The 288,358-nt window shown below is 38.8% G+C and overlaps 12 protein-coding genes and 1 long non-coding RNA gene across 17 annotated transcripts; 9 read left to right on the top strand and 4 right to left on the bottom strand.

Moving 5' to 3' along the window:
* Window positions 1–23,225: 23,225 nt before the first annotated feature.
* On the bottom strand, window positions 23,226–23,652 carry LOC108062282 (uncharacterized). The gene has a single exon (XM_017148877.3). The coding sequence runs from the start codon at window positions 23,562–23,564 to the stop codon at window positions 23,256–23,258; it is 309 nt and encodes a 102-aa protein (XP_017004366.2). The 5' UTR covers window positions 23,565–23,652; the 3' UTR covers window positions 23,226–23,255.
* Window positions 23,653–30,175: 6,523 nt separating this feature from the next.
* On the bottom strand, window positions 30,176–30,436 carry LOC108062283 (uncharacterized). The gene is given in 3 exon segments (XM_017148878.3): window positions 30,176–30,307; window positions 30,310–30,396; window positions 30,398–30,436. Coding segments are annotated over 3 exon segments (258 nt in total).
* A 12,785-nt stretch (window positions 30,437–43,221) lies between these two features.
* On the top strand, window positions 43,222–44,126 carry LOC108062274 (serine protease SP24D). Its single transcript, XM_017148869.3, has one exon. The coding sequence runs from the start codon at window positions 43,244–43,246 to the stop codon at window positions 44,027–44,029; it is 786 nt and encodes a 261-aa protein (XP_017004358.2). The 5' UTR covers window positions 43,222–43,243; the 3' UTR covers window positions 44,030–44,126.
* Window positions 44,127–44,817: 691 nt separating this feature from the next.
* On the top strand, window positions 44,818–45,737 carry LOC108062275 (Serine protease 6). Its single transcript, XM_017148870.3, has one exon. The coding sequence runs from the start codon at window positions 44,832–44,834 to the stop codon at window positions 45,612–45,614; it is 783 nt and encodes a 260-aa protein (XP_017004359.2). The 5' UTR covers window positions 44,818–44,831; the 3' UTR covers window positions 45,615–45,737.
* Window positions 45,738–62,843: 17,106 nt separating this feature from the next.
* Npc1b (Niemann-Pick type C-1b) lies at window positions 62,844–68,264 on the bottom strand. Its single transcript, XM_017148901.2, has 6 exons — window positions 66,991–68,264; window positions 66,174–66,475; window positions 65,145–66,110; window positions 64,535–64,944; window positions 63,981–64,135; window positions 62,844–63,871 (listed from the first exon to the last, which is right to left on the bottom strand). Exons 1-6 carry the CDS (start codon window positions 68,173–68,175, stop codon window positions 63,116–63,118), a joined length of 3,774 nt encoding a protein of 1,257 aa, XP_017004390.2. The 5' UTR covers window positions 68,176–68,264; the 3' UTR covers window positions 62,844–63,115.
* A 1,410-nt stretch (window positions 68,265–69,674) lies between these two features.
* LOC108062280 (uncharacterized) lies at window positions 69,675–72,315 on the top strand. 2 transcript variants are annotated; one of them, XM_017148876.3, is made up of 2 exons: window positions 69,675–69,898; window positions 69,964–72,315. In XM_017148876.3, the coding sequence occupies exons 1-2, from the start codon at window positions 69,772–69,774 to the stop codon at window positions 72,222–72,224; spliced, it is 2,388 nt and encodes a 795-aa protein (XP_017004365.2). In that variant the 5' UTR covers window positions 69,675–69,771; the 3' UTR covers window positions 72,225–72,315. The 2 variants fall into 2 exon arrangements, with proteins under 2 accessions (XP_017004365.2, XP_070074995.1); XM_070218894.1 differs by having other exon boundaries at window positions 69,784–69,898; window positions 69,941–72,315.
* Window positions 72,316–76,060: 3,745 nt separating this feature from the next.
* shakB (shaking B) lies at window positions 76,061–235,000 on the top strand. 3 transcript variants are annotated; one of them, XM_070218376.1, is made up of 12 exons: window positions 76,061–76,093; window positions 77,526–77,833; window positions 84,274–84,867; window positions 175,821–176,681; window positions 199,212–199,368; window positions 212,996–213,129; window positions 213,219–213,408; window positions 227,498–227,652; window positions 228,069–228,133; window positions 229,989–230,155; window positions 230,237–230,415; window positions 230,690–235,000. In XM_070218376.1, the coding sequence occupies exons 5-12, from the start codon at window positions 199,318–199,320 to the stop codon at window positions 230,880–230,882; spliced, it is 1,134 nt and encodes a 377-aa protein (XP_070074477.1). In that variant the 5' UTR covers window positions 76,061–76,093; window positions 77,526–77,833; window positions 84,274–84,867; window positions 175,821–176,681; window positions 199,212–199,317; the 3' UTR covers window positions 230,883–235,000. The 3 variants fall into 3 exon arrangements, with proteins under 3 accessions (XP_070074477.1, XP_044251467.1, XP_044251470.1); XM_044395532.2 differs by lacking the exon at window positions 76,061–76,093 and having other exon boundaries at window positions 77,127–77,833; XM_044395535.2 differs by lacking the exons at window positions 76,061–76,093; window positions 77,526–77,833; window positions 84,274–84,867; ... (2 more) ...; window positions 212,996–213,129; window positions 213,219–213,408 and adding an exon at window positions 221,625–222,248.
* LOC138913931 (uncharacterized) lies at window positions 92,210–93,133 on the top strand. 2 transcript variants are annotated; one of them, XR_011419818.1, is made up of 3 exons: window positions 92,210–92,563; window positions 92,710–92,885; window positions 92,967–93,133. It is a non-coding gene; the product is annotated as an uncharacterized lncRNA (long non-coding RNA). The 2 variants fall into 2 exon arrangements; XR_011419817.1 differs by having other exon boundaries at window positions 92,214–92,567.
* Window positions 118,940–119,845, top strand: I-3 (Inhibitor-3). Its single transcript, XM_017148891.3, has one exon. It carries the CDS (start codon window positions 119,039–119,041, stop codon window positions 119,630–119,632), a length of 594 nt encoding a protein of 197 aa, XP_017004380.2. The 5' UTR covers window positions 118,940–119,038; the 3' UTR covers window positions 119,633–119,845.
* Window positions 131,044–132,491, top strand: LOC108062290 (uncharacterized). The gene has a single exon (XM_017148889.3). It carries the CDS (start codon window positions 131,171–131,173, stop codon window positions 132,359–132,361), a length of 1,191 nt encoding a protein of 396 aa, XP_017004378.2. The 5' UTR covers window positions 131,044–131,170; the 3' UTR covers window positions 132,362–132,491.
* Window positions 179,276–183,232, bottom strand: LOC108062289 (glycerol-3-phosphate acyltransferase 3). The gene is made up of 2 exons (XM_017148888.3): window positions 183,044–183,232; window positions 179,276–180,776 (listed from the first exon to the last, which is right to left on the bottom strand). The coding sequence occupies exon 2, from the start codon at window positions 180,772–180,774 to the stop codon at window positions 179,491–179,493; it is 1,284 nt and encodes a 427-aa protein (XP_017004377.2). The 5' UTR covers window positions 180,775–180,776; window positions 183,044–183,232; the 3' UTR covers window positions 179,276–179,490.
* A 20,333-nt stretch (window positions 235,001–255,333) lies between the features above and the next one.
* LOC108056766 (uncharacterized) lies at window positions 255,334–256,361 on the top strand. The gene is made up of 2 exons (XM_017140740.3): window positions 255,334–255,626; window positions 255,916–256,361. The coding sequence occupies exons 1-2, from the start codon at window positions 255,554–255,556 to the stop codon at window positions 256,206–256,208; spliced, it is 366 nt and encodes a 121-aa protein (XP_016996229.1). The 5' UTR covers window positions 255,334–255,553; the 3' UTR covers window positions 256,209–256,361.
* Window positions 256,362–265,739: 9,378 nt separating this feature from the next.
* LOC108056764 (capping protein-inhibiting regulator of actin dynamics) lies at window positions 265,740–266,868 on the top strand. Its single transcript, XM_017140737.3, has one exon. It carries the CDS (start codon window positions 265,993–265,995, stop codon window positions 266,809–266,811), a length of 819 nt encoding a protein of 272 aa, XP_016996226.2. The 5' UTR covers window positions 265,740–265,992; the 3' UTR covers window positions 266,812–266,868.
* Window positions 266,869–288,358: the final 21,490 nt, after the last annotated feature.

The raw sequence follows: 288,358 nt of genomic DNA on the forward strand, positions 1-288,358 counted from the left end.
AACATCATGCATTGAAATTTGGTAATTCCCTATCTTATTTATCGAAATGTGCACTTTAATTAATTTGCGAAGCGTGATTTTTGGTTTTAATGACCGTCATTATTACCCGAAACGCAATCATGGCGAAAGTTAGATTGTCTTTTTCCAGGTGGCAAGTGCTCGCTCCACCTTATATACCATATATACTGTACATACCTTTTCTGGCCGTGTTATCTTGTTAATTGTGCCCGGGTTCCGATTGCGAATTTTGAAGTGGGTCTTCTACTCGCTGAAGTTTTCGCACCTCGAGGTGCTGTTTGCCGGGGATTCTGGGCGAAATCCGGGTGAAATCGGTGAATCCAAGGAAGTGAAGTTTGAAGTTATCCTATCCTATCCTCTATTTTAAGACTCTCCCTCCTCCTTTTGACTCTCAAAGAAGTGGCAACCGAAGTTGGGCCACCTTTGCAGTTTGCCGTCGACTTAATTAGTTTGTTATCCCGCCATCCGCCCCCCTTTTCCGCCATCCATCCATGTGGTTGTGTTTCTACGTCTACGTCTATGTCTCGTCTGGTCCTTCGTGCCGGATCCTTGCTCCCCTCTTCCCGCTCTTCCTGCTCTATTTTGCTCCTCAACGGAAGTGGTTTGACAATGGAACTTAATGAGTATAAGCGGAAATTTAATCAGCAGTATAAATAATGAAATGACAGCTGAATGGGTCCTCTCCCCTCCTCGTTTTGGGTTTCATTTTACGCTAAATGAATCAAAACTCATTTGCTTCGCTTGTTGAGTGTGAATTGTTTGTTTGCCGCTTCAATGTTGTTTGTCAGTTGTTGGTCAATCCGGATCGGGAATTAGTTACGTGTTCATCTGTACATATATACATGTGTATAGCTTTCGATTTGAAAGTTTGATGTGACAGCGGGAAAAATCGGGGAAATTGGTGAAAGCATAGCTCGAAATTTGGGAAAACTTTAAAAGGCTAAGTGCTTTATTTAACACTTATGCTTTTTTTTAGATTTTGAAGTCAATTCGTTCTGGCTGATTTTTGCTACTTTCTCTCCCTGATTTTTTTAACAGACTTATGACTTTTATATATTAGTTTCGATTTATTGTTATATTTGTTTTCTTCAATTTTCTTTGATCCTCGTAAATAATACAAAAATTCTGGAACATTTAAAACCCAACACGATTTTCATTTCCATATCCATTTCAGTAAGACGCAACTCTTTTCGGTCGTTTGAAAATGTAAGAAAAATCAAAGCTGGCAATGAAGTCGCCAAGGAAATGGGGAAAATGTGGGCGGCAAATAGGGGGAAGGGGGGAGTGGCGTATTCGCGTTTATATTGAGTATGTATGTGTGTGTGCGACGGAGCATGCAATTTGAATTGAACTTTCTGCATGCAAATAAACTTTCAGCCCAACAGAAAAAGGGGTGTTGGTTGGGTGCAAAAAAGGGGCCTGGGAAACTGTGAAGAATTTAATTTTCCAATTCATAAACAATTTCAGCAATAAAAGCCAAAACCAAAGTAGCAGTAATAACACTGAAAATAATCCAAATAAGCAAAAAAACAATGAAATTCGATTTGTATAAGAATGAGATGAAGTAATAATACACTTAAAATAGTAAATAAATATAAATCAATCATTTTGAGTTTTTAAAAATATTTAATTTGGTTTTTTAATTTATTCGAAAAAAACTTTGTTAAATTAAATAAAGTTAAGATACATCAAATACTATTTTTGTTTTTCTACTTTACTAACAAAAATAATCTTTAACAAAATATCTTTAAGGAATATCGAAAAATATAATTTTTATACATCCATTTTATTTAATAAATTAAATTAAAAATATGCAACAACTATTTTTTTTTCTACTTTACTTACAAAAAAAAACCTTAATAAACTGAAATATCGTAATGAACAAACCGCTTAAAAAAACCACAAATTATTTTTCCTAACTAAAGGGTATGTCAAACCAACTTTATTTCAGCTCCAATGTGATGGGTGGGCGTGGCAGTCATTGCCGCCTTCCGATGAGCTTTGATTTGAATTTTTTCCTCTTCTGGCGCAGACAAATTCCCACTTCATTGTCGCCCCTGCTGACTTTACCACCTCGCTGGCCCCCCGCAAAAAAGGGTTATTCTTCTCCGTTTTGGGTGTTGCAAGTTTATGTTGCCTCACTTGAGTGAGGGTTTTCTGAGTTTTTTTTTTGTGGGTGTTGTATGTGCTTGCCACATGATGACACTTAGGATCGGCAACGACCGAAAGTTATGCGAATTTTTTGCAAAAGTTTTATTTGTCTGAATTTCACGTCGTAAACTTTGCAACTTTCCAAGTAGAAAAAAATACTAACAACCGAAAATCAACCACAAAAATGTAATTATAGTTAAAAAATAAAATGTAATTCTTACAAAAAAAAAAACAAGAATTGTCCCAAAGTGGAGTTGAATCAATTTACTTTTGATTAATAGGAAAAAAGCTACTCCACTACGCCAATTCAGATATATTAAAAGCAAGTCTAAGACAAGAACCTAAATTAGGGATTCCATATAACGTTATAATTTTAAAATCAAATGTACAAATTTAACGGCCCTTCAAAATGGATCCCTTTTTTGGTTTTCAAGGGAAAAACTTTTGCAACACTGAAATATATTTAATAAAGTGGAAAAATAAAAGCAGCTGGTGAATAATTAAAGTTGGAAAATAAAACTCTGATGAAAGAACAACATTTGTTAGTAATCCTGCAAATTTTAACCTTTCAATCCAATGGGTCTATCCTTCAAATCAAAGGAAATTCAAATATAAGGGTTTTCCGTCTTGACCAACACTGCGCGCATATCGATAACTCAGAGTACCGACAATCGATGTAATCGCTCGGAATAAGGAATTGGGAATTGTAACAGAGGGAAACCCTTTCGGAAAAACCCAGTAGGTGAAGTTTAAGGAGACCCCTGGACGCTGTCACTTCGCCGCCGGTGGTAGCTGGGTGAGTAAAGGTGACTGCTCCCCAGTTGGAACATCGGTATACCACCGGTCCGGGTTCGAATCCCGGTAAGTTTAAATGGCATGGCACACAAACAGACGAATCCCCTTACACTAACATAAACAGACAATATCACTCAAAAAACTGTAAATAGATGGGAACACAATGTGACTGCATATGAATTTGAACGAAGACAAAGATGCAAAGAAGGACAGAAGGGATAATATTGCGACCAAATGCTTCAGACACAGTAGAATTTGAATTAAGTAAAAAGTGTAACCGCCCCAAAAAAAAAAATCAAATAAATAAAATCAAATAAATAAAATCAAATAAATAAAGTAAATAAAAAAAAATGTTTTTTTTCCTTATACATTTTTTTTTACAAAATTCTTTCTTTTATTTTATAAATTAAATTTAATGATTTTAAAAATGTTTTATAGTTTCTTTTTTATATATTAGAGATAACCAACCTATTAACCTATTACATATTTTCTAATATTTGAAAGTACGATTAGCAGGCAAATGCAGCCACAGATTTCGCAACCATTTACCGCTTGATTCATGGCCTAATGCCCGAAATGGCACTCTCCCATTTTCGAATGTTGCAATTATTAAGTTTATCAACTGCTGCATAACCGATTACCAACCAGTTAAGTGCGGCCACTGGCCAGTTATACGTCCTGCATTCCTGCAGCATTCCAGAATGGTCATCGCCATGATCATCATCATCATCATTATCGTGGTAGCAATCGTCATCCTGGGCATCTGTCCTTGCGGCGATAAAAATTGCATGCAATTATGCCCAGTCTTTTGCTCCCCCAGCCCCAAAATACCCGGAATCCCCGGGATCCCTTCTACTTTACAGGGAAACCCCAAAAATCCCCAAAAGCACAGGGCAAACAAGCAAAAAAAAAAGAAATTGGTAAATCGAACCAAATCCGAATGGATTTCCCAGCGTTCGTTTGGTAGGTAATCAAACGCTTAATTAATATGACACACCAATACAAGCTAAGAGCTTCAGGGGGGGTGGGCGAGCATGGGCGGGGGTGGCCGGATTACAGGGGGGACCAAACGAGAGACCAAAGGACATCGCATGTGGCTGATGATTTTTGGTGGCCAGGCATCGTTTTTCGGTTTTTGGCATATTACTGATAACACTCGCGGTCGCTTACCCGAAAATCGTGCGAAAGAGACGGTCAGCGCTTCGGCTGGAAAGAGACGGGGCATACGCATGGGCGTGGGAAAGAGAGAGGGGGGGCGATATGCTGGACAGAAAGAGACAGCGACTGAGACGCCGGCCATCGCTTGCGGTAATTGCTTCATAATTGAACAATTATGCAAACGTGATTGAAGTGATTATATGGCCGCTTATGCGCCTCTGTTTATGTGCGTTTTCCCATTTCCATCGCCACCCCCGCCACTCCCCCAAATTTCCCCATTTCCCCCCCACTTCCACATCGATTCATCCACCCCCTTTTTGCCCAACTGATGCGTTAATTGAATGAATTTCTCATAATTTTTGCGCTTTGTTTTGTCGATTCTCCAAGCGCTTACATCCGAAATTAGTTAAACATGTAATTTTTAACTTAGAAAACCAACAAAAAATATAATATAAAATCTATCAGAAAAAAAGGGCAAAGCTAAAAAAATGATTTAGATCTATTTTTAGTTTAATAAAAATATTAAGAATGAACTTATTACAGAAAATAAATAAAAAATGTTTTACTTTAATTTTCTGTGCTTTAAAATTATAGAAATCATCTCGAAAACTCATAAAAACAATAATAGAACTAGAAATAATAATTTATAATTGTAATTGTTCTTTTTTAATTTACAGCGTTTAAAAATTAAGTCAAAGAACTGTAAAAATAATAAAAACCAAAGAAGAGAACAATAAATTCAAATTAAAATCAAAGTAAATAAATAAGGTCTCTTCTTTAATTATATTTTTATTTTAATTATTAATAATTATTTTCACTAAGAAATACAATAACAGAGAGGTAAAAAAAATCAAACCCAATCTCTTCCTTTGCGTTTATTATTTTCCTAATATACATGGCACAAGTTAGAGCCACAGTAATTGAAATAAAAGAAGGAACTAATCTGAATTGTTAATGGTCAACGTGGCTCGAACCAACCGCGCACATTGATCATCCGCCATGTGGCCGCTTCATTTGTGGACCATCAGTTGCCACCTGTTTATATAGTTATACCATCCCCATACCCCATATCCCATATCCCATATCCCATTGCCGTGTGCGGTCAGTTATCAAAATTAGGCACTGGCATAAATTAATTGAAAGCCAGAAAGCCAGATATTCGACTCACTGACTCATTGACCAACTGACCAACTGATGGATTGACGCACTAGCCAAAGAGATCCGAGTCTAAATGAGTGCTCACCATCAATTAACGTTGACAAATGGAAAAATGGGCAAAATTGGTATGGGGAAATTGAGGGTGTGGTGGGTGGTAAAGGCGATTGGGGAAAATTGGTAGGCGAGAATTCGATGACAACGGGCAGCTAATTGGCGCCCGGCGCTGAGGCTCAAACAAAAGCCAAAGAAATGACAATAAAACTGGACGATTAGGATGGCGACACACACACATCGACACGGTAGCAGGACACGGCCAACGATATCCTAACGAGGCTAAAAGCGGCATTAAGTATCAATCATACAGCCCAAACCGGCCATGTGAGCCAAGCGAGCGCAAATAAAGGAACACGCAAAGTCGCAAGAGGTCCGCCGCTCGCACTTTAAAATACCCTGGAATTTTTGCATATTTTTTTTTTATAAATTAAACGTTATTTATAAAGTCAATTAATTAAATTAATTAAATATAAATTTTATACCATTAATTAAATAATTAGGTTAACTTATAAATTATTTTATATAATATGTAGTGAAAACAATTTATTTTCTGTAGCATTTAAACTAACCAAAAATTAAAACATTTAATAATTTTGTAATTTTACATAATTTTAAATTAATCTTTTAAATTATTATTTTATTTTTTTAATTATCTTGGTTAAATTGAAACTAAAAACCATATGCCCCAAATAGGCTAAGGTATACAATATTTCAGTTGTCCCCTGTTTGAAGAGGGCCCGAAAAAGCAGGACACGTGTGCGTGTGTGTGATTGCGTGGTGGTGTGCGTGAGGGAGCCTTTTTTCTGCTGGTGGTGGTGGTGTGCGTGTGTGTGCGATTATCGGTCGCCCGTTGCTTGTTACACGTCTAATCTGTTAAATCCTGTTTACCAAGATTACAAATCAATTGTGGCCAGGAAATAAAAACACATGTGGTCGCACACCCTCCCCCTCCTCCTCAGGAAAAAAATACACACTCCGCCCCTGCCCCGCCTACCGTCTTGGTTTTTGTTGCTCTATCAGTGATGAGGGTATTATGTGGCATTTGGCAACGGGGGAGAATCCAATATTCTCCTTTTCTCGACCCATCATCGGTGAGTCTTTAAAAATGGTAAAGATGATTTTTATGGGTAATTTATATGAGCTTATAAACGTGGTTAGTTAGTGATCATTAACTCAGAAAATCTATAAATCTAGATTTTTGTAAGTCTTCGCTAGTTAAGGATTTTCAATAATATTCTTCACTTAACTGTAGCAAATAGAAAAATGTATTTGTAATATTAATGCAGATATTCGAAAGTTAAGAGCTGATTTATATTTTTTTGAAATGAAATAAAAGCATTTTATAATAAATAAATATAATGATAAATATAGATAATTCCTGGATTACTTGATGAGCTCCCCCATTTATTTATTTAGTGTCTCGTTCTTTCATAAATATTCGCCAATTGAGTGTAGGAAATCGAGGCTGTCCCCAAGTCGGTTTCATTTTTATAATTATTGACTTGAGCCATGCATGTGTCTTCGATTAGCACCTACTAACCCTCGGAAAATTCGTGACAAAGGAAAGTCCTTTTCATATCAATGACACTTTTTTTTTGCTTGTCCTTTCTTGTGTTGTTATATTTCCTCCCCTTTGAACGAACGGCACAAAGAAATTGTTGGGTCTCAGTTTCAGCATTGATATTTCCTTGGAGAGAGGGACGGAAAAGTGGGTGGAAAAATGGGTAGAAGGGGAAAATGGGGGTGGGGATTTGGTATTGGCATTGCCAGTGGTGACTATAATTGATGTTATCAAAATATTGTTTGTGGCGTAATTTATCAATAAACACCAATCGAGTGGAAATAATTTGATTATGCTTGATTTGCTTTTGAGGCATATTTGTGGTGTAAACAGTGGAAAAGCTCCGCGCGTACATATATATATATATATATCCACCTACCCCATTTCCATTTCCACATCCACTTTCATTTCCATTTCCATTGACTTAATGCGCATAATTTATGCGACTTTAAAGCCCTGTGCCCCCATTAATTAACTGTTAATCAACACTGGCCAACACACATGCAACCCTGGGTCATTGCCAAAATGCCCACATAAAAGTTAACCAAGTTGATATTTAATTGTCAATTTGCACGATGCGCTGTGCACTTCAATGATTTTCCGAGTCTCGTGCACGATTTGCCCGCCAAATCGCTGGCCATGTAAAGTGTTAATAATGGGATTAAGTCCCCAACCAACAGCTACAACAGCAGCTTCCTGAATATATGTACATATATCTACATGTGTTTAATTGCTAATCCTGCAAAATTAATGAGCGGCCATCGCAAAAGCCTCAAAGTATGCTGTACATGCGTTTATATGCGTGTATTTAATCTAATTTGAAAAGGTTTCATCAATTTAATGGCATTTCAATTAAAGCAGCTTCGAAATTTCTTTATCCTTCTGCTTTATTCATAAGCGGATCATATTTATGGGTCTTTAAAGCCTTATCAATTAATTAGCTGTTAATGAACACTTTAATGTGCAGGCTTAAAAAAAGATGGGTAAGTCTTAATGTTAAACAAAAATATGTGAAAAATATAAAAGAAAAAATAATAGTAATTAGTTTTTAAGGCAAGCATATTATTTATTAATTAATTATAAATATAATATAATATATAAAGCCGAAATCAACTTATATCATATTCAATTTAAAATATTAAATACAATTTAATAATTAATGTAGAAACTATTATGAATATTAATATTACTGATATACTTTTTATGCGATCTTTTTTCTTAGCTTATTTCATTTAATTTACCTTCTAGTTACCATATTTTTTCGCAGTGCACCCTGGTGGACGAATTAAAAGTCATGTTCATTTTGTACAAGTTCATGCTGTTTATTTTTCCAGTCAAAATTCTTATGTTTATGTCCTCAACAGCGCGCATACTTAATTTGCAGCTCCACGTCCTTTTTCATTTCTATTTTCTATATTTTTTTCTTCTTATTTTTACGACTACTCACAGATTTGTTGGCTTAAGTTCTTGTGTCTAACTCTCGTCTACCAAAAAAGAGAGACAGACAGATAGACGGGGGAAAGAGAGGGGCGAACACACACACGTGACTAACGCTTTATTACCATTTTTCTTCATTAATTTAATTTTTTCGTCTGCAGTAAACTGCTTTCGTATGCAATTTTATTGTACTTTTGTACTCGTGCCTGGTGCGCTTTGTTGTTACGTTATGCCGCGCACAGTTTCCCCCTTCCCCCCCTGCATTTTCCACCGGATTTTCCATCTTTGCTCCTGTGTTAATCCAGCACTTCTCTGGGAAAAAAAAGGAAAGCAAAAACAAGCCAAGTTCTGCTGCTGCTGTTGTTTTTATTTTTTATTGCCGCGCAAAAATACAAGTTTGACTGCCTCGGCAATTGTTTTTGCATGGTCTGTGTATGGGGCTACCCTATGAAACAGGCAGTTACGACGCGATTTTTGGCACATAAGAAATCTAAGTAAATCAATGTGAATGTTGGGTAATTAGGAAATTTTTTCCCCTGTTTCTTACATTTCTTTATTAGAAAACACGGAAATAATAAATTCTGGGTTATTAGTTTTGTCTTATTAATTACAAAAAAAAAGTATGCATTTTCGACACATTACAACAAATTTTAAAAGTAATATGCTATACCTTAACAAATATATAAGAATTATACAAGCATTTCCAAAAATTTTAATATTTTTGTTTTAAATATTCTTCGAATATTTTTAAAATATTTATCAAATATATGCAATACCGTTAAGTGTATCTAAATTTCCATATAAAAGAAATGTACCAAAGTGAATTCTACTTTTCTGCGTTTGCTGTTTGTTGTTGTCTATACTTTCACCGACCCATCCCATTCCCATACCACCACCACCCACCAGAAATTTTCTTTGTGGGGCTTTTGTTTCGTTTTCGTTTTCCAGCTCGCTCTTTGTGCGCTCGGGCTTTTCACAGAGGAGAGTTTTCCTTTGCCAGCAGTTGGGTTTTCTATGCTGGCAAATTGTTTGCATTATTTATGGCATATTTTCGAAGATTTATAATGGAGTCGCAGAGAGGCCCACGCTCGCTCCAGACTCAATCATATATTAATGAGTATTGGCTCTTTGGCTACCTTATTATATATTCGATCAAATCATTTTCCAAGATTTCTTTGAGTTGCCAGTTTTTATTTGTTGTTTGTTTTTTTTTATATTTTTTTCGAATTTTTTCTACCATCTTGGGTTTTTTTGTGTGTTATATTCCAGCTTCTTTGCTTTTGATAAAAGTTTTCGTTATTTGGACCAAGTGTTTGGCTATTTCGCCCCCACCATTTCGCTTTGAAAACTTCCTACTTTTTCACATTTTACGAGCAATTAAGCGAAAGATGGCAAAAGTACTTGGCCAAAAAAGTGTGTGCTTACACTGAGAGAAATCATTGATATTGCCACCAAACTTTTATTTTCCTCCATGCAAAGTACCCATTATAATATTGATAAGCAACTAAAACGGTAAATACTTTTCTTATCGATAGAAAAATCGGCCATTGTTCCCCTCTAATATTTTCGTTTAATTTCTTTTCATAAAATAATACAATTTCAGCTAATGGTAATGTTGATTTTTCCTAGGTGCACATACAATGTTAGTGCGGAAAAGTTGCCTCTCTCTTTCTCCCTATAACCTCCTCTCTCCTTCACACAATCATAAATATTTTAATATGCTCAAAGGATATGTGTGAGTGTACGTCACTGGAGCAGGCATCAAAGTTTTAACCACATGCTAGCAACTATTTTCACTTCCTCCAACCCCCCGAACATCCCCACACCCCCTCTCAATTTTCAGCCCCCGCCCCCTTCCTCCTGTAGAATGCAAAAAGTTAATTAATAAAACATCAAAAAGTTCTACGTTTTTGTGTTACAATAAACTTTATATAAACTGCATGCATTTTACGCTCTTAAGCGGACCGTCGTCCTGCAAAAAAAAACAAAAAAGAAGGACTAAAAATAACAACAAAATCAGGAGCTGCAAGGACGTCGCCGTCGACTGAGGCAGCGCAGTCGCTGTTGACTTTGACGTTGCCCGAAAACTGTCTAAAAATCGCAACAAAAACAAAATGCGGAAGAGCAACAACAAACATTTAAATAGTTTAGTTCAATTTTCATGAAAGGGGGTGGTGGGAGGTAAAAGGGGGTTGGAAAAAGCCAGTAGTGGCGTTGCAAATTTTCGATTTCTGTCTTCGCCCAAGTCAAATGAAAGTTAAGTTCAGGGAGCCATAAACACAAACTAAATGTTTTTACCTAATTACTCTGACTGCTTGCTGGTGATTTTAGATGGAGTGATTGGCCAAACAGGAAATTAAAATTAACTGTGCTGAAAGTAATAGAGTTTATAATAAAAAAGTTCAGTTATAAGACCAACAGATTATAGAATTCAATATGTATATCCTATTTTTACGTACAAATTGTAAATTATTTTGTTATGCAGTCAATACATTTTTAAAATAAAACCCCTCATCTTTAAAATATCATCTTCAAAAAAATGTTAATATTTTTTCCATCGGAGTTATAGCCGAATGAACACATATCCTTATTTTTAAAAAACTTCAAAAACCTTTTGAAATGCATTTAATTTTTAGTGCCTAAAACGAGTCTTGAAATTCTATCGGCCAAATTAAAATCCAAAACTTAGTTAGCTTTTATTTCTCGTAATAAAAGGCTTTTCATAAACACTTTACATGCGAGTGAATTACTTTTCAAGGGGAAATAGCAATTCAATGTTAGAAGTGATGCCAGGCTAATAAATTGCGTAAAATGAAATTTAACACTCGACTGTTTTAATTTTTCGGTGCTGCAAATAATTTTCACGTACAAGTCGTAAATTTGTTGCTACGTTTTGAGTGCCATCCCTGGCACATACAATATATATCCTTTCTATATATACATATATGTATATACATATATATTTGGACATGGGGATTTTTGGGTTCGAGTTTGAGTTTGGGTAACTGCAACTGGTTTATTTGGCGCTCGACAAAGCGACATCGAAACTTTCGCCAGTCGAAAAAGTTTCTGCAACGTTTTCAGCTTGCAACGGCAGCTGCTTCTTCTTCTTCTGGCGCCCCCCTTTGCCACCGCCCCTGGTTCCAAAGGGTTCCAATTGGAGAAGCGCCCCTCTGGCTGTGGCAGCTTTAATTGGAGTCCGACTGGGCATTTAATTGGACTGTGATTTGTGGTGCGCATCGCAAACGTATCAATAACATGCTGCAAATGTTTAAAAAGCAAAAACTATACACATAGAAAGAGATACCCAGATGGATGGCGAAAGTGTGTGATCGAAACAGGGATACCCTGATGAAAAGGATATAATATATATTTTTAGCCCAGTTTAAAAAAAAAAAATATATTAGATAAAGAAAGATATAAACAAAAAAATCAAAAATATTCAAACAAAAAATATATTTTTTCGCCCATTCTCAGATTATTATATTAAATATTTATTAAAAGAAAAATATATATGTTATTTAAGAGATAAACAAAAAAAGACTTGAAATAACCAAAAACGTACAAAAAAAAAATATTAACATATATTTATATACAAAATTGAGATATAGGGTGCATTTATCCTCTAACTGCGGGAAATTAAATTAAAGGGAAGTCCATGTAAAAATTATGCGGGCAGTTGTCGACATTTGGGGTGGACCTGTTTCGGGTGGTCCTTCTATCGGTTTTTGTAACTCGCTTTGCGGTTGGACCACAGAAACCGCAACGGTAGCTCAACCAGAAGAATCTGGCAACCAACTCCAACTTCAAACTAAACAACATACAACACCCATGTGAAGAAGCCACAGAGAAACGAACCCACCCCATTCCCTGCGTTTCGGATTGGCTAAAGGATTCTGAGGTTGGCCGGGATTTGCCACAAGCTCAAGGAAAATTGTGCTGACTTCAAATCGGATGCCAATTAATTCGCTGGCATGCCAGGAAAATTAATAATATTGCGGTTAATTTTCTTGACGCTTGTTGGCCGCTGCCTTGGACCGCCAGAAATCAGTGAGTGTTGGGATAATTACACTGCTTCCGCCAGAGATTTGTTAACTATTAAACTGTAAAATTTCTGCAAATTATAACAATAAATAATTCTTCAATAATATATTTCTAGCTTATTTTTCCAACGATTTCCTAATCGTTTCTCATTTTCCCACACTTTTTGCCTTTATCAAACAGCCAGATTTCACCATCCCCTTTGCTCATCAATATTATATTCGAATTAATTGCTTGGCTGTTAACGTTAGTTAACATTCACCACCATTTATTTCCCGTTTTTCGCAGCTTTCACCCATTTGCACTGTGTGCTTTTGATTGAGGGATTTGCGGCGGCTTTTGTGAGCAGGAGCTCCCTTGTGGGTTAAGGCGGTGTTAGGGGGTTAAGGAGGCGAGGGGTTAATACAGGTGGGCCTGCGGCTGCACCTCGCCAAAGATTAAATCATATTTAGCACAATGAGCCACGAGTCCGGGAATGAATGAATGGGGCCTGAGATTGTTTCAATATTTGCCAGTCGTTTATTTTGCGCTAATTTAAAACTAACATTATAAATATTGATGGGGTTGGAGAGCCCCCTCCCTGCACCCGTTTTTAACCTAATCGCACGGCGAAAGGGAAAGCGAAAAGTATGACATGCCCCCTGTGGCCTTTACAACGCCACTGGGTTCACTGACTGGTTTTAATAAGCATGTACTGAGATAAATGTATAGGTTACATTAAATTTATTAAATATTTATAAAAAGCTGTGTCATAAATTTAGGAAATATTTGTAATACTTTTTACAGTCTTTTATAATTAAATTTAAAATTTAAAAGCACTTACCAGAGCTTAAATTCTAAAAGTTCTTTCAAATAAAAATTAACACTCGATTAGAGATGGCAAAGCTTCGATAACATTGTCGATTTGCCAGTTGCACAATCGATAAATAAAAAGTTAACAAATAATATTTATTTATATTTATATTCGAGTCTTAACTTTTTTTCTTGCAGTGTGGTTAAACGTCTTCCCGGCTGGCAAACATTTGCCGTGCGCTTAGTTAACGGCCTGCCACAGGTACGCGTACCGGTTGCCGAACATGGTTGAGTGCCTCTGACGCGGAGCGGTGCGAATTAAGCGCAAACAAACAGGCGCCAGCCACGCCCCCTGCCCAAGTTCCCCCTTTCAAAAGCCACCCTCCCGAATGCCCACGCTCATGGATTCCCAGTGTTGGGAAAGGTACTGTGTTTTTTTACCTAGGTAAGGTAAAAGGTATTGGGCAAAAATAAATACCTAGGTAAGGTAAAGGTACTTAAATTTCCCAGTACCTAGGTAAAGGTAAAAGGTATTTATAAGGTATTTTTTATTTTTATAATTTTTTTGTTTTGTTCAATGTAATCATTTAAACTTAAAATAAGACTAGTTTTCAGTTATTAGTCGTCTTAATCAAACAATATCTTTACATTTCATTTAAATTTAAATGTTTTAATTTTTTGCATATATTTTTAAAACACGCGGCATGAATAATTGTATGCACGTATCACTTCATTAATGTATTTATGAAACCCTCATGTACATATTTGGCGCGCAAAAATTCCGTATGTAGAAACATTGACTATATATTGTGCATATGTATATGCCGTTTGTTTACTTACATACGCCATTTTTGCGCGCCAAATACACTTTGGTTTCATAAATAAATTGATGTAGTGATGGAAACATACATACGTGCACAAAATTATATAAAATAAAACTGCGATTAGTTTTAACTTCACAAAACAAACAATAGAACGGCTGAATTCCAATGACTTTTAATGCTGCGTTCCGACTATTACAATTTCGAAACGAAACGATACAATGAAACGATACTACAGTGTCGCAGTCAGATTTGGCTATTTTAAATCAGATCAATGTTTAATACCTATGTAAGTACCTTAATAATTCCAAAGGTATATACAAATCTGTATCTAGGTAAGGTAAAAGGTACTCAATTATTTTTATACCTAGGTAAGGTAAAAGGTACCACTAAATTGTACCTAGGTACGTACCTAGGTAAAAGTATCTAGGTATGTCCCAACACTGTGGATTCCCAAAGGCCCATCAAATACACGCGTGCCGAGCACCTGAAAATCAGAGTTGCCAGATACCTAGTCGGAAAAGAAGCCAAATCTAAAATAAATCTAAAATTTAAGATTCTTTTCGAAATGTTTAAAATTTATTTTGGAAATATGACGTAATGTTAAGTATTTTTTCAATGTTTAGTTTATTAGGATACAAAATTTGTAACATTTTCAAAAATAATTTTTTAAATTCCATAGGAAATTATTTAAAATAATATAATTATATTTGTGATTTTGTGTGTGGATTTTTAAGGCTGATTAACTAATTATTTAGCTTTTTAATTTTTTTTTAATGCTTTCAAAATAGCTATATTTTGAATACGAATATTGGCAGCTCAGCTGGGAAACAGGACCAGGTATTAAGCAACGTTCGTGAGTCCCTCGGCAATTGGTTTGCCGCTTTTGCTATCATTTTCAACAACTGTTACAAAGAATTGAGAAGATGTGGGGGGTAAGATGTGGGGTTAGCTAAATGGGACACTCGATCAGTGAATTACCCAGCAAAAAAAAGTTCTGGAAAGATTTTAATTTGTATTTTATAGTAGTTTCAAAAAGGTTAATTGAAGTTAATAATTTTTTTATTTATGAAAAAAAAAATGTGTTTTAATATTTTGTTAAGAATTTTAAAGGGCTAACTGCCCTCGAAATAAACCCTTTAAGAACCTTAAGAGTTTAAGATTTTTGACATACCCCTGGGCGCTACCCATTGACCTATTGAAACAGTTGAGGCTTGAAAAGCATGAAGCCATGATTCGTGAGTGGCCAAGAGAGTCCAAACAGCAGCCCAGTTCGCTTTTCCTTTTGCCATTTCCCCATTTTCCCAGGCCCCTTTCACTTTTCCCCATCCCTTTTCCTGCGTGGGCGCGAGTTGCGATGATTGATGACAATGTCGGGGAGTCGCTTATCCCGGCCTTTCACTTCCCATTCCCAACGAAAAGCCCTCCTTCAGAAAACAGCAAGAAATTATTGGGGTTTAGGCCAGGAATTTTTAAATCACTGTTAAACGTAAATAATTTTATATATTTATCTAGATATTATCTACGTAATTTATAAATATTATTATCTTGCTAAGATCCGTTTTCTCGTTCTTATTTTACTTTACTTTTACTTTAAATTTAATTTGGTACCGAGAAATTGGCTCTAATTTGTAATGCTTTTAAAATCTTCATATTTGTTCATATAATTTTAAAATGAAAATGAAATTTTTTGTATTTTCTAAAATTATAATTTATTTATTTCAATTTTTATTTTCTGTGCATCTGAACCATTACGTTTTGGGGCACACCTGCTAAGTTTCGTTATGGCTGTTGTTGTTATTCCTTTTACTTTTCTGATTTGTATGGATTTCCGACTGGCTCTTTCCTTTTTCCCCTCTTTTCGCGTGGGCTCTTTTTTCTTTCTAATGTTTATTTCATTTTGGTTATGCCCCTGTCTTTTTGGTTTCAGTTTCAGCCGGAGAAACATATGTAAAATTCATAAAGCAACGGGGCAACTTTTCCCTTTTTCCAGTTGAAGGGGACTTCCCTCGTATTTTGATCCGCAGTTTTTGGGACATCAGGCAAACATTTTGGCCATGGCCAAGGCAAACACAAACGGCAGAAGGACCTGGACCGCTTTCTCGGCCGTTCTTTGTCTTTTTTGCTTCCCTGGTTTTTCTTTTAGCCGGTCGCTTGTGTGTCCAGCATCCCAGTTGCGTTTTTGCTTGCTTTCAAAGCACGCATTCACGCAAGGCCACACAAAGAGAAAACGCACGATATGGTCACACTAAGGTGAGGTTGGCTTTCCGTTTTGATGGTTCTATAATTTTAATTTAAATATTTTATACCCATGTTTTTATTATATTTTATATTTGTTTCTTAAATTTGTTAAAGAAATTAAACAAAATTTTAATTTTTTTTTTCAGATGACATTGTGCCATGTTTCTTATTGTGCAAACCTAGTGGAAAGTTGGGTTTAAGCGGCGAAAAGTAAGAGAAAGTGCCGCGATTGATGGAATTCACTTGTGTTGGGCTAGAAATGTACAATTGTGGTGGCTAGTAAGGTTTTTGGATGTTTCGTGAAAAGAAGAATTTGTGAAACAAAACGAGAAGATGACATAAAAGGATGTAAGACGTTAGGATTAACCTTTTATTTGTTGGGAGAATGAAATGTTAAGTGTAGAGTATTTTAGATAAATAAAATATGTGACATCCAATTTTGAAATATTTATAGAAAATGTTTTAACAATAAGTATATTTATTTAAGTTGGACAACTGATTTTATGAATTCATATTAATTTATTCTTGTGCTAAAAATTCAATGCTTCGAAATCAAATCAAGTAAATAATTTTTTTTATTTCATTAGTAATTTTGTGTGAATTTTGATAACCCAACTAAATTGCATGGTCCTAAAATAATCGTCTTCTTAAAGAAATTTCGCCAGCGATGTTTAGTTGTTTGTTGGTATTTGTGTGTGGGGGTGGGGGTGGGTGTTGGTGGCCGGCTAATGTACTCCCTCTGCTGCCTGGAAAAACAGCGGCCATTTTCGTGGGGAAAACCCCTTGTTCCTTGTCGCTGTTATGCACAAATGTTTGTCTTTAAATTAAGCTTCATTTCGGCAACTTTATGCGGCCTGTCCCTGTTTTTGCAGTCCCTTCCGCCCCAAAATTCGACGTGCCTTGCTGCCACTTCATTTTCCGTGGAAAACGGGGAAAAGCGGGCAAAACCTCGGGGGCGGTTGAAAACGAGAAATTCATTTTTCAAGTTGTAGACCGGCCTGGTCGGATGCTGCTGCACGTTGAGACTTTTACTTGTTAACGGGGTCATAAATCATGCGTGAAAATATCGAACGGGAAACAGATTTCCCTGCTCACCGCCCCCCGCCCCCCATTTTTCGCCCACCAACAACACAACAAACAATGAAGAGAGAGAGCAACTCAAGCTGATGCAGCGACACTTTTTGGCCAATACACGCAATCCGTGTCCGAGTTTCGGACTGTTCCGAAAAACCAAAATAACAAATCGAACAAAAAATCAGGGAAAAGGGGAAATAAAACCATATCCTGTGAACCCTTTTTGGTATGCGTGCTAATAATCGATTTGTTTGTTTGTTTTTAATTTCTTCTTCATCTTCTTTGAGGGGTTCTGAACTTTGACTGCTCACGTAGGACACCAAAAACCCAAATCCCGAATCCCAAACTCTTTTTGGCTAATGTGCAGCTGCTTCCGCTTTTTGGCCCATTCATCGTTTTTCTATTTGTCATTTTTGATACCCAGTAGTTTTGATACCCAGTAGGGTATGCTTGAATAGATGTAAAGCTGTGTGACAAGAATGAGAAAATAATATGATATAATACGGGGCACTTATTTAAAGGGCATAGATTTTATTATAGAATTCTTTATTATTTTAATTCAAATTTAAAAAAATTATAATACTCTTTTTAAGAGGTATTTATAAGAAAGTCACTGTTTTTTGTTTTCTGGTGAGTGCTTCTCCCCTTCTTTTTTTTATATAGCATCGCAAAGCTGATTTTATAACGATTTTCTTTTCAATACCTGGGTATAAAAAAAAATAGGTTCGAAGCCCCCTAAAAACCAGAACCACTCACGTGGTTTTGTGCACTGCGTGGCTTTCAGTTAGTTCCCTTAGTCCTTCCCCTACCCCTCTTGTTTTTTGCACCTTGTTTTGTTGCTACCTGTGCTGAGTTTTTAATGAAAATCACATCAAATCGATATGCACAGGACGAGACCCTTTAAGCCATCAGCGGAGAGGAGAGCCCCTCGCATCCTGACCATCCTGTCGTCATCGCCATCGCGCTAAACTTGAAACGCTCCACAAAACGCAGCTCAGCCCCGAGTTCTTTTCCTGTTTATTCAGAGGCGTCGCCAAGGGGGCTCGGAAAGGTAACGAAAAAATATATATTTAATATAATCTAAACTAATATAAAAGGCTGCATAAAAAACTGGAAGTAGCTAAATTCAACCAGAACGGATTGACCAAAAAAAATTCTAAGATAATAAAACTTATATATTTATTATAAATATTTATTATTCACAGTTTATATTGGTTTATATTCATATTTTGTATCCTTAGTTCAGCTTTTGTTTTAATAAAAACATCGCAAAACTCCAAGGTAGGTCTTATAATATTATATATTTTTTTACTGCTTGTTTTGTAATGTGTAATTTAAAATTACAAAAAGAACCAAACATTTTAAGATTTATTTTTTCTGTAATTTTTTCTCGTATTTCCCCAGTTTGTCTATTTTTAAAGCCCTTATTATTTAGCACCCTCAAACATTATTTAGTTGGGAATCACGACATACTTGAGGAGCGTTATTTATTTACCACATTTTATCATCGACACCTCTGAACTCTGCAAATGCTTTCAGACTCTTCAATATGCACCGGTGTATTTTCAACAAAGTGGATTAGAATGGTCCTTATGACCAGGCATGTCCAGGACTTCCAAAGGGGCAGGGGGACTTTCAGAGGGTCTGCGGAACGAGAGACAGCAGTTAGATGAATGACCATCGATGACTAGATGGAGCATGGAGCCACAGTAAACTGCGGTTAAGGTGCAAAGGGGCCAGATAGAAGAAGACAGAGAGATATTCGGTCGAAAGAGAGGGGAGAGGGGGTATTAGCCTCCAATGCATTTCATATTTTTCTGTTGCGATGGTAAAACCACCGCAAAAGCTCAATGGCCAAACGATGGCCCAAAGCAAAATCACTGCCAAAGCCCCCGGAACCAAATGAACCTGCACCTTTTTGGGGTTTGGGTTTGCCAGGATTTTTATGCCGTTCTGTCTGGAAAAAAGCCTTTTACCTTTTACCCACTCGTACAACTATTTTTCGATATGGTTTTTAATACCTTTACCAAATGGAATTAAGAACTCGTGGGGTACTTTAGCTAATTCAAGCACGATAATTGAATTAAATATATTATTATTAAAAAATATAAAAAAAAATTCTTTATTTAAAATAAATATTTGTTGAATAAATTTAAATTTATGAATAAAAAGTGTATATTTTAAAAATTGCTTTAATTAACTTGTGACTAGTTAGAGCATTAAATATGTTTTTTCAAACGTTTGCTGAGCATTTAGCTCCCCCTTTTGGTAACATTTTCTGTTCTGTTGGTATTTATTTTATATTTGATTTTCGATTTGGTTGTGTCTTCTGTTCTTTTTTTTTTGATTTTGATAACGTAGTATTTTGGTTTGTTGTCGACTGTTTTATTTTTATTTTTGTTTGTTTGTTTGGGTACAGATTTTTGGGAGGTAGGACCGCACAGCCACTGACAAATTCTAATTGAACTCCGGTGCAATTGGCAGGGAAAAGTGGGTGAAAAGGGGGTTTTATAGGGGGCTTTATACATAGAGCGTAGGGGATCTTGTTTGAAAGGCGCTTAGCAAGCCGAGACAAGGCAGAACAAAAATGTTTAGTTACAGTCGAATGACAGTCGCCTTTTTACCCCCTCCCCAGAGTTTTGGCAACTGTCAAAATACAGATGCATGCCAGGGGCGTACTATGAAGGGGGTGGGGTGGGGATCGGGCGGTTTTTAAGGGGACAAACAAACAAACAAATAAACACCGCAAACGTGAGACGAACCGATGATGCCGACACATTCGTATACACACGGGTTAAGCCGCTAGTCATTCGTTGATTGCTGTGCTATTTCTCTCTCTCTCTCTTTTTATCTCCCCTCTCTCTTTCACCCGAACCATGTGGCAGGCAACCAATTAGGTGACCCTGTATGACACTCGCCCACCTGCCACGCCCCAACCACCCACAAGCCCTTTTGACAGGGGTCAAAAATGTCAGTGAAAATGCAAACTTTTTCCATTACCTTTATTTAGAAGGTATATTGTGCTGAAAGTTACGTTGAATAATGAAATTTAAATTTCATTGAGTACTGATAACTTTATTAAACCTCGTTATTGAAGGAGGAAACACAGAAATGCTTTCGATAAATTCATAATAAATATGTGCAATTTTCGATTATATTATCGATAGACAGTTTAGGTTACGGTTTCAATTTTGGTAAATATATTTCCATATCAAAAATTCTAATTAATATTATTCAACAGCGACTATAAAATGCGTACGATAAATTCAAAATAGAGTTGAGAACGGTTTAGGTTTCTTTGTTTTTTTAAACTATTAAACTATTGATTAATATTATTCTTTAGCACTTATAAATGTTATTAAGTAGGGTAGCTTAGTGTCTAAAATTTCGACTTTATTTCGTATTTACACTCCAGCTGCATCCTTCGGCTTCCATTTCTGGCTGGCCAGAGTTGAACGCACATTTGCGGTGGCCATTCGGCTTGCCACTCACTTACTCGCACTCGCAGCCCGCAATGATGATATTGATGCACTTAAACTCCGCTAATACACTGGGAAAAATTTCAAAATGTCAATTTGAATAAATTTGGAACATTTGATAAAAAATAAAGATTTGTTAACAAACGAAGGTAAAAGTTAATACCTGGTTTTAAAAATTAAAAAAATATATATTTCAAAATCAACTTAAAATGTAATTTTTCTCAATATTTTGCTCTTGCCACCAGGTGCTGCGTTTTGCATGTTGCAGATGGAGTTGCAGTTGCAGCAGCAGCAGATGCAGTTGTTGCTGCAGCTGTGCGCCTAATGAGGATGGGCAGCAATGCGGCACGTAGCATCGGTGGCAACATCGGGCGAATAATCATCATATGTCCGGCGGAAGTGGAGCTGCCCTGTAACTCCCAGACTTTCGACAGTCCTTCAGGCATTTAAATAGTGGCCAAAAAGTTAACAAAGCACATGAGAAAGGTCAAATTATATATATTTAGTAAATGAGAAATTTAGCAAAAATATGGAAGTTATTTTTGAAAAATCATACACATTTTTGAGTAGTGGAAAATTTTTGTAATATTTTTATTTTATTTAATTTATTTACAAAGTACCTCTTACAATTAAATTATAAACTAACAAAGAAATTTTACACAATTATGAAAGTAATTTAGGAAAATTTATAAAGCATTTTCTTTTTAAAATACCTCTTATAAATACACCTACAAATATTAAAGATATTTTCCCCCAATCCTAATTAGCCCAGTTCCACAACAAAAGCCCCCAAAAAGTCCAGGTGGAAATTTCCTTGGGGCAAAGTTCACATGTCCTCTCGACCAGTGAGTAAACTAACTGCCAAAAAAAAAACCAAAACGAAAAGAAAAACCGAGATGGCACACGCACACTGCCTGTGTGTGTGTGCTTGCGTGTATGTGTGGTAGTGTGTGTAAATACGTCAACAATTTTGTGCAAAGAAGGATTTCAATTTCCTTTAAGCGGAAGCGCGCTGTCAGTTTCGCATTTTGCGCCACAAATCATCAACTCTATCTGGCCCTCTGTCCATGGCCATGGACTTTCAACCAGATACCATATAGATTGCAACAACACTGCACTTTTTTGGGGGGGATTGTGGGGGAGGGGGGGGATGTGAGTGAGGAGAGGGACTGGGGGGCGTGGCAGGAGCAACAGCTACACATCATCCATCCATCCATCTAACAATAAGCGTCCAGCAACAGCTCCTACTTCAGGCCAAGAAGCGGAGGAACGGAGCGAAGCCATCCATCTAGTCAGCCATCAGTCAGTTTGGGGCAGTTTTTGCATCGTAAGTTGGGGCTACACTGGGAGAAAATATGTATGACTAGGAGCTATGAACCTGTATATATTATTACTGCTAGGAAATATGTTTCCAATTCCCATACAAGATTTTATAAAGATATTATTATGGGCGACATAAAATATATAAAATAATTATCTGTATTTTAATTTTAAAAAATCAGTACTAATACTACCATTAAAATTTGGTAATCAACAATATTTTCGTATCACATTTAAATTAATTTATTTGTATATTTCAACCCGAAACAGTATGCTATCTTAGGCCAAAAACATTGTATTAATTATATAGAAAACATGATTTTAAAAATCCTTAAAATATTTAACTGATGTTTAAAATATTGTACTAAAAATGTACCTAATAAAGTATTATATTTTTATAAAATTAAAAAAAATATTATTATTTAAAAAATTATTAATCTCTCAAACTAATAACCCCTGCAATGGATTAATAATTTTCAGTGTATTTCTGTTTGCACTGGGGCTTGTCCAACGGGGGGCGGGGGGCGTGGCTAGGTGGACCCGGCCAGGGTGAATTTATAGCAAAATGTCAACAGTTGCCGCGTAAATATGTAAAATTGTTTGTAAATAGCAATTTCGTTTTTGAGGCCGCCGATATGCCGTCGATGCCGAAAAGCAAACGATGTGCGTCAATCGAGTGCAAAACGTCGAATGTGGAGGAGAGCAAACTTAATTTACCTTCAATTATGCGAGAGGTGTTAGAAGGAGCGACGGGGGAATATATAGAGCTTGTTGATCTCGAACGGAAGTCAGGTGAGCTTTAATGGCTTCAAGTTTCGGGCATTTTTATGAAGGTCTCAAGGCAAAACCACCATGAACAACAGGTCGTATGAGCTATTTTATGCCAGTATATCACTCATACGCAGTGGTGCTTCACTGTTATTTCTAAAAAAATATATAAAAATAATATATATATACAATTTCTTTATAAAAATAAGAATACCAATAATTAAGTAAAAAATCTAGAATTTATTAAACGTTATCAATTTAAATAGACAACAGGTCGTCTGAGCTATTTTGTGTCTGCATATCACGCATACGCAGTGGTGTCTTTCGTTTTTTGAAATAAGAGTACCAATAATCAAGTAATAAAACTAGAATTTATTCATTTTGGCATCAAGGATGTATGGCTTCAATGGCGAGCGGCATGGCGATGGCCAGCTGGACCTTTCGCTCACCCTCCACTTCCAGTTGGCGATTCATGATATCCTCCGCCTCCTCACCCTCATTTACCCCGATCTCCGAGTGCCAGCGGTGATAGCTGTCGATTCGCGAGGTCAACGGAAAGGTGCTGCACACAGTGGTCAGACTGGAGTTCCGACTCAGGTCCTCGGCGTGCTCCAGCTCCAGCTCGAGGTCCTTGCTGACCGTGGCCACCTTGCCGCGATCCTGATTCACATCCTGCATCTGTTGCTTCACATCCATTATTATTATTAAGGATATTTTTTTGAATTTTTATCACTAAGTCAGGGCCCAATCGGAATTCAAAGGGAATTTATCAATTTCGGTTGACAAATAATGCAAATTATATTTGGATCCAAAATAATCGTAATATAAACTTAAATTTATTTATAAATATCCTTAAAATTTTTTGTTGAATTCTCTAATAAGTTGTTTATTTTTTAAAGTTTTAGAAGGAAAGCAAAGCGGATAAAGTGATGCTGCAACTCCAAATCGCTTTTGCATGCAGCTGACCATGAAGGAACCGCCTCCAGCTTTCTCCTTGACTTTTCCCTCCCCCCACCTCCTTGTCAAATGCCAAATGCCACGCCCACTGACCAGACCACAACGCACCGCCCACTTCCCCCGGGTCAGCAACCTTGATGGCTGGCAGTGCGTTAATTGATTGTTCGTCTGGCCCATCATTATCGGCAGAGGGAAAGTCCTCCCGATTTTGAATCTGGCACATATGGCAGGACGAGGGATGAAAGAGGAGGACGAAGGCACACAGACGGTTAAGGCTGGATAGTGGCCATGCTGATGACGCTGATGGACAGCAGTCGGTGAATAGGGTGAATGGCAGGGGAAATGGCCGAAACAACCAGTGTTGACAAGGAAATTGCTTCCATTTGAGGAAGCCAACAATGGTTTGAGTATTTCGTTTGTTTCTTTAAAAAACAGAGATATTTAGTTGGAAAAATCAAATCATTCAAATTCAAATTTGTACCAAAAAAAATCCTGATTTTCTACCCAAAAAATGAAGTATTTTAATCATAAAAATTGAAATAATGATCCAAATATGGAATGCCATACCTCGTAAAACTCGTAATAAAATTCCCAATAAATCTGCATTTAAACATGGAAATTTTTAGTTTTTGCCAATTTTTACAAAAAATCATGACGTAACCCCTTATCAAAAATGTGAAAATTGGGTCAAATATTTATTTTCTTAAATCTTGCAAAAGTTTACTAATGTTAATTATTAGGTTGTTAGCTGCTCAAAACAGCTTTCCTTTTTGGTTTGGGACCATTTTTAACCAAGTTACAAGTTGTTGGTCATAAAAAGTTATAAGTTATATAAAAAGCTATAGTTAAAGCTAATATATTAGCTTAGTAAAAACACATTTAAAGCACAATTTAAAGAGTGATTCATTATTTTCAGCCGGCAAAAAAACAGAAGAAATCAAAATGGGAATGAACCCTATTTTTCTCCCCTTTTGCACTGGAAACGCACTTGTAGATGCCCGCAAATGATTCGATTTTATCGATACTTCGATACCGTTTCGCTTTCCCTGGTGCGACAGAGAGGGGTGCCGGGAGGGACAGGGACAGGGAGAGATAGATGTGGCAAAAATCGGCATTGATTGTCCGTCCGGTTCATTGCAATCGCTGCAATTTAAGCGGGCAAACTTTTTGGCTCACTTCGCTCCGGTTGCTGCCGCTCCTTTTGGCCCTTTTTGTTTTTGGCCTACATAGAACACGGATATGAAACGCCGACTCTATCTATCGCCCCATCTCTCTTGTTCTTGGCGCTACACTGGCCAAATTAAATTAGGACTTTTGCTTCTCATAAACAAAAATATTTGACTTTTAGGAGAATTAGAAACAAATAAATATTAAAAATTGTTGAATGATTATTTATATTTATACCCGTTACTCGTAGAGTAAAAGGGTATATTAGATTCGTGCAAAAGTATGTAACAGGTAGAAGGAAGCGTTTCCGACCCTATAAACTATATATATTCTTGATCGGGATCACTAGCCGAGTCGATCTAGCCATGTCCGTCTGTCCGTCTGTCTGTCCGTCTGTCTGTCTGTCTGTCTGTCTGTCTGTCTGTCTGTCTGTCTGTCTGTCTGTATGAACGCTGAGATCTCGGAAACTATAAAAGCTAGAAGATTGACATTTTGCATGCAGATTCTAGGAGTTCCTACGCAGCGCAAGTTTGTTTCAAAAGGGTGCCACGCCCCCTCTAACGCCCACAATCGCTTATATACGATTTTAAAAATTTCAATATTATGGAAAAGTAAAAATGCAGTTTTATTGTGTTTATCAATACCTATCGAAATGTAGAAGAAATTTTTTAAATTGGACCATTCGTTAAAAAGTTACGGCGGATCAAAGTTTTTCTCCATCTCTTTCGCACTCCCTTTAGCTGAGTAACGGGTATCTGATAGTCGGGGCACCCGACTATAGCGTTCTCTCTTGTTTTTTTTTCAATTTATTTTGTAAAATTTAAAAACTAAATTCCTAATTTATTTGTTTTATTTAAAAAAACACAATAATTAGTTTTGAATTTCTAATTTATCAAAGTGTATTATATGACCGTCTCGCTCTGCGGACTGTAGCCGTCTCTGTCTCACCGCAGTGGAACTTTTTTAATACGCAACACGAGTGACCCGCTTGCGGACAATTGGAATTGTAACTTTTGATTAAATTCGTTGCAATGGCAACCGGGTGAAAAATCGAAGGGAACGGTTGTGAAGCGGGTAAAAAAGGGGTGGTGCGGGTAAAAAAATGGGGTGGACCGGAAGGAGAACCGGGAACGCTTGTGTTCAAGGCAAGCCAAAGGATAAACTTTTTGCGCTGGTTTTTCAATTGCATTTGATTACCTTGTTGCGTGGGCGGACACTCCGCTTGTTGCTCTCTCTCTCTCTCTCTCTCTTACCCGCTCTCTCTATCCATCTCTTTCCCTTAGCTTTTGGCTCTCTTTCTTTTCAATAAACTCGGACCGTAACGCCCACTTTCGGGAGTTGTTTGGCCACCACTTGTGAAATCAATTCGAAAACTATGCGAGCCCATGGAAAATATTCCCCCATCTCCCTTATCATTTCGATTCCATTTTTCCATTTTTATTATTATGATATTTATACATCTATCTATGCGTTTAATGTTTGCTCGGCACATTTGCAGAAAATATAAAAATTCTATAAAAACAATTTTGTCCGATATGCGATATTATATGTTTATATGTACACTGTACATGCTTATATGCTGTGCTCTATATCGCTCTGATCCAAGCAAACATACAAATGGACACGGACACAGATGCAAATATTTGCATTGAAAATGCACAAAGCACACCGACTTCATATACAGACGGAGTCAAGATAATAGTAATTTTTAAAATTTATAAGCATTTAATGTATCCTAACTTTTTTTTAGAATTTTTTTTTTAGATTTATTGAAATATTTTTTAAATATTTCTTATGTCTAAAATTTAATTTTATTTGATTATATTGAATTATAAATTTGGCAAAAAAACACTGCCATAAATAGAAAATATAACTAAATTAATATAATTTGTTTTTAAATATCCGTAATTTCAACAAACATTTTCTTATCTCTTATTATTATTTTTACAACCACCGTTGATGGGATGAAACATTTTGTTTTTGCCCAGGCCTCAAGCTAAATAAATATGTTTTTCAAAATTACAACAAAGGAAACGAAATAACAATTGTTGATGCACAAGAACAAGAAGTTCGAGAAGGAAAAAAGTAAGGGTCAAATAAATACAATTTTAAATTTAAGCGAACATTGGAATTATGGAAAGCAAAATCAGGAGAAATGCGAAAAAGCGTTTAATTTTTTTTTATTTTAAAGTTACTCCGCTCAGGGAAACACTTTGCATAAATCCCGAAATTGTATAAATATATTTCAAAATTTCCCCGGGGGTTCTCAGCTCGTCATTTGTTTTTTAATCAATTAATATTGGAATTTATTGGGAATTATGCCTTGAATATTGGGTAAACATTGCCTGGAGCCTGAATAGTTGAGTGAAAGAGTGACCACAGGGGGAATTCGATGGCCAGTTGTCCATAGGACAAAATAAAAATAAAATCTTGCTCGAGCAAAAATTAAGTAAGATTTTTCTTAGCTGAAAATGTTTACATTTGAGGAATTGCAACTCCTCTTTCGATTCTTCTGTCTTCCTTCACTTCATTCGCTTGTTTCACTTTGTGCTCACTTTTTGCAATTAGGCGAAAAATTCAAATTCAAATCAATAGACAAGGAAAACTTTTGCTGCAGCACGTCGTCCCAGAGAATCACCATATATATAGGGGTGCAGGACCAAGAAGGACCCAGACCAGGCCAATTGGCCAATGCCAGCGGCTCCGTACGTGTTCGGCCAAAATAAACCCGATGCACGTCTAAAAAATTGTTTAAATATATCAATAATTTTTTTTCGATTTTAAAGCGCTTTATAAAAAATGATTAACTCTTAAGTACTCTATACACAAAAATTGATTGAAATTAATAGGTTATGAGGCATGTATACTTTTTTATTAAAAGTGATCAAAATATATTATTAATCGATTTAGCCTTAAATAATCGATAAAGAAAAAATATTCGATTCTTTTCGATTTAGAATCATAGTTTTTTAGAGCATTGCTATTTTTTAAATAGATGCCTAAAAATATATTAAAAGTGTATCGTTCCGTTTAAGGATCCGGGTTCCGGGGCCTGTGAATATTTTTGGGTATGGGGCATTTTCCCCAAGGAGCCGCCGCTGCAACAAGCGAAGATGCTGAAAGGACAGACAGGATCTGGAGCTGATTCTGAGGGCTGAGGACTGAGGCTGACGTTGGGGCTAATGTGATTTCGTACGTTCAATTTGTGAATTGCCTGGAACACACACGTACAGTGGCGGCGGGCCTAAGGGGGATCGGGAAACGGGGGGATCGGTGGGGTCCTGGGACAACGACATATGCATAACTACGTGGCATGTGCATTTTGCTGGCTTTTCTTTTCTTCTCCCCATCTTTGTTCTCTTTTTTTCATTTTTTTTTGGCGGCAGCTTGCTCATTGTCGTGCAACAATTTAACATACAATGTTGAGGAAATTTGTTGGTAATACGAAACTAAAAACACCCAGTTAGGTTCTATGAAAAATGGTCCTATCAATATTATCGATATTTTACATTATCAAATCGATAATATCGATATTTCTAACCTAAAATTTGTGAGTTTATGATTAAACATTGAACAAATCTATAGAATTAAAGTGCAAATGTTATAGAAATGTTTTAAAAAATGTGGATATATTTTACAAAATTTCCTATTTTTAAAATATATTTATCATAAATGATTATTAGATTATACAACTCCTTCTTTGAAACTTTCGCTGGGTATCAGGAACAGCGGACTGTGCGGCAACAATGCTGTCAGCAACATGATTACCTACGGCGAATGAAAGAGAGGGCAGATCGTGGGGGCGAAAGAGAGGGGCAGATGGATGACTCGGTCTGCAGTCTGCAGGCTGCAGTTGAATGCAATTCGTGGCGAGGAGTTCACTTGGAGTTCTCAGTTCCCAGTTCCCCAGATTTCCGACTCAGAAATCGCAGTCCGATGCCAGCTGGAGTTTTGGTTGCATTAAATGTAAGGCACTGTGCCAGACACACAAACACATTGCCGAAAGAGATGGCACTATATGGTAAGGAAAGAGACAGACAGACCGACAGACTGACAGATGGACGAAACTGCGGCAGAGACATTTTGCATTAAAATTAAGGCAAATTTATAATGAGCCAAAATTGTCGTTGCGATGCAATCGCCGCAATATATTATAAATGGCGCATATATATAGCATCATATATATCAGCATATATGAGTGTATGCATATAAAATATAGTATGTGTGCCTGGACGTGACTCTTGACTCCTGATTCCTGACTCCTGTCCCCGTATCCTGGCCCGGCTTTCCTTGTCCTGCTCCCAAGCCCATTATTGGGGTAATTTATAATTTGTTCATTTAAATGATTACAAAGGCAAAGGGCAGCAGCAGCAAAATATATACATACAAGTAGGCACTTGCGACTACAAAAATGTACAGTCTATAAGAAAATGTTGGCCTTTATTTAGAGATGTTTTTTTATTTATTCACATAAAATACTATATTTTCTGAAATGGTTATAATATAAAAAAATGATATAAAAAATATAATTAAACTGTAGACTGCAAACCTTTAGAATTTGTATGAGAAAATATTTATTGTATTAACCAGAAAATACGAATATTTTTAAATTAAAAATTTGTAGTGTTATAATAAATATTTAAAATATAACTAGTTAATCTACGAAAATATTTTTTTTAGCTCATATTTTCAGAAAATCATTCCGGTTACTCGAAAAGATGTAAAATCAAAAATGGATTTTACTGTCTTCACCAAAAATCAGTATTTTTGGTAAGAACGCAAGACAACTAATCATTGCTGAACAAGCATACATGAAAATGACAGAAGTTAACGTCTTTTGGGGAATGCAATATTTTAGTGGAAAATAACTACTTTTCTTTTCTGTTTTTCTGTTAAGGGAATGCAACCATTTGTGGCACCTGGTCATTAGGGAGCACGTGTGTGTGTGTGTGAGCATCCGACTGACACAACTGGAAATTTAAAGTGCAACATCAATCACTGGTGCAAACGGGGACAAGACTTCTTTTTCTACTTCTTCTTCTTTTCACGCCTTTTGGCAAGGAGCATTTATGCCTTGGCTAGGCCCAGAATATATATCCTAGCTTCCTGTTGCTCAACATTTTAGCTGATCCCCCCGATTGCCCCGCAAAAGCCCGCAACTCGAATTGTAATGACGCAACAATTTAAAGTTTGTCGTTGATGCTGCAAAACTCGGTGCTAATGGCGTCAGCGTCAACGTCTCTCAACTCATCTTTGGACCCCCACATCCCCGTTCTCAGGAACCAGGACCCAATCCTGTCGTCCTGATCCTGTCCTGTCCTGCCGTCTTGTTTTTGTTGTTGTTGATGACGGCGATTATTTGCGCCATGAACACATGGAAGCAGCTGCAAAAGGTGGCGTCCTGCGTCCTGCATCCTGTAATCCTCCTCCATCGACGGCCCCATTTTTAACCTCATCTCCCCCCGCAACTCAGTTCCAACCTTCGGCCAGGTTGTCCAGGCGGAAAAAAACACTGGAACAAATTCTAAGGTTCTTCGTTGTGGTTAGAATAAAATAATTGTTTTTCTAAGTTTAATTTTTTGTAAAAAGAATATAGGTATATATAAATATTTTTTTTTAAATATTAATTTTGGAATTTATACATATAAATAAAATTAATAAGTGGTTAATTTCAGAATTGATCTCAAAATTCAAAGAACATTTTTCTAAATAAATAAAATTTTCTTTCCGTGCATTAGTGACTCCGTGTGCAGCAATTCAAACTTTAAGCTGTCGACGAGGCAAAGTCGAGCACTGCAACTGCAGACACTGCGAGTGCGAGCGAGAGAGGTGGAGGCGGGCAGAAGGAGACAGACAGATAGAGCCAGACACTTGGCAATACAAATTGAAATACTTCTTCCTCGGCTTCTTCCTTATCCATATCTATATCTATATCTATCGCCGTCTCTTTCGCAGTGAGCTTGACTGTTGCTCTGCAGGATGTATTAATATAAATGAATTATTCGGATGAGCCAGTATATACGGTGGGTTGCCCCTCGCCCCCTGATAGATATTATGATGGATACGCCTTAACGATGCTGCCGACGACATTGGGGGACAGGATCAGGATAAAGGACGAAGGACGTGGCAGGACGTTGCAGCTTGCTTCCCAAAAAGTTGGCCAAAACTTTATGGCCACGCAGAAGGAGCGGGGGCCACCTGAGCACCTGACAATCCCGACAGAGTCAGCAGGGCTAAGAAAGCCAAGAAAATGAAAAGGAATCACTCGAGGCCCGGAGTTTGGGATCTAATGACTGAAATGAGCAAAATATATGTAGTCCAGATGACTCTGGTTGAGAGTTTATCAATCGAAAGTATGAAAATATTTTTTATTTATTTATCAGATGTAGTAAGTAAAATATTAAAAAAAATTATTAAGCATAGGTACCATACCTTAAAAAACTACCAATTCAAATATTTAAGCAATTTTAAATAGGGAAACAATATGAGGCATGACTAAGAAAGAGCAAGAGCATATATTTGTTTGAGTATTTATCTTTTTTAAACATTATGAATGCGCTATTTCTAAGAAAATGTGTTAAATCTGTTGTAAGATATGTAAATCAAATATATTATTTGGATATATTAATGGATACCAGAAAAAAAGATCAAAAAATATTAAATCTCAAGTAGTATAAATTAATTCAATAAATATGCTAGTTTTTCTTAAATTTTAAAAATATTCGGCAAAATTACCGTATTTTCTTCTCGAGCTGAAATAATTTCTAGAGTTTGTCATTATTATTTTATATATATATTTATATTTATTAACTATTAATTTTAATAAATTCCTTAAGTTCTTTGCAAAAAAACCTCGACGAAAAGGTAAAAACATCTGGGTATTTAATCCCCCAACAACTATACAGGCTTTGGACCAAGAACAAAGCCCATGGACACACACAACCTGCCCCGAAGATTATTTTCGTCATACCAAGCAACCAAATTTCCATACCATACCCAAGTATGTTTTCGGTGTTGCACACTATTTTGGCCATGGCCCTGGGGCGGTAACTGCAATTTAGACAAGTTTATTTATATGAACGTGCGGCCCCGAGCGAAACACAAACGCACAAGGAGCTGTAGTGTAGTAGTGTAGTATCCAAGGATCTGCATCCATTGTTGCTGCGGTCGGAACTTATTGTCGTCGCATGGCACATTGAAATGGCAATGGCGCCTGGGGCTGGTTCGCTAGTCCGCTGCCAGCTAATGATATAATGAGCTAATCAATACAATTAATTAGCATTATCTGCATCTTAAACGGGGCAGCGGCAAAAGGCAATCGCCGAGGTGGTTCTGAATTGGAGTGAAGTGAAGTGGATTGGAAATGGGCGAGGAGGTGACCCCAAAAAGCCGCAACCGAATCCCAATTTGACTGACTGCTTGAACGGCCGAACTACGGGGAACTTAATACACACACACACACTGAGAAATAAGATAAAGTTAGTGTGAAGGAATAATATATATTTATAATTCCGAAATATTAAAGGATTTTTGAAATTGATTTTCAACATTCATAATTCGTTTTAGTGTTTTAAATACATAATGTCTTAAGAAGGTGTCAAAAAGTATGCAGTAAAAAAGTTTATCAGACTTCTGGATTAAAAATATATTGTTGCGCACTTTTAGACAGCTTTAAAATACCAGTCATAATGCGAATAAATAAAAAAGCTTTTTGTTGCTTTCAAAATACTTTTTCTAGTGTATGAAAAGGCGTGCAGAGCAGGAGGTCACAAGGCATACCTTCTGGGGTTGGGTGGTGTACAGAGGTTCCATCCTGTACTCCGATTCCTGGGGTGCCCGCTGCTGCGTAAAAAGTGGGCTAAATGTCGTTGGCAGTCGGCTGGCAGCCCAGCTGGGATCTCTACCTCTTTTAGCCCATTTCCCAGGCCCAATCCCAATCCCAATCCCAAACCCAAACCCAAGGCAACTTGAGCGCTGTGAAGCGCTCAACGAAATGGTCCAATTGCCGGGCAAGTGGACCAAAAGTGCCGACGTCGCCCGTTGGATCTATGTCTACATTCTGTCTCCCCTTGTCGTCCGTTTCCGACTTTATATATCACACCTTAACGTAAACTTATGGTTTCAAAAATTAATGTTTTAAAAAAATAATCAGTGTTGTACAGTGAAATTAAAAGAAATTAGTGTTTTATACACTAATAACTAAATAATTTGTACTCTTAATTAATGTATTTTAGCAAATGTGATAGCTAATCGACACATTGTCTCATTTACAACTTTTAGCACACGGAAATGGCCAAAAATTCCATTTGGCCAGTGTTGGGAAGCCAAATTAAAAGCATGCCTATCAATGGCAAGAAATCCCTAAGCCCCGTAAACAATTTACGCACATTTGCCAATTAATTATGGCACGAAATTTGATTTCGTTTCGCAATTAGAATGCAATTCCATTTTTATCAACGGATATGCGCGCCACGATAATTTATGATGGAAAAACAATTAAATTTATTCAACACACACAGAAATGGGCTGTAATGCAAGTGTGTGTGTGTGCACCCAAACTACGAGCCATATCGATGGATAGTTAGTTGTATATATTATTGATAACAATAACTAATAACTTAAGCAGCTTTTGTGGCTTCAATTCCACAATTGGGTGCTTTTTGTTCATTATATATATATATATCAATTTTTTTATGGTGGGGAATCGGACAAATATGTAAGCATAATGTAACTACAATGCATGGGAGCGTGGAACAGAATGCGAGACAATACAAAATGCTGGGGCCAAAAATTCTAAACAAAATTGTGGCCACTAACCGAAATTGCATTTGCTGCCGCTGCACTCCACCACTATTTTCCCATTTTCCATATCCCGTTTCCCATTTTCCACCCATTTTCCTGGTCCGCTATTCTCCCACTGTTATTGTTGCATGTCATAAATGATGCTGCTAAAGAGTCAAGAATAATCCGCTTTTGTGTGCATATCACAATCAAATGCTAACCACCAAACGCACAGCCATTTTAGCCCCCTCCCAAAAAAAGGGAAAGAAATACAAAATAAATACGAAAGACAAAATGAACGATGAAGTACAAAAAAAGTCCCCCAGACGGCTTTTCCCCCGACAGTGAGAATGATATTCCTGGGATGGCACCCAAAGGATTCAAAGGATACTACTGTTCCCTCAAAAAGCAAAACAAAAAAAACCCAAGCAAAAAATACCTGATGAAGCCAACTCAAGTGCTAAATAATCGTAAACTTGGCAAATCAGAGATAAGGCAATTCCTGACATTTCGTAGAGCTCAGTTTTTTGAAGGACAGCCGAGTTGGGAAATGTAATATAAGATTAAATTTTGATGCTTTTAAACCGCAATAAATGTTGAATAAATTTGTCTAATAGTTTTTAGTAAATATGTATTTGAATTTATATATCTTTAAGATTCTAGAATACTTTTTGGCGCCCAACGTGGGGCCAATACTTATTTTTTATATTTAAATATTTCAGATTCTACAAGAATTTTTTTTTTTTTTTTGGTTTGCTTTTTGGATCTTCAAATGGAATAGATATTACTTCTATATCCACCCTCCCCGCAAATGCGCTTCGTAGATCATTAACCAAAATTGCAACTCTCTGCCATATTTCACCAACAATTTCACCCAAAATGGACTCAAGGCGGGGGGCGTGGCTGTGGGCAGGGGGCAAAGGGCGGGGGGCTGGGGTCATGTGTTGAGGATGAGGAAGTTACAAACAACATGGTGCAGTATAGCAGCAACAAAAGTTACAACAACAGCAGGCACATCAAACGCTATAAGAACTGGGACGCTTATGCACACAAAAACACACACACATTCAAATGGAAGGGCTCGCACACATACAAATGCACGGACGGGACATATACACATGGCCGCTAGATGGCGCTGGACCAGGCATGAAATACTCTCAAAGTTTTGTAATAGTCAAATGTACACTTAAGAATTCTTTTAATTATATAGAAAATAAATTGATTTAATTTGAACCTTACTTCAATATTTTAAACACATCGACAGTTTTGTAATAATCAAATTAACACTGTTAAGAAAGTAATTTAAGGGTAAAATTAAATTATATTAATACTGTAAAAAATAATTGCATTTATTTATTTTTCCTAATAAAATATTTATATTTTAGCATATAACAAAACATATATTATTAATTAACATACCATTTTTTAATGTGTTAAAATGTTTTTTCGAGTGCACTCCAAAAGTCGTGGCTTCAAATCCGAAGCCTAAGAAAATACAACAACAGCAAAACGAAGAACGAAAAGAAATCAACAGAAACACATACTCACCACAAATAGACACACACATACACATGCTGTCATACACACACATAAGCCAACAGACACACACACACACACACACAAATTAAAAATGCAGATTTCTATTGCAACATTCGGAAGTGCTTGAAAAATTGTTGTTGCCACTGCCGTTGCATCGTTCCCAGTCATCGTTATTGCCAACTCCATCTTCCATCGTCCTCGTAGACCTCCTCGCATACCTCCCGATCCCTATATATACCCCCATTCCCCGTAACTTCCTGCTCTTCCTGCTTCGGTTTAAAAAGCCTCGCAAAGCTCCCATCCCCTTTGTTCTCTGCCCCTTTCTATTCTCTCCGACCATCCTTCTCCGATTTACTTCCCTCTTCTCTGCAGCATTCGGTTGTTTTGAATGCCCTGAATGGGGGGTATATAAATTCGAAAAGATCCTTTAAATCAAATATAATAACAAGTAGCAAATATGTAGAAAAGGTTAAAAGAATTATAAATGTATGTATCAGCATTTTAGGAGTGTAGCTTCAAATCAATTGTTTCGAAAAATATGTATAAACAACCAAATCTTTTAAGAGTGTTAGAAACTTCGTTTATTTTCATGTCGAGGCCCCCGACTTTTTGTTTTCTCTTTTTTGTGTTCAGCAATAGCATCAAAATTGCAAAGAAAAGCCAGCAAACAGTCAGTAAAATATTGTAGCTGGCAGCTGCGCGAAGGCTGCAGCTCCTAAAGAGGAAAAACGTGGAGGACTGGGGCTAGTTTTGTATGAAAAGCGAGCGTAACAAAACAATGAAAACATCGTCGTCATCACAATCATCGCCATGCGGTGTTTTCTTGCCATTTGTTTCCCGAAACTCTTTCACTCACTCCTCTGGCTATCTAGCTATCTCTCTCTCCCTCGGCGTTTCCCCCCTCTCGCTTTAGCACGCATAAAACCAACAAAAAGAAAACGCAACAACAACAATAACAGCTAGAACATCCGAGTGAAACGTGGCCAACAAAAAGTACAAATAACCCACAGAGGAGGCGATATTCCAGAGTGCAGAGTCTAAGACGAACTCTGGAATATCCTTAAAAATACAGGGACCGAAGCAAATCGAAAAAAATTTCCTTCAGAAACTAAATGAAAAGATAAATGAATATTCAACTCATACAATTTGTATGATCAATGATCATATCATATCTAACTATGATAGGAGTTGTTTCATGGTTATGGCGCCCAACGTGGGGCCAATATGTGGCCAAGTGTTGAATACCGATAAAGGCAAAAAACATTCGCAGATCGTAAAACATTAACTTCATAAGCTAAACCCTTTTAAGTAAATTCATTTATTTAGTTTTGACAAATTACTTGATTACGTTCTGACCTCAAAGAAATGTTTTTGGCTCCCAACCTGCTGAAAATTAAAATGAAATTGCAGCTATCACCCGTTTAATGGTAAATGAAGAATAAACAGTTTAGTTAAAGCAACACAGTCTCCATTTACAATTTTCTACACAAAATTTGCCAGTAAAACTGGCTGTTGGAGACAAAGAAATTGCAATAGCTAAGGGTCAAATAGTGCTTACAGATTATCCACATTTGATACAACACCCAGAATTAGGGAAACTGAAATTTCAGCTCTGCTGTAGCATGGAGTTGAGGTCTCATCCTGCCATCGCATCGTGCCGAGCCCATCTTCTTTATTTTAGCCAAACCCAGTTACCAAAGTCTGCTGCTGCTGCTGGATGGGCTTGCATCGAGTTGACCCTCCCTCCCCCTTTCCATTTCCATCGTGTGGTGCATGTGTGCATTGTCTTTGATGTTGTTGTACGTTCGGCTTCATCTTCAGCTGCAGTTACAGCTCCGCATTCGCATTCTCGCACTCGTAGTCGTAGTCGTAGTCGTACTATATCTGTGCCACGTCTAAGTCTAATGTTTCAAGCGTCAGCAGCAGGAGTGCTGCACAAAAAACAACACACACACTCGCAAAAAAAAAAACACAAAAAAAGAAAAGGCACAGAGGGGGAAATAAGAACAAAAGCCATGGCCAGACAATTAACCAGCCATCAGTCATTTGGTTTTCTGCCTGGCACGCATCAGGGAAGGTTGGTTAAGTCCCAGTTTCCCAGACCCAAGCCCAAACCCATACCATCCGTCCCCTTTCCCAAAACAGAACCCAGTGGGTGATAGAGAATGATAATCCCAAAAGGAGGTAACTCTAGGGGAGGTAATCCTGCAATCCAACGCTTAGGACAACAAATATCACCGAAAATAGTCGAAAAAGCAGGTCATAACGTTTAAAAACGACTCAGGGACAAGCTTAACGTATCTGCAGGGTTTTTATCTATTATTGTATACATTTTGGAATGTGTTGAAAAGCTTTAATAAAGACAAAGACGCAACAGAGAGATAAGGACACACACTGAACACTGAACGACACCTGATTTTGTGATTTGCAAATTCAATAATATTAACAAAATAAATAAACAGAATTTCTAAAGCAGATTAGCCGGAAAAATAAGTTTGTCATGCTTTCTTTGAAATGGAAAGCTTTCAATTGACACTCCAATAAAATAAATAAGTAAATTAAATCAAATTGCTTTCTCTGCGGGATCTAATGATTTCAATATGCACACATGCCTTCGAACACATAAATATATATACGGATATATACGGATGTCTTTGAGTGCACAAAACTTCGCATTGAATGTTGGGAAAATTTCAAACATATTTAAAAGATGGCGCATAAATTATGCACAGACATATTGGCCAAGTGCAAGACAAGGCTCGAATCCTGCCCGAGTTCGAGTTTCCCCACATTTGCATCCCATTTTCGCCACCCTCTCAGTGTGTATGTAGAAATTTATGGCCACCATAAATTGCATATTTCCCTTTTATTGAATTAATTAATTTCACAAATAAAATTGTGAAATACGAAGAGGACCAGAAGAGTTTTAAAATGCTAATATCGATTTGGTATGATATTTAAGTTATGATGTTGTGAAATAGGTAATTTCTAACCATGTTTATATCAAATATATAATTTTACTTTCTAAACAATCGAATATTTGAAAAATATAACAAATTATAGTACTTATAATTATTTGACGGCGTTGCGCGATATTTTTGGCGCCCAACGTGGGGCCGCACGTATTTTAAACATGTATGGTAATGGTAATGGTAAAAATGTTAGCTGTCTAGGTTCTGGTTTTTAATTTCCCCAAAAATAACACCTGCCTTTAGGTTTTCTATTGCTCTTACCACCGATTTGCTTCACCTCCCGGGTTGCACACTTGCAAATTAGGCCACAACTGACAGACAGCCATCAAACAAACAGGCCCGAAAACCCCCAAAATAACCAACTGCAGTGGATTGCAGGCCTTCGAGGGATATATATATATATAGATGGCATAACGGGGCAGGATCAGTCACAGTAGAGACCCCCTGGCCCAATCCTTCTGGCCTGACAGACAACAAGTAAATTCCATTAAATGTACGAAATGGAAATTAATTTCGGTTGCACACAAAAACACATATATGGAAGGATTTTTATGTTTTCATTACGAAGTCGAATCTCCAAAGGGGAATCCGTCGCAAGTAGTGAGAAAGTGAAATGAGCTGTCAGCGGAGTAGTGGGTAGGGGGTCCTGTGGGATGAGAAGGGGTCACCGGGTGACCCCTGGCCAGGCCAATGTTAATTTCAATTGCCTGGTGCATGGTCCTTGGTCGCATGTCGTTGACTCCTTGCCGCAACTAAATCAAGTGCTGCACGTGGCAGATGCACTGGGCCACTCGCCTCCTTGCCCCTTGCCCCTTTCCTCTTTCTCCATTTCTCCTTTCTTTTCCGCCCCCTTCCCCGCCAGATGCCTCTCAATCCTCACCCTCTTTCTTTGCTCTCTGTCTCGAGCGAGGTTGATGCTCTGTTATCGCTGTTTGGGCACACTGAAATGAAAAATATAGGGAGTTGGTAACACTGCGGTATATATATATTTTTTTTTTTATTATACAAAATGGTAAAAAGAGGTAAAATATTAATAAAATGTTAATGGACTAAAATTTAAGTATTTTGTAGATCATTTTTAAATATTTTGAAGCAAAGAGCTTTATGATTTTCTTATTTATTTTCTCATCTTATTTTTTGCAGTGCCCGAAAAGCACGAAAAGCTGCTGGGCTTGAAGGACGCGGCTTGGTTGGGTTGACCGAGGGGGGTTATACGCCTCCTTTTTTGGCAAATGTCGCGAGTCGCGAGGCGTCGCTAACGTGGACATGGACATGAGCAATGTGCAATGGCGATAAGGAGGAGCTCTCGCAGCGGACATGACCATTCCAATTCGAAAATATCCCCCTTATACGGAGGTATAATTGGCCAGTCACCCCGCCCCTGGCAACTCTCCACCCTTCACTCTCCAGTCTCCACTCCACTCCACAATCAATTGAAGCGTAATGGCAACAGTTCAATAACTTTTTGGCCATTCTCCATGGGATTCCATTGCAGGCTGAAGATGATGGGCACCACCACGCCATCACGATGATGATGCCTCAATTATCTATTATGGATCTAATGAGTTGTCATGTTCGGATATTACGGCAATTGATTCGATTGCGAGACTGTTTTGTTAGTTGCAGACGATAAAAATAGTTCAAGTTTACGTGAGTTTTTTATGGTTGCCAGTTTTTTAGTGGTTTTCAATTGTGCTTTTCATTCAGCAGAAGCAGGGTTTTCCATTGAATATTCGCGAAAGATTTTGGTAATATTTTTTAATAATTTTAATGATTTAAAGGGGAATTTTAAAAAATGTTTCTTATTTTTAAAAATACCTTTTTTTTTAACATTTTCTAACAAATGTCCAGCGCATTAATCAAAAGCCAAAGAACTTAAAGGCAATGACTAATATTTCTGGCTATCAGCAGCGCCAAATGGCCAACGCTCGCCGCCGCCCATGGGAAACCCCCTTTTGCCCACATCTATGTGCATATTTAAGGAAGCTACAGAGACGTACATATATATACATACCTACCTACATACATACATGCAATTGGTGGAGTACATGGTTTACCTGGCTTCGGGTTTTTGGAGTCACTGGATGGGGAGTTCGAGGGGTTGGGGGTTCCGAGGATTGATGCTGCTGGTTTTGGCTTTCGGTGGTTCGCTATCATTGCACAAGTGCGCAAAATTTTGGACTCAATTCACGTGCTCGGCTGCCAAAATTGTTGCCCAGCCCACCTATAGGACCACCCTATAGAACCCATCCCCCGGTACCGCCTTTCGCTCCATAAATTTGCACATTGATCGCCCTGTGGCGCTGCCTCTATATATGTCTGTCTGTCGGTCTGTCCGCCTGTCTGTATGTATTTAATTCGATAACAGCGCCAACGGTAAAGGGAGTTGTTCGAAAGATTTTTACCCAACTCAGCGCAACTCCACCCCCTTTATGCCAACCCTTTGGCCGCCCCTTTACCATGCCCCCTCTCCCTCCCTCTACCCCTCTCCCTTCCACATCGCATTGCACTCTCAAGTGCAGTGAAATAGTTGTGAAACACTTTGCCAAAGATGAAAGATAAATCCAAAAAAGCAAATGGCAGCGCAAAGGCAACGCTCCAGAACCGAATCATTTTTGCATAACTTTAAAAAATTTAATAAAAAAGTAGTGGGTATTGTAACTGCACTGGTAGAATTAAAGAGAAATAGTTTAAAGTTTAAAGCTTAAAAAATGTTTTTAAAAAATCCATTTTTTTTAATATTTGTTGTAAAATGTAATCTTTAAAAAAATCAATCTTGCTTTTTTATAACTGATTCAATTTATTTTAAAATTTATAAAAATGCATATATTATTTTTATAGTGCTACCTAAATCATCTTGTAAATTTACCAACATTTGTTTTTTAAGATGGCTGCAATTAAAAATCGATTGATTAAACCACTGATGATGGTAAGTTCTCTAACAGGACGGACGAAAGCCGTGCATAATTTAAATGTCTAGACCTCATCCCATCCCGTCTGCCTGTCACGCCCCCTTTTCACTGACCGCAGGGCGTGGAATGGCATGGAAACCTGGAAAAGGGCACAAGAAAATGCAAAAAAAAGAGGAAAATGAAGCTGAAGTAGAAAGCGAAGTGTAAAGACTCTTTTTGTTAATTAAAATAAATAAATGTAATTGTTTGAAAATTATAAAACTAATTACAATTTTTTATTTTCATAAATTCTATGAAACTCTTAAGCTCAAAATATAGAAAAACCTTTCCATAAAAAATAATATAAAATATTGGATAATTCGAATGTTAAACTATTGTTGATAATGTCTAATAAATTCTGAAAAAATTCTTTTCAAAGTTTAGGACAGAAATTATTATTCTTTCAATTCTATTCGTACAAATACTTTATGGGCATTACAAACTCTTCGCTGCAATGAAAATACCCTGTTCATTTACCCTTTATAAAGGGAGAATACCTCAAGCATCCGGCCTGCCACTGTCAATAATTAAGTGCGAACCTTGATATAAACTTTACGCCAACTCCGCTGACGGTCGACGCTTCTTCTGTCTCTTTCACTGTCGCTGCACTGAGAGAAATTTTGTGAATAGTATTAAAGAATATTTGGGGAGTCCATTTATTGTTTATATGAGTAAAAGAAATTCCGACCAGCTCAAATAAATTTAATATAATTACTTTTATTAGTATTTATTCTAAAGATATTAAAAATAATTAAAGAAAATAAAATAAAACTCCGTCCATCTATAAAAATGTTATATATAAACTATTATATTTATTTATTTATTACTTTTAAGTTTTTAAAAATATTTTTGCATTTTGTTTCAGGTTTTAAATGCCCGATTATAGCAGTAAATTTAGTGCCACTGCAATAAATTATATTTCCCTACAGTTTTAAGTTATAAATATAAGATTTCTTTCTGTGTACCACTGATTCGCGCTTTTCTTTTGGTCTGTCTGCGTTTATCCCTTCGCAGGCTCTTCTCGCTTTTGCATTCGCTTCGTTTTGATTAAATTAAAAAGTTACCACAGTCTCAGTCGCCACCAAAAACAAACAAACAAGCAGACACGCATTCGAATGCAGGCAAACAAATAAGCGTGGAGAATTCCTGCTATCCCCCTCTCCATCCCCCCTCTCTTTCACACTTCTCTAATTGTGTCTTCAGCCGTCAATTGTTGCCGTCCCTTTCTGCCGGGCACAGCACCTCTCTTTCGCACGACCAAAAAACAATGGAGCTTTGGATGAGCTAATAGATTTATCATGAATCGTTTCACAGTCCGTTACCGTTATTGTTCCTCTGCCACAGTTTGCCCTTTTGTCCTTCAGGTGTCTTCCCTCTCCCTCTTTTGGTCCCTTTCTATCCAATTCTTCTGGGCTCTTTTGGCGTTGCATGTAGATTTGGTAATTCGCTTTAGCAGCAGTCTTTCTGCGGATTATCAAGGAGGATTTATTTTTTATATAATTTATTTTAAACTATTCAAGTCTTCGTAAAAAAATGTTATGCCTCAAAGTATGCTAACGTATTTATTGTTTTGGCAAGGTCAAAATATTGAATGAATTTCCCCATTAAGATTAGTTCATAAATTAGTTCTCTGCTATTAGAAATCGTCGATTCACCTCGATAGTTGACCATTGCGATAAGATTGGTTCTTCTTTATAAGACCTCAAAATAAATCGCATGTGCGATAAGATATTACATGCTTAATGGTAAAGCTTAAAGCCAACTAATTCACTAGAAGGGAAAATATATTTGTATAACTTAAGGAGGTCCCTTTATTATAGAAAAAATATCATTTATCTGAACACCAATAAACAAGTTTAGTTACAATCGTTCTAGAACGCTTAACACTTTTCAAATACATTCCTTCACATATCGTTGATAGAAGTGCGATTAATGAGATGTTATAAATCAATTGAATCGCCCGTCTATATAAGGAGGTGCGCCTAGTTGGGCTTTGGCCATTTGGAAAATGAGAGCCGCTCGACTTGCTGCTATTGGAACGCTGCTGGCCAGCTGTTTGCTGGTGCTGCCCGTACAGTCGGCACCCGGTACACCGGAAGGCCGTGTGGTGGGCGGTGAGGATGCCGCGAAGGCGCAGTTTCCCCACCAGGTGTCGCTGCGGAATGCCGGTTCGCACAGTTGCGGTGGTTCGATTATTTCGAGGAACTTCATCCTAACCGCCGCCCATTGTGTGACCACCCAGGATGCGAGTGGCAATCTCGTTGCATATGACGCCGATCGTTTCACCATTCGAGCGGGTTCCAATGATCGCCTGAGTGGCGGCGTTCTTGCCCAGGTGGCCAAGGTGATTGTCCACGAGGAGTACGGGAATTTCCTCAACGATGTGGCCCTGCTGCAACTGGAAACCCCACTGATCCTGTCCAGCAACATCCAGCCCATCGATTTGCCCACCGCCGACACGCCCGTCGACTCGGACGTCATCATCTCGGGCTGGGGAAGGATCAAGCACCAGGGCGATTTGCCGCGCTATCTGCAGTACAACACCTTGAAGTCCATATCGCTGGAGAGGTGCGACGACCTCATTGGCTGGGGGGTGCAGAGCGAGCTGTGCCTCATCCACGAGGCCGACAACGGGGCCTGCAACGGGGACTCCGGCGGCCCGGCCATCTACAACAACCAGGTGGTGGGCGTGGCCGGGTTCGTTTGGTCCGCCTGCGGAACCAGCTACCCGGATGGTTATGCCAGGGTTTACTTCCACAACGATTGGATCAGGGCGAACTCGGATGTGAAATAGATATAAAGTTTGTCTGCAGATTGATAACTAAATAAAATGTCGATCGATTATTGAAAGTTTTGAGTCGGACTATCGATAATATCGATTATTTGTCATATTTGGTGTCTTAAATGATATGATATAAGTGTTGACAATTAGTTGGCCATAGATAATGCTTAGGAAAACGTGGGTTAATAGTTTAATAGAAAGCCATTGATATTTTTTTTATCGAAATACTATCTTTCTTTTAAATAATTTTTAAGGCATATGAAATGATTTTTAGATCACTTTTTAACCAGAATACTAAATATATTATTTCTAAACATTTTTGTATTAAATAGTATTAAGTTCCAAGAACCATTGGCCTTCTTTTGGCTTAGCTACCCCTAATTAGCCCATTGTCGAATACAATTTTAAATCCATTTTAATGGCCGGCCATTAAGCGCACCTGCGAAATTCCCACCTTGCATGTTATATAAAATATGTATAATTGCGGGCAAAATCGAATGAATCGATGAAAGTAATTTTGAGAACTGCCAAAAAGGCGATGGGAATTTTGCAGATGTAGGTAGCTAAAGCAAACTGAAGCAAAAACCTTAGTTAATCAAGATTATTGGCCAAGAAGCCATAAAACAATTAGCAATGACATAATTCCCAATCGCCGTCGCACTTCGATTAGATTATACTATACCTACTATATATAATAAATCTCATCGGTTGATGGGTGATAAGATACGGATATGGTACTTGTAATCCCCGGCCGTATATATAAGAAGGTGCTGGGAGTTGGGCCTTGCCCATTTGTGATTTTGAATTTGTGAAAATGAAAACGAGCCGAGTTTTGCTTGTCGTCAGCTCTTTGCTGTTCCTCGGCCTGGTGCTGCCCGTACAGTCGGCACCCGGCAAGCTGAACGGCCGTGTGGTGGGCGGTGAGGATGCCGCGAAGGCGCAGTTTCCCCACCAGGTGTCGCTGCGGAACGCCGGTTCGCATAGTTGCGGTGGTTCGATTATTTCGAGGAACTACATCCTAACCGCCGCCCATTGTGTGACCAACGAGGATGAGAACGGCAATCACTTGGCCATCGAAGCGGCTCGTTTCACCATTCGAGCGGGTTCGAATGATCGATTCAGTGGCGGAGTCCTCCACCAGGTGGCCGAGGTGATCGTGCACGAGGCCTATGGCGACTTTATGAACGATGTGGCCTTGCTGCGACTGGAAACCCCGCTGATCCTCTCTAGCAGCATTCAGATCATCCAACTGCCCAGCGTGGACACACCGGCGGATGTGGATGTCATCATCTCGGGCTGGGGAAGGATCAAGCATCAGGGCGATTTGCCCCGCTATCTGCAGTACAACACCTTGAAGTCGATATCCACGGAGCAGTGCGAGGAGCTGATCGAGTTCGGATTCGAGGGCGAACTGTGCCTCCTCCACGTGGTGGACAACGGGGCCTGCAACGGGGACTCCGGCGGTCCGGCCATCTACAACAACCAGCTGGTGGGCGTGGCCGGGTTCGTGGTGGGCGGCTGCGGGTCCACCTATCCCGATGGTTACGCCAGGGTGTTCTACTTCAAGGACTGGATCAAGAAGCACTCGGATGTCTGAGGAAATCGTAGGAAATAATATTAATATTAAATAATATTTTTTTTTTACCCATAAAAATAATAAATAACATTTCAAGGAAAATAAATGATTTTATATAACTTTGGTTGCTTGCCATAATGACAATCGCAATCTTATAAATTCCCATAAATTCTGTGACTTTATATTAGACAAATAAATTCAACACTTTGGGTTTTTTCTTGGTTTAGTCCAAGGAGATAAGAAAAAGTTTTAATCTAGGCCATAAATTAACAATGGCCAAGTGATTTCTCATGGTAAATACTTTTAAAGATATATATAAATATAGGTAGCCTTTTAATTTACAGTTGTTTTGTATAATTCACACCGCCGAATCGTTGAAATTTTTGGCAGCCCTTTGCCATTAAAGTGAAAATCTCCCGCCCATTTTCTGTGTGTGTGTGCTACACATTTTTTGCATATTTGTCAAGCAATTTTACTCTAAATTTGCCAATTATGCGCATTTTTTGAGCGTGACCCGAATGGCCACCAATACCAATACCCAGCCGAAAAAACACACATACCGATACGTGTGTGTGTGTGTGTGTGTATGGGGGAATATGGCCTTTTATCGCTTCGGCTACATTGTCTCCTGGCCATTGTTTGCAGCGAGGGTCGCTAGAGAATATTAATTGACAGTTATTTGGGGTGAAAATAATGTTAGAAAAATTTAAAGATCTATTTAAAAAATTACAAAAAGTATAAGTATAAATATATATAAATATTGAAATAAACAAACAGAGCAGAAAATCGCGAGACATAATCTAATTGTAATCTTAGAGCTTTTAGTTAAAGTAATTGTAATGCCTTTGGCTGGTTTGAAAATTAATCATTATTTATGTATTTAAAAATGTGAATATGTTAAAGCACTAAAAAGTATTTATATATTTTATTTAAAGCTCTGCGTATTTTTTTTAAATATGTCACTCCCTTTTAAAATTCATAATTATTAAATTAACTATATATTTAAGGGCAACTTTTAGTGCCGCTCTCGACTATCTTTGGTGTCGCTTTTTGTCTCACTCATTGCCCAATGTTGTTGCTGCGATCTCGCGCATTTTCAAACTTATATTGGCATAATTTATACTTTAGCAGCATTTTTATCGCTGCGCTCGGCACGAAATACCAAACACAAAATACAATAAACAATGGGCCGCCGCTGCCCGTGGAACAATAGCAATAACAACATGCCAGTGTTCAATGTTAGTCCTTACAGAAAAAAAAAACAGAAAAAAAAGAGAAAAATAACCCTTAACCCCACTGCCTTAACCCTTTTTTGCTGCATTTTCCGTGCGCCGTACTTTGCGTCACTTTGCGCGCTTTATTTATTTACGATTTTTGCGTGAGCCTCGTTCGATTTTTGTTGTATTGTATTTTATTTTTTATTTTATTTATTGATTTACAATTTATACATGCTCGGTCGCTCACACATGCACTGGCACTCGCACACAGTACGTATACGTAATATTTGCCATCGAGAAACGAGAATCGAGTGTGTGTTGTCATCATCATAGTCATAGTCATCATCGGCATCTTTATTTGGCTTCGATTGCGAATCCTGAACTGCCCTTCTCTCTGCTGCTCCCTTTGGGCTCTATGTCAATGCCATCAATCATTTGTAGCAGCATTTTTATGTAAATAATTAAAATAGAAAATAATCGTAAAATAGAAGGAACGAGAACAAGTGTGTGTAATTCTTCTTTTTTTGACGCAGAAGAAGATGACTGCAGCAGTTTGTGGCGTTGGCGATAAAATGCCGGAATTTCCGATGAACCTTGTCGCGTGTCGCTCTTCATAATTTCCCTCTTAAATTATCGCGAATGAAAAGCCACAGAAGTGAAAATGGGGTGTGGGGGGAAAATGCACAAGGGAGAAAATGCGAGACGGGAAATGAAGAGGAAATATTTGAGTCCATAAATATGTGGAAAGCAATGAAGGGGAGCCACTTGGTTTATAATATGTATAAATAAATATTTTTACTCGTAGAGTGAAAGGGTATATTAATACCTATTGAAATGTAGAAGAAATTTTTCAAATCGGACCGTTCATTAAAAAGTTATATGGAAAATAATTAGAGCAAGCAGTACATGCATAGCTCCAGCTCCCTCGCACTTCCTTTTAGTTAAAGTGATATATATAATCATTTTGTTTGGCTTTATTATTCGATTTGATACAGCTTCGTTGGCCATCTCTCAATCTATCTTTACACATTCACAATTTCCCTACATATATTGGTTAGCAAGTCAAGAGTTATTAAATTCCACAACAAAATAAAACCATTGCGATCATTATTTTTGCAGCTTCTGTTTGGGTTATTTGCTGCAAATTGAACAAGTTCGAAGCGGAAATAATAAACCATAGTGGAGTGGAGCCACTGGAACTTCGATTTGACAGACATTTCGGGCGATGTGTCATCATTCGGTATGTCGGTATCGGTTTTCGATGGAACGGAGGAGGGATTCAATGCACATTGGAATTTTAAATAAAACGAAGCTTAACTTTAAATACTGGTCGGCAGACAGACGAGTGTGTGTTTGGCATAAGAATGCGTCCAAGTGTATCAACGATATAAACTTCTACGTCCACATAGACATAAAGTCCAACGTATATCCCTGTTTGTCTCTGCTCACATATCTCTGCACATATATGTGTTTTTATTTAAATGAATTGCACGCAGCAGCAATTCCAAAAATTGATTTCGGCAGGAGAAACAGAAGATCTCTTGGGTTAATATTTTAAATGTATTGTTGAGCCATTTTTCTAGCTATTAATTTCCATATTTTTAAGAACACTGTTTCTTGCTAAGAATTAAATTATAAAATTATATCTGGTTTAATAGGAATAATTGATTAAAACAAATTACGTATACGACTCGTGTTTCCTATAAATAATAAAAAACCATTTTTATAAATTTCCGAATTATAATTTATAATTATAAATTATAAATAATATACAATTTGTAAGATATTACAAAGTTATATGATAATTTTTAAATTACAATTTTTAATTACAAATGAATTACAATTTACGCATACGCCTTGTGTTTTCTTTAAATAATATCATATTTTTAGGAAATTACAAATAATAAATTTTTTTTTTTAAATTTAAATTATAATTTATAATCATAAATTAATTACAAATTACTCATGCATTTCATACCATCTATTTGTTTATTTAAGATGGAAAAATGTTTAAACAAACATTAAATCATAAAGATATTTCAGTTAGTTAGTTTCTTTTCAGTTGGTTGTTTTTTATGACTTCTGTGACAGATGTTTCTGATGGATATTCATTTTGAATCATATGTTATGAATTATAATTTTGGTTCATTCACGTTCTTCTGCCGCTTTTCAAAAATGTTAAATAAAAATAATAGAAATACCTCTCTGGAACGCACACATACATAAATAAGCCCACCTACACCTACAGACGACAGACATGTGTAAGTACATACATCTGTGTATATTGGGAAGTGTCGTCGGTTGGTGCTACTTTTGCCGCAGGAAGCGGTCGCAGCTGTGGGTTTTAAAATTTCAATTCATTTCCGTTGTGCATACCGTATACCGTACACATGTATATACATACATACATATATGTGCATATATGGTACAACAGTCAGCCGACAATACACACGCAGGAGGGCACACGCACTGGCAAAAAAGGAAAAAAATGAAAAACAAAATGCGGCTAAATGGCAGACAGGACCAAAAACAACATACCAACTACAACAATAACAACAAGAACACCCAGGACCAGGTCCTTTCTGGTCTGGCCAGGGCAATTTATGTGCCGAAAAGGCCAAACAGAAACGAACCTGAGGCCTGTTACCGGGATTCCCCCGCAACCCGAAACCCGAACCCCCTGAAACATCCGAAAACCAGGGAACCCCCTCGAAAACCCTCTTACAAACAGTAGGACCAATCGAGAATTCCATTACCATTCCTGAACAGATTCGAACAGCGGGTTGCCTGTAGGAAATGTTTTTGTTTTGACCAAAATTCATCAACGTTTCATCAAATTCAAAAATTATTATTTCGGCCATAACTTTGGAAAATATGCTCACACTACCGAATGTCATACCTTATTGGACTCTTTAAAAAATCACCAATCAATTAGCATTTCGACCTAAAAATTTTAAATTTTTCCCATTTTTTTCAAAATATTATCAAACCCCTTATCAAAAAATGTGAAATTGGGTCAAATATTTATTTTTATTAAATCCGACGGAAATTTAACTGATGTTAAATGTTAGGTTGTTAGCTGCCTTTTTGATTTGGGACAATTTTTGCCCAAGTTACAGCCAAAAATCGATAAAGAAAAATGTCAAATTTGTACCAAAAATTAAAATCCTGATTTTTCAACCAAAAATTTGTAATTTACGGTATCTCCTCGTCGATTCTCACCTACCAACGCACTTGCTCTGGCTTGTTTTATGTTTAAAATGTAAAATGCTTCAAGTCACAAAATTCAATAAATGCTCAGTGCCCAGTGCAGTGCCGCCCCTTTTCCACCCCTTCCCCACCTCCTACGCCTCCCATCCGCCCTACTCAATGGGCGTGGCACAATGGGGTAAATTGCATAAATGTATGACAAATGAATGCGTTGAATGCAGCACTGGCACAACGTTCGCTCAGGTGGCATATCATAGGTGCCATTGTGTGGCATTGGCACACACAGGCACTCACTGTGCTTTTCAAGGGGGGTTAAAAGGGGTTAAAAGGGGCTGAAGGGGAGGTGCTCGCCCAGCGGTTGGCACCATCGAAATTAAGCGATTGATGAGAGGCTAATGAGCGGGCACCGCAAAATGAAATGCATTGAAAAGTCCGCTCGATTGTGAAAAGGTGACAAAAGGAAAATGTGACCCCCTATCACACACACATATATTAGTGCGCATTTTGTGTGATTTGGTCACTCTGAGGTTGGCTCAATGATTTTCGATCGCAAAAAAGGCAGCAATTGTGGCAAAAATACTACAAAGCGCTACCAGTTGAATGTACAAAATGGTAATAGAAAATTGGGAAAAATAAATGCGTTACAAAAATTGATAAGTGATTATACACTCAGAAAATGAATCGCCCTGAATTTTAGAAAATCGCCTATGGATTTGCTTCACTGGCGATTTTTTTCTTTAAAATAAAAAAATTTTCTACTGGTAAAGAAAATTTTCTTCCAATTAATCAAAATTCATTAAATTCAAGAAATATTCCAGAAATATAGAAAAAAATCGCCAGTAAAGCAAATCCATAGGCGATTTTCTAAAATTTTTTTTTGAGTGTAGTTATTCAAATTACTTACTTTGTAAAATCTCTAAAATACTATGTAAGCTTTAGCTTTTTAATTTGCTTGATTGGGCATTATCCAAAATGAATCCTAGAGAAAACGACTCGATCACGTTGCAAATTCCCCAAAGCAGCCTTCGAACGTTCGCTTCGATATTGGTTATGAGAGTATCGCACAAAGTAAACATATTTTCCGGGGCCTCGCCTACCAAGCAACAAACAACAAACAATAACAATAACAATGGCGAACAAGTGCAACTACAAACACAACTACAACATGGGAGCAACAACTTTGACCGCAGCAATGTTTGGGTCTCATAATTTCCAGGAATATTGCCGTTTGGCCTACACTATCCTAGGAAAATGTCAACCAAGCCTGAGGACTTTGTTTTGTTTTTTAGATTGGTATACCATTTTTTTTTAATAATTAGGAAATATTCTAAGTGCCTAGAAATCGAAGAAAAAATTTAAAATGTTTTAAATAAATATATTCGAAATAAAATCCTCATTTGAATAAGTTAAGGAGTAACAAGTATAGACATGATATCTACTCATAGTGTGACCAACGCTTTGATTATATAATGGTGTCCACAAACGTGATTAGCTTTGGTCTTTTTTTTTAGTGACTTTTTTTTATTTCTTTACATTTAAAACATAAGGCAGGGCACCAACGAATTCGTTTTGATAACTCGCTGGCAAAGTTCCGCCATTTGTTCAGGTTGCTTTTTGTTGCGCTACTGGGAACGTGCAAAGATTTAGCAAAAGTACTTAGGCAAGCAGCCAGTTTGGACGGGGGAAAACGGAGTTAAGCTCGTCTCGGAGCTGAATCTGAACCCGAATCTGAACCTGAATCTGCGGCTGGAGCTGCAGCAGGGGCAGCAGCAGCAGCTCTGGGCCATGGCAATAAAGGTAACCTTCTTAATTTGTTATGACTGTCATTTTTGGGCACGTAAATGGGTGCGGCTCCACCGGGCAGCTATCCTGACCTGCTGGCATCTTCCACTTCCCCCCATCTTATTTTGCACTCCTGGCTGTTTTTCTAGGGTATTACTATATTGTAAGAGGGTTTTCCAGAGATCCAAGGAAGAGAAAAGTGTAAATGGCTTTCTTTGATAGGGAAAAATTATAAATATTAATTTAGGATAGGTTTAATAAATAGTTTGGCTTTTTTAAAAATTCCCATCTGCTTCAGAAGCAACTTTGGTCACGCTAATTGTTGTGAAATATTAAAGAAAAGGTCTAAATGATTTTTATTAATATCTATGTATTTGCCATTAATTATTTCTAAGCTAAGCTGCATTTTTTGGGATTACCGGGTAATTTTTAGTTGTATAACTGCTGCCTGCATTTTTTGTTTCTCTCTATTTCTCCAGCCAAACTCTCTTCTTGGCCAGCTGGTGTTTTTGGTTCGTCTTGGAGGCGCCGCCAGCGATTTTGGCCCAAAAGTGTGTGGGGCCATGTCTGCGTTTTGTTTCAGAACTTGCTGGAATATTTGCATTGCGGTGTCGCCGGCGTTGGAGGAGCTGCGATTTGTGTGTGAAGTGTGCGAAGCACAAAGAAAAGCGCTACGGCGAAGGGGTTGGAAAACTTTGCTTTGTTTACTTTTCATTTTTTTTTTCATTTGTTGTATATGTATTTTCCTTTTTATCCAGGCTGTGTTCCGAAAACTAAAGCTAATACAAAGGGATAAAGGTGAAATTGAGATGGCTGAAAAGCGAATAAGCAAATAAAATGTTGGATAAATTAATTTATAATTGGACTAAGAAAATATATAATATTAATTTAATATTTGACGGGAATTGTATAAAAAAGTGGCAACAAATTTCAGGTCAAAAGCTGCATAGTTTTGTACTTAAAGCGGGGAGAATTCCCCCCAGGTCATCGATAGAAATGTTACCAGGAGCATGTTCATCCCGCTGACTATTTTCCAAATAAGCCCCCAACCACACCCCACAAAAAAAAAACCGCCTGCTGTGCTACCTTGTGCCAAGTGCTCTGGATTTTTCCCCTCTTTATTTTTTTTCCTCTTTTTTTTGGGCCCACGCTAAGCACACAAAAACATAATTTGTTTGCTTGTCATTTTGCCATAATACGCTGACAACAACAACAAAGACGAGCATACAGCAAGGAGGCCAGGAAAATTCTGGGATGCACGAAAAAAAACTAAGAAGTGGGCGGAAGGAAAATCAAGCACAAATACTAATAAACGAGAATGGGGGGGATGCTGCGAGGAAAAGGAAATCGCGCTCACCACTAATGTGTTTTAATTTTTGGTCAACGTGTGAAAGACGGAAGGTGGTTGGGGTTCATCGGATTTTGATCACAGTTCTTTATCGCAAAAGTTTTTTTAATATTTGGAAAGGGTTTTTTAAAAACTTCTTTTTGTGAAGGATTTAAAAAAAAAAGTCTTTTTGGAATTTGGAAAAGAGGTTTTGGTAAACGTTTTTTAGATTTGAGGGTGGTTTTGAGGATAATTTTTTTCGGAATGTGTTTTTTGGTGAAAGCGGTTTCAAGAAAAGGTTTTCGGAAAGCGTTTTGTGGATAACGTTTTTTGGAAAACTTTTTTTGGAATGCGTTTTTTTTGGACATCGTTTATTTTTGGATAACCGTTTTTGGGACAAAAAAGCAAGCTAAAAACCATTCACTGTTTTATTTATTTTTACAAATTGTTCAGTTTACCTTCGAATGATTTCTTTTAAAACTTTAAAGCTTTAAAGTGAATTTTACTGACCATTCGAGTGTGACAAAATTTTTGAAGGTATCCAGACACTCTGGCCCCCCAATCCAATCCAGTGCCATGGTTGTTTTTTCGGACTCTGGACTCTGCTTACAGAGCATAATGAATGTGCTTACGAATTGGTTATTATATTCTTAGGGGCCGAAGGACTTGCAGGACACCGGGAACCGGGATAAACCGGCTGAGGAGGAGGCTGGGGACACACAGCCCTCTGTTTGCTTGCTTGTTTGTTTGTTTGTTTGCTGTTTGCTGGCACTGTGTTTGCTTTTTTGGCTGCCTGTTGACCTGCAGAGCGCAAATGGCTAAAAAGAAAATTGAGCGCAAAATGCTTAACAAATATTTTATGACTCCGAAGTTCAAACGCTTAAATGTGGCAACATTGTTCTTGGCCCAGCTTTTCTGCTTCTGCTGCTGCTTTTGCTTTGCTTTCTTACTGCTTTTGTTGTTGCCGGCAAATTACCCACAGCAGCAGCAGCAACTATTTTCCGGCATGGCATATTTTTGGTCCTGCTCTCCTGCGAAACAAAGGGACAATAACAGCAACACACGGTGAAAAAGTGAGAGGAAAGCGGGGGCAAAATATATATATGAAAAAAAAAATCAAAATACAACAAACAAAAAAAAAACGGCACCAGCAGCACAAGAAGCCGAAAGAGTGGGAAAAAATTGTTTGAAATTCCTAACAAAGCATTTTAACAATTTGCTGACATTATAACGGCGACAAGTTGAGCGAAGTCAATAAACTGTTAACTGAAACTGAACAACAAAATATCACAAAAAAAAACAAAATAAAGAACATAGTAATAGGAAAAAATCTGTAAGGTCAAGTTTTCGAACTTGACGATACCCATTTTCTATTATAGATTTCTTACAGTTGCTTCTAGAAAAAAAATTTTAAAAATAATTTATAGTCCAATAACTTATAGAATATTTGTGTCTTTTTAATAAAATAAAATAAAATATTTATCTTTTACAAAAATAAATATACAAAAATGATATTTATAAAGAATAAATATATTTATCTTTTATTAATTTGATAATTAATTAAAATTTTTGGTACGTGCTTTTATAGTTTTTCTTCTATAAAAAGTACAATGCTCCACACGATACTGAACATATGAAGGGTATAAAAAGCGGCAAAAACAAAATGCGCTAAAGTGAAAAAAGTGCTGATAGTAATAGACTGGAAAGACGTGCATCAATAGCGCCTCAAATGCCCCATAACATTGCTCGGTCAGGATGGGATAAACGTGGTGGGTATGGGCATGGGTGTGGGTAGTGGTATACATGGGAAAGTGAGGAACCATAGAGGAACCTCGCCATGGGATTGACGAAAAAGTTTTTAACAAAATTCCCGCAGCAGCAGTAGCAGCAGCAACATCAATGTTTGGCAGCTGGCAGCATAAACGGCATGAAACTTCATTAAAGCGATAAAAATCAGAACCGAGGTGGCAACCAAAATCCGGCTACTGAAATGAGTTGAAGAAACTAAAAGACAGTTGGTTGCCCTATTATAAGAAATATATAAATTTTTTTTTCTTTGAATTGGAAAAAATAAGTATTTTCTTATATATTTTGAAAAGAATAAGTTTCTGGGTTGCCCTATAAATACATAGATATTTGAAATTAATATAATATAATTAATAATATTTTTTTAATTTGAAAAAAAAAATCATTTCTCTAATTAAAATATATTTAAAAATAAATATTGAATAACATTACACATAAAATAAATTTTAAAATAAATAAAAATATTGAATACATTTTGTTTTTCTTCAAAGCTTATACATATTTGTAAATTTCCCAACGGAAAGGGTAAAATCAGATGCTCCGGGTGAAAATCCCGGCTCAAAGCATGCCCTGCTTTCACCGCAGTCAAAATATCCGGCGGAGCCACATCACCTGAACGTACTATGTACGACGGATGGGCAACAGGCATCAGGCAACAGGGGGTTAAGCTTCATGCCCGGGATGGACCACCGCAGAATACGAAGGCTCCCAAAGTTATTAAACTTGTTCGAGAGCATGTTTATGCAGCCAGGACTCCCAGAGATTCCCGATTCTGGATTCCGGACCACCCGCCTTACCTGATTAAACGCCGGGCTTGCCAGTCAAAGATTTATGACGAATTGTCTGGCCTTCTGAGTGGGTTGTGTTGGTTGTGGTGCTGCTGCTGCTGGTATTATTAATTAAGGGGAATGGGAATGGAAACGGTTGAAGTGGGGGAAAAAGTGTGATTTAATGTGCAGGTGCTGCCAGCACATATTACTACAGAATTTTTGCACTCACCGATGATGGACATTGATGGACGTGAATGGAAGTTTATGCACTGGCACTGGCATATGCCGCAGATCGGCCCGAAAATCTACTTATATGCTAAATGTAAATGAAAAGTAGGCGTTCATAATGAGCAAAAGGTTTGCCAAACATTTGAAAGATAAATTAAGAAGCGGGCTTTTTGAAATCAAGATAGGTGTCTAAAAGTATGCAACATTATATTTTGAATTCAAAAGTGTTAAGGATTCTTACAGGAAGTCGATTTTCCTTTACTCACTGCATATTTTTAGGTGAACTATTTATTTAATTTAATAAAAAATATGATTTAATTATAGCAAACTTACTTATTTAATTAATGGAAATATATGATTAAAAAACAGCAAAGATTATCTTTGTATATATTTGCACTACCTTTCACTCTAGTTGACCCAGATTTTACCTTGAATTAAGGCCTCTTAATTAACCTAACCCCGAACTTAAGTGGTTCTTTAACCAAGTCAAGACCTTCGATTTTTGCCATGTGCTCGGCCAGGAAAAAAGGAAAATATAAAAAAAATAATAAAGACAACAAAAGAGCGGCATAATTTTTGCCATATCAAAAATAGTTGCGTGCTTTCGTCACTTCTCCCCAAAAAAAAAAAAAGAAAAAAGAAAAGTGGAAAGTGGAAAGTCCGGGGGGAAAAACCCATAGACGGGCGTATAAAAGAAATCAACTATTTTGATTGAACGCACACACACAGAGGAGCTGAGCAGCGCTTTTTCGGATAGCAAAGATTCATAATTACGATAAACAACGCAGAGCACTGAGAGAAAAACCACTGGGGTGTGTCAGTGGTGTGTCGGTGGTGTGTCAGTGGGTGGTTGGGAAATTTTAGGGGCAAAACAGCGGCAGCGTAGATAAGCAAATGCTCCCCTGGCTGAGGTTTCCTTTTTGTTGCTTCTGCTGCTTTGTGATAAATCACAAGGGGATGCCTCCTTCGTCTTGGCGGGGCCATAAAAATTCTGGGGGAAAATAAAAGGGGGAAAATCGGGGTGAGAAAATGCCGGAAAAACAACGGGGGGGGGGGGGGGGGGGGGGAAGGGGTGGGCTGGCCAGGGATAAGAGCTGCTCTCACCGCAATCAGTGTTCTCTGTGCTTTTAATTGATATCATTGGCCATGATTTTAATTGAACAGTGGCTGGCCATAAACCAGTAAAAATTATCCTTGCTCAGCCGCATTCCACGCAGCGAATTTAAGCGGAAAACTTTGCGGGAAAATGGCAAAGCGCAAATTTAAATCAAAGGGGGATAGCATAATAACCATATATATAGGAAAAAAGTTAATTATATATTTATTGCAGAACAATACAAACTAAAAAAATATTTTTTTAATTAGTTAAAAATAAAATATATAATATTAGTTTAAACATTATAATATTTTGAAAAAAATTGAAGTTTATTTAAAAGCAATAAATGCTTATATGATAATTCGTTTAATTAGTTAAAAATAATATATATAAAAATAAAAATAATATATATAAATATATAATATATATATTATCAAGAAATCACATTTAACAAATAATGATATTAATTTAATACTTGGAATAAAATTAAATTTTAAAATTTTTCTGGATATTGGCTATATTTAATCCAGAACATCCCTTTCCCTGCTAGTATTTTCGATATGTTCATGCGCACGTGTCTTTCTGTGTTTACCATGCCATTAATTGGATTATCTAGCGCTTCGTGTGGTGCCACAACAAAATAATTATAATTATTTTAATTTTTATTTTTATTTTCACACAAACACACACACAACGATTCATTGTTGCTATTGGGTAGCCGATAAAAAAAAGAAGAAATTAATTAAAAGCTATTATCTTGCGTGTTGCGATCTATCGAAGGCCAATCAATCGATAGCTGCTGCATTGCCATCTTGGCTGCCATTTTGCATGGCATTTATGAGCCAGCAGCAACAGCAACACCATGATTTTCCACCAATTTTCACCAGCTGACGACAATGCAGTTAGAACGGTGGGGAATTTTCCGGGCTGCTGTTGAACTCACGCTGTGCAGGCTTTTCCATGTGTTGGTCAAATGTGTGTTTGACATTTTCGTTATGTTCGTTGGACAGCGGGGTGGAAATGGAAGGGGGTGGAAATTTTCCAAAAGGGGGGAAAACGTGCGCCATTTAATGCAACCAGCTGCTGATGCTGATGCCTTTGTTGCTGCCGCTTTTTGCGGCATGTCCTGTGTCCTGCGTCCTGGCTCTCTTGCATTTTGCATGAAATTTCTCAAAATTGTGCGCATTTGTTGAGGTTGTTGTTATAATTTAGTTGGAAATTGCTGTCACACCCACACAATCACCCCCACACACACACTCGCACAACATTAACCCACTGAGAGGCGACGGTGTCATCTCCACTCGGATTTAATCTGCAGTAATTTGTTTGATTTCTGTTATTGGCCTGTCACTCGACTGCCGGCCACAAGACAATCCGGCAAACATTTACCACACAAAGTTTCCCCTTACTTTTCTTTATTTTCTTCCTCGCTGCCTGAAATTTTCATTCATTATTCTACATTTTAAACTGCTGCATCTTGAATTTAATCACGTAATTAAATGTTAAATATCACGCATTTTTATATTTATTTATTTATATTTTTAAATTATAATTCAAAGATTTACTCATTTTTATTAAAACCTTTTCTAGCAGTTACTTAATAAATATTTATTAGGTAATTCTACATATTCACATATTGAAAAACTAAAAATAACAATATCTATACTTATTTATTGCCTTTTTTAGTAAATAATATTTATGAACTGACTTAGCCTTTTATTAACTCATATATTAATTATCATAATTATTGGCCTGCTGATGAGGGTTAAAATTTGATGAATTTTCAATTTAATTTCAGAGGCGAAAATAAAAACAGAACTAGCAGGGGTAAAAAAAGTGGAAACCAAGCTCATTCGTTTACGCGCTTTCGCTTGGCTTCAGTTTCAGTTTGCAGTTTGCAGTTTCAGCTTTCAGTTTTGGCCAAGCCCCCTTTTATAATTTTTTTTTCGACGGGGGGCTGGGAGATCCCCCTAGAACGAAGTTCCACGGCCATGGCCATGGCCAGTTGGCCAGTTTTTGAGTTTTGTCAGTGTTGATAACATTTCAGGCTAGTGAAAAACGAGCTAAATGGCTAAAATGCAAAAGGGGTTTAGGGGTTTACCAGGGGAAAAGGGGGCAAAGCTGTTGAAAATGGGTTTTTGGCCTGCTGCAAGTGTAATTTTAGGCAAAACGCGAATTGCGAATTGGATTGCGGCTTATAAGCACGTTTATAAATTACTGATTCGTCTATGGACTAGGTTAGCCATAGAGTCCATAGTCCATAGTCCAGAGTCCGTAGACCCGGGCTTATGTCAGCGAATGAATAAATTAAATATTCCATCTCCATCATTGAAAATTTGTGTGTGTGTGTGTGTGTGCGCGCTCCCTGCTTTAATTAACTTTTTTTCGCATTTGGTTTTGGCAGATTGTGGAACTCCTAAAAATTGAATTTTCTCTTTCGTAATTAATTTGTATTAAAAACCAATTTCAGACGGGGAAACCAGCAATGGCAATGGCTTAGTACGGCTTAGGCCCTGTCATTTGACCCTAATGCAACAACTGACTTTGCCCCTTTGGTTGATTGCATTAATTAAGCCCAGTAGAAAATGTATGTTTATCTGAAATATATTTTTATAATCCCAAGCACATTCAACTGCTAATTGGGAAATAATTGAAAAATAAAAAGATTATAAATCACGACCTGAAATTAGCTTCTAAGTGTCTTTTTTTATTAAGCAAAGTGGGGAAATAAAACGTTAAAAATAGGGTTGTGAATAAAGAGCTATCGATATTGGTCACTATCGATATTATCAATAATTAGAGAAAATAAAAAAAATTAAAAGCAAGGGCAACCACCATGTTTCCTTATCTCATAGCAATTTCCGTTTCACTCTCGAACGAATATCGAAATTCCCCAACTAATTAAAAAACGCATTATTCAAAGTGCCGCGAAACAAAAAAAATATTGAAAATGAAAGGCAATCCCCAAAGGGCAGCCAAGTGAGTTTCCCTTTTGGAAATCGAGTTTTTGTTTCGGCAGATTGCAGATATACAGATACACGGATACGGGTAGATGCAGATAAATACGCTTTTCCGGCTTTTCCGGCCTTTCCACGCATATCCACGCATATGTATATCCAATAACCGATTAATAAATATGCGCAAATTTTATTTTAATGCCTTCCTCGTCGGCACTCGTGAGTTATGACCTGGTTAAGAGTCCTGGCTTTTGGCCTTTTATGACCTATGGCAAGCCTGTTCGCCTAAATTGGCCACAAATCGTGCGAAAATAGCAAAGATCTGTTCGGTTTTCGGTTTTCTGTTCTGCTCTGTTCTGTTTCGCCTTCTGCATTTTTCGGGGCCAGCGGAAAATCAATTAATTTAAATTTTTATTGCCACACTTGCCACATTAATTCGTTGATTCGCCTCAATTTCTGTGCGAAATGTGTTGTCTGCTCACACGGCGGATGATTTATGTGAGTCTGCAAAGATGCTCCTAATGGATTATTCATTTGCATGCTGTTTATGTGTGCTTTTCTTTTTGCTTTTCCAGTATCTCGAGTGCCCGGAGGAGAGATCATAACTGGTGTTAAATGATTCCGGGTCGGCCAAGTGGGTGCCATTGAATTTTCCAATTTTGAATTTTGTATTTTAAATTTTGAATTAAAAGATGGCCTATAGAATTACGGAGTTTGTACTTAAAATACAATAATTCATTTGTTCTAGAATGTCGATCACTTACATATTTGTATTTATTCTTTTTTCTTATATAAAAAAAATTTATTTTATTTATATTCTTATATATTTCATTATAGACAGCAACATATATTTTGTATTTTCTAAATTATTTATTTACTTTTTAATAATATTTTTTAAAATTATTTATTAATTCATTATATTATATTATAATTTACATTATATATTATAATATAATTTTTAAATCAATTTTTTTTTTTAATAAATTTGGTGTTTTCAAAATTATAATATCAAATTTGTAGAGTTTATTTACTCATTTATATTTTAATTAGAAAAGAAACACAAATACTTTATAAATACCTTCAAAAAAAAGAAACTAACAAACATTTATTTTTAAAAATCACAAAATTATTTCATTCACTCTCCCTAATTTATTTTCCATTCAGCAAACATTTTGAAATACACTTAAAATGCACAATTTACGAACTGAAGCGCACTTGTCCTGCTTTTCATTTCGCCTCTAAAAATACTCAAAGATTATTCGTTGGCCATTCGTTGGGCGCCATTCTCACGTGTTTATTTTCTGGATTTTGCTGGCCGAGATGTTCCAGCTCATTGGGTTCATTTTTGGCATTAGCACTTGGCATTGTTAAAGCACTTTGAATGGCAATTAAGTGGAGGATGAAAAACATTCACACGTATAGACATGGAAATGTGCGTAAATACGAGTGCAAACACACACACATAATACACACACATTGACAACTCAATTTGCACTTCATCTGGTGATGCGAGTGTACTGGTAATTGCTAATTGATTTTGCCATATGCATTAGTTGATACATTTATAATTATGCCTTTCAATTGTCGGCCTTTTCAAGTGCCGGCGACTCGATGAGGCATGAATCTTAATGCCGCACACATTTCTCATTAGGTGATTATGAGAGTCCAGGGGCGGAAAGCTGGAAAAAGCGGGAAAAGCTGGGAAAGCCAGGGAAAGCCGGGGAAAGCGCCTCCCAAATAGCTTGGCTTCAGCTGACCACGGTGCATGCGGAAAAACCACTCTAAACTTTATTAATTTTAATTAAAAACACTCGACTCATTTTGAGGGTTAAACGCTTTTCTTCCCAGCTTTTCTCTGTGTGTGTCTGGTTTCCATAAGCCGCAGAACACTCGACTTTGGCCAGCAGGCCAGCAGGCGGCGAGAGCAGTTAAAAACAAGGAAGCCATCATCAGGAAAACTTACTTCCTGCATTCACTTCGAGTCGAAACGAACAGGCTAAAAAGATTGATAAAATAATATTTTTATTTTAATTAATTAGTTATTTAGAACTTCTGTAATTATTAAATTAAATATTGAATTTATAACAAAAAAAAGGATTACAAATAATTATTAAATTTCTCTACATTCTTTTATAAACAATTATAATAATACTCCGAAATATTATTTCCACTTAGAGCTTAGAAAAGAAATAATTCTAAGGACCCACAAAACTTTTCAGCAATCATAAATTTATGGGGTTAGGGCATTCGGGTTTTCTCCCAAAGGCCCTCGAAATATCATTAAAAAATCTGAGCTCAAACTTTTGCCCAAAAGGCGTAAGACGTTTTGTGTATTCCGAGAGTCGAGAGTTGAGAGTCCAGAGACCATGATACCATGGAGTCCATGGATAAACAGGGGTTGGCCCTGCAAATCGTTGGTTTGAGCGACTTTTTGTTTATTGTTTTAACACCGCACGCGGCAGTTGGTCGCTTTAAGCCATAAAAAGCAAAGGTGCGACGACGATAAACAATGGGCGAATGGCGAAGGGCTCGACCACCCACCGACAATTGTCTTGGGCCAAATGTACGGCTTAAAAATGTGGGGGAAAAACAGTCTTTATTAATCACTGAGGCCGCTGAAATGCTATCTGCCATGATAATCCGATTGGAACGGACTGTAATCTTTAGTTAAAATTTCAAATAAGAGTATATAATTCATATTATTTAAATGGTGATGAAAGCAAAAATGGTCACAAAAAGTAAGTAATAACTCGCAGCAGACCTTTTAAAGTAATTCTCTCAAATTCTTTTCAAAACGCACTTTTCTACGAGATCTCCCTAAAGAAATCCCAAAAGTTGAAAGTAAAAATTAATATCCTGGAAGAGTTGGAAGGATAAAAATTATCTTTAATTTAGAAATGAGTTTAGTTTAGGCTTACATAAATTATTTTATTAAAGATTTAATTGTCTCTATCAATTTTGTTCGGCCATTTGGACATTTTTGGGCTCGTCGCTAATGGCAAAAATCAGATCAGGCATACACACGATTCCAGGCACACACAAAAAGTTCAGGCACACTTAGCAGGCTAAAGATATGGTAGATATTTATAAAGATAAATTTAGGGATATATATGGTAAAAATAATCCCGATCAGTTGGCGGTGGGTGTGATGGGCTCGGCACTCGAGCTCCTGCCCAATTTGTTTGGCGGTCCGAGGAGACTGAGCAGAACGGGCAGGAGGATCAGGCCGTGAGCCGCTCCGATAAGGACAATGCCCAGATACATGCGGAAGTAGAAGACCTGGAAGATCTGCGAATTGGAGAAGCCCAACACAACGATGCCGGCAAATTTGGTTAGTGTTATGCCCGAAAGAACACTGCTTCCTGTGACATTGAGGGAGTGAAGAGCCCGCTCCTGGGCCGAACCCTCCGCCCGCTTGAAGGACCTCACAATGTGGGCCACGAACTCCACGCCAATGCCCACGCAAACCACCAGATTAACCAGGGAAATGGCGTTCAGATTAATGCTCCACGCCCACATCATGCCCAGCATATTGATGAGTATGCAGATGACCATGAAGAGCACGATGAACGTGGAGGTGATGTCCAGGCCGGTGATCAGTAGGGTGACCAGGAAAATGGCCAGCAAGGACATGCCCAGCGAGAACATCGCATCGCCCCAGATCGTCAAGTATTGTTCGTAATAAATGTAGAACACACAGTACGCGAATATCTCCGCATCCACACCGTTCTCCTCGAACATCGCATTGATCTCGCCCGCAATTCTTCGCACTTCCCGCAGCTGCGAGTAGAATTCTTCCGAGGTGGTCGATGTGGTGGAGTACTGCATAAAGTAGGTGTCCTGTACAGTGGACATTCCCTCATCGTCGATGGTGTAGATAACGGCCTGCAAACGAAATGTATTTAAAATAATTTAAATTTCATTTAATCCACAGTTAAGCGAACACTTTTTTATTATATATAGTGTGGTTTTTGCCGATCCAAACTCTACTCACATCAGCATAGGAGGCTCTTCCAGCCTTGGCGCACTCCGCATCTGGCAGATCGAAGAGGAAGAACGGTATGTACTTGTTGAAGGTCTCGGCATCAGGTCTCAGGCCATTCTCCGTAAACCCACGTTCACAGGGCAGGCAATCCTCGCTCTTCGAGTCTGAAAAATTATTTAAATTATTTTTTTAAACTGGTTTTAGAGATTTTTAAGCAGAATAAATATTACATTTTAGAACGTATGACCTCTTTATAAATGTTTTGGGCAAAAACTAAAAGAATGACTGCTTTTGGTTTTTGGTCCAAATTCTAAATTTTTCCTAATCGATTTTTTGTTGTAACTTGGGTAAAAATGGTCCCAAATCAAAAAGGCGTACTGTTTTGAGCAGCTTACAACCTAATAATAAACATCAGTGCATTTTTCGGCTGATTTAAATAAATAGTTATTTTACCCAATTTTTGCTTTACGTCATTTCTTTTTTTGTGGTTGAAAAATACGGACTCGAATTTTTAGGCAAAAAATTAACTTTTTCTTAGCTTTTTTTAGCCCAAATATACTCACTGCTGGAACAAAATCCGCCGGTGGTGACGTTGTACTTGCAGCAATCGCTGATGGCCAGCCAATCGATATAGTCGTCCAGCCAGGAGGAGGCTGGCCGGGCCAATGCCGTGATTTCCGGATAACGAGACTGTGTGTAGAGCTGGACGGACAGTGAGTTATTGTTGCATTCGACTCCGCCACAGATGAGATTCTGCTGCAGCGGCTCCGAGTAGTTGAGTCCGGGCTTGAGAACCCAGTAAACCGGAGCTCCCATTGCCAGCAGGTCGACCATGTAGCGGAAGTACTTCACCACATGCGAGTTTTTCGGCATGGACATCTCCTGATCGAGGCCCTTCTCAATGGAGGGCGTCACCATCAGCGAAAGGCATGTGATGACGGTGAAGATCAGCAGCACGGACACTTTTACGGGTCTGAAATGGGGGTAGCAGATGAGGATAGTATATAAATGCGGGTCTTAGTACAGTGGAAAATATATAAACAGTGGCAGTAGACCTGAGTAGTTGGTAAATGCGGGTCTTAGTACAGTGAAAAATATATAAAAAGTAGTAGTAGAGCTGGGTAGTTGGTAAATGCGGGTCTTGGTAAATTCTAAAAATGTATTATTACTTACTTGGACAACAGGAAGGGTGAATAGAAGTTCTTGAACATGGTCTCCAGCATGCCGACCTCCTTGGGTCTGCTATCCCCGCCCTCGTTCTCCTCATCATTTTTGATGCTCCTCTTGCCACCGCTCCTCACACAGCACAGCATATCCAGTCTCCCATCCAAATAACGCCTCTCGTCAATGGCCATCAGGGCGACAAAGGCTGTGATCTGGAGCAGAAAGTCCAGGAGGATGGCGATGGCGGCATACATGGCAAAGGTTTTCACAGCCGGCATATCCGATATGCAGCCGATGGCAAAGCAGGCCATCTCACTGCCCGCCGTCTGGAGGATCGAAGGGCCCACCTGGCCGATGGCCTCTCCGATCGCCTCGTGGGTGGTCTCAAACTTCGAGTGATCCAGTCTCTGATAGGTATGCACCATTATGAAGATATTATCGACGCCCACGGCGAGCACCAGAAACGGTATCACTTCGATGGCCAGCATGGTGGTCGTCACATCCAGGTAGCCCCAGAAGCCCAGACTGCAGGTGACCGAGGCCAAAACGATGACGATGCCCCCGATGGCGAGCATTATGCGAGACTCGCGGAGGAAACCGCGACAGCTGCGAATGTGACCCAGGGCAATGGCCACGTAGACGAACATCACCACATAGCTGATGACCACGGTGCCCACCTCGCCCTCGGACAACTCGACAATGGCATCCTGGATGGACCTTTCGGCCATGTAGGCTATGTCCAGTCGATCGCTCTTGTAGTCGCGCAAAAAGTCGACGAACAGCTTCTCCCACTTGAGATTCGGTTCCAGCTTGGTCTCGTCGTTTTGGTTGCGACCCAGGAAGGTGATCACCAGACCGGTGGCCAGCATGTAGTCGGGATCCTCGCCCACGGCGACCTTGGGCATGCCGCCCACCGCGATGCCCGGTTCGATGGGTCCACCATAAGTGCCAAAGCAGTCCTCCATCATGGGAACCCTAAAAGATCAGGGGATTATAGGGTTTATACGGGCTCTTAAAATACAAATATATATTCCTCACCGAAGACAATCTTCCAATTGATTGAGATAGTTGATCGTATAGTTATTGCTGTCGATATAGGAATTCTCAAAACGATCCATATCGTGTTGGAAGTAACCGTAGATCGACTGAATGACGCAGTGGTCGACTGTCACCGTTGCGCCGGCCATCGAGACGGGGGCATAGCAGATCTTGTCGAGGCCCTCGTTATCCTCCAGGCCCAGTTTCATGATGGCCTCCTGCAGCTCGAAGACTTCCTTCAGGAAGTTGTACTCGAAGGCAGGACCAAAGTTCAGCAGGCCACTGGGAGCATCGTGAGTGAACTGTGGGGATTGAAATGGTGACCCAAATTTGAGTAATAATACTTCCATTTCGAGTTGACAAATTAAATGTCTTTGAATTTGTGGTTAACTTCTCTTATAATCTAGATTAAAATGTTTAACGTAGCTCAGTTTTTTAACTCAGATTTTTTATAGGGGGGTTTTCTGTGTTTCAGACTTGTTTGGTGACCCAAAACTTTACTTAGCTAACCAAGAGAATTCTCTAAAATTGCTCTGAATTTTAATAGTTTCTTCACTTAGCTTTTTTGTTTGTTTGTTGTCTGTTGTTCAAAAAGGGGACCCATGAGTAATAATACTTCCATTTTGAGTTGACATATTGAATATTGAATAAATAAATATGGAATTTGTGGTTAATTTCTCTTATAATCAGAGTAAGACTTATATTTTTTAGAGGTTTTTTTTATATTTCCGACTTGTTTGGTGACCCGAAACTTTACTTTACCAAGAGAATTATCTAAAATCGCTCTGAATTTTAATTTTTTGATTTCTACACTTACATATGTCTGATCGATGGCCTTGATGAACATCTGATTGGTGCGATAGAACGGGCCGAAGTGCTGGTCGAAGTAGTCCTTCTCGATCCTCGTCTGGCTCTCCTCGCCGGCCCACAGCTCCACGGGATCCGTGGTGATGGTCATGTACCGGATGCCGTAGCTCAGCCCCGCGATGGCCCAGGAGCAGAGGGCGAGCACGAGGACGGGGTGTTTGGCACAGAAGGTGCCCCAGGCTCGAAAACCATAATAGAAGAATTCCCCGAACAGGGTGGGCATGCAGATAAAGCTCGTTGCAATGCCACCCCTGAAAGCGCCCCAGAAAATAAAGGCCGAAATCACGATGGCGATGACCAGGGCCAAGATGAAGGTCACCCCATACAGGCCGGCGATCTTCCAGAGCTCCTCGGGACCCGTCGGCGCCTCCGTCTGCGGGCAGGACTCCTCGCAATCGATGCAGGCACACGCATAACTATCCTCGTAGCTCTCGCCGCACTTCAGCACATCGATCTCGAGATATATCTCCTCGGAACCCTCCTCGGCGTCCTCCGACCACCGGTAGTTGATCTGGAAGGGGACATAGTCACCGGTGACATCGCCCATGAACTCGTACCATCGCCGATAGTTGCAGGTCTTGGCATTGTAGCCACCGCAACCGAGATCCATGGCCGGTCGACCGGTTTGCGTGTGCTGTATGCCATCGCAACTGTCGTAGATTCGCGACACCGTCTCGTCCTTGATCCTATAGTCAATGTACTCCACATAGTCCACTCCGCTGGGATTCTTGGCATTGTAGCCGGTGAGGAAGAGCGTGTGATTCTTGGCACAGGTCATGGCGCACACGGTCTGGGCCATGTTTCTGGTGCAAGTGGGGCAGCGCGAGAAGACTCCATCGGCTTGGGACAACCCAGCCTCCATGGTCTCAATCTGCGCCGCATCGCAGCAGAGACTCAGCTCCTCTTCACCACTTTCACCCTTGTACTCCTTGTAGAGAGTAGGACAGCGCTTGGCAAAGATCGCCTCCGAGGTTGGGCTGTTCAGCGGTCTGGCTGGTCGCGTATCCGCCAGATTCTGCCAATGGGCACCTATCAGATGGCTCTGCCCGTACCAAATGCATCCCAACTGGGCTTCTTCTTCCGCCTGCGACCAAACACCGGCTATTAGCCATAGGGCGACTAAGAGCACTTTCATTCTAGGGCACTTCAAAAAAAAAGTTCGAAAATCAAATAAATTATAGAGAGTAAAAACAAGTCGCGCCGGCAGCACGCCACTAACTGAAGACCAAACCACTGACCATTAACACATTAAATGGTGGCGCAGGCTATATCGGAAATCGAGTATCGGCTGGAGTACCTCCGAACCACCGATTAGATTTCGCCGCATTTTGGGTTTTCTTCCTTATCGCCATGCCCACCATATAAGCGATAAGCTTCTGAATTTGGATTTCGCGTTCGGAGCAGACTTAATGGGTATGCAAGGGGTCTTATCTTCACGGGGATTAATAGTGCTCACATAGCGACAGGTGATCGGAAAACGATTAGATATTAAAGGTCAATTCCGGCGATTGATGGGATATGTATGGAATCTTGTAAATTCATATAAAATAATGATATGACATGTGATATGATGATAACTGAATGGGTTACAATTTAAACGTTTTCGAACAGATCTTATTTTTTAATAGACACTAAAATATATTGTTGTTTACCAGCTGTTATTATATCATTAGTTTTGTATTCACTATATCATAAGATCTATTTTTAAAGTTTTTTTGCTATTTTTTGGTACTGATATACACGTATTTTCTGTAATTATATTTTTATTATTATTAAAATATATTATTATTAAATGATATAATATTTATTGCTTTAAATTTTATACGAGAGATTGGTTAACAGCAAAGGTGCACAATAATCCTTAGTTTAAACTTTAAGTTTCTTGCACAATATTATCTTCGTTAATTGTTAGCTGGAACCGCACCTGTTCACACACCTGAGCTTGTATCTTGGGCTTATCGTAGGGTGAATTGGCCCGATGAAATGGAGCAGCTGGCTCAGCTGGCCGGCACAATAAAATCGACGATCGGTTCTTTTTTTTAGTGGAACACCTGTTCCCTTGTTTGTTGATAAGTCGAGAGACCCTCTCGAGACCCTCGACTGCCGTAAAAGTTTATGCGGCTCGGCAACGTCGGCGCGTAGGTCTTAATCTCTGCCGGATGAGTGATTCATTGAGGAATGAATCCGATCAGAAGAAGTACAACAAATTCTTATCCTACCTAGTGGCAAATCGGTTTTTTCTTGGTTTTTCAGGGAATTTAAAGCGCTGTTCTTGGAACCTAATCGGAATATTCACTTTCATAATGATCAGTACTTTACTATTTTTAAATATATTTATAAAATTATTTTATACTTTCTTAACATTTAATTGTGTATTTTTGCCTTTTCAATAATTTTATTCGTTTTTCTAGAAATTAAATGCTCTGTTCTTGGAACCTAATCAGAATATTCACTTTCATATTAATCAGTATTTCAAAGTTTGTTTTTGATATTAAATCTACTTTTAAATATATTTTTTAAGTTAAATTTTTATTTTCTTTATTTTTTATTGGGCTTTCAAGAAACTTATTGTACCTATATAACATCATTTTGTAATACATTTCAAAGCTTCAGTTTAAATCGCACAAGCTTTTTGTTAAGCCTTCAGATAGCAAGCAATTCTTGCTTGATCTATGTGAAAATCCGGTCAAATTTCAAGTTTTCAAAAACAAAATAAATTCGTTCTAGAGAAATGGGTAAGAAGTTCTGCTATTCTGAGCTGAAGATGGAAAATAGAAAGAGTGGCCGTCAGGGAAGTCGAAATGGCCAATTGGAGAGAAATCACAAAGATGCCGATGAAGAGGAAAAGCCACCACAGAGTATGTTTTTTTGAACTTAAATACATAAATCAAATAATCAAGTACTTACCATAATTTCCACTTAGTGAAGGGAGTGTTGGATAACCTGGCCAATGGCTACTTGAAGTTGGTCCACCAAATGCAGGCTCATCTCCGCCCTCCGCCGCCACCGCCTCCTTTAATCCCGTTTGAGGAGAAGAAACGCGAGTTGGGTGGAGAGATTCCCAAAGGCCCGATGATCGAGGAGGAGCTGTCGCAATCCTCTGAGGATGGCACTCAGCCGGGAATTGGCTTTGTGGACCTCTTTCGGCGCAGTCTTCATTTCGAGTGCCTGGGAATTCCCCTAACTCCCTTGGAACTCTACTCCATGGAACGTCAGCGAAGCGAAACGAAAGAACCTGAAATGAGTGGTAGGATACTGGGTGGTTTTCGAACTGGCACTGAAAAGGAGCCAGATAAGGAATGGGATCCTAGAGGAAGTGATACGGGGAACCCCCTGGAAAATACCTTTCAATTAACTGTGTTTTCGGAAAAGCAGGAAAGTCCCCATGAAAGTGGCACAGAAGAAGAACCTAGTGTTCAAAAGCTTTCCTCTATAGAGCTAGCCCATTATTCGCCCAAGTTTCAGAGTCGATTTCTTGAAGATTTTCCAAGAAAAATAAGTTCTTCCCGCCATCTATCTCGTCAGCCTGTTTCGTACTTCAAATCTGCCCTCAGCTCATTTCGGTTGCCTCAGAAAAATTCCAAGCAAAATTCCATAGTTCATATACCATCCCAAGAATCCGTTCAACTTTCAGAGCAACCTCAAATTAGTTATCCTAGTGCCAAATTTCCCGTACAAAGTTCAAGTAAAATTCTGACAAAAACCAAGAAAGTTCCGAAGAAACGTGAGTCAAGAAGTGCATTTCAAGGTGGCAAAAAGCGATTAGCAAGCCCAGAAAATACTGGAAATACTTCGGGCTCATCTAAAAAGAAAATCAACGTTTCTAAGATGTGTTTAAACTCCCGATGGCTGCCTTGTAGCCCAGAAAGAAAACATCATCGTGATAGAGGGAATCCCTTAAAGGCTTCTCCAATTCACCGAACCTCGAACTTCAAGGAGACGAAATTGGAGACCCTTTTACCGCCCAGATGTCTTAAAGATTGCCACAGTGGCAGTGAAACTCAACTGAAAGGTTTTAGGAATACAAAAAGCCCTTCGTTGGAGGTTTTCGATAAGCGCCTGAAGGCTCTGCTCAAAAGTGAGCCCAAGAAATCGTGTCTAAAGAAGTCTGATATCGATAATCCCGATGACTCCGATAACCAGCCGCCGATTGAACTGCATTCCAACGATACCTTTACGGAAGTCTGGCGAAAATCCGAGTTGGGTCGGGAGCATCAGGGAAAGAAAGCAAAACCAGGCCAAGGTGGACTCTATAGTCGGGCCGATAAGCTGAGGTTTCAGCCGTTGGATCGACTGGATGCCGGTTGTGCAGGGTTGCCACTCTTCAAAAACTCCGATGAAACTCTGGAGCGAACGCAGTACTTCGTGACCGAGTTCGATAAGCTGAGTCGAGCGGAGAAGATGGAGGATATTAAATTGCGAATGGGCCAGTTGCGTTGGCTGCAATCCACCTCGGATCGGAAATATCGCGAGCACTTCAGAGATCGGAAAATCAACTTCAAGCCCGTACTCACAAACTCCATGAAGTATGTGTGCCCCGCGGATGAGGGTCAATGTTCCGGCGTAACGAATGCCACCTTGTTGGGACACTTTTTGACCCAACACCTCGATGAATCGGGCATTGAGCTGCGCGAGATATTCGAGGATCAGCGGGTGCTGATGATCTTCAGTCCCAAGGACTTTGAGCTGGGCCAGAATACCTGCGTATCGGTGATTGTGTACGGTGGCCAAAGGGGCAGGCCCAGCACCCTGCCCGCGGAGCGATTTATGCCGGCGAAGAATGCGGAATTACCGGAGGCCTATCGCCATTTCGATGGCCATCTGCCCCTGTTCGTGATGATCTGCCGCAATCGACTGAGTCGAATTGAGGGCGTGGAGGGCAGGAGGGTGCGATTCGAGGACGAGGATGCCCTCGCCCTGTGGATGGTCAGCATGGATCTGCCGCGGCCCGTTCATGTGGTCATGACGGTGATCAACCGGCGACTCGATATCACCAGGAGTTCGATCATGAAGGTCCGTGGAATCCACAAGTCGCACAATTGCCTCGACTTCATGCAGCACAGCCAGCAGTATATGCGACTCAGCGATCGCGATCTGCGGGTCCTGACCAACGAGCACACGGAACCCATCTACATGGAGATCGCCGTGAAGGAGTATGCCGGCATATTCCCCTGCCACCGATAGTAACCTATAGTTGACCATAGTAGAAGACCTTTTATAACTTTTTACCTCTTTTGTCTAGCCAATAAAATGGATTACTTTGATTTTTAAAAAATGTTTATACTGAAAATATCAAAAATATCGAATATATCGATATCATAATTTTTTTTTTCTAAAAAAATAAATATTATCGATCCAATAACTTTTTTCAAATTTATGTCTAAGGGACCGTATTGTAATATTGGCATTCAACAACAGTTCAATTTTGATCATTTTATAAATAATACAATTTAAAATACATCAAAAAATTCTTCCCCTTCCGTTGCCATTTCTCAATCATATATCATGTATTTTATTGCCCCGACAAACAAATACTAATTTTATTTCGCTTACTCATGCTTATCAGTTGGAAACACATTCGATCACACGACAACGATCCGCAGGGCTAAGCCAAAATCGTTTCCGAATACTTTTCGCTTATCTTATCTCAGTTTAGCCTACCACTCAACGGTAGATCACAACAAAGTTGCCTACGCCGAGTGGCTTTCATTCCACATTGAGTTGGAAATTTTGAGTGGTCTTACCCTAACAAAGAAGATCAATAATGTTTTGAGCAAGCGTTTAAAGTTCTTTAAATTTTTTTAATATTTTAATTTTAAAAAAATTTTAAATTATGTTTAATAATATAGAAATTATAATTTTTATTTTATAAAACACAATTATTTTGTACTTTAATGTTATGGCTCGCTATTCCTTCCATTATTTTTCTATGAGCTTTATATTAGATCGCTTAAGAGCAGATGATCACTTTGCAGGGCCATTTAAACTTATCTTGCTCGTTATAGTTGGCTTTTAAAAGCTTTTAGCTTAATCTCACTTAATGTTAACAGACTGTTAAGCTAACTATCTCGCTCTGGCCTTTCTCTCTCTTTCACTGAGGCATTTTCGCTCTCTCTCACTGCAGCAGCAGCTGCTGCAAGCTTCTGGTTTTATTTATTTTTTATTTGCCAGCCCAAAATGCTATTGAACTCACACGCACACACACACACGCACACACAGCCAGGGTAACACACACACACACTCACACCTATGCATTTAAATATTTAAATGACCGAAAAAAGAGAGTTTTTTTTTTTAAATAATGCGAGAAAGAAATGTAAAATAATAATTAAAATGATTTCGAGATGAACCGAAAATCGGCTAGAACCAAAGCAACCCAATCCACCCAACCACCCACCCACCGCAGGACCACCGGGGACACGTGTCCTGAAAATCCAGACCTACATCAACAAAAGCAGAACCGAATCCCGAATCCCGATTCTCGGTTCCCGGTTCCCGAAGCCGAAAAACTCGTAATGCGCCGCTGCAAAGCTACAATATGCCCCCCGGTTTACCCCGATTACCCCCTGTATAGCCCCTATATCATTGCTCCCGTTTTTGTTACTGCTTTTCGGCTGGCTTTTTCCCTCTCCCCGCCGCCCTCTCTTCCAGGCGCATTTTCTGGAAAATTGTGTCAAGCTGACGACACAATTTTCAAATCGCATGCCCGGAGTTTTGCACATTGCAGTTTTCCGGCTGCAAGTCGGCTAAAATGCGGCGCTGCTGAGCGAATTGTGAGCGGAAAAGTCGCAGTCGGAGAGAAAGAGAGTGGGAGAGAGAGACAGAAGTGCCGTTCTTTTGCCGGCATGCCACAGAAAATAATAACGGTACAGTAGCCCAACAGGAAGTGGTGCATTAACACGCGCCGCTTTTCACCTCGAAAATTCGTGCTAAAATCAACACAAAAAAAAAGAAGAAAAGTGGAAAACTTCGCGTAACAGTAAACAACAAAAATATTTTAGAGTCTTTTTGTCTGTGTGTGCGTGGTTTTGAGAGTGTGTATGTGTGAGAGATGGCGTTTGTGTGTGTGTGTGTGGAATGCGGCATTCGATTGCATCACCTAAATAAAGCAGAAACAAAAACAAGAAATGCCTTTTGTGTTTTTTTGTGAGTGTGCTGGTCTGTGTGTGTGAGAAAAATGCACTGCATTTTTTGGTGCATTATTTTTTTTAAACAATTTCGAATTTGTTTTGGGAATTAACAGGATTTTTTTCAACGTTTTTTTTCGGTGCTGCCAATCTCTTAATTTTTATTTATTTAAAGAAAAGAAGTATCACGCTGTTGTAAAAAATCAGCTATTCAGATTATTTCATACTTTTAAATACAAATGGAGATTATCCAGTAAGATATTTTTTTTTTGTGATTTTAATAGAATTATTAAAAAACAACAGTGCACTAACCAACAAAGAGAGAAAGCAGTTTTTATATTTAAAATATTTCAAACATTAAAATATTAATTTTCATTTTAGTTTTTTATTAAATATTTAGAATTCCAAAAAATTACGGCTCATTCTGTTCATAAATATAAAGCATATGTTTTTAAAAATTTTGAAAATAAAATTACATTTTTATTTCGGTTATTTTAATAGGTTTTTTCTTATTAAGTAACTATTTAGTAAATCGAAAGTTATAGAGTAATTTTTAAACATTCTCAAACAATTTTAAAAGCAATCAAAATTAAAAAAAAAATGTTATAAAAAAATAATTCATTTTAAATACGCACATAAATATGCAATATTTTTGTTAACCGCAAAAAAAGGCAAAAAACCGGCTAGGCCAAAAACCCCACAAAGGGCGAAAGAGGGAGCAAGAGAGAGAGAGAGCCAGAAAGAGAGAGGGGATGCTCGGTTCGGAAAACGTGAAAAGCACGTGCAGCACGAAAAGCGACGGAAAAGCGGCGAAAACTTTTTGGTGTGAATGCCTTCTGCACAGACACAAAAACGTGTTTTTTTTCGGCCAGCGTCGGCGGCGACGTCAACTGCGCTGCCGGCGCTAACAGCGCTGCAGCTGCCAGCGATCCCTGTTAACTGGGCCAAAATGTGAAAGTCCGAAATGTTAGCGAGCAGCTTTTCCCGCTTCTGTTGCATATCCCCAGGAGTCCAGGACCTCCGGGAAGTAATACGCTTAATAAAGACGATGGAGGAATTTTTAAGCCCTTAGATACAAATAAGAAATAGACCAAAAATTCTAGTTATTGCATTTATTTATGTATTTAATATATTAAAAGCCTTTTTAAAACGATCAATGATTGAGATATAAGATGATCAATTACTTTTTTTAAAGAAAATATAACTCTTTAAGTTTTTGCCATTTTCTCTATTCATTATTTTAACCTTACAAGTTAATAATTACTCTAAAACTGATTATTTCATTTGACCTCTGAAGTTATGATGTATGGAACTCTTAACTTGGAAAGTTAATTTTGGTGGTTTTTTATTTTCTCACACTTGTAACTGTTTTTTAAAATTTAATTAAATATATTTAAATTTGATTTCTAATTTGTTTGGCTTTGCCGTATTTCCTTTAGCTTTTTTGTCTTGCTCTCGCTGGTAAAAAATTAGCGCTTCAATGTAGGCAATTTGTCAATTACTGATGGCAATGCAGCAGACGCACAAGAAGAAGAAGAACAACAACAACAGCAAGACGAACAGCTGCAGGAGCACGACTTCTCTCGCGCGCTCTTCCCTCGCTCTCTCTCTCTCTCTCTATCGCCATCTTCGGAAAGCTCTGCTCTGCTCTGCCAGGAGAGAGAGTGCGGCAGCGGCGTCGGCAGAGGGCGCGCGATGGCGGCTCGTGACGCTTCGGGCCGCCGCCGAACATCCTGCTCTCCCACTCCAACTCACGCGCTCTGTCCGCCATTGTCTGTCTGCCGAAGACTTCGTCTCAACTTCGGCCGCTCTGCCGACGTCGGCGGCGCCGTCGGCTCTTCAGCGGAATTTCGTTCTACCGTTTTCGCTTCCCTGCAGCAAAAACAGTTTGCATTTGTTTTTCCGCGTGTTCGCACACGTTCACGGGTCTGCGCTTTGATTTGTCTTCTCAGATTCCCATATTCTCATATTCTCCACCTGCCCACATTCACAGTCATTCAAGTTCTCCACAACTCCCTTCTTGCGGCTTTTTTCCTCCTTTTTTTGGCAGCCGAAACACCGTTATTGCACCGCGTGTGTGTGAGCCAGTGTGTGTGCCGGTGCATGTGTGTGTGAGTGAAGGATTCGAAAAACTGCACTTGGGATTACTAGTTTTTGAGGTTATTTTCGAGTTTCTTCGAGCATTTCGACAGGCATTTTCCAATTTGATTTTTTTTTAGGAATAGAACTTAACAATTTTAATTTTAACGTGACTGACTATAAAAATGTTGAAAGTATTTGGAAAATTATATTTATTTATTAAATTATGTTGTCAAAGAAATTTCGTAGGTGTTTCCAATTTAAAAAACTTTTATATTGGTTCTTGGATTTTTAAGAGCTCTTTTATCCCGGCTTATCCTGTTGATCCATAATTCGTTGATCAGTTATTTTTATTTGTAACCATATTTGTGCTAGAATTAATAATGGCAAAGAAACTTAAGAGAAGAAATAGAATGTTCAACGTATCAAAAAGTGTACACGTTGTAAGGCAATAAAAAGATTCAGAGCAGAAACTTTTTTAAGATAAAAATAAGACAGGTTTATAGAAGTGTTAAAAAAAAGTTTAATGAAAAATCAACCTAAATAACTTGTTCCAATTAAAAACTCCTCATTCCGTTAGACTGCTGTTTTTAAATAAAAGCTTTTTGTCAGAAAAAGGCGGGGAGAAGAGGTTCGAAAGAGAGTTTTTTATAAAATTTAAATTCTGTTAAAAATGTAAACAAATTTTCAACATTAGGAAGGGTTTTTTCGAAAAGAGTTTCAACATTTTGGAGAACCGAAACGAAACTCTCCAAAGGTTGCAACTCCACAGCGCCGACGGTGAGTAACTCTCTCGCTGCCGGCGTCGCTGCCGCCGTCTACGCTGACCGCGACAGCGACGCCGACTGCGGCAGAGGCAGCGGGCAGAGCAGAACCGAAACCGAAACAGAAGAAGAAAAGTCGAGGAGTCGTGTCGAGATCGAAGCGCCGAACGGAACGGAACGGAACGAACTGAGCTGAACGGAAGTGCAGTGCAAAGCGGAAACGGAAGCTGGAGCAGTATTCCCACTTAGTGCTTGGCACGCACACACGCTAACTGGCACGCACACTCACACACACACACACACTCTGTCAAGTTTGGCGGGGTTCCCCGATTGTATTCTTCGTGTGTTCACTTTCTTATTATTATTGTAATATATAATTTTTCTTAATTAACAACGCGCGAAAGCGATCGAATTTTTTTGCAAATTTTTTTAACGTGCTCTCTTTCCATATAAAAAAAAAAACAACAAAATATAAACAAAATGTATAAAAAATAAAAAACGACAACCCTTAACAGCAGCGAGAACAACAACGTGCGGTGTTGTGAGCTTGCCGCTAAAATCAAATGAAAGTCCAAGCCAAGCGAAAGTCGACGAATAAAGTGGCAATATGCAGTGCGTGTGCATAGAAAAACCAGATATACAGCGGCCACAGGGTAAAGTACTTTGGACAAGTGTCAAATCCCCGAAACGCCAGTGAAAGAAAGAAAGAAAATCGAAGGAAAAATCAACATACAGCAGCATACGCAGAGAAAATCGCTGGAAAACCGGACAAAATGTTTGGCAGCCAAAGTGGCTGCCTTTGAGGCTGAGTGAGTGGCTCAAGGTGTGTGATCTATTATAACAGATAAATGTATATTTCTATTTTTGCATTCGATATATCCAAAGATCGTGTGTTTATATCCCCTGGACGTTTTGTGTATTTTTCTATAGCTTTTTTTATGAGCTAAGTCCGCTGATTTGTGGCCAATTTTTTGGCCAAACACTTCCGCTCTTGGATATACGCGCTCAATGGAAATCTAAGAATATTATTTTTAAAAATAAATAATGGCTTAGCCATGGCAAAAATATTCCAGTAGTGGCATTCCATTGCCCTGATGAACAATCACAAGGTGCGAATGAGGCAATGATGGCTCTTAAATCCCCAATTGTTTATCTATTGTTCAATAATAGCAAATGAATAATTAAATATGCCCAAAATACTTGAAAAAAGAGCAATTGCTCATCGTATACATTTTTCATTGGCTTTTTAATTGTAATGGCTTGTTTACTGGCTGATTTTTAAAGCAAAGATTTTATGCGGAATTTCCTTGTTGCTTGTTCAACAACAATTTGATATTATTATAACATTTCAATATATTTTATCGAGCTATAAAAAATATCGTTGTCATTTTCTGAATATTTTTATATTTCTGCCTTAAGCCTGGAAAAATATTCCCAAAATTATACTTTAAAACTATTCCGATTTAAGCAATCTTCCTTATAAAAGCCAGGCAAGTTTATAAACAGTCTCTGCCGTCAGCTGCCGCCGCTAGACAAACATAAACAAAATCAAATAAAAAAAACATTCGAGCGAAATGGGGAAAAGTTACAATATTTTCCAAAATAAATGCCGAGTTGATTTGATGATTTGTTCATGTCTTTCGGCATCTTTGCCTGGCCATCGCTCATTGAGAACCCAACGAACCGCAGCGGCAAAAACATCTCTCGCGATCTCAACGGGCTTTTCCTAACGGTCTATTAATAATTTTCATTTTTGATGCATTGCCATCTCTCTCTGGTTCTTCTGGTCCCATTGTCCAGATCTTAGAGGGCTTTGGGCCTTTGATATACGAGTGTTTCGACTTTTAGTGCAAATTAGAGAAATTCTTTTTATCTTTGCGGTCCGAAATTTTGCAATGCCAGTGTGGCATTAAATTAAGAGAATTCTTAAAAGATTTATTATGCTGATCAAAGCATAGAATTTATATACAGATCCGAGAAATCATTTTTTAAAGCAATCAAAGGTAATCTTTTGATAAAGAAAAAAGTTTCCTAATAATATATATATTATACAATTATATTTATTATTTTAAAGTAATTTATAAAAATTAATTTCTAAAACTAAATATTCGATTTTATTTTTTAAATTTCAAATGGTCAGAAAACTTATCAAAAATGCAATCACAAACCTATTAACATATTCAATTCAAATGCCAATGCAAAAGTATAATCTTAAATAAAAAATAGGAGATCATTAAATGGGTTTTCGACTATAATTTATTCCATTATTGGAACACAACTGCACAAATCTCCTTTCGTTTGGCCAAATAATTGCCAATCCAGGCTTAAACATATTTTCGTTATATTTAAAAACATGATTTCACCATTTATTTGTTCAATTCGTTTATATTAAAAACAATGCTGTCACATCCATTAATGCTCAATCGTAAAATTATTCAGAGCCTCGCAAAGAAATGGCCACTTGGCTTCCTCCATCACAAATAATTATTGTCAGGGGCTCAGCCCCTCTCCGTTTTCCATTTTCATTTCCATTTTCCATGCGTATATGCTTCGAAATTGGTTCCGCACATTTTGCCATATTAAATCATCAAAATGAAGGCAAAACAGAAAAAAAAACAGTCACATCAAAATGGCCACAAAAAATTAATGCAAATGTTGGCGCTTTCGCATTTAATATGCAGAAATAACAAAAAACGGTTTATAGAGTAAAAAACCCAGGAAAAAAAAACCGAAGCAGAGCAAAGTTGAAATGAAAAAAACAATTGGAATAATTGTGCAATATAATGACATATGAAATTTCATTTCAATTTTGTTTTTGCATCTTTTTTTTATTTATATAAGCAGAAACAGCAGCGCAGAGAGGAAATCATGTCCATAAAGTGAAAATTGCCATTCAAGTAAAAAAAACAGACAGTCACACACGAAATGAACAACAAAGGCGGCAGAACAAATAAAATAAAATATAAATATATAAAAAAAAAAACAAAAAAACGAACAACTAAATGGTTGAAAAATATTATAAATAAATTAAAATGAAATAAATTTACTCATGATGCTGGCTTCATCAATTGGTCAGGCGGGCAGAAGAGAAATTGTCAGATTCAGAAAAGTAATCAAAATGTTCCGGTGCTGTTTTATACAGGGTATTCTTGTTAAATTATAATATATTATTTTATTGAAAGACAAATATTACTGGTTCGGGTTTTTCATTGATGGTTAGAAGTCCCTTAGAAAGTATTTCAAATTACTTAAAAATAATATTCTTTGATTTATTTCAGGAAAAAAATATTTTCTTTTCGAATATTTTTAGCAGTTTTTAGAAATCGTAATAGCCAAAAAAATTACTTTCCTAGTTCTCACTTATTATTTAAAAATACTATTCTATGATTTATTTCAAGAAAATTATACAAATCTATTTTCTTTATCATCAAATATTACCCCAAGTGTTAATACTTTTTAATCATCTTCTTTGCTTATGAAAGGATTGTAATTCTTACGAATATGTTAAACACTTTCCATAAATCGTAAGGGTTAAACAATATACCTTAGTGGTTCTTCCTTCCCTTCTTGTTTTCTCCTCGATATTTTTGGTAACCAATAAGTCGACTTCTTGTTATAGATGGCATGTCAGTTATTGTCACTGCTCTCGCCTGACCTAATTTACGAGCAGGAAAAAGGAAACAAAAATTGCAGGACGTAGGAAAAAATCAGATGGCAGGATAATAAGCGAAGAAGAAGAACGAACGTGTCGCGAATTTGTCGCTATCGGTTTTTACTGTTTTTTTTTTGTGCTTTAAGCCTGCCAGCTGAAATAAAAAAAAATCCATATAGGATGGCACACTGCACACTGCATAATGGCAAATAATGCGGACTGAAAACAAAAGTGACTTCCTTTATTGTCGTCTCGACATATCCTTTCATTGTTGTTGATCTGGGCTTTTCAGTTACGGATTTGGGCTTTGCGATTGTTGATTCTGGGTTTTGAGTTTTCGGGCTTTGGGTTTTCAGTTTGGGGTTTTGGGTTTTCGGGTCCTGCGCCTGGCCTCATTTGTCCTAGTTTAAATGGTCTTTAGGTCGCGCGCATTAAACCATTGCAAAATTTTGCATACACATGCACATGGCCTCTCGCCTTCTTTGTATTGGTGTGTACCATCTAAGTGTGTGTGTGTGTCTTCCTTTATGTTTGTATTTATTTGTTTGCTGTGTTGGCTTTGATTTGGTTTCTGGCCTGGCCTGGCCTGCTATCGCCATCAAATCAGGCACACACAAGCATAATTGTCTATGTGTTCCAATGTCCCTGTGTGTGTGTGTGAGTGCCAGGATCTTCGTATCTGTGTTGCAGTGTAAATAGCAATTACAGGCCAACTACCCATCGCCATCGTCATCGCCGCTCAATGTGTTAGGGTAAATATATATATACATAATCAAGCGAATGCCCCCAAAAAGCGAAAATGCAATGAGGCAGCGCACAAAAACACACACAATTTTTACACTCCACGGCAAACAACAACAACACCAGCTGGTATACACTTACAAAAATACGAAATGGGCACCAATATTTAGGTCAAATATAAATATTTCACTTTCATTCTAATAATTATGGCGAGCGAAATTAGAATTTTTATTACAAATTTGTCACATTTATGAGTTTCTAAATTAATTGTAATATTGTTCAAAAAGATGGCCACACTACACATCAAGTGTGCTTAGTCCTCAATATAACGCAGCTTTAAGTAATGTTTCCTTAATTAATTAATGCAATGTTATACTACAAAGTTTATTTTTTCCATATAAAGAAATAATTATTTCAAAACCATTAAAAGAGATTTAAAATAATGCTGTCAAGGTTAATTAATTAACTTTTATTCAAAATAACTATAAAAATAAAATTATTATTTTATATATCAATGACAAACATTTACTCGCTAAATTATCCTAAGATTATTACTGAAATTTTAATTTTATTAAAACCCATATTAAAGGACACTTTTTTGCTCCGTGATGCCAACAGCAACAATGTTGCACTTAAGCTTCGCCTGCGCCCATAAGTATGCTTCGATAAGTGTGAATAAGCGTGCCTCGTGATGACGATGACGATGAATAGCAAGGAAAATGGGTGGCTAAGCGGGGAGAGAGAGTACATAACGATGCACTAACTTAGTTAAAGTGCTTGAATGAAGATGAAAAATTGTCTAGCTAAAAATAGAATAGCTTTTATATATTAGATGATAGTAAAGGAAAGTGAAGAAGAGCTAATGGTTAGAAAAAAAAATGCCAAAGTATAGGTTAAGTGCGGTAAATAGTTGCTTGTTTTAATGGCTTGGAAAATCCCAGCTTTATTCCGCAATTATTGTTTAAACTGGGGCAAAGTTATCTGAAGATATGGGCTAATTAACTTAATGTATTATTTTGGTTTAAAAAAAGTGGCATAATTTTTCCATAATTTTCAGTTGCTTTCACTTCAGGCAAATCCTCAAATTGAAATCCTCTCCACTTAACTTTTGCGAGTGGCTTCCAAATGGAAGGCCGAATGAAAACCGCGTGAAAGGGTCGCGCAAATGGGGTTGCTTCTCTCTGTCCCGAACCCATATTCAAATTGGTAAAACTAACTAAATCAGACAAGTAAAAACACCAAATTTAATTACATAGTTTGCGAGAAGGGTGCTTTTGGCATACGATGTACGTGAGACGATGTTGGACAGACATGGGCGCATTACACAATATTTATTTAATGGCATGCCTTTTCATACATAGAGAACCGCCGCCAATTTATGTCGCCCAGAGTTCTCCATCAAAGCGCTCAGAGCCATCAGCCCCCTGAACTCCGCCTCGTGACCGAGATTCATGGGCCCCCAGCCCCCGAGAAGAAGTTCGACTTTTGGCTTTGTCTTGAAAACGAAAGCAGCCCGGAAATGTTTGTGCTGGCCCCATCGTATATAGTGACTACTTAACTGTACTAGACCGTATATCAAACGTTTGGGGAATGGGCCAGGCGAAATGGCAGTGGAAGGCGCGATGTGTGCATATATTATGCAGTCACCTTGCCGCTGGGAGACAACAACACGTGAGAAAATCTGCAATGTCTTTGTGGAAATTGAAATTCAAAAATCATATAGTTAAAAGTAATCAAAGCCTCGGCTGTTACTAACAAAAATATGGTCCAGTGTGCCCAGCCTTTTATCCAAGGAAGTTTTACGTGATTTTTCCTTCATTTATTAATATAATGTTGTTGAAGCTTCATTAAATAGAAATTATGAAAATATATGGTCACACTACACATCAAGTGTGCCCAGGCTTCAATGCAACGCAGTTTTCAGTGATTTCCTCTTAATTTATTAATGGTTATTTCCAACTGTTTTGTTTCTCCCAGTGAACTGTCTCAATTTGCAGAAACTTGCTTTCTTTTCTTCACCGCTTCTTTTGCGCTATCTCTTACCAACTTTTCGCTTGCCTTTTTGCAGTTTCGCTTTAAGTTGGCTTTAATCACGGCCCGCATATGCATATGGGGGTATATGCGCCGGGCACACAGATATGGCCATATGCATATGGTATATACATATATATAAAGAGATATATATATATATAAGTCTGACAAGCCCGATTTTCCACTTCTCCGCCACTCTTCTGTCTCAATAACTTTGGGCTTTGCATTTTCGTTACGTTTCGTATGCAATTTTCGCATTTGTCTATCTCGCTCGCACATCGCCGGGAAAATGGGGCTGTGGGTGGTGGAATGGGGTGGTGCCACGCCCCTTTGCTCGCTTGTTAAATAGCATCCAAGCGTTGCTGCTGTTGTTGTTGCCGTTGTCGATGGTACGTGTTGGGAATGTAGGACATTGTTATGCAGGCAGGCGGCACAAAGGAGGAGCAACTGAGTGCGACAGAGATGGGGCTAGTAGAGATGGGGCGGCGAGGAAAAAAGCCGGAAAAAAAGAAGAGAAAAGGGGGAGTGGCAGGAGTAGGCCAGCCGCATGGCACGAAATGTGCAACACAAAAGTTTTCGTCATTATTGGCTTATGAGGTGAAATTTATTGCAGCATAATTCAATGGAGAACGGCAACAAATTCGGTGCCTCTCTTTCGCACACCGCCGCCGCCTGTCTGCCTGTCTCTTTCATTGTCTTTGGGTCAAGAAGAAGAAAATAATGAAAAATCAGGAAGTTGCCCTAAAAATAAAAATTAATTTAAAAATATAAAATTCCAATTAAATGGGAACTTTTTTCCAAACTTACTTACTAATTACTCTTCTTCTTTCTCTTTCCAGCACGAAGACCTTTTTTAAGACAGAAAGCCTAGAGAAACTAGAAAAAGTGCAGAAAGAGAAATTTCGAATTATTACGAGAATCTTCTTATATTTGAAATATTTTCAAATTCAAATTTAAATAACTTTATTCTTAATAAAAACTAATTGATAATTAATTACATAATAGTAAACAAAGCTCAAATAGACTGAAATAGAGTCCAAATATATTACGAAAGTAAAATGCAATTAATTCAACATATCATATAAATTAATTAGAACAAATTGCATTTAAGTTATAAAACAAAGCGAAAGCAAAACAAAACAACAAGCGTATAATAATTACACGCAAACAAAGGGCAGGAAAAATCGAATGAACAAAAGTCAAAAAATAAACACGCAAAAAAAGGGCGAAAAGTGAGCGAGAGAAAAAATAATAAAAAGAGATCAATGTGCAAAAAGTGCTAAGGAGGAGAAGAAGAACCAATAACCCATATAAAATACTGTAAAATTCGCCGTTTAGTTCGCGTTTCAATTAAATTTAATAATAAATTACTATGCTAAATCCAAGGACATAAATGGATCATCAATCGTAGAGGCAGCCGAAAAGAAAATAAGGTAAGTAAATTGAATGGGGAATTCATTGAAGATCTCTGGGATTATCTGCAGTAATTTAACGGAATTTAAGATATGCTATGTAAAATAGGGGAATAGATTTTCTGGAGAATGTATGAGAGGTCATGGCATCTTGCCTCTCGCTCTCGCTTTATTTTTTCAACAAGTGTGCCTGTGTGCCCCTTAGAGTCTATTCTTAGACAAATGATTTTCGGTTCTTTTATTCTGGTCTCTCCATTCAAATTGTCTTTATTTATTTGTTGTTGCCGCCCCGTTTTGTTTGTTTGGCTCCTTGTGAAAAATGATTTCTTAATGAGTCGCAACTGTGCGGTAGATTGAACCGAAAAAAGTTCCCTCCCCCGAAAAAGATTTTCGGAATAGATTGGCATAGATCATCGCGAGTATTACGCTGACTAATGGGTGTCTAATGAGTGGAAGAAGTGAGAAATGCCTGATTTAAACGAAGATACCGAAAATCTTCAAGGAAAATCAAACTTGTAAAAAAATAATATAGTAATATTAAATTTTTCTAACAATTAATATGTTTTAATTTTTCTAATTTCTATAATTAGTAAATTAAATCTCTGTTCCACTTCAATGTATTCTACAACTCAATACAAAATGTATTAATAAATGTTAAATTTTAATAAATAATATATTAATATTAAAGTTGGGTTAAATACAATTTTTTAAACAATTAAAATTGTTTTTATTTTTTAAACTTTCTATAATTTTTAAATTAAAACTCAGTACTACTTCAATTTCTTCTACAACTTTTCCCGGACCGTTTAAAAAATCTGTAAAAAATGTCCCTTGTAGCTGTAAAATCACACAAAGTAGAAAAAACCTGAAAGGTCGTCGTTTTTTTTCGGGAAATATATAAGTGAAAAATCAAAAAATTTCGCACATATCGAAAAGCACACGGCGGCGCTTCATTAACATCATTCCACTTTCGTAACTCAATTTGTGAGCTGAAAATTCGTGTCACATGTGCGACAGCTCAGGAAACAAGCTAATTCCAGAATCAGAGCCAGAATTGAACACATATCTATATATATAAATCTATATATGGATACGGAAAAAGCGCTGACGAAGCCAAATCAATTTCAGAGCTGGAAAAATTGAGGGAAAAAATCATAAAAAAGGGGGGAGCGATTTCTCGTCTTTGTGGCCATGGCCATTCATCGGGATTCATTCATAGAGCAATCAGACGAAGGATGGCGAGGAGCTTGGGTTTAGCACTAATCAAATCAAAGAGTTCGAAGGAGCTGGGAAAAAAACACTTCCGAAGGGAGGAAGGCAAACAAACAAATACGAGACAGGGAATGAGGAGTCCACCAACCAAGAAAATATCAATAAAATAAATTTAAAACTTTCAAATATAGATAATGTTTTGGAACAAAAGTCTTAAATAAAATACAATTTAAGTTTAGTACCAATTTAGTAATCTAGTGGATTTTTCCCACCTTTTTGCTGGCCATAAAAAATGTTCGTTTATAAAACAAACGTTCCAGACATATTTTTTCCTTTGCCTTGTCACTCGGCGGCTTGTAAGATTTTCCAACAGCTCCACGCCCACTTTTCCCACCTCCTCCTCCCACCGCACATCACATGTTTTTCACTTGACTCCGGCGGCAATAAATACAATAAAAACAAAAAAATCCCTTCGCTCTCGAGAAGAACACATTTTTCGTAGCAAATTCCAGGAATGAAGTGGCCCCACAGATAAATTAAATAAGATTGGCTGATTTGTGCGTTTATGGATTTTATGGGCACTTCATTACATTTCTTGGAAATAACTTTATTTCACAATTTTTCTCTATTTTTTTTTTTGCTGATAACTTCAATATGTTTTTAAGTGCGGCTGAAAATTTTTATGTTTATAGCTATTTATAAATTTTACTTGGTAAATTCCATTGTTTCTTTGTATATATTTTTTATTTTATATATTAAATACTTACAAATTTTTTTAAATTATTCTTACAAATTATTAAAAAATTTTCAAACTCGTAAATATTTAGTAATAAAACTTTTAAAGCATTTTTTATTCTATTAAATTTGATTTTATATAGAAGATCATCCAAAATTCGTCTTTGGACCTTGGTTTTTTTTGTTTGCCCTCCAATTTGTCCGTCAAAGGGGAGAGAACACCTTTCAATGTTGTGTGAAAGTCTACAGCATGTGTCCCATTTTTGCCAGGGGGCGTGGACGAGAGTGTTGATGGATTTTTAGTTGTTACGGTCGCCAGAGGGCCGTTCCTAAGGGCGTTGCGCATACGCCACGTGGGATGCCGTTGCCGTAACATAACCCTTTTCTTTCTCGTAATGCGCTTCCATATTTTACCGCCGACCCCCGCCCACACAATTTGTATTCATCAACCGTAGATTTCTGGGCTACGATTTCATCTGTAATTAATTTTAATGCAAACATTTTTGCGGCTTGAGGCGGCATTTCATTTGTTCCCGTTTACCGCTTGATGTTGCTAATTTTTATGAGCATAATGATTGATTGATTGATGGATGGCTGAATGGTTGAGCGGCTGAAAGGGGGATGAATCCAAATGAATGCTGATGGTTCGGTTGAGTGAATTGCTTTTTGATAGATCACAAATATGTCAGCGGGGGTGAAAGGGGCCAAGTCGGTCCCAGTTCATTGTTCGTTGTTTTTGTTGTTGGGCCGACCAAATGGAAATCGAAATGGAAATTCAATAAGAAAAAAAAAAACCGAAAAAGACAAACAAAAATAGAAACGAAATTCGTTTTATGAAGCGCAAAAATGGAACAACCACAACTCAAATTGGATTAACCTCATTACCCGAACTAAGCCCACGAATAAAAGAAATTACAAATGCCATAACTGCAGTGGTGGAATAATTAATAATAATTTCAAAAGAAAAAAAATCAATGGATAATAAAAAAATTATATTTTCGTAATTAATTTTATTTATTTATTAATTATGTACATCTATTTATACAATTTCTGAAAAAATAAAATCATTTTTCAATAATTTCATATTTAAAGAAATTCACTATTTTTATTTAAAGTATCTTAATCTGTTTCCAAGCTTGCCTTAAAAATTCATTTGTTTTCTTTGCTTTAAACCGGCTGCGTACTTTATTTCAACCATTTCTCTTTGTCCCGATATCAGTGGGATTTTGTTGAACTTTTTTGGCTTTGGCCAAACAAATTGTAAATTTAATTTGGGCCCCAAAAAAGGGAAGGCGGAAGGGCGTCAGCAGCCCGCACACACACACACACACAGATAATTGCTCAAAGGGGGAGTGCAGTTTGGTTTGCACGGAATGCATTTGGTTTTGTATCTCGCATAAAGTTAAACTCTCATTTTTTCATTGCGCCACCACGATCACAATAAATAAAACTCTTTTTCCAAGCGGCAGAGGAATGAATAAATTTTCAACAGCGAATGGGAAAGCGGCTGGGAAAAGCGAGGGGGTGGGGAAAACTGAGACACATTTGACAAGTTCATAAATTATCGGGCATGGCGGAAAAAAAATGTGTGTAATTTTTTTGATTGTTGGAAATTTTTCATTGAAAGCCATTCGCTTTTCGCCCCCATCTCTACTCCTTTAAAATGTATTAAACACAATATAAAATGGCTGAGAACATTTCCATTTCAAATGGGGCGTGGCAGGCACTTGCAAGGCAGGAAATAAATAAAAGGAAACTTTCGCCGGCGCAAAAAATATAAAGAAGAGAATAAAAATAAAAATGAAAACTTGTGTATGGCGCATAAAAAGCAACAATAAAAATCCAACAAAGTGAGACACAGCCACCGAAACTATCGCCAAGTCTAGTTATCCAGTTTTTTTGGGGAGGGAAAAAGCCCAGAAAAATACAGTACAAACAAAGCTAGCAGACGAAGGCGATTTGGGAGAAGAGTTGTAAGTGGAAATAATGGCCAATGCGGCGTATGCGCGATTTAAATTTTTCATTCCCCCGATGCCAATGCGAAAGAGCAAGGGAAAAGAGGGCTGAACAGGGCTTTAAATTATACAAAAGATGTCTGGCTGAAGGGGAGTAAAAAAGCGGCAATAGATTATAAAAAAATTCTATGGAAACGGGAAGAATTTGAAATGGGGAATAGGGAAAGAAGGGAATCTATAAATCGTTTTATATGGCAAATAAATTATGAAGACAAAAGAGTCGAATGAGAAAAAATCGCCAGTACTTTAAACTTTTCAATTGAGACTTTTTAATATTTTAAATTAATTTTAAATTGAGACTTTTAAACATTTAATACTGATTTTGATAATATTGAATACTATTTCCAAATTAAATATTTTATTCAGGCCATAGTTTTTCTTCAATTAAGTAATATTTTTGCTAGCCATAAAAATTCCTCATATTCTTTTGCCATTTTTCACATACTTACTCCTAACTCCTTCATCTTGTAAATCTGCCATCTTCTTGCTCAATTTTGTGCCCGCTCGACTTCTTCATTTATCAATCATCCGCCCCGTTGCACTTGGCTGACTTCATATGCAAATAGTTTGCCCTAAGTGAATATTTTCTAATGTGTTTTGCGTTCGCTTCCAGGGGGTTTTGGTTTGGCTGGTCAAAAGCCTTTCAAGTGAAATGCATTTGCCCCCTTTGGCCAGGCCATCTCTTTTTTTATTTCTCCAACCCCAAAAATCCCACATATACCGATTTTTTGAGGGTCATTTTTCTTGGAGGCAAAGCAAACTTCTTGCTGCTACGGCTGCTCCTTTATTATCTCATAGGGTAAAAAATGAATCGGCCCCACACACATATACATATGTATGTGCTACATATATAGTGGGTGCTTCGCATACAATGAATAATGGAGGCCGGGGGTCCTGAGCAACGAGATGCCGTAGCTGAAGCGATGACAACTATAGAAAATATTATAAGGATATGCGACCATAAAGCAAAAGGAGACCAAGACCAAGAACAACGACCAGCGACAACGAACGACGCCGGGGAAGACAAATAAAAGAGAAATCGTTTATTGCAAAAGAGCCCATAAATTGATTTTTTCAAATAAAAATAAAATATCGACACACGAATGGGGAGCCAGCACTACCATTGCCACTCCACCACTACCATCACCATCGCCCGAGAGTCAGACAGATAAAATAAGCCATCTACCATAAGGAGCTGGGTGGTGTTTGGGCTGCCGGCTTGCTGATGGTCTGATGGTCTGATGTTGGGCGGCAAGGACTAAGTGAGATGCTGCCAAGATACACGACTCAATAGCCTGCTTGTGGTCCAAAAAGAAGCCGCCTCCAAGACGCCACGAAAAAAAGGGAAGGAAAAAATAAGGAGAAATGGCCAAAAAGGGTGGGAGATAGTTGGGTAGGGTAGAAATACGTAGGAGACGCCTGCCGCCTGCCGCCTGATGGAGAAACATTGTCCTCGGCGTCTTTGTCGTCATCAGAGATTCGCCTACGTCCTTTTTGGCCAAGGTATCTGCCTGCCAGCCCCCATTTAAGTTAAAAACTATTAGGGGCCACCCCACCACCCACTGCCGTAGTACATAAATTAGGTGAACCCACACATTCAACCCAAAATGGAAAAAACGATGAAGTTTCGCTCGGTTGGAGGGTTGGATGAATTTTTATTAAAAACTATGGCCGTCTCTTTAATAAAGATGTGAACGGCACACGAACACATGGAAATGCGGAAACCATCACGAGCCAGGGAACATAAATAAGGACACACACACCCACACACATACAGATGGCATTTATCTAGCCCAGCAAAGGAAAAAAAATGATACAAAAAATGGTGAAGGCAGTGGAAAGATGGTTGGAAAGGGCGCAAAGATAGTTGGTTATATAAGACCGATATTTGATTCCATTTCAGTTCACTTCATTCGGCTGAAAAATATGTTTCATTCTATGGAATTGGATGGTACAGAATATTTAGCTTGGGAACACTTAATATTACCATTGCTTAATATTAATTTACTACAGCTAGTTTGTTAGTACGATCTATTCTAGGTTATCTTACTTACAATGCGGTCCTCCAATCCCCTGAATCCCGTCCATAATCCCTCTGGAGAATAAAAACAGAAAAAACTCCACTGTGTTTGAGTGCCTTTGGTTTCTCCGCCCATAACTCGCAACATAAATCAATTTGGCCATTTATTTAGCAGCAGGCGACATTTGCATTTGCTTATTAAAAGCGAGGCGAGAGACAAAGAAGATGTGGAACGAGAAGGGGAACGAGAAGGAGTAGTCGTGACAAATATATTTCACAATTTTAATTGGCCAAACAAACTTGAAGTTTTGAAGTTGGTACCGAGCTGAAGTTGAGGCTAAAAACTTGATTCCTTTCTTCATTCGCTGCAGTTTCTGTTTTTGCCGTTGCCGTTGCCATTGCCGTTTCCTTTTCTTATTCTTATGCTGCTGTCGCATCTTCATTGTTTTCATATACCCTTTTGTTTCGCAAGCCTGGCAATCATGACGTGCAGCTTAGAATTGGTTGACTGATCTCTAGAGTTTTTATGGCCAAATTTATTTCTTAAATCAAAAAATATTAATGCTTTAAATGGTTGAAAATGTATTTAAAACTAAAATGGCGCCCAACGTGGGGCATTGTTGCTCCTAAACTAAAGTGGCGCCCAACGTAGGGCTTTTTTTTCGATTTCCAATGCTCTAATTGCAAATTAAGCTCGAATAAATCAAATTTACAATTACAACTTAATCTAAGCCATATCTGTTGACCACTATCAAGTGTATTTGAAAGTTGGAGGACAACTAAACTTTCGCCTGGCCTGCTTTGTTTGCTGGCTGTTGGCTGTTCACTGGCAACGGGAAAGTTTTCAATCCAAAAAGGCAGGTTGGCTAAATTAAAAAGAGTGCGTGGAGGGAGTGAGAGGCTGGAGGGAAGGAGATTCATGAGCGGCAGTTCCAGCTTGGCCATAAACTTTATCGCCGGAGCAACGGAGAAACGGGCGCATCTGCCGGAGATTCGCCTCGGTGTTCGTGGAGTTTCAAGACTGCTGTTCTGGAGTCTGGATTCTGGAGTCTGGGGCAATCATACATTCATATCCTCATGTTTATTTAACGATGCTTTTTACGCTGCACACGCAGGGAGCGCGAAATGCAAAAAGGATTAAAAGTCATCCCATTCAGCTTCTCATCTCGGCAACCGGGATCCGGGATCCTTCAAGTGGCGTGAAATTTGGCACTTTGAGTGGCGTTTCTCGGTCTTTACGAAACTTTTAACTAAACTGAAAGTACTTTTGTGCGTGTGCTTGCTAAAATATTAAAAAACATCTCTTACTTTTAGGGCTCATCAAGTGTCAAAGTTGTTATCCACTCGTCCCATGAATCCTCTACTTTCGCCGGAAGTATAGTAAACTATTTCGCATCGAATCGCAGCCTTTGATTTAGTTAGCATGAATTTCATTTGATGTGAAAAATACTGGATATTTCTATAAATAAATTTTAAGCTCTGCGGAATTCTTTCCCATAAGCCAGGGAGCAACATCAAAGCGTTTCTTTTTCTCCTCCCAATGCGATCTAAATTTGCTTTTTAAATGTATCATTTCACGGTTATGAATTGCTGAAATAGACCGTTGATTGGTCTGGTTTAATGTTTAGATAAACATTTTCAACTTTAAAGCCGCAAATACTTTCTTCAAGTTCTCCAATTTCTTCAGTTGAAGCTTGAAGAGGTGAAACAATCCTCAACCATTGAATCAATTCCCGTTGGTATTTCAGCATATTATATTTATCCTTTTACATCTTTCACATATACATACCTTTCTTTTTTAACTCTTTTTATGTGCACTTTGCCCTGTTTTTTCTGCATGCTTTTCTGCTTTTTGCATTGGCCAATTACGTGGGACAAAAGCAAACGGAACGAATGCCAATTGGTTGCCAGATAAAGAATGCAGCTGCAGACTGCGATTCAGATTCAGATCGGGAGAGCTACGAGAGCTACGAATGCCAGGAGATGTATACTTTTTAATATCACAAATGGAGGGAATTATTATTGAAATATTTACAAGGGACAAATACAATTGAAAGGCAAGTGGAGTGGGAGTGGGGCCTCCTTCGTGTCCTTTGGCTCCTGTTTCAGCTTCAGATTCATTCTGATTCTGTTTCCAGTTTCCGGCTCCAGACCGAGATGACATAATTTATGGCAGCTAGTGGAGTGGAGACAAGTGTCCTCCAGCGGTCTCCGAGGGTCTCCGTGGGTCTCCCCCCTGGGCAATTAAAACGCCAAACTAATTAGATGAATTCTGTGTGATTTCCGTATAATTAAATTGCCCATTTGAGTGGAGTCGAGTGGTGTGGAGTGCTTTCATTCAGCGGGTAGATACTTGATTTCTAAAAAAGAAAGAAAAAGAATGTTTTGAATGTTTCAGAAGGACTGGGGGAAAAACATTTGGAAAAAAATGAAAAAATAAAATAAAATATAGCGGGAAAACCCCAAAATAAATTATAATTTAATAAATATCTGATTTAATATTATTTCTGACGGAAAATTTATGTTACGTTCATTTGGTCTAAAGTAAACACAGAATGCCTTGCCATTTGATATCTCTTTTATGTCTCTCAGTGTGCGAATATGTTTTACAACATTTATAACATGCTAACTATACACAACACACGGCTGGGACTTTCTGCAGCCACCCACTCGACGTTTAAGTTTACGGTACTTAACGTAATTTCCTTTTGCTGGCAACTTTTCCACCCACTTTTCAGGGGGTCAGGGGTGGGGATTTTCTTTCCTCTTTTTTCGGTGGGCCGTCTAGTGGGTGGTCTAGTTGAGCCAAAGATAAATAAGCAAATAGGCAAATAAATCTTCATTTCAACTTCTTGTGAGGCTTTCTTAACTTTTTCTCAGCTGTTCAGTGATGCTACACCGCCTCATGCCTTTTAAGTTTTTCCCTGTTTTATTTTCTTTTCTCTCATCTTTTTTTTGTCTTTTGCTGAGCTCCTTGTGCTCTTCTTAGCCAATTCAAAAATTTCCAACTTACGCTAGTAAATTGTTCGGGTAACATGCACTTAAGTATGCCACACCGCCGGAAAAGCCCCTCGAATTTCCCTTTCCCAGCTCCTTTGGCTCCTGGCTCCTGCTCTTATTTTTGGAACCCGCAGCTGTAACATGTGTACCATCCATGCACACGCTTTGTCTTTTGGCCCTGCTCTCTGTTCTCTTTACTCTTGCCATTAAAAGTTGAGCCCTGCAGGGCGAAAGTTTTCCCCCAAAAACGCTTAGCCCTGCTAACCAGTCAGCCCATCCAGCCACCACCCACTTTTCCAGCTTTTCCTTTTCCTTTTTGGGTTTTTCATTGTTCAAGCATTTCTGGTATTTTACTTTGGTATTTCATTTGCGTTGTCTTCCCTCTTTATTTGTTCTTACCATTCCCGTTGTCAAGTGCAACATTTCGGGTTGGCTGCAATTGGGATTGGGAAAATTCTCCACTGCACTCCACGGAAAGGATGAAAATGGGGCCGTGAGTGATATGTAGGTGACGTGGCAAAAAATGGAAGGAAAACTTTGCTGGCCGTAAGTTAAGTGTCAGGCTTCGGGGACTAATTAACATATCGAGTAGCACAATTAGGTCAGCATTGAGATGGATGAATTATTTATTCGATAGTCGAGTGAGAAGCTTAGAAATGAATTATAATTCATATTATTTTGTAAACTAGTGTTATCAAGCAGGCAAATTTGATTCGGGACTAGGATTAAAATTCACTGCTTAAGAATGGAAACAATATATTTTATTTAAGTCAGCTAAAAAATTAAACAAAATCGGCGCCCAACGTGGGGCTTGTTGATTGATTGATGATGTTCTAATTACAAATTAACTAAAATTTATAGAATTATATTTAATATCCCTTAAAGTCTTTAAGAGACTTCAACGTGTCGGTTTCTCTAGGGAATCCGCGGACTTTCTCCGTTTCTCTGGCAACTGAGCTGCATTGATTTAAATTTATTATGCCCAACGTCAGCAGCGTGGCAAAAATTTGATTACAAACATAAAAGTTTATTTGTTTCGCTCAGTTCTCAGTTCTCAGTTCCCATTTTTTTCGTTGGTTTGCTTGCTTTGCCAGTTGAAATGAAAGCAGTTTCTTGTCCCCACCTCGCCTTAACACTAATTTCATTTCGCAGGTAAGCCTGCTCAACTATTCAGAGAAAGAGAGTAGAGTAAAGTAGCGTTTCCGGCTTGTTCGCCTGGTATTTGAGTATTATTTTCGATAAAACAATGTAATGAAATAATTTAGAATTTCAAAATGCTGCAAATATTTAGGGAATATAGGAAAAAGGTTTCACAATTAAAAATCTATTTTAAAAACCTTTTTTTTTCATTTGGAATTATTAACAGTGTTTTTATTTATTGTAACTATTTTTCTGAATAATAATTATATTATTTTTTTGTAATAGATTTTTACAAAGGGGTATCAAATATTTCATTCAATTTCCCGTGCATTTGCCCCGTTTTTCGTCATAATCCGTCTGTCTGCTCTTCTAGGCTGAGTCATTCATTCACTCACTCAGCCATTCATTCAGTCATTCATTCGTACACTTCCTGCATACCTTTGCATATTTTTGCAATTCAGCGGAAAGTTCACTTCGCTCTCGCGCTCCTCGCCACTTCCTCTCGCTTTTCCACTTTTCCGCTTTTCCGGCGTCGCCGTCGCTTTTCTTCTCGAGCTTTGTGTCCTCGGCTTATGTCAGTAAACTGTAAATATTTAATTAATTTGCATGGATATTTTTTATGCCAGCTAAGTTGAGTTTATTAGTCGCGCTGAGATGACGGTGACTCTGTCTCTGTGTGTGTGTGTCAGTGTTAGTGTTTTGCCCCCCACTTTTCCGCATTTTCCTTTCCGCTCCGCTCCCTTCTTCTTCTTTGGTTTTTCTCGCTCTGTGGCTCTGCATAATTTACCAAGCTCTTTAAATGCTTACACGTGTGTTTGTGTGCCAGTTTTCCGTTTGCTTTTCCGCTTCCCTCTCCGCCAGCCAAAAATAAAGAAGAAAAAATCCTGTGACTCGGAAAATGACCACAGCTGGAGTACCATTTTCCGTCCCCATTGGGCTGGCGACCAAACTTGACCAATCTATGGCCACAGCTGAAATTACATGGTGAAGTAATTAAAACCCATGTAAAATGAAGACGAGTAACGTCCATAAAGTTCAGAAAAAGATTTAAATTTTTTAATTAAAATTCTTTGATCTGTATTAAATGATCTACATTGTTTTTGTATGTAAAAACTAATTAGACTAGTTTAAATTTAATTTTTTATAATTTAAAATAAAAAACCCTTTTAACACAAGAAGTGTCATATTTGTTGTTCAAATGTTATAGATCTCGAAATATTTGTTCTCAGCTCAAAGCGAGGTACTCCACAAAAGGCCACACGTTGCCCCCAAAACTCCTTGTCACCCCATCGTCCTTTTTTATCCACCTACCTTCTCCCCACCCCCATTTTCCACACCGCTCTTGTGCGTTTGTCCGTGTTCATTATTGCGGTTAATCTGTTTGTTCTGCTCCGCTCGTTGTTTGGGTTTCACTGACAAAGTTTGCCCAAAAAAGCAAAAAAAGGACTCCAAAAAATTCCCCATTTTTTCTTTCTTTTTATTTATTTTTTTTTTTCTTTTTTAATAAGCTTTACTGGATGGTCAGGTGCAAAAAAAATTAAGCGAAAGTGTTGGTCATTGGACAAGGGGATGATGGGAAAATTTGCGGGCGGCGGGTGGTGGATTCTGCGGGGCAATCATCTTCCTGGCACGTTGTTGACATCAAAATAATGACTTTGGGATGCGGGGAAATGGGAAGTGGTGGAAAATGCGGGAAAATGCCCCCCGAAAAACTGGAAGGCGTTAGGCGGCAGCAGTGCAAACATATGCTCAGGAAACACCCAGAAACATACAGCGTCAGGAGTATGTGCACTGAAAGAACTTTAGAACGGAACTGTGGTTAATATTTTAAAGTTTATTTTCAGAACTTATTTCATATCATAAATATCATATACCAAATTAAACAAAATTGGCGCCCAACGTGGGGCTTGTTTTCTGATTGAAGATGCTCTAATTGCAAATGAACTAAAATTTTTAACAGTTAAATATTATAGAAGTATATTTAGTATATTTATCTTAAATATCATATCATGATATCATATACTATAATTTATTTTCAAGCCGAAAAAAATGCGTCGAGCTGCGTTTAAAAACTCTAAAAATTCCTCTAAGTATTAGAAATTATTGGGGGAAAGAGAAAGACATACAAAGCGGCAAAAACTTGCCCTACTCATCAGGTTCCCAGTTTCCTTAACACATTTGTTGCTCTCCCTCTCCATCCTCATCAGCATCATCATCCTGTTTATCATTTTCTTCTTAATCATCATCATAATCATGATCATGTTCTTGTTAATTACAAAAAAAATGCAAAAGCACGAAAATGCCGCTGTTTACCAAATTAAATGCTACTAATTGGACGAGTTTAGCGTCGCTCAAGTGTGTGCTTTGCCCCGCCCCCTTTTTCCCTTAAGCCCCTTCGCCCCTGCCCCGCCCATTTCCACCGCCTGTCATCATTTTCCGCCCCCCTTCTTACGGCGGTTATGGCTTTTGACGGCGGCCCATAGGAATTTTTAATGAAAGAAGTTATTAGTATGTATCAGAAGCATCGTTAGCAGCCCAAAATGAAAGTTGAATGATGCAGTCGGGGGATTGTAGGTACATATATGTACTTTACATATGGATGAAGGGGTACACAAGTCAAAAATACTTGCAACTTTTGAAAAAATCCAACCTTAAATCCAACACCAGCACTTGGTAATTATGAAGAGTAAAGCCAGGGCAAAAAACTAAAATATTTAAATCCATCTTAAGCTGATTCTAAACTTCCGCTTTCCGTTTTGCCAGCTGCTCTAATTTTTCCCCCAAAAAAACTTTACTAATCTCTGCCTGTCCTTTGAGCCTTTAGAGCATGTATAAGTCCACCTTAAGTTCGGGTCAATGCTTTTATTCTGCTGCCTTCCATATATTATTTATTTATATTTGTTGTTTTTTTCTTTCTTTTTTCCTATTTACTTATTTCATGGGCGCTGCAGCAGCTGCAACAAAAAACAAAATAAAATGCAGCACACGAGGCGTATGAGTAACGTCAGATGAGCCGCTCCACTTTGCGAATCTCCCTTCTCCCTTCGCCTTTCTCCGAACTTTCTTCTCTGCACTTTCTTCCATTTCTTCTTCTACCTACACACTCGCTTTATGTGGGGCATTAAAAAGCGCCGACTACTACTGCCTGCAACATTTTCTCGTAACCCCATCAGCCCTTCAAGTATTATTAATAAAACGTTGTCGCATCGTTGAGCGCATGATGTAGCCGCTTAGGAAAAGTGGGGGGCGGGAAAAAGCGGTGGGAAAAGCGGAAAAGCGGCCAAATGGGGCCAGTGGGCGTGGCCTGACAATGCTTATGGAACAGCGAACATTTGCAACAAAACAAAATCCGGAAACCACGACAACGACCAACAAATAAATACGAGCAAAAAAGCAAGAAAAAAAAATGAAGAAATGGGCGGAATGGGGGCGGGCAAAAGCTGGGTTAATAGGTCTCCATATGGGAAGGTCTGGCTCTCGGAGTGATTGTGATTGTGCCCATCGTACCGTCAGCTACCGAGATAAATTGCACTCATGTAGACGAAGGCATTTCGCATTCCAAAGTTTTCCACAACAAAAATAGGGGTATAATCTATGAAGCATTACCACAAATTTAGGTTTAATTGTATATTTCTTGAATAAAATTGAAAACTGACTAACGGAAGCTTAAAAACGTTAACAGAAAATTTATATAAAATCAATGAGCATTCTTTTAAATTTTAACATTTATTTTTTTACTTTCCGCATTTTCTGCATTTTTTTGCAAACCAAACGTAAAGTATTGCATATTTGTGGGCACTCACACACACACCAGCCGAAAGTGATGACGTAGATGTTGATGAGACGTCATTGTTGTTGACTTGGCAGTTTGTTGAGTGCCAAAACGGAAGTGGCTCCCAAAAATATAATTCATATTTAATACGCACGCGGCTTTGTTTTTGTGTGTGTGTGTGGGAGCTCACATAATTAGTTGCAGCACACAGTCAAACACACACACAGACAACGGAAATCAGAATTTATTTGTACCAGAAATAAATAATTAAAAATGCCTGGGAGGAGGTTTTTCCGGAGATCTTCCACCGAAAACTGTGCAAAATTTAATAAATAAATAAATAGCAGACGGAAACATACACACACACACATTGTTTGACATGCCGTTGAGCTCTGCAGTTAATTAAAAATTGCGCCAAGAAGAGCCGGAAAAATATTTCCCAATTTTCCTCGAAAGGCTGACTGACTGACTGACTGACTGACTGAAGAATGCTTGGATTTTGTTAGACATTTAGGATTATTCGACGAGTATCGGTTTTCATTGGAAAAATTTTGCTTTATCATCTATCTTCTATCTACATTATGGCTTTAGAGCAGATTATTTTCATTTCATAATTTATATGCACATAATTAAGGCTGAATTTATTGAATTCGCCATGAAATATATGTGTCTACCATCCGGTTTCCTTTTCACAATTTAGGTAATATACTTTATGGCAGATAATTGCATAGAACGCGAGATAAATAAATTATTCTCTGTTAGTTTATCATATTAATTGGTTTTTAATAACATCTTAAACTTACCCACCATCTAAATAAAATAATTTATTCTTCTTATTAAATAAAATATAAAGTTGCTTTCCCTAAAATTAAATTTTCTGTCTAATTAGACAAGCTTTGAGTTCCAATTGGAATTGAATAAACGTGCAGATAATAATATTCCATACATATATTTTGCGAGAGTATTTGCCAAAGATTCGCCGTTTTCGAAATGCGAATATAACTAACATAAATCCCACGTCGCCGTGCGGAAATGAGTTCACAAAGCTCCAAAATGATTTCTATCTCCTTTGAGGTGGCAAAAACGGGGGACGGAGCTGCGCCTCATTAATTTAAATTTCCAACATGTGTGTTTGTGATTTTATGAAATTAATTTCGCCTGCATGGCACATTCTGTGGTTATGAATTTATTAAAATCGCTTGGCAAAAACTGCACCAAATGGCAAATTAAGCAGTTTAGCAGCAGATTTATGTGTGCGCGGCTATAGGCCACTGTGTAGGCCAAAAGTCTTTATGAAGTTGCTAACATTTATGGCTAATAAATATGCATGTGTATTCAGATAAAGCATTTGATTTTTTTATTTATACCGCTGACAAATCAAAGCGATGCCAAATTGCGTATACGCCATGTGCGCCCTTGTATCTTTGTGGCTTTGAGTCAACCGAATCGCTTTTTATGGCCGCCAATTACGTTTGATGGCACGCAAATTCTATGGATTATCTTCTTAACTGTATTTATATATATGTATAGATTTTTTTGGGATACATAATCTTTTGACCGTCAGTTGCCTTCACTTTTTGTGCCAATTTCCAGCGGAATATGTGCATTTAACGCGTTGCCGAGGCCGCTGCTCATTTTCAACCTGACATGATTTTCCTCTTGGCCATCATAAATTTCATTTATCTGTTCATTGTTTTGGCGTGTGAAAATCAACGCGTCAAAATGATTCGCACGATTCAGCTGTGAAATATAGAAATATTGTAATAGAAAATATAAAAAAAAAAATTAAAACACAAAAATAGTATTTTTATCCACAATTATTTTATAAATTATAAATAATTATTTTTTATTATTAAGTAAAATATGTTCGAAACCCCTTAGTAAAAGAAATAATTAAACTAGTTTTAAAACTCATTTTCTAAATATTATCTGCAGCTTATTTATTTATTTTAGTCATTTCGTCAAAATCACTCATAATTCTAAAATTGTTAGTGGTTTGTGCATTTGCGTTTGTTTCGCCTTTTGCGCTTTTATCTTTTGTCTTGTTTATCTGGGTATTTATTTAACATTTTGCGCGTTGTTTACTGGCCAAATAAACTTTTCCACACATCATTAGCCTGGGAAATGGCAATCAATGCCAGAATCCCCCCTTTTGCAATTTTTCCAGCTTTCCCATCACTCGATTTTCCTTCGCCCTGTGCTAATTTGGTGCATTGTTGTAGGCAGGCTTTTCCCAGCTTTTCTTGCCTTTCTTGATTTCCTTTAGGAACGTGCTAAGTGCTGGGCAGCAACAAGAAAAGTACATTGCACGATCAAGTGAGCAGCTCCATCATAATGGTAGTTTTTAGGCCACTGACTCCACGATGAGTTTGTCTGACAATCCGGGAAAAGCTAGGGGACGGGCGCCACTGATGAATTCCCTGTTATTGGTCACGTACAGCCGGAAAAGCCGGGAAACAAGGGCCGAAAGGCGGGCGGAAAAGCCACACAAAACGGTTGACTTGTGCACTTTGTAAAGAAAAATTAATAAGTGAACGTTGTCGAGTGCAATTTATTAATCGACAGGAGGGTGGATTGATGGCTCTGACAAATGGAGAGCAGATAATTCTTTAAAATTGAGAAAATACATTTCAACTGTCTTAGAATGGCTAAAAAATATAATTTTATATTTTCTTAAGAAATTGCAATTGTCTTAAAATGGCTTAAAATATTTAAGTGAATTTTTTACTTTTTATTTTTATGAATAATTATATTCTTTTTAAATTCCTGAAGAAATATTAATTGTTTTGTAATGGCCTAAAATATTTTAAAATATATTTTCATTCTTATTTTATTAAACATAATAATAAAAATTTAAAAGCAAAGCTACATAAACTATATATATTCCTGTAAGCGACTCGACAAAATCAACTAGATACCATAAATACTATATTACGTTCGCCCGTGGAAAGCAAAATGCTGATAATATACCCCTAAACGTTCCCTAATTGATTTATGGCCCTGAAACGCACTGTAGTCGCCATAGAGAGCCAGCAAATCAAATTTGTTTGTGGCTGGTTACATTATTATGCGTATTATTATCATTAGCCCAAGTCCTTCCTTCCTTTGGCACCTCCTTTCTTTTCCCGATTGTTCCCCCTCTCATAATTCTATTTTCCTTCACGACATTTCCTTCTACTTTTTTTTTTGCGACGTCTTTCTCTGGTTTTTATGACCCAAAGTCGTAAAGGCAAATACCAGAATACTGGAGACGATGAAACTAGATGGTTCTGTCACGGAGAAGTGGGCGGAAAACTCGAAGGGGAGAACCCCAGTGTTAATGCGATCTTTTGGCCACGTTTATGGCATTGTTTAAAGCCACGAAAATCACAGGACTTGGCATAAAAATTCCTAGCAAATCTATAAGGCACGACAGGATATAAGAATACAAATGTTGTAAATGTAAGTGGCAGTCGAGCGTTTACAAATTCAATTTAATGGCTCGTATAATGCCCGTTTACGATCCCCTAAAATATTATTATGCTCGAGCACAAGTTAATTATGTTGAACGTTAAATAAACATCAATTAAAAAGTTGTTGCCATGCAAACATATTTCGTGCATTTTAAAGACAGTAACCGAAAGTCAGAGAGGCGAAGGGAAAGTCGGAAAAGCGGAAAATGGCTGCCCGGCACGACAATAAATATTCATAGCCGAGGCTGAATCGTAAAACAAATCAAAAGTCATCAAAAAGTGCACTTTGCTCTAATTCCCTGTCTCTCTCTCACTCTCGCTCTTGGCTTTCCTTATTTATTTTTCCCCCCATTTTCCTGACAAGTCATGCTATGACCTATGACCCCTTCCCCAAAAAAAGAGTATCGAAAAAATGGGAAATCAAGGAGAAAACACACAGCAGGAGCAACAATCAGCATGGCAACAACTGAGCCGCTCGGAAAACTTATTAATAAACGTTATGACGACAACAACAAGGCAGGCATTTTCCCACCCCATTCCACCCCCTCACGAAACACCAAACGACATCCAAATTGGCAAAGTTGGTACGAAAACGAACCGAAAAAAAAGAAAGAAATCAGAGGAAAAGCCAGTGCAAAAGCAATGACAACAAAAGGAGCAACAACATTAAGCAAATGGGGAAAACGGAAAACGGGAACAACTGCAGGAGCAACACACCAAATGCGAATCTCCATTCGGGCGGTATAATTGCGAAACTGTTTTCATAAAGCCCAGCAGCAACATCAGCTCCACAGCAGCAGCAGCAGCATCAACAGCAGCAGCAACTTGCAACACCAACAGCAACCTGCAACACCAGCAGCAGCAACTTGCAACAATGCGGCAGGCAGACTGGAAAACAAGGAAACCGGAAAACAGGGAATGCGGCAAACAATCGAAGCGGCCCAAAATATGGAAAATCTAAAGTACAGTGAATACGTGGTCAATTTAAAGCTGAGAAACTAAATTAAATTACTTACACTTCCTTAAAAAATAATATTCTCAATCTTTTCAAAATTTTAATCTTCTAAAACCCATAAACAAATTTAGGAATAAAATTATTTTTTAAAGGAATAAAATTCTTTAAGAATATTTTAAATATTTATTATCTTAAACAAGTTTGAAGATTCAAATTTTTATAATTTCATGTTTAATTAAAAAGATATTTTGAAAAAATATTATGGTGTGCAGTTCAAAATGGGATGTGCAGTTCAAAGGGAGATGTGCTGGGTAAATTGTGAATCACCTCGCTTGTGGTGATGGCCAGGCAACTTTGCCATCGACATCGACACCCAGAACAATTAGCATTTTGCGGACGGTCCTCTTTCCTCCCACCTTCCTTTACCCTTTCCCCAATGCAAAATAGTCCGCAAATAGTCGCCATTGTCTGGCAGGTTCTAATTTCAACCCTTTTGTCGTTTTCTGTTGTCGTAGCAACATTTGTGGCAATTATAAGCGGAGATTTCAAGGGTGTGGGCGGTGGAAGGTGGACGTGGAGACCGGGAAATTAAAGGGCGGAGTTGATTTCATCATTTTATGGGCCCCGCGGCGTGTAAACAATTTACAATCGATGCCCAGCTGCTATGTATGAAAATGAAATTAGTTTCGTCATAAAATATTCATTAGTACCGATTCCTATTGTAATTTGCATTAATTGAATTGTTTGTTAAATTGCAAAATTCTCGCCATCATTATAAATTGTGCTTAGTTTTCGCCCCTCGACTCTCTGGTCGAATAACCATAACCATTTCCTTCTCGGCAATCCCGCAACAAGGACAATAACCATAATAATAAAATGAATTAAATATGACCCGAACGACCCAAACACCAAACCCCTAACCCCAGGACCGAAGTCCGAAACCCAAAAACCCAAACCGATTCGCACCGAACTAAACCGAACCGGGTAAATCCAACCGCACTGTGATTAAACAGCTCAAACAATTGTCGCACGTGCGACGTCCATCTCGGCACAATGGCAAAAATCTCACACTCGACCGCAAATTGAATTTAAAATGAGATCCGTATGTGCACGTATACAGTGGGTTTCGGCAGTGTAAGGCGGTTCCGAGGGCTCAACATTCCTCAGAAGAAGTCATGCCCAAGGAAATACACTTGGCAAAAGTGGAAAACTTTATTTTATTACGAGTTCAACGCGGTATAACATTCGATAAAACAAAAACTAAAAATTTCCAGGTAAAAATACCAATTGATTGGGGATTTTATTACGAGTTCAACAAGGTACGGCATTCGATATTTGGACACTTTGTTGATTATTATTGAACAAAATACAGATTGATTTGTTTTCTTTTTTGGAATTTTAGGATTAAAAACATATGAGGTTTTTTTCAGTGTTTAGTTAAGTTAAAAAAACGCTTACCAGCTCATAACATTTAATTATAAGTAAATAAATATATTTTTGGCAAATCAAATATCTTTAAATGTATTTTGTTAGCTTCATATTTTGGGTATATAGAATATATTTTCTTTATGTAACAAAACGCCTTGCTAAATATGTACCATTTAATGCCACAAATCGCTTACTAAAATTTGTTAACTTCTTCCCGTTTTCCCATCGTTTTTTCCAGGTAAGCCCAAGTGAATTTCCCACCGCCACCTCTGCCCCGTCTGCCCCACCGGAGCATCATCAATTTATGCGCCCAAATGTAATGATGTGTATGTAAGTGAAAAGACGATTTTCTTATTGATTAAATTACACACACATGAGAACACACACTGGAAAGAATATATACCTACATACATCGTATATTTTGGTTCCCCCAGGGGCGATAAATTTCGGGAAAATCTATATCTGTAAATGCGATTTCGGTTTGTTGGTTATTATACTTTGATGGCCATTGGATTTGGCCAAAATGGGCATATTCCATTTGTTTTTTTTTCGGCCAAACGTTATACAATCCCAACACAATTTGCGCAGAAGAGTTCACAGAGTGAGTGCAATTTTTTGCAAAATTATGGGCAGTAAAAAAGGACACTGGCATTGCATAAACGATTTCTACACACAATAAAATGGATTATTTTAAGCGATAGTTAATTCGCGATAAACACCATAAAGAAAAGATAACCCGTCGAGGGCGACTGAAATGAAAAAAAATCCGTAAAATATCCATCCGTTTGACCTCAATCCAAGTTTTTTTCCCTATCAATTTATTGGAGTATTTTTAGTGCATATAAAGAGGTTACGAGTTCTTTTGATTTTTTTTTCATTACAACTAAAGTTTCTGATTTATGATAACCATTCTCCTCTTTCTTAATAAATAGTTAGGATTAATATATTTGTTATACATAATTAATAATTTTATTATTTAGTATAATATAGTATTTCTTATTATATGTTAATGTTCTATTTTTTTTTATTGGCAACAATTTTGTAATATCTTAGATGGGGAATTTCTTCTTGCTTATATGATAAAAATTTTAATTAAAATTCATCTTTAGAATTTTTGTTTATACTTCTTTATAGATACCCCTGTTTATTCTATTCACCTCTTTAAGATTTTAGCGCTTTAAGGGATAATCTCCTGCAGTTCTTCCCATCCTTCTTCTACTGGCCATATTAATCTCACAATTCGTTATGGACACGATTCCATTGCCGGCACTTAATTAATCCTGTCACACGCTGCCCGGGCATCTCCCTGTCTCCCTTCTATGGTCTGCTACCATCTCTTTCCCACTGCCTATGGCCATCTCACTCTGGTGTGTTCACCTTCGTTGACCGCATGCGGTGCTTGAATTTTATGTGTGGCTCACGTAAGTATGCTACGCCATTTGGCCCATGAATTTAGCCAAGGGGATTTTCCCAAAGCCCCTCCCCCCTTTTTTCACCACCCTGTCCCCCACACACCACGTACGGCAAAGCAGTCCCCACTTTCTGCACGCCCCTGCTGAGGACACGCCAAATAGTTTTGATGCCCATTTAATAAAATTTTCTATCTATTTTCCTGTCTCAGCTCGACGACTTCTCCTTGAATTCGTTTTGTCATTTATAGTGTTGCCATCTCTCCCTCCTTCTTTATCCATCCAACCAGGCCACGCCCCCTTTTCCCAGCTTTTCCTCCCGCCCTCCCTTCAACTTCCTTCTCCGAAGCCGGAAAGTGAAAAATCCCAAACGGAAATACATTCATTTGCTTGTTTTACTTTTCCAATTTCAATGCCGGAGGTTTGTAGTCGCTCTCTCTTTCCAACTCACACACACACACACGTCGTTACATATGTGTGGGCGGAATGGGCGGTGGGCGTTGGTGGTAGGGGGCGTGGTCCGGGGACCTCGTGCCGCAGTCACGTTTAAAACATTAAAGTTAGATTTATGACTTTTCGGGTTATAAGATGACTTTAGATTGATTCCCGTCACATGATGACAGTTTTTCGTTTTTCATTCGCCAAACCAGCAAAAGGACTTTTCCACCCACATTCCCACTTTCCCAGGAGGTCCTGCAGCACCATGTGTAGACAATGAATTTTTAAGTTGTTCATAAGTTAAGGAATCGGAGGGATTTCCGCGCTGAACGAGTGGGGATTACTTGGGAGGCGAGTGAGAACATGGCATTTCCCTGAACAGTACTTTCCTTATGTTCGTTTTTTTTATGATATAATATTATATATATTTCCAAGACAATTTTTAAATAAAATTATATAAAATGAGAGCCAAAAAATGTGTAGTAAAAAAAGGATAGTCGTCTTTGTATGAATTCATATTACTTTGGGTTTGCGAATATATTTTTGCAGACTTTACATTTAAATTTAAAAACCCAGCAATCACAATAATAAATTTAAATATATGTACTTAACTAATTTAATAACTAATTCGTATACTGTCATTTAAACCTAAACCATAGCTAAATTCCAATATTCAGTAATTCAAGCGTTTAGAAAATACCTTGGGAATCTGGCAATCTAATTTCCCAACTGACTTAAACCGACAAAGACGCCTCTTAGCGCAGCTTACTAATGTTAATTTAACATTTTGGCCTAATCAAAGGCCATTTTTAATTAGCCGCCGTCCATTTGCACGCTTTTCTGCGTGGATTTAGCCGCTAACCTCAAATGCTGATGAAGAAATGCCATGACAGAGTTGCATTTCCGATGGAAACCCCTTTTGGAAAACGAAACGGGGCCATCGTGCATTCATTAGCGTGTCGTTTGGATCTGCTCTCCACTCTTTCTTCTTCGGAAAAGCCGGGAAAAGCGGGAAAAAGAGTGGGAAAAAGGAAAATCAGTGGCAACCGGACCGCGATAGAGTTATCAAACGTAGCCGCAGCGAACTATTAATGAAGGTGGTGGTGATGGTGGTGTTGGGGGAAATGTTGGAAATGCTGCTGGGGAAAGCGGGTGGAAAATGTAGGGGGTGGGGCAAGGGGCTTTGGGTTTCACTTTACGTGCCACTGCACACATTGTGGCAGAAAGAGAGGGCGAAAGATGCGAGAGAGGGAGAAGGATAGATTTGAAGCGCTAATTACGTGGTCATTAATTGCGCTAATTATTTTTCATTTTACCCCTTATCCCTCCTTCTTCACCACCTTCCCCCCGCCCTGGTTTTCAATTTCCATCCATTTCCATTTTTGCGTCATTTGCATTCCGTTTGTTCCTTGTCTCCAGATTCTCCCATTTGTTGTCCTGTTTTTTTACGCCTTGGTATTTTCAATTTGCAGCCCGTTATTCCCATTCCTAAAGGGCGGAAAAATGTTTTTACATTTTTTACAAAATAAGAACACAGAGGAAAAAGGGAAATGCAGGCCAGGTGACTTTTCCTCTGTTCCATTCCATTGCATTTCTCGCTTTATCTCATTTTTTGCTCCACTTGGCTACACTTCTTCAATGTTGTTGTCCCTGCAGAAAAATGTTTTTGATTACCTTTCGTTTAAACATTAGTTCGTATAATTAGGAAATATTTTTCTTAAATTTTTAAACTTTATAAGTTTTGTCTTATAAATAGTCTATAATAATAATGACTGGACTTAAGAATTCGCGTTTCATTACTTTTCATTTCTCTCAATTACTTATTAGTTTTTTCATTTACTGTCAGAACTTTTTAGTTTTTCTACATTTTTGTTAAATTCTAAAATAACATTTAGTTTATTGACCTTTCCAACAAATTCTAATGCATAAATAATTGTTACGTTTTCTCTCTCTTGAAAAATCCATTAATTTCATTTGAATATTTTAAAATAAATTGTTTCATTTCCGTTGAATTCCCATCAGGTATTTTTACTGCGACTATTTTTCTCCCGCTTTTCCTTTCCTTTTTTTCCACCGCCCACCCCCAACCACATTTTCCCCATTTTTCGTGTTGTTGTTATTCAGATTTTTTCATTACGTCCATTTTCTTATGCACATTTCTGTAATAAGAAAATGCGCATGAGGTAATTTTCCTGGCTATTTGCAGCATTCTACAAATTGGGCACACCGAAGTGGTGGAAGGGGGGCTCTAAAACCAGTGGAGTGGTGGAAAAAGGGGGTGGTGGGGAGGCAAGTGGATGGCTTGGGGTAAGCCGCAAGTGACCGACATTTTGTGTCATCGTCGACCAGAAATGAAAATGGCTAAAACCGGTGGCAACGGAAAAGATGAACACGCTGCTGCTGCTTGGGGGGCGTGGTGGAAAAGCTGGGGGCGTGGCATCCGCCGAGGGACGGGGAAAAGCGGGGAAAAGCGCCTGGGAATCGGTTGTGTCGTCGGTGTCACTGGTAATTTGATGAAAATGATGCCACCGCTGCTCCATTTTACACTTGGCGCTAATTGAAAGTTTCATCAGGGGCTGAGGAAAATCGGGGGCGTGGCATTTGGAAAATAGAAAATGAGGCAAAGGCAAGAGAAAAAAAAGAAACGGAATAAAACCAGAGCAACGAGCATGGGATTTCCTTTGAATGCCAGTTGATCAAAGGGGATAATTGAAGGAGATTAAAGCGGATTAATTAGATGATGAGATAATGAAGAGTTAAGGTGACTTGCAGATTCCGCAAATCAACTGGGATTTGATGAGCTAAATATGACAAAAAACTAATGATTTCAATTAGTGAGCGTGGAATGGCGGAATTAATTCTCGGGCAGGTAAGGGTTAATTGGTTCTTGGTGATTTTTGCCATGTAAATTGAATACTCCTTGCACTTAAGAATTCGCGTTTCGAATCAAATTGGGTTAATTTTTATTGTGATTTTTGCTAAATAAATTAAATAAGAATTAAGAATTCGCGATTTGAGATTGTATATTTGGCTATTTTAGTGGTTTTTGACTAATAAATAGTTCAAATACTTCTTAGACTTAAGAATTCGCGTTTTGAGTTTGCAGGATATAAGGTTATAAATGACAAACACTTTCCCCCTGGAAACTTTACTTGTATTTTTTTTTAGACAAATTACCGGAGTGGGACACTCGAGCACATATGTTTCCAAAGCCATTTTCTTGGGCAACCATTTAGGGTCTTTAGTTATCCGCAAAAGTTTTTGCCTCGGGATTCCGGTTTGTCTAATGAAATAAATGCGAACTAATTATTTATTTAGATCTCGCTCCCTCGCTCGCAGTTTGCTCAGCTATTCAGTGAAGAGGGGAAAACTTTTCATTCGACTGTCGGCTGGCGGCGCAAAAAGGCCAGCGGAAAAGCGGAAAATGCCGGGGAAATGCGAAATTTTCGGGGCACACATAAGAGGGCATCATCACCATCATCATCGTTGGAATGTTTCAACAGTTTACACAAAACTTGAAATTAATCAGAAAATTGTTTGGCCAGTCCAAACTGCAATTTGCAGTTTTTGCGGGCCGCCAAGTTGAGGGTAAATATATATGATGGCTTTTCCACTGTTATGATGACCGAAGGACCAAGGGACCAGCAGGACATAATCTGTGACACACACTGTGTATCCTGCAGAGCCCAACCCCCTTCATCCCTTTTTCCTTCGCCGCCTTTGTTTGTTTAAAGCCCAAACAATCGAGAGAAGTCTTTGGATTTGGTGGGATGTCCCAATGTCCCGATGTCCTGGACTTTTGGGTGGGCACGTATCTAATTTATGCCATCTAAACAAAATACAAACAACAAAGGACCAACACAAAAGTTTTCCCCACCATGTGTGTGTGCGCTTTGCTATCTATAAAACGCTTTTCCACCACGTCTACGTCTCCTCGGAAAAGTGTTTTGTCTAACTTTTGTCTTTCTTGTCGGCTTTATGAATTGTATCTTTTACGGTTCTGGTTTCTGGTCTCTGATTTCTGCCGTAAATAGCCCGATATGATTGTTTGTCTGTCTCCCGATATTAAATACAAATATATATATATATTATATATCTATGGGGAAAACGAAACAGAGACATAAACGGACAGTTGAGAATTATTGGCGATAAAGTTGGAAGATTGGAAGGGCCTTCGACTTGAAGGGACTTGGACAGATTGAGCATGTCGCCGCTTTTCCGCTTTTCCTCTTTGCCGGAAAAGCCGGCAAAACTGTTACGCTCCAATGTCCTTTATATATACTTGATTTTATTTATTTTCCCCAAGTTTTCCTCTTCGGCTGCTGGTGAGGCGTGTAATTTGAAACTTGGCACTCGACGGCGCACCGACTTCCCTATTAGAAAAAATAAAGGGGTAAAATGCTAATTCCCCCGGGGAAATCAGTGGACTATAGAGGTATATATTTCAAACTTCAAGTGGCCATGTTTTCTACTTTTTTGGTTGTACTGTTGCACATTTTGCAAATAGTTCTTGGAAATTAAAAGTTACCTACTTAATGAACAAAAATGGGTAAAGAAAATATTTAAACCTTAAAAAAATGTTATATTACTTATTTTCATAAATTTTAAATTGCAAGACTCAAGGCTTCAAGGAAAATATACAAATTTTCAGCCAGTAAATCCCAAGATCCCCTCAACAGCTTCTGTTCTGTTCTGTTCTGTCTGATGTTTCTCTGACATTTTCGCTGATATTTTCCGACTTATGGATTTGCCACACTTTCAACTTTCAACTTTTTTGGACCACACACTTTGCGTTTTATTCCAGCGGAACTGAACTGCTTGGCCACACATACAATATCCAATATCCTGCATATTTCCCATGTGTCTGTGTGGCTGGGTAAATATTATTTGACAACATTTGGCTTTGCAAAAAGCCAAATGGCAAACGGGAGCAGATGTGGAAAACGCCTTATCCTCATGTGTGTGTGCTTAAGCATGTGTCAAGTGGCCGCCATTGTCAAAAAAAAGAAATGCAGAAATAGTGCAGGAAAAATTGCATAAAAAGTGCAGGAAAAGTCAACGCAAACTTTGCATATTCGACTGCTGCTTGCATTAATCAAAATGTTAAATAAGAAATTGGAATTGGAATTGATTTGCAGGCAAAAAGAGGAATTCCTCAATATTATTCCCCGTTTTTTTTTTGCCCCCAAGTGGCAGCTGCAACATCATTTATATAGGGCGTGGCAACACCTGACAAGGGAACACTTTTTCTAGCCATCTCCGACTTCTTCTTCTTCTGCTCCTTGGACAGGGTCCAAGGACTCCATTCGGCAGGAAGTTTGCAACAGCAATCGTTTATCGGCTCTCTGCGAACATTGATTGGCAAGTTGACTTCGCATTTGGCCCCCTGCCTTTCTCAATTTTCACCTTTTCAACTTTTACCCTTGGTAATGGAGTGCAGTTTTATTAGCCCAAAAAAGTGCGAGAAAACGTTTAGAATTAGAAAATGTTAAAGCGATAAATAATGATCGATAAAAGATAATAAATTAATTTTAATTGAAATATTTAAACTTGGCCCTAGAAAGGGTTTTAGAATCTATTAAACGTTTAATAAATACAGTTTTAATACATTTTTTTATTCCCTTAAAATTTTATTTAGAAATTGCATTGCGATAAATAAAGATTGATAAAAAAAAGGATCGATAAATTTAAGCTCTAGTAAATAATTATAATAAATACCTGTAGGTAATCTATAAAGTGTTTAATTATTTTGTTTTTTTTACACTGAAAAATACCACTTCTGCATTCCTATAATCCTAGAAAGTTCCAACATGCCTGTAACGCGCTGTGTTCTCTGTGATTCCATATCGTTTATACATCTGGCCATAAAAAAATTGGTGTCGAGAGCCTGGGTTTGTCGATTGTCGAGAGGTTCGTACCGCCCTACCCCACCCCTTTGCCTCCTTTTCGCTGGTAATGCGCTAATTAAAATGCCTGAGCTGTAGGAAAAACCCGAGCATTTTCCTGGCTCTCAGCTGCAATGGAATGCAACTTGCCACTCGAGTGTAGGCAAGTGTATGTGTGTGTGTGTGGGAAATGGGTGGAAAAGTGCGACGGTACGGGGCTTTGGGTCCAGGGGATAAGCTTTTTGACTTGCCACTTATTAACTTGCCAAGCAATTATGGCCTGAAGATGGAGCCGAGAAAAGATTTCAGGTCGTTGGACCTTTTCCTTTTAGCCTGCTTTCGCCTGGCTTCGCCTGGTTTCGCTATCCTTATCCTTATCCTTATCCTGCCGATGCTTTCTCTGTAATTGCTCGGTGCCCGGAGAAGTTCCAAGGGACAGGACTGCAGGACTACAGGACTACAGGTGGAGCAGCAGGAAGTCCTCTTTCATGTGTGTGTGTTCCTAATAGGTAACAAGTTTCCAAAAGACCATCTCCATGGATCCACCTCCTCGTCCACACATCCACTTTTCCCACTTTGCCCTTTTCCTCTGACTGACTGACTGTCATTATCTGCATCAGCACGCGTAAACTTCGTTTGCACCAAAAACAAAAAAAAATAAGGAAAGAAAATAGAAAAAAAAACATTTATAGGGACAAAAAAAGCAACGAAGAAATAGAGACTCTTGAAAAATGGGCGAGAAAAGCTGGAAAAGAGGTAACTGCTGGCGGAACAAGAAGTCATTTCTTTTAAGCTCAGCGGAGGCACTTTGCCAGGCGCATTTTGAACTCACAGTGGGACAAACGTGGGAAAAAATATGTGAAAAGCATTATCAGATTTACACATCACATTTTAAGCTGTAACTAATATTTAAAAACTAAATCCATCATATTTCCCATCATAGAGACAAGTCTCCACTTTACATCTTTCTTTTATTCTTTTTTCCTAGCTTTTCTTTAATTTCCTGCAGTTTCTTAAAATTCCCCCTCCTTCGCCACTAAAAAAATTCGTTTAATTTTCGTTCCCTCAAGTTTAATCTTTTTTATTCCTTACATTATTTGCTGCTGCCTCTTGCCATTTTTTTCGGTTATTTATTTATGCATGTAACATACCATACACTTACCTACTTACCCTCCTCGGAGTCCGCTTTTCGTTTCATTTTTGGTTTCATTTCATTTCCTCGGCTTACTTTCTTCCTTCCTTCATGATGCGTTTTCCCTCCCCTCCCGCGCGCCACTGGCGCAATTCTAATGGGAATTTACAATTTTTCACCAAAAAGCGAGCTTTTCCTCCTGCCTTCCGCCAGCGTTGTTTCTTGCATAAAATGAAATTGTATTGCATTTTTTTCCCCCCCACTTTTTTGTGTTCGCTGCTTTATGGCTGGACACAGAATTGCTGCCTCAGCAGCAGTAGAGCAGCACTGAGAAAAATATAATTGCCACCCATTAAAAGTAAGTATAGTTTTCATCTTACCATTTGTGGTTTAGTTTTTTGATTAAAACATTAACTTATTGAACATTTGCATGGTCACATTGTTCGTTTCCCCACCAAAAAGTGTGACCTGCTGCACACAAACTGCAAAATCATAATAATTCAGTGCTAAAATATTTTATTTGAGAATTCATTAAAATCCTAGTTTTCTCCCTGTGTAGCCAGCAGCAGCTCCAGTTACTACTACTCCAGTTGAAAGTTGCCGCTGTCTTGGGCTTGGCTTTTTATGTCCATTGCTCGCCACTCTCCAGTGGAGCACAATAGAAAATCGCGAGAGCAACATGAAAATTTATGATGCATTTCTTTTGCTGCCCATTTCCCCTTTTCCATTTTCCATTTATTTTTTTTGCTCCACAGTACAGTACTCCCTCGCTTAACTCGTTTCTGTCGCATCTCAGGCTTTCAAATTATTGCAAACTTAAGTGAAATTTATATAATTGTAATGGAATTTATATTAGATTTTTCTTCTTTTTTTTGCCTTTGCTCCACTAAGGGCAACTGAGAAATGGAGGGACGACAGTCCCACCCTGTGGGGAATACCATTGTCAACGGCTTCATCTCGTACTCTCGCAGCCATTCTCTTATTTATTTTGTTTACATTTTGCTTGGCCAGATGGCAGAAAATCTGTGACACAGATTCCGTTTTATTTATTTCGATTACTTAAGCTCAAGAATCATAAAAATAGTTTGAGTGAGCCAAGAAGTGGAGAAAGAGACAGAAATTAGCTGGGGCTTTAGCTGCTCGGACAAATGAAAGAAATTGAAAGGATGTGAAAGGGCGAAAGGAAGTCTCAACTTTCAACAGCAAACTTATTTGATTGAGAGCAGTGCCAAATTGACATTTATTGTGGAGGGAACGAAAAATAAGTGGGGAAGTGAGCTTGAGAAGTCGAATGAAGACGTTGAAAGTGAGCTTAAGTGGCGGCAAATGTAAATGGTCAAGAAGTAACTAAAGTCTTAACTTTGGCTTATGATGTTCATCAGGCAAATTGAAATTGCACGAGATAGTCAGGGGATTAAGAATATTTCTTAGCACGCATGGTCACACTGCGCTTTCAGTGTGGTCATTTGATTTAATTACGTTGAATCAAAGCTATCAATTACAATGAACAAAAATAATACCCAAGAAATCTTATATTTAAATCACTCTATAGAGCAGAACATGTTTTCAAAACCGGATATAAGAGGCAAATCTGCAACCTTTTTCGCCTGCCTGAACAATCCTCAAATATGATGAGAGTTATAGATTGATAGATAAGAAAACCAAGGACAGAAGAAGAAAGAAACAGAAAGGATACAAAAGGCGACTGGGAATCACAAGTGAGGAGTAGTCTTTCAGATGTTTTCCTTTTTTGTTGCCGTTGTTTGTGAATGCTGCTGGATAATGGGAGTGTGGAAAAATGCGAGCAAATAGTTTTCCGCTTGCCGCCGCATACAATGGATTTTGCGAGGGTGGATTAAGGGCGGCGGCGTGTTCTTTATCAATTTTATCTGTGAAATATATTTCCGAAACATTTGCCATTATATTTGCATTAGTAGCCACAGCTTCCTTTGCTTTTACTATGAGATGTGGCTCAATTCCGAAGCCTTGCCCTCTTTTTTTTTGGTCCAAAGTAAGTTTGCTGCTGGCATCCGTGCACTCAGAGAAACCACTCACCTAATGATGATATTTCTACGAATTTGTTAAAAAAGTTAATACTTAGATCAGCATTCTCAGCATTAAATAAAATACCCTTAATTAGGACGCATGTTCACACTATACAAATTTGACCAACTAATATGAAATTTTGAAAAATACATAACTTTAAAGTGGAATTTTATGAAATATTATACAAAATAATAATATATATTTTCCTAAGTGCCGGCTTGTCGTGTTGGACAGTTCGACGCCAATGAAAAGAAAAAGGGCGAAGCTTAGGCATTCAAAGAACTATCTTTGCACACCATGCCACATACATATCCCCACCATATATACATATATATATTCATGTGTGGTCTATTCCCTGGCGGAAACTGCTTATCACACATTTCCACACAGCCACGCAAAATCACACACACACATACTCAAACCGAAACCAAATACAATACAGGAATGCCAAAAAAAGGAAGAAATATACTATAGTGGGGAAAAGGGGAGTGGACTAGTAGAGTAATAGCACAAAGAATGATGCGTAGACATGATTTCCGTGCGGTTGATTTCGCTCTCTGTCTCCCTTTTTACCGGCACACTGCTTTCGATGCAAGGCGGAAATTGTTAAATGGGAATTTCCATAAATTTCGAACAGCATGGGGTGGCTGGCAGCCCAACGGATCGGTTTCAAAAGAGGAACTCAAGCTGCAAATTAGGTTACGTTTGGCGTGTCTTTAAGATGCAGTTTTGCAGTGCTATTCGGTGTTATCTAGAATGTAGATCTTATAAATAAGAGGTTGAACTATATGAAAATATACTACATTTGCCTCTGTTGAAAGTAGCATGGTCACACCACTGAACTAGTGTGACCAACGTCACTAAGAATGCACTTCATTTGGAAATTTGAATATTTTCCTTAAATTATTTAAGCAAGCATTACTTGCACTTCCTATTTAAAGCAGACTCTTTGCTTCTTTTGTATTTGTTAGGTTCTCCCACTCGCGATTCTTCTCCTTTGTGTTCTTTCTTCTCCTCTATTTTCTTTCTTCCCTGAGCTTCTGTTTCTCTTCTTATTTTCTTTTTTTTGTTGTTTTGCTATTTTTCTTAGTGCTCAAGTTCCACTGTTTTTAAAGGGACTTCCTGCTGCGAAACTATGCGATGGGGGATTTAGTTTCTGGTACCTTTTTGTGCGTTATCTGCATGATTTTGCATGCCCAGGGAGAAGAGTCCTTCCAGGAGCAGCAGCTGTAGATGGATGTGTAGGTTGAGGGTGGAGGAGGTGGAGATGGAGGCTGCCTGAAGTAGCATGTAATTCATCTTATTCCCCAAAGACAACCACACCAGCGACAAAGGAGACACGGACGCTTGAGCTTACAATTCCGGCGGGTAAATTGCTGGCGCAGGAGGAAAGGAAAATCCGGAGGAAAAGCGACGAGGAAAACTGGGGACAGGAGACAGGAGACAGTCGAAGGCGTTGCTGTCGTCGCGTTTTGTGCGTGTCTCCATTGGGACATAAATGCCATTTGTGGAATGGGGCAGGTTCAGACCAGGCACGCGCCTCATTACGTGCCACCCACCAACCATTTCTCCCCAATCCACAATCCCCAATCTCCTTTTGACGCATAAAATGCGTAATGAATTTTAGATTTCATTCCAATGGCACACGGCACACAGAAAGAAAGTTATGGCCACAGGCGCTCGAGGATTTGGTTTTCCTTCGGACATAACGCCTCCGCATTTCCCGCTTTTCCGCCTCCGCTTTTCCGCCCACCGGCAACTTTTATTTGCCCGTTAAGTGCGTGAAGAGCAGCCGCCAAAGTGTTTAGCCCAATGGTCTGCAAATAGTTTTAGGTGATTCCCCAACTGGGTGTCGCGAAAAGTGCCGAGAATAAAAAATCCAACGGCCCACAAGCGATTAGGGAAAGCGATTGGCATTTACCCCTTACTTTTAGCTAAGATTAGCGCAAAAGGTGACCCAAAACTGGACATTTTTAACCCAAAACTTTGCCAATTTTTATTTGATTATGTCAAAACTCTAAATTTGTGTAATTTTAAGATGCGGTACGCTTAATGTGATATTTTGTGTTCGTTAATTTAAAGTTTTCGATGTTTTGTAGAATGGTGACCCAAAACTGCACCATTTATCAAAATTTTCATCAAGTTATTGCTATAAATTCCCTGTTAAATGCTGGATTTTAGTATTTAATAAGCTGAGATGGTGAAGGTTAAACAGTCTGTGTTTTGGTGGCTAAATTCTTGAGATCAATTAACAAATCATTTTTATTACAAGGAAAATAAATAAATTTGTGGTCGAGTAAAAACCTCTGTTTAATTATTTTTGGCGAAATTACTAAACCATAAAAAAAACACACTTTGTCACCTCAAATTTCGTCTGTGCCTTGCACTTGAACCCCGGCCACGCCCTCTTTCCGCCTGCGAAGGGCGGAAAAGCGGGGAAAACTATTCAAACAGCATTGAGCATAATTTTTCATTCAGGGTCGTTGGCTGGGCCCTCTTTTCGCATTTTGGACTCGCTGCGGCTTCTTTTTTATTATCTGCTGCAGCGCAGACAAAACCCCACTTTTTTTCTCCTCGACCGCAAACATAATTTTTCTTGCTTCTAATGCCAGATAAACGCAGACAAGAAGTAAAATACACGAGGCCAACAGAAGAAGAAAAAAATAGTGGAAAAATGGTAAAAATAAAAAGTTGGTGGGGGGGTTTCGGGGAAAACCGAAAGCCAAGAAAACGAAAACGAAGCTAGCAAAAAGTTCCTTAACCCCACAGCAGCACAGCAGCCATCATATTATTTTCAACATTTATTTGCCATGCGTAAATAAAAAAAAAATATATATATACATAGCAGTAGGGCGGATTTTTTGTGCAATTTTCAAAGGCAAAAGTGGTAAAGTAAAATGGAAAATGGGAAATGGTTTTTCCAAGCCGCCAACCGCCCACCCACTGGCCACCCACTCTACCAATAATAAATGCAAAACTGCAACGGGCAGGGAGAATTGCATTTTAGGTAAACATAGAGCTCGCAAAGGCAAAGGAGCTGCTGTGGGATTTGGGTGGTGGGGTGGGGTTAAATGGGTGGACGGAGGCACTGCGGGGTTAAGGCGTGTCCTGGCGCTTGTCCAATTGACGTAAATCGTGCACAAGTTTTGGCAGCCAAAATGACTGCGGCTAAAGCTGGAGACGAGACAGCCGGAGAAAGAGAAGGGCAGACGCAGAGGGAAAGAGACGGGCAGACAGGCGTAGAAAGAGAGGGAATAGAGGAAAGGGCAAGAGGTCAGCAGCCTCACAGCACTCATCGATTCAGATATTTCATCGGTTTAAGTTTAAATTAAATAAAAGTCTTTACATTTATAATATTATATATTCCCCCAAGGTACAAAAATATCATATGTTGCGATGAGAAAAACTTCATCTGCTGTTTAGTTCACATAGAATTTTTTTACAAATCGCTTCACAGAAAACAGATAACCCATTTCGGAACGAGTTTTTTTTTTAAGTCGCCAAAATTTCGTAGCGTTTTTTTCTTTTATTTTTAATTTTTTTTTTTTTGCCCATGGATCAGCCGAAGGCCATGTTATCGACTATCGATGGCGAGACGACGGAGAACAGAGGCTCCATGAAGGTGACGACGACAGATTCGGGATTCAATTCGGCCGATAGCACGGATTCCGCAGATCAAGTGGCCCTGGCCACTCCCCCCAGCCTGCTGCGCCTTCGATTGGCGGCACAATCGGAGCAGCCGACGATGACGACGCCCAGCCGAAGGCGCGTCGGCTTCCATGCCGGCGTTATCGATAACGAGCACATGAATCGCCGAAAATCGAAGTGCTGTTGCATCTATCGAAGGCCGCATCCCTTCGGCGAGAGTTCCTCCTCGACGGACGACGAGTGCGATAACTGTTTCGGGCATCCGGAGGTGAGAACCCGCAATCGGCTGGAGAAGCTGGAGAAGCGGAGGCAGGCTGAGCAAAACTGCGGCTGTGGCTGTCACTGTCATCATCACCGCACTCATCGCCACATTAATCGGAATAATCGACTGCCTATCGGAGAGATCGCGGCGGAAAAGGACAATAATAGAGATGAAGAGGAGCCAAAGGCGGTGATCAAGAATCGAAATAAATCGACTGGCGAAATTGAAAAAGTTTAGAAGGGCAGAAACGCCACATTAATCGAAATAGTCGGCAACCTATCGGGGAGATTGCGGCGGAAAAGGGCAATAACCGGGATGACGAGGAGCCAATGGCGAATGGTGTAGAACGGCAGATCATTGGAAAATTCTGTGTGCTAAAATATGTGGAAAGAAAAAAATTGGTTTGTGTTTGGATTCAATAATAATAAAATTATGAAATGGTATATATAATTTTTTTTTAAATTTTTTTTAAGAGTGTTGAAAATATGAAGCACTTTTATGTGATCTTTATAGACCATGTTCTCATTTAATTAATTTTTACGCCACATCTTTCACTGTTCCTCTAGCCAGTTTCAGGCAAAGAAAAGTCGGAGAAAAGGCAGAAAAAACCCGGAGAAAACCCGCTTAGAAAATGCTATCCTGTTCCTGTCACTCAGCGGGCAGAAAACCACAAAAAAAACTGTCACACGCCCCCCGCCTCCTTCAGCAGTCACGCCTACCTATACACAGGGGCGTGGGGTGGGGCTTAGAGGGGGGCTACAGCATGTTTACGCCTCAGAATTCCCAGACCCTCCCCATCCTCCAAAAAAAAAACCCCATCGTGTGTCTATTGATTGATTATGCGAACTGTCTGCGCGAACTTGTAACTAGATTAATGAACTTTTTGCCGTGGCTGCAGTGCATCACAGATGCTTGTGGAAAGTCCCCCCCCCTTTCTACACTTTCTCCCCACCGACATGCGAAATCCCTCTTGAAAGCACCGCTCTATTTGAACTCCGTCCCTGCGTACAAAGGGGGGTGCAAAAATTTAAGTTGCCAGCGAAGCGAATGTGGAACTCGATGAAGTGGGCGGCGAATGGGAAATGTGAAATGGAAAATGGAAGCTCGGCTGCTGTGCTGATGGCTTTGTGGTTGTCGCCCTGTCATCCTAATCCCTAATTCCAGTTGCCTTTGCAGCTCCAGTATAAATTGAAATATCAGATGCAGATCTATCGCAAAAGCGAACAAATTTCAACTTTAATTATTCAAAATCTTTTGAAAATAATATTTAAATAAATATTTATTTGCTACTCTTGATAGATTATTATATTACTTAAGAATTTACATTGCCTAATTTGTCAATTTCATTTTCTTTGTTTAGTATCTACCAAATGAACTTAAAACTTCAGAAATAAACTATTCTTATGAAAATAATATTTTGTGGTTATTTATCATATGATTTAAACTTGGAATAACTTTTTTCTTATAAACAAGATTGACTATAATTAAATTACTTATTTTGTCAGTTTTATCTGTTTAATCAGATAACTGCTGTTTTTCTTTTACCTCTCCAACTCTTCGTCTAGTTTCAATTTCCCCGTTTAATCTGTTTCAGTTGCCAAATGAAGCTGTGGCTCTGAACAGGGGCGTGGTGCAGTTCCCAACCCCCTCCCCCCCAAAAAAAGGGGGTTATGCAATCCCGGGCACATGGCATGACACAAATTTTGTGGGAAGAAAATATTAAAAAAAAATGAAAAAGAAAACCACGTACAAAAAAATGGAGCGAAATATTTCTGTTTTGGTTTTTGCGCTCCTTCTGCCAAACTTTGAACCCTTATGTGTGTGAGTGTGTGTGTGGCATTAAGCCACAACTCAATATGTGCGCCAGTGTTGGTTAGTATCTGTGTGTGGGCCATAGTCGCGTTAGTCGTTTTTTATGAGGTCTCTTGGCGCTTGATTCCGCGGCCCCAAACCGCATTTGAAGTGCCTCCGCAGCAAAAGGAGAAAATATATATATATATATATATATGATATATATGTGATATATATGATACATGCATGGTTTGCATAACTCACACATGTGCATACACATATGTATGTGTATATGCCATATAGCTCTAGCCTTTTTAACTTGGTCAATGGGTCGCCGTCAACGAAGCTGAATGTTTCCTCTTTTCACATTATTTATTTTTCCTCTTCTGTTTGCTGTTTTCTGTGCTCTGCCTTTTTTTGAGTTTTTAGGCAGGACGAAGGATCTGTGCCAGGCAAATTATTCCTTCTCCTTCAATGATTAAGTTGATGAGGCCGCGGATGACATCAAAAAAATGCTTGCTTTGAACATGACACAAATACAAAAGGGGAAACAAAAAAAGGGGACGGAAATTATAAGCACTGCAGTGGGGAAAGGAATAGCAAAGAAAAAGTCTCTTGTGATTTAAATTGCAAACTGATTTAAAGCTGAATTTGGGGAAAAAATCTAAGCATTATGTTATCGCGGTTCGGTCACACTGAAATGAAAAATATAGCGAATGGGTCACACTGTGCTTTATATATTTTTTTATTTTATTGGAAGACAATGCAAGGTTTAATATGAATACATTTAATTATTTAGTAAATCATTTAATAAATTTAAATTTAAGTGTATATAAATTTAATTTATGCCACTTTTGTTATAACCCAAAATGAATGGCCCACAAAAGCGATTCCCTGGCCGCCGAAGATGAACAACAAGTTAAGGCCTTAAACTCTAAGCTCTAATTTGATTCACTAATTGCCATTAAAATTAATCTGGCCCCGAAGCTGTACAGCTCAGAGCAGAGGTCGGAAAATGCCTGGGAAAATGGGCAAAATGATGGCCAACACCTTGTCTCTCCGTTGGCCATAATCCCCAAATAGCTTTGAGGTCGGCAATAAACAATTTGCGAGCAATTCCACAAAAATATTGTGGTCAAATGTAGGGAAATGTAGGAAAATGCAGGAAAATGTAGAAAATGTGCCACAAGCCAAAAGGGACCCAAAACTCAAAAGAGTCGGAAAATGAACCACAATTAAAGGGGGGCGGCAGTGGGGTCGGTTTTGGGGCCCGCTTTTCACCCGCATTCCCTTGACCAGATACAAATAATGAGGCAGACCACAACAATTACAGCAAACAAACAAACGGAGCGCAGCAAAAAAATAAAAATAAATCTGGAAAAAATAAAAAAGCAATTGAGGCAAAGGAAAGCTGGGAAAACACTTAATGTGTGTGTGAGTGTGTTTGTGTGTGTGCCAAAGTGAATAATTTCTTTTTAATTTCCACTTAAGTGACTTTTAAATGCTTCACACACACAAAAACGAGAAGGGAACTCGTCGAGGGGCGGGAAAAGCAAAGAAGTCAAGGAAAAGGGGGGAAGAGCGAAGGGAATGCGGGAAAATCAGGAAAATCAGGAAAAGCCAGCCAGACGACACGTCACTTTGACGCCCTCTGGTGTTGAAAATTGGCAGGCAAAGGGGATGCTCGGCAGAAGGGGCGTGGCAGGTGTTGAATGGCGGCTGACCCTCTGTTTGATTTTCCCCCAAGTCACTTTTCCTACTCCTGCATTTCCCCGCTTTACTTCCGCTTTCTTGGCGACTTCATTTTTAATTTTCCTACCAATTAATATAAGTATTATATTTAATATTTCATATTTATTTAGTTACATGCATTTTTAAATAGAAAAAAAAACTTGACCATCTTTTTAATTATATTAAAATCCACATTATTTTTTCCTCCCATTTAGAAAATTTCCATTCAAATGCAATTATAACCTTTCATCTTGAATTATTCCCCAGCTTTTCCAACTGACACTTTTATTGATATTTCCTTATTCAAAGCTTTTTCTTCTTGGCATAATTTGTCCACCTCATGTCTCCCAAATTTTATTTCCCCCTGCCGTTTATGTAATTGACTTCATTGCCAACAATCGATTCAAGTACAAAAGCAGCCTTCTTTCTTCCATTCTTTCTTTTTTTCTACCCATCACTTGGGCTTTCTTGCGCCCTTGTTATTTATGGCTCACAATTTGAAGGCTTTTGAGCAATTTTTGAGTATCGAAATGAATCCCACTTGAGAGCACACAAAAAAATTCGTGAATGTGATATGCAAATGGGGTCGAAAGTGGTGGCATTGGAGGGGGCGAGCATTGACAGCTGAGTCAGCGGCAAGAACAACAAATGAAAAGCAGTGAAAATGCTGCATAAACGGTAATATGTTTGGGGGGAAAATGCTGAAGAGGGGTGCAAAACAAAATCGTGGGTGTGCGCTTTATAATTGTTTGACAATTCATTGTTTCTGGAAGAAAAAAAACCATGTAAATTGCAATTTAAATAAGAGGAGGTTGTAAATTTAAAAGTGTTGTGTATTGTATAAATTTTGCAATATTTTAGAAATTTTGATTTATATTTTAGTGGAAAAACATTAAATTACGTATACGCCGTGCTAAAAATTACGTATACGCATAGAGTATAAGCACTTAATTTGCTAAAAGAGTTGTATAGATTTTTTATTATTTTTTATGTAAAAGAATGTTGTAAATTAAAAGGTTCTGCAAATAATAAAAACTTACCAATATTATAGAAATTTTAATTTAATGTTTTAGTGCAAAAAAAATTACGTATAAAAATTATTTATTATTATTTATAATTCGCTAAAATTATATATATAATTTATGTGTATATATATATTTATACACATAAAATGCAAAAAAAAGATTTTTATATTTCCTTTATTTAAAAAACAAATGAATTTTTCTCAAACCGCAACTACCAATATTACGTATACGCCTCGTACATCAGCAGGGGCAAACAATGGCAGAGGGCAAACCGTAAACATAAATAAATAATAATAAACAACAATAAAAATTGACTCCTCCTGGCCTTTTTTCCTCTGCCACTTTGACCAACACAAATCATGCGAGGCAAATCATGCGAAGCACCAAAAACACACACACTCGGCACTTGGAGTTCGGAGTCACCGGCGGGGTCGGAGGTCATTTCTACGCTGATGTCTATGACATTATCAGCAGAATTTATTAAATGACAGACACATAAATATATAATATATTAGGCCATAAATAGGGGGGCCTTAGATAGCCGTTGGTTATGCGATAAAAGTAGACCAGCCAAATACCCTGGAGAAGTGAATGAGAAGTGCCACCTACATGCGCGATAAATAAATTACTTTGGAAAACAAAATAAAGAAAAAACCCAACATGACAGGAAAAAATGCATATAAATACATAAAACGAATTACAATATTTTAATTTGATGTTATTATTATCGCGCACACATGCTACACTTTCTCCTGCCTCTTCTCATATTATTATATACGCTTTTTTTTTCTGCCCTTGCAGATATTTTATTTATTTTCTAATGGGTTCGGGGGAGTGCGAAAATAATGGCCCCACACACACATGTGTATTTTTGTCGTTGGTGTGCGAATTATTATTGACATCCAAATTAGGAGAATTTCTGGAGCCGTAGACTTTCCCATTTCGTTGGCTTCGTTTTCGCTTAATTTCGGTTTCATTCCGTTTGATGTTAATGCCGCCGATTGGCGGTGTTCCTTAAATGCAAATAAATCTTAATTTAAGTCAAGCATGGCGGGAATTGGCTTTTAAGGGAAGATCGGTTTATTTTTGGCCTTACTTCTTGACACCCCTGTGCATTAAATTCATGAAATTATTTTAAAATTTTAATTTTAATTTTAAAAATGCCAAAAAAAAAAAATATATATATATAATAACTATAAATAAAATTTAAAAAGGCTTTAGAATTCTACTAAAAGCTTACTACATTTTTGAATTGTTTCCATATTTTTTGAGTCCTGAGAAATGATGACAAAATCCCCTGAGCCACGCCCATGTCGCATCCCTTCGGCTTCGCCCCCTTTTTTTGGCGGGTATGTGAGGCGCTTATGTCTTTGTTTGCTACGTGGCCTGCTTTGCCCGAACCCAACCCCCCTTTTCTTCCCCCCGACACCATTTTGCGCCCCCTCCCCGTTGCCCCCTGCTCACTCCTTACAATCAGTTACAGTCTCAGCTGTCAATAGATTGTTGACATTTTTTTCTTTATACTTTCGCTTGGGCGAAGGAGAAAGAGACAGCAACACGGGGGAGGGAAAGAGAGGAACGAAGTGTTGTTTGGGCCATGTTTTGTTGACCGTTTTTTTTGTTTACTGCTTAAATCTGCCAATTTACTCGTTTACGTTTAGGCTTTGTGAGTATATATGCATGTGTGTGTGGGAGCAAAGGAAAAGCGGAAAAGCGGGCACATGTGTGCGGAAAATTAATATCTGTGTCATTTTTTGGGTTAATAAGGCCAAATTGAGTATATGTGCGAGACACACTTAATTATCATCATATTTATGGCCGTCACGGGGGCGACACTTTTTTGGGTCCTGCCATGTCCTGCCATTTCCCACGCTTTTCTTTGGCTTTTCCCTCATTTTTTATGCCCGTTTATTATGATTACGGGTAATTATATCTAATTTTTAATAGAGCCAAATGTTATCGGTGAAACCAGCTGCAGAGAAGATTTTCTAAGCATTTTGAGAACTTCTTTTGGGGGAATTTAACTAAAAACTAGAAATACAGTACTATTATTATTTTTAATTTAACAATAAGTTAAGATCACTTAAATTATTTGATTTACATTATGGAGTACATTATGAGTACATTAAAAGGAGTTTTCCTTTATATAAGTAATTAAAAAATATATTTTTGATATTTAATTTAATTTATTTTTAAAGGTAAAATACGGAAAATTCTTTTTATTGTTTAAAGCCCTTCTTCGAACTCCTCTTATCTCTTTAAAAATTGTTTCCTAGTTTTTCCACCACTTTTCCTGAGGCTCCCTCGTTTATTTCCTGGTGTCGATGATAAAGTGGATTAGGGGCAATTTAGTATTCGTCGGAAAATGAAAATGACTGTTGAGAAGCCATCGACAGATGTCTGTCGTCGCATATCCTCCTCTATATATATGTATTTTCCCCTATATATTTGATATAGCCGATGTCTCAGGTCAGTGCGAGTGTCTAATCTCCCGGCTGACTGTCTAATCGCATTTGATGATGACTCGACTTGACTCCACTTGATTCGCTTCGCTTTCGATTCAATGCGACTTGACTTTTCCCCCCGCATTTCCCTGGGAAAATCCCAGGCCTTAATCAATCATTGGCCCTCCTCTTTCGCTTCCTGAACTTATCTATTCGGTTTCAATTAATTTGCCAGCGTTTATGCCAGCTGCATTGGCCACAAAATTTTGTTTGGCCAGGAGAGTTAGGGTTTGATTGGGGAATCCCTCCTCCACCTCTCCTCTGCTGAACTTTGAACTGGCCGAAAGCCGAAAGCCCAGGCAATTGAAAGTTTGTCAAGTGTTTTGGGGGCAAAAGTTTGGAAGTGACCTGAAAAGTATGTTTTTGGGGGAAATTTGATTCGATTAGATGGGATTTTTACTCCTGCTGTTTTCTATTTTTTTGTAGTATTTTTTTTGTTGAGTTTTTCCTGTTTTTCGGACCTTTGTTGAAGAAAATTCTGCGGAGCAAAGTAAAGTTTTTCCCTGGGCTTTTCTTATGACGGGCAGCGCACAGGTGCAAACGGAAAGTAAAACAACTGCAGAGCAGCAGCCTCAGAATTTACATAAAAAAGTTTGTCATGCCCGAGGAAAAGCGAGTGGGAAAAGCGAGGCAAAGCGGGGAAAAGCCAGCACATGCATGTTTTTGTGTATATTAAAAATGAAAATGCTGCAAACGCTTGAGCGTTCAGGCAAAGAAAAGCCTCCTCGTCTCCGGGTTCAACGTTACTGTCTCGGCTTTTCCATTTTCCCTTCAGGTGTGCGCATAAAAAATATAAAATAAAAAAATATATATATATATCTTATATATATGCATGATCATGTCTGGATTAGCTTAATGAAAGCAAAGACTCCGGCGAACAACAGCTGATGGGAAAAGCGGGAAAGCTGGCAGAATGCTAACAGTCAGTGCCAAGAAAATGCCGTCATGAAAAGCGCTAAGACGCTGACAATGTTCGTTTTCCCCGGGGCTCTTTGGAAATTTGGTTAGTCAGGTGAAAATTTGGTGGAAATATTGGAATTTAAAGGTTTTGTAATATTTCTTGATATAATATAAATCAAATACCATTCATAATTTGTGGATTACCTACACTTCCTATTAATCTTATCTTCTTAAAATATTTTCTTTAAATTCCCTCTTTTTTTACAAACTTGGAAAATGTTTTTCTATTATGCTTTTTAAAATTTCCATTTTTTAAAAGTGACAAAAAATGAGTACATTTATTCAAATCTTTTTTTCTGATATTTTCTTGTCCTAAAAATATTTTATTTAATTTTAAATTTGCATTAAATTCAGGAATAAAAAAAATTGATTTTTCGGGCCTTGAAAGGGCATTCAAAAGTCGACTTTGGCTGCCTGTCCCTTAACAACATGTGCTTACATGTGTGTAAGCGCATTTTCCAGCGTGTTGGGGGCTCTGACATGCTGACGGCAACATGCAACACAAGCCACCGTTCGCAGCAGCAGCAACAGCAGCAACAGCAGCCACACAGACGTGCACGGCTGCAACTACAAAGGGGAAAATGGAGAAAATGGGAAAACCTCACCTACCAGCCATGAAAATCCTTCAGAGTCGCGTCGAAACATCCGCGTGACGACGTCATCGTCATCGTCATCGTCCTTGTCTTCCATTGTTGTTGCTGCCATCATTGTTGTTGCTAGTTGCTGGTTGCTAGTTGCTGCTTCTGCCTCTGCCGCTGGCAGACATTGCTGCAAAGATTTACGGAAAGTTTACAGCCTCAGACATTTGTTGTGGCTTTTATAAATTGTGTCTGTGCGTGGGTGCCAAGGTGTATTTATTTTTTGTAGATGCCTGCTTGTCTTTGTTGCATTGCAGTTGCAGCAGCAACAGCAACAGCAGCAGCAGCAACACGGAACACGTTAAGCGCATTGCCATTTGTGCCACATCATGGCAAAAACAGGAGGGGAAGGTAAACTCCTTCCATGTCTCATGGGAATCCCCGCAGCTGCCAGCAAAAGTTGTTCAATTCACCAAACAAAACAAAGCAAAGAATGTATATCGTAAAAAAAAAAAAATGGCACAATATCTATATATATATGTATAGAAAAAGGCGAAAATAAAAGAGGAGAAATTGAATACCTTTGTGCAACCGAATGGCTTAAGCGGGATTTATCGGCATGCCGAAAGGTGAATTCGATTGATGGCTCGATAAAGATGAGCGATGATTTGACCCATTATTATGGGCGAAAATATATGAAGTCCATCTTTGGGTTAACTCTGCAATTAATCAGTGCTCAAGGGAAAATTACTTACTTAAATTAAGTACTGTCAATATATTTACTTGTGTTTATTTATATTAAACTGATAGAATTAATAAAATTATCGTGAATTAATTTTATTTATTTATATTTATTTATTTCTATCTCTTTTATTATCTTATTATTTAAATTATTTACTTGGCTTTATAATTTGCAGCCTCTTTCTATAGCCATTCGGCATTCGGCAGTCGAGCCTCCATCAGCCATCAATTTTTCACATTTATCGATTACGATTACGGTTATTAATCATTCCCTTTCAGTTTTCAGTGCGATTCGATGCACCTTTGTTGACTCATTCGATGCTGAATGCCGAATCCTTCGGCTTAAGCGCTTTCAGCTTGTTAAATGCGTTGCTGGCAAATTGCATTCCCCATTTCCCTGCCATTTTCCCATTTCCCCACCCATTCCTCAATCCATTTTCCCGCCCACTTCCTGACAGGACACAGATGTTGCCGCGGCGGTGCGAGTGAGATGGATAGCCCAACTCGCGTTGTAATTAACATTAATTTCGTATAAACTTTGGCACATTGCGTATACGCCATGTGTGTGTGCATGGTCTTTTCAATTGTCTGTCACTCGCAGTAATATTATCGCACAGCCTGCGCTGAGCGTAAATTTCTTCAATTTCATTTCACTAATATATTAAAAATATTAAACTTATTATTTTTACATAATACCAGAAAAATACCAGAAATATGAATATAAAGTTTAAATTGCTTAAAATATTATTTTATTATTTTGTGTTACTCTGCCAGTTTATCTCTCAGTGCAGAGGTGATACTAGATTGTCGTAGCACACAAATTGACTGCGAGCCCAATTGTTTTACACATTGTTGTCTGGATTGTTGTTAAGACAGCAGCAACAGCAGGGAAATGGAAATGGGGAATCTTTATGCTGTGCATATGAGCTCTGTGAACCTGATGCTTAACCCCCTGCTGCCCTGAGGGGTTTTCTGTGCGTGTGCAAAGTCAAAGTTTAATTTTTCTCAATTAACCCTTCAAAATCCATGTCTTTTTTGACTCTCTGACTAATATGTCTTCCCTCTTTTCGTTTCAGGTGAGTTTTGCCACCGATGATGGGTTAATTTCCCCCCGCTGGCTGTCAAATTGTGAAAACTCAATTAAAGCAAAGGGGTAAGGGTAAGCAATGGAAATCCGTCTTAAAGATGTCAGCAAAGCCAAGGGATACAAGGGCTTTGCCTTGTTTGCTATTTGCGGTTGGCTGCACTCTCAACTGACAATTGCAGCTCAAAAGCTCGCAAAAGGAAAAGCAACAGACGATAAACGATACACGAGATAGAGGAAATGCAAGGAAAACCTGGGGAAATTTGGGGGAGAGGAAGGTGCTATTTTCCACTCCAAACTAATAAGTAAAGGCAAAGTAAACGGGAGAAAGCCATAAACAAATGGCGCATGCACGTGACTTAACTCGTTTCTTTTATTGCTCACTGGCAGGAAAAAAGTAGAAAATTCAAACATTTTAAGCTTAAATCCATTTTTATACATTTTAAATATGAACATTTTCCACAAAACTTGGTCCAAACATAGTTTGTTATACCTTGCTGAACTGGTTATTAAATCCCCAATCGATTTGCATTAAAATCTATAACTTTTAAATTTCTGCCAAATTTCGCAAAAAATCATGATAAAAAATGGAAAAATTGATCAAAAAAATTAATTTCTCAGATAGTGATAAGGATCGTTAGTTTAGGTCGTAATCTGTTCAAAACAGTCGGTCTTTTAGCTGTGGACCCTGTTTTGACCAAATAGTGATTGAAAAACCTTACAAAATTTACAAAAAAAGGTCTTAAAAATATTTTTTAATTTTCCAAGCTCCTTGTTTATTTTTGTATATTAAAAAACCTCCAACTTTTTATGGTTTTTCTACTGCCATAGACCGCACGTCCTCTGTCGATTTGGGCGGCAAATGGAAAGGGGGCGTGGTCGCAGGGAGTTCATGCTCTCTCTCTTTGCCCTCCCTTTACCCTTTTAGTTTTTCTTTCCCCTTAGTTGCATTTCACTGCTTTGCAGAGGGAACTTGAGTTTTGTTTGTATTTTGCTTTGTCTTGTATGTTGACACATTTTCCTTTCGCATTTTCATTTTGCACTATATATTTGTGTGTTTGTGAAACCGGAAGTTACAAATGCAACAAAATGTTCTCCTCAGAGTTTTTATGTCATTGTCTCACTTGCAGACTAAAAAAAAACTAGAAATAAAATTATTTTTAAATATATTATTTAATTTAAAAGCAACCTGGGAGATTTAAGTCTATAAATCATTTGAACCCCTTCTCACAAGTCAGCCCAGTATGATTTAATTTTGAGAGTCGAACACATCGAGTGACACACGAAAATTCCCAAACAAATCCGTAGTTCACAACGTTTTTCGAAAAGTATTATATCTTACACATCAAATAACTCAAAGAATGGAGAGCGACGAAGGCGTGGCCGAGCGCCCATCCACATCGGGGGCCTCATCAGTGACTAAAGAGGCCGGATGCCTGGGCTATGCCCAGTCGGAGTACTCGCTGGACACCCACGGATCCTCGCTGGACCATCGTCTTGGCCTGGAGAGCGAGAACGACGGGAATGCCACCGACGAGGAGGTAGAGATCTGCATAACCCGGCTGAACTTCCTGCCCGATCGGGCCAGACGCCTCTATATGGACTGCAAGCTCTCGCTGCCGCTGGCGGGCGGAAGTGTACCGATGCGCGGCGGGGCGGAGGCGGCCACTTCCGCTTCCGCCGTTTCCGGCGAGAGCAACAGTTCGCCGGAAGTGCGCTACGAGCGGCTGAGGAGCACGGCGGCCGAAACCCAGAAGTACTGGCGCCTCCAGAAGCTGGCCTTCGCCTGTCCCCTCGGCGCAAGCTGCTGCTGCGATGTGGTCCACAATCCGGGCAATCTCCTGAGTCACTGCCTCACCTCGCACGAGGACATCATCAGCATGGAAATGAAAGCCAAGGAGGCAAAGAGCTTCAAGATCGCTGGCAAAACGCTGCCGGAAATGCGGAGGGATCGAAGTCAATGCGTCGGTCTGCTGATCTACGAGAGTGGCCGCCAGGTGGCGCTCAACTCGCACCTGCCGCGAATCTACTCGGACTGGGAGTGCCGCCTGCCCCTGCTGCTGATGCTGTGGAAGACCTCGTGGGACTCGATGCCCGGCGGACCGCGGGTCACCCATCTGTACATTTTGTGGCTGCTCTGCCCGCAGGCTCAGCCCGCTTTGAAGGTCAGCGTGGAAACGGCGGCTGAAATGCCCGGTCTGCCGCGTCGCCAGGTGATCCACACCTGTTCCAATCCGGAGATTATCGAAAAGTGCGATCTGCTCTCCGACAGTCCGCTCTTCATGCGATTCACCCATCGCGAAATGAAGGAGTACACCGAGGACTACACGCAGGACATCGAGCTGCAGTTCACCATTCACGAGGACGAGGCTAGCAGTTTGCCGGAATTACCGAAGGAGACGGGTTCGGGTTCCGAGGATCCAGAGGAAACCACTCTGGAGATCGAAGTGATTGCCGACGTTGAGGTGCTGCAAAGTGAGGAGACGTCCAAGGAGGAGTTTTCAATGGAGAAAACCGAAGATCCCGATGAATTAACCGAACTGTCTAACTGAAAATTCTCTCGAGTTTTGCCAAATTTTTCGTCATACCTTGGATATGTTGTCAACAATCATTTTAAGCCCATTTTACACTTGAGAACTTGTATATTTTAAATTAAATCCAAAATTAATTCAGTACGCTAAAGTGGTGTTTATATTTTATTTATTTTTTTAATTAACATAATTTAAATAATTTAATTAGCTAGGTCGATAAAAATCGCTTCACTCTGCCTAATTATGGGGTGGCAACTCTAATGATAAATTCAATTAAAAAGAAAATTGCATAAACTGCAATTAATTTGGAAAGTTCTCTCTAAACAACGGTTGACTTGTCCAATTATTTAGTTACAAATTGTTTGCAAAATGCCATTAAATCAGCTCTTTGAGCGAACAAACTTCTTGTGCATTTTTTTGAAAAATACCTACTAAAAAAAGAAAGTGCAACAAACACAAACTATAATTTTGTGTAATTTTTAGTAAATTCTCTCCACCGACAGACTGACAGCTTAATTTAATTATTCTTGAACACAAATGTGTTGTGGCAAACTCGCCCACTTAACCCACTGTGTGTGTTTGTGTGTGTTTGCTTGGCCAAAAAGCTGTTCTGTTCGCTGGAAATTTTTCGCTTAAGTCGCAGAGTATGCAACATGTTTGCCAAGGGGCGTCGACTGAGAGGGGGGTTCTTGGTGTCCAGGTCGTTGGCAGCCATTAGCACAAATGTCGTCGCAAAAAGGGGGCGGGGCGTGGGCAGTGGGCAGTAACTGCATCAACAACTTTTTAACCAACTTGCCAGCCCAGACTAACAAGACCGCAGAAGTTGTGGCCAGGGGCGTAGAAAGGGGAATTGGGGGGGTGGGAAAGTAGGAAAAGGGGCGGCAAACTAACTAACTCGATGCTTTCGCCTGCCACTTGTAATGTACCGTTATTGTTGCAACAACATGGGCGGTGGTAGCAGAGGGGGCAGAGTGGGGGGGCAGGAGATTTTTGGCTGCTTTGTCCGCGAAATATTTTTTTTCGGTTGCACAAAAAAAATGTAAGCTCAACTTCAGCTGCAGAGATTTTTCGGTCAGCGTTAATGCAGCAGTGTTAACCCCTAAAAGCCCCCTCCCTTTCGCCTATATATCCTCTAAAGGACGCTGAACGCTTTATGGCCAAAGCAGCCAGACACTGAAAAAAATCACCTTGATTGTCCAGGGAACTACATAATTAGACCTACAGAAAAAAGAGTGTGTTGATAAACCCCTTAAAATTTCTTATATAAATATTAAATTTAAAGTGAAAAATGTAATAGAAACTTTATTTGGAAAATTAGAATTATTAAATATTTTTAGAGAAAGTTGAAGTAGATGGTGAAATACCTTCTGTGAACTGTATATACTGAAAGCCCCAAAGGATTGAAAACCCCCTTCTTTTAGAATATTTAGTATATATTAAAAAGCAAAAAGTATGGAAAAACTTATTTAAACTTAAACTTATTTTATTTAGCAAGCCATTATAATACAAATAATATATGTATTATTCCACTCAATTTTTTTTATATATTTTAATTAACCTACAATCTTACTCGAATTTTCCCGACAACTCCTTTTTTGGCCAGTGTAGCCCCGCGGTCAGTTCCATTGCGGTCTGCTCATCTGTGTCCGTGTCTGCCAAGTTTTCGGTGCAAAATAGTTGGGAACTTTTTGTGTATGTACCACATAACACAGGGTTCCCCGTCGGACACTTTAAATTGCACACAAATTGGCAGAAATGCTTGTTGGCCAGAGTTCCATTTTTGGCCCGTTGCCGTTGCCTTTGACAAGTTTTTTTGCCTCGGAAAGTAGCTTTTTTCCAAACAAAAAAGGAAAGAAAAACAAAAATAATAAAAAACGAACGCATTTTAATAAAACTAAGACAATAACGACTTTGTGTCTCCCTTTGTTCGTTGGCCTTCTCTACTCTCTATTTTTTTTCGATACTTGCCCGGTTTTTTATTTTTATTCCTTTTTGTCTGGCGAAGTCAAGAACTTGGAGAATTAAGTGCTGTGGCCAGCCGCAAAATAAGTGGCAATTGAACATTTGATTGCACAGTAAGTCGGAGTAAGTGAGTTCGTAACTTTCGAAACACACACTTATTATTATTCAACACTCAAATTGGAGGGCTTTAATTATAATATCTGCTTAATTTGTATATTTGTTTATCCGTTTATCTGCCAACTTAACTGGCACAACATTCGGCTATAATTGTTGTACAAATTGTAATTTGTTCGGCTGTCTTGCTGTCTTGCTGTTGCCCTTAACAATTAATCATACAATGGCATTCAATTTATGTTTATTTGTTTTCATGGCTTGTTTTGTTGTTTTTCGTTTTGAAAACAGGCCAACTAACCAATTAAATAATGTAATTTCAATTTGCTTTGACAGGAAAAGCAGGGAATGAAAATGTGTACAAAAATGTTGCCTACTTTTTGGGGCTTGCCTTTGGTGGTGATTACATAAAATGTTTAATATTTTTGTTAAAATCAATATTAGGCTAGCGATTTTCATTACTGAGTGGCTAAGTAAATAGTAGGCATAACAAATAAATCGAAAACTCTAATTTAAATACTGTGAAATTCAATTATTTAATTATTATGATATATTTATTGACATTATTTCATTGCTAGAAGTTAGGATATTTAATTATTTTCTTAATATTTCATTGCTAGAAATCTAAACTATTTTATTAAACTATTTCAATATTTTTTTTAATTGAGTTTAAAAATGTTCCTTTTATTTTACTTAACTCTTTTGTACTTTTAGTAATAGTTCGGGATATTTAATTATTTATTTAATATTTAATTATACCTATTTTAGACATCATTTTTATTGGGCCTCGTGAAAAAGCCAAAATAATGCCTTAAAATCCATCAAATATCTGATGGCAACTGGTAATTTCTGGGTCACTTGCCCGGCCACGTTTCTCTTCTATCCGCAGAGGCAGAGGCAGGAGCAGGATCAGGACAATAAACGCCAGCAGTCGCCCTTTGTCCCGGGTCCTGCGTCCTGCAGGCTGCATGAATTACGAGGTTAATTAGAAGTTTGACACGAGGCATGGGGCACTTACAATATGTACATGGAATAAATATATATGCGCACACAGGGTCCAAAAGTGGAGGCTGCTGACTGCAGGATCCTGGTTCTCTGCTCCTGTGTCCTGGAACAGGAGCAGCTGTCGTTGCAGTTCGAGTCACGTACGTGGCTCACACACACACCAACGCACACTCGCACACACGCACACCGTGTCTGCATAAATAATGCAAGAGTGTGAAAAGACACATACATGCACATGCACAACATTTGCTTAGCTTTGCAGGCAGCAGCAGTTTTCAATATCAGCCTAGCAACTGAACTGGGGAATGGGAAATGGAAAAGCCCACCGCCCACCGCCTTCCACTGCCACGCCCATTTGTTGGCCAGCTTGCACTTGTTTATCATTTATTACTGCAGTCGGAAAATCTGTTTCTGTTTCCCAGCTCCTTCTACATTTCACATTGTTTGTCTTGCCCAATGTTTTCCTAGCATTTTCCAGCTTTCCATGAGTTTTTCTAGATTTTCCCTGCTGACATTTTTGCTGGCTGCTGAAAATGTTAAATTGAATGTGGCAAAAGGTATTTTTTGCTTTTGTGCTGGCACGATAAAAATAGTAAATGTCATCAGAGGTAACGAAATTGTATTTATAAATGTTGTTTGTCCTGCAATTTGGGTCGTTTAGATCGTCGGCAGGAATTAAATTTCGGTTAAGTGTCCATGTCAAATAAACGGCATTAAATTGGGGGAAATGTGTGAGAGGAAATAACTGCAAATATCAAGTAACTGAATTGCAAAAATGTATATTAATAAATATATGGAATTAATTGGCGTTTATAGGATTTTTATTATACCCTTACTTTATAGCTGTTCAAGATTTCTGAATTTAAAATATTTATATAAATTAATTAATGTAATTAGGATAAATGTTAGGAAACTTTCGTGCTTTTCAAGGACTTTTTTGTTTTCTGAATTTTAATTTTAATTCAGGCATAATTAAATAACATAATTTGGTATATTCTAGACGCAAATGTTGATGCTTTTTCATCTTGATTAAATTTTAAATTTGCGAGCCCTAGCGAAATGTGGGTGTTCTTTAATTAAATTTAATAAATACATATATAAATGCAGGCGCACAAACTCAATTTTATAACCAAAAGTGGAGGGCACACGCAGACGGGGCTCACACACAATTATAGGTGCAATTGCATCTGCATCTGTGCATGCGAATGTAGATGTGGATGTGCCTGTGTGTGCGTGGGTGGCTGCGTAGGTGTAGGTGTATGGGTGTGCAACTCGTTTCTTGTTCGGTTGATAAAGTTCATTTACCTTTTGGCGTTTATCTAAATGCCCTCGCTCCTTCTCTTTCTGGCTGCCTCGCGCCGTCTCCCTCTTGCAGTGGCAAAAGTGTAATTGTCTATCTTATGCTTTACATTTGCACACAGATACACACGTGCAGAGAGAGAGAAAAATGCTATTAATTTGTATAAATTAAAATCGTTTTTTTATTCTATGAAACATTTTTTAAACGCAGTGTTCCTAAAATATTTGTTAAAAATATTTAATAAAATAAATATCTATTTACCCATTTATTTGATATCTTTAAATTAATAAATTATTTTTTTAGTGCACAGAATCCAGCTTTAACTTTGTTTGTTTGCATTTGTCAAGTCTGCAGACAGCCTTTATTGTTTTCTCTCAGTGTTATTCCCCCTGCGTGTGTGTATGTTCTTGAGTATGTGTGCGTGTGTGTGCTTGAGTATGTGACATTAGTTCTTCTGCAGCTGGCATTTTCGCGCAATTTGAACTTGGTTTTTATTTTTATGAGCGAAGCCAAAGCCAAAGTCACAAAATTAAGCAAAACTCCTCGGATTGCTAAAGTTTTAATTTTCGGACTTTAGTTGGAAACATTTGAATTTGAATCTTGGGTTCAACTGCTTTAAATTTCCCTTTTAACATTTAAATATTTTTTCGAAATATTATCAATTAAATGTGACAAATGAAGCAAACATTTTTGGAATACTTTTGGTGTCTCGGCTGCCATTCATTAACTTTAATTATTTTATACATGCAAAAGGGAAAATGGGAAATGGAAAAACCAATGAAATGCCAAACCTAATAAAGGCTTTCATAAATATGTGGAATATCCCTTGCAATTAACCCATTTGGAATTTAATTTCGAGTTTGTTTCGCTTTCGATTCAATTTCCCATTTGCCATTTTCAATTTGATGCAATTAGCTGAAGTTCTGTGCAGAAAGCGAGCCCAATAAATTGAATTTAATTTGCCGCTTTCCCATTTCCCCACTTTTCCATTTTATGCCGCCTCAAAGGTGTATATATATATCTGTATATATATTCGCACAAATATCGGGCATTGTGCGGTTGTTGCAGTTAACATTTATTGCCTTTTTTATACCTTCACGCTGTTAAATGAAATGTTTTATTTCCCATTTGTGCAAAATCCCCCCGCTTTTCGCCGTTTTCGGGGCCATGGAAACCAAAGCCCTCTTGGCATTCCATTTCAATTTCACTTGAAAATGCACTTCGAATCGCACACAAACACATCGAATCGCGAGCCACTCGGAAATCAGAGAAATCAGAGGAGCGCGGCCAAACGCAATTACACGGTCCCCGCTGCCATGGGTTAAGGGTGGGGGTTCGAGGGGGTTAAGGGGCAGCTGGTCCATATAAAGCATTGGCAAAACTTCATTACTAATTCCATTTCGAGCACAAATTCACCCACATATGCTCGCAAATGCCATTGCAAATTGTACGCAATTTATTTTTGAAATCTCATCTGCAGATGGGAGGAAAATCGTGGAGGATTTGTTGGTCCTGCGGTGAGCTAGAGTTCAATTTGGGGATAATCAAAGGGAAAATTGCCAACAAGTGCAGGCGGAAAATAAAGAATTGAAGTTGGAGGAATTTTAAGATTTTTATTTTCATTTAATTTATTTTATTTATTATTTTAATAAGTAGGGATTTATTTTTATTTATTTCTAGAATTTCTAGAAAATTGGTTATTATTTTATTTTTATTATTAATGATATTATGAAGACAATGAATGAATATGAAAGGACTAAGAGATTGATATTTTTATTTATTTTATTTTATTTATTATTAAAATTAATTGGTGAAATATTTTTATTTATTTCTATAATGATTTTAAAATTGATTTAAATTTTGCTTTATTAATTAATGTTTTTTTCGGTTATTGCACTAAATACCCTTAATAACTCTTCTGCTTCTCAGCATTTTCTGTTCGCTGCCCAAAGGACTTGCTCGTCCTTAAATTCAAGTGGAAAATAGAGAACGGTTCGCGAATTTATTCATCAATTTGTATTCCCATTCCGAGGTTCAATCAATTGTTGCCGGTCTCTCTATTTCTCTAGCCGACTTTTTCCCTGGCAATATCTCCTCTATCGCTTCTGCCGCTTTTCCCCTTCGGTTTTTCCCCACTTTTTCCATTGCTTTTCCTTTTGCTGCTCACGATTTGGTGCACCCAATCGACCCATAAACCCAGTTATTTACTTAGAAGCGCCTTTTAACATTTTTTTTTATTTTGCCACTGCTGCCGCTTCTTCTTCTGCTGTTGCCGCTGCTGCTGTTGCAACGATTTAATGGCAACTTGGCGTCGCTGTTGCAGTCGACGTCGCAGTCTACGGCAGTCGGCTTTTTGCATTAAATCAACGCGCGACCACCGCCAACAATAATCAACAAAACAGAGCGCACAGAGAAAACTTTGGCCGCAATAAAAGCCGGTACCACCCACCCAACTTGCCAGGATTTTCCGTATCCTACACTGTAGAAAAGACCCATAGGACAATTACGGTTTATTAGAATAGTTTAATGTTTAAGTGAAATTAATTATTTTTATGTTTTTTATTTTTTACATTTTTTATTATATTTTTTAATATATTTTATTTATAGACAATTTTTATTTATGGATTTTTATTTCGTTCAGTGTATATAGCCCACTATGCAGTGCAACCAATCTCAATTGCAATTCGAACTCCAATACGAGAATTCGTTTCAATTTGTTGGTCACCCAACATCCAACGCCGCCTCCCTTTTTTTTGTCCGGAACCAACCGCAATCGTGGGGGATTTCTGAAGGGGGTGGGGGATACGTTCGATGGGCGGTTGGGTTTTGGAAGTGCACCCACTACCATCCTGCCAAGAATTGATTCGCGCCGAGCCGCGCCGCATGCAAATAAGGTCAACGTGCGCTGGCCAAAAGCCGCCAGTCAGTCAAGGAGCGGCTGAGACGAATGCGACTGAGCGACTGAGCCAGCGGCCCATTTAGGCGCTGCACTGAGAGAAAATCCCAGTTCCCAGCTGATCGATAAATAATATCCGAAAACTAGAAACATTTTGAGAGTATATTTTATAAAAATACTGTATAATATTTAAGAACTATTGTACCAATTTTATCTTGGTATTATCCTGAATTATTCCGTTTTAAATAAGCCTTTTTTTATAATTATGATAGATAATTATAATTGATTTTATTACAATATTATGAATTATTAAACACACACTGAAAAGTTCCAATTATAGCAATTTGCGTCCTACCTATACATTATACCATACTTTTAGTCACCTTTGTGAGAGATGTCAAATATAAGGAGTTATTAGTGGCACCTCTGAACAATAGGGTATAAAATATTATTCGAATGAAGATGACAAAATTATTCATTCAAATTCAACTATAAGGAGGCAATCCTTAAGTTAAATGCAAAAGTTACAGTGCAACAGTGCCGGGAAGTATGCAACACTGCGCCAACCGCTTGACTGAATGACGGTTGATGGTTGGATGGGAAAAGGGGTGCTTTTCGGGTGGTTCCTGGTGCTTTCGGGTGGTGGAGGGGGCGGCTCGGTGTGGGCCCTTAGTGTCGGTTGCCTTGTCTGTGGCGCTTGTTTGCCACGTTGCCATTTGGCACATTTCGAATGAGCGAACGAACGAATGAGCGTGGCCCAGAACAAGATGAACCGGCGGAAGGGGAATAGGAATTTCTCTTTGGTCTTTGCCGTTGTTGTGCAATTGCAAACATTTAGCATGGCGACCTAAAACAGTTGGCACACAAACGAACACGCTACAAAAGCGGGAAAGCGAGGAGAGGTCTTTAAAATGGCGCAAAAAGAAAGTGGGGGAAAGTGTGGTGGGCTCTAAGGAAGAGGGTAGGGGGAAAAACCATAAATTCAAATCGAAATGAATAATTGAGTCAGCAGCAATGACCACCAAACTTAATGATTGTTGGAGCCAAGTACAGCTTACACAAATAATTTTGAAAATAAAGCAAACCTCCTAAAGTTTTGGCGCCCAACGAGGGGCTTTGCTTGCCAAAAAATGTAAATTAATTTCATTGGTAGTTAAAAAACTCATACAAGTAATCAAAGAGTTATTTAAATGTTTAATGAAATTCTTATAACACAGACAAGCATTTTGCATCGATATTTTCGTTTTTCCATTGAGCTCGCCATTTAATTAAAGCCATGTGCCATTTATAAATTGCATAAACACCTAGAGCCATTCACAAATTGCTGTGAATTGAATGAATAAATGAACGGGGGCCGAGGACCATCTTCATTTCCCTTCTTTTCATATAAATACATGTAGATATTTTCGCATTTATTCAGGCTCTGGCTGTGAATAACATTTACCCACCCACTGGGATGGAATTCACAAATCAACAAATTTGAGATTTAAATTCAGTTTACCCACCACACAAAATCCCCTCCCCACCCTCTCCATTCCATTTCCCATTTCCCGCTCCCCTTATCCGCAACCTGTTAATGGCTTGCATTTTCATTCATACAAATCTCATAATGGATAGTGCGAAAGAGATAGCCAGCGTGTGAGCGAGAGGGAGGGGGAGGGCGAGAGTGTGACAGGTGGATTGGCAGCGAGAGACAGAGAGGGAAAATTGCATTCTAATGAAAAGCATTTAAGACAAAATCAACAACAGAATTGGCCAAAAAATGCAAACAAATCCAGAGTGGCAGCAGGTGGGAAAGTTCGGTGGATTTTAGGCTGCGATGAGTTGTTTTTTGGTGGCTTATTTGAGGGATTTTCTAAGTGCACTGTTTTAGTTTTGCTGTCCCAATCAATGAACTCGTTCCCTCTGGTCCACTCCATACCCTCTTTGCTCGTGATCCCATCCTAAATACCAATTCAGTTAATATTTTGGTATTTTTTCTTAAATTATGTACTCTTTTCGATTGCTATCGATGTATAATTTATTATACAAAACAGAAATAAAACAGTTTTTTGTCTAATTATAGTGTTCCTTCCTAAAAATTCAGTTTTTTGGCCGAAATTTTGTCGGATAGTGCACTGATATTATTTATTACGTTGTTAGCTGTTCAAAACAGTACTCTTCTTTGATTTGGGACCATTTTTGACCAAGTTACAGCAAAAAATCGATTTAAAAAAATTTCAAATTTGTACCAAAAATAAAAATCATGATTTTGTACCCAAATAAAAAGTATTTTGTTCATAAAAATGGAAATAATGATCCAAATATGGAATGCAATATCTCGTTGCACTCGTGATAAAATCCCCAATCGATTTGCATTTTCACCTGGAAATTTTTAATTTTTGCAATTTTTTGCCATTTTTGACCCCTTATAAAAATGCGAAATTTGGTCAAAAATTAAATTTCCCCGAAAGTGATGGGAATCGTTAGTTAAGATTGTTAGCTGCTCAATACAGTATTCCCTTTAGCTGTAGACCTTAGTTTAACGAAATTATGGTTGAAAACCCTAAACAAAATCGTAATTTTGTGCAAAATACCATTCTCTAGAAGTTCTTTATAGCAACAATAATTCTGGGCATTTTAAAGTTCGATTTGAAAAATCTTGACTCAAAATTGCACAGGGTATTCCGAATGGTTGACTCACGGAAAACGAACTTTATTTTCAATTCGTTGCCACAGTACGTGAAATGGATCAAAATGCGCTCTATTTGGCAACAACAATGGGCGCGGGCAGGAATCTGTTGAGAGGGGGGCTGGGAAAATGGAAAAGTGGAAAAGTGGGGGCTTGTTAAGCCCTGTAAGTGGAACACCAAAAGCATGGGAAAGCAGAGCGGCAGGGAGAACTCTCGCTTCGTTTCAATCAATTAAGCGCCAATAATTAATTCAATTGATTTCATTTCAACCGGGATGCCCCACCCCCTCGGTTTTCCATCTCCCTTGGAGTGCCATAATGTCGCTGAGGGTGGAAATGGAAAAATCGACGGGGGTGGGAAAGGGGAAGCTGCCAAATGTCTAAGGCCATTTGAATCTCAAGCGCCATTAATTCATTTTAAAATTTATGGCTTACAAATTTGCGTCGTTTCGAGCATTCGAGATTTTGTAATTCTGCGATGTTAAAAGCTAAATATAAATATGAATACATGCCGAAAGTTTCAACACTAGTTTTGCAAAAATCCTTTTTTCCCAAGTCCGAATTATAGGCATTTATAATGCCAGCACTGGTCCACCCTAAAAATGTATATAAATTATTGCCGATTTATATTTTTGGGTCTCTGCGGTAATTTAATGGCTTCGACAGCTGCTTTGGGATTTTAATTTTAATGGCATGGATTTTGGGGGGACCGAGAGCAACTGAATTCATGAAATTTTCTCCATGAAAATCCCAGCCTGCCCACATTTATTCCACACACATTTGAATCTGGCTCAACATCATCTACATACTTGTCAGCATTTAATATGAAATAATTTCTTTTTGTTTGCCCTTCTTTTTTGAAGACTTTTCGGCCAACAACTTCATAAATTCTCTACTCTTGTCGTTGCAGGTAAATTCCCACAGCCGAGACTCGAGGCTCGAGACTTTTGTTGAATGTAAGCCAAAAATCCATTTACATAATAAGATAGCAGGGAAATTCGGGCAAAACAAGGCAGAAAGACAAATATGGGCAGTGAACTCGACTCAGTTCGACTAATGCCGCATAAGTCATGCATATGTGACTCACTCTCGGAGTTTTGGCAAGAAAATTAACAAAACATAAATCGTGCCAAGGCACTTTACATGATAGAGAAAGACACACAAGTGCTCCTATATATATAAAATACATATAAATAAAAGTAGAGGAAAGGAATGAGTAATACTTTCCTTGGCCATTTCTTCAATTCCCTTTCAATGCTTTATTTTTTCCCCGAAAATTTCCATATTCGATATGCTTGGAAATCGAGTTAATAATTAATTCGACTTTTTAGAGATTTTAAAATTTAAAAATTCATACACATCTAGTGAAACATTAAATTGCTTGTCTGTGTTTTAAGAATTTAATTAAGCATTCAAAAACTTTGGATTACTTGTATAGGCGCCAAAACTTTAAGACGTTTAAAAATCTAGTGAAACAATAATTTGAAGCCTTACTTTAATTTGTTAATTTCCTAGGAGCCGTATGTATTCTTAAGCTCAAAAGTTTCCGAAATAACCCAGTTTTTGGGAAGATATATGTATGTATAGGCCCTTCGTTTTCATCATTTATTCGAACATTCTTCAGGCTGCAAACGAAACTTTGACTCTCAGACGCAGCCATTACTCTTTCGAGTAACCACCTCCCCCCTCCGAACCGACGCCCCTGCCCACCGCGCACACTTGAGCCCCTCGCCGCTGGGGGGCGCCACTTTAAAAAGGCAAAACGAAGGAAGAGAAAAAAATTCACACTATAAAATCATAAATTACGCCATTTAAGTGGGTCAAATGGAGGCATTTGTGCGGAAGACACCCCGCTAAGGGGTTTCGTCCAGGGGCAGGGGGTTCAAGGGGGGTTCGGGGGTTTGGCAGGACTAAGAGGATACAACGACTGCGGCGTTTTCCATGTTACTGGGTCACTGCAGGCACACACAAATTGTGGTGAAGGGGGTTCAGTGTAGTGGAGGGGGGTGAAAAGCCCCCTCTCGATATAAATGAGCAATGTTAGGCCTGCCGAATACCACAACCCCCCTCCGGACGCCACTGGGTTGTTGTTAAGTAAAAGAAGCCGCAATAAAACAAACGAAAAATGGAAAGCGAACGGAAAAGCGGCAAATGGGAAATGGAAAACCGAACGCGGACGACGTCATCGTTCGCCATTGTTGATGTTGTTCTTGTTGTTGCTGCTGCTGCGCCGCAGTGGCAATTATTGCAAAACAAGAAGAGCCCCCCTCCCCCATCGCCAGCGCCCCTGCGCTGCATCGACCTTGTCAGCATTTTTCGTCTTCTGCTGCAGTCACGTTGACAATTTTTCCAATTGCAGTTTTCCACAGCGAGCAGCAAAAACTTCGCCTTCAGCAGTAATCAGTTAACGAAGGGGGTTTTTAGGTTCAGGAAAAATGAAAAAAGGAGGGAAATGGCAACTGACGACCAAGAGGCCTAATCAATAATGTTGGCTCTGCTCTTTATTAGTTCTTTTTTTATATCCAATGCCCTCTAAAAATAAGGGAATGTTAAGGTAAAGTAGGGATTTTTATATATTTTTTTAAAATAATTTTTGATACATAAAAAGCTGGCCATTTCACCTCATGAGCAACAAATTTTTAGAGGCTATACAATATTTGTATTTATTTACTTGATTATTTTTAAATTCTAAAACTCAAATTCTGTTTTAAAAAAATGTTTAATAATTTTATAATTTGTTTAAATAATATTTTAAAAGGCATTCAATATCCTACATTATAGGAAAGCCTTTAAATACACATAAAATCCAAGTTTACTCCTCATATGAAATAGGTAAAAAACAAACATTTGTCAAGTGAATCTAGAAAGAAGGTCGAAGGGTATTTTGAAGCTTCTTCCCTTCACATTTGTTTTTGGCCCGCCGCAGTTGGAATTTCATTAGCCCAAGTTGAACGAAGCAAAAAAGTTGGGGCCCGAAAGGGAAACAGAGGCCTCACTTGATTCGCTTTCATGTTCAGGGGCTGTCCTACCCCCTGGATTCCCAGCCCCCTTCGAACCCCCTTTTTCATGTGTCATGTCACGACTGACTGAAGGGAGTTGCGAGTGTCGAGGGTTATGGCTCATATGTCGCTGGCTTTACATTATTTTCCCAGCGATACCCCCCTCCGTCGCGCCCTTGACCCCAATTGATGGTAATTTCAGCTCACTTTTTTGTCCCTAGCTCTTTTCTTTATCCCATTTCTTTTTTTGCTGCCTGATGAGCGAGTTTTCCCTCCGGTGGAAAAGTGACAGGAGAGCTGAGATATTTGCATGCCACACGGTTTTCGGCTGGGATGTGGGGAAATTCGGAAGGAAATTCTCAGAAGAATGTTTGGGAAAACAAGGTCTATCGATCTTAGTTAAATTCATTTTTCTTTCTCTTAGTAGTTAAAAAAAAGACAAGTTGAAAAAAATTCTTTTAAATATTTTTAATAATAGATTTAACTTACCTCATTTTATTTAACAATATAATTTAATTTAAAAATAATCATTTTATTATATCTAATAATATATTAATTTACTTAAGGGGTTATATACCTTTTTTGAGCGAAAAAATTAAGGGAACTTTGGATTTTTTTTTTGGTGTGTAGCAATTATTTTATGACAGTGAAGTTATTATTTATTGATAGTACATGTTTTTATCGAAACAACAAGCCTTTGTTCTTGAAAAAATATGAATAATTTACGAAGTTATGGCAATTCTTTCGGAACCCTTTTTTTTTATAGTGGCTTGCGGTGACCACGATGGAAGTCCAGCAGGTCAACTGATATCAAAAAACCAAAAATTTTTAGTTAGTATAGTGTTATATCCAGTTCGTGAACGATTACTTTTAAGAATATTTCCTTTTTTCTGCATACAGTAACAATTTTTCCAAAAAGTTGATTTTTCAAGTTCTAAAAATTTTATTAAAAAATTCTGATCTGCGAAATTAAAATTGGCGCATAAAAATTGAATCGTTCACGAACTCGGCACAATCATTACGAATAATTTAAAAAAAAATTGGAGAAGATCGATCAAATAGTTCTTGCGCAATCGTGGTCACAGCGAAGGCACTTTTGGAAAAACACGACTTTGAGATAATCGCATTCAAAGTTTTACGTTGACGTTGCAACTATTGAAGTCGAGCGCGTCAAAACGCTGTTTTTCTATCGAACTATTATTCGGATCTGTATGAAAATTTGGGAAGATGTTCTCTAGGGGATATACTTTAAGATTCAGCAAAAAAAAAAATTTCGTTTTTTTGAAAAAAAAAAAGGTATATAACCCCTTAACTTTACCTTATCTATTTCACAATCTTAATTCATTTAACTTGTGTTATTTATAAACCCTGTCAAATTTGTGCCAAAAATCAAAATCCTGATTTTCCAACCAAAAAATGTAGTATTTTGGTCATAAAAATGGAAATATTGATCCAAATTTGGAATGTCATACCTCGTTAAACTCGCAATAAAATCTTCAATCAATTTGCATTTCAACATGGAAATTTTATATTTTTTTCATTTTTTGAAAAAAATCTGATGTAACCCCTTATAAAAAATTTAAAAAATTTGGTCAAATATTTATTTGTTTAAATCAGACGGAAAGTTAACTGATGTTAATTATTAGGTTGCTAGCTGCTCAAAACAGTACGCCTTTTTGATTTATTATCATTTTTGCCCAAGTTTCAGCAAAAAATCGGTTAAATTAGCCACTTCTGAATTATACAGGAATTTATTAAGCTTTCCATTCAGTGCTTTCCATTTTGAAGCGTTTAATGCGGCTTAAATTTCGCATCGAGTTATCGGCCATCTTTGTCTAACTATGCAAATGATATATACGTATATATCCGTGTGTGTGTGCTGGTGTGTGGCCATATACCACTGATATCTGGCTCACTAATCTTAGATACAAACAATATATTCAAAAAGCGACCTAGATCCTTGCTTAACGTTCGAACAACAGCAACAAAACCAACAAGGATGGCGATAATAATAACAATGCTAGAAGTGAAAGAGAGGGAACTAGTTGATGTAGTAGTGGTGGCTAGAGGGAGAGGCAAGTAGGCGCTGCGAAAGAGAAGGCAGAGTATTTCACAAATTACACTCGAAATGAAATGTGGCCCACAATTGTTTGCCTCACTCTTTCCATTTCCATTTTTTGTTTTCCGGAAAAGCGGGCAAAGAAAGTGGGCAAATGTCAGTGCAAAGTGCAAGGGGAATAAGTGGGCAGCGCTGCTGGGCGTGGCACACAAATGAAAGGTCCCAAAAAACCAAAAATAATTGGGGTTTCAGATATTGCAGTACGCGAAAAAGGAATGGAATCCTTTGAGAACTTGAAGTAACTTTTAGTTAAACATCAGGCCAAATATTAAAAAATTAAAAAAATACTAATTGTTTGCTTTCCGAAATTTTTTACATTTTTTGTGATACTTTTTAAATTATTTCTATCGATAAGAAAATTAAAATAAATTTATATGAATATTATTTGTCCATAAGAAAATCTATTTAATTTGATTATTTTTATAGTCTGTTCAAAGCTATCAGAACCTCAAAATGTATTTTATCACGAGTTAAGATTTCCCCTAAGTTTTGACCCATATCTACTTGACTTACTCTGCGTATTTAACCAACTTATCTCGGCTTTAATCATCCCCATTCGGTGGCCCGAAAATAAACTTGGCTCTGGCACTCCATTCGCATAATTCCGGCACTCGAAACCGCGAGTGAGAACATTAAATTAATTTAAGTGGCTCACTTGCTGGCATCCCAGCAATTGTCAGTGCATTAATGCCAAGTACATCAGGCGAATAGTGCCCTCCATCCAAAGATGGCGAAAGGCGAACGGCAAACGGGAAACGGAAACGGGCGAGAATCCATTTCCATGTGTTTGGCTCTCTTTTCGGGGTTTCGGGGATTGCAAAGAGGGAGAAAAGAAAACAGAAGCATAAAATCAAATTACAAACTAATATTACTCACAGTGCGTTTACTTTTCCGTATCGTTAGTTTTCACTGTCAATTGACAAAAGAACAAAAATGAAATGGTATGTTTTTCCCTCTTTTTTTTTGGGAGTTATGGAGGTTGGTTGGAAACTGCAGCAGTGGCGGAAATATAAAGCAAGACAAAGGAAAGGCCAAAAGGGGGGAGGGGCAAACAAAAATACACAAAGGAAGAAACAAACATGAAACAGCAAGAAAGCCAGTTATGCATGTGTTGTGTGGGGCAGGGGGTTTTTCCGGGCTTTTCCGGGGTTTTCCAACGGGGGTGCGGCCTCAAACAATGCCAGAAATAATGTAACGAAAATTGTGTCGACGTCATCGATACGCAAAAATGACGTGGAAGCCCTCAAACAACCACAAATAGTGGGTGATGTTCTTCGATAAGAAGATACAATACAAAAATACAGGGTGCCATATGGTTCATACATTTACGACTTAAAAGCTGTTTTCTATCGCCAATAAAATTTATTTTTAACTTTTTCTTTCTCTACTTTATTTAAGATTAAGAATTTGTATAGGTTTTAATTGAGAAATTAAATAAATGATACATTCATTAATTTGTAAACTATTATTTTTAACTTTTACTTATTCTATATTATGTTTGATTAAAAAATTACTATCGACTTTAATGGAAGAAAATATGTCACAAAAAATACTTAAAGAAAAAATCTAGCCATTAAAGAAGATTCTTCTGTAGAAAAGCATACAGGGTATTCGCTTGATTGGCCTTCTTCGATCTTTATTCCCTGTTTGGTTTGCTTGTTGGTTTGTTGGTTGTTCTTCCTTCCCTCTCCCCCCACTCACACCCTTACACTCACACGCACACACACATATATTTATGGGCATGTGTACGTATACATTATGGAATCGGGGCCAGCAGGCATCAAAAAATCACGTATACGTCAGCGCGGCCAGCGGCGTCGTTGGAGCTTATCTGGTTTTCTGTTCTGTTCTGTTTTGTTGTTGCCGCTGCTGCTCCCATAATCGCACAGGCCATAAAAAACGCATTGTTTATGCGACGTAATTGGACACCATCGAATCGGCAAAACCGCCCACCGCCCACCATCCACCGCCCACTGGCATTTGGTCATCATCGGATCTTCGGTGCGACCATTTTCAATGCCATTAAAAGCGGCCATTGGGCGCGTGTCGGCACAAAGGGGGTGGTGCCACGCCCCTTCCCCAGAGACAGCCCCTTGTTCGTTCGCTAATCCTTTGCGTACTTTATGCTGTTCACTTGGCTTGGCAGAGCTCCCAAAAACCCACAAGAAAAATGAAACATCCCCAGGAGTCCGGCGATTTGCAGCCCCGATTTCTAGCCATTTCTGACCTGAACAACAATAACGAACCACGCGGGTGGGGAATTAAACTTTTCACGACACAAACAACAAAAAACAGAAAGAAAGAGTGGGAAATCTAATGTAAAGAATGCCAAAGTGGGGCGATTGCAAAACAGAGCGTTTCTATTTAGGCCAAAAGTATAAAATGATAAAGCTGAATAAAAGCCATCGGTGGGATAATTTATACTTAATACTAAATATAAAAAAAACATATTATACATTTTAATACATTAGAAATACCCTGATTAGCATTTTGTAATTAATAAATAAATATTTTAATTAATTTTTTTTAATTACTAACAAATCTGTTATAAAAGTTATAACTTATAAGGAATATTGTTTACACTTAATATTAATTATTTGGTTTTTGTGGTCTTTAAAAATACAGGCATTAAAATTAAAAACCGAAGAAAAGCTATACATATTTCAAAAAAAAATGCAAAATAAAAAAGATTTATAAAATGTCGGAGAATAGGTGAAACTTGCATAAATTCAGGTGGCCTGGCACAGCTGAAACGCACTGTAGCCGGCGAGTGTGGCCGAAAAAGATCCTTCTGCAATTTCGGTTTCAGTTTCGGCTTATGTAAATGGCTTATGGAGAGCGAAAGAGAGGGCTCCTGTTGGCCGGAAAGCTGGAAAGAGATGGACAACTTGGCAAACAAGTTTTGAAGCGATTTTCGCTTTAGTTTATGTTGGCACATAATTTCTTCTTCCTCTCGCTTTTCCTCCTCCGTTTTTTTTCTTCTTTATTTTTTCTCCTTTTTTTTGCATAATTTTTCGTTTTTGGCAAATATTTTGCCAGGCAGCCAAACTTTCTGGCCACACACACACACTCACGCACCGAACTCGTCGAAAATTTCAAATTAAAATTCTGCAAAGTTTGCCATGTTCTCTTGCATGAGTGTGTGTGTGTTAGTGCTGGTGTGTTTGTGTTTGGGCAAACACTGCGCATAATTTTGCTCAAATCTTTGACAAATATTTTCACATGCTAATTTCACGTGAGCGAGAGAACGGCCCAAATACCAAAAAGGCACACGAAACTTTGTTAGCCCCGCCCCCTGTCCACCCCCTCGAAGGTCCTTGAGACCACGCCTACCGCCCACCGCCCACCGAATGGACCAAAGGATTTATTGTTGCATAATCAAATTCCTGGGGATAAAACAAGCCAAGAAAATTGTCAGCGTTCCTCAACTTTTAACGCTCTCTCTCCTTCACTCCCCCTCTCTCTTTCTCTCTTTTGAATTTTTGGTTGGGGGGCGAAAAAGCGGGTGAACTATTCACAAAGTTGGCAGGAAAATAGCTGAGATACTTTAGTTGCGTTTTCCGTCTTGGAATTAAGTGCTAAGCAAATGAAAATGTTTGAAGGCATTTAGCCGCAAGTACAGTGAACACTGGCCCAGGGATATTTTCGGGATATTTTAGATGATCTCTTTAAGAACTATGACTCTTCTTTTGAAGACCAAAAAATTCTCATTTCCCGTTGCGCGGCTTTAATTACAGCTGGGTTTTCCGAGCTTTCCGAATTCGCTGGGGATGGTGTATGGGGGAAAATAAGTGGCAAGAAGAAGCATGCCATAGACCACCTAAATTCCGCTTTTCCCCTTCGCACGTAGTTAAAAAACTTTTCGTTTGCAATTTTTCTTGAGCTGGCAGAGCCATTATTTCTGGCATTTGCCCTCTGAGTCCCGAAACCCGACTACCGAACCCTTAACCCCCTGAAGCCCCCGCCCGCTGAAGTCGCATGTGCAACGTGCAGCGTTTCAATTCCCCGAGTCGAGGGTAAATTTAAATGCGGCTTCGTTTGCTTTTTTTCGCTTTCTGCACTATTTTCGGGGGTTAATGTGGAAACTTGTGCAGAAAAAAAAACATCTGTCAGGGTTAAAACCATGTCTGTGCCTGGGAGAGGGTTAAAGTGGGCGAAAAAAAGTATAAAGTAAGCTGGAAGCCCCCAGAGAAAGCTGACAAATCTAAAGGAATTGCCCCCGAAAACTTTTGGATTTGTGTCAGCAAATCGCTACCTCTCTAGCCATCTCTTTCTGACCCACAGCAGCCATCTCTTTCTCACCCACTCGCATGTGAGTTTAATTTTTGCTTTCAAAAACAAGACTGGTCGCAGAACGCATCAATCAACGGACAGAGATTGATGTGTGTCCACAGGCGGGTTAACAACCCCCCACCGCCCATTTAATTAGTCAGAAAGAGAAGGGGAGCGAGAGAGAGGGAGAGAAAGAGAGGGGGCGAAAAGGCAAATCAAATCCTTGGCCAAAAGAGCAGAATCATTCTCGATTTCCAGGCAATTCTATTACCAATAATTGAAACTTAAGCATGCCATTAGCTTTTGCTTTAGTTGGCTCCCAGGACATATAATTCCTACCCCACCCCCCTTACACACACACGCACACACACAGGGAGATATAGTAATGGGATCAGGATAGCGAGGGAAAGTTAAAGCCCAGACAAACATTAGCATGTATTTTTATCATTTATATGCATGGCAGGCACATGAAAGTCATCTTTATTTTATATACCCAACTTGCTGGAAAGTTATGCGGAGCAAACGGAAAATTGAGCATCGGTATTAGCAGCCAGGATACCCTTCATGAAAATATTTAGACAATTTGGAGAAAGGATTAAAAAAGGGAGAAAGGATTAAAAAAGGGAAATAATTGGAAAATAAAGAACATTCTCTAAGATTAAGATAAAAGTCTAAAAATAAAAATAAGAAAATAATTAGCAAATAAAGAATATTATAATCTCTAAGATTAAGATGTTCTTTACAGAAGTTTTGTTTAGTTAAAAGTCTTTATTTAAATATTGAATAATTATAATATTTCACTTGGCCAATTCACACTTGATCTTTTACAAAGTAAGGGTATCCGAACTGCACTTTATTAGGTGAGAAGGAACTGGGGGTCCTGGAGTCCTCGAGTCCCGGAGTCCTCGAGTCCTCAAGTCCTGGACTCCACTGAGTTACGACCGCTGCGACAATAAACCGACGCTCGACGCCGTGACGTAATAGATTTTACGCGCCCATAAACATTCATAAAACATTCTTGACCGTAACTCACATAATCGTGTAATCTGGCTGCCTGCGCTCTCGGTTTTGTGTTTCATTAAATAATTCATTTAATTTGATTTCGGTTTTGGCGCTCCTCTCGTTATTTTTATTTTTTTTATTCGCGCCAGCAAATCGATTAGGAATTCACATCCATATATGCGATATATATATATATGTGTAGGAAGAGTCCAGTGGCTTTTATGTGCGCCCCTATCAAAATTTATTTGGCAGCGAATCCAATGGAAATTCACTCTGGATGAGCAACACTCTGGATTACCCCACCTACGGAAAATGCCATGGAAACCGTACACTCAGAAATAAATAAAGAAAAGCTCACAGTTTTGAAAGATACCCCGGGGGCTAAAATAGCACAATGTCCTAAAACATATACTACAAATAGTTGATTTATCTTAAAAATAGCGATACTATCGATATTTTCTAATTTTTAATATTATTGACAGTATCGATAGGCATTATTCATAATATCAATAAAAGAAACCCCCGAAAATATTTTCGCCGAGTGAACTGCATATATCTGCGGATATTCTCCCCTCATATCTGTTTGTTTTGCCTCTAAATGGCTATTTGGTTCTCGTTTGCTTTTCGCTCGGCTGGCTCGTGTTGCCTTGAATAACTTAAAACTGATTTAGTTGTTTTGGGATTTGCGATATTTTTATGGACTCCGAGCACGCTTGCTTTTTGCAGTGGCTCTCTAATCGGTTATTAAGCGAGAGATCCATTGAAACTCCCTTTTCCATGGAAACTAGAAACTAGTTAAGTCACCTTTTCTGCTTGAATTTGGCTTGAATGCCAGCAGTTTGCCGTCCATCTTGATTAGCAATTGACATTGAATTGATTAGGCCATAACCAATTTAGCAGAGCAACCCCTTTCGCAAAGGCCCCTTGATTATTCGATGGCTCTTCGTTGGCTTCCGAAGGTCGTTCTATGCTGGGGCTTAATTAGAAAAAAGGCAGTGTGATTTTTGAGAGGCACACACTTTTGTTAGCATATTTTCCGAGATTTCCCCTTGAGGTGAGCACTACTAGTCGGTAGAGAACATCAATCAATTGGCTGGGACTTGTCTCAAGGTACAGCTCCTCCACCTTGATCTCGCTGTGAACCTCTGCGGAAAATCGGAAAGCAAGGGAAAAGCAAAGGAAAATCCGGAAAATCGGAAAAGGAAAAGGGGCGAGCTCAGCAGAAAATAAAGATTCCCTTTTGATGTCGCTGCATGAAAATGAGATGGGAACGTGTTTATCTAGTCGCAGGGCCGCTCTAATCAGCTGATGATGAGCGATGGGCGATGGGCGATGAGCTCGGCATTGTCCTCGGTGTTGATTTAACCCTAGGGTGCCGACTGCCCAAACCTTAACCCGTACACATCCTTGCGGGACACTTTGACTAATTAGTGCGCCAGCGGAAAATGATCAATTTGCATTTCACAGACGATGGCCAATTACGATGGCCTAAATAAACTTTGGGGGCCCCAACAAAGGGCGAAAAAGGGTTAAGGGATTCTCTTCTTCTGCTTTTTTCTCTTTCCCTCCCTTAACCCAAACAAATCGTAAATGGCCAAAGGTGAGGTGGCACATTTGAAGAAATTGAATTTTCAATTTATGGTTTCACTATCTTTGGCCTCCCTTTATTCCTTCTCTCGCTCTCTCTTTCTTTTTTCGGTTAACTGCTCGTGTAAGCTAAAAATTTTATCACTTGACAAAAACATAAATTTCCCCTTAGCAACACCCCCTAGCCCCACCCCCTTTTAACCCACGAACGCCCCCCGAATTTTATGGCTTTGACGAGGTGAGTCGGGGGCAGTGCTACTTCATATTCAAGTCCCGAAAGGCTAATAAAGCATAATTTAATGAAGCATATATGGCAGACGCTGGCCCAGGACTTCCGCTTTGTGTAAACAATAGTTTATAATTCTCGCACACACACACACACACGTGCATGGGGGCAATAAAAGTGGCCCTGCAAAAGGGTTAAACACGACGAGACTGAAATGAGCAGGGAAAACAGGAAAGCAGGCCCACTGGGGGCGGGGAAGGGTTGAGGAAAGGCCAAACATTTTTCCTGATTGCGGCAAATACCCTTTCGCCTCGAATGGACGCACAGGTAACTCAACAAATTGACAGGAATATGAAATATGCCTAAAATTTAAGTCAAAAGCTCAAAAATCGTAATCTACTAATAAACTAATAAATGGAGGCTCATTATAAACGGGAGGTTGAGACTGCAGCCAAAACCCTTTGACATAGAGGTCTGGAAAAAAAAACGAAGGTCTAAAATAATTCGTAAAGAAAAATAACTATCAATTGAGGTAGAATTTTCAACTTTTTTTTTATTAATTTTAAATAGTTATAAAAAATACCTAATAACATTTAGTAGTGGAAATACCCAAACTGGGTAGTTGGTTCACGGGTTAAAGGTTTAAAGTGTCCGTCTAAAATATGTTCTGTGCCCCTGTGTGTGTGTGTTGGACCATGTTTCCGTGCGCTGGTGTGTGTGTGTGTGTTAGCCCGACTGTCGCTCGCTTGAGCACGCCTACGTGCCTAAATCAAAGACGGGGAAGGGGCAACAACGGGTGGGGCTCCTCTGAATAGGCCGCAAAAGGTCGTGATAAGGCCAGCACAGCTCAGCACAGCACAGTACAGCCAGGTGAATGAGATGAGGGCCCCAAGATGAGTGCCACAATTGAAAAGCCTCCTTCGAGTGGAAAGCGGAGAAAGCGGAGAAAGGGGGAAAAGCCGGGGAAATAGGGAAAAAAGAAAGGCAGGCAGCACTACTGACCACTTTGCATTAAGTATGATTGCACTTGGTCGAGATCTGGCAATTATAGATATGCAATGTGAATGTGTCTGGCCTGCTAATTACTGTGATGGGGATTATGGGGCTGGAAAAAAGGGAAAGGAGAAAGAGGGCTACTTTTCACAAAAGAACATTAAAACTAGTAATAAAATATGGTTTTCATTACTCGACTATTTAAAATAATTTGCTTGGTATTTTTTTATTATTTTAGAAGGAATGAGTTCTTGCTAAAATGTATTTTTATTAAGTGAGAATTCGTTTTTTTACTTTCTAATATTTATACCAAATACCCGTTACTCAGCAAAAGGAACTACGAAAGATATATTTTATTATTTGCTCATAACTTTTTAATGAATTGTCCGATTTGGAAAATTTCTTCTACATTTCGATATATATGAATAATAAAAAGAAATTGCACTTACACTTTTTTGAAATCTTTAAATATGTGCAAATAAAAAAAAACTCCCCTAAAATCGCCTCCAAGTCGGTATTATATTTCGGCTTTCTGTTCGCTGTCATCGTGATCTCGCTGCCCCCTGGATTCCCACCTGATGGACATGCTGCGAAGGTCCCGAGCTAACCCAATCTGTCCGCTGTCACCTGTTTCACCTGTCCGCTGACCTCTCGAATAAAAAAAAGAGAAAGAAAACAAAGGCAAACTGAAAAAAAAAGGTAAAAATCCACTCAAACCCCAATCGTTTTTTCTTGCGGCATTTAATTTGGCCACACTCATGGGCTGCGGCGGGCAGGGGGTCCCTTACGGGGGGTCCGATCGTAAAAACCAGAAGGGGAAAACTCCAAAAAAAAGGGAAGCCCAAAAGAAGCGCAAACACACACATACAAGCCGCAAAACGAGCAGCGACACAATATGCTAAGGCTTTTCCCTCTCCCCTTTTCCGATTTCCCTCTGCATTTTCCTGACCGGAGTCTGTCCTTTACATTTTAAATTTTATTATTTTTTATCGCTGCGCACATTTTTTGATGCCCTTTCAAGGGGCATAAGGGTTTGATAAAGCTTTAATTTTCATGAAACAAAACAAATATAAATTGGAAAAAAACCTGAACAGCTATTATTAATTTTTATACATTTGTCTAGTAGTAATTTATAACTTTCAATTATTTTGACTTAGCATATAGAGCAATTCCAGGTCTGTTCGCCTGAAATAGAACTCTATCTAGCTTTTTGTCTTATTTTCCCGCCTTATGGATGCCTAACCCTTTCGCTCGGCTGGCTGAAAACAGCAAAATATGCTTTTTTTCCGAGCAACACCTTTGTGGAACTCAGCAGGTTTATTGCCGCCCTTTGTCTTTGGGTCTCTCGGTTATGTCCTTTGGTTCCTCCTTTCTTTTTCCCTTTCGCCGGACACCTTTTCGACTTTCTGGCCACATTGTGTTGATTTTTGCGCCAGGATTCGAAGCCAGATAGAAGAAAGAAGTCCCCTCTTTCCTTCGGCCTTCTGTTTGAGTTTCTTGCGTGGCGCTGACAGGTAACTCAGATTACCCGAGAAAGTTAAACAACTCGAATAAATTCATGCATGAGTGTGCGCGGCGCCCGGCGAAAGGGTGTAATATTTACTTAATTATTTTCTTAGGGCGACGTGATCAACAATTTCTGTTGTCTAATTTTCCGAGCGACGGCAGGGGAAATTGAAGGAAAATTTATCGAGTTACCTGTTGGTTGTTCTCGCTCGAGGTAATTAAATTATAATTATGAGAAGAAGATAATAGTAAAATTCAACGATATATTTGGTGCTTGTAATTGTAATTGTAAAATCACAAAGAAAATGGTAACGAATAAATTACCATACATTTCATTAATATTTCAAATAAGTTCTTTACTATTTTAATACTTTAAATCAAGATTTTTATTTGTAGAATTTAAAATGCACTTAAAACCTATTTTAAGGGCTCTGAATTCAATTGAATTCCACAAAGATCGCAGGCGAAAAAAAGGGTTCACGAGTGCAGGGAGAACCGAGAGACAGGCGATATCCTTTGGATTCAATCTGTTTTGCATATTGAATCAATAAGAGATTTAAGCCGAGATGCAACGGAAGATGACCACTTCCTATACCCCTCCCTCTCTCTCTTCGTCCTTCGTCCTTTTCCACATTTCCATTTGCGGTGCCTGCAGCTTTTTATGGATAATCGATGCTTAAAGTCGAGACGCACTCAAAGAAAAGCGGGCGGAAAAGGGGGTGGGTGGTGGCGGGAGGTAAGGACGAAAGGCGAACAAAAACCTAACGACAGCTTAATCCTTTTAAAACTGAGACCACATAAAAGCTGCAGAAACAACAACAACAGCAGCAAACAGAGAAATAAACCGCAAAGCGGCAACAAAAAAGAAGAAAACAAGAAGAAAACAGTAAGAAAAGCCGGGGAAAGCGAGGAAAACTGAAGAAATCGACGACGATGGATGATGGGCGATGAGAACAATAAGGTGCTTGAGCGAAACACCCATTTTCCACCCGCTTTTCCAGCCCCCCGCTTTCCCACCTATTTTCCACATCCACATCCCAATCCCGAGGCAAAGAGTTGAAGCGACAGCGGACAACCCACCCACGCCGAAGGCAGGGTGTAATAACTATAAAAATAAACCGATGGCAAAAAAAAGTCCAACGAGGAAAAAAAGCGGAGGGAAAAGCCAAAAACAGACTGCGGAAAAGTAAGCCGGGAAAGGGGATTAAGTGGGAGAGCGGGAAAAGGGGGTGGCAGCAATAATACCTAGGAAAAAACGGAAAACCCAGTACCCCCCGTCGGCGAAAAGCATTTTGTCCATGAATTTCCTTAACTTTCACTGCGAAAAAGAGCCACAAAAAATTCGGCTGAAACAAATCTGCTCTTTTCGCGAATTTACAATTTGTACTTTTTGGCCAAAACAAAAAATATGCGGATAACGAGCCTTAAAACTAAGCCGTTGTTAACCCGAAAAAAATGTACATAAATAAGTCATATTACCATTTGAATAAATAGCTGCATTACAGATTTATTTAAATGTTTTCAAAGATATTTCATTTAATTCTAAGGAAATAAAATAACAGTTATTTTTAAGATAATGAAGTATGTCCGCATTTATTTAAACAATTAGGATATTCAATAATAAATATATATATAATTTTTAAGATAGTAATTAAAAATGAAATATTTTACGCATTTATTTTAACAAAGCTCTTGCTTTGTATTTTGGAAAGCAGCCTCTTTGTGTTTTCCCTTAATAAATCTATAGTGAAAATCGGCCGACCTACTTCTTCTTCGACTTGCCTTTATTTATTTTCCCTTTGTCTCAAATTAGATTTCCAGTCTGAGGGGTGAAAAACTCAGCTGGCACTTATTTGTTTTTCCTGGCAACCATTAAATATTGAGCAACACTTGAAGTGCAGGTCCTTGGCTCCTTTGGTGCTTTCCTGCTTTGCTGGGCCATAAAGCGTAGCAAATTTGTTGCTCTTAAGATGCTCATAATCGGTTTTGCCAGGATACAGGATACACTCACCCAGCACACACACACACACACACACAGCACACACTTGATGGCCTTAAAGCCAGCTCTTTTGGCCAAGAATTTCCACCTAAATTGATTATTAGGCGACGGCGATGGAAAGTGGGGAAAAAGTGATGGCGAAACTTTGTAAATTTCAACACGTACACAAATCCCATAACAAAGCCTTTTAATGGCCTTAGCAGCCGGGAAGAACTAACAAACCACATTAGCAGAGGGATTGGATTGGATGTTCGGCTGGGTGTTCCGAGGGGAACTTCAACTAACTTCAACCACGCATATTTGCCGAGATTTGCTGCACAACAGGAAGACATAACACACATCCTGGCAGCCAGCGGACAAATCCAATAATAAATCCAGGACACTTAACGCCTCGGCCGCAGCCACCATGACCCACAAACTAGCTGAGGGATTGGCCCTTTTGGAGGGGGAATGGTTTGGTATGGTATGGTATGGTATGGGCAAATTGGAGTTGGCCAAGTTACCCAAACGAGGGATGCAAATCGCCGAAAACCCAACGAAGCGTCAAGGAGCGAAGGACTCTGGGGGAAAAGTGGAGGGCAAAATGGAGGGAAAAATGGGGAAAAATCAAAGGGAGGCGTACGGCCGACTTAGGATAGTGCCACAAATCCGTATCACCCATTTTCGGGGCACACTGAATTTTCCTTGGCTTATTTCGGTTCAATTGACTGGCCCATAAGCCGGGAATAAAGTTGTTAACAACACTTCAATCGATCCGAATCACATAAATTGCATGTACAGGAAATCTCTGCACTGCATTGCTATTAAATATTAAATCTTATACAAATTTCATATGAAATAAGATGTTTTTTATTTGTTATTCTTATTTTACGTTTTACAATTCCCATATGTAATTTCCAAATCCAAAATTTGTTGCATGTTTTTAAATACTATTTAAATCAGATTTCTTTTTAAATAATCTGATTTTAAATATTAAAGAAATATTAAAAGCTGCAACTTAATAGCAATGCGTTAAATATTAAACCTTATTTAATTTCCAAAATATGTTCTTTGTTGTTGTATATTTTTTAATTAAATTAAAATTAAAATTAAAATATTTTTAGTCTGATTTTGTAACTTTAATATTTGCATTAAACAATAGAGGGTATCTGCTCGTCCTTGCTTCTGACAATCTGTCCTCTCTGGATTTTCGGTAATTTAATTGAGCTTGCGGTCACAGCGCCGAGGAATCATGGCAAATTACTTGATTCTGATTTGATTTGTCCGGATAACAAGTCGCTCGATTTTCCTGCCCCGCCCCCTCCGGGATTTTCCGCCCCTTTCCGTTGGCGCCAGAAGAAGATGATTTCCTTTTGTTTCAAGTGGCCGCAAACACTTTTGGCCAGAAGGGCGCATCCTTTTTTTCCCGACTCGATTCGATTCGTTTCGTTGCCTTGGCAATGGCTAAATGATTGGGCCAAAATGGTATTGCGATTGGCAGTAGGCTCGTCTTTCGACTTATAACAATAATGATCGGTTCTGGAAAATCGTAAACTACGAATTTTCCACTTCAGGCTAGATGTTAAATTGGGAGGGGTGCCGCACGCAATATATATAAATTCTCCGACTCTCGCTCGCCAGCAATTAGGGTGGTATTCTTGCCACGCCCCCCAGGTGCCTATGCTCATTATTTCCATAAAAACTTGCGTGCAAATGACAAGCTAGTCTTGGTTAGAGGATCACTTACTCATAAGTAGCCAAAAGGAAGCTGTTTAAGGGATAGATAAAAAAAATAATTCATTTGCAAAACAAGGCTCTCCGAACGTCCATGCCTCTGGTGTTTTTAGGCCTGGTTTGCCCACCCAACCTGTGGCTACCATAATCCTGGTTTATCATCCCTTTAGTAAATAGTAGCCCCTTTTGTTCGGGGGTCTCAGACGGCCATGTTAGCTTGGGTCAACACAGGGTTCTTTTAGAACATTATAATAATTTATTTACTCACTAACAAAAATATAAAACCTGACCTAACCACACAACATACATGTTAAAAAATGCAATAATGTAAAAAGGAACATATAATAATAAATAAAATAATTCAGTAAATGGCAATGCTTATAAGTATTATGGAAATTAAAATAACTAATATAAATGGAACTAATTCCTTTAACTTGAGCTTTAAAATGGGACCGAGCAAAACCATCGAACAAGCAAACGAACTATCAAACATGCAAACGAACCTGAGTGGAATCGCCAAAAAAAAAGAGGTTCGATCGATTTACGCTCGTACTTTGTCTTTTGTCTTTTGGTTTAAATTTTGAAATTTAGTTTAAGTCCCGCCTTATGCAAACATTACTTTATTTCTCCGGTTTTTCTTGTTAATTTTCCGTTTGTTCGTTTTATCGCATTACCAAAATTGGGTTACATAATACGTGTATATTTTCACTCACCACCAAAAATTTCTGATCCATCGAAGAAAGCGCTTTCCTGGACGACCGGTGGCTGAAAATTTGAACTGAAAAACAAGGAAAATTGCACAATACTTCACTTTTTTTCTTTTGGGGACATGGAGATTTTTCTTTTTTTTCTCTTCTCTTTCAGAGAGGTTAGAAATCTGGGACAACAACCACTATCACTTCGAACCACCTTTTTGCCACGCTTATTCCCTTTTCTCCTTTTGCATTTTCTTTCCTTTTTTTTCTTGTTCTTTTCGGAATTTGCTGTGGCCCACGTAAAAAAAATTGACAAAATTAAAACTTATCCACTAACAAAAGAATAAAATTATTTCATATTTAAAACTACTACCGCCGAGTCGCCGCTCTTTTCGCGAAACTCTTTTCGCCACGCTTCTAGGCCAACACTCGTATGGCCTTTGACTGTGCAGAACTCCTCCGGGAAAACTAAACGCAACGCGCGAGGGTCGCCGAGCACCCGCTTCGAGACTGGCTCTCTTTCAGGCCACTTTCCCGCCGGAAAACTGACTTTTCTTCGTATTCGACTTCACCCACGCTACGCAACAAAAAAACTGAGCGCTTTCGAGCGCGGTTGTGCTGAGACTGTCTGCTCGATCCACCGGCTCGACGTTGGGCCTAATGATTTGGACCTCGATCCCTGTATTGAGCTTTTTGTTTATGCTTCTCTTCTCAAACTTAAAGTCAATTAAACCCAACAATAATTATTTTAGCGATCGCTGCTTTGGCTGGTACAAAAATCCGTCGGATCCGTTCCCATCAGTTTGGGCTGTCTGACTTCTCCAGTGATGCAGTATGGTTTGTATAAGCGCCAAGCCTGGTAAATGGGATGACTTTGGCGAGAATTTCTTACTAAAACCTACACTCTTGCTTACCTCCATGGACTCAGCGCTGGCAACAAATTTTATCCGTTTTCTTCCCGACTTTATCTGGCTTTTCGCAAGGTGCTCGCACTGAATTTTGACTTTGCCACTTTGCTGCACATAGGAACTTATACTCGGAACTATACCACTGCTCTTTAAGAGGTGTGCAAAGGGAATGAGCGCTATGGACGCCTGACTTTTGGCGCTAACCCTTCTGAGGCCTTAGTACAGAGAGACAATGCCCCATAATAAGGTTGACATTTCACCCTGTTACTCTCCTCCGAGTCTTTCTGTGCCCCTTCTTAGTTCCATCTTTGACTCTTAGATGGCGCCCCCTTTCCAAATAGCTCTACTCTTCAGATACAAGCGTTACAAAGCCCCCCACCAAGAATCTGGCTTGGGGTTTGACGCCCTAAGACAGATCACACCAACAGCTTGTAGCTGCCTAGCTCACTGCCTCATATCTTTAGCATGGAATTTTCCAAGGAGATGGCCTTGCAGGTCCTCTAACTCATAGCATGCGTTTCCAATCTTTTTGCGAACTCTTGCTTTTACAAACGCTGGGCCCAATTTGGAACAATATCCTGCCGCAAAATTACTCTGCTTAAAGTTTTTGTAAAATACCTCCTGTCCTACCTTATATGTCACTTCTCTAGACCGCAGATTGTACAGACGTTCGTTTTTCTCATTCTGTTTTCTCAGCACATCACACGCCTTTTTCCGAACTATTTCCAACGAGTCCTCTTTAGAAAACGCCAATGACCTGTCCTCCAGAATACCTAAATCTCTTAACAGTTTATACGATGATCCTGAGGAGACGAAGTTTTGGCCAAATGCCATATAATAAGGGCTGGTACCAAGTGCCGAATGGACTGCTGTACGGAGAGCGCAGCAAATACTGCTGAGCTGCTCGTCCCAATTTTTCTGATCAGGTCTAACATAAGACCTAATTGCCGCAATGACCGACCGATTAACCCTCTCCGATGCGTTTGACTGGGGCGAGTAAGCAGCGGTCAAAGTGTGTGAAATAGAATATTCTCTCAGCAATTTCTGAAAAGTCTCAGCCCGGAACTGCGATCCATTATCGGATACAATGGTTTCTGGTACGCCGAAAGTGTGAAAAAGATCTTGCTGCAGATATTTAATGACTACATCTGCCGTAAACTTCTTAACCGCCTTTAAAAATACGAACTTGGAGTAATGGTCCAACACTATAAATATTCCAATATTACCACTTCGCGACCGTGGGTATGGACCGAGAAAATCTATATAAAGACGCTGGAAAAATCGCTCTGATACAGGCGCCACACCCATTGGTGGTCGTTGTGTTCTGTTTGGCGCTTTGGTGGATTTACAAACTTCACAAGATTGCGTATACGACTTCACGTCGTTGACTAACCCAGGCCAATAATAGTATCGGCGAACCCTTTCCAAGGTCTTATGGACGCCTCCGTGAGAAGCAAGAGGTTCATCATGATTCTTTTTTAAAACCTCGGCAACTAATTCCTCTGGAACCCATAACTTCCAATTAAAAATATCATGCAGCTGGTCTCCTGTTGCGTGATCGGATCTCCGATAAACGAGTCCGTCAACGACTTTTAAATCTGGCAATTGATTCTGATTGGCTTTGACTTTGTCTACAATTTCCAAATACTTGGCTGACTTGAATTCTGGTGCTTGAAGATCTATTAAAAGACCGTGTCTCGCCTCTACTGCCGCTACTTCTGCCTCGTTGACCCTGGACAAAGCATCCGGTACAACATTCATTTTTCCACTTCTATGTTCAATCTTGAAATTAAATCCTTGCAATTTTAATGCCCAACGAGCAAGGCGAGAGTGGAGGTCCGTCTGACTCATGAGCCATTTGAGTGAAGCATGGTCAGTAATCACCGTAAACTCATGACCTTCTATGTATGGCCGAAAACGCTTGATACAAACAATGGCCGCGAGACACTCCTGTTCGGTTACCGAATAATTCCTTTGAGCCTTGTTTAATTTCTTTGATACGAACGCAATGGGATACTCGTCACCCTGATCTGTCTTCTGCACTAATACACCACCCACTCCAGACTTACTTGCATCGCATTGCACGTAAAAAGGTTTTGTAAAATCCGCGCTGCGTAGCACTGGAGCGGAACATAACATATCCTTTAGCTGGACAAACGCCTTCTCGCCTTCAGGAGTCATTTCAAACTTTTTCCTTGGCTTCAACAAATCTGTAAGTGGAGAAGATACTGACGCAAAATTGTTAATGAATTTGCGATACCACCCCACCATGCCAAGAAAACTGCGAAGGGATCTCAAATTTTTAGGGAGTGGAAAGTCCGCCATGGCCGAGATTTTCTCTGGATCGGTACGAATAATCCCTTCTCCTACGATATGCCCGAGATATTTTACCGATCGCATACAGAATTTGCTTTTCTCCACATTTAGTGTGAGTCCAGCTATTTTAATTTGTTCGGCCACCGCACTCAGAACCTTCATGTGGGTTTCAAATGTGTCTGAGACGACCAAAAGATCGTCTAGATAGACAAAGACTTCATTCCTGAGATCAGGCGGAATAACTTTATCCATCAAGCGGGTCATTGTTTGAGACGCGTTGGTCAAACCGAAGGGCATCACCTTATATTGATACAAGGGCTTTCCTGGAATGGTAAATGCTGTTTTATCCCGAGAACTTGGTTCTAATGGGATCTGCCAATAGGCATCTTTCAGATCGAGGCTAGAAATGTACATTGCCTTTGGAAGTCGGGATAAAATCCCATCGATTTGGGGCAAAGGATAAGCATCCTTTTTGGTAGCTGCGTTGACCTTACGACTGTCCAAACATAAACGTACTTTTCCGGGTTTTTGTACTAGAACAACTGGCGAAGACCACGCACTCTGAGACTCCTCAATAACCCCCATTTCCAACATTCGGTCGATCTCTTTATAAAGAAGCTTTTCAACCGCAGGTGAAACCGGAAAATGGCGTTGCTTAATCGGCTTAGCTTCGCCAACGTCGATTTCGTGAGAAATAAGAGTGGTTTTTCCCAATCCCGAAGAGGCAAACGAAGGAAATTTCCCAACAACTTCACTGAGACTGCGCTGTTGACCTTCCGTCAGGTTATGTGAATCCGAAACAATTTCAGAAACTTGCATGGAAGGTGGCAACAAATTAAAGACTGCCCAAAACGTAATGCCTAAGTATAGATCCTGATTTAACGAAGGTACAATATGAAACTCCAGATCCTTGGTTTCATCCTTATACTTTACAGCCGTTTGAAGTTTTCCTACTACATCTTGCTTCTGGCCATCTGCCGTGGTAGCAACTGTTGCAACTCTTTTAAACGGAATTCTACTTCGTATTAGTTGTTCTGCCAATTTCCCACCGATCACGTTAATGGCAGCCCCAGTATCCAACAATCCAACCACTATCCTATCTAGGAGCATGACTTCGGCATACGGACGATTATCGTTGTTTTTAAATCTAATAGTATTTATCGTTTTCACATTATTCCAATAGGACCTTATTCTATTCGTATTTCTAGACACTACTTTTTCATTCAAATTTGGCCTTAAATCTACTACTTGTTGAACCAAAAGATCTGGCCAACATTCCTTGACATGATCAGATGTAGATGCTTTCACTGGGTCTTTCAACGTCTGAACTGGACATACTAATTCTGATCCCCCTTTGTCGACTTGTCCTTCGGAACACTTGACTGCTGTCGACCGCTGAAAGTGTTCGCTTTCCCGTTTTTTAAACAATTCGGACAAGTATGGCTGTAATTATTTGGAGCGCCACATCCAAAACAAAACACTTTGCGCTTCATTTGACATTGCTTGTATCGATGGCCTTCCTTGCGACAATTCCAGCATATGAGCGCCACCGCACAGACTTCGTTATTCGCTTCGCCCTCAGAGAACTCCTCAGCATCTTTCATCCCCTCAACCAACTCAGAGACTTGCTTGCGGAAAGGCACTACCTTCTGATATCCCTGGGATTTTCGGACATCTTCTAAAAAGCTTTCCCTGCGTCGGCATATTGCCCTTAACCCTTCTACTGATTGTACTGGAATGTTTAGGATTTCATGTCTTATTTCTGGCCTTAGATTTCTTTTTAAAATTTCTACCACTTCCATATTGGTCAGAGGCATATCCAGGTGGTCCATTAATTCCTGTATTGCATCATAAAACGTATCGAATCCTTCCCTTTCCCGCTGCTTCCTATCTCGAATAGCTTCTCGGATATCTAAGTCCGTCCGTTCCTCTCTAAATTGCCTTCTAAGTGCAGTACAAAGATAATCCCATCGCAGTTCGTGGGTATTTTTATGATACCTCCAGTAAAATTCTCTTGCTTTTCCTTCAAACAAAAGGCTAGCATTGCTGCTTAGGATCGAAAAATTTCCCTCTAGCGTCTGTCTGGTGAGAGCCTCTACTCGATAAATAAAATTATCGACACTGAGACCTTCAGGATTTCCACTAAACCTCAATTTCCAACTGTTTAAAATATGGCCTACTTTGTCGGGCCTCTGGCTTAGGTCTGAATGATTACTCCCTGGTGTTCCGCGACCGGAGCCTGATGGTTCATCCATGTTGAGTAGTGGACTTTGACCAAGAGACTCCCTTCCAAGTAATGCCCCCGGGTTAGCAACTTCTTCAGCTGGAAATCGTGTTGGAACATTGGCTTGAATCAACCTAGTCATCTGTTCTGATAATTGGGTCATCAAATCATTTTGCATGGACTTTACCGCGTCTAAAATGGTGCTCTGGATCAGTTCTTTCTGAGCCAGTCCCAAAACTGCTGCCCCTGATGAACCACTGGGTGTAGTTTCTAATATCTGCCCTTTATTACCCCGAGTGTTTTGAGATGGAGTACCAGCTTTTTCGAAGCACACTGTGTTACAAGTGGGACACGTTGTTTTCTTTTTGGAATAGGCTGCGATGCAGGACGTATGAAAAACATGACCGCATTTGGTTTTAAAAGTCTTTCCAACATCTAAGGAAGCTTCGCACAAAGGACACTTTTGTGCCACATTCTCCTCGGTATCTGACATGGCGGATTTCTTTTAAAAATTTAGAATGGACAAAAACTAAAAATAATAAAAATTTAAAAATCCCTGAGGAACACAAAAACGAAACAAAAAAAATTCGAAGACTTATAACAAAAATAAACTAAATAAATTTACGATTAAATCTTAAAGTTCTTACTAAATTTGAAATTAGCTATGTTTTTTTTGTAATTCAACCAACCGAAAAGGTCGATGAACTTTCGATGGATCAGCTGTTTCGCTTACTTCCAACAGAAATTGGCCTACTTTCGTTTTTGGTTTGATCGAACCGATACGGAACTGACCTACGCCAATATAGAATTGACCTAGTTTTCTCACTGGTTTGATCGAACCAATGCGGGAGTTGACCTAGATTCGAATCGAACCAACTGGTGTGATCGTATGATTCAAAATTTTGATCCAAAATTATAATGAAAAGATATATTTATTTAATACAAAAGTGTACGGCAAAACCGAAAAGATCGCAAACGACAGATAAATCATAAAATAATTGACCCTGAGCATAACTAAAACCCCTGAGACAAAACCTGTATGCAAATAAAAAAAGAAGTAGAATAGAAAGAATAGATAAGAATGCACGTGAGTGGCGCCTGACACCTGTTGTTTGAGCAAACACAACAACAACAAATGTGGCTTGCCGACAGCGGTTAGGCGCTCGCGATTAACCCGCTTTTGCCTATCATCCAAGCTTCGTGCACTCCAATAAAAACAATTTAGTTTCCCATTTTTTTTCGTGGTCAGCAAAAATTTCAACATTAAATAATTGCTGCATTTCCAAAGCGATTTTATTGTCTGGGAAAGCTAACGCTGCTATTTTATTTCATAAATTTGAATATTTCTCTGAGTTTTAACATCATCCGTGGTCAGGCAATACGGTTGTAATTAAACTATTAATGCCTGCAATTCCTATGCGTATGATGATAAAACGTATGGACTCGGACTCGATGTGGATAGAGGGTATGCTAATAGTGTTTTTCCTCCCTCGTTGAAGCTTAGATCAAACCGTGGCCGGACGACCCTACTTCCCAGTATTTAGTCTCTCCGTGTCCTATGCGACTGATCGAACTTCGAACGAGGTTGAACGTGGTTTGAGCTACAAAACGAGATCAAACTCCGTTTGTGGCTAAATCAACCAATAAATTAATTGATTTTTCCCCAAAGTAAAATCTGTTTTGCAAACTCTGGCTAAAATGAGTAATTGTGATGGTGAGCTACGTTACTTAACGTGGCCCTGAAGTTGGGCGCCATTTATAACAATAATGATCGGTTCTGGAAAATCGTAAACTACGAATTTTCCACTTCAGGCTAGATGTTAAATTGGGAGGGGTGCCGCACGCAATATATATAAATTCTCCGACTCTCGCTCGCCAGCAATTAGGGTGGTATTCTTGCCACGCCCCCCAGGTGCCTATGCTCATTATTTCCATAAAAACTTGCGTGCAAATGACAAGCTAGTCTTGGTTAGAGGATCACTTACTCATAAGTAGCCAAAAGGAAGCTGTTTAAGGGATAGATAAAAAAAATAATTCATTTGCAAAACAAGGCTCTCCGAACGTCCATGCCTCTGGTGTTTTTAGGCCTGGTTTGCCCACCCAACCTGTGGCTACCATAATCCTGGTTTATCATCCCTTTAGTAAATAGTAGCCCCTTTTGTTCGGGGGTCTCAGACGGCCATGTTAGCTTGGGTCAACACAGGGTTCTTTTAGAACATTATAATAATTTATTTACTCACTAACAAAAATATAAAACCTGACCTAACCACACAACATACATGTTAAAAAATGCAATAATGTAAAAAGGAACATATAATAATAAATAAAATAATTCAGTAAATGGCAATGCTTATAAGTATTATGGAAATTAAAATAACTAATATAAATGGAACTAATTCCTTTAACTTGAGCTTTAAAATGGGACCGAGCAAAACCATCGAACAAGCAAACGAACTATCAAACATGCAAACGAACCTGAGTGGAATCGCCAAAAAAAAAAGAGGTTCGATCGATTTACGCTCGTACTTTGTCTTTTGTCTTTTGGTTTAAATTTTGAAATTTAGTTTAAGTCCCGCCTTATGCAAACATTACTTTATTTCTCCGGTTTTTCTTGTTAATTTTCCGTTTGTTCGTTTTATCGCATTACCAAAATTGGGTTACATAATACGTGTATATTTTCACTCACCACCAAAAATTTCTGATCCATCGAAGAAAGCGCTTTCCTGGACGACCGGTGGCTGAAAATTTGAACTGAAAAACAAGGAAAATTGCACAATACTTCACTTTTTTTCTTTTGGGGACATGGAGATTTTTCTTTTTTTTCTCTTCTCTTTCAGAGAGGTTAGAAATCTGGGACAACAACCACTATCACTTCGAACCACCTTTTTGCCACGCTTATTCCCTTTTCTCCTTTTGCATTTTCTTTCCTTTTTTTTCTTGTTCTTTTCGGAATTTGCTGTGGCCCACGTAAAAAAAATTGACAAAATTAAAACTTATCCACTAACAAAAGAATAAAATTATTTCATATTTAAAACTACTACCGCCGAGTCGCCGCTCTTTTCGCGAAACTCTTTTCGCCACGCTTCTAGGCCAACACTCGTATGGCCTTTGACTGTGCAGAACTCCTCCGGGAAAACTAAACGCAACGCGCGAGGGTCGCCGAGCACCCGCTTCGAGACTGGCTCTCTTTCAGGCCACTTTCCCGCCGGAAAACTGACTTTTCTTCGTATTCGACTTCACCCACGCTACGCAACAAAAAAACTGAGCGCTTTCGAGCGCGGTTGTGCTGAGACTGTCTGCTCGATCCACCGGCTCGACGTTGGGCCTAATGATTTGGACCTCGATCCCTGTATTGAGCTTTTTGTTTATGCTTCTCTTCTCAAACTTAAAGTCAATTAAACCCAACAATAATTATTTTAGCGATCGCTGCTTTGGCTGGTACAAAAATCCGTCGGATCCGTTCCCATCAGTTTGGGCTGTCTGACTTCTCCAGTGATGCAGTATGGTTTGTATAAGCGCCAAGCCTGGTAAATGGGATGACTTTGGCGAGAATTTCTTACTAAAACCTACACTCTTGCTTACCTCCATGGACTCAGCGCTGGCAACAAATTTTATCCGTTTTCTTCCCGACTTTATCTGGCTTTTCGCAAGGTGCTCGCACTGAATTTTGACTTTGCCACTTTGCTGCACATAGGAACTTATACTCGGAACTATACCACTGCTCTTTAAGAGGTGTGCAAAGGGAATGAGCGCTATGGACGCCTGACTTTTGGCGCTAACCCTTCTGAGGCCTTAGTACAGAGAGACAATGCCCCATAATAAGGTTGACATTTCACCCTATTACTCTCCTCCGAGTCTTTCTGTGCCCCTTCTTAGTTCCATCTTTGACTCTTAGATGGCGCCCCCTTTCCAAATAGCTCTACTCTTCAGATACAAGCGTTACAGACTCGTCTCCTCTCTCGTCTGATTGCCCAAAACTAATTTGAATTTTATTGATTCGATTCGCGGGAGCCTTTGTGAAAATCCCTGGCAAAAGGATTGTGTCCCCCGAATGCCTTTGATCCTTTCTCCTTCTTTTTCCTCTTTTAATATGCCAAATTGTCTTTTAATGTGATAAACGCATATGCTCATTGAAATCGCATTATCGACGCATCACTTTTTGGGGAATTTGCATGCATTTATAGCATTTTGTGCCCATTTATACCCATTTATACCCGTAAGTAGCTTAAGTCGATGTGACAAATTTCTGGGTTCTCCTCTGGGTTTTGGTATGGGATATTTGTTGACAAAAGCCTGTCGTTTTTTGGGCTCCTCGGTGTGTGTTGGTGTTTTTACAAGGACTTAGGCTAGTTTCTAACGGGATTATCGGGGTTTTTGGGATCTGGAATCTGGGTTTCGTGTGCTCTACCTCAGCTTAAACTTTTGCAGACATGAGCAAACAGACCGCCGCGCTTTGCGGCTATAATCTCACAAATAATTACACACGAGAGAATGAAATTTGATTAATTCAATATTTGCACTCGCTTTCCCCTTGAAAACGTGCTGGAGCAAAAGTTTCCCTCCGGTTGTGAATTTCCATGTTTGCCTTGCTAATAAATTCCGAGAGCAAAAGTAATCAAATAATTGCAGAATATACAGAAACAGAAACACGCACCCACATACTACACATGTTTTTGGGCCTTGTTTTATTGCCATTTTATTTCATAAAATTTACGAGCCACAAAAAGTTTGCCACTGCCACTGGAAAAAAGAAAGGCAAAAAGAGAGGCCCAAACGCAGAAGATATAGTGAAAGTGGAAGCAGTTTGCCAAGAATAATAAAGTTGAACAAAGAGCTCTACGAGTCTATCAGTCAAAAGTGGAAAAGCGGATATCGTGGTGTTTTCTCTGCTTTTTCTCTCTCTGCTTGTAGCGGGTAACTTAATATTGATGACGCTGCTTAGGACGCGAATAAAAACCCCAATAATCCTGACAAATCGCGGTTAGTTGTCGGGGCAACCAAGTGACATTCGCCTTATGACGCGCACTTTATGCTGCAGCAATTGAGACGAGACAACTTACAACTTTGTTATATCGTTTATAGGTAAACTTTTTGGCTGCGGGGAAATGGGCGATTATTCAGTGAAGCACCCGAAAAATGAGTCATGCGAAATTGTGAAAGACTCGTAAATTAAAATCCATAAAATAAAATCGCTAGGACTTGGAAATCACTTAAAAGGGCGGCTAAAAATATGCTCTGATTATTTCTCAATAAATTGTTGCTAGAGTAAGTGAAATTCCTTAAAATAAAATCGAAAGGACTTTAAAATCACCTATAAAAGATTATAAATAAATTGTTGCATACTTTTAGATGCTTTTTAAAGCGATTTCTGGATCATCTGTGAATTAGAGAAACCTATTTGCTATTTACACACTTGGCTTGATTTTTATTCACTGGCGAAAGGATTCGAGTTATTTCCCTTACATTTCCTTTCCCATTCCACCAGTCGCGCTGTCGTTTTGCGATGTCTGAAATTTCATTTCGTACGACTCGTGCATATCGAATTCGCCCCGCTTTCTTTTTTAGGGTTACTGGGTTTGGTTTAGGGTTTAGGGTTCTGGAGTTTCCCAAGCAGCCAAGGAGCCAAGGGGGCCACCCACATTGTCACTTTTGTGTGCCTTCTACGTGCGGTTGATTGATGGATTCGCTTGTTTACTTGTCAAGCCGCAACAAGAATGTACTTTTGGGTTTGGGAATGGAAAGGGGAGGGGGGAAAATGCGGGCGGGAAAAGCCCGGAAAAGCGGCGGCTGGGGAACGGATTTCAAAATAAGCAATAGTCAGCAGTAATCGTGATATATCATATCGCAAACCGTAGGGGAACAGCAGCCGCATGATATGGGTCTTTTTCTGCCACGATTTCATTTCTCCTTTCTCCCTTTATTTATTTATATTTTTTTCCCCCTTTTTTCCTGACAGCTGCCGCGGGGCATTTGGCGAATAAATTTTAAAGCCCAGGCAAATGTAAATTCCGTCTCGGGCGGAGGGACATAAATCATAGCAATTCATTGCCCCCGAGCACGCACTCCCGGGCAATTGACGCCAAGACAAAGCGCTTCCTGATGGGGTTAAATTGGCCAAGGACACGGGGGAGTCGGTCCTTGAACAAGGCTTAAAACCAGCAAGTGACACTCACGTTTTGCAGGCGTTTTAAATGCGATTTTGTGGCTAAATTTGCTTAGATGTAATAATTTATTTTCTTGGTACAATGCTCAAATTCATAAGTGAGCCTTGAAGCTTTTAAACTGTTTCTTCTCAAATAATTGTATGAAATTAAATAAGCAAACCACTTGACTCTCAAATAAAACTCAGGAAAATTACAATAAAACATTGAATTTTGTTTGTGTCTTTCAGTAAAGTGTTGATTTGAAATATGAGAATAGATATAATTTTTTGATATTTATTAATAATAAATACTTATTTTTTTTAGCAATACTAGCTATTGATGTTTATATTTTTAAGAAGTCTAAATAAAGAATAAGTATTTATATTTAACACTAATATTTATTTATATATTCTTGAATATATCATGTTTCTCATTCAATTTAAAATGCGGTCTCTCCAATTTAGCAGCATTCTTCCCAGTTGTGGATAAAGTTTTTAGGAAACATGAGAAACTTCGTACTTTTTCCGCACACAATCTTTAATAATTTGCGCCCGGACACATTCCGAGATGATCTAATAAACTTGCCTGAATGTCTGCAAAATCCCATTTGGAGTGGCTCAGAATGGTGCTTTTCTGTCTCGCATTTCCATTTCTGTGCGTGTTGCTTGAATCTCATTACAATTGCAAGGGAAAGCGAGGAAACGGAGGGGAGAGCCGAAGAAAAGCCCCGCAGCTGACTGGCTTTCTCCTTGAGGCCAAGAATACGCATTTCATTTGCAAGAAGCCAACGGCACTAGTTTCCCATTTCCCATTTCCCGACCCATCCCGAACTAGCCGGGGAAAACTCAGAAAAGCCATCTAAAAGTTAATTACAATTGCCTCAGCCAGCGCTGCTGCAACTTTAACTGCCGCAACGAGTTCGCATTAAGCAGAAACGAGGCGAGCGAAAAAAGGAGCACGTGAAAAAGTGCGACAAGTGAGCCTTGCAAAGGGGAAAATACCCTGGAAAATTTGAGAATTTAATTTGATAAAAAAAAAACAAAGGAAATTTAAAGCTTAAAAGAGCTAAACATAAAAACTGAACATAAAAGTTTATCAAACCTAAAAATATCAATTTATCCTCTTTAAAATCTTCCAGTTTTTAATGATTTTAAATAAATTCTAAATATAGGAAAAATAATTAAAAAATAGAAGGACTATACAATATTATTAAAATAATAATGAGTCCAAGAACTAGAATCCTCTACTTTGGCATCCAGCCACTACAGGGTGTCCCGAAAAAGCCAGCCCGCAATGAAGTTCGAGCCGTAAGCAGTGCCAGTAATATCAGAAGTAACTGGCATTTCCAGTATCTAACTGCTGCAGTTTTTCGCTGCGAGGGCGGCGTATAAATATTAAAAAGAAAATCTGCTACATGGCTACGTGCGACGCATTTCAACGCAGCCAACGCGACCCGAGCGAACTCCTCGCCCTGCCCCACCCACTTTCCCGCCCATTTTCCCACACACACACACACACACACACTGGGAGCAGGGGAAAAGGTTACAAAGCAGTGGAGAAGAAAAAAGTGAAGAGAAATTTACTTTGACATATTTTTGTGCTTAGCAAAGCAAATACTTTCATTATTTTTGCTGTTGGGCACAAAATTTGCCTCATTCGACCCGCAGGAAAAGCGGGAAAATGCTAGGGGCCGCTGCATTTGAGTGGCTAAAAACATTCTGCGGTCCCCGCCCCCACAGCTTGAGTGGAAAATGACGGAAAATGTGATGGTGTGAGGGGAAGGAAAGGGGAAAGGGAGGGGAAAGCCCATCCAATGACCTAAACGTGGACAGCATCTCTGTAGTAATTTGGCAACATTTTTCGCCTCTTCAACGCAGCTGATTTTAGATTTTAGATAGGTCACGAAAAGCCACAAAAAAAAAAAAACAGAAAACAGAGTACCATTAGAAATTTTCATATTTATCGATTATTTGTGCGGTGGCATCGTAAAAACGCCAAGGAGATTTACAAAATTATCAATCCAAGTCGAGGGACAAACAATCTATTACGGAAAGTAAGCTAAGGAAAACTTTTGGTAAAATGTGTATAAATTGGGATAATTTTAGGGCTTACACTTTAATTAATTCAAATTAATAACGATGGCCTATGAGCATAAGAACAAATGTTAAAAAATAAATAGGAAGTGAAATTATAAATAATAATAAACAAATAAGGTCTTTTTTTTAGATTTTTTTAAGATCACCCGGAAAGTGTTATGGATTTATTTATTTTTTGTTATCTGCTCAAAACAGTATGTATTTTTGGTGTAGGACCATTTTTGCCCAAGTTACAGGAAAAAACAAAAATAAAAATTCATATTTTTACCAAAAACCCAGATCGCAATTCTCACCAAAAAATAATTGGTTTTTTGGCCGAAACAATGGAAATATTGATCCAAATATGGATTGTCATACCTTTCTAAACACGTTATTAAATTTCCAATCCATTGGCATTTAAACCTGGACATTTTTTTTTTTGGCCATTTTTCGCAAAAAATCATGATGTACCCCCTTATAAAAAAAATTAAAATTGGCGAAAATTTTAATTTCTTAAGATCACCCGGAAAGTGTCATGGATTTATTTATTTTTTTGTTATCTCCTCAAAACAGTATGTGTTTTTGGTTTAGGACCATTTTTGGCCAAGTTACAGCAAAAATACACAAATGAAAAATTCATATTTTCCCAAAAACCCAGATCCCAATTAATATAATAATATAATAAGTTGTACAAAATACACCAATTAATGAAGTAAACTAAAGTATTCTCTTTATTCCTCTCTCTGTTTTTCTTGCAGATCGTCAAGTGTCTATGAGGACAACTGAAAGAATTTTGTTTTTTTTTTTTGGGCCGTGGCTCCAACTGCCCACAGGAGCAAGTGAGACGGCAGTAGACAGAGTGCGACAGAGAGAGGGCGATACAGATGTGCGAGCGGCGGAATCCGGACTCCGGGGGGTTGAGACGGTGAAGGTGAGCAGGTGAAGGTGCCCAGAAGGACGCAGGACGACGAAGAGGACCATGGATTGGACCCGGTGGCAAATGGCCAGAGAAAGAGCTGGCAACCCTGGACAAGTCAGGAACAACCCTGGGCGCAAGGATTGCGATCGCGAGACCCGATTGGAGTGTTTGCCCATTTGATTCGTTGCGGCTTCACACGTAGGTTCTATCAGTCAGCCAGTCAGTCAGTCAGTCAATCAGTCAGTCAGTCAGTCAGTCACCCACTCAATAAATCAATCGTGCCACAGTGCTCGATTGTCGTTGTCCCCCTCAAATCATCATCAGTTGAAAACAGAAATACAATAGCAAGCGATCAAGACATGCACATTACTGTAAATACTCAAAACTAGTTTCATAAACAAAAAACCAAGGAAATATACAAAAACCCGAAAACCAAAAAGTAAATATAAAAAAGTGCAGTGTTCAGTGTTCGACGACAAAGGGAAAAAGAGACGGCAGAGGAAAATCGAGTGGGGAAAAACCGAAAAGTGAGAGGGCGGCCGAGGGCTGCCCCGCAACAACTGAAAAACCAAAAAAAAAATCGACAACCTACAAATCAACAATAACAACAACAACAGCATAACGCCCCCAACACTGCCAATGCCATTGCCATTATCAAGAACAACGTTCGTTCATCATCGTTCGTTTAGATTTGACACAAGTGAGTCTAGCCTATATCATTATCATACTATCTATCTCTATATATCTATCTAGAAACGCGAGCGGGGAATTAAAACTCCCGTTTTTAGCCCAAAAGTAGGCAACACTTGCCTACTTTGGCTCTAAGGATACGGGGTCTTAGTTTCCTGCTCACTTTAAGATGCATTTTCTAAACATTTTTAGCCATAAGAACTGTAAATATACTCCCACCTCAACAAACTAGTCCTCATACTATTGCGGTATTTTAAATCTACCTTTTGAAAGCCTAAAAGTAGGCAAAGATTCTAAGCTTTGACTCCTCTTGAATCTCTGTTAACTTGTGAGCACAGCTTGTAAATTCAATTTTATTTAGATTGCCGAGTTAGATAATCAGTTGCAGCCACTTTTTATGTGGCATGTTGGGCACTGCAAGGAAATCCTGATGAGTGAATTATTAATTAGAACTAAACACGTTAGCTGGCTGAGTTTCGTGATTTAAAGCTATTAATTAGGGTGTTGTCGTGAGTAATTCAATTTATACGCTTAACCTGTTGAGGAAAATGTTAGCTAGAAGTGCTTCTTGCTTTGTTAAACATCTTTGGGCAGTTTCACACACTCAAGTAATGGGAATTCATGAATTTTTAACAGAAAAAGGAGTTAGGAGTTTTCAAATCACAAATAAAGGTGTCTAAAAGTATGCAAGCATATTTTTCACTGCAAGTTTTTTTTTACAAACTAAAAAGCAAAAGTGAGTGCCCACCAAAGGACTCGCCACTGAGAAAGTGATTTCGGGATCTCAGCGAGCTGCTCATTAGCGCGTCGGGCTGATTAGTGAATAGCCCTTAGTGATTAGCGACTAGTGTCAAGTGCCATCAATCAGAGTTGCTTTCGATGAATCACTTAGTCGACAGCTGCCGCGAGTGCACCCAATGGGCGACGCTGCGTTGCAGTTTGCCATCCATCAATTAGTTGTGCACCACCCACCACCCAGTTGCCCAGTCGCCCAGTTGTCCAGTTGCCCACCCACTTTGCATATTCGTTTAGTCGGGCGCAACTCCCGCGTGTCCACTCCCAATCGCAATGGCAATCTGAAATCTGACAAATCAAATCTTGTATGCAAAGCAGCACAGCACAGAACAGCGAAGCACAGCACAGCAAAAGTAACAAAGCGGCGAGCAATTTGTACAAGCACTTGTGCCAACAAAACGCCGACACGCAGGCGAGCAGAAAAGCAGACTGGCAAGGCACGCAAAGCAAAGCATAAGCAGACACCGAGCAGAAAGGAAAGCGCACAGCAAAAGTGTAAAGCAAAGAAGCAAGCAGAAAATTAAGGCAAAATAGAGAAGCAGATAGCAAATTAAGAGGAAAAGCATGCTTTATTTAAGAAAAAGCGAGAAAAGCAGTAGAAAAGCATAAAAGTTAAATAACACTTCTACAAGCGAAGGAAAGCAAAAGCAGAAACAGCAAAGCAAGAAAGCAAATCTGCTGAGCAAAAAGCAAGCTAGCAAAGCAGGAAAGCAGCTGTTAAGAAAGCAAGAAAGCAGGAAGCCAAAAAGGAGAAGGAGACGACGACTAAATAGTTGCGTGACCTGCGCGTTTTGCACAATAAACAGCGTAATTGCTCATAAAGCGACTGCTGCTGCTGCCGCCGCCGGACTAACCGAACTAACCGGACTAACCGACCGTTTAGGGCAATTACAAGGAGTGCGAGGAGGTGACAAGCGATTAGGCGGGCGGCAGGGGGGTCGAGTGCGACCCCCTTCCACCCCGGATGTATAAGCCGGACACGCTAACGCGCCGCGGCAGCCTGAGATCCCTGCGCAGCGCCCCTCTCCTGAGCACCGTGCTCGAGAGCACGCTTTCGCTGACCCGCATCCACCCGATAGCCTCCTTGGAGCTGCCCGGCCTCGACTATGCGGTCCACTCGCAGTCCGCGTTCGGCGCCTACGGGCTGGCCCACCCCCGGGATCTAGCCACCTGCACCTCGTTGCGCAGCGGCCTAGCGGCGATCACCGCGGCCTCCGCCTCCGCCGCCGGCGGCGTCTCCCAGTCGCAGAGCGCCCTTCTCGGGCGGTACGGGCCCAACGCCTCGATTCGCCACGGCGAGCGAAAGATTGTCCAGCCGAAACGGTAGGTGGATAGCTTGATAGAAGGTCATTGATAGAGTCTCGCCAACGGAGACTAGAGTCATGTGTCATCAAAGGTATATCACATTTAAGCTATCAGCTATCATGAAAAGATGGGTATTTCCCATTATATAAGGGCTTACCTGTCATATCTGAAATCTCTAAAAGCTCACCTATCTCATTTTTACTTTTTAATAAATCTCAAGAATTCGCGTCTTCAAAAAAATATATTTCCTTATATTACTTAATGATGATGCCTAAGAATTCGCGTCCCGAAGAAGATATGAAAGATTGTTGGGAAATGCTAAGTAATTTCACTTATCTTATTTTTACTTTTAAATAAATCTCAAAAATTCGCGTATTTTCAATATATCCTAATATTGATGCTTAAGAATTCGTGTCTCGAGGAACAAATGAAAGAGCTCATTTTTGGGAAAATGCAAAGTTATTTCCATAGCTAAAAGGTTGCTTAAGAATTCGCGTATTTTTTTGTTGCCCTCTTAAATATATCGATATATTTACTATTCTGTTTTTCCAGTACTAGATCGTTATAAAATTATTATACAATATACTAAGGAGCGATTTGTGTATGCTTTTCTAAACGGCGTTATGAAATGGCTAAGTTTCTGGCTTTGAATTTCTCTTGGGATTGATCAGGTAGTCATTAGGTCATCAGGTCATCAAGGGGTTCCATAGGTAGATGGACTACTGCCAGTCCCTGACAGGACTCCATCGCTTGAGGTTCCCGTCCCAGGGCAGATCATCGATGTTCGCCTGGGCGGCAATGGCGGCCTTCACCCGATTCGAGAACTCCACGGGCGACTCGTCGATGCGTCGCGTGAGGGGCGGCATGTACCACACGTCGCAGCAGATGCACCACGAACTGACCACCATCAGCATGTAGCGGAGCATCGAGTAGCGGGTGCTGTCCCAGAAGGCCTCCCCGAACCGCCGATCGTAGCGAATGGCCACCGGATAGACGATGTCGCTCACCGCGAAGCTGCCCTTCTTGAACTGCATGACGGCGGTGTTGTTGATGCAGGTGCCCTCGGGAAATAGCAGCACCGGCGGTCGATCCTTCGCGGAGCAGTGCATCCGGAGCACCAGACCCAGGGCCTCTCTGTCGGCCAGTTCCTGGCGATCGAACCACATGTGGTGGGAGACCCGCGAGAGGGCCCTCTGCAGCACCCCCAGGATGCCCGTGTGCACCTGACCGGTCAGCGAGTAGTTGGCATCGCACATCAGCACCAGGACGTCCAGGGGACTCGTGTGGTTGCACACACAGATCCCCTTGGTGGGTCGGTGCTCCGTGTTGTGGAATCTCCGGACCATCGGCAGGCAGCCGGCGGTGATGCGAAAGCACTGACGCAGCACGAGCTCCACCAGCAGCTGCTTGCACTGCCACTCGTTGGGCAGGTGACCCAGCAGGACACTCATTCCGCTGATCAGGAACAGGCACAGCCAGCAGGCAATGGTCCTTAGGGGCAAGAGGAGACCATACCGGGTCAGCCAGCCCAGCAGCCAGACGAGGCGGAGGCGCCAGTTGAGGTAGCGCTTCCGCTGGCGGAGATTGCGGGTCAGCAGATTCCATTCCCCCGACGGCGAGGGAGCGGCCACAAAGCGCTGGGTCACCTCGTCCTCCAGGACCAAACCCAATCCAGCGGCTATCAGATCGCAGCACTGCTCCACCCGGATATTCAGGCGATTCTTGATGGGCGGCGACAGTAGCAAGTCCACGCCGTCACCCTTGCCTCCCTGATTTCGCTTCTCGGTGGAGGAATCCAACTCATCGGAATCCGAATCGGAGTCCGTGTCCGAGTTCTTCTGGCCCAAACGATGACGCTCCTCGCGGGCCCGGCGCCTGCGGGTGATGGCCAACTGGTCGGCGATCCAGGCGAAGAGCAGCTCGAGGACCTCCAGGTAGCGACACTGCAGCCAGAAGAAGGAGATCCACAGCAGGACGGTCAGGATGGCCAGTTGAATGAACATGGCTGCCGAGGGGAGAAGAGCGAAAGTGATGAGAAAGTGTGTGGGAAAATGTGGATAAATGTTGTTAGCAAGTATGTTAGCTCCTAGCTCCTAATCCTAGAGAAAGTGAAAATAGTACTGTGAGTTGGGGCTGAAGTGACACGAGAAGCTAGGCTAAACGTAGGGGAGAAATGGGAAATGGAGAGGGGAAAATAGGTTTAATAAAAAGCATACTTTGAAAAATAGTTGCTCAAGAATTCGCGTATTAAACAAAACGTAATTATTTTTCATATAATTTATTGCGTATTTTTTTTAGATCAAGGCTTTATATTTAATCGAAAATTAAATTTAAAATTAAAAACATTTCCCATTTGTATGCTATAGCATAATTTAAAAAATAGTTCCCCGAGAATTCGCGTATTAAACCAAAACTGAATTTAACAAATTTTAATTTATTTAATTTAATTTAAAAGAAAAAATTGAAATAAACAAAACAGGCAAAGTAACACAAAATACGCCTACGTATTGGGATTATCCCTGAATGCCAAACATAAATGTAAATAATTCCGGCTGAACTGCACTAATGCCCTCAAGAGTTCACCCACAAATTTCCCAATTAAAGCCCTAATTCAATTTGGCGCCGACTTTTTGGCTTTTACTCGCATTTCCCCGTTTTTCTTACATTTTTCTTCTTGTTTCCTAAGCGCCCCGAAAGACTTTTGATTTATTTGGCCCGAGATGTGAGGGAAAAAAAAACCCGGAAACTTTGCCGTCGTCTTCCTTTCTCATTTTTATTTTGGTTGCCTTTCGGTCGGGTTTGAGCTTTTGGGTCTTTGGGTTCGACTTTGGCCCATTTTTTGTTTTTTCATATGGCAATAATTCAATTATGCCATAACAAGGCCGCAAAATGTTTGCCTCGGGGCGACCCGAAATCACTTAAAAACCACAGAAACTTCTGGCTTTGTTAATTCGTTAATTAAATGGGGGTTTGCGATTTCGCCACCGCCGCCGCCGCTCAGCGAGGATTACGCAATGAGCGATGATGATGGTAGATGGTATGTGGTATAGGGGAAGGAAGCTCCTCCTTCCTCCATTGATTACATTGGCTGGCAACAATCTTGGCTTATCAAATGCAAACAACGACGACAGGCAACGTCAACGACAACGCCAACGACGACGACAACTCATTTAGGCCCCGGCCGGGCCCTTAATTAGCATAGAATGTGTTTTAAAAAGCCACTTGAGCTAAACATTCAAAACACCTACAGGGTGTTTCGCCCCAGCCTCTCAGTCCTCAGTCCTCCTTACCTTACCTGTCGTCTCCTCGCTTTTCCTCGCTTTTCCACTTTCCCAGCGACAACGACAACGACCTTAGGCGCTTTCAGCGCGGCAAAGTATCTGCGTGGCACAGTTTGGCAAGTCTGAGGCCGGACAGATTTAAATACTCTAACTGCCAAAAGCGAGGAATTAAGACGGCACTTGCGACTAGCTAACCCACTTAAATGTGATTAAATTAAGGTTAAAGAATCTTAGCCCATCGAAGTTTTAAAAACTTTAAAAATATAATATTTAAAATTTTGAGAATATTCTCAGTTTTAAAATCCATATTTTCATAATTTTGTATGCCACTTTTTTCATTACCTATTTATCGCTATCCAACTATAGTAAATAGTATTTACAATTAATACGCTTTGGTTGCATTTTCTGTTAAATTTAATCTATAAAATAATATAAACCGATGCCCATTTTAAACGGAAAGTTGAAGCTGCAGCCTAATCGGTTTGATTAAAAGTCCAAAACAAAAAACCGAAATTCGGAAATAATTCCTACATGCAATTGATAAAAAAAAAGTAAAAAATAAGTTGGTAAGTCAGGTGCACATGGGTAGGGTACACCTGCGTCGACGTCGACGTCGCAGCAGCGACTGCGGCAGCACGTGACGCTCAAGTGTTGGGATAAGCATTTCCGCTCTTCAGACGTTACACGAAAAAAGCGCCCCTCTTGTGACAAAGCGCTTGTTGTTGTCGCGGAAAAGCGGTGGAAAGCAGTGGAAAGCGCGGGGAAAATGAGGAAGCACAAAATGAAATTGTGACGCTGGCGCTGCGACACGCCCACATGACGAGGCGCCGCCACGCCCACCTGCCATTCAAAAGTAATTTAGCGTTTAAAAAACATTTTTCTGCCTGACTTCTAAAAAGTTGCGCGTAATGCGAGTCGCGTGCGTGTTTGTGTGTGTGTGTTGTGTGCAGGTGGAAAATCGGGGAAATGCGAGGAAAAGCCCGCCACTCACCTGGTTGTTGTAGCCACGTTCCGATTTCGATGTCGTCGTCTGTCTGATCCGCCCGATTGTATTTTGTTATGGCTCCGGTTAAGGAGAGAGCGGGGAAAAAGGAGAACAAAAAACTGCCTACGAAATTTTTTACTTATTGACTTTGACGTCTCACCAAACGGCTACGTGAGTGTATTAATCAAGGCCTGCAATTGCCGGGGGAAAATCTGGGAAAATGTCTATGGAAGTGCCGCTTAGATTATGAAAAGCCTACGCTTCGACATAAAAAAAAGTGGCAACGCAGGATAATGAGATTAGGGAAGTTGTTAGCACTTAGGCACAGAATAAAATGCCAGCTACTTGGAAAAAAATTCAGAGAAGCGAAAATGATAAAGCTTTTGTTTAGAATATTCTAATAATTTTGCATCAGAAAAATATAATATTAGCAAATTATTTGAAATAAAAATGAAAGAAATATCATTTTCACTATTTAAAATATTTAAGAGTAAATCGGCTTAGTTAAGTTCCATCGTAAATGCATAGGCACAAACAAGTTGAAAGTAAAAATCAAGAAAAAGCCGTAAGGCTTTATTTCTCAGCGGGAAATAAAGTAAACAATCAAGTGGAATCATGACAATGGGAAAACATTCGCCCCCCCTGCATTAGCATAATTTCGCTGGCAAGTTAATTAAAAAAGTGTTGCCGTTTTGACCCTCGGGATCGCACAACTCAAATCCCTTTGACACTCGATGAGAAAAGCCCGCCCGCACTTTCCCATAATTGGTTTACGCCATTTTCCGTTTTCCATTTCGCATTTCCCGCCGCTTGTTGTTTACATTTGCATAATGAAAGCTGGGAATCAAATACAAGAAATGTGATTTATAATTTTTCTGTTGTCTGTTGGCGGGCATTTTAATTAGTCGCCCCGGAAGATGAGGAGCCATCGCCTAATTATGTGGGGCGATGGTTCTTGGGCTTAGCCCACGGTTTACTCCTCCGCCATCGAGTCATTATTTAATATAAGCTTTTGATAAATTATTTCCGCCTGATGGACGCTACGTGACGAGAGTTGTCAGAGAAAAGCGGGAAAAGCAAAAGGCAGAAAGGCTTCTTGGTCTCTTATGTATTTTTGATTTGCGGCCGCATCGAGCAGTTTGCCAATCATCCATCCTCGAGGCCTCGTTTATTTGCGGCAATTAATCAATTTGGCGAGCGGAGCAGAGCTTATCCCCCGAATAAGTGATAAAGATTTATCACTCAGCCGCCCCGTTGCCCCAAAGTCCTTAAAGCGACTTAAAGCCGGACTCTCGGCGTTCATTGAACCAAACATTTTGACTTTTGCGTCTGAACGCACATGAAAAGCATTCGGGAAAATGGAAAATGTGAGGGGGCGTTTATTTTGACTAAGAACCGAACAAAAATGAAGGCTTAATAAGTAGCGAATGGCAGCCAGGTCGCACCAAAAAATGCTCTGGGTTCTATTTAAAAATCTTAATTGCTCACTTACACATATTCTGTATATTAGTTTAATTAATTGAATTAATAAATAATTCTTTTAAATTAAATTATTTAAGAATATAACATATTTTAAATAAATTTCTTTATTTATATTATTTTTATTAAGCTACTACAGTACTGTACTAATTTGTAATGTAATTAATTAGATTGATAAATATTACCTTTAAATTAATTTATTTAAGACCAAGTTTGTTAAATATTTTTCTTTATTTATATTATTTTTATTTAACTAACCTGGCCGGAAAAGCCGGAAAATGCTTAGGGCATTCACAGCTACAAAACGTTGAACATAAATCTTTAAAAGTGAAGAGCAGCGGATATATACACTCTGCTCTGTCCGACCCCCAATTTCCCGCCCCTCCATTCCCTCCATCATTTAGCCGGCTGCATTTTTCGTCCTTATTTTTTTTTTATTTAAGCGGCTTCATGTGGGAGAGAAACGGGGGTCAATGCACCCGGAAAATGCAGAGAAGAAGGGGGAAAAAGGGGGAGGAAAAGCCAGACGACGACGACGACTCGTTCACGATGTTTACGTTTTGAGCCGCGCTTTTCGGGGCTTGTCAACGCCATCCTCCCAACTTATTACTGAAAATTCCGGCCAGGAGAATTTCTTAGGTGCAAAAAGTTGCACTTCACCCGCAGCTGGGTGGTGCAGAGTGGGTGGTGCAGAATGGGTGGATGGTTCTTTGGCGTCGTGCTAAGTGAAGTGTAGGCGCAAAGGCGAAACACGCGAAACTTGTCGGTGCAATGTAATAAATTTCGAAAACGTCCAAACGCTTGGCCCATAACGAATGGCTTGCCCAATGCACATGGACAGAAGCCACCCAAGCCACCCACTCTGCAGCACCACCCATTTTGCACCACCTTGTTAGGCCGCCTGCAATAAGTCTTTTATGGCTTAGAGAGCTGAAAAACTGGAAAACCGAAAGAGAGCTGAAAACTTTTATCATTAAAGTTGAAAGGTAAAATTCGGCCATAAAAAGTGCGCGGAAAATGGGGAATGGAGAATGGGCGAAAATCGGTAAGAGAGTGCGGAAAGAAAAACTCGCGAAACGTGACTCACAAAATCCGCTCACGTGACCAAGTCAATAAAGTGTGCAAAAGATTTGCGAGTAAATGAATTTCCCCCTCCTAATGGTTCGTGTCGATGCTATTTTACTTGCTACCCAACACTGCTGTCTGGATTTAGATGCGCCCTACCAACACTGTTCAAAAATAAATGTATTGTGTGTGATATCTTGAAATCGAATAATTTCTCTTTACTTTTTCCAACTGCTGGCTCCTCAGAGTTTTCTTATCCCGCTTACTTTGCATACTCCGTGTGCCAACCATATTATTTATTGACCTTATACGTGCCGGAATGCATTTAATACCTTCGAAATGGACAAGTTCGCCCACATGTGCCAAGCTTAGCCCCAAATCGATCATCGTGACCCCGGTTGTCGAACTTGACTTTGCCACTTGCCCGGCATTCGAATCGAATCGAATCGAATGCTCCATTGTGGGTTCTTTGGCAGCACTTGCTCCGATATCCGCAGGGTTTCCCTCTGCACAGCATTTCCCATTTCCCAGTCCGTTCAGGTAACTGAACTCGCACGTACATTTCCCCGGCTCCCAACTCCCCCACTTTATTTCATTTCATTTCCTGCCATTTGCAATTTTCCATTTCGGGTGAGCTGCCAGTGCACATTTTATTGATTTCGAATGCAATATTTTCGGCTTGAGGGATGATGGTCTGGGTTTTAGATGGCAACTATTCGTTTATGGCTCCAGCTCCTTTCGTTCTGTTTCGTTCCGTTCCGGCAATTTGTTAATTGTATTTCATATGCAAGCGTCGCATGCATTGCAAATTTTATTAGCTGCACTGCCAGTGCAAATAGACGTTGGGCGCCACTTTTTCGGGGAAGCAGGAGGAGAGGAGTTCCTCCCCGAACACACAATAAATTGAAACATAAATGGAAATCAACTTAAATATGCATGACATGTAAATAAAGCGTGTGCAATCGATGCCTCCGAGGGTTAGGCGAGTGTCCTTCGTCCTTTCTGTTTAATTCTGTTAAATATTTGTGAACTCTCCTTGCCTTTTTTTGACAGACAGCCGAGGGCAAAGTTTCCTTTGCATTTAGACTAGTTGCACAGAGCGAAAAAAATCAATAAACAAAATTAATTTTTATTTTTCTTACCACATTTAAAGTATTAAATGCATTTATTTATTTTCCGCCTCAATTAGCTTGTCACTCCTTCAGCCGGCTTTAAGCCAGATTTACTTACATCCTTCAGATCCTTCAGATGGCCCTGCTATGCAAATTCCAAATATTACTTGCAAAGTAAACCCGTGAAAAACGGGGGGACCAGAGTGAGTGAAAAGAAAACCAAACAAAAGTACACACAAAAGTTTAGCTTGGCAGAAAAAAACAGAAAAAAACAGTAAAAGAAAACACATAACTGCAAATATTTTCTTACGCTCGTATGAAATGTAAGCATGTAAATACCAGCACACACACACACACACACAGTGATAGGTCGGAAAAACACCCACAGACATGCATAACTTTGCTGCAATCGCTGGGAAAATAAGAAAGTGGGAAGAGTGAGAAAGAGAGGGGCTTTTCCCCCAAGACAGCGGCGGCGTGACGACGAGGGTCGCTTGAATAGTAGTCTAAATCAAATTTCTATTTTCTATAGCATACTTTTTGGGGCCACCCTCACCCGCAGATACACATAAAAAACTTTCCATAACTCGCTGGTTTTCCCTCTCTTCAGGCTTAAATTTTTTTTTGAAATATTAATAACAAAAGAAGAATTTAAACTTTCAATGAAGAGAGTCCTTTTCCCCGTCCTCGTCCCTTTATTCCGCGTGTGTGTGCGCTTCTTGTATATTGTATTTGTAAACAAATATGGAAATTGCTGCCGCTGTTTGTGCTGTTTTGAGGAGCTGAATGACAAGCAGCCCCCTGGGAAAGGGGGTGGGAAATGGGGCGGTGGGCGGGGCCCGGCATCAGCATAAATGCCAAGTTGTAGTGGAAGTGCCAGAAGTCGTCCTTGCACTTTACTTTTTTGGCTTTTAAAGTGTCTCGAAAATGTGCAGGAAAAGAAACGCAGCTTACATTATTTAACTTAAACTAATATTTATATTTACATTTCATTCACCTGAACATTTTAATTGAGTAAAAAGAAAAGACTTAAAATGGCTTAACTTTAGAATAATGAAATATGTAACTATGCTCTCAGTTTGTTATTTTAATCCCTGTGTTGTGTCACTGTTGGCTTTGAATTGCAGCCATTGTTAACAATTTCGCAAGGCAATATTTTGCTGTCAAGCTGTCAAAAGGCGACTTGAAGTGAAAATCGCCTAAAAATACAGCAAAAAAACAAGAAAAGCCATCAAGAAATTAATCTACTGGCCGAAAGTTGAGCCCAGATGGATGCGACAACACTGCGGTCCCTTTGACAGCATCGATACCTCCGATACTTAAGCGGTTTATGCCGATGGGGCGGCAACTCTGGCCGCATCGATCGATCGATTCATGCGCTTGCTGCACATTTCGTAATATCCTGCTGGGCATTTTAATATCGCAACGGCTTTCACTTGTTTACCGCTTTATGCAAATTTCATTGTGAGCCGAGTGGCGTCCACTGGAGTCCAACTACCCCTCCGATTTGTGTGCCATATAGCTATATGTATATATAGGTTTAAATATACACACTTGTCAGTTATTTACGTTCATGGGCAATAAAATAAACATTGGGGGAGCATTAAAATATTAAAAGTTTTCAAGTGGGTGGCATAAATCAATAAGGAATATGTTAGGCAGATCTCCGGCATATCAATTGCCAGTTCAATTTGCAAAATTTCTGCATCACAGTCAATGCTCAGGCACTGAAAGAAAAATCGTGGTTTAAATAATACATTTTTTTATTCATTTATTTTTTTTTAATTACTTTTTTTTCGAATTTACGCTTTTTTTATAGATTTTTATCTCAATCTGTTCTGGGAGATTTATGCTACTTACCGTTTTTTCGTCCAGACTTTTATATATTAGTTTAGATTATACATTCGTTCGTATTTAAATTTCCCAAAAGTACTATTTCTATTTTTTATTGCATATTTATTTTTCAAGTGCCTTTTGAAGAGAAGGGCAGCATTTTGCAAATGCACCGCCCATTGGCTCATTACGCATACGCACTGAAGGCCGGGCCGTCGGGGGCTCAATGGGAATTGAGAATTAATTATGCGCCTAAGTGAATATTGAATAAATTCATCATTTGCGGGCAGAGGTCATTCCAAGAGGGCTGCAGGCACAATTAAGAAAATTATTCACCAAAATGGTAATGCACATTTGAGCCCAGGAAGTGCGGGGAGGTCAAAGGGGTCAAGGGGGGATGGCCAAAAGCTGGCTTAAAGCAAGTAATTCGATTGGCATCTGCTTTATTAACATGTGTGCCTGGGCCGAAGTGCTTCCTTTATTCATTTGAAGCTCGAACTGGGAATTTCTCAATTGAATTTACAGCATTGAATAACGACATTCCGATTGCCTGTTATTAGTTTGCCCAGTTTAATGAGTACATTGTCTGCATATTTGCAGTTAATGCACTTTAATTTAAATAAATCAAAATATATGATTAACCTTATGCTGGAAAAAACTTCAAAAAAAACTCTGATTTATTGGGCCAAAGATGGAAAATCATTGGCCATTAATTCCTGTGACAACTGATGCTCCTGCGATTTTCCACCGACCTCAACCCTTTCCTTTTTCTTTTTTTTTCGCCAGGCACTTAGAGCCAAAGACCATTTGGCCATCGCAAATTGGCCCATTCAGTTGGCCGCCCAGCACTCAAAAGCTTTCCCAGGTGCAGCTACACCTTCGAATATATATCTATATATATATATATATATATATATGGGTTTATATAGGAGGAAGTGTGGGAAGGCTTCCCCAATCCTTGGGCAAAGTGTAATTAAATATCCATTTAGTGTACATTACGTTTCCTTTTGGCCAGCCTGAGTCGGGTAGACACATTACCAACTTTGCAACAAAAAAAACCCAACACACACACTCTGATGAAAGAAAACCCTCAAGAAATAGACAGAGTCGAGGAAAATCAAGGGAAAACAGGAGGAAAACACGAACCGCTTAGCCAGTTGCGAAGCAGAAGTTTAAAGAGCTGCTTATGTCTAAATTAATTTAAAAAGTTCGTTCACTTGAAAAATCGCACTGCCCCGCCCCGCACCGCCCCCGCCCACTTTTCCTGCCGGCGCTTTTCCTTTGGCATCCTCTTGTCGTCCATTTGCGGCCGCTTGAGAGTTTTCCCGCGGCTTTTCCATCCCAGTCCACCGACTTGCAACTTGGTTCCCTGGTGTTCACTCGTTTATTAAAGATTATGCTTATAATGACGATGACAATGACGACGACAAGCACGGGATGCTTGGGCTGGGGGTGGGGAAAGTGGGGAAAGGCGAAGGAAAATGAGGGAAAACGTTGGAGTAAGGAGAGGGGAAAACCCCCTTGGGCTGACGATGATGCTGCTATTTTCCAACATTTTTCTTTCGCTCTGTCTGCTTTTATTTTATTTTATTTGTATTTTATGCTATCCTTCTCCCTCTAAATTTATATTTGCTTCTCGCTCTTTGAATTAAAGCTCTTCTTTCCTACTACATTTTTTCCTTAGCCATTAGTTTTTTTTCTAAATCTTGGATTATACCGAATTAAATATAAATACTTGTATACTTTGTTATTCAACTAACATGCCAAGATTTTTAAAAATCTTTAAAAAATATATTATATTTGTAAGTTTTCGAAGATTGTCCCCCTCAGATCGTCGTTGTCCTGCATTTGTTTTTCCGCAATCCACATTTATGTGGGCTTCTCGTTTTCCCGAGGGTCTCTCCCGCCCCGCACTTTTCCGCCTCGATTCGCAGAAACCCCGTGACCCATATAAATATCAAATATGGGTTAGGCGACTCTGGATTTGTGCCACTGTCGTCATCGCTGTCGCCGTTTGCTGTCGTCATCGTCATTGTCATCACATCCACATCGGGGCTCCATCCTTATTCTCGGAGCCAGAGCCAAGTCATTTGGCCATTGTGTGCTGGCCCGAAACCTTTGCGGCGAGAGGTGAGAGATGGCTGCCATTGTGCTGGCTGCTCTGTTACCCCCTGTGCCACGCCCCCGTGCCTTTCAGCCGCCCCCGCATACCATTGGCCATTGTTTCTGCTTTCTGTTTCATTTCTATGTCATTTCCGCAGCCCCTCGGCCGCTCGCTCTTCTTCTTCTGCGGCACACTGGTCCAAAGATGCAGAATGTTCGGGGAATTAACCGATCCATTTATCAGTATTATACAAAAAATCATAATAATCTTTGACCAAACAAATGAAAAGGTTTTTAAGGTATTTATATATATTATATTATATATATTATTTCTATATATTAATGTGACTAATCGAAATTATCGATGTTTTCGATATTTAATAAAATTTTATAATATATCGAAATGATAGAAAGGTAAATTAAAGGATTCTCAAGCTACTTATAAGTGAAATTTATGTATCTGTTATATATATCGGTTTATATAACTAAAAGTGTCCAATGGTATTTATCGGAATTATCGATATTTAATAAAATTTGTTCATCTATCAAAATAATCGAAAGTCAACCATTAAGACCGTTTAATTACCTTTGAAAGTGATCGATTACAGCGATATTTTCGATTACTTTCGATAGGTTTTTGTAGCAGTGTGCTCAGTGCTGGCATTTCACAGCTAATTTCAACCAGAGTTTTTTTTCTTGGATCGTGAGATTAGTGGTGCTGGTTTTCGGGGGCCTTTCAAGGGGCTTTTCCGGGGGCCGTTCCAAAAAGAGGGCCTGGTGTTTCGGGCAGGACAACCATAAGTCATCCGACCGCTTGCCAGAGTGCGCTTATGCAAATTTGTGCCAGCTGACAAATGGGACAGCATTTGCACAATGCCGAAAAGAAGGGGAGAACCAACCCAAAGGTGGGTGGTGGTTTGTGGGTGGTGCTGGCTGGTTGTTGGGGGCGCTGGGGCGTGTCTATATAAATGTCATTTGTGTTGTTGTTTTCTTTTATTTTTTTGTTATTTTTTTTTTGTTTTTTTTCGGGGGAAGGCGAGAGCTCTCCTCGCTTAGCCTGACATGATGATGATAAAGTGCACATTAAAAAATATTTTCCCATTGCCTTTTTCGTTGTTTCTCGGTTGTTGTTTGTTCTTGATTTCGTTGTTGTGTTGTGTTGTATGTGGCGATACTGCTGTTCCTGTTGTTCTTGTTGACGTTGCGGCTGACTGCTCAACTCTAGTTGGGAATTATTTATGGACAGAGAGCGCGTTTTGAATTTTAAAACTATGGGAAAAAGAAATGCGAATTTCGGGCATAGAATGGCTTATGGAAATGGGATCAAAGCGATGGAGTTTGGGTAGAGCTAAGCAAATAAGTGTATATAAACTGAAACTGAAATGCAGGAGTCTCAAATAAATATAATTCTGGCCGGGAAATAAGTGGAAATGCAATAAAAGCGTATTTATTTACCAAAAATGTGAAAATCAGCTCACTGCTGTGTGGTTTTCCTTACATTTTGCGCACAGATTTCACCCACTTTCCACCCGCTGCGGGGAGTATATAATCATTATTACACATTATTATATAATATAAGGCCTGGGCATATAATTCACACTCACACACACGTGCCACGCCCCCCTCCTCGACGGCCGCCTCTTATCAACATTCTGCAAGCCGCACAAATGAAGTCTTCTCTTTTAATTTTCGCAGCTCGGCAGCTCTCTCGGTCGCACAGCCGGCCATAAAATTATTTTCTTCATATAATAAGTGTAATAACTTTCATGTGTCGCCCGTTTGAGGCGGGAAAGTCGGTAAGGCGGGAGAACAGTGCGCTAGAATTGAAGAGTACTCCGCATATGGAAAAAGTGGGAGGGAAATCACTGCTTCTCGACAGTCAAAGTGAATGTGAAAGTTGGGATTCGGGGTGGGGAATTTTCTGGAAGCCAGGGGAAAAGGGAAAAGTAAAGCTTTAATGAATTTTCAGAGGTATCTACGTTAAACAGTGTGACCACTCCAAAGGATCTCCTGCAGTGTGACCATGCAACCTTCTATTAGGCCAAAATTAGTTTATTTTGAGTTCAGTTTTTGATTTTTCGTTTATTTAGGCCATCATTACCCTTGAATCAGCCCTCGTACTTTGCTTTGTGTACATATAATTTGCACATGCGTGTGTGTGCAGCACTTAAATGGAATTGAGTGCGGAGTGCGTTGTCCTCATTTGAAGCTTGGCGCACAAATCCCGCATAAGACAATAAAGGGTTCCCGTTCCCTCGTAGGGCAACCCTAGCACTAGTTGAGTGCTCTCCGTCTGATCCCGATGTCCTTAAAGCGTGATTTTCAAGCCAAGAAACAAGGCAGATAAGTGCCCAAAAAGTAGAAGGACAAAAACTTGGAGCTGCATTCAATGCAACAATACCACAACCACCAGCTATTTAACCGCAAGTAGGGCAAGGTATGCATGCTAGGGGTCATCAGGTGGTTCGGTGGTTCGCTGGGAGATTGACAGGTTGTGTGGTCTAATTAACAGCAAACAAAGGGCAGAAAATTGCGCAAAATGTCGCAATCGAAATTTATGGCCAGGCAAAAGGACAGCAGAGAAGTGGAGAGCAAATACGATTTTTGAATGCCCTGTAAAGATTTAATAAAATTAAAAGCGCCGAACTGAAGTACAATTTTTATTTCGAATATAAAATAAAATTGTTTAAGATGCCAATGTTATTATAATAAAAGTCCCCATAATATGTATAGCTTTTTTTTACATGTGCAGTGAAAATGCGATTCCCCTCTTTGGCATTGGGGCCAGCTAAATGCTAAATGATCGCTGATTTAATATGCTAATGATGGTGCCCATGCAATATGGCCCTATTTTAATTTAATATATTTACCCGAACGGGACAGATACGTTCGTAGAGTAGGTGGTCAAATAAAACGAAAGCACAGGGCGTCTGTTGCATGCAAAATGCCAAACGGAATTATGCACAATTATTTTGGCATTGGCTTTGCTGGCCCCGCTTTCCAGGCAATTTAATTGGCGGCGGTTAACAGGAGCAATTATAGGACGACAACAAGGAGCAGGCAGTCTCGAAGGTCCCGCCGCAACAAAGGAAACGAGAACAGGGTTGTCAAAGCGTTCGAAATAGAGTGAAGGTTGCCAAGCTGGCATGTGAGGTTTTTAATGCTATTGCTTAAAAGGGCTGCTAATCAGGCAAATTAATTAAACTAAATCAAATCAAATAAGCTATCCTCTTTTTAAATATTACTTATTATACGAGCTCTTTGCAATGCCTAATTAATTATACGACGACTGGATTATTTCGCTGGCTTATCTTGATTTATGCATATTATATTCCTTTGTCCACTTGACTTGCACTTGGCTCTTAATTTGCTCTCTCATTGCATGCTCAAGTGGCTCTTCTCCTCCTCCTGCCCTGCATTTTCCTCCGCCATTTTCTCCCTGCTAATTGCGCTTATTACGCTGACAAGAAAATGGCAAGCGAATAAAATAAAAATACAAAAAAAAAACTAAACGAAATGTATAAAATAAGGGATGAGCAAGAGGGAAAATAAAATCTGAAATGAGCAATCCAATGGCTTTGTGGCCATATCGCATTTATGTATCTCTGTCCTTTTCGCTGTCACCGACACATGCACGAGCATATTTTATTGTTGCATACTTTGGGGTTGGGCTACCCTGCACTTCCCTTTGTATTTCCCTATTCCATTTCTCTATTTTTTATATTTTCCTACATTTTCCCCTCATTAAGTTTTGCAACTGCGCTGCTCGTGCTTCTTCGCTGGCGGAAAATATCTGCAAGTGCACAATTATCGGTTAGTAGTCGCCGCATCGCTAGAGAATCGAGATACGCGATACCTGCGAAAGTATTCACTAAATTTCTATATTAAAATCGATAGTTTGTGATAAATATTTTGAGGAAAATCAATACAAATTTTTTTAGTGTTACCAGTTTGCGTTTTTTTGCTGTGTGACCATGCCAATTAGTTGGAGTTCAAATTAAGATTATTTTAACTTGTGATATATTTTTGTTCCTGCAACATTCAATAAGTTGAGAGCTCGATTTTTCCACTTCAATTTTAATTTGACCCGACATGCCATTCAACTTCTTGCACCTGAGCTCCAGATTAGCTGGCTTCATCAGGAAAGGGCCGAAAATGGGACTTTTGGTTGGGTAGGGAAATTTGCAATTCCATTGCCTCGGCTGTCAGATGGCAAAAGTGAATTGGCTGCGGCTGTAAAATAACCAGACAATCTCCTGTTATTCCCTGTTACCATATATGCATTTCCCCCGGCCAGGCGATGCACCAAATTTGATTGCGACTTTATGGCAGCTTCGGATTCGGGTTCAGATTCCGATTCAGTTTCTGATTCAGTTTCAGTAACGGCTGCTGTTCCATTCGTTGCATTATGCAGTGCCTGCAGTATGGGCAGCTTTTGAGGGGGCGATCCGCATGGAAATTTGTGACATACAAGCTGGCAGTTCGAGGCAGGCAAAAATCATTTAATATGGAAAATATTCGCCCGAATTCCGTTTGCCGTGTGTTTGCCATGCGTAAAACGAAATAAAACTGCATAATAATTTGATGAAATCGTAAAACAAATTAACTGTGTGTGTGTGTGCGTTCTGCAAATATGGTATTTAATTCGTAAAAGTTTTCCATTCGAAGGGGAAATAATATGGTAGAATAAATATAGTTTTTATATGGTTACTGTAAGAGACAATTTTACTCTCCACTTTTTATTATTAATTCCCCCAATATTTATCCAATAGTTTATCAAGTGCCCAGAATTGATGGCAAAGAAATAATAATTTTTCCATTCGAAAATTCGAGTTATTTGCTCTCAATATTCATATATTTACCTTTGATAAATTAAAAGAAAATTGTGCATTTTTATGCCAGCACAGGAAGTACTTACCAGATAATATTGTCACTCCGCATTCATATTCATGAATTGAGCGACACCGAAACCCTTGCTGATGCCAATCTTTAAATAACGTTTCTTCACCTTTACCTTTTTTCGGGTCTCCTTTTCTGCTTCAAATGAAATAAACTGTTCTTTTAACCGCCGACAAGCGATAGCAGGCGGTGGGGGAAAGTGAAAACACATTTATCTCGATTTTCACGCTGTCAGCAGCAACTCAAAAAGGCGACAGTTTGTGAAAAAAATAAGAAAAAGCACAAAATAAATAAAACAAAAACCAAAAAAATATATATATGTATGTAGCAAAAAGGACGAGAGCAAAACGAACCCTGCACAAAGTCAATTTCAAGATTTATTTTTCGCAATTTAACATTTCTGTTACGCCTGTCAGGCGGCAAAGCAAAACAAAAGCGGGAAAGCCGGGGAAAAACAAACCGAAAACCGCCGAAAAAAGAAGAAAAACCAAAGGAAAAGTCCTGCGGGCCGGAAAGCAGAAGGTGAATGCGGTTAAGAAAATAATAATAAATTAAAAGCCTGTGCCCCACCAGCCGAAAGGTCAAATAATTTCAATAACACAGGAAAAAAGGAGCAAATCTGTGTCCTTACGCGATTCGGAATTGAAATTCGGAATGAAATGCCGAAAGGCAGTGTCAGAAAGTGAAAAAGGTAAAGCTCAATCGACTTACAAATACCCGACAATATTTAAATTTTTACTTAAAATATAATTTAATTTTATTAAAATATTAATGTCATCCCACAAAATACAGATAAATCGCTTTAAGGTGTATTGATAATTTTTAGAAATTTAATATATTTTTCAACATTTCTAAATTTTATCAAATTAAATTTGCAATCGAATTGCCATCTAAGAACCCATATACCCCGCTGGCCAAGAGAGAAAGGGGCCAGAGGACAAGTCGAGAAATTCTGTTGCCGATGCTTTTTAAGTATTTTCAATTTCGGCAGCCAAGATGGAACTTGCCACGCCCCCCTTCGGCCCGCCCACTGTTTTTGTACTCGAATTTATTTGACCCCGAGGGTCAATACGCGGAGAAGTCAAAAAGCAGCGCGAAATTCGTGTATGTTCCCCGCGAAAGTAATCAGCAAGCAGTTTTTTCTTTTTTCTTTCTTTTTTTCATTAATAATAAATTAGGAGCACACCGGAAACGGAAATGCGCGTTGGCAGCCCGCCCAGAGCTAACTTTATTAGTTTTTTGCTTTTCGCCCGGGGAATTTGGCGGCATTAGGAAGAATTCATTTTTGCATTTTTCAAGAATTAAATTCCACAGATTCCCGGTCCCTTGGTGTTTGCTATATATGTATGTATATTTTTCGGGGCCCCCCTCTGTCTTTGTGCTCACATGGGAATCCAATTAAATGCTTTGCTAATCCACCGAAAAGTGGGGAAAATCACAGAAAATCTGCGCTCGCTTTTGCTTTTGCTGGCGGCTGCTTAAGTCAATAGAGTAGTAAATGAAGCCTCGGTCTTATCAGCCAACCGAATGCCAGATGTACACTAAGCAAAAAAAGATATCTAGTATCTTAAAATAAAATAAAAAATTTATAATAAAATACAAAATCTCATGTAGTATTTTTAATCCAAGAAATATACAATTTTATTTAAGAATTTATACATTTAGTAATGAAATAACTTTTAAATGCCTGAAGCATGCAGTGAATAAAAGATAGTCGTCATCCTGTATAAATTCGTATTTAAGATATATTGTTGCTCACTTTTAGACACTTTTTTGACATTCAAAAGCTGATTCTGTATTCCTTTATTTATTCCTCCTTGTGTAAATCGCAATCTCCGTTTCTCTGGTTAGTCACAGCTTAAAAGCTTGGCTAATAAAAACTGGAATTATGCGTGAGTGTGTGTGGAGGGCAACTCGGATGGAAATTGAAGATGAAAACTCAGACAGAGATGTTGTAGTCGAAATGGAGATGGCTAGCCAACCCCCCTGTTGCTGGGGGCAATTAAACGATAAGCGTAATCTGCGCTGTCAATTCACACAAAATGCGTAAAGTCGTCAGTCGAGAGGGATTTTAATTAGCCGGCACAAAAATTCCAGCCATCCAACTATCCTTTGCGCATATTTCATGGCCCACTCACCCACACGCCCGCCGCAAACTACACACACTCGCATACATATTCTATATGGTGAAGAGTCGGAAAAGCGGAAAAGTGGGCGGGCCACTAAGTGCGGCCAATTAGCACAAAGACTGGGGAAAGTGTTTCCGTTTAGCAGATGAGAAAGGCGAGCACCTCTCAAGTGACAATTTGCTTAGCGCTTCAATTTGGATGCGAGGGCCGAGGGCCAAGTGGTGAGGTGGAAAAGTGTGCAAAGGTGGGTGGAGGGGGGTCGGAAAAGCGGTGACCTCGACCAAGAATAACCCACAGACCACTGCCGTGTCAAACGTTATACGAAGGCGACAAAATATGCGTACCAACTTTGTAATTTTTTTATATTCTAACTGCAATGAGGTGCAAAAGGGAAACAAAATCCAGAATTTTTATCCCAATTTTCCACCTTTAAAAACTGTTTTTTAGCTAACATTGTGTCTAAATAAGGAGTTTAATATCTTAATGAGCTCGTAATTAAATCCCCAATCGATTGGCATTAAAATCTGAAACTTTTAAATTTTGGCCAATTTTCGCAAAAAACCTTATAAAAAAAAATCTTAATTGGCGAACATTTTTTTTTTCAAAATCACACGGAAAGTTGCATGGACTAATTTATAATATTCTAATCTGTTCGAAACAGTATGCATTTTTGGTGTAAAAAACAAAACGAAAAAAATTCATATTTTTGTAAAAAAAACAAAATCCTTAATTTCCAAAAAAACGAAACAGTTTTTCGCTAACACAAAGGAAACACTGATCCAAATATGGATTGTCATACCTTTCTGAACTCGTTATAAAATTTCCAATCGATTGACATTTAAACCTGGACATTTTATTTTTTTTACATTTTTCGCAAAAAATTATGATGTACCCCCTTAAAAAAAATGGAAAATTGACGAAAATTTTATTTTTTCAAGATTACCCGGAAAGTGTCATGGATTTATTTATTATTTTGTCATCTGTTCAAAACAGTATGTATTTTTGGTGTAGGACCATTTTTGGCCAAGTTACAGTAAAAAAACGAAAAGGAAAACTTCATATTTTTACTAAATAACCAGATCTCAATTTTTTTACAAAAAAAAAATCGTTTTTTGACCGTAGCAATAGAAATATTGATCCAAATATGGATTGTCATACCTTTCTGAACTCGTTATTGAATTTCCAATCGATTGGCATTTAAACCTGGAAATGTTTAATTTTTGACATTTTTTGCAAAAAATCATGATGTATGATTTTGCGAAATTTGGTCAAAAAATTTGTTACCCGGAAAGTGATGGGAATCGTTAGCTTATGTTGCCAGCTGCCCAAAACTTATAGCTGTGGGACTTGAGTTGACCAAAATACGATTGAAAAACCGCGAAAGCTGGATATTTATAGGGTAAACTTCAAGTATATGTTATTCGAGGCACAGATACAGTGCTTTCGCTTAGAACCGATCCTTCAGCTAAACTGAGGTCTTCCTTTATTTACATGCAAATCTTTCATTCAGCGCGATTTCTTGCCAACACATCTGACCAATCCGTCTCCTTGCAGGGTACTATCACGCAAACTAAAGCCACATCTTGTTGCGGACACCGTTAAGCAGTATATAAGTCGGGCCCAACGCACAACCAAAAAGGGTTCTCAAGAGCAGCAAAATATGGAGTTTTTACGCGGCGTCTATGCGTTTATGCAAGTGAGTAGATCATCGGTGAGTGTCCACTTCCTTTTTAACAACCGTACTAATCCATGTGAACTTGCTCTACTTTTATACCGCCTTTGGTTGATTGATTGATTATACCATACCATACTCTCTACTCTACTACTACAACTCAACTCGAACTCAAAATCAAATCAATTATATCTCTCAAAAACCAAAAAAAAAATATCGATTTGAGTCACAAAAAAAATGAAAAACAAAAACCGCAAAACAAAAACGCAAAGCAAAAGCGAATCAAATATGTTACCACTACCTTCTACTACCTATTTATTTATACTACTACTCTACCACTACCACTCTTATAAGCGTAACTAATGAGCCAACCAAAAACCAAATACGAAAAACAAATAAGCCGAGAGTATCAAATGTATCTTACACTATATACTACTGACCCCCAAAAAACCAAATAAAATTATAAAAAATTCAAATACAAATGCAAATACCGATTCCTCCCATGTGTAAACTTCGGAACTCGACAGAAACCTGTGGACCGTCGTAATTTGGGGTCTCCAACCAACCCCATATAACCATCGTCGAGTAACAATGCGAAAAAAAGAAGAAGATATACCAGCCCAGACCATTCCATTCCAGTCAAAAGTAATACTCGTCCCACCACTTTACTTTTACTCTCCCCAAAACCCCACCCCCAACCGCCATTCATTTCGTTTGTGTTTTCCGTTTAGAGGCCATGACTTTTTAACCATTGCCATTCCATATAACCCGGCCCCTAGATGATAACAATAAAGCGAAATGCAAATAAAAGTAAAAGTAACCAGAACCAGAATAACAATACTCGTAATAATGTACTTACCGTGAGCACATTCCTTCAAAAGATCACAACAGAAGACAAAGAAAACAAGAAACAATAAAACAAAAAGAAACCAAATGAACAATCACAAGAAAAGGTCATCTGAAAAACAACCAGAGAAAAAAGCGCAGAAAAGATTAAATTAATATGCAAAACATTCATCAAGTAGGATTTTCAACATGACAAAAAACACCAGCGGCGGGACAAAAGATGATGACGTCTCTTTCTCGCCCCTCTGTTGTCGTCTCTTTCGAACGTTGCAAATTCCTCATTGAGACCCATTTCTGAGCCCATTGTCCATTAATAACCATTGTCCATCCAACATTCCCATCGCTCTATCTCTATCTCTCTCGGACTATCTCTCTCTTTCCAACACACACACACGAAAGACACATGTCTCTGTCTCTCTCTTTCCGTCTCTATCTTTCTCTCTCTCTCCGTCACTCTATTTGTGTCTCTTTCTGTGTTGAATTTGATTTTTGTTTGTAATCGGCTGTGTAATTGATTGATTAGCTAATATGTTTGGAGTCTATGAATATATTACCGTAATCGTTACTATATCTATGTCTGTCTCCCTCTCGCTGTTTGTGTGTTCGTTTGTTTGTTTGTTTGTGTTCTTTATAAAGCAAAATTATTAAGCGATTTTTTGGTTAAGCTCAATCTCTAGAACTCCCAAATTGTGTGCGTGTTTAACCTTAACCCATAAGAACTACAGTAAACGAACACAAACGCACTGTCACAAAACTCTTAGCCCCCCAAGAGCCCCCGGGATCCGATCCGGAGAAGTCTTATAGGGTTCTTTTTGCGACGATCTACATGTACATAATTAAAACCCAAACAAAATGCTTTATATATTTGTATATTATATACCGAACGAACGAAACCCTAAAACCGAAACGAAATGAAACCGAAAAACTCGAATGTGCCGCCACGTGAAGGTTGACTACAGTGGAAACGGATACGGAAACGGCAGCGGCGGCTATGAGGCAACCCTGACAAACCTGCCCAGCGACAACCCAGATCCGTCAGCGATAACCGGAAGCGGATCGATAAGCGATAACGAAAAGGAGGCCGAGGCGGCAGCAACATCAGCGACAACAGCTGGGGAAGCCGAGGTCCTTTGGCCAAACTCGATAGACAGCTGCAATAAGACTAGCAGTACCATCAGCAGTACCAGCACCAGTACCACAACCAATACCAGTTCCAGTTCCAGTTCCAGTACCAGTTCCAGATCAGATCCTGCCCAGAAGAGGAGGCCACCTGGTGCGCAAAAAATATCGACGACGAACAAACCCAGAGACAGTTGAGAGTGCGGCAGATATAATGGGCATCGGTGCCAGATGCGGTGAATTACGAGCAAGAACTATGAACTACGATCGAATAATGCTAACCATTGTGATAACTCGTATGTACATATAGCCACGTATATATCCAAGTATATAACAAAACATATTTACAAGCGAACTGCAAAACCAAATCAAAAATCGAAACGAAACGAAACGTGACGCGCGATAACTTAGCACCACAGAGCAACTAAAATATGTAAAAAGAAAAACCAAATAAAAACCCAATATCAAAATCAAAAAGTATCTAATCGTAAAATCAAATGAAAACAGGGCAACTCGTGAAAAGGTGGCCTTAGCTTGTGCGACTGAACAAACAAACCGAATCAATTCATCGATTAACGATAACAGATAACCGATAAGCAATAAAACGATCAACGAACGAATCAGCGATCAATCGAATTAAGAGCGATATCCCAAAATCGATAACGAATCGTAAACGAAATCAAAAGCGATCTCAACGATCTCAAGCGGCAGCTGCGGCGGCGATAACAATTATCGATAGCCGATAGACTGGCTCTGAACCACTGCTGGCGGTGTGTGTGTGTGTGCGCGTGTGTGAGCGGTGCCGCCCACGCCCATCCATCCCCACCCCCCGCCAAGAGCAAAGTGATAGAAAATGGTAATTACAACTCAAGCAATTCTAGTTCTCATTTTAAAAACTCACCACCCACTTTCCACCCGCTCCCCCGAAACTACCGAAAGTCTAGAACTATCGAACTTCAGCTCGGTTTCTCTATCGATTTCCCTCCATAGGGACCTATCGCTCTATTCCCCCCGTCAATCTCTCTCTCTGTCTCAGTCTATCTCACCAGTCCTGCCCGCCCCGTCTCTTTTTGTCTCTCTCTTTCTTTCAAACCACACTTGATCTGCGCCTTGTTTTTGCTTATAAGTATTGCACATATATAAATAAATCATTATATATTTACATTGTAGTTGATTAGCTAAAATTGTGCTTTTTGATTTATCGTTTTCATTGTTATCGTTAATCGTTTTTGATTTTAGCCCCGAAACCCGATAACCCCCTATGTTAGCTGAAACGTTTTTTCGGTTCACGTTTCTTTAACTTTGCTTTGGCTTTGTCAACTCTATCCGTCTCCTTCTATCTCTCTACTTGTCTCTTTCCTTGATTTTTTAGTGATTTTTAAGTCTAGTAGAGCGCGATTCCAGGATTCCAGATTAAAGAACAGATAATCGCAGAACAGAAACAGAACAAATCAGGGGATGCAAATTGAAAGAAAAATACGATGATCGATATTTTATCAAAAACGCAGCCGCATCGCGCCGAAAAGGAAACCGATAACCAGAACCCTAAACCGACGATAACAAATTGCTCGCCTGCCACCACAGAATATGCTGTCGACGTCTACGTAAAAATTAACAATTAAACATATTACAATTTATAAAAACCTAGTGAAATATGAAAGGCTCACGCTGAAAACCAAATCAAATTTAATACAAAATGAAGTTTGTATCGATTTATCCGCCCTAACCCTACTTGTGTCTCTTTCTCTCTCTATCTCGATATCTCTCTGTCTCTCTTTAGTAACTCTGACACACCCACACTGTAACAGACACACAAACACACACGCAGACTTTGTAAAAGTATAGTAAAGTGTTGCGAGTGCCTGGCGATAACCGATAAACAATCACGATAAACATTACGACAACGATAAGCTGGCAAGAAAAGGATAAAACCGATCAGCCAAGGTTAACTTTTTCAGTTGATTTCAATTATGATTTTCCACATCTATCAATAACGATGACTATTTATGCGTATGTAACTAATTAAGTAGGTCAACTCAACCAAATGCAATCGAAGCATTCGATAACTGTACCCAAATGCTATCTCAGGGCAGGAGGATGTGAGGAGTCCAAACGGATGAGCACTGAAAGTCTGAAAGCCAAAGATAGCCCATTAAATAGCTCTATTGCCGCGTATATGGTGTTCTGTGTAAATATATATATATATATTTTGCCTAAAATATCAAACGCGACTAAAGCCCGAAAAAATATAGGAAAAGAAAAGAAAACGAAACGAAACACATAAAAGCAAACTTGAAATTGAGCAAACTTGAAACAATCCTCCTCATGTGGAACAATTATCGCCAAGAACCAAAAACAAAACCCCTCTGTATCTTTTTCTCTCTTTGCCGCTCTCTCCGTCTCTCTCTTTCTCTATTTAACTCTTTCTCTCTGAGTCCAGATAAACCCCGTACCGTACCTGAAGTCTAGCTAAATAGCCTTACCTGAAATTCGATAAAAAACTAAAAGCAACCCTAAAATTGCAATCGAAAATTTGTTGACTCTCCCACACCGCGCACACCCAAAAAAAAAAAGCTTTTGATTTGAGATGATCTTTTGTTCCAGTAACGCCCTCAGTTCTCTCACCAACCAACCCGTTCTTTCTGCCTTGCCCCCCAATCAAGTAGTTAAAGCCCCCAAAATAACCCCCCAACAATACCGAAAACTGATACAAAACAAAAAAGAATCCCCCAAATCCCATAAAAAAATACAACTTGCACGTGTCTTAAGCCGTAAACTGTACGCAACAACTCAATCAATTGCAGTCTCTTGTGTTCTATAATATGCATACTCGTATCTATATCCATAATGCTACTCGTACTGTACCAACTGTATCATTTGTTGTATTGTTTGCCGGATATCCCCGTAGTAACTTGAGCGTAACGTACACGGAAATGTTTCGATCGGCAGATCTCAGCAAGCAATCAAGCGTGATAATATCAATAATACCCGTAACGTATCGTAATCAATCAATATCCAATCAATATCTCGTATTGCGGCATTTGTGGTATTGTAACCGTATTCGTAATATCAAGTGCAAACTACTTTAACTACCATCTAAGCCAGATATATATCAGCACACATATAGGCTCGAAGATCGCCTCAAAAGTGATTAAATTATTTTTATTAATCTGTTATCATTTCGTCTTGAATTCATTTTGCATTCTGCGGTTTAAGTTTAACGCTTAAAGACACTTTATTTTTTAAAGATGCAACAATTGTACATTTAAATAGATAAACAGATTAAAATTATAATTTGATTATTTCGATAAAAATTCAGGTTACTGATAGCTTAAACAATCGATGACTAAATATTGGCAATTGCTTAAGCCATCGATAATTCAAGCCATCGATAATTCGAGCGTGAGCTTATATGAGTGCTGATAATAAAACCAAACATAAGTATGTCGCATTGTGTATGTGTATGCTTGTCTGTATGTGTATGTGTAATCAGTTGTACGTATATATCGGTGTAGACCTATATTGTATTACATTTTTTTTCTATTCTTATTTCTTACAATCGATGAATCACCGAGCAATTGCGAGCAAGCGAAATTGTTGTTTCTTTTTTCTGTAATCGTAATCGTTAAGCGTTATTGATTTTCAATTGTGCTATCGTTTGGTTTGTAATCGTTTGCCTTTTGGGTTCTTTTATTTCGATTACCGATAAGCGATCCATGGAACTGAGCCGAGCAGAAGCAACAACTATCGTATTCTACACCATCTATTTATATCTATATACCTATCTACTCGTACTCAAAATAAATATATCTATAATATACCATACTCAATATACATAAATATAAATATATATATACATATGTATATCTATATGCATATCTTAACATACATATACTTCTATATATATATATCTATATATCTATCTAAAGGAACAAACAAAAACAAAACCAAAAAATAACAATAAATATTACTCGTAATACCAAAAAGTAGTTGTCGTTGTTGATGTTGTTGAAAATGTGCAATTTTAATTGATTGAAAACGCAAAAAAAAACCAAAAAAAATACCAGAGAAGTCAAATGTAAAAGAACGCATTTTTTGTGTCGAATGCCAAAAAACTGAAGCTGAATACCAAATAACCATAATCAAGTATAAACAAATATCACAAAAAATAGAAAATACCGGTTCGAAAGCCAAAAAGTATGCAACAGTATTCTTTTTGGGCTGGCATTTTTGCGAACTCTTTGTTTTTGGAACCGAAAGAAGAGTACCACCCACTGAAGACAAAGAAGCAGAAGAGGAGGAAAACCCAGACCAGAACCGAACCACCCCCCACTAACCGCAAAACCCACCCACCACACCACCCCAAAAAAGATACCAGAAAATACTAAACACCGAAAATACCAAATACTCTTCTCCATCTCTCTCTCTCTTTTTCTCTCTGTCTCACTCTAAAAATGCTAATTTCAATGTTTTTGTGTGTGTGCGTGTGTTGCGTGCGCCTGTGTGTGTACAATTCAATTGTATTAAATTTGGTTAACTAAAAAGCAATCTATATATGATATATATATTAACAAAAACCGATAATCCATACCAAAAAAAAAAAAAACAAGAAATCCAACTGCTAAGCGGACAGGCAGCATATATGTTGGCAATCGAGCAATTTCTGTGTAGAAACCAGCAAAGGCGTCGCCTTGTCTCTTTCTCTCTCCCCTGCTCTATATGTATCTCTCTCTTTCTCCCACACTCTCTCTTGTCTCTTTCACGCCCACCCACTGAGCGTGAGCCGCTCCTTGTATCTTTGTATCTCACTCACTTACTCACTTCAGAAACTATCGAGATTTGTTTTTGTTATCATTTTTGAAATTTCGATAAACGAGAACAAAAAGAAATATGATCAACCGAAAGAAAAAGTGTGAAATATTTCCAAAAATAAGTACCAAAAGCGAAAAAGCAAAAAACCCCACAGTTGACATGAACATATCTATACCGTATACTACCAATATATACCGCATATATACTAACCAAACCGAAAAACTATTTACTCCAAGCTAAACTTTATACTATACTATACTCAAAAATATACCAAACTATCCTTATACTTGTGCAACTTGAGCCACAGAGACAAAAAATCAAAAAAGCTAAAAGAAACTCACACCCACACAAAGTAGAAAAACACCCAGAGTTGACACCCTTTTTTTCGTATTTGATTTTGAAACCACTCTATAACTGTATGATACACCGAACACCATATGATGTACTACCCACCCATGTACCATACAATAAATACGTATAAGTTATAAGTAAGCAGCGATCCAGCAGAAGAATTTCACTTATTTTGCTGTCGATTGACCACGCTTGACCTTGTTGTTTGCATTTTGTTGGCCAGCAACCTGGCAACCCTGGCTGTGAAAAATTCCCCCCGAAGCATGCATCTCTCTCTGTCTGTACCTCTCTCTCTATCTCTCTCTCACTCTGAAAGCAATTTCTGTAAAAAAGATGAGCACGTAGATCAAATACATATATTTTCCTTAAGTTTTTCCGCTTTTGTTGTGGCACGTTGAAAATGTTTGATTTGTATATCAGTAAATTGAGTAACTAGCCTTAAAAAGAGACCTTAAAAATAAAAACCCGAGCCCCCGAAGCCTGGACTTGTGTAAATAGAACAGCCCCAAAGCCGGAGAATGAAAATGACAAATCGATTCCAAATGGTTTGACCCACACAATCTTATTTAACACCAACTCCAATGGAACCCAAAAACACATCACATATACTATATATATATATATTTATAAATATCTTACTATATAATCCCTTGTATTTGTATCTTGCATAAGTGAAAGCATCCAGTCTGCCTGCTGACTGAAAAAAAAAACAAAACAAAAACGTAATAATAAAAACCCCATAACTGATAACCCAAAACACACAAAATAAACAAAACACTTTCCCCCTGATAACCAAAAAAACCAAAAAAAAAGCCTGTTGTTAGTTTTCACATTTCCAAACATTTTCATTCTTTTTTTAGTTCTCTGTTGCTGAATTTTTGTCGGGGCCAATTGTTCGTTTAAGTCGCCAATTTAAAGTCAACTCCAATGATGTGTAACCGGGGGGCGGTAGTTTGGGGAGGGGGCGTGGCCCACTGATGTGTATCTGTCCTTGTTGTTTGCTTGTTTATTGCCACCAGGCACTTGGAGCTCGGAGCCCCCGAGTTCCCAGTTCCGAAAGTCAGCCTCTGAAGACCCAGGGAGCTACGAGCTGGCTTCAATTTATTATTGACTGGCTGCAAGAGTTCTTAGACGCATCCTAATGAAGCGTAAGTGGCAAGCACTGCGGCAGGAGCCATAACAATAACAAATACAAAGCCAGTGCCAGTGCCTCTTTGCCTCGTTTTGGCTCGTTGTAGCAAAAGCTTATTTTTATTGCCCCAAATATATTGCCAATGTTGTTCTAATAGCAGAAACGAGCCGAAGCCACTGTGGTTCCCACTTGCTGGCTGCACAGAGAGGAATTTTGTAGACCATGTATTTTATTTTACTGACACCTTGGGGAGATTTCCAAACTACTTTTTTTTTAAATTTAGCATTAGAAGACTTAAAAACTTTCATTTGAGGATAAAATAAAATATTAATTGAAATTTTAAATATTTCGGAACTCTTTTTTATTTAATTTAGTAATCACTAAAGATTATAAAATTAAAGAAGATTAATTAGGGTTTTTTTTTAAGATTTTTATATTTTTTTCTTGTAAACTATTAAATACTACAAATACAAAACACAGCGAATTTTCTCTCTGTGCAGCAGCAGTGGCACTAACAGTCGACAGTCAGTGGCAGTTACCAGTAGGCGAGAAAGGGGGGTTGGACTCTTGCGCCCTGCGAAAGGGGGCATAAAATTCATTGTTATGGTTACTGGGCATAAGTCAGTCAGCCGGGGAGGAGTCGGAGTCAGAGTCTTCTGGCCCTCATTTCGTTAATCAGCACTGAGTAAGTCAGTCCAGCGCACATGATACTTATTACACATGCTACTTGCTGCTCGCTACTTGCTACTTACTGCTTACACCCCGGCCAAGCAGTGCCAGGCAGTGGCGGCGAGCGAAGGGGGGCTGGGCAGAGTCGTTGTTCATCCACTTGGGCTGAATTCCATTATAACCCAAGGGTGCACTCGTCCAGATTGGGTTGGTCAAAGGATTTTGCTACTCCTTGAGGAGTCGGGGGATCGGCGTACAGTCCGTGCCGGGGGTGTAAGTCTAATATTCGAATGTTAGGGGATCTCCAGCAGAGTCTGAGAATTTAATTTGAAATCACCCTGCGGGTAATGTGGGTCTTTGGAGTGCAAGACAATGGGGAACAGCACCCACAGAGCACAGAACAATACCCATGTTAATTAATATCTACGGCATTGATTGGCAATAAAGCAATATATTGAATCTATAGATTGAGAAGCCAGGGTCCTAGCTGCATGGGACGCACTGTAGCTTTCCCCACCCCCCCGGGAAAAGCCCGAGAAAATCCCGGAAAATCCCCTTGGCCTGTTTCTGTTTTATGTGTGCGCGCATTTCCCATTTTCTTTGCTCGTTTCGATTTCGTTACGTAGACACTTTCGCTTTATGGTTTTCCGTACTTTTACTTTTGATTTACGCCTTCCAAAGATCATCGCTCTGTCTCTTTCCACAGCTCACTTCCCCTCTCTCTCTTTATCTATATCGCTCTGCCCCACTCTCCCTCTGTCTCTTTCTCTCTCTCTCTCTGTTGCCCTCTCTCTCTGTCGTTGATATGAGATGTGTTTTTTTGTATAGTGTGTGTTTGAACCCGAGTCCAAACCCTGGAAAGTGCCAAAAAAAAAAAACAAATCTATTTGAAAAAATACACCCAGAAATCCAAAAGTAAACGCCTCACTTAAAGATTGACCTCTGCTAATTTAAAAGTATAAACTCTGCCAATTTGGACCCAACATCCCACCAGAACTCACGCCAAAACCAAAAACCAAAACCAAAAAATATATATATCTATATTGTGACAATTGTGATGAACGTAATGCAAAAATCTGCCTCTGCCTCTCACCAAAATCACAACAAGAAACAACAACAGCAAATATATACAATGCGCAATGCAAAATCCTAATGCCAAACAAAAAATGTTAAGTAATTTCCAAAAAAGACAGCAAAAACAGCTAAAAGTGAAACACGCCAAAAGCACAGGACACGAACAAACACCAAGTCACGATCACGATCACGAGTTCACCAAAGTCACGAATCACCAAAAGTCACCAAAGTCACGAATCAGCATCAAATTAGCAAATGCCGAAAATAAGCTCTCACACGCCAGCACACTCTGAAAGCCAATATAGTCCCGACTTAAATCCCATCCCGATTCCGATTCCGGAAATCTCTGGCGGACTCGAAGCCCCCTTTTATTTTCCCAAATGTAGTAATTTAATCTTAAGAAATTAGTTGTTTAATTTTCCTTTTTTTTTTTGTCTTGCATAACTTAAGTTTGTGATTTAATTTGTTGAAATCAAAATAACGACGTCTTTTGGACTAAATTTATCGGAATTTCGGCATTAAAATATAGTGTTGCATTTTTTTGGACACCTTTATAAGTGATTTCCCAAATTAAAGTTATTAGCATTTTATAGTATCTACTATATTTTATTAGAAACATTTTTCTTAAATTTTATTCATTTCATTTAGACATATTCCACTTACTTGTTTTACGCCGTGTCCGCAAAGATTTCTGGGCTTCCTGAGAACCAAATTAGTTTCCCAACTTCACGCTCTGTCTCTGTCTCACGAATCACGCCGCTCTGTCTCTCTGTGTCACGTTAACTCACAATCACTCTGTCTCTATCCGAAAGCCCGAAAACCTCTCTATCTCTCTCCACTCACCTTGTAATGGCCAATCAAGTCGCCAGCTCGTCGGTTGCCACAACTGAAGACCCCCTATTTCTCTCTCTGTATCCGTATCTGCATAAGTACACTGAAACTAAAACGAAGAACTAAAGCAAAAGAAATTGAACTAAAATAAACCTATATAAAACTACTCACTATCTCTATCTCTCTTGATCACTCAATCACGGATTCACTTACTCACCAAAATACAAACTCTGTCTCTCTCTCTCACGCAATCTCACGACCCCACTCACTGAAAAAAAAGTATGCAAAATGCAAAAAAAAAAAACAGAATTAAAAGCAAACGAAAATCAAGCGTTACCAAAACCAAACCAAAACAATACAAAATAAAGCAACTACAAGATAATAAACCACACTCTCTATATTTATATACATGTATGTATCTCTGTCAGCCTTAAGTATCGTATATCGTATATATATAAAACAAGAAAGTAAACCGAAACCAGCAAAGAAATAAACCGCAACCAACAAACAACTCCAAACTCCAAACTACAAACTCGAAACCAAAAACTCCAAACTACAAGATACAAATGCCAGACTCCACAGCAACAATAACCAGTTAAACAACAGCAACAACAGAGATATCCAACAGAAACAAAACAAACTGCCATACCATATCTATATCTAAATCTTTATATAAATATAATAGCTAGTTGTATGCTCTCAGTCCCAGATTTTGTGTTTCAAAATTAACCAGAGCGAAATATACCCCAAAATTAAGAACCAATACTTGTTACAACTAAATCAAAATTGTAAAGCTAAAAAATCGAAGAAATGCTAGAGCTAAACAAAATAAAAAACACCTGAAAGTATGGCCAGGGCCCACTTAGAATATTACGTCTATCTGGGCTATTAAAAACGATATTAAATATTAAATCAGAACATATATAAGCATAGAACCCAGCTTTGCCGTGCTATCTGTCTCTCTCTTTGCCACACACACACACACTATCTCTCTCACTCTCTCAGTTAATATATACGCCTATATATAATATATATATGTATCTCTCTCGCTCTCTATGTCTGTTTGTCTCACTATAACTTGTGTATTGTTTTTGATTTTACCTAACAACTAGATTAAACGTAAACCGATTTTCAACTTCAACCATCTTATATAAGCAGTTCTCGTACATTTTCGCCACATTCAATTAAATTCAATTCAACTCAATTCAATTTCAAACTCACCTAGTTTTCTCACCACGTATACCTAAACCTAATTCAATTTACATTCAACTACTTATATATTCAATTTGTTTCTATATTGTACTCACTCTCACTCGATCTCACTCTATCTCTGTTTCGCTCGCTCTCGCGTTCTCAATCTCACCACTCTATCACACCGAATCCACCACCACCAAAGACACCACTATGCCACTAAACCACCAACCACCCAGATCACTGATCACAACTCACCACCAAGTGGCACCACTGCTCACAGATTACAGGTCACAGATCACAGATCACTGATCACTTATCACAGATCACAGATCACTGATCACTGCAGTATTCAGTATTCACCTCTTAAAGTATGTCTCTCACCACAGCTCAGCTCACGAAACTCACCTCGCTAAGGCCGCCACAAACGAACCACCACTCCAAATTTCAATTCAACTTAAACTTAAACCACTCACTTAACCACTCAGCCAATCAATCTGCATTCAAATCGATTCTAAATCAAATCAATTCTGAACCAAGCCATTATCGAAATTTCACAGGTCTCTATCCCTTTTAACCCTGTGTTTTTCCTTTTGATTTCACTATCTCAGCCATAACTAGTCAGACAGTCAGTCAGTCAGTCAAGCGAAAACATTTTGATAAATATCGATTAAGTGGTCATCGTTACAACAATTCCAATTCGATAACGAAATCTGCAGCGTACTTTGATTGGCTAAAGCTAAAACTACAACATGGCGACCATAAATTGGTCCCATTTTCTTCTTTCCGAAAGAAGTCCTCATCTCTACCGATCTGTAAATTATATATCCGCCTTAAATGCAAAAAAAAATAAAAAAGAAACCCGAAAATTTGCATTCCCAGCAGTTCAATCACTTTTCGTTTCTCTCACACCTCTCTCTCTATCTCTTTCTATCTCTTGCTCATACACATAAAACTTAGTTGTTTTTTTTCTTGAGTTTTGATTTGATACCAGAAAAGAAAGGAATGTTTAAGCTAGCTGAGGAAGTCGAAACAATTGCTGTGACACCTTACTATACTTACCTGCCATAAGATAAAAAAAAACCAAAACCAAACCGAAATGAATTCGAAAATTTCTCCAAAAGCAAATTGTATTTATTTCGCATTAATCTTAAACTTCCCTCTTCGCCCGCAACTTGAATGTCATATGCTAATTATTCAATACAACATATCGAAAATATCGATAACATATTGCTTCAGATTGCGAGCGGACGGGAAACCCCTATATTTACTGATAAGTGAGTTAGCTAATTGTAAGGACCCCTGAAAGCGGAAAAGAAATTGCTTATGAATGTACATAACCAGATATATAACCCCATATGATAAAGCACCCGAGAGCAGTCCTCTCGACTTCATTCAGAACAGACATAGCAAAAGTTTTGCGTTCAAGAGACTTCTCTCATCATCCGTTTTCGTTTAAATGTTTTGGGTTACCTTTTGCGTTTGGACTTATGTAACTTAAAAACCAGCCAAGACATCCAATAATAATGCTCTCTCTCTTCGTCCCCACCGAAAAACACCAATTCAACAAACAATCAATCACACACAAAACACGATTACATCCGATAACGCATCGATTACAACGACGAACGATAATAACAGGTGTCTCATGTCAAAATCGATTCACCTGTTTTTCGCCTGCACACCAACGCAACGGTTATATTACTGATCACATTCTCGATTGCTGTGACGACGCGGCAGTACGTAGGAAATCCCATAGACTGTGTACATACAAGGTGAGCGATCCCTTTTAAGTGCCCGATTATTTCGATAAATATGCGATTATTTCGATTTAACCCGATTAATATGATTCCTTCGCTTGCAGAGACATTCCCGAAGATGTTCTCAACACATATTGTTGGATACACTCAACGTATACAGTGGTCGATGCGTTTATGAAGAAGCAAGGTTCCGAGGTGCCTTTTCCCGGAGTTCACAATTCACAGGGCCGCGGGCCTCTAACAATAAAGCACACAAAATATTATCAATGGGTAGCGTTTACACTATTTTTTCAGGTAAGTAATTGTGTTATTTTCAAAAATCATATCCCTTTATCAAAAGCTTAAGGCCAAAAGCTTTATCCTGTGGTAACGGAACTGTCTAAAAGCGAACTAAAGCTCTGTCTGGGTGGGAAGCTAAACTAGTTGCACTTCTAAATAACTTTGGGGAACTTTTTGAGAGCTTTTAAACTTTATGTTAAAAAGGACCAAGCCCAAGGATAAGTTTTAACATATATTTGAATTATTATTCCATATATTATTGTTGTGTTACTATTGTCTATTAATGTATTAATTAATACTTATTTATTTATACTTAAAGCTTATATAAACATTTCAATACTTTTTTTACAAGTTTGTATTCTAAAAACTTGTGTAAACTTATAAGCTTTTGGACTTTATAAAAAAGTTGTGAAAATGGTTTAAGCTTTCAAGAAAGAAAATAAGCGAATAGGTTATCCTTGTCCGTGTTAAATCAGACTGATATTAATTATTAGGTTGCTGCTCAAAACAGTACGCCTTTTTGAATTAATAATAATTCGTTTTTTGACCGTAACAATGGAAATATTGCTCCAAATATGGAATGTCATACCTTTCGTTACCCGTTATTAAATTTAGCCTTACAAAAATATTACAAATTGGCGAAAATTTTATTTTTTCAAGATCACCCGGAAAGTGTCCTGGATTTTTTTTATTATTTTGTTATCTGTTCAAAACAGTTTGGTGTAGGACCATTTTTGGCCAAGTTACAGCAAAAAAACCAAAAGAAAAATTCCAATTTTTGTCAAAAACTAAAATCCCGAATTTCCAAAAAAAAAGCAAAACGGGTTTTTTCGCTAAAACAAAGCAAATACTGATTCAAAGTATGGATTGTCATACCTTTCTGAACTCGTTATTAAATTTCCTAACGATTGGCATTTAAACCTCGGAATTTTAATTGTTTTTAATTTTTCGCAAAAAATCATGGGGTACCCCCTTATAAAAAAATTAAAAATTGGCGAAAATTTTATTTTTCCAAAATTACACGGAAAGTTTTATGGATTTATAGCAAATTTTGTTATCTGTTCAAAACAGTATGAATTTTTGGTGTAGGACCATTTTCGAAAAAATTAATGAAGCTAGCGGTTATGGAAGGAATAAGGAATTGTACAAGGGATGTCCTAATCTCAATCCCCAAATTTATTTTGGAGTGTGAGACAAATGAAGGAACCCGTCTAGCCGATCCCCGGGGAAAGTGGAAGTAATTGTGACCGCAGCAACACCAACCAGCAACCATCAACAATCAGAAACTAACAACAATGACCTTTCGCACTTTTCGTGGCGTTGTCTCCTTTGTTTTGTGGAATCGAGCATATGATACATTAATGCGGCACAGACGATGCAGTTTCTCCCTTTCCATGTTGCATGTTGCTGCGGGGCAGCGATGTTGCTGCTGTTGCTGCTGCACCGGAAAAAGATGCAAGAACTATTTTGGGACGACGCTTCGCTTTCTCCAGTTTTTCCAGCTTTTCCAGCTCTGTGCGCTCTGTTATTATATTTTGTCTGCGCTATTTTTGTTAAAAACACACAGAATGCAATCGCTTGACCCCGTTTAAACCCGAACCGATGGGCGGGGCTCCTGAATTTTCCCCCTGATTTTCCCACCCAATACAAGAGGGAGACGGCGTTTCACGTCTTTTATCAATTTTATGCGCAGTGTGCTTGATATTTCCATTAATTTTATTTATTTACGCCAACGTCCCGCTGGGCGACCGAGTGCTGAAAAAATTATAATTTATGTGGCGAGTGTGTGGTTCGTTTGGATCCCCGCTTTCCCCTTTTTCCCACCTGCCGCCCCAGGGGGAAATCCCAAATAAAAAAAAGTATAACAAGCGATTTATACAAGAGCTCGTTAAAGCGTTTTTGATATCCAATCTTACAAATCATATTTCTTTCCGATCGCAACAAGAACTGACGCAACCATTTGACATCGCTCATAAAATCCGCGTGTGCGGTTCCCTGTCGATCATAAAATCATAAAGATATAGATATAGGGGGCGGTGCGCCAACAAACCATCAGGCAGTCCATCAAAGTGTTTGTTTCGGAAACGAGAAACTACATGAAAGTGGTTGGGGCAAACGGCTCCCCAGATATTCAGATATTCAGATCTGCCCAATAACCACAAGTTTTATGGGATCTCACTATTCCTTTGTATCTAATTCGGTTTTGGCCCATGTTTCTCCCTGAATTCACTTAATTTGATTCGATTTTCAGGGCAAAAGAAATGTGTGACATCTCCAGAAAAGAAAAGGAAATAGCGGTAAACAAGGATACATTTAAAAATTATTTTTTAAAAATATGTAATATATAATACATATTTTAAGGGTCATTTAAATATTTGTATCAATGATGCTATTGCAATACGATTGTAAATATTATTATTAATATTCTATAAAATATATAAAATTCTGCAATAACCTCCAACAACCAGGGACACCTTTTCTCAAGTCTAAGCGATAATTAACATGTTTTTATTTTCCGCTCATCCCTTTGGTTTTAATGCATCATTTGGCGCTGGGCCCAATGACGGAAAATCTGAGGAAAAACATATCTATGCATTTTCAGTTTCCCAGGCGGGTAATGTTTTTCGGGTGCATTAATGAGGCAAGGCAAGGCTTTTTCCCATTCGCCTTTTCCGGACATTGTCTGCTCTGCGCCTTCTTCAATGTCTGCCAGAATCCCCGGATTCCAAAAACATCGCCTAATGGCCGAATTATGCAGAGGGATCCGCCATTGTCTCAAGACGGGCCAATCTTTCGGGGACTGAGTATGCTAGGCGACTCACGTAGTGCCTCAAACCAATTGAATTTTGATGGCCAGCAGCCTCAGCTTCAGCCTCCAGTGCCCATTCTCAATTTTGAGGCACTTCCTCCGGCTCCTCCGAACTCACACCCATTTTTGCGGCGACTGCGGCAGCTGCCGAGATACAGATACAGATGCAGAACGAGATTCAGATACAGATACGGCCACACTCGAGGGGCAGACAATAGGATAATATTATCCGTAATCTGCCTTCCAAAGAAATATTTAATAATTCGATAAAATATTTTTGTTGTTAATAAAATTGAATTGAATTTGGTTGACAAGAAATATTGATAGTGCTGGATATTACGGAAATATAATTTTTAGATTTATTTTTAGCCCGTCAACATTTTAGCTTTACGATGCGCATCTTGAATAGGATTTTCTTTTTTCCAAAATTTACAATTCCTATTTTTTTGGACAGCTGTGTGGCGAAGGCAGCTGGTCGCGCTGGGACAACTTAATCAAATCGGCCAGCGGATATGTCAGACAGTTTTTATGCCCACACTCCAGCTGTGCTCGTCCTCATAAAACTCCAATTGATATGCCCCGCATGATGTCTAGGCGCAGGAATCAAAATACGCATAAATCCCGGCTACGTCACATGTCCTTTCCACTTTCCACAGGACAAAGGGCTCCGGCCGCCTGATTGCAGCAATAATGAGCGGAAATCACAACAATGCAGAGCGCAAACCCTTCACTCGCACACAGCGAGAAAAAAGGGCAAGATGCTTGTAAAATAAAATAAAATAATTTATGAAAAAGGGAACTTAGTTAGGGAACGAATAGGATTTCTTAAAATCTAACGGAGTTCTATAGGAAATTCAATTAATTTAACTGATTTCATTGATGCGTAAAAATAAGAAGAAATGCTTAGAATTTATTATTCACAAGTTCTTAGGTACTAAACATTTTTTCAAAATATTCTCAAAAGGCTCAGTTTCATCGCAGGAAAAGGTTCAAGGTTCAAGAGAAGTGAATATCATTTTTTGCAGTGTAATTTTTGCAGCTCCAAGTCAGACTCCTTGCGATGTCGCTTCAAATCATTGGATATCGGGTCTTCGTAGGGTTGTCGCTGTCCTTTTCCCTGTCACTCGCATTCTGATTCCTCCTTTCTCCTTTCTGCTTTCTCCACACTCCTTTCTCCGTTCTTAGCTTCCCCTACCACTTTTCTCCGCCTCGTTGTCGCTTTCGTTGTCATTCGCGAGCGTGCGAGAAATAAATACGAGTATGTAAATAGTTTGCTCAAATGCACAGTGGTTCGGAACAATTTGTTTTAGCTTTTGGACTTAAAAAAAAGTTCATATTTAAATACAACAATTTAAATTATATTTTTATGACAGGGAATATACTTTACAAATCATGTAGTTAAAAAAATATTCATAGGTAATTTGATGCGAATAAAATTTAATATTGCATTTAAAATAAAAGTCGATTGTTAAAATAGAATAAGGCAAATATATATCATATAATTTAGTGTGTAAATATTTTTCCAAACATTTTTATAACTTTAAATTAAAATTTGTTATTTTATTCGAAACTTATTAATTCATATTTAATATTTTGTCCCACCATCATTTTTGATGCCATTCGGACTTTTAACTCGAAGATGGGGTAGGGATTTATTTAGACGGGGAGACGGGGTGTCTTTAGGCCTTTTGTTTTAGGCTTTTGGGCCTGGCCACAGATTGTTGCAACTACCATTGTTGTTTATGGCCGGCGAGTGCAGCTCCTGGTTCGCTCCCCCCCTCACTTTCCGCCCCAGTTTTCCCCCCGCTTTTCCGCCGCCGGAAGTGTGCGTGTCTCGCGAGCAGAGAACGTGTTGCTGCCGCCCAAAAAAAAAGTTGTTGGCAGCCCAGAGATCTGCTCTCTGGATTTTCCTCGCTCTCTCTCACTCTCTCTCTCTGTCTGTCAGCTGGTGGCCGGGCCATTTTCCGAGTGGCTTTTCTTGGCCAATGCCCGCCAGTGTCTGTTGCGTTGGCAAAGTGAACGTGCGCGTCTTTTCCTGCTCCTGCTGCTCCAAAGTCCACAGTCTCTCCGCCCCGAACTGATCTCGAAAAGAAAACCCGTGACAAATCGAAAAGAAAAATAAAAAGGAAAAGCCCTTTTCCGATAACTCTTCTTTTTTTTCCCGTAATCGCCAAGGCCGAATCGAAGTTTTCCTTTTTTTTACCAGTGAGCGATCGAACCACAAAAAATGTGAGCTGTCCACAGTTAAACGATGAAAACGTCGATCATGTCGGACACGTGACCCGCGCTTCTGCCGCGCGATAATACCGATAACACACGCGCCGATTAAACCGATAGCACCAGCGATAACCCAAGCGTGAGAGTTCGATCGAGTGTGTGCAAACAAAAAGCGAACCGAACCCAGCGTTTATATTTTCTATATTTTCACAACACCCACGAAAGATCATTGACTGCATTGCGGGATCATAACATATAGTAGGAAGCCGAAGCCACATGCCCGCTGAATCGGAATCACAATTTATATTTATATAGAGAAGCGCATATATATATTATAGGATAGTATAGTATAGTATTGTAGGGGCTGTGTGCAGGCCACCGCTTGATCATAATTAACTCTTACAAAGTAAATAAACCAACTGCGAATTTTCGGGGGCCATGTGTTTGCCGTTTGCCCCCGAAACCGAAAACCAAAAAAAGCCGAAAACCAAAAACCAACAGGCGATCCACAAATTTTTACAATTAACATTCGACACGATTGTCCAAAAAGCCCAAAAAGCCACAAAAAAAACAGAATTTTCATTTTCCATTTTATTTTTATATATTTTATGCGAGTTTGTTGTTGTTGTCTCTCATATCATTCGCACATTGTTGGGTATGAAATATTAAGTTTTGGCTCGTTGTTTATTTAAGTAACTTTTGCTTTTGTTTAATAAAGTATTTAGTCAGCGGGCAGGAGATTGATTCATGCCGCACAAATGAATGGGAAAATATGAATGGGGCAGTGCTTGAATTGAAAGAGAGATTTAGAAATCAGAAACCAAACAAAAAACTAGAAAAAGTATTTAAAGAATAGTAATCTTTTAGAATTTTCGAAAATGTAATTTAAACCAAGAGAAATTGTACTTTTTTTAGGCAATATAAAATAATTAAAATCATTGCTTCAGTAAATTATTCATAATTTGAAGTCAATCAAACAACGTTATTTATTTAAATTTTAAATGTTTTAGAATTGTCAAAAATGTAATTTAAGCTTAGAGATTTATTTTTCCTTAGAGCAACAAATAAAAATAAAAGTCATTGCATCAGTGAATATTTTTTTTATAAAACCCAATCAGTTTTTACTGATCTTTGCTGACATTTTGCAAGAGAAGTGAAGAAGTATAAAATCCCTAGTCATTTAATAAGCTAAATAAGTATAGTCACGAATAGGAATATGAGGTTGGGAAAGCATAAGCCAGGGATTTTCCCGAAAAGTCGCTCAGCTGCCTGGAAATGTATCAATAATTATGAAATAGTCCCCATCTCAGCCGTATTGACTCTGAAAATATTGAAATCAAATCGATTTCGTTTCGGATTCCGATTCCGGGTCGACTTCAAAGTGTGCTGGCCGCTTTTGGTCGGGGGAATATATGTTTTTGTTAGCATTCTCCGCTGGTTGCATTCGAAAGTGAACTCAACTCGAGCCGATCGGCCGTTGTTCGATTTTACGAGTACTATATCCCGGCGGAAAATGATGTTCTTTTACTTTTGTTTTTCCTTCTGATTTTCTGTTTCTCTATTGTATTTTTTTGTTGTATTTCTTGTGCTTCGTTTGGACGAGGGAAAATCCCAATTAGTCACCTCCCCTTGATTCTTGGAATGCCGTGTCTCATTTTCATATTTTGTCCACATTATAATTATGGGCACGCGCTGTTCGGCGGGGAAAAACAGATGAAAAGTCTCGGATATATAAGACTTCGACTACGATCCCCCATTATCTCGGCAGCATTTCTGGCATATTTCACAATGCCCTGGCTACGAAATAGTTTCGTTGAAATGTCAAGTGCAGGCAGGAAGCCCAAACAGGTCGATGGGGAGATGGGATCGAGATCGAGATCTCTGTGTTGTGTGTTTTATAAACAAATTGGGGATCGGCCTGAACTCTGCTGGATTACGAAATAGATTAACGATGCTCTCGCCTTGGTCTATATATCCCCCGATCTCCGATCCGTTGAAATCCGCCGCGGATTCTTTGGCTGCCGCTGGTCAGCCTTCGCCTTTGACTTTGCTGGGCCACGTGTGCGTATACGCAATTTTCCCGGTGTGTGCGTGGACTTTTCGTGGATTTTTCTCTGTTATGTACACGGAAAAAAATAATCAACACGTTTGTGCACTAGGGAAAATAGCCACTCATTCAAATCTATTTTAAATATTTTTTAATAATAATAATTCATAATTTATATATCTTAAAATATTTTTTTAACTTTCAAATTAAATAATTTGTCACAAATTTGCTCTTAAACATTATTAATAATTTGTTTGGAGTTTAAAAGACATTCCTTTGTTTTCGGTGTACTCAATTTTTCGCCTTTTGGCTTTTTGCTATCGCTGTTGTTTTGATTTTATTATCGGCAACTCGGCGGGAAAGTTTGTTTATAAACATTGCAATTTTAAAATTTACAGTTCATTTGAAAACTGTTGTTCTCCATTTTTCCGACTTCCATTTTCCCCCTACGTCAGTCAGCATAAGTTTATTAACATATGCAAAGGCGGGGGGGGTGATGCCACATTTTATTTATATGCTCGAAGCGTTTTTTATTTGTTTTGTTTCTTTGCGCAATTTTCAATGCTATCTAAGCGTAAAAAATAAATATTCAAACAGCGGGGAAAATTTAAAAGTTTGACTGGCAATTGATTTGCCCGTTAAACTTGGTTACCAACCGATTCTTCTGGGCCAAAAATAAATATTTTTAATATTATTAAACGCGAGCCAAAAATAAGTATGTTAGTAAACAATGCGAGCAGACCAAAAATTACTTAACAAAAATACCCTGAGTAATTTAGTTGCACAATTATACTTAACAGTATCTAAAAAAATAATGAAACGCCTAAAAAATCCAATAATTTCGATGAACCCAAAAATGCGTGTTAGTGGACTGTCGTGAAAATATAGAAAAAATCGCGAAATATTAAGATCATCGACTGATTAATAGCAGACCAAAGAAGACCAAACTCAGACGAAAACCCACAAAAAAAGTGCCAATGTGAGACAGAGGGTTAAGTGGATAGTGGAGCGCGGAGGAACGGACCCGAAGATGCCCAGCTCTGTGACAGTGAGACCCACGACAACGAACACGCCGCAACATCCCGAAGAATTGGAATTGGAGACATATCCGCACCACCGGAACCACCAGCTGACGCGCTTCCGGTTCCGGTTCACGTTCGAGTCCCGATTAGCCGATGCGCCGATAATGGGCCTGCCGCGCAAGAGAAAGCACAGCCAGGAATCGGGAGCACAATCGATCGATAGCCACACGATACTCTGATATTTTCGATATTCTCGATACCCTGATACTATCGATATTATCGATAGGACAACACAAACCAATCGATAACACAAAACCACACTCAAAAACGAAACACTGAAACGAAGAGAGGCCAGAGAGAATCATCGCCGATCTTTGCCAGCCTGCGCTGACGAAAAACCATGTTAGATATATTTCGTGGATTGAAAAACCTTGTAAAGGTCAGTCACGTTAAAACCGATTCGATAGTATTCCGCCTGCACTACTCAATAACTGTGATGATTCTGATGTCATTCTCGCTAATTATAACCACACGCCAGTACGTGGGCAATCCGATCGATTGTGTGCACACCAAAGATATTCCAGAGGATGTGCTGAACACGTACTGCTGGATCCAGTCCACCTACACGCTCAAGAGCCTCTTCCTCAAGAAGCAGGGCGTGTCGGTCCCGTATCCGGGCATCGGCAACTCCGACGGCGATCCGGCGGACAAGAAGCACTACAAGTACTACCAGTGGGTCTGCTTCTGCCTCTTCTTTCAGGTATACTAAAAGGTTGTGCCTCCGGACTGCTACACAGATGATCTAAATATGGAAAAAATATATCTATTGTCAAAGTATCGATTTTTAACTTTTTAGTTATCGAAGATAACTTTAAATAACTTAAAATTCATCGATCTATATTTAGAATTCTAACGATATCACATACTTACAAAAAATTTAACATGATAAGGGTGGAGACCCCTAACAAACAAGACAGAGATCTTTGAGATCCAGATATCGATAGCTCTTGTCAATATATCGACGATAATTTTTTAACTAGCGAAGATATTTAACCGACTTTTATATTTATCGATTGATTGATATTAATATTTTTAGAGTCCATAAGAAGGGTTTCAATTTAACAAAATTAAAATCTTTAATCTCATTACTAAGCTGTCTCTTAGTTAAAAAATCCCTTTAAAATATAAACAATGGAAAAATTAATTTGATTACATTTGTAATGGCAAATCGATGCCATAACTCAATCTCCCAAAAAGCTACGCCTGCGCAGCGATAAAGCCGACACAGAAATCGGCCATAGATCAGTTGATCATTATGTTTGGGGGCGTTGAATGATTTGATGGATTAAGTAATTAAGCGATTTCTCGCTGACTGAGCGTCCCATTGAGATACATCGCCATACATACTTTTCAATTTCCAAATATTTGTTCCACTTTTTTTCTTCACGATTTTCTTTTTTTGTATTTTGTTTTGCGGTTTTGGTTTTGGCCTTTTGTGAGCCAAATGAAAATGTTTAAGTATTTCGTGTGTGCCGTGCTCCGTTTTGTTATTGTTGCTGCTGCTGATTGGACTGGCCTTGTATCGCTGCGAGTATCTCGAAGATAGTTCGAGCAGTGACGTAGGCAATGCCAGACAGAGACGGGTAGACCGGGCGCGAATGAGAAAGAACGAGAGACAGCAAGTGATTGATCGGCAATCGATGGGATCAAAAAGTGAGCCAAGGCGCTAAGAACAAATTTCATTTTGGAGGGGAAAGAATAAAAAGGAATGCACTTTTTCACCTTAACATTTCAGGGGATTTGATTTTATTTTTAAAAATAATATTTTTTTATCTTTTTTTAAAAGATCTTTGATTGAATCGAACTGTGGTTTTAAGAACGTGAGGTCTTTTGAATCTCGGTTAAAGATAGAAGATATAACGAATCTGAATATATTAACACTTAGAAAAGAGTCAAAAAAATCTTGTGGAAATATGTCGTTTAATAATATTCATTACCAACTAAATTTGTGGTTTATATAATGACATCGATCGATTAAAAATTCAAGTTAAAATTCTGTGAATGCTCTATAATTCCCCCTAGATTTTCCCCAACCGCCCTTCCTCATTTTCCGCCACCTGATCTATTCCCAAAACTGTCATCGCTAATTGCTGGCACCGCTTAAAGGAGATTGATTGTGTCATGGATGCCATTTCGCCCCCTTTTCCCCTCCACCATTTTCCACACCCCTGGTTGAAATCGGTGACGTCGCATACGGCGGCCCATATGGCGTGCATACACAGAAAAAAAAATTCGATATGAAATGGGAACATTTAAAAAGCCGATATGAATAATGTCAAATTTATTAATTCAAGCTATAAAAGTACTGCTTTAAAATACCAAATGTAGTACTTTTTTAACAAATAATTTTCAATTATATAAACATAATCTTGATTCATATCAAAATGACTTGAATAACTTGATATTAAGTTAACCTGCACATTTCAATCTGATATTTTGTCAAGTTTCTTTCTGTGTAGGTATATATAGATTGAGTCGTCTTCATATATATGCAGAGAGAAGAGAGACGACGATTACACAATATATCTTCCCGCTAACAATGTACAAATATTAAATGTATATTTTTATCACACTTTGTCGGGGGGCGGAAAAGTAGGGGGGGTGAAGCTTTTCTCGGTTAGTGTCACAGAGCGATTATAGAGACGTTCTAGTCACCCAAATTCCTATAAATAAATTTATCATGGTATTCTCCCTGCTTAATGACGCGTAGACGCGTTTCTATAATTTACACTTTCCCCCAATTTTCACGTAGCACGATTTATTAATAACAGAAAACAAAACGAGAATCGTGGATCATTGATTTTCGGGGGTATTTACACGCGAAGAAATAAATAGTTTCTAATGCCTATAAAATGCCAACTCTTTTTTTGTGCGTGTAGAAGGTATTTGCCTGGCTCAATTATCATAAATTCCCTGATACTATAGATCATCTGTATAGGATCTAATGGGATGGATCAGATAGGTCATTAAATTGGACAATGCAGTCATTAAATTAAAAGACCTGCAGCCATCAATTTCCATTCGATCGATCCATCGGCTTTCCCTCTGATATGTCAAAAATTGGCATTTCTTCTTCTATGCCACTATATCTGCCCCCGACTTTTCCCCCATTTTCCCGCCTTTCCATCCATATTTCTGAACTGCGCCCGGCATGTCTAGATATTTATTGAAAAGGCGCAGACAAACATAAAAGTGAAATAATATTTCTGGCCAGATGCCAGGGAATTGCTGAAACAAAAAGCCATGGATATGCCAGTGGGTAAGGGAATCGGGAACTGAGAACTGAAAACTGGGAACTAAAAACTGGGAGCCGGCAACATAGGGAGTATGGCCAAAGGTTCTGCGGAGTGGGAACTGTTTATATTTGACTTATGCGCGTGTATTTTTGGCCTCCCCCGATTAAAAAAAAAAAAAAGAAAACTTGGGGAGGGGCCGTCGCCTGGGGGAGTGACAGATCGGATCAGATGGGATCAGACACTTCCTAGGTGATTCCTTCGCGGGACTGTGGGTCATCCTAGGAAGAAATGAAAAGCAAACGCCATTTGCCATTAGCGATTATCCGCCATTTAGTGAGTTTAAATGGTTTTTTATATGGGATATTTATTGTTATGATCGGATTTACAGCAAACCAAATTGAAACTCTTGCTTACAAGTATTTACACATTTTCCTATTTTATTAAACATTTATTTTGACTATTTTTTAAACTACGAATATGGTATTTCGATCATTAATTTTTTATCCGGAACTGAAAATATTCTGTATTCGTGCTTTATATTTTTAAGAAATATTTAAAAACCACCTTGACTTTGTAGCATTTATTGTTATGCAGTTTTAATATTTTCAATTAAAAATCATAGTAATCTTTTAAAAATAAAACTTACAAATAATGGGTATTATATATATTAAAAATCCCTGGTAACTATGGTTGCTTATTTAGGTTGATTGTACTTAAAATAACTGGCTTTCATGTTGAATATCAATGTGAATGTGATATGGGGCCTTTCATTAAACCAAATATTTACCATAACGTAACCCACTGTGCCTGGAGTCTGCAGAGCCAGCGAAGAATTCTTCGGAGACGTCTCTTTTGCCCTCTGCCTTTCGCTTTGATTGTTGCTTCTGCTGTAGTTGCATTTACGCGATGCCTTTGCGATTTGAACGCTTGCCAAATTGCTTTCCACACACGCACTGGCGAGAGGAAAAGCGGGCGGAAAATGGGTGGAGGCCACCGGCCACCCTTCGCCTTTTCTCTTCCTCATTTGGGCTGTCGTCGGGGAAATGCAATTGGCGATTGTATACACAAAAGGGCAGGCCGAGATGATGGAGGCCAAAGCAAATCAAACGCATCATTTGACTTCCGGCAGGCGTGGCCACACAGACCTCTCCCTAAAAACAACAATTCGATTCACAACAATAGCCCCCAATTGACATTTTTGATACTTTAGGTGATCAGATCTCTGTTGAGAGACAATCAAATTCTACAAAAAAAAAAAATGATTAATAAGTTTTAAGATAATTTCTCCATAAAACCACCAAAAACCATTTTATTTTAAGATCACTTAAGATGATGACTTTTAAGTCTTAATACAAATATGTTCAAAAACTTGTTAGATATTTTACATTTTAAGTCTTAATACAAATATGTTCCAAAACTTGTTAGACATTTTACAAGATTTCTCAGTCATTAGTTGGACCCTAGAATTGCGACCGAGCCTGTGCGAAAACGATTGCCGTCATGAGCGGCTAGAATTCGCTACAGATGTTGTTTTGGGCCAATTACAGCCAAATGCCAAACGACAATGGCGAATAGTTTGGAACTGCAGCCGCCGAAATGCCAGAAACCAAAATCAAAAATCCAAAAACCAAAATCCCAAATTAAAAACTTCGCGGGGCTAAAAATACGAGATGGCAAAAATGACAGACAGCCGCCAGTCGGGCGCCCACTAAACAAACTGAACTCTCACCTCAAAAGCCGCTAGACATGGGGATTACCACCTGCCAGGGACTCGGAGATTCAGAAGACTCAAGATCACGACGATAATGATGGGGCGACATTGTCATGTGCCAAAGCAAACACACACCATACACGATTTGCACAACTCACAATCCCCAGCTGTCTGAAGATGGTCCGAATCCGAATCCCCGGCTAATTTACGATACAAGTTATTATTAATTTGTCATCGGGTCGGGCATTAAAATCCCCCCTGGCAAAAGAAAATACAGACGGACTTTTATATCTCAGCAGGAAAGCTGCTGGGACTCTTACATACCCTGTAATAATATTTTATAGAAATGGCTAGAATTTTCAACTTTTTTATAAAGGGGTTTTAAAGCGGGCAGTAAAAAAAATAGCTAAAAAGAGTTGCCTACTTTTAGGCACATTTAAAAGTGATTTCCAACCTTCGAGAAAAATGTTATTAATTTTTATTTATGCAATACCTAGTATTCGACAGCGAACATACCCCCGATAGCCCAACTAATGGGTACAATTAAGCAAGAATTCGTGTCTGCCTGTCTGTCTTTCGGATCGCCCGATATTGTGGTAGGTAAACCTAATGGCTCATGGCTAATTGACAAGAGGGCCCAGGAAAAGCAAGGAAAATAAATGAAAAGCATTGGAATGGAATGGAATTAGCAAAGACAATAATGTCGCTGGGGAAGGTCAGTCACTAATGCCTATGGCTATGTGGCTATATGGCATATATGCTATATGGCATTGTTCTCGGCTGGAATCGGGGGTCCACAATCTACCATCTACCATCTAGAATCTAGAAAACAGCTGGCGAATGTCACTTGTCAGGGGTATTTTTCTCGCTTTTACGACAGTTCCAATGCGACATCACGCCCACACGGAACTCACCTTTGCAGATCTCTCTATAAATACATATACTATATGCCCCATACCATACCATACCATACTATACTATATCTCTATTCGCTTTTTGCAGGCAATCTTATTTTATACACCAAGATGGCTGTGGAAATCTTGGGAGGGTGGCAAGATTCATGCGCTCATCATGGACTTAGACATAGGCATTTGTTCCGAAGCCGAGAAAAAACAAAAAAAGAAATTACTTTTAGATTATTTGTGGGAAAATTTAAGGTAAGTACGGGTAGGAAAATATAAAAGTGCTCTGCAAATGGCCAAAAATATATAAAGTAAATTCCTAAAAAAATATATAAATTATTTTCCAGGTAATTTTAGTTACCTTAAACATTTTTCCCTAAGAGGTTTGGGTTCAACTTAATAAAGCCCATTAATTAAATCGATCCTTAAATATTTACAAAACAGTGCAATGCACCTAGGTAGACTGTGTGTAGATTCCCCGAACCAATATTTCCGGGCATTAGCACTAGTAATTAACAAAGAATTCTCCGGAAATCGCAATCGACTGTGAGTCACGAGTCCGAGTTTTCCAAGAGACAAAGGATTTGGCATTTGCAAAGCCCGCGAATATATATATTTATTTACATCTGAATCACAGCTAATTGCCATTTTTCCAACGATTTTATTTGCAGATATCACAATTGGTGGGCGTACAGATATTACGTGTGTGAGCTGCTCGCCCTTATAAATGTGATAGGTGAGTAGTGTGGTGCACGGAAAGAAATATCCAGGCATGAATCATTGGGACGCTAATGATATTTCACATCGTTTAACGCTGCAACAATATGAGTTTGACCTTGGCTGCTTTTTTGTACTTGAGCCCAAATGATCAAATTGAGGTGGAAAAATATGGAAGAATGCTAAAGTCGAGGGTCTTGACTGGGATTTACCCGGGACTCAAACTGGGAAATATTTATAAAAATACATAAATATTAAAGAACCGTTAAGAACTTTTCTTCACCAGTAAAATGAGACAATGCGATGTGATATTTTATTATTTTTTTAATTACATTCTTTTTTAAGATACGTATAAATGTTTAAAGTCCTTATGAACTCTTTTCTTTAGTTTTTGTGTTAAATAGATTTTTTTCTCGGTGCACATGCCAATCTTTCGACTTCTCCAGGTGCCAGTGAGATCGGTAAACAAAGTTTCGGGGCCAACTAAACGGATCGATCGGATTTTCTTGAGAAGGGGGAGGGGGCAACATAAATTCGGCGTTCATTAACATTCCCCGTGTCGATTTTACGCCGAAAAATCAATGACGAATTTTTATCGACTGACCGACCCGCATCAAAATAAACAAAAACCCCCCCTTCGATATATTTTTTTCAGGTCCCCTCGTGGGGCGTGCGCGCTGAAAACCGAAAATCTGACAAAATAATGAACTGTCAGAAGACATGGGAAATAAACAATAATAATGCGAGAGTAATACACGTTTATAAAATGGCTGACATCGAAAAGTCCGGCGAGATCCGTCCGTTGGGAAACGCGGGCCTAATTGGCCAGAATTCTTGAAATGGGTCAATTAGCCAGCAGGGAGAAGTGGAAATGTAAATGGAAATGGGAAAATTGGGGGGCCTTTTCCTTGACTGAAAGGTGAGGCGCCACGAAAATGCATTTAAAATTATTAAGAATTTTTCAAGATTTCTTTAGTTTATCCCATATTTTATCTCGTAGCTTAAATTTAAGCAAATTGTGTGTTGAATGTCTCATTTTACTGGTAATGAAAAATATACAAAAAATTAAATAAAATAAAAATAACTATCTCCCAAAGTTGAGTACTGTCGAAGATCTCGTCTATAGCCTTCTTGCCTGGATAATATGTACATTCGGTCGGGATGTAGAAATATGTGTCAGTGGAATCAGGCTTTTACCTCGGTATCAAATACAAAGCGTAAATCTATCTAGCCTATCTAGTTGCCAAATTGTTAAGCAAAAGCTTCTTAGTTAAATAGTTTCATTTCAGAGCACCAATAAAAAATTAATACCAAATTGAATATGCAATAGTTATGCAGAAAGTGCTCGTTAAAAATTATTGAGTTGTTCCTTTATTGTTCTCACGATAAAACCAATGCCCCCATTAAAATTAACGTACCTCGGGGGCATTTTGTTTGTTCATTGACCTCCATCCTCATACCAATTAGCCGCAATTAGCGCTGGAAATTGATGGATTCCGATATCTGGTTATATGAATCCGATTTTGTATGGCCTATCTGCCATAATTAATGGGGCGAACGGTTGTGGGTGAGTTGTAACTGCGAAGTAAATCGATTCATTCCCGCCTCGTTGGCCTCAAATCGATCGATCATGCGGATCCGATCCGAATTTTCCAAAGAGCACCTATGCACCCATGCACAAAAAGTAGACAAAAATAAAAAGAAAGCATAAGATGGCAAAGAACCCATCAAAAACGCGGTCCGATAAACAGACAGTCAAGATAGATTGATATACGATAGATAGGTAAACCGATAGAACCGAACGAATGAAAAGTGTATCTCTGTATCTTATTGGTGCTGATTTGTATCTTTTTCTTTGTGGTTCCCTTTTTCAGGTCAAATGTTTCTTATGAATCGATTTTTCGATGGCGAATTTATGACATTTGGCCTGGATGTGATAGATTATATGGAGACCGATCAGGAAGATCGCATGGATCCGATGATTTACATATTTCCCAGAATGACCAAATGTACATTTTTTAAATACGGTTCAAGTGGGGAGGTGAGTAACGAATGCAGCTCTCGCTTTAACACCGACTCACCCAAGTTAATAATTGAATCTGTTCTGTTTTTGGTTTTCTAGGTGGAGAAACACGACGCCATTTGCATTTTACCATTAAACGTTGTTAATGAGAAGATTTACATTTTCCTTTGGTTTTGGTTTATATTATTAACGTTTCTCACATTATTAACGCTAATATACAGGGTGGTTATTATATTCTCTCCTCGGATGAGGGTCTACTTATTTCGTATGCGATTTAGGTGAGTTATCTCTCTGTCGCACGGGATTATATGGGGATGATTTAGGATAGGATTGGGATTTTCTGTTCATATGAGATGCAATCGCTGAGAAAGGTGTCTAAAGGTAGGCAACAAAAATCGAAAGAAACTCAAATTATTTGTTGCATACTTCCAGGCACCTTTATAGGGGATTCGCGAAACTTTAGCCCTTTTCTATCCCCAAATCAAATCTACTGATTCCGTATCTACATATTTTCCATAAACACACATCTAACGATCTTTTCTACAATTACAGGTTAGTGCGTCGTGACGCTATTGAAATAATCGTTCGTCGTTCGAAGATGGGCGATTGGTTTTTGTTGTATTTACTAGGTGAAAACATAGATACAGTTATATTTCGTGATGTTGTACAGGACTTAGCGAATCGTTTAGGACATAACCAACACCACAGGGTGCCTGGCTTGAAAGGTGAAATACAGGATGCATGATATTGGGAGTATTAGAAGCAATACAAAATGCAATTTGTCGTCTCCATTTGAAAACCATCGAAATCAACAACAATAAGTGTCAGAACAACGACTCGAAAAACAAGACTAAGAAATGAAAATTACAACCACAAAGGAATCTAGAGATCTTCGCAGCAGCCGCTTCATAAACAAACTCAAAACTCAACACACACACCGCTAAAAAATCTTTAAAAAACGTATCTCAAAAATACAACCAAAAAAACTATCGTCAGCTCGCAGTCAGTCATCAAAAATCAGCATTAAATCAGCTCAGCCATGGAGACCACGATCGATAGTCGATAGTCGATACAGCAGGAAAAGCACACATCCAAAAACCACAGGAGAAATGAACAGGAAATAAATGGAAGCGGAATGAAAGCAGGGAGAAATATGGAAAAAATAGGAAAACATCAACAGCCACGCAACGAAAGGAATTTTAAGTAAATAAAAAAATCAAATTAACGAGAAAATCGATAAACGATAATGGACAGAGGATAACAATCGAGGAAGACAGGATCGCCAGGCCGGTGGCAAGTAGCGCCTGCCGTCGGCCAGGGGTCACAAGGTCACAAGGTCACTACGTCACAAGGGATCGCCTGGGAAATCAGAGTCAGCGATCAGCGACCCATAGAAAAGTTGCCCCAAGGACAAGGTCAAAGTGTGAGGAAACGGAAACGGAAGCCACAGACAGACACACACACATACACACACACACGACGTTACATACACATAACCACGCTTACAGCGACATCACTCATACGCCCCGTAGAACACACACACACATCGCACTTTGCTTGTCATGCAGCGTTAACTAAACCAAACATCAACAAAGTCGAGACGACGCCCGCGGAAAATTGCATTTCTGTATTAACCCAATAAAAAAGAATGAAAAATCGAAGATCAGCATCACTTTCACCGAGGAGAAGCACAGGAAACGAGATGCTACAGCCACAACATCTGAGGTAAAACAACAACAAAAGCAAGAGACGAAGAGCAGCAAATGAAAGTCAAGAAAATCGCAGAAGGAAGAGGAGGAAATCGCAGAGAAGAGCAACAGTTTAATTAAATTAAATTCAATTCAATTAAATTACTTATTACAATGATATCTTGAAGTGTTCATGTATTCGAATGTAGGTTAACTAAGTCAAGCATACAAATAATTCTATACATATATGTATAATATATATATTATATATATATATAGACAACAACAAACATTTTTTTTTCTAACTCTAAGCATTTGTATTACCCGCTAAACAAATGAACAAAACAAAACGAAACAAAACAAAAGATAAAAAACAATGAAAAATCAACCAAAAAAAAGCAAACCGAAAAACAGAATTTTTTGTATACAGAAATGAAAGAAAAAATTGAGCAGATAGAATATAATAACGATAAAGAAAAGAGAAAAGAGAAAAGAAAAGAAAGAAAAAAGCCGAGGAGAAACGAACAGAAAATATCAGTAAATATCAAGAAAGTTCAGAAAATACCATACCGAATACCGAAAAAAACCGAAAACAAAAGATACATTTACATAGTTTATTTAGAAGAAACTATAGCGCGCATCATTATATAACCGAAAATCGAAGATCGAAAAACTGAAAAGGGAAAACTGAAAACCGACCCAACTCACAAAAAACAAAGACAAACAGACAGACGGAAATGTTTTAAGCTCACCCACACACAGACACTCTCACACACACACATATAGCATGTAAAGCATATATATATATATAAATTTATCGATCGATCATTCAGCAAAGAGAAGAAGAAGAGCAGCCAACATTCGCAGCATAAATCAATTAACTCCACTAATAATAGAGCATACTCAACTCTCTCAACTCTCTCTCTCTCTCTACGAAAAATACGCCTAGTACTCAGAAGCGGAAAATGCGAAAATTGCCCAGGAAAACTCAAAAGCACACGCTTTGCCACATGAATCAAGTGTAAACATAACGATAATAATGATATAATACCGCTAGCGAATAAAGTCCCAAAAATCGAGAGGTTCTAAGATCAGATGTGGGAGATTCCCCAGTTCGACAGTCAGTATGTATGTGTGGGCATTGCAGGTGGCCTACAGTGAAGCCTTCCTAAATGAGACCCATCCGAAGGTTAGTCTTCACCCCGAACCACAAAGTCATCATCATAACAATATGTGCTACAAATCGTAATATCCGTCCAGAAAACCTTTTGAAGCGCACCTCTCTTGAGTTTTTATATCCGATCTCTCTGTCTCTCTTTTGGATCCCCGATCCATCCGACTTCCGTATAACCCAAAGAAATGGACCAACACCTTGCCTTTTTCCCATCTCTCAAAGGACGACCAAAAAAATACAATACACAGCCAGAAAAAGCCAAGCCAGAGATCTAATAAATCTAACAACAAATGTCACTGCCAACAAAACCAGTTAAAAAGTAAAATCAAGTAAAAAATAGTTAAAATGTAAATGGGAGAGGTTCTTGAAGGGTTTTAGATAGGTTCTTTCGTGGGTTTCCCACCCTGCAATGCCCAAAAGTACACAGTGAACCCAGAAACAGAAACAGAAACATGGATAGCAAAAGGAATTTACCCCAGAAGAAGATTGTTCCTGAACCAGGAATTGCCGAAAATCCTGCTCATTCCTTTCGGGAATCACTTTTCGATTTCGAATCATCTGAATATGATTATGATTCTGATTTGAGCGCTTCTTTCCGTCTACTCACACTACTCAGCATACTCAGCAAGGACGCATTACGATTTAGAGGGAGTGAAAAGTGAAAGTTGAAGAGAAGGTTAAAGAGAAGGTGAAGGTGGGAGAAAGTGGGGGTAAGGTTGAAGCGAAAAAACAATAAATGTAACAATAAATGGTAATAAGTAATTTTAGCGTACGTCTTTTTTTTTAACAGCTTATAGCCAACTAAGTGAAGTAATTGTAATTCTAGTTCAAACTGAACCATTTTTGTCTGCGTTTTTTTTTGTCGTGGATTCGTAGGTTAAGTCACACACACACTCATGCAGCATACACACACACACACAACACACAAAGAAAACGGTAAACGAAAAGCAAAATGTATAAATATCGAGGATACTTACACTGTAATTATAGGGGGCGAATTAAGAAGGAATACCATACCAAAACGTAAGCATATTACAAGGAAATTGCCATTAGTCGATATTGTTAAAGCGATACGTATATGATCTACAATGCTAGGCTAATGAAAAACCAAAAAAAAGAAAGAGGAAGGAAAGGAATACTTAGTGTAGCTCAAGATGGAATCTCTCGTATCTCGTAACTCGTAACTCCAACTAAAAGCAATTGTAAAATATCGTAACAGATCTGAAGGCGATCGAACAAACAAACAAAAGCAAATGCAAACGAACAAAACGAACGCAAGACTTTATTTTTCAAAGTGTTTGCCGCAATATAAAATAATAATATAATATAATATGTAATGATAACTCGAAGAATTCGAAATGTACTAGCTGAATGTAGAGGTTAAGAAGGACATTTCATAGACGCAATCCTAGAAGCAATAAGCACGGGCCGAAACGGAAATGAAAAGCAGAAACGGAAGCGGAAAAGGAAACGAAAAAGGAAACGGAAACAGGCAGAGCTAACGATAACATCGATGACTTTTCACCACGTTTCACCACTTCCGGTACAGTTATGTCCACTTCTCACCACACCGCACGGCACTTCTCTCTCTCTCTCTCTCTCTCTCTCTCTCTCTATCACACACCCTCTTATCCCGTCTCTTTTCCACTGAAAAACCCTTTTCACACTCCATATAGCCTGTTTCCACTACAAATAGCGGTGGAGACAGGCTATCATTCTTGTATGACCTGTTTTAAAAATTCCAAAAAAAGTAACCTGGAATATTCTGTATTCGAATCTCAATTAATATTTGTGTTTGTTTGTTCATTTGTTTGTCCATTTGTTTGTTGGTTTGTTCCCGGTCTGAATCGGAATCTGAATTCGGTTTCTGCCATATTGTTTGTGTATAATTATTATGTATTCTTTGGTGGCTAAGTTAAGGCTTTAGTTCTGTAACTTCTACCGTACTTTCTCACTCATTTGTTCTTTCGTGCAATAAAAACGAGACTTGTATACATATCATTGTTTATTTGGTTTTATTTTTGGGGCTGCCTTGCATATTCTCCGCCCACTCCTACTTCCACTCTCTCTATCTCTCCCTCTCTATCTTTATCCCTCTGTCTCTGTCTCTATCTCTGTCCATCTTTCTCAGCACAACAGCACAACAACAAAGCGAAGAAGAAAGTCAATTTCTCACGGCTCAAAAAACGCAATAAGAAATGAACCAAGAAATCGAATCGAACTAAAAGCAACAATTAGTGAAGCATATTGGTGAAATACTCGTAACTTATATTTTAAATCGAATTAGTGAGTGATTAGCGCAACGGTAACGATAAACGATTAACGATTAAAGCGATAAAAAACAGAACATACAATTTAGTTGAATTCCCTAGCAGAATCGAATCGAATAGTGAGAACTTTTTATTAGGAAGCAAAAGCGAAAGCGAACGCGTTTTTTAATTGTATACTAATCGAATCAAAATTGTAAAGAACAAATAAACAACAAATATTGCATACAAATTGAAACTGCCAATTCACATTCTCAGACAAATTTTTACGAAGCTAAGGCTAAAACCGAAAATTGAAAATCGAAAGCATAACAACACCCAATTAATAGCACTAAGCGAAAATATACAAAATTGCTGAATATTACAGATAAATCGAACTCGTATCTAGATCATTAACTAGGCCCGCGACTTTGACTTTGACTTTGACCCTCCTTCGTTTCGTTTTTCCCGATTTTCGATATCCGATAGCCAAAACATCCGATAGTCGATCGGCGATAACAAATATCGGATTGCGGCTCTGGCTTAATTTAGTCACTTAGCGTATATTATATATCAATTTGTGTGTGTGTGAACAAATAGCAGACAATAATTAGTGAAGGGAACTTTTTAGGCGAGATCGAGGGTCCAGGACCGAAACTCCAACTCCACTTTTCCTGGACTAGGGGGGCGTGGCTGGGGATTTTCACAAGCAGCTAATTTACCGTCTTCCAACATAGCATAAAGAATTCACTACCTTGTTTTCCTGAAACAAATATCGTACGTTGCAGCTTTAGTGTGAATTATTTTTAACTTCTTAACAACATGATTTTTATTTTTTTTTATTCTGAACTAAAGCCACGTCCCCATGATCTCAGAGGCTTGAAAATGATAGAATGAGATTTATTTCGTTGGTGGCCCAGAGTTCAGCAGCAAAGTTAGCGAGCAGCATTTTGATGGAGTGTATAGGAAAACTGCCTTAAAGTGATTTTCAAGTAAGACCGATCGATCAACCAGCAAACCGTGTATATGTATATATTATATAGAGGCCGAGGAGAGTCGGTGAGCATTTTTTTTACTAACAAGAAACCTACGAGTAAGCCTAACTTTTAACACAGAATCAACCGAGAACACACACACGACCTGTACATAGCCGACATACGAACATACATCCTACAACACCCTGCATATATATAAATACATATATATATACAACAAGCATATACCTATATATAAAGAGTTTTATAACGAAGTGGATTAGTTGGTAACTGTAGAGCGAGACATCTTTAGCAAAATTACACCTAAGTTTTCCAGATTCAGATGACTTTTTAACCAGACAAAAGCAAAAGGCAAGAAGCAAAAAGCAGCAGGCTGGCAAGTAGACAAATTATGAAATTATAAAATTACGAAATTACAAAAATTATGAAATTAAAAATTATTATTATAAAATTACGTAGAAAAGCAGTCAGAGTAAGGAACTATTTGTATTTCAACTTGTTTTCCAGAAGATCCTAAGTTTAGTCAAACGTAATGTAATGTAAATGATAAAACGAAACAAACGTATGTAAAATAATTGCATAAATAATTTCAAATATATTCGCCGATTGCCTTCAACTAGAGGAATTTTGATTACACTTAATAACGAATACTAAATAATTAATAATAACTAAATAATGCATTGAATATTTATACAAAACAAAAGGTAATGAAAACAACTATAAATATATGGATGAGTGGGTAGAATGAGGAGAATACAAGAATAGAAGAAGAATAAACGCAGAAAAGCAGAGGCAGACAGAACAACAAATCTACACAAAAATGAAATTCAAAAAGAACTGAAGTAAAAACAAAGATTTTAAAGCAGTAACAAATGGCAAACAAAAGAGAACAAACGAAAAAACGAAAACCAAATAAAAATCAAGATAAAGCATTCATATTTGTACACTAAAGACCCGTTAAGGAGTACGCAACTTATACACGCAATATTAGACTAAACCGACTTCGATAACCGATAAACGATAGAATTCCCAGCCCCCCAGCACGAAGGAGAGGGAAAGCCCCCAACTTCAGCTGCTTTAAATTGATTACCAACCTTCGATTTCTTTTGTTGTTGTTAACTAGAGACACTCGCACATATCCAATGAAAGACGTCGATTACTTTCCATTCCCATTCCTATCGAAAGACCACCACCCCTAGATACGCACATCCCAAAAAAAATCGAAATCGATGGCAAAATCGAGATCACAACCACAATTACGATAACAATTACAATGGCCACCACAACCACAGATGCACAACCACTGGAGCGAAGGACGCGAAGGATATGCGATGAATTAAGGAAGCGAATTAAGGATGTAGGAGCTGAAAATGGAGTAGATCGAATCTAGTGAATACTTTTAGGCGTTAAGCGTACTTCTAGTTTGTATCTCTTATATACACACACACAGATATATCTAGGTATATGGATATAGCATAATTATACAGATATACAGACCTATCGATAACTCACAAACCGCATACAACTAGCCAGTGCAGAAGATCGATAACAATCGATCCGCATCGATTAGAGGTGTAGATCCAATCCCATTTTTTTTTGTACTTGTACTTGTATGGTAATTGCTAACGGTAAATGGTAAAAGGTAAAGGTAAACGGTAACGGTAATGGACATTTAACTAGTTATAACGTGCAGTTATCGTAATTTATGATTATCGATTATTGAGTCTTGAGTACGATTATTACGGAACGTTTAATTTTGTTAATACGAAAACAAAACGCGAGCATGGTTAATAAAGCTTTAATTTGAAGCTATATAGGTATATATATACGCCCATATATATATATGCCCACACACAAACACACACGATCGACACAATACACACATACACTCTCACACACAGACAAGGAAACGTCCTCAGTTTATAAATTTTCAAATGAGTGACATGGAAAACTTGAAACGAAACGATAAACGAAAACACGTAGGCAGTACGGATTAGGTCTTAAGGCCCCGCATATAAGTAATATACAATTAAAATTATTTAACGAATCAATTTATTATTGATGGCGAATGGAGCGATACCGATGGCGAAGACGGTGACGATGACGATAGCGATAATGATAATGATAAAGAGAAGAAGTGGAAGGAGAAGGGAGAGCCAGGATATAGATCGGTGCCGCGGGCATATGCGATCGATTATGTTATCGATATCGATATGTATCGATCAATATGGCCGATATACATACACATATATGCACACGTGCCCCGATCGCCATACATATACACACACATATACTATATGCATAATAAACAGTGACGAGAATTTTTAGTCTATACTAATCGAATCGATCGAAGAAGGAGAAAATGAAATAAGGAGGCAAAACAAATCTATATACAATACATGGCATACACTTATATATGAAGCCCCTATATTGAGGATATAACGTGAATTTTTAGCAGACTAAGTAATAAATTATACACTCACACAGGCGGACATAATCGAAACACTAACACACACACACAAGAGGGCGGTATATATATATTATATACATACATACGTCAGCAATACGAATAACAGTAATAATAATACTATGCAATAAAGCGAGGAGGAGGAGGAGTGAGTACTAAGCGGAAACGGAAACGAAAGTGGAGGCGAGAACACCTAACATTTAAGACACTGAACAAAAAACGACTTGTAAATAACACACACACTCACATACACACACACAGACAGACTTACCGCAGACAGTCGCATCAGTATACATACACCCACTTACACACACACACACCAACCATTTTACGATTAGTTAATTTTACAAACTAAAATTATTAAAAGCAGGCGCATTACATAAAAAGGAAATACAACTAAAAATGGCAGAAAACGAAACGAAAATGAAAGTAAAACCAAAAATCATATGCATTAAAAGTAAAGTAAAGGCAAAGACAAACAAAGGCAAAAGGAAAAAGTGTAGCGAATGAGCCCAATATTGGGAAAATAGAAAAGGGGGCGGTGGGGGGCGGGAAGCTCTCCACCCGAGCCACGCCCCCGCCCCCCTGGACACTCAAAAAGAAAAGCAGAGGAAACGGAAAAAAGATAAAGGCCAGGGACGTTGATGGGAATTAATAAATTACCAAGTAATATTATAAAATATTATTATATAAATTATTATAATTATAAATTATTATTAAAGAAAGCAAGCAACAAACGTAAAAAAGAAAAACAAACAAGATTAAAAATACGAAACGAAAAAAAGAAAAACACAAAAAAAAACAAACAAAACCAAACATAAACCAAAAACACATTATTATAATGCGATAATTGAGTAATCAACAAAACGAATTGACAACGTTGTATGATTTTGATCAGAAAGTAATAAAAACAATTTTCGATTTGTTACGAAATATACATAAATATTCAGTGGCTTTTATTTCACGGAAAGGGCTAAAAAGGGGTTTTGGGTCAAAAGTTCAGGAATCTCGAGGGTACCGGGGCAGCAAAAGCTATAAGTCAAACAAAAACCTACAAAGGATATTAAATTACGTTTTTAATGTTAACTGCTCAAAACAGAATTCACATTTTAGAATATCCGCCTCCTATCGGGAGCCGAGTGTACTTCCGTGTATATTGTAAAATGGTTAACCAGGACTTTCTGCAATATCTACCTAAATTTTACATGTAAAATTATTAAACAAAAGGATTTTCTGCAAGTCTACATTTAATTTACATGTGAAATAATTTTACAATATACACGGTAGTGCACTCAGCTTCCGATGGAGGGCGGATAATCCCCAATCCCCAAAAGCTGGCTACAAAAAGAAAAGAAAAAACAAAGCTAATACTGATTCAAAGTATGGATTGTCATACCTTTCTGAACTCGTTATTAAATTTCCTAACGATTGGCATTTAAACCTTGACAAATTTATTCATTTTTAATTTTTCGCAAAAAATCATGGGGTACCCCCTTATAAAAAAATTAAAAATTGGCGAAAATTTTATTTTTCCAAAATTACACGGAAAGTTTTATGGATTTATAGCAAATTTTGTTATCTGTTCAAAACAGTATGAATTTTTGGTGTAGGACCATTTTTGGCCAAGTTACAGCAAAAAAACCAAAAGAAAAAATTCAAATTTTTGTCAAAAACTGAAATCGCGAATTTCCAAAAAAAAAACAAACCCGTTTTTTCGCTAAAACGTTGCAGTTTTTCCGCTATAACAAAGCAAATACTGATTCAAAGTATGGATTGTCATACCTTTCTGAACTCGTTATTAAATTTCCTAACGATTGGCATTTAAACCTTGACAATTTATTCATTTTTAATTTTTCGCAAAAAATCATGGGGTACCCCCTTATAAAAAAATTAAAAATTGGCGAAAATTTTATTTTTCCAAAATTACACGGAAAGTTTTATGGATTTATAGCAAATTTTGTTATCTGTTCAAAACAGTATGCATTTTTGGTGTAGGACCATTTTTGGCCAAGTTACAGCAAAAAAACCAAAAGAAAAATTCTATTTTTTGTCAAAAACTGAAATCCCGAATTTCCAAATAAAAGTGTTTTTCGCTGAAACAAAGCAGTTTTTTCGCTAAAACAAAGGAAATACTTATTCAAATATGGATTGTCGTACCTTTCTGAATTCGTTATTAAATTTCCAATCGATTGACATTTAAGTCTGGAAATTTTATTTTTTTTTTTAATATTTTGCAAAAAATTATTATGTACCCTGGGCATATCAATGTCTGAGCTACCTGTCTTACAGTAATGAACCTCTGCTATCGCCTTCCGCCGATCTCAGGTGCAAATTGCAGATCTGCGATGGCAATCAACATCCGGCACTGCCGTTAATATTGGGCAACTCGGCCCACTAAGCCCTTCGATAGTCATCGGCATTCCATTCACCGCTGTTTTCTTTTTTAATAAACGCCGAGGTCTGATCCCTGACCCTCTTGGTCTCAGTTTCAGTTTCAGTCCTGGGCTCTCGGTTTCGGTTCCTGTTTCGATTTGGCAGGACGATAAAGGACTTGCATGCGACATAATTACCGCTGATTGAATTGAGTCCGTCACAAAGGTGATGAATCGCCTGTTGTAGATGTCAGATAAGCGCACCTTTCGCCCCGATTTTCCCATTTTCCCCGTTTTTTCTTGGTTTTCCTTTTGGGTTTTTCTTTACTTCGCTTAGCGGAAATGCGCACTGGCAAAAAAGTGCAGATTCCCGGGCCTTTTGTTGACTCAATCGCTTGTTTGCCAGCCTGTTTATTTGCCTGTTTGGCTGTCAAATCACAGCGAGATTCGGGCAAAAAATTGCCTCTACAGTGGAGCCTCGCTAGCTAAGGTGCTCTCCGCTTGACGGGCGCTCCTGCGAGGCTCCACTGTGCCCGTTTTTCCACGGCTGGCGTTCATTAGTTTATCCGCCAGCCGCGTGTTTGCTCACCTCTTTCGAACAAAGCTGCACAAATGAGGTCCTCGAAAATTGCACCAGCTCTCAAATGCCAAATACCGAAAAAGGTCAACGGAAAAACTAACTAACACTCAAACGGCGATTTAATGGAACATTTAGTATATTGGAAATCTATTGAGAATTTTACTTGAATTTAACTTTGATTTTCAATTGCTTTTAAAATATTATATTATAGTAATATGTAGAAACAATAGAAAAGATTTCTATAAAATATTAAAATTATATAAAGAACCGTAATATTTTTCATAAATCTTATTTAATTGCATGACTTAATTTTTTCAATTAACTAAGATTTTTAATATTAATATTTTCATATTTAACATTATTTATTTAATTAAACCTAAAATAGCGAAAAATGGAGTATGAAATCTTAAGAATAGCTTTTTTTCCTTTAGCACTTTGTGTAGAAATAAAAATTAATTTGTAATAAAACTCTTAAAAACTTAAACTGCAAATTCGATACTCATTTATCCAGAAGATGAAGAAAATATTTCCGGGGGCTAACCATCAATATCCCATCCACTTTGGGGATGGATTCGGATTCGGACTCGCAATCCGATTGCATTTACAGCTCCAAGTGAGATTCTGGTCTTCCGATGCTAAATGGGATTTTATTTGGGCAACGGCCGCGCTGCATAATAGATGATATGATATAATATGATTTGCCTACACAAAACGAAAATCAAGCCGCTGCCACTGCCGCCCATCCATTCGACAATCAACTCGTTCATAATGCATGAGTTTTTGAGTTTTTGAGTTTTGTGAGTTTGTGATTTTGCCTGGGAGTGTGGAAATGTGAAAGTGTGGGACCGGGGGACTGGCTGGTGTCGGCAATCAGTCAAATGTAATAATAAATAAATAAATAAATCAGGAGCATAAACAACGACACTCGCTGTTAATGGCAACAAACTGAACAACAAATGGAGCAGTCGGGATTAGAAATCACAAATGGAAAATCAAAAATAAAAATGCCATTGTGTTTCCATTTTTATTATGCCAAGGGTCTGCTGCCGCTGGATGATCCCCCGAAAAAAAACTCTTTTAGGGATTGGAAATGGCAAATTAATATTTATCGCGAGCCAAAACTCGAGCAGCTGCAAAAAAAAAACGGGGGATTAGAATTAAAAACAATATTTACAAATGACATTCAAAATTGAACGAAGGGAAAGTATCTTAATAGTTTCTACTGCAATTAAATTATAAAAAATGTTGTATTATAATTAGAAAACACTTTCTAAGTTTTATAATATAAAAATAGTGTAATTCTCAATCATTTTAAATTAAATTAAAGTATGTATAACAAGCTCTCATAAATATTTCTATAGGCTTACCAAGCAAAAATTCAGAAATCAAACCCTTAGGAAAAAGTGACTTTTGGCCCGAGTTCGAGTTTTTGGGTTCGAAGGTCCTGGGGCCATTAGCAAAATCAACAGCCACACTCAGCCAGCTATTCATTCACTCGTGCACCCATTCAGCATTCACCGTTCAGCACTCACCATTCCGAATGAATGAGGACACTCGCAGTTGCATTCACACTCTCTCGCCTTTCGCCCCGAAGAAAAGGCCATTGCTTCCCTCTCTTTCGCTCCGCGCGAGGCCGTCTCTTTCTCTCCGTTTCTGCAGGACTCTGCCGCTGCGGCGCCGTCGATGTGGAAAATGTTACGCTACAATTTAATTGAAAGGATAATCAGGCGCACAGCGGACGAGCGTTATGTGAGGAGTGCACTCATTCAACAACAAAAAAAAAACGAGGAAAAAGAGAGGGCAGGCCAAGATGCGAGAGCGAGACGGAACAGTGGGCATTAGAAAGGGACACAACGATAAGCACGGACAAAAGGCAGCGCTAAAAGCTGCAAATGAATGAATGAGGCGAATAGAAATAAAATAGCAAACGGTGGCAGCACAACATCGGCTTTTGTTGTACCCGTCAAGTGTCCTTTTTGATGACGACGACACACAGCAAGGCGACGTCACAGCGAGAAAAGGGGGTTAGCTTAGGCCAGGATATGTATTTAATTTCGGTTAATAAGATTTCAGTTTTAAGAAATTAAAAAATACATTTTTATAGATTAAGTATCTAATGTTATAATTAAAAAAACCTAAAATATATTTCCAAAATACACAAATATGTTATACAAGAATTTAAATTAATTAATAATTGAATAAAAAGTAGCGAAACTACCATAAATATATTTATTGAAATTATTGTAGCTGTGTGTAGTAATTGTTTAAATTATTTTTATTACAAAAATAAAATAAAATTTGAAATAAGTAAATAAATAATTGTATAAAACTCTTGCTAAAATTTTAAAGAAGTATTAAAGCACAACATTTTTTTTAAATGTGCATCAAAGGCCACGTAAGTGAACCAATAAAGTTAATATTACTTCGTGCCTCTCTATGAGTTTTTCGCTCAGTGTAGCTTCGGGGTGGCTTCTGGTAGACCTCGCTTGTGGCCGGGTACGTGAGCCCACAACGTGGCCGGCTTTGCTTCCTGTTCCTGCCCGATCCTCGCCAGAGTCGCCAGAACACAGAGCAACCAGTGTCCTGTGGCGCGGAAGGTCCTGCGAAGGGTTGTCAACTGTGAGCAAAGTACAAAATACGGCATACAGAATAAAATAAAATATAAAGCAAGGAAAGGGGGGGCCGCCGATTGGCAAATGAAACTCGAATGAAATAAAATTAAATGCGTTGCACAAGTTGCAAATGCGAGAGAGCGAGCAATGAACAATCAAAAGGATTCACGCTGCGTGTCCTGTTCCTCGCTGTGAAAAATGTAATTTTAATCGAATTCACTCACCCCTTTTTGTAGTTTTTTGCTACAGCAACTGTTTCCCTTTCCCTGTCATAGTTTCCCAAGTGCTAACCGTATTAGAGTAGTCCCGATCCCAATCCCAATCCCGATCCTTCCCTGATTTGTGTTGTGCCAACACAACAGTTCTTTTTCCTTCGAGAGTTGACGCAGCGGGCGCCGCCGGAGGCCAAAGGCATTCTTCCGCGAGAAATGCAATTAACTTGGCCAACGGCAACTAACCCCTTTATTTGGCTTCAGTGGCGGCGGCAGGGGGTACGGCATCCCCCCTCCCCCTCCGCAATTAAAACAAAAGGCAGGAGTCGCTAATTAACATTGTTAGCATTAGCGCAGCTTGGAAAAACAAACGAGAAAAAGTCCAAAAAAGCCAGAGTGCCCCAAAAATCGGGCTGCTGTGGGCAAACTTTGACCTTTTCGGTGGCAAATCCTCGGACCAAGTCGAACCATCGATTCTCTGCCGAAAGTTAGCCATTAAAATATTTTTACACATTTTATTTGAGCTAATTTAAATTTAAATTTAAGAAGAGTTGTCTCCTTTAAAATAATCAAATTTGGAAAAGCGATTGTTTGTAAACATTTTAAACTTATGTTATAAATTATGATTTTTCCTTAATTATAGTAAGACTAAAAACTGTCATTTAATTTCTTATAATTTGGGATATAATAGTTATATTATAGCTATCCCGAGTAAGCATGTTAAGAAAATAAAAATGAAAAAACAAAAAAAGTAACCATAATTAAACATTTTAAACATAATAACATTTAAATTTTCCTAGATTATAGAAAATCCAAAAGTTATCACCAAAATTCAAAAATATATATTATATTATATAGATTTCCCGGAGTTTGCAAAAGCTTATCAGCACTCAATTTCAGTTTTCAGTATGAAGCCCGCCTGCTAAGCCCAGATTTTGATCCTATTTGCCCACCGATTGCCCCCTTTTCCCCAAAACTCTTTCTGTGGCATCATCAGCGACATATGTAAAATTAAATATTGTTTATTGTCAGAGCTAACCCGACCTTTGGCCCCGTATTAATCAACCTCCTGTGTACGGAGCCCCTTTGCCCCCTTTGCCCCGCCCAGTCACTTGTTTATTTATCGACTTGCCAACCGTTTTGCACTCGGATTTCCCCCTTTTTTGGCTCTTTTGGTTTTTTTTCGGTTCGTGTGGCAGTCGCTTGTTAAACAGCAAAGAAAAAAAGGGGGCAACATTTATAGCTAATTTTCTTGTCATTGTTTTGACTTTTACACCTTCGCTGCCGCGTGTTTACCTGTGAGTTTCGGTGGCCAAAAAGGGGCAAAAAGGGGTAAAAAGGGGCAGAAAGGTGGAAATTTGGAGTGCTCGAGTGGCGTCGTCGCATTGTTTGGCCATGTAAAATAATATTGTATTTGGGCTGTTTGCCTGCGCAACTTGGCTAATGAAGGGGTGGACTGGGCGGATCGGTGGGTATTTATATAGTCTATAGAGTCCTCGAAAAACAAAGGGTTTGAGTGTCGGCGAAGCCCTAAAAATGCGTTTTTTAGTTCAACTCAGGAAACGCGAAATTAAAACAATTTTTTTTTTCAAATATACGTTGCAAATAATAATATTAAAATAATATTAATCAATATATTTCGTATCTTTTTAATAATATTAAAAATACTTCGCATTTTTTTGATAATATTTAAGTGCTTTTTATTTTATTTTATATTAATTTATAAGTGTTAAGAAAACCCCAAAGAATATTTAAAATCAAATAAACAGCAAGTGTACTTTATTTTAAGGGGATTATTTATGTCCGCATTCGAGTTGATTCGATTAGGCAACACATAAGGACAAACATGCCTTCGAGGAGACACACATATCTCTTGACCATCTCGTCACAATTGCCATTTACATAAACAGCAGGAAAAACGAACGAAAATGTGACACTTGAAAAATTTGTGAAAATCAGACTGGCGCCACTCTCAATTTTCGAACTGATTTATAGGCCTCCGTTTTTCGAAAACCGAACAGCAGTTGCATGTCCAAGATCTCGATCTGGATCGGGATTAGGAAACGGGTCGAATTAATGCGAAGCACTTTGCAATTGAGTTGTCAAATGCGGGAAAAACAAGTGGCACCTACGGGGAAATTGGAGAGCGGCAATTGAACCCGAAACCGAAACGGAGAGGGTAAACAGAGGATCTAGAGTTCAGAGTTCAGAACTCAGACCCAAACACTCGAACCCATTTCTAGCTTATTACTCAATCAATATGCTCATTTGTTTCTTTTTTTTAGCTGGAAGCAGTTGTTTCTGTGGAGGTTGCCTGTTTTGACAGCATTCTCGGTGTAATTGGAACTCCAGTTTAGTTAAGAGATCCCCGATCCTTACGATCCTTGATGCCCGGGGTGCTGCTTTTGGCGCGTCCTTTGGCCCGGCTATCAATTTCCATTTGCAGTTCGATTTACCCGATGATGATGACTATCTGACCTACTTACTACCTGATCTATTTACGGGGCCACGACAGCTGTTCAGATTTGGCAACTGTCGTCGGTCCTTTTAGGTCTTTTATCGCTGCGTTTTCTACAACTGTTTCGGCACCGGATTGTACACTCAAAAAAAGATACAGGTTTAGTATTCTTTTGTTTTTACGAATTTTTAAAACGCTAGAACACTTTTCAACCCATTTTTTAATAATGGTGACCCCGAAATTAACTTTTAAAGTGCCATATTTCCTAGGATTGGTGGCTAAATTTCCTAGCAATCTGCATTTAAATTTTAATAAGCTTCAAATATGTTTAGGACTTTGGTGAACCCGATCCGAGCAAAAGTTCAACTAACTTCTTTTGAGGGCATTCTCTGTAAATATATCTTTATTATTTTCATTTTCCCACTTGGCAGGGCTAATTTGGCCGAGTGTACCGCTGCCCTCTCTATGTTATCCCAGTGCCAGGAGGCAATTAGCCCGGCATGAGGTCCTCGGAATCAGCTGTAGATAAGCAGCCAGCTCCCAAAAGGCACTACATGCTTGACCACTGGGTGCCCTCGACAAATTGCCTCGGGTGCTGTCCGAATCTTTCCAATGGGCAATGGGCAATGTGGAATCTGGATGGGCAATAATCACGACTTGACCGCGGAAGTGACCAAAAGGCAAGGGCGCATGCGCGGCGCATTGACAGGGGCGCAGGGCGAAAGGGGGTTATTTTCCGATCGCATTGTCCAGATCACGGACCGCCTGGAATGAAGCTGTTAGCGACTTTGCAGCATCATAATTAAGGTGTCGTAATTGTCGCCCCTGAGACGCGGCATTAGTGCCCCGTCACGGAGGCTCTCCCGCCCCCCTCGGCCCCCTCCAAGCCAGAAAACACCACCCGAAAAAAGAGAAGTAGCAGCTGCGGAACTCTCAACCTCAATGCCAACCGCTGACAAAGTTGCCATTGTTGGAAACTTTATCAACATGCAAATAAAAAATAAAATTTCAAATTCCGAATCCCATTCAAAGGGAAAAAGAGACGGCTGGAGATTAGGCGACGGACACCAGTGGCCGGAAACCCATCGGATAAATGACACAAGAACTCCAAGTGGAGCACTCTATCAAACAAAAAAACAGTGGAATATTTAGCGACAATTGGAAAAGCGTTGAGCGGGAGAAATCCACTCTCAAATGGTTAAAAAAAAACATTAAAAACGAGGTGCAACTAAGCCGTATTACTTTAAAATTGAGTAAATTAAAAGCAACATTTTAAAAAGGATTAAAAATCTTTATTGTTGTTTTTGTTCAAATAAATATTTAATTGTTCTGAAACGTAATAAGTTTAATTCTTGACTTGTTATTTAAACAATAATAATACTAAATTCAATCAACAAAATATCTATTATTATTTATTTTAGAAAAAATCAATACAAAATGTAGCTTTTTGGAAAATTAAAAAGTTGTTTGCTAGATTTTTTATTTAAATAACAATATTACTAAATCGTATCCCAAAACATCCTCTCACTCTATAAAAACGTGAAATTTCTCGACCCATTTTCCGTAGTTTTCAATAAGAAGCTTTGGTCCTCTTCGTTACCTCGGGAAACTGACTTTTCTTTTCAGTTGAGTTCACTCCCGGTTCCAGTTGATTTTCGCCACCATTTCCCTGGCCAAAACACCCGACTTTCCCCGACTTTTGCATGAGCCATTTACCACGGGGCAACGGGAATATCTATATATTTTCGTATCGCACGGCCAATTTGATGACATTATTACGGGAAACTGCACAAAAGTGTCGAGTGGGACGACCGACGACTAGGAATAGCAACAGAAATATAGAAATAGCAATAGCAAAGTCAATAGAAATAGAAGGAGACGAAGGACACTGAGCAGAGTGTCCTTTTTGGCATGTGTTGCTGAGCATGAAAATTGCAATTTTTCGCCAGATAATCCTGGGACCCTGGAACAGAAACAGAACCCCAGAAACCCGGAAAAATCGCCGAACAATGCTGCAATGTTGGTCGGCAATCGGCAATTGGCAATTGGGTGAGTGGCAATTGATTCGTTGCACCATGCGAATGGATCCCTATTCTCTATGATTTTTTTCTTCCACTTTTTCTTTTTTTTTTGCTTGTCATTTTGTGGGGTCGACCGCAGTCGTTTGGCCACAGCGGGTAGTCCCATGGTCCCATAGACCATATATATATAGTCCATATAGCTTGGTAGATCGATCGATCGCAGCGCATCGAAATGCTGGACAATACCGAAATTCAGCACATTTTCAACGCTTTAAAGGCCGAGGTGTGATTTCAGATCGGTGATCATTATGGCTATTATCTCGAGTGCTAAGTGGTCGCGTGTGACCAATTCTCATTTTCATTTTCAGCTGGCCATCGGCAAATGGCGGGATTTTTATGGTCAAATCAGTAGGGTGTAATCAACCGAGTAAGTTGTCATGCGAAATATTGTGTAAAAATTAATAATGGCCCGTAAAAAGGGACGTTTGTTGGACTACTTAGCATTTAGGGCCATAATTATAAAAATAAAGAAATAAATGTTGTACGTATATAATTATAAAAGCTCAATATTTATGTGATTTTGATTTACAATTTAATAATGTTTAATAATAATAAAATATTATAAAAAAGAAAAACATGTCTGTAAAGTGCTAATTGTTAACAACATTATAGTAAAAAAAAATTTGTTTATATTTTTAACATATTCTAAAATATGTGCACTTTAATATTTTCTACCTAGGACTGGAGCATTATTCTTTTATTTAATTTAAAATTCCGAAAATACCTGCTGTCCAAGCTTGACTTTTGCTTCTGACTCTGTCAAATTGACTTGTTCATCGTCGAACTGAATATATTCTGTGTGCATTTCCCTTCAGTGCGAGCTAAAAAATAGAAGAGGAAATGAAATGACCGGAAGTTAAATCAAACCAACTTCAAATGTCCGAAAATTGCCGAGAAATTCGAGGCTAGAGCTGAATTTCGCATTCGTCGCATTCCGAACACGTAACAAACTAAGCCAAAATTCAGATGGAAATACAAATACAAACACGTTGCTGCTGTTGACCTTTTGCGAATAATTCAAATAAAATTTACACCTTTGAGCCAAACGGAAAAGAGAAAAAGGGCGGGGGTAGTTGGACGGGGGCGTGGCTATTGACCAAGGGACTGCCAGCGGAAATCCTTTTTCAATTTTATTTCATCACAAAATGCACAATCACAAACTGGTGAAATATTTTGGCAAATTTATATTTAGGTCGCTGAATATTTGGTATTTTACTTAGTCTTAAATAATAAATAAAAATATAAAAACAAATTTTAAAATATTTCTATTAATAACTTTGAAGTTTTCATCTTAAAATGCAGTTTGTTTGTCTGAATTATTTTAAAATAATTTTTCTCCCTGTGCAAACACACAGCTGCTGCAAGTTATTGCCGAAATATAAATTGAGTCTTGGCCACTGAAGTTGATTATGGTCTACGCCTCAACGGATCCCAGCCAACAAATTTGCTCGACTCGGTTGAAAAATCAACACCAAGCTGTCCCTTAAAAAGTGGCCATGTGTGTGTGGGCCATCCTTCTTTTCCTTCCCTTTTCCGGCCCCCATTTCCCTGGAAAACCTTCGGCCTTTCGCTTCCTTTGGGCCAATGTGTCTGGCCTAAGCCCTGCGGCTCACATATCAGCGCGCATTAAAACAAAGTGGGCATCAATGTAGAACCCGAAGCCGAAACCCCCCAACGACGCCCCTGCCCCGCCCCCTAAAAGGGGGGTAACTCAATTTGCACAAAAGAAAGGAAAGGCAAAGCAAAAAAATAGGGGTAGAGGCAGTGCATTAAAGGAGCGGGGAAAACTGAAAAGGTTTTTATACCCTGGGTTCTTTTTTTAAAAAAACTAAATAAAATATTAAATGAAACCAACAAAATACATAATAAAAAAATAAATAATTATTATTTATTACTATAAAATTTACTATTACTATAAATTTAAATATTAAATAATAATATTCCTTACATTACTTTTTAACTTCTAAATTAATTTGGCTATATTTTTTTAAATTGTAACTTTTGTATGAGTACTTTGTTCCCCTTTAGTTTTTTCCAACCTTACAGGGTATTTTACTGGGAAAGGATCAAATGGGCAGCGGCAGCTTTTCACTTATCAGAGCGGTCGGGGTCCCAATTATTAACGCCCAAAGCTCCAAATCCGATTTGCTGGGAAAAAACCTAACCCCCCCATGCCACCCTTTTTGACCAAGTCAATCCTGCTTAATCCTGGATTCTGGATCCTGGGGCCTTTCACACAAACAGCATACCCACTATATACATATGTATGCTAAGTAGTTTTGGGAAGGAAGAAGAAGGAGACACATTTGAACAGCTGTTGCGGGTCCGAGTCTTTTGAAATCTCCTCTCCGGAGAATTGCAGACGGAAGTGCACTTGAGGCCGTGGCGCCGGATTTCGTGTGAAAAGTGTTGCATTTGAATTTGATCTCGACCTCTGACCTTCACACATCCTACGAGGACAAGTGTTGGGCCAACAACTACACACATGCACATCCTGCGAGCCATTAATCGCAGTTCGATAATAATTTCATGCTCGTTAACAGGACCCGGCTTCCCCTTCCCCCCAATTTTCTGGCATATTAGTTACAGGACCTCCGACCCGCAGTCCTTGTTATCGTTAAGCAGTCGCTAATTAGACGCACATGTGTAACACGAAACCGCATTTAAGTTTTTAGGGAATGGGAATGGGAATGGAACACAGGAGCAACCACCGACACCAAAACACCGAAAACCTCGTTTTGTTCGTTCCGGCGAAGCACTAAAACTGTCCCAATTGTTACGAAATTATACACTTGAACTTCTCAACTTTTTGTCCTCTGCCTTTTCAACTTGTTTTTTTTAAATGCATTTTTCCACCCCCTCGACTGGCGGCGGGTTAAGCACTTGCCCGGGGGTCAGACCGTAAATTGTGATCCTGAAACTGGAACCAAAGTTGAGACTGGGAGTGAAACTCAAACTAAAACTGCCCCGGACACAGTCACACTTCAGCGCTAATCCTGGCAAAAAACATTTATTGGCAAAAGTGTCGAATGATTTTTAATGGTTCGCGTGTGGGAAAGTCCACATACGACAGTTTTTTTTGAGAAAAAAATAATTATATTTTACCTATACCATGCATAATTATTTGGTTTTTAGTTCTTCAATGTTTAATGATTTTTTTAATACTTTTAAATATTATTAGGGCTGTTTATAATTATCAGTTATTTATTTTTTTGCAATTTAATGGCTTTAGAATAACTAAAAATGAGAAGGAATCTATTTTAAAGGTATTTTTACTTTCGTGTAAAAAATGTACACTACACGAGAGATTTTCTACAAATTTTGTATATCTTATAGATTTATAAAATATTTAGAAAAGTTCAAAAGGCATAAATCTCTTTACAAATTTATTTAGCTATAAATTTTTCAATCTAATCATGAATGATTAAAAAATATTAAAAAATTAAATTAAGATGTTTTTATTTGATTTTAGATTTTATAAAGACTCTGGAAATACCAAGTACTTTTCGTAGTTCGTAATAACAATGAACAATTCCAAATATTATACCATCATCACCCGGAAAACTTGAACCGTGAAATCCGGTTGCCTTCAATTAAGAAGCACCGCCATATTTCTGCAGGATTTCCTCCCCTTTTCTCGGATATCTTATTTCTTTAATAATCTTCTCGCGGCCAAGGAATGCGGGACGGGGAAATCGGGGGGAGGGGAAAAAAGCCAGATTTAATATCTGGCCGCCCTTTAATCTATCAGCAGGCCAACAGCTGTGGCCAATGGCCGAAAATCGAGCAATCCAGCATCAAACGCAGCAATCCAAAGTCGCCGCCCCTCTGGATATTGTTATTTTCGTAGAGCCACGCTACGCTTTTATTCTCCTTTCTTTGTTTTTAATAAATTTCAGGGCAGGATGGGCCATGGACCATGGACCATATCGACCAGGACGTGGCCATGATAGAGCTGATGATTCTGTTTCTGCTTTCTGTTTCTAGAGAGGCGGGGTGTCAGGGATTCAGGGATTCGCCCATTGTTATTTCGCCTGGCGACATTTGCATGCCTCATTTGAGGACAAGTTCCTCTTCATTTATTTATTTTATTGCGGCCTCATTCGCGTTATGAACTCAATGGCCTGTGGACATTATTTTAATAATTGCACTCCCCTCGCAGTCGCTGGCCCTCTGTGCTCTGCGCTCTCTGTTTATTACTCGCATTCCATTGATTTTCATGGATTTCTCGTAATAAACTTTTCTGTATTGTAATTTTTTATGTACACAGTTTCAGCTGCCTTCTGCCCGTTCGATGTTGCTAAGGAAAAACAGGCGAGTTCGGGAAAAATATTGATGAAAACGAAGTACTGGGAAGGTCCTCCAATGGTCTATCACTACATAAATATCAGAAATAATATAAATCAAAGTCTTAAAATATTTTTTAAAAATTTAAACATATTTAACAACTGTTTCTATTGTTCAACAAAAAAATTACATGCATAATTTATTGCCTTACAATAGCATTTCTTAATAATATGTTTTAGTATAATAAATTTAGTAAATAACTAATAGTAATAATAAATCTGAGTCAATCACAAATTGTTGAAGGGTCAAACAAATTTCATATATACTTAAAATAGTATTAGTAAATATGGAAATTGATAAAAAAAATAATAATGAATTCCAGAGATTTAATTTAATAATTTATAAATATTTATAAATATATATTTATATTATTTTATAATTATTCCTAAAACTACATCTTACAGCTAAAAGGCAGTAATCAACCGGAAGACACGCCGTCTGAGGAAAAGATCTACCTACCTAAAATATGGTTCCAAAACAGCGTTCTCAAACCCCCGACCACTGAAACTAATCCCCGGGCTAAGCTTACACACACTTTGTGGGCTAATTTATCTTGAGTGGATCGGCGCAGGGACAAAGGGCTATCGATCGATCCAGCTCAGCATTCAGCATCCTGGCAGGTCCTTTGTGGCCGGGTGTGCTTTTGTAGGATATGCACAGTATATGTATGCTATATATGGTTGCTCGGACAAGTGTCGGTTGCACAATGAAAACGAAAAACCAAACAAAGGACCTGCACGATCGCCCGATGAAGGATTATCCCAGACAGCCAGTCTGGGAAATCCTTTTGCCCGGCCTATGCACACACATATATTAGCCCTAAGTGCGGCTTAGCCGAATGCTAATAGCCAATGGAAAATGGTAAATGGTAAATATAAAGGAGAAATCTAAATTCGGAAATCTGAAATCTGAATCCACACATGCCAGTGCAACCTGTAGTCTTAGGTGGCTTTTATTGTGCGCCGCCCTTTGTGCCAATTGTTGCCACAAATTGCTGAACAAAGACAAGTGTAGCGCCGGCGCTGCCACAGCGATCCGGATTCGGATTTGGATTCGGATTCGGAACCCTTATCCCATATCCATGGCCACCCATTAATATTTCAATCGCTCGAACTCGAACTCACCAATCGGCGATGCTGGCTGGCATTTTGTATTCATCGCCCAGGATTTGTTTAGATGAAAAGGGGGGAATATGGAAAAAGGACTCTACGGGATGTGCAGTCCCAGGACAAGTGCATTTTTATTTCTTGTATACAAAACTATTTAGGATGTCTGTTTGCATTTTTATACGAAGACTGCAAAATATCATTTTTTAAGATTTAATATTTTTGTATATTAATTTTCAAATTTTATAAATTATATGAATAAATAAGTAAATAAGTTATATAGGAATTAATAAAATAAATACATTAAATATTCAGTTTGGTAATATATCTTAATCTTAAATAATAATAAATAAATCTTTCACATGCTCAGAAAAATCGAATATTATAAAAATATATTGAATCAGCTATTGATTGGGGTTTTTCCAAGTGCAGCCAATTCAAGCGTATTATTTTCTAAATTCCAGCACTTCTTCACTGCCAACTCTTTTGATCCCCCGAAATAATCAAAGAGTGTGGGCCTGTCGGCTCCTCGTGGTTCTTTTTCCCCCAGAATTTTTGGTCTGCGTGATTTTTTTACTTGCCTTTTTTTTGCCATCACCAGCGCTTTTTCAGCGAGGACACCACACTATGTTTCTAATCAGTGCAGCTTCCGCCGCTTTCCCGGCTTTTTCCGCTACGCCGATGAATTTTCCGTCAGTCAACAGAGCGCGATATTTGTCAACAAGCGGAACTATAAATATGCATGCAAGGGGAGAGTGGTTGGAAAATGGGAAAATGGGAAAAAGGGGGGATAAATGGATGCCATCAGGGTATTTTTTTTTGGACTGGGGACAGGAGGCTCTGATTTTCCACTCACGCCCAGGCAGGCATTTCATTTCATTCCATTTCACATTTCACCGTGCACTTTTTACTTTTCGGGCAAACTCATTTTTTACACAGAAAAATCGCTCGCAACTTCGCTGGCAAGGGAATAGAAAATCAACCCAAAACCGAGAATCTATCCAGCCGACCGAATATATTTTCCACGCACACATAAATCCAAAATCTTAAAGGCAGCTCGCCTTTCGAATTTCCCAGAATGCTTAGGATGCAATCCGCGATGAGATCTGCTGCCCGGCAGACCCAAAAGCTAATGCGAATGATGTGCTATGGTAAGTGAATATATTAATGCTATAGAATAAGTGTAAAAAATATTTTAAAAATTTTATAAAAGCTTCTAAGGTTTCCAATTTTTTTAATCTTGATCTGAATAATGTTAAAAGACTTTTAAATAATAGTTTAGAAGCAAGCTTTTCACTTCGTTTACTTATATATTAATAAATAGGTTTATACTGCTATAAAATAATGTTACAAAATATTTGTAATATAAAAAAAAATACTTCAATAATTTAAAACTAGCTCCTAACTCTTTAAATCTTATATAAATATGCCTCCCAATAGATTCGCAACGCATTAAGGCGCAGTTTCTGGTCCAAAATGGGGAATCCCCTGCCAATGCAGAGGAACTCGATACTCAGGATAAGGAGGGGTCAGAACAGACCCCGGCGGCGGTGCCACGCCCCCGCACGCCCCTCCACAATCCGTTGAGTCGACGCCACACTGTGAACAGTTCCCGACTGCAGTACATCAACGACAAGTACAAGGAGCTGGCCAACGAGGTGGAGTTGCGCAAGCCCAAGGAAAAGCCCTTCGTGACCCGCCACGCCCTCCATTCGGGGCGGTTCGACAAGTGACACGATCTTGAGATCTTATAAACCTTATAAATTAGTGATCCAGAAACTCACACTCACTTCTTGTTCAACGTATTTCGCCTGTTAAATCACAAAGTAAAATGCTGTACATAAAATGCATAAAAATTAAATTTAATTTAAATCAATTGAAGCAGACATATACCCCTTGATAGATTTAAATTTTAAAAAGGAAGTCTAGGCGAAGGGGAAGAGCATAACGAGGCCCAACATCCAAACGTAAAACAACCAGAAACCGACAACCGGCAACACATAAGCCGTCATGTAACGGATGCGATGTTGCATTTCCCTGGCAGTTGACTTGCCTTGGGAGGCGAAGGTGGAAATGGAAATGGAAAATGTGAGTGTGGGGGTGGGAAAATCCAGAGGCCAGAGGACCGGGAGACAAGTTTCTTTAAATGCCAACTTCATATTTTGACAACTTTTTGAGGTATAAAATCCACTGAACGCCATCTAAACATAATTTTTTTTTACTTGATTTAATCTTCTAAAATAATATTTACCCCGAGAATTCCGAGGCAGCATTCCTGTTGAAACCACTCCCGTCTTCGTTTTTATTGTCTTCAGGATGAGGCGTCATTGTTCCACATCCATCTCCTGTTGCCGGCCATTCAAAAACTGAATCCGAGTCCCGAGATCCGGGATCCGGATTGGGATCGTTGGGCGAGTGGGGAAATGGGAAAAGCGGGGGGGTCTAAGCGTTTCACTTTCAGCTCCGTTTGATGGCCAGTCGCTTTTGAGCATGAAATCGCAATGCACACGCCACCCGCTTTTTTGCTGATTTTTCCAGCAGCTTTTTCACTTGCTCCTTTCATCCATACAAATCACACTAAAACGAATACGTCAAGGCGTGGAAAATGGGTGGAAAAGGTGGAAAATCGTGGATGAATGGCTGGAGGGGGGAAAGCCAGTGCACCAGCTTTCCTTTGAGTGCCAGTGCGCCGGGTCAATATCACAGGGAAAATAGAAAATAGCCGCAAAAAAGCGACTCTCTCTCGATAAGAAACAAAGGCGGGAAAAAATCCAGCAAAAGGGAAAACAGGAGCTGACTTGACTACAAAACCCAAGTCGCAACGGATGCGGCCCCATCGCATGGGTGGGGCGAAAAGGGGTGAAAGGGGGGGCTATGTGCGAAGGATTGACTTTGACTGCCGAGCCATATGTATATCCTGTTTGTGCCGAGATTTGGCTTTGAGCTATGGATATCGTTAGAGCAGCTCATCGATTTGCCCCCCATCCCCCTGGGGGGTCTGCAAAAAACGGATGCCATGGGTGGGGCAACAAAAGGGGGGCCGACTGTTGTCGCAACTTCGAGTGTCGTGTGCTGCTGCAAAGTTTACAAGCTCCCGAGCATTCTCTTTTTATGCACCACCATGCTGTTGCTGTGGCCCTTTTTTAATTACATCCTTCGCAAAAAAAGGGGGGCGAAAAAAGGCAAAAGGACCTTAGGGGCTGCTGGAAAAAAAGAGAAAGAAGAAAGGGGTAAGGAAAAAAGCAAGCCCGGCCAAACCAAAAACTTGTACAAATGCCATGGTTTGGCTTTGGCCTACGAGTATCACATCCTCTTTTTTTTCCACCTCCACGTTAGTTTATTGTGAAATTCCAATAAATGCAGTGGGCGTGGCAGCCATAAAGGTAGTTGTACGAATCGAAAGGGGAGGAGGGGGGGGATAAAAAAAACTAACAAGAGGTGCAGGGAAATGGAAAATGGGCAACAGAGGAAGCTGCAGCCCGAAGAATGGGACAAAACGAGCAGCAGAAAATCGTAGAAAATCGGAAAATTGGCCACGCAATGTGGGAAAAAAGAACGGGGCCGTCGAGAAAGTCCTAAAGGTTCCGGCTTAAAGGACCTCTTATAAGAGCTATTCAAGGAAAAATAATTAAAATAATTAGTAGGTTTTATTACACATTTTAACTACATTTTCAGATAAATCTCTGATAAATAAATGTTATTTCTTTTACAATATTTTTTACAATATTAAAATCATCATTTATCGATCACTAATGGTTTCTTTTAACTTTTCTTCAAATTCAAAATCGTTTAAAATATGATATTACAGGATTTATAACATATTAACATTAATAAAATATTAATTACAAAAACAGATAAATAATTTGTATCTATTAATATCATCTATTTCGCTAACCAACGAGTAGTTTATTTTCCATGAAATAAAAAACGTTCTTTAGTACCATCTTGTTTGTCCAAAATTAAGAAATTATTCCTTCTATTAAGTTAACAATGGGAAAGACACCTGCAGCGCCTTGAGCCGGTCACAAAGGAGGAACGCGCCTGGAAAACTCTGCTCACCTCCTCACAGGACTCCACTTGGTTCGATTGTGCCAGGGATTGCGATGCGATGCGATGCGCCAAGGACATCATCGTCCTGGGGGGACGAACTGGGGGATGGGGGGGAAAATCAGGAGGATTCTGTGTCTTCCTTTGGGTAGGTACTTCGGGTACTTGGGTACTTTGGGGATTTTGTGCAGATTTACATGCAAACAATCAAGATATGCCCGGGCTTTCAAGTGCCCCGGAGTTGCGAGCAGGAAAAGCGGAAAAGCGGAAAAATGGGGGCAAGGGACCGCCTGCCAATACGTCATGTGTGCCTCAGCAGCGGCTTACCCATGAGTTGGTGGATGTGGAGGTGGAAATGGAGGTGGAAAATCGGGAGATCGGGAAATCGGGAAGCGGGCAAAGGGAAATGGGCGGGTGGTTAAATGCTACCCGTGCACGTTCCGTTTGCTTTTCACATCTTTTCACCTTTGATTTTCCATTCGCATTTCGATTGTCGCCGGACCCTGTTCCCTTCGCCCTTCCCCCTTATTGATGGTTTTTCCTCGCATTGTTCCCCTACACAGTGCGAAATATTTGTAATCATCAGAAAATAATATTCATTTGAGACGAATGTCAAAACACTAATTTATTTCATATTCATTTAATTTTAATTTATTATAATTTTATAATTATTTATAATAATATTTTATCTTTGTAATATAATAATATTTCCACAAAATTTTTTTTCTTTTTTAAAATTAATTGTAACTTTAATAATAATATTTCATTTGGATAATATAATAATATTTCCCATAAAATAATTTTTCCAGTCCCCTATTTTTTTTAGCAGTGTGCTTTTTTCTGCATACCTCTCGTTTCGCCCTTGTTATTTTCTCAATTCTCAATGTTTGTTAAATAAATATCTCTACACATGTTCCGTTTACAATCCCCTGCCCTTCTCCTTGCCGCTCGTTACTTTTGGTTGATATTATTGGTTTTTAATTCAATTGGCACTTACGTATGTTAAATGTTTTCTTCTGGGGATTACTTGACGTTGTCTGGGCCCCCGTAAATCCCCATTTCCCCCTTCCCGTGCTCCCTTATAAATGTTGAATGCGAGTTAATTATTTAATGCCTGTCACCCAGTGGCTAACACGACCCCGTTCAAATGCAAATTGCCTTCGTCACCAGCTGGATTTTGGGTTTGGGGTAGGGATTTTAGACGTGGACACAAACAACACAGGATCCACAGGACACAGGACTTTGCCAGAAAAAGAGTCTGTTAAAAACAACTGAAGAGACGCAGAAAAAAGGATGTCCCTTAAAGGTGAATAATAAAATTCGCTGTTTTCAGGAATTAAAGTTATTCCTAAAGATTTTTTATAATAAATTTTAGAATTTCATCCTTTGATTTTATAGTCTAAAAGCGCAGAGCTAAAGAGCGTTGGAAATTAACCCTTAGCACCCTGGCATCCCCAAATCTCCAGAGCCAACGTATGCATCCCCCGGTTTGGTCAAATATGGCCGCCAGGGTTGCTTCAATTCAGTGGGTCAAACAATGGTCAATATTTAAGGGGAATAACAGATCTCTGCGCATGTCTATGAACCAAAAATATGCTAAACATTCAGGGAACTTTTTCTATAATTTAAATATTTATATATTCTTTTTTGGCTTTTTCTTTCTATCAATTAAATAGTTTCATTAACTGGCAGCCCTTCTTCGCTCTTCTCACGATATGTAACTAAATGATCTAAAAGAAGTTGGAAAGGAGTCTTTAAATTTCTAGTATATCTACCCTCCAAAAAGTTTTTTTTAACATTTATAATAAAATTTTACTTTCTGTGTGCCCTTCTCCGCGCTTCTCAAACACTTTAGCTAATCCCGTGGAAATGCCCCTCGGATTCCCACATGTGTGAATGGAATTTAGGGCCAAGATGAGGGGCTTTTCGGGATCTTTCGGCTGGCAGCAGCAGAAACAGCAACAGCAGACACTACAATGTCCAACGGGGCTGACCCAACGATATTTACGAGTTTGCTGCGCGCATTATCATTAATTTAACGGATTAGCAGGAGCCTGGGGCCCACATCAGAAACCACAAAAACCGCCTGGAAAAAGGACACAGAGCCTACACATTGCGCTACATTCCAGGAATTTTAATTGAGTTGTTTCCGACTGCTGGTGCGTGATTTAAGGCAAATCCCGAAAATTGTGATAATCGACTTTGATGCCCGACTGTCGCCGCCGACATTGTCGCCTGCCTATCTGGGTTTTTCGGATGGAAATGGATGGAAAATGGATGGAAATGGGAGAAGAGAAGACAGAGAAACAGCGACAGCGACAGATACTGAGATGTCCTGTTGTTTTTACCACTGCCCCACGAGATGGAGAGAGGTCCTTTTATTATTACGACAGGACGACACTTGGGTGCAAACGAGCCGATTATTGCCGCCTGATAATGTTCTAATTGCCCTGCAGTTCTCGTTCTCGTTCTCGTTCTCGATTCCCAACTGCAGTTTTCTCTCAGTCTTCTGTCTTTGGGCTCCTACTGTTTGGGCCCATCTAGACCATCCATGGCCTTTTCATCCTTGGCAGCAGTTGCAGTCCAGTTGCGTTGGTTCGAGTCGGTTGTCCTTTTGTGTGGACGGCACGCTGGGTCCTTCCATCCTATCTAACTTATATATCTGGCGTATCTGGCTTGTCGGTAGGTGTTTTATTTGCCAAATGCATCCGACAACGCAACGGGGGCCCAGAACTGCAGATACAGCGAGCACTTCATTAGTATCTGCATCCTCCAACTCAAAATCGAAGCCAAGGAACCGAAAAGCCGAAAAACCGAAAACGAATACGTATACGAAACTCAACCTGAAATTGAAACTAAACCGACGGCCAATCACTAACCGCAGTTGGTCACTTTCCTGGAATTTTTCCACAGTGTCGGTCTTTTTTGAATTGTCACCAAGCCAGGGAAATTGATTTCTCAACTTTTTCACCTGAAAAAAATATTTTGTGGGAACAAGATTGCCCTTAATTTTAGGTAATCTTAAATTATTTTTATAAAATGTTAAATTATATATTATTTATATTATTTATAGGATATAGGTAGTATAGTTAATAAATTAAATTTGTATATAAAACTAAGATAATATATCGATGATTTAAGTATATAAATGCACGAAATAAAATCAGATATACAAAATAGAATTACTATCTGCATATCCGCATTTTAACCCATAACTTTTTGTTATTTATTATGAATAATAAATTTCACTGACTGAAAATAAATCTGAATCTTATTTGTGAAGAGATCAGGTGACGGGGATTATGGCTAGATGTCGTAGGTCGTTCGAATCCATTGCCATTATCTTATGCGCTGTTAATCCAATCTTTTTGCGCCCAGATGGAGACCCAATAAAACCGAATCGCCGGCAGTAAGGGAAAATTGAAACGCATAACAGCCGCAATGGGATACCCCCAATTGGGTCGCCAAAATGAGTGGAATGGGTGGAATACGCCTCGAATGACCAACAAGATTTGATTTTTATCGCAGGTATATTTGAATTTTATTGCGTACGAAATTCGCGATACAATCGCCGGCCATAAAAGCGACTGGAGCCAAGTTCACATCGAGATCCGTGGCCAAATCCACCTAGCCATGGCCGAAATGGTTCGAATGGTCCGAATGGTCAGAATGGCATAAGCAGAGAGCAGTCACCATTTCTTGGCCACGTTGGCGTCATTTTCCACGCAATAAAATAAACATTCAAAACGAAATCAACTTAAACGCCTCACACTGACCCACACGGCCTTAACCCCTTAGCCCCTTAACCCCTTGGGTCCAACTCCTTGTCCATTCCTCAATGTGGCACATTTAGTTTTATGCTTATTTTTATGTCACTCTTTCAAGTGATACCCTTCTACAGTGGGTATGATTATTTCTTGATAAGCTTTAGGCTTAACAAAAAATAATAGTAATAATAATAAGTGGTTATAAAATAAGGAAATAATATATGAAATTATTTAAAAACAAGATAATTTTTTTTGATTTGCGTTGTACTTAAGTGGTTAAAAATTTAAAAAATATTTTATAAATTCATTTAAAACTACAAAAAAATATATTAATTTTTTATTATGCCTTTTACTTGCTTTTTTTACATGTTACCTATTATCATTAGAAGCAAAACGTAAAAAAAATAAAAAATATAATAAATAAATAAATATGTTTTCCCTTTTTTTCCAGTGAATATTTCTGAGAGGGTAATTGTATGTTCGTCAAAGAGACTACATTTTATTTTGTTTCTTTCCTGGCTTCCCTGACTTTCTTTTTTAACCCCCCACCGCACGGGTCAAACTTTCAATGGCCAGTGGCCGCAAATCCACGCCAGCTTGCAGCTAATAGTTTGGGTAAACAAGGGACTCGGCCGAGAAGGGTTGATTTAATAAGCTGGACCGATTCGATTCGAATTCTATTATCTATCCCATCCCCCAACTGCCCATCAGGACCCAAATCAAATGCGTATTTATCGGGACTTAAATGAGCCAAGATGGGGGGCCTGAAAATGGGAAAAGGGAACACCCACGAGCTGCTGAATGTCCCAAAGTGCCTTGGCCACAATGGGTTCGGTTTGGTTTGGTTCGGTTTTGGTTTAGAGTCTCTGTCTCTGTTGCTGCTACGAACTGTGGGGCTTTGTTGGCCATTTGATGGAGGAAGAAGCCAAAAGTCAGAGGCACACAGAAGCAGCAGTAAACAATCGTAAAATCTCGAAGGAGACAATGGACCTCGGCCAGGAAGTGAAAACGACAATGCCGGGGGTGCCCCTTTCCATTCTAGTTTTAGCTTCAGTTTCAGTTCTCCCTGTGCGGTGACATCATCGGCCAAATACAAAATTCCAAAATGCCAAACAACAATTACCCGGGGCTGTTACCATTTTCTCGGCCATGATTGCTTCATTTTCGGTGGCCAACAACTCCGCCGGATGAGTTATGGCCACATGGATGGCGAATGGCCCATGGAACTGCAACTGGAGTCCAAGTCCACTCAATAATAAGATCTCAATGGGATGTTTGAGGGATCCTCGGACGGGTTTGATTTATACTGCGGATGCGTCTGGCATCGGCCAGCCGTTGGCCTCATAAATGTCCCAAAAAGGACCGCCGCCAGCTGCTGGTATTTATTTCAGGACACTTTTTAAGCCTTCGTTTTATTGACTACTAGTTTCCGTTTAATTGTTGTTTAAATAACATTAAAATAAAATTTATTTATTAACTTTTTTAAAATTAAAACAAATTCCTTTTAAAACTCGATTTATTTTGTATTGTTTTTCCTTAAACTTTTTGAAATATTTATTTTATAGCTATTTTATGTTTAGAACCATGTTAGATTTTTATTATTTTCAATTTAAGTTTTCAAAATATTTCCATTTCTTTAAATCATATTATTTATTATTTATTTTCTATATAACGTTTTAAAATATTTTCATATCTTAAAAATCCCTTAAGAATTCTTTCATTAATATTTTCTGTTCAGCATAAATCTATTGTTTCCTATCAATATAAACCTATTTCCCCAAGTGGGAGTTATCAATTTTTGTCAATAAACAATTTTTCAGCGATCATAAAGCAATGAGGTTGGTGGGGGGAGTTTTGCAAGGGGTTTTTGGCAACGAAGACTGCGTCATTTTCAAATTGGTCTGCGGTCCATGGCGTCGTCGTGCTTTGAGAACCCGGAATCCCGAGAACCTTGGACCGAAAGCGAACCAACAAACAGACGACTTTTATGCGCTCACATAAAAGGGCGCAACATCAAAACGAATCAAAAACGATAAAAACTCACTCTCTCCTAACTTTTTATTTAACCCCCTCATGTGGAGCTGCAAATTGTCATTAGACATGCCGAATTTATGATTTTCGACTGTGATTTTGCTGGGTTTTTTTGTGTGTTCGTTTTTTTTTGCACAATGTGCCATTTGATACACCACCACCACCACCACCACCACCCACCGACGCCCGCTTAAGTATGCTACACACATTTTTTTGGTAACCCTTTCCCGTGGCCCGAAAACACCCCCTGCTCAACCCGCCGTCCCTGATGGGGCACACAAACTCATAAATTGTATAAATTGTTGGGCTATTATTTCTCGTGGCTGTCAACGCAATATTGCAGGCAAATTGTCCTGGACACTGACGACAACATGTTGGTGGAAATGGCGGAAATGGGCAAACAGGGGTAAAAGGTCGGACTAAAAAGCGCCGAGACCTAGAATATATATATATATGTTTTTGCGAATTTTTATGAGCCCCAACAATGGAGTTTGAGGAGTTGGAGGCACTCTAAATTGGAGATTACGCCTTGTTCGAGACATTCGAAATATTTGATTATTTTTTAAAGCAGCGAACTTCAGCATAAAAATCAAGATAAATTTATTCTTCCGATTATAAAGGGAGTAAAATTCTTTTTTTAAAATTCAAATTATATCTTTTTTTTTTTAGATACTCATAATAAAATAATTTTGCTCAAACATCAAGATAGATTTATTCCCATGATTTTAAGCGAAATGAAATATGGTTTTAAATATTTAATTTAATTTAATAAGATATATCTGCAAATTTTTAGTTATATTTTTTTGACTGCCTTAATTTAGATCAGTAACCTTATATATGATGTGGGTTCCCCCGATAGCACTTTCAGTTGCATTTGTTAAATCCCCTACCCCTCTTCCTTTTTTTACCCAACCCAATTTTTATGACATTTTCTCGGCTCGTTTGTGTCACATTTTTACCCATTTTCCGCAATTGACTTTGCAGCCTTGACTTACGCCAAATGACATAATTAGCCAAGGGGCGGGGGGCGTGGCAGGTAGACAGGATTTTTAGGGTTTTGGGCTAGGGTTATTATATACATACAGTACGAACGTAACCCTAATCCTGCGTCATAAAAGATGCAATTTCGCGCGAATTCTAACCCCAGCAAATCCTTTTTTTCGTCACCCTATCCCAAAAATATCCATCCTTCCTTTTTTTCGCTGTTTTCCACCGAAATTTTCCTCCCTTTTTATTCTATTTTTATTATTATTATTTGCGAAACGGTTAGCAAAGTCAATTGCTTTATGGGATTACGGTTCCTGTTCTCAAAAAAAAAGAAGAAAAAACAGCAGGCGGGGCATTCCGCTTACGATTTTAGTAGGCGATGCCTTTTCAGTCAGCTGCCTGGTGATTTTGGGGCCCCGTCCACAGAACCCCATTTCATCAGTCGTTAGCCGGCCACCGACTCCTAAACAACAAACTAAAATTCTATAGTTTTTAAATTTTTTTCGTCTAAAAATCAAGAAACCAAAATTTCTCAAAAAAATACATCTGCAATAGAAAAATTCTGAAAAGCATAAAGAAATCGGCAAGGCTCTCAGTTCTTACAAAACCAAAAAAAAAATTAAAAAAGTAAAACCGCGCGGAAAACCCATATAACAAATATATCACTGTAAAATCTAGAAAAAAAATGCAACGTTCGGTTTTCAAGAGCACCTTTCTGATCCTGCTGAAAAGGTCCTTCCACCTGGAGTCTTCGGCTCCTGTTGCTGCCAAAAGTAGCTGCCTGGATCTCTTGGGTCGCCTGCTCCAAGGGCGATTGAACCTTTTGGGAGGTCGTCCTGTTCCCTTTAGATTTCTGCCCATCTTCAAGGGCGACAATCGCAGTCTGTACTTCAATGCCGATGAGGACGAGGAGTTCCGCCGTCGCCTGGCCATGCAGCTGAAGGAGCTGCGCGAGGCGCTGCAGGAAACGCAGGAGCTGCGGGAGAGACAGGAGGACGAACTGCAGGAGGAGCTGCAGCTGCGGGAGCAGGAGGAGGAGGAGTATCATCCGTATACGACAAGGTCGCGGGAGATTTCCGCGGAGGATCTGAGCGAAGAGGAGCTGAACGAGATGCGCAAGCTGCGGATGAGTTCCGCTGGCCAGGATGGTCGGGATCAGGAGGGATCCACCAGTGGTAGCTCGGAGCAGGAAACCAGTGAACTAGAAGGCGAGGAGACCGCAGCGGAGGCCAGGGAGCCGCAGGATCCTCAAGAATTCGAGGTTCGAGAGGTTCGCGAGGGCGACATCGAGGGCGTCTACTGGACGGGCGAGGGCAAGCGGATAGTGACCCAAACCCCACAGCGGAAGACGGGACACTCGGGCTTTATCGACGGCGAGGGCGAGGAGATACCCCTGGAGGAGCTGCCCCATCATCGGGAGGATCCTTCCTCCTCTCCGCCAGCGCCTCGGGCACAGGACGAGGGAAGCCGCAAATCGCCGTCGGCCAGCGATTCCGATGAATAGCTAAATTGCCATTCGACGAGCAAACCCTCTAAAATAAATACAAAAGGCTAAAGACAACCGCTCTCTCTTCTCCTTTTTCCCCGTAAACCTTCTGAGGTTTCTGCGGGCTGGTTGCATTCAGTTGAGTCATCTGTAGGCAGGCCTACCTGTGCAGGCCCACTGCTTAGCAAATTTTATGCAATGCCGTCGCCGGGAGTCAAGGACAATTTACCTGGTCCCTAGAGTAATTCCATCCATCCACACGCTTCCCACACGCGGCTCGCACTCTCACTCTTTTTTTTTGAGGCCTCTAAAATCCTTTTTTACAGCCGCAGCCTTTTTTGAGTTGCACTGAAATTCTGGGAAAATGACATGTACACACAAATCTTGGCTTGCTACAATTTTTGGAGTTTTAGTTAAATCACAGGGACTTTTTCCAATTATTTTTCTTTACTATTTGAGGAATATATTTTGATGTATTATATTTATTTACTATTTCGATATTAAATTTATTGTTTCTGGTTTTTTTTATTTTTATATATAAAAATTGTTCAATATCATAATTAAATTAATGACTCAATTGATGTTTCAATTTGCGTGAGAAACCAACGAATGCAAGCACATTTTGTGGCCCAAAAAAGAAGGAAAGTAAAAAAAAATTCTCCCCCTTTCTGTGGTAAATCCATCTGTACCTGCTCCATTGACCCAAGATGATAAATGATGTTTGCCAATCTATCTGACCCGAAAGGCCGGAAATTAAATTTGTTTGAAAATTTGCCACTTTTCTCCGTCTGTTTTTCTTGTTTGTTGTTTGTTTTCCCCCTAAGAGTCACGCCTCCCCCCAGAAAAAATAAAATACCAAGGAAAAATAAAGGACTGTGGGAATGGGGGGAAATACGGTAATACCAACTTATAAAAAAATTGAAAATTTGCGAAAATTTTATTTATTCAAGATTAGCCGGAATGTGTCATGGATTAATTTATTATTTTGTTATCTGTTCAAAACAGTATGTATTTTTTGTGTAAGACAATTTTTGGCCAAGTTACAGCAAAAAAACAAACAGAAAAAATTCAAATATTTAGCAAAAACCCAGATCTCAATTTATCTCATAAAAATAATTCGTTTTTTGACCGTAACAAAATAAATATTGATCCAAATATGGATTGTCATACCTTTTTGAGCTCGTTATTAAATTTCCAATCGATTGGCATAAAAACCTGGACATTTTATTTTTTTGCCTTTTTTCGTTAAAAATCATGATGTACCCCGTTATCAAAAACGTAAATTTGGGTCAAATATTTATTTTTCTTAAATCTGACGGCAAGTTTACTGATGTTAATTATTAAATTTTTAGCTGCTCAAATCAGTACGCCTTTATGTTTTGGGACCATTTTGGCCCAAGTTACAGCAAAAAATCGATAAGAAAAATTTCAAGTTTGTTCCAAAAATCAAAATCTTGATTTGCCCTTATCAAAAATGCGAAAATTGATAAAATAAAATTAGTTTTTCGAAAAGTGATGAGAAATGTTAGTTTAGGTCGCAAGCTGCTCAAAACAGTGGGTCGTTTCACTGTGAGTGTTGATTTGACAAAATTATGACAGAAAACCCGAAAAAATAAGTCTATTTTTATCAAAATTTTAAATCCATCCACTTAAATTACTTTCAATAAACAATTAGGTTTATAGCATACAATTTTAAAATAAAATAATATATATGCTATTGTAGTACCTCCTTTTTGAATTTAAATTCTTTTGGTCAATTAAGTTGTTAATTTCTGTCGAATTGTGGCATCTCCCCAACCGGTTATTGGATAAAGGTTTCGTAGTTTTGTCAGGGAACGTAACTGTTATAAGTTTTATTTTAAAAATCACACTTTAACAGTTATTTTCTGATTTGTAAAGTAAAACTCAAAGAATAACTGTTATTTTTTGAGTTTTATAATAAAAGTTGACAAATAACAGTTATTCGTCGTGATCAAAATAAAACTCAAACTTGATTTATGCCGATTTTGTGGGTAAACAAAATTTTAAAAAAATATAGGTATAAAATATGCGCGGTTGCCTTTTTTAACAAATTTTTAGTAAGTTATAAAAAGCACGGGTATTATGTTTTTTTTAATTATTTCATTTTTTCAAAAATGTCAAGGGAATAACTGTTATTCATAAAAATCAAAAAATAACAGTTATTTTTTGAGTTTTATTATAAAAATCAAAAAATAAAAATCATTACGGATTTGTAAACTACAATGGCTAATAAAAATTGTGGTGTATTTAAAAAAATTTTAGGACCCTACTAAGTGCGTGATTTTTTTGTATGAAAAATTTACAATAACAGTTATTTTCGTTCCCTGAGTTTTGTAGTTCTGTAGCTTTGAGACCTCCCATTGAGCAGCGATTGCAGCAACCCGCGACAGTTTATTGAAACATTTTTCAGCATTTCTTACACAAATCCGTGGTCAGGACAATGGGGGGGGTTACAAAATACGGAATACGGCGTGGATCCTCATAAATCATGTCATATGTGTATACTATATAAATACAGGCTATATACCCACTGCGGTCGTCGACGGTGCCAGTTTGTCTGAGAGACCAAAAGACCGAGAGACCTGAAAGTGAAATCCCAACTATTATCGGGGATTTTTCACTCTCGCCTTTGTGCGGTTTGTTGGGGTTTTGGTTTTCAGATTCCCAAAAGAAAAAATCAAATAAAACAGAAAACAGAACAGAAAAAACGCGGGGACAAATGAAAACATCAAATCATTCATAACACTTGTTTAACTGGCATTGATTGAGCCAACAACACACACCCCATGATCCTGACCATTTCCTCTGCATTGTCCTAAGCGATTTCTCAGTTCTCGATTCTTGATTCTCAGTTTTTATTCCTCGGTTCTCAGTTCTCGATTCTCGGTTCCCAACCTGTTCACTTTCATTGATGGCCAGATCCTCATTGTTTACGGAAAACATTTCGAGTTCAACTGAATCGCTCATTGTTTGATTCGAATTGATTAATGTGCCCCTGGTTCTGAGTTCTATTCATCCGTTTAGCGTTTCCCTTTTTATTTCTTTTGCTCTGTTCTGCTCTGGAATAGTCGGGGGTGTAGGCAACGTGGAGCGGGACCTGTACAGGTTGGCCTGGGTTAATGAGGCCCTCAATAAGTCAATTAGTTGGCTGCCGCGGGGATTAGGGTTGATCCTGTTTTTTGTTCGAACCTCGAAGGCCTCAACTCGTTTCTGACTTGCTCAATTGACTTGTCTGCTTTTTTTTGGGGGCGATTTTAATAGAGCAATTAGGATTAGGTCCAGCTGAAAAATCAAAAGTAAAGTCATTAGCAACGATTTTAATAAAAAGAATGTTTCAGAGCTCTATAATAAATAATATTTTATACTGTTTTATATTTCAATAATATATTTCGGAGACTTTAGATTTTAAGTAATCTTGATTTTTAAATATCTTTTAATTTTTTCACGCATTAGTAACTGTAATTTTTTGTTATTTGATATAATATTATTTATATTTTTAGGAGAATTTGATTTATTAATTTAAATGTCATATTCCATATAAATAGATTCTCTAATAATAATAAGATTTTTAAAACGCTTGTTTTTAAATAAATTTTTTTTTCATATAATATATTTTTATCTTTTTTTATATTTCTATCTATAAGCAGAATTTAAGTAATTAATTGAAATACTATATTCCATTTTAAAAGTTCATCTAATCATTGACCCAATGCCAATCGACAGCTTGAACTTTGATCTCGGCGACCCCACAATTATTACATTTATGATGGCGAAAGTCTTGTGATTTTTTTGGGCAATTAAAATTTCACGCCATGGCAACGCAAAAGATATAAATGTATCTTCTAGCGAGAAGAGATACATTGTGTGTGGCACAGGTGGCCTACGGTGGTTCGGTGGCTCGGTGGTTTCAGTGGTGGTTTTCCCCTCTGCACTTGTTTTGAAAAATTCGCAACGCCCGGCGATTTATAAATGATATCTCAGCAGCTATTTCCCCCCACCCAAATTTCCACTTTCCACCCTTCGATTCGCGTTTTTTTCTTTGCTTCTTTTGGTTTGGTGATAACGTGAAATAATTGCGTGACAACCATGTTGCGATAATTTTCAATTAAACTGCGTTTTCCCGTTTTTTTATTTTTTTTTGTGTTCCCGGTGAGCGTAAAAAAAGAGAGAGCGGCAGCGTGAAATTTCATATTAAAATCAACTGATTTTCTGCTTTCATTTATTCATGCTGTTCCCTGTTCTCCTTGTTCTTATTGTCAATACACTGAGATAAAATGTGCAATTTTTGACAAATTCCTTCTGTTTTGCACTTTACTTGTGGGCACAGTGGTCATTATTTTTTTAAAATAACATTTTTATATATTTAATTTGTTTATTTAAAAAAAGGATAAAGGATATGAAATCTTTTTTTCAACAGGAATAATGTTTAAGAAATAAGCAATGCAAAAATTGAACTAGCTTTTATTTTCCACTTATTTGTTTTGTATTTTAATAAATAATAATTTCACAGCCCTTAACCCACTATTAAACCACTGTGGCTGCAGAAAAGTGTCACACTTGTGCGTCATTAACGCCGTCGGGTCACAGCTGGTGGTTGGGTGGTTTGGGTGGTGTGGCCTTGTGGACTGGGGAGCGCTGCTTCCTTTTGACTGTTTGACTGGGTGGCTGTTTTTGGGATCCGGGATCTATTCGGTTGGGTGGCTCTCCGTTCTCCGCTTTTGGCCCTGTTCGGGGAGGATTCGCAACCACTGTGGTTGCCAACGACATCGCCAACCATTTTTCTGCGGTGCAGGACGCGTTGTTAATTTGATTTGTGCGCTTTGCAATTTAACAATAATATTGTCATCAGGTTTCGCTGGTTTTTCGGTGGTGCCACCGCCACGAGAAGTGGATGGCCCATGGTGGATGGATTTGGATGGAGGCTGGGGGCGTAACCAATGCCCATTTAATTAGATCACACTGCGCAGCTCTTTGATGGCCTCCAAGAATTTAAAGGCTACCATCTTGTTAGCTTCCATTTTATTGACATCAAGGGGAAGTTTTAAGAAAAGTATAATAAAATACTTAAAAAATACACGAGTAAACAATACAATTAAAATGTTGTGTTTTAAACAACAACTTAAAAACTTAGATAGCTTTGTATTATTTATGATATCTTTTTTTAAATGTAAAAAAGATCAACACCATTAAAATACATATTTCTATTTGTTGGTAATATTTATTTTGGTGGTATAAATTAAATTTTAAATTTCGTGCCCTATAACTTATTGCGTTTTAAGTTATCCCCCAACCATTTCATTTAATTCGCAGCAAGCACTTCAAAGACACGATTTTCCTTTCCCCCCACTTGTTTTCCTTATCGAAATCAAATCTTTCGCGATCTGAACTTCACTTCACTTAACCCAAACTCAAACCTGAGCCCCCCACCAACTGGGCTTTGATATTGCGTAGGCTTAACCCACACGCAGGCCGCAATAACCGCATGTGCAGCATATCCACCCGAAAGCAACCGCCCAACCACCCAAAACCACCCACATGTGGATGGGTTATTGGGTTAATCAGCACGCACGTGGATTTCCAAGGCGGCGGAGCTTTTGCTTTTCGAGGGCGTTTGCCAATGGAGATGACATGATTTTGAACTTAAGGGCAAACACTTTTCGGTCGAATCGCGTGCGAATCGCGTCATATGGATAAATGAGTCCTGCAATAAAGGGACCAAATACCGAAAACCCAAAAACCGAAAACCGGCGACTTGTAGGGCAACAAGTTTTGCGTGGACACGTGTTCTTCTCGCCCGAAAGAGAGGGCTTTCACAGAATGGGACTTAAGCCAGGACACGAGTTCCATACGGTACATATAAATATAACCACCCCCAATTGTCGGGCCATTCCTGAAGTAGTTTCTACGTGCCTGGCCATTGTTTGATGTGGATTTTAATTGAACTCAAGTTGATGCCTCGATGGCTTAACAACAGCGACAACCGCAAATATTAAAAAATAAAACCAAAGAACCGGGGGCATCACAAAAAAAACTGGCATAAAGGAGGAAGGAAAGCCAAGAGCCCAAAACATCAACAAAAGGACCTGCGGTGGGTGCTGCTACAGCACCGGACAAAACTATAGGGAACTACTATTTGGAACTTTAAAATAAAAACCTAAAAAATCCACATCTATTAAATAAATATTATTTTCTTAAAAAATATAGGGAGGAAAAGTTGGGAACTTAAAAAATAAAAAACCCAAAAAATCCACATATATTAAAAAAATATTATTTTCTTAAAATATTTAGGAGTTAATTTATTTATTTTATAAAAAAAAACTTAAAATATTAGTTGCTGGGTAGTTTAAATAATATATATAATAATAGTATTTATAAAAATAAATAGCATTTAATCTTTAATACAATTTAAATATATTATAATAAAATTTTACAAACCCTAAGCTTCCCTGTTATTTTCACCACCACTGTACCACCAAACAGAAAACACACGTTGAACTCATTAAAAAAAGCTGAAGAGCGGAAGAACTTTAGCGGGGGTAGGCCAAAACGCATATGTCACTCAAATGAGGCGAAGGATAGCGCCGTTCTGGGGTGGCTAGGGTGGACCTTCTTCTTCTCGTTGTTGTTGTTGTTACTCACTTGTCAGGGCCCATTGTTAATGACAGGAGCCTCTACAGGCCCACAGAATAACAAAAAATCTGCAATTGCGCTTTAATTTGAATTTGGACGCCGGTTTGATAAATGATTGACTGCCCGCCCTCTGCCGCTCACAAAAAAAGAAGTCACTTAAGTCAAGGTCCTTTTTCTGTGCTTCCTGTCGCGGTTTCCTTTCAGCTATATAGAAAAACGAAAAGGGAAATATGGAAAAAGGCAAACGTTCGGCTTTCATAAATTGAATTATTCTTGTAGCCCAGGCCAAATTTAATTTTCGCAGCTCCTTGGGATTTTCTAAGAGCCTTAAAGCGACAAAGGATCCTCATCTCACACATTCAATGGGCTAAGAGGATCAAGAGTGACTCATCCGAGCAACCTGATGAACCATATATACCAAAAAGGAAACCCCAACTTCTCATTCCTGTTTTCCCGGTTTTTTTCCTGGCCAGGAGTCAGGGCAACGTTGGCCGAAAAATGCGGGGAATGCCTTGTAAGCCAATTAATGCGCCAACTTATTAGTTTTTCGGGCAGAGGGTGATGGGTGGGTGGGTCAATCAACCCCGGGGCAAGTGGTGCAGCTGCCGCCTCTTAAATTGCCCCACCCACCCAGAGGACCTTTGATTTCCTCCACAGCCGCCATTCCGCATTACCAACCACCCACATTCCGGCTTCATTATTGAAATCCTGAAGGAGAGAGACAGCCAAACCAGCAAGTTGCAAACCATTGTGGCCACCCCAAACATCCAAAAAAAAAATAGAATGGTATATATATATGGAAAATAAAGGGGAGAAGCATTTGTTCGATTTCTCAGGATGCAGGACCTCTTGTGCGGTGGGCCCACACAAGAGGACATCGAGTGCAATTAATGTTAATGTTGAGATATTTATGATGCAACCCCCTTCAGATTTCAGAAACGTTCTTCTATTTTTCGCTTTTTATTTTACAGAGCCAAAGAGACACCCTTTTTAGGCTGGCCGGGATATTTGCGTACACAAGAAAACAGAAAGGAGTTGACATAATTACAAAGAGTTCTTGAAATAATTTTTATAAAATTAAATAACAATTAAAAACTGTTTGTAATATTTAATATTATTTTTATTAATGAATAAATAATATATATATATGTCAAGTGTCAGAAATATTTGTTTAATGTCTTAAAAAATACTCAAAAAATCCTAATTAATAACATTACCTTTTAATAATGAGGAAATAACTCAAAATACTTTGGAAAATAAATGCTTAATACAAGGAATACTTTTTAATAATAATAAAAATATTTTTCAATTAATTCTTTAAAAATTGTTTATTAATTTCAAATGATGACGAACAGTTTCGCTCAGTGTAATCGCTTGGCACATGCAAATCCAAAGAACTGCCACCCTCTTTGGCCTTTGGGAGTTCAATTTCTGTCAAATAGTTTCGTATTGTTCCGAGGATTTGTCAAATCAAAAACTTATGTTACAGCTGGATTAAAATTATACATGTCACTGCGTTCGAGGGGCAGCAGCTGAGGTCCTTCGTCCTCAGTCCTTGCTGATGATTACTGAGCTATATATTTCTGCCCCTGTTTGTTGTGCCCGATTTAACGGTCCGGCGCGCAAAAGTAAAACTTTCAAATGAACAGCTAAATGCGCACTAATAGGGGTTCGGATTTCAGTTTTCAGTTCTCGGTTTCCAGATTGATTGTGACATTAAGCAGGATTTATTTATTTATTTACTCCTTTCGCTGTCGCCGCGAGATGCAAATTATGCCCGCACTTTTGTTCCGCCTGCAACTCACGTTAATTTTTTATTTATTTTTTTTTTGCCTCGGGGTTGAGAGCTTTCTGTTTGCCATTTGATTTTGTGCATTTCGCGCCTCGGCCCTTTGTTCTCCATCTCCTGGGCTTATTTTCGATTTTTCCTTTTTTTAAGGTTTTAGACAAACAAATTGAAACCGAAATGAAAATGTTGCGCGCTGTGTGTTTCAATTTCAATTTGGCATCGGGCGGACTTAGTGGTAAATCGCATAGTGACAGTCGGCATCGGGCTGAATGGGAACAATCGAACGAGCGGATTGCCGGGACATACAAATGTCCTCCTTCCTGCCGGACAGCTTTATGTTTTGAATTTGTAATGAAGCAATCTATGCATTCCATATGGACTGCCAGCAGCCAGCAGAGCGGCAGTTCACAAAAAAAGTGAACAAAAGTCCAGAAAAACCTATTCGCAACTATGTTTGCGATAGTTTGGCCAGTGAGATTCGGTTAACTGGACCGCTCCGAGTGCCCTACGCACCCACACACTTTTAGAAACTATTCATATCCCACATATCCATCCAAATATCTCTAAGTAAGTTGCTATTTATAACTATAATATTTTATAATTTATTGATTTCTGTTTATTTTTAATAGCATCTTCTTTTTATGTTGAAATACAACATCTTTATCCTTTATCTCGAAGCCTAGAATTTCTCCATCTTCCTGAAGTACAAAATAACTCAACTTTTTCGTTCAGATTGTCCTTTTTGCATCCTTATTCTCGTATTCGTAACCGTATCCGTATCGGCAGCTTTATCTCTGATATCTCTGATCCCGGCGTGTCAATAAGCCCCAATCAAGGAGCATCAAGTAGCGCAGCGACGTGTGGAAAATCTGCCCCAAAATCTGCACATATAAATCGACGGGAATAAAAACAACAACAAAACCAAAAAAAACGGACCTGCGAATTTATATATATGTATGTATATATGGGATAGATGTGTGTGAATAACGGAACAGAAAGTTTGCCCGATTCCGATTTTATTTTTTGCTCGCTGTGATTCGGTGCACGGTTTAGTGATTCAATTATTTTTGTGCGCAATTTAGATTTATTGAGTTTGAAGCCGTTCCCCGGCTGACTGACTATGGCAGATGTTGTTGCTGCACTGGGAGAAATGGGATATTTTAAAAGTAAAAAGTTACAAAATAAGCAACACGAATATAAAGTCCTTAATACCTACAATTTAGTTTCTTTAAAATAAATATTGAACCCATATAATATTACGACTATTAATATTATTTCGCAATGGACATGTAATATTTTATTACTTTAACTCAGTTTAATATATAAATCAAATCATAGGTATATATTACCTTAGAAATATAAAATATATGATAAATATAAACTTCAAAAATAATTCTAAAACTTAGTTTTTTTAATATATTATTCTGAAACGCATAAAATAATAATAAAATAATAATAAATAAAAATATAAAATAAGTAAAATAACAAAACTGTTGTATTTATTTCTCAATAGAAGTACAATATTTTGTATATTTTGTAACAGTTTAAGATATAAATCATATGATTAATGTTGGCATTTACTCACATTTTTTCGCAGAGTGTTGCTGCTGTGCTGCTGATGTTGCTGCCGTGTCAGTTTTTTGCTGCTGCTGCTGGGATTTGCAGCAACAAACTGCATAATCAATACTAAAACGCAAACGTGTTTGCCATTTGATGGAATACGAGTTGTGAGTAAATAAAGGAGTCCTCCGACTGGGGATCGCATTGGATCGGGCGGGATTCGGATTCAGATTCAGATTCAGATTGGGGATGAGTGGAAATCGGCGCTAAAAGCTTAATGCCCGGCATGCGTCCGCTTTCCGTCCGTCTGGCTGTCACGTGACGCATGCAATTTGCATCCGTTTCCGGCTGTAGCGGGTTAAAGGGGAAGGTGCCGCGGCGGCCAGGGGTTAAAAATCATTTGGCAACCATAAAAAATAAACTCACTCGCGTGTCTGTCTAAAATAAATAAATAGCGAGCATCGCTATAAAATAAGAGAAATATTTTTGTTTCGCCAGTGTGTTGATTTTTACTCTCTACACTTTATATTTTTTTAATTTTTTATTTTGCCATTTTTGATTCGTGTTTAAGCTTTTCACGTTTTTGTTTGGCAAATCCCTTCACTTAGCACGTGATCTGCTCCCTTTTGTGTGGGCTTGTGGAAAAAATTGCAATTTAGAATATTTGCCATTCCCTTTGGCAGGAGCCTTAACCCTCGACAGCCCCCAGCCCATGCAGCCCACCGCTGCCCATTTTCGGCCGATGCGAAAACGAAAACGCAAATTGATGCGGCAAAGGAATTTCTCGAATTCTTTGGCCAACTCGGCGGGATTATCCCAAGATTGGTTGGGGGTTAAGGAAAGGGGCAAACGGAATGGATTTTTTAAATTGGAAATCAAATAGGTATTTTTTAAAGAAACAATAGTAATTTTTTCTTCATTTCATTTCATTGGAGTTTTCAACTGATAGTTACAAATATCATACACAAATCTCACATATCCTTTATCTCACGCAATGATATGGTATTTTCAAGGAGTATCTTCAAAATCTTTGGATTCTTTTTGTAATGCTAGATGAGGGGAGTTTTTTCGGGACTCGGATTCCCTATTCCGAGCCTCAATTAGCCGGGCTGTCACAACCTCCTGGCATCCGGATCTCGTTTCCGATCCGATCGGCTCCATTTCGAGTCAGCTCTTTAGCCTCCGTTATCCCGGATCCCTCGTCTCGTTATCCCTATCCCATCGCAAATTGCAGATTCCATTATAATGCTTAATTTTTCATTACAACATCAACACCCTGTGTTGGACAACTTGTGAACATGACAATGCAATTGAGCGAAGGACGAAGGACTCACCCCGCCGCTCGGTTAGAAATTAAAAACACAAAAAACAGAAAGCCGAAAAGAAAAGGGTACAAAAAAACTGCTTAGGGGTTGGAAGCCCCCTTTCCTCTTTTCTCGCTCATAATTTGGCCTTTGTGCGTCAAATTTATTGAAGTTAATATTTGTCGCCGGAAAAATTGTTGCAGGGCAAAAGGAAAAAGGGTGAAAATCGCAGCGGCGAGCATAAATCATGCAACATATTGCATAATCATCCCAAGCAGCCGCGTGATTTGTCGTTCCCCTTTCTTTTTTATTTTGGCTAATAGACTCTTTCGCCCTTTTGGTACAATTTCGCCTACAATTTTCCAACCATTTTCCAAGATATTCAAAGGGCCGAAGGTCAACGCAATTTGCATGCAATGCAATGTTGCATATTCTCCGCCCGGTTTTATGATGCAATTTCAAAGGACCGAAAACCCGATTCACCCGCTGCGAATTCCCGGAAAATCAGGAGTTCGCCACTTTCCAAATTGCGAGTGGGTTCGGATCGCTGGGTTTTAATGAGAGAGTTTTCCGCATTTTTCCGCCGAAATGCCGTTTGCCCTTCTGTTTGCCCTACTTTCTTTCGGTTTTGGGTTAACTTCGGCCCAGTTTTCTTTGTTTTCCCGGTTTCCTATGCAAATGGCCCACGTCCTTCGACGGCCCTTTATTGTCGCAATGTTATACAAATATTATAACCCAAGATATACCCGAAAAACCTATCCCAATTCCTATATCGATTCCAAGTCGCGGTTGTCGTCTGCCCGCTGCATTTATGGGCCGTCATAAAGGCGCTTTTGTGCTCTCATAACCGGCAAACTGGGCAACTTGTCTTCGGCTTCGCCTTCGGGGAAATCCCTTTCAGCGCAGATTTTCCACAAAGCCAAACAAAAAAGAAGTCTAAACACACAGAGCGATTCGAAACGCCCGTTTAGCATTTACCGAACTTTTTAACTCACCCCTTTTTTTATAAACATTTTGTTTCTTTTTTTGGTTACGGCGGCCGACCGTTAATCTCTTAATTTATCAATTGAGCTGGGACAGCAGTCCGCTTTCCATTTGCATTCACGGTCTCAGTTTCAATTTCAATTTGAGTTTCGCAAATTAATTTCCATAAATGGTGAGAAACGTGTCAAAGGGTTTTTCGAAATGCCCAAATCCGAATCCAAATCGCAAATCGGGGGGTTGGAAAAGGGTTCGGGTTCTCGGTTCTCGGCCAGAGTTATGTTTACATAATTAATTAAACAACACAAAGCCGCCCGAAGGAGACTGAGATGTTGCACACATGTGTGCCGGAAAAAGTGTGAAATTTAAGAGGAGCGAAGGTAACGCGAAGAACGAAGGATCGACGGATGGCACAGTGGTTCGAAAACAAAGCGGAGGGAATTAAAAAAAATTTATAAACAAAAATAATAAATACCTAAATTTTAGGATTTTATTTAGCTAAGATAATTTATTGGTATTTCTAATTTAAATGTTTAAGAATTTTAAAGGCATTAACTTTGGATTTTTCTGTGGTATTCCTCTTTCGGTTTGAGTATCTGGTGTGAAAACAAACCTTAAATAAATATTTACAGTTAAATAATCTCAGAAAATAGCAAGGCAATAAATATGTTTAATTAAATATCCCAAGATCATCACCTAAAATATACCTATATACACGAGATAACCACTGTAACCATTATAACTGTATGTAATCCTTGCTATGTAGTTTTCCTCGAAGGGTTGCTACTGATGCTGCTGCGTGGTAATAAACTCATAAAAAGCAAACTAAAAAGGGGGTACATTAAAACAAAACTAAATTGTCATCTACGCACGCCCAAAAGCCAACCCACCGACAAGGCCGCATAATGGGTTAAAAAAGGGGTGGGGTGGGGCTACAAAGGGTTAACAGCAGATGCAGATACAGATACAGATACATTTACACGGTGGGCGTGCCACTTGGCCCATTTGTCATCAAGAACCGGACCGAACTGGTTCCCCACACACTCGCGTTCAACCCTACAGCGGTGGCCAAAATAATAGCAATGATATACCTGATAATGATATACTAAACTTTAGGGGGAAAAAAATGGATCATTGTTGTTAAATTAATTTTGTTTTGAACTGATGAATGATAAAGAGAAATATTTAATAGTTTTAAATAGTTTTCTTATAATATTTTATTAGAAACATTTATCAATTAAATTTTTTGTAAAATCGTATAAAATATCTATGTTCTTGAACGCAGCTGTACAACCGAGTCGACTAAGAGAAATGACTTTTTGATTCACTTGCGCTAAACAGGCGCAAATGTCCCAAAGGATTCGGACGACTTTTCCACCAGCTGGCGCCTCGACTTTTCCGCCTTTCCCCCGTTTTCCTTCCCTCTCGAGTGTGGAAATTAAATCGCAGCCATTTGGTGTCGCCATTTTATGGCACTTTTGTGACGCTTTTCCACTTGGCCGCCTTTTGTGGATTGCGGAGAAGGGGAAGGAGCTCCGACCTCGGCCAGGTGTGAAATTAGCGCAATTTTCCAGCCCACACACACACATGAGTGGCTTAGGATATAGCCCAATGTGGCCAAAAGCCTGCGGATAGGCTGAAAAACCAGAGATGAGAAAGAGGGATGGTTGGGAAAGTTTGCTCGGGTTTAGAACTATTTTATTTAATTTCGATTTATAAAAGATAATTAAATTAAGCTTGTCTTCTATTCATATTTTTATGAAATAAACTTATTAAGGAATTGATTTCATATATTTAACAGTATTTTATTATTATATTTACTTATAATATTATAACTATTTGTTATATTATATTTATCTATTATATTATATTTATTGTATTAAATTTAACATAATTTTTATAAACACTTTTGAATAATATATTTATTTTTTCTGCCTGCAAAGTACAAGCATTAAATTTCATAAATTTCTTTAAAAAATCAAATAATTTGTTTTAATCTAATAAATAAATTCCATTCAGTTAATTTTCTCATTTCTTATAGTAAAATATATTAAAACCTAAGTTAGCACATATATATTTTTGTGTATTTTATTTTTCAACAACTGAAAACTCCGCATTAAAGGCTTTGCCCCTGGAAAAACATCCACCCCTCCCTCACAAATCATACGAAAATTGCCTCGATGGGCTGACAAAAGTTCTTATAAATTCCCCATCTAGTTGGGCGACTAATCCCATAAATTTTCGGCTATTTAAGAACTCAATCGCCCAAATGAGCGGCACGAAAACAATTGTCGCAGACTCGAGAGGGCCGAAAATAAGCCGCCAATCAAAGGGGGGAGGCTCCCTCCTTTCAGCGGAGTAATCACTTAATGCCGCACACGAAACAAAAGTTCAGCTCGCTCCATAATTTTCCCGATATTTTCCCCTATTTTCCCTTTGACACTTTTGTTTTCCTCACAACATTCTTGAGATGCTTTTATGACGCACGACTAAATGCCGCCGAAGTCGAGGGAGTAAATCAAATGACCCTCTGTGACCCACTGCCAGATACGACACCGCCCCCTTTCTACTTTCCCCTACCCCTCCACCCATCCAACCCCCTAATTTCACCCCTTTCCAACGACACCTCTGTTTCGGCGCGTGAGTAATGCCACTGGCTTAATTTCAGTTTGTTGTCACATATTTCGAAGATGCTTCCCACTAAACACTAAGTACACTGGAAACTATAAATAATATTATATAAAACTATATTTATTTTATATGAAATTATTTTTTAAAAGTATATAAATATTTTAATTTATCAATTAATTCTTATTGAAATAAAAACAAATTCACATTTCTTAAATCCCTAAGAATAAAACTAGTTCCTTTCTTTCAAGTGTGGAATTTGTAATTGCCTTGTTTTTGGGCAACTTTCGTTTCAAGTGTACGCGGCGGGGGCATAAATATAAATATTTATAGCTCTACAGCCCCTTCTTCACAGATTAGAAAACGCTCAAGTGCGACTTTTGGCTCGTGACTTGTCTTAAGTGAACACAGCCACGCCCCCTTTCCTCCTTTTCGCCTTTTACTCCTAGGTGATCCAAACGCCCCCCTCCCTTCCAAATACACCCGCATATGTTTTATAGTTTGGGCCTTGTGTAATTTGAGGAATCCTCCTCCTTCCTCGCAACTCGGCGATCTGACTTGTTTGATTATGTTGTCGCACGCGCTGTTTAATTTTGAATGAATATGAAAATAGAGCCAACCCCTGGGTGGAAAATACGAGGGTGGCTCGTTGCCAGGGTTTTCCACCAGGGTTAATTGAAAAACTTAAGTGGCAACAGTCGCCCTGGATTAAGGCATGTTAAAAATTTAATTAACGCCTGATGGAAACTATCTAAGCATCTTCTTCTTCTTTAGATATTGAGACAACAAAGGGGGCGTGGCTGTCACTTAATGAGGCTCAATTAGTCGCAGGCGAACACGTTAAAGTTCTGTTGAGTTATGATAATTATGTTTTTGGGAATATTGCGGGGTCGCGAAAGGTGGCAAAAATGGTTAAGAATTCGGTATGTTTTGATAGGAGATAAAATAAAATGTACTGTGATTTTTTGTATTAATAATACTCGAAAAATTTATAAAAACAATTATCCCTAAAAAAAGGGCTAAAATTGTAAAATAACTTTAAAAAATATTTTAAAAATCTTAGAAAATTCCCAAACTTGAAAACATCTTGAAGTCTTCAACCAACAGCCTGAATATATGGAATCCCCGGCAGCAATCTGCAACATCAACTAGCAACTAGCAATTCAGCAACCTGCAACACCAAAACGTCCTACAGCAATCAGCAATCGGCCAGAGGGCATAGCATTTACGGCCTTGTTGGGCAAGTAAAACACTTTTGGTAATTCATTAAGTTACGGAAGTTGAACTCAGGACTGCAATTTCCCCTAGAACCAATTATAGAAAAATTTAAATTCGTTTTAAAATGCCAGCCATGGCAGACCGACGACCCGTGTCCAGTTTTTCCCAGCTACCCAGCTTCCCAGTTTCCCAGCATCCCAGCTTCCGAGAGCGAGTTTCCCAGACATGGAAAACGAGCAAGATGGATGAGTGTAATGCCCGACGAGTGTGGGAGTGTGTGGACAGCGGCATGTTCATAAATTGAAATCACTTCCATATCCACCGAGTGCGCAAAAAGTTCGGCAACAAAATCGAGCAAAAACGACGTTTTCAGACCGCCTCGCCCCCCCAAAAAAAAACCAGAAAACAGAGAACTCGTAGCCCCCTTTTCCACCCCCCCGAAGGCAATAAAAAATTCCGTTTTTAAACCGGGCAGTGGACAGTGGACCGAAAATCGAGGACCCAACCATGTACGACAAGTGGGCAACACTTGACACAGTTGCCACTTTCAATTGCCAACATAACTCGAGTGCCACTGCCGACTGAAGATGCCTCAAGGGGGTGGGGTTTGTGTTCTAGGGGGTTCTATGGGGTTCTAGGGGGTGGTGGGTGGCTTTGGGCCTGCATATAAATACCGCCTGTGGCCATAAAAGTGGAGGCCAGCCGACCAGCGACGGTGTAACAAGCTTCACTTTACCCCCACTCCCCATCCAAAAAATGGCACAAAAAAATACGCCACCAGAGTTGCAATTGAACCCACCAGCAGCACCACCCAACTACCCAACTGAAGCACCCAGAAAATGGTCAGGGTGGTGCACTAAAAAATGGCTAACCGAATGTGTGTGGGCGCGATGCTGTGGGTGTGTGCATATGCTGGCCTCTGGTCAGCCTTCGAAAACGAAAATTCAAATGCTCTATATATTTAAAACTATCCTCACAACTTTCTAGAAATAAGTATTGAAAATTACTAGTTAAATAAAATATTAATAACTTAAATATCGAATTTTGTAAGGAACATTAAATAATTTTGGATTTTTTGACACCATGTTCTTAATTTAATACAAATATAAATATATTATATGGGAATAATAATTATTTGGTATATTAATATCATTATTTAATTATATTCTCTATTTAATAATATTTTAGGAATATTATTAATTCATATATCTTTAAATTCAAAATCATTACGTACAATTTTTTATATTTGTGACTTTTTTCAATTCAAAAATGAATACGTAATAGTGGAATATTATTAATTAATATATGTTTAATCTTAAGATCATTTTGTTATTATCTTATAAATCTTTGTTTATTTTATTATACATTTTCTTTGAATATTAAATATTATTAATTACATTATCTAATCACTATAACTTCCATTACGTTTCTTTTATATTTTTTATTTATTTATTTATTTATTTAAAGGACATTACCCATTCGATCTCGAATTTCGCGAGAACATCTCGAAAAGTTGCCTTTTCCCCCCTGAACCCTTGTGTTTGTTGTCCATTTTTGTTCTCTATTTTTTTGCTCCTTTTGCCGTGTCATCCCGGGCATGTCCTTTTGGCTCCTTTGGCTCCTGCCGCCGATTTCGCCACTGCTCCTGTTGTTTAGTTACTTTGGTAGTTTCGTTATATTTATTGGCCCACATCGGGTGAAAAATGTTCAACGCTTTGGCAATTTAGTTGAGTACCCCGTTATATGCTGGTGGTGCAGGGTGGTGCAGAGTGGGTGGTGCAGTGGGGATGCCTGGTCAAGCTCATAAAAAGCGAGGCGAGCCAAAAGCAAAACAATGAAACAAGTCCTGGCAGCGGGATTTCACCTAGTCAATGACAAAGTGGGTGGGTGGTGCAGTGGGCTACGTTCTGGGTGGTTCTGGGTGGTGCTTTGGGTGAAGTGGAGTCGCTTGACGATTTACGATTTGGCATTTTGCTGCTCAACTGGGCCGTGAAGTCTCTTCACCAAAGTCCATGCCAAAAATGTGTAGAGTGTGCAGGAAAACTCAGAGGTTGGCGGTGGAAAACTGGGGGCTGTCCACCTGAACCTCAGCTTTATTTCATATTACATAATTGGGCGTGTAACGAGTCTAATTGAGTTTTTATGTTTCTGGCCCAGACAAAAGTCCAGCAAATTTCGCTTTTGTCTGTTTTGTTTCTTTCCCGTTTTTTTTTCGTTTTTCTCTTGTTTAGCAACCCCTTTCGAAAAACCCACACACATACACATTTTATGGCCGCTGGTCATTGCCACGCCCACTTAGAGGGGGGCGGGGGCGGAATGTCTAGCTCATTTTGCCCCCGAGCTGTGGGGTCAGCAAATCAATTAACTCCGCCGGCAACATGTGTTAATATCCTTTGCAACTTCCGACCTGGGAATGGATTTTCAAACGGCAAACTGGTTCAGGGTCTTTGAGATAGATTGGGTTACTTTCGAAAGTGCAGAAAAAAAAACTCGAAGAACCGGAGGCATCGCTTGAAAACCCATAGAGCTATGGATTTTTAATGCCTAATTTTCTACTGAATGTTTATATTTCTCTATTTCCGCTTAGCACTTTTTTAATACCTAGTGCATACCAAAAATGTTGGTTCTTAACCCAGTAGATCTCGAGATCTGAGGGCCATTGCATAATATTAAATTACTTATATTATATTTCACAAATCAAAAGACATTGCTGGTTTATCTTAAATATCCCATGTTCACAATGTGTTTATTTATTGGGATAATAAAAATAACAGTTTAGTTTCTTGCAATAAATATTTATTAGGCCCGCTTTTCACATGAAACTCAATAAGAGATTTTATCCGCTTAACACTTCTTTAGCACTAAGTGCATACCAAAAATTTTGGTTCTTAACCCAATAGATCCCGAGATCTGAGGACTTTAGAAAGGCGCATTATATGCAGCGATCCCAGCCGCTAGGTGGCGTGTGCCGTGTCTGCTGCGTATCGAATCGCTTTGGCCACGCCCCCGCTCGCCGGACCGCCCGCCGCCCCCTTTTTGTTACTTTGACCTTGGGCGGATGCTAATGACTACGTGGACTACGAGGTGCCCGCTGTTCGATGTCCTTGCGAGGACCGAGATCCTTTTGCGCGCGTGCACAGAAGCTATCCCGCTTTTCCCTCAATTTCTCCCCGATTTTCTCTGCATTTTCCCGTGCACTTTTCTCTCAGTCTGCCCAGTATCTGTCAACACTCGGCAGGATACCAAAAACCGGCAGCCGAGTCGAGGAGAATCGTATATAGCCCGCTGGGCTGCGCACGCGAATTGCAACTAGGGAACTAGAGAAACAGAGAACTAGAGAAATATATTTAGAGAATTTCGAAAAAGAGAAAACGAGAGAGCAGGACATTCTGCGAATTTACGATCGCCGCTTAGCTGGAACGCAATCTCTCGGCTATCTGGGATATATCTGGCCGTATATCTCGCATCCCGCGGATACCAAATATCTGCGGGATGTCGAGAAAAAGGATCTCACAAGCTGCGCAAATCCCGCTGCGTCAGTCGCGTGCATTCCGCCCGCTGAGCGCGTGCAAAACTAGAATCTATATATGGAGATATAGTAAAATCTCAATAAAGAGAAGGGGAGGCGTAGAAAGGGCGTGGCCGGCACTCGCTAAATGCAGATACATTGAAATATTTTCAGGAGGAGGGTGAGGGGGCAGGCCTCATGCCGTGCAATTGATTTCCCGTCACTTCATTTTCCGGCGCAACTCAAGTGGTTTTCCACAACATTTTAATTAACGAGCAACTTTGGTGACCCAAGACCAAACACTACTTAATGGCCACAAAGTATGTTCGGAAGGCTCCCCGCTAAATACACCCAGCTAATTGATAATACTTGCACTTCAGTTGTTTAAACTTCTCTTGGGTTTCTTGATTTGTTAGTAATATAAAGAAAATTTCAAGATATTATTTAAAAGTTTATAATAATAAAATTAGAGTGGTATAAATAGTAAAAAATTTGGTAAATCTAAAGATTTCATATGTAATTTAAATATTTTCCGCTAATTTGTTTAAACATGAACATATTGAAATTGAAAAATTATAGTTATTTGAGAAATATTAAATTTTTTCATGAATTTTAATATTTAATTGGAATCTTTGAATTTATTATGTAGATATTTTTTTGTGTATGCAAATATCTTTAAAGATGGCGGAATAAATACTTATTTGGTAATTTTAAATATTGTTTAAACATAAACATTAATTCTTAAATATAAAAATAATATAAAATGCACATAAATGGTATTTTTTAAAAATATTTTTAACGCTTTCTTTTTCTGTCCCAGAAACACTTTCTTTGGCTTAGCTGGGCCATCAATTTTCCCCCGATTGATCCACAATATATGTTCCCCCTCAACCCCCCGGAAAACAAGCCTTAACCCCTATTTGCCCGCCCATCTTCAGGTTTTTACTGAAATCAGCTCGAGGGTAACAAGGATCTCATCTCACTGGCCCCCCTGAACACCCGCCACCCGTTTTCTGTTCTTAACCCATTCTGTTGCGCTTTGTCAACCATTCAAAAAAAGCAAAAAAAAAAATAGTAGGAAGGCAAAAGAAGTGCCCCTTTTTCTGTGTGATTTTCCTTTTTTGTATGCTTTATGGCACAAATTTTGTTCGTTTCTTTGCTGCTTTTTGCGCTTCCTTGCAGTTTCTCTGCTGTTTCTGCAACATGCTGCAATTGTGCCACGCCCGCATGAACCCCCCGCCCCCAGCCACCCAGCACCCCCAGTTTTCCCGATTTTCCCCAACCCCCTGCTTTTCAGTACCGGCGCTGCTCTCATACATTTTTTTGCGGGTATCCGATATAGTTGGGTCAGCGCTTGTGGCCAGAACGGTTCTGGTTGCCAACTCCACCGCTTTTGGAGGGTTAAAAAGAAGGGGGCGGGGCAAAAGGGGCTTAAGGGGGCCAAGGGGGCCCCGGGTGCTGCTGGGTGTTATTGAGTGCAAATAGCAATTTCGCAACAATTCTGCCGAATCTCTTCTCGTTCTCTCATCTCGGTGTTGATTTTTTTGTTTTGCAGCTCGTTTTTGCTTTCAGCACTTTAGGCCGAGATTCCCGAGGCCCCTTACAAACACGAAAAAAGAGGTTTCCTTACATCAAAGGAAAAAATAAATAAAATATAACAAAGTGTAAAAAAAGAAATAATATTATATCAACATATTATCTACTTAGTATCTACATATTATCTAGTTATTATATACATATTATCTGCATATAGGAAAATTTGTTTTTAATTATTTATGTGATATTTCTTTATTTTTTATTAAGATAAAATTAACCAAGTTATGGGCTCTTATTTTTCGATATCCTTTTTTTCCTCTGTGTAATCCCCTATTGTTGCCCCTTCTCCCAATTTGTGCCACATGCAACATTCTTTGCATCCATTGACTT

This window comes from Drosophila takahashii, chromosome X (assembly GCF_030179915.1).
Source record: "Drosophila takahashii strain IR98-3 E-12201 chromosome X, DtakHiC1v2, whole genome shotgun sequence".
NCBI classification, from domain to species: domain Eukaryota; kingdom Metazoa; phylum Arthropoda; class Insecta; order Diptera; family Drosophilidae; genus Drosophila; species Drosophila takahashii.

What these genes read in the sequence shown, in the direction of transcription:
- LOC108062282 (XM_017148877.3), bottom strand. Translation starts at nt 23,564, where the DNA reads ATGGATGTGAAGCAACAGATGCAGGATGTGAATCAGGATCGCGGCAAG.
- LOC108062274 (XM_017148869.3), top strand. Translation starts at nt 43,244, where the DNA reads ATGAGAGCCGCTCGACTTGCTGCTATTGGAACGCTGCTGGCCAGCTGT.
- LOC108062275 (XM_017148870.3), top strand. Translation starts at nt 44,832, where the DNA reads ATGAAAACGAGCCGAGTTTTGCTTGTCGTCAGCTCTTTGCTGTTCCTC.
- Npc1b (XM_017148901.2), bottom strand. Translation starts at nt 68,175, where the DNA reads ATGAAAGTGCTCTTAGTCGCCCTATGGCTAATAGCCGGTGTTTGGTCG. An exon ending in AGGCCATCGATCAGACATAT is followed by an intron (nt 66,476 to 66,990) that starts GTAAGTGTAGAA and finishes CAATCCCCACAG; the next exon opens with TTCACTCACGATGCTCCCAG. An exon ending in TCACCCTTCCTGTTGTCCAA is followed by an intron (nt 64,945 to 65,144) that starts GTAAGTAATAAT and finishes CCCCCATTTCAG; the next exon opens with ACCCGTAAAAGTGTCCGTGC.
- LOC108062280 (XM_017148876.3), top strand. Translation starts at nt 69,772, where the DNA reads ATGGGTAAGAAGTTCTGCTATTCTGAGCTGAAGATGGAAAATAGAAAG. An exon ending in AGAGGAAAAGCCACCACAGA is followed by an intron (nt 69,899 to 69,963) that starts GTATGTTTTTTT and finishes ATTTCCACTTAG; the next exon opens with TGAAGGGAGTGTTGGATAAC.
- I-3 (XM_017148891.3), top strand. Translation starts at nt 119,039, where the DNA reads ATGGATCAGCCGAAGGCCATGTTATCGACTATCGATGGCGAGACGACG.
- LOC108062290 (XM_017148889.3), top strand. Translation starts at nt 131,171, where the DNA reads ATGGAGAGCGACGAAGGCGTGGCCGAGCGCCCATCCACATCGGGGGCC.
- LOC108062289 (XM_017148888.3), bottom strand. Translation starts at nt 180,774, where the DNA reads ATGTTCATTCAACTGGCCATCCTGACCGTCCTGCTGTGGATCTCCTTC.
- shakB (XM_070218376.1), top strand. Translation starts at nt 199,318, where the DNA reads ATGGAGTTTTTACGCGGCGTCTATGCGTTTATGCAAGTGAGTAGATCA. An exon ending in TGCAAGTGAGTAGATCATCG is followed by an intron (nt 199,369 to 212,995) that starts GTGAGTGTCCAC and finishes CGATAATAACAG; the next exon opens with GTGTCTCATGTCAAAATCGA. An exon ending in CGCCCTTATAAATGTGATAG is followed by an intron (nt 228,134 to 229,988) that starts GTGAGTAGTGTG and finishes TCCCTTTTTCAG; the next exon opens with GTCAAATGTTTCTTATGAAT.
- LOC108056766 (XM_017140740.3), top strand. Translation starts at nt 255,554, where the DNA reads ATGCTTAGGATGCAATCCGCGATGAGATCTGCTGCCCGGCAGACCCAA. An exon ending in AATGCGAATGATGTGCTATG is followed by an intron (nt 255,627 to 255,915) that starts GTAAGTGAATAT and finishes GCCTCCCAATAG; the next exon opens with ATTCGCAACGCATTAAGGCG.
- LOC108056764 (XM_017140737.3), top strand. Translation starts at nt 265,993, where the DNA reads ATGCAACGTTCGGTTTTCAAGAGCACCTTTCTGATCCTGCTGAAAAGG.